At 38.2% G+C, this 288,358-nt stretch overlaps 1 protein-coding gene across 1 annotated transcript; it reads right to left on the bottom strand.

Annotated features, from left to right (window-relative positions):
- Nucleotides 1-66,574: 66,574 nt before the first annotated feature.
- Nucleotides 66,575-249,336, bottom strand: GABRA2 (gamma-aminobutyric acid type A receptor subunit alpha2). Its single transcript, XM_049886312.1, has 10 exons — nt 249,187-249,336; nt 248,130-248,217; nt 245,547-245,662; nt 180,454-180,521; nt 141,500-141,720; nt 140,639-140,721; nt 135,228-135,371; nt 133,590-133,742; nt 77,974-78,176; nt 66,575-66,932 (listed from the first exon to the last, which is right to left on the bottom strand). Exons 2-10 carry the CDS (start codon nt 248,204-248,206, stop codon nt 66,636-66,638), a joined length of 1,362 nt encoding a protein of 453 aa, XP_049742269.1. The 5' UTR covers nt 248,207-248,217; nt 249,187-249,336; the 3' UTR covers nt 66,575-66,635.
- Between the last annotated feature and the right edge of the window lie 39,022 nt (nt 249,337-288,358).

The following is a 288,358-nucleotide window of genomic DNA, read 5'->3' as shown; positions in this document are numbered from 1 at the left end:
TATAAAAATGATTTCCTACAAGCCAGCCTAGCTTCAATAGCAATTCATAAAAGTCTCTTTGGTTATGCGACATAAATTTCAAGAACTCAATAGTACATTCTAGTTCATTTGTTTACTAAGTAAACATTTATTTTGAGCTCTAATCATTATGATCACTGCTTACCATTTTGTGCAGGATCTGGTCCCCTGACTATAACCTCACCACCTACCACCTTACCCCCCTCTAGCCTCACTTGCTTCTTTCTTTGTCTTTAATAACTCAATGCCTTTCTTACTTTTCACCTGCTGTTTTTGTGAGGAACGCTTTGCCATGTATAATTTCTTCTCATCCTTCCAGTCTTCTCTTCAACATCATCTTTTAGCAAAAGATTTTGACCAAATTTTAGAAAGTAGTTTCCTCCTCCTGTCTGTCCAGTAATCTACTATTCTCTATCCTTTGTTTCCTTTAAATCACAATGTTTAACACATTTTTATCCTTTACATTTTTTTTTTCCTTTTTATATAGAAGTTAAATGCTATGAACATAAGGACGATGCCTGGCTTGTCCATCAGTCTATCTCTAGCACCCAGAACATTACCTAATTTCTAACTAAGCTAGTAAAACTACCATCAGGTTGGCCCCCAACTCATGTTGACTCCATGCCCAATGGAACAAAATGCTGTCTGGTCGTGTACCATCCCCATGATAGGTTGCCAGTCAGACTGTTGTAATCCATAGAGTTTTCATTGGCTGATTTTCAAAACTAGATCACCAGGCCTTTCTTCCTAGATTGTTTTAGTACAAAAGCTCCACTGAAACCTGTTCAGTATCACAGGAACTTGCAAGCATTCACTGACAGATATGTGGTGGCTTGGCAAGAGCAGCACTGCCCAGGAATCAAACCCAGGTTTCCTGCATGGAAGGTGAGAATTCTACCACTGAACCATTGCTACACTTACCTAATATCTAATACTTAGCATTCGCTCAATAAAAACTTGTCAAGTGAATGAATGACATAAAGTAATATGTTTTATTATAAACTCAAGGGAAGAGAGCACTGTAGGTTATAGAAAGCTGAAGATGAATGACCTATTCCCTGCCTTTAAAGACATCATAGATGTTTGTCACCACAAAACAAATCCCAAATGGATTGAATGGTTAAATACGGAAGAAAACCCAGCCATGAAAAAGAAATACATGTGTGAGTATTATTTTGATTTTCAAATTAGGGCAATTGTTTCTAAGTTCAAAAGCTGTAAAAGACATAAAATCAAAACCAACGTATTTGACCACATATAATTTAAAGCTTTTATTTATCCAAGGTAATGTAAAGGAAAAAATTAAAACAAAATAAACCAGGATAAATAAAACACAAATGACAGGCAAAGGATTGATTCTCAAGTTGTAAATAGGTTATAATCTATTATACAAAAAAAGAAAGAAAAGAAAACACAAACCTATTGCCCTCAAGTCAGTTAGACTCCTAGTGACCCTATAGGACAGAGTAGAACTGCCCTATAGGGTTTCCAAATCGGTAAACTTTATGGAAGCACACTGCCACATCTTTCTCCCAAGGAGCGGCTAATGAGTTTGAACTGCCGACCTTTCAATTAGCAGCTGAGTGCTTTAACCACTGCACCATCAGGGTTCCTCATAATTTATTATAACTAGTTATAATTTATAAATTACATAATTTATAAATTAAGAACAACACAAGAAAATAAATGAGTAATGGATCAGAAAGAGAATTCATATAAAATAGCGAGCAGTATTCAGTTTTTCCTGTATGCTGTGCATTATGCTTTATACACATTGCCTCATTTAACTCTCCCAACAATCCCAAGAGATAGACACTATTAGTAACACTGTCTTATAGAGCAGGAATCTGAGGAATGGAGAGGATAATTAGTTTGTTCAACATTACACACTTTAGCAATGGAACATAGATTCAAACCCAGAATTTTCCGGAAAAAGTTGTAAGTTACTAACAACTCTGGTAGATTGACAATTCTGAAATGGGAAAGTATAAATAGGAAAAAAAATACAGTTCCACGAATAATTGTGAGCACTCTGCTTGCCCTCTATAACTTTGACATAGGCCTTTGCAAAATCAACCATACCAGTTACCATTGAGTCGATTCCAACTCATACTGACTCACTGCAAAACCACAGTCATCTTTAAATCCAACTCTACATTTACTCTGCATCTGACCCTCTGCATCTGAATATGAGTGGAGAAAAATACAACCAACAAGGCTGCCTTGTCTCCCTTTATGTTCATGACCAGGAACCTCAAGTGGCCCCTTAAATGGCTGCCAGCGATCATACATTACTTCCTTATTCTATTTATTCTCCCACTCAGCTAACTATTTCATGCCTTCTCCTCTTTTTTCAAATCTCAAACAACCCTTCGCCATTTGCACTTTCAGTAAATCCATAATCCTATCTAAAGAAAATCCTTTCCGCTGTTCACTAGATTCCATCTTCTCTTGACTACTCAAGGATGTTCCTCCAGCAGTTATGCTCTGCCTCAGAAATCACCAGCACTTCACACTATTACTATTAGCATATAAACACGGTAAACTTTCTCTCATTAGTAAAACAAAAAACTCTCTTTTCTTTCAAGTTACTGTCCTATTTTTCAATCTTCTTTTGAAGCAAAACCTTGAAGAGTGTTTATGCACTTTATATTTACTTTCTCCTTTGTCTTTCCATCATAAATCCACTCATCTGGCTTTGCCTTTTACACGCTTCAGAAATTACTCTTGTCAAGATTGTCCATGGAAATCCATTTACTTCGCTAAATATAGTGGCAAATTATCAGTTTTCATTGTATTAGGCCAATATGCAGCATTTGACAGCAATGAGCAATCCTCTTTGATAAACTTTCCAACTACAGTTGGCTTTCCAGACATCACTTTTTTGGTTTTTTTCCTACCTCCAAAGTTACTTCTTCTCATTCACTTGTAATGTTTGTTCCCTTTCTCTACAATCTCTTAATGTTTGAATACCCAGGGCTCAGTCTTGGACTTTTTTCTCTTCTGTCTAAAAAAACCAAATATGTCACTTTGAGGAATAAGGTGCACGTGACTCAAGCCCTGGTAGTTTTAATTGCCTCATATGCATGCAAGTTACAGAGTCTCTTCTGACATCCATGTAGGTCTTTTTTTTTTTTTTTTTTCTTTCCTGTCTTTTTAACGATCTCTTGCTTTCTTCATATATGATGTTCTTGATGTCATTTCACAACTTGTCTGGTCTTCAGTCATTAGTGTTCAACACTTCAAATTTATTCTGAGATGGTCTCTAAATTCAGGTGGGACATTCTTAAGGCCATACTTTGGCTCTCGTGGACTTGTTCTTCATACATGAAGAAAGTAAGAAGTGTTAAAAATATGGGAGAGAAAGAAAAGACCTAAATGTTGCCAGAAGAGACTCTGAAACTTGCTTTTGAACATCAAGTATCTAAAGCAAAAGGAAAAAATGATGACGTAAAAGAGCTGAACAGAAGATATCAAAGGGCAGCTTGAGAAGACAAAGTATTATGATGGCATGTGTTAAGAGCTGGAGATAGAAAACCAAAAGGGAAGAATATGTTCAGCATTTCTCAAGCTGAAAGAACTGAAGAAAAAATTCAAGCCTGGAGTTGCAATACTGAAGGATTCTATGGGGGAAAATATTAAACAATGCAGGAAGCATCAAAAGAAGATGGAAAGAATACACTGAATCACTATACCAAAAAGAACTGGTTGACAATCAACCATTTCAGGAGGTAACTAACATATGATCAGGAACCAATGGTACTGAAGGAAGAAGTCCAAGCCACACTGAAGGTATTGGCGAAAAACAAGGCTCCAGGAATTGATGGAATACCGATTGAGATGTTTCAATAAATGGATGCAGCACTGGAAGTGCTCATTGGTCTATACCAAGGATTTTGAAAGACAGATACCTGGCCAACCAAATTAAAGAGATCCATATTTATGCCTATTCCCCAGGAGATGATCTAACCAAATGCAGAAATTATGTAACAATATCATTAATATCACATACAAGCAAAATTTTGCTGAAGATCATTCAAAAGTAGATGCAACAGTGTATCAACAGGAAACTGCCAGAAATTAAAGCCAGATTTAGAAGAGGATGTAGAACCAGGGATATCATTGCTAATGTCAAATGGATACTGACAGAAAGCAGAGAATAACGAAAAGATGTTTATCTGTGTTTTATTGACTATGCTAAGGCATTCGACTGTGTGGATAATAACAAATTATGGAAAACATTTCATCGAATGGAAATTTGGGAACACTTAATTCTGCTCATGAGGAATCTGTACAGGGATCAAAAGGCAGTCATTCAAACAGAATGAGGGGATACTGCATGGTTTAAAGGCAGGAAAGGTGTATGTCAGGGTTCTATCCTTTCACCATACCTATTCAAACTGTATGCTGAGCAAATACTCCGAGAAGCTGTACTACATGAAGAAGAATGGGGCATCAGGATTGGTGGAAGACTAACAACCTGCATTATGCAGACGACACAACCTTTCTTGTTGAAAGTGAAGAGAACCTGAAGCACTTACTGATGAAGATCAAGGACCACAGCCTTCAGTATGGATTACATCTCAACATAAAGAAAACAAAAATCCTCAAAACTAGACCAATAAGCAACATCATGACAAATGGAGAAAAGATTGAGGTTGTCAAAGATCTCATTTTACTTGGATCCATAAATCAACACCCATGGAAGCAGCAGTCAAGAAATCAAAAGATGCATTGCATTGGGCAAATAGGCTGTAAAAGACCTCTTTAAAGTGTTGAAAAGCAAAGATGTCACCATGAGAACTAAGGTGTGCCTGACCCAAGCCATGGTATTTTCAATCACCTCATATGCACATGAAAGCTGGACAATGAATAAGGAAGACCAAAGAAGAACTGACACCTTTGAACTGTGGTGTCAGCAAAGAATATTGAATATACCATGAACGGCAAAAAGAACAAACAAATCTGTCTTGGAAGAAGTACAACTAGACTGTTCCTCTGAGGCAAGGATGGTGAGACTACATCTCCTATACTTTGGACATGTTATCAGGAAGGATCAGTCCCTAGAGATGGAGGTCATACTTGGTAGAGGGTCAACAAAAAAGAGGAAGACTCTGAACGAGATGGATTGACACAGTGGCTACAACAATGGGTCAAGCATTCTGTTGTGCATGCGGTCCCTATGAGGTGGAACTGACTTGACAGCACCTAAGAACAACATATGCATGTGAAAGCTGGACAATGAATAATGAAGACTGAAGAATTAATTCATTTGAATTATGGTGTCGATGAAATATATTGAATATAAAATTTTAACACCCTTACTCAGGTGGCATCCCTGATCCAATGTAAAGGGAGTTTCCCTGGGATGTGGCCTGCATCACCTTTTATCTTATAAGAGATAAAAGGAAAGGGAAGTGAGCAGAGAGTGGGGAGCGGGGTCTCATACCACCAAGAAAGCAATGCAGGGAGCAGAGCTTGTCCTTTGGATCTGAGGTTCCGGTGCTGAGATATTCCCAGACCAAGGGAAGACTGATGCATCACAAGGACCTTCCTCCAGAGCCAACAGAGAAAGCCTTCCCCTGGAGCTGGTGCCCTAAGTTTCGGCTTCTAGCCTACTTTATTGTGAGAGAATAAATTTCTCTTTGTTAAAGTCATCTACTTGTGGTATTTCTGTTATAGTAGAACTAGAGGACCAAGACACAGTCATTGTAGTTTTCACTTCCAGAACTTTAATTTGGATCATTATTTTATTTATATATTGCATGTCTCTATTTCAACATAGAGTTATGATAACTGTTTTAATATCCTTTTCTGCCTATATGTCAATTCTGAGTCGATTTTGATTGATTATTTTACATATTATGGGTTATGTTTTCCTGCCTTGGGTAGTATTTGATTGAATACTATACTGTGAATTTTACCTTGTTGAATGCTAGATAGTTTTACATTCCTATGAATCTTGAATTCTGGGATGCAGTAAAGTTACTTGGAAACTGAACCTTTCAGGTCTTGCTTTTATGTTTTGTTAGATTGGTCCTGAGCAGTACTCAGTCTATGGCTAATTATTCTCACTACTGAGGCAAGACCTTCTGAATACTCTACCTTCTGTCCTATGAATTTTGAGTTTCTCTAATGTGGCTGGTGGGAACAGGCTACTTCCTAGCCCTCTGTGTGTGCTAGGAAGTGTTCCTTATAATCCATTTGATGGTTCTTTCTCCAGCCCTTAATAGTTTCTTAGCATACTTGCCCCGATCAGTAATTTTCAGAAGACTCAGAGAGACCCGATGCAGGTCTCCCAGATTCTCTTTCTACGCAGCTCTCTTCTTCCTGATGTTCTACCCTATGAACTCTAGCTGGCTTAGTTTCTCTGGATTCTCAACTCCATATCCTCTAATCAGGGTGTCTGACAGGCTCCGCTTCAGTTGTCCCTCCCTGGGCTGTGGTCTGGAAACTCTCTCAAGGCTCACCTCATTTGTTTCCTATGTCTCAGAGATCACTGTTCTTGCCTGATGTCTAGCATTATAAATATGTGTTTAATATATTTTGTCTGTTTTACAGCGTTGTCATTTCAAGTATGAGATCAAATCATAGCCCTGTTACTCCATCTTGACGGTACATAGAGGTTACTCAATGCTCTTTAGAAGAAAATATTTTCAAATACAGTCATACAGCACATATATGTGTTTCCTAATACAATTTTCACTTCTCATATTTTTATCTTTCAAATTGAGTACTTCATCTGACTTTATTTTTATATTTACTTTTACATTTGTATCATTTAAATTTTGCTAAAATCTACCAAGTAAGTTTTCATTAATTTTAATAAGTTGTAATATATGGAAAATAAAAATTACTGTGTTTTCATAACTTTATTGGATAAACAAATTAAATTTGTTCCTTAAGGATAGAAATGAACTGGGTTATCACTGCAAACTGAGATATTTAAATGAAACTAGTTCATGAGATGATTTAAATGAACGTTCATCAAGAAATGATTCGTGTCACCTAATGTTGATCTGTAATATTCAATTACACTTGGATAAATTACCAAAATCATGCCCATTGTAAATTATTTTGTAAAATCCCAGTTGACACAGATATGGACACATATGAAAACGGATGATTAATTTTCAGTCAGCACCATACGACCATGCGTGACTTCATTTGGCAGATTATTATTGACTCAGAAAAGAATTTAAAATGACTTCAGATAATTTTATTATTTGTATCTAAGTCTATCTGCAAAATTACTAAAGAATTAAACAATCAGACAATACAGACTATATAAGAAAATGAAAATTAATGATATATTTCCATTAGTGCTGTCTAAAAAAATGAATGTTTTATGGACTGAAAAAAATCTGTTTTGCGATGACTCTCTGGGAAGTCCACCAGACTTGGAACAGAAAAATGAGTTTTTTGGAAAAGACTTCAGAGTCAAATTTAATTAAAAGAGATTTTTATTAAGCCATGACAAAGATAATCATCGCAATGAGGGATCTGCCAGTGTGCACCAGGCACAAGAGCCTAGCAAAATTCACTGGATCACAATCAGGAAGTATCTAATGTACTGTTACAAAAGTAAGTAAAGGTACATCATTGTCAAAGACAGGATAACAAAGTGGAACCTTAATAATAATTGGTTTACAGAGCTTTGCTGACTAGTTATTTACTTAGTAACGTTACACTGATAGTTGGCTTACAAGTTTTATTTTAAGACTCCTCCCCCTCAATTTTTTTTCGGGGGGGAACTGTAGAGAAGAGCGGTTTGGGTTAAGGCTCCTTTGGAAACAAGCTAACAAAATTCTGATTGGTGCTTGGTGAGGTAAGATAGATTCTACTGAGTGATATGGGTGCTTTGTTGGGTAGTTGTCCCTTTGTTACCATAAAGAGCTCACAGAGTGATCACAGTTACATAAAACTCCTCAGTTTTCTTGCAAGGAAAACCACATTCTCTTAAATATTAGATAATAGACAGAACTGCCCTAACCAGTTTTGCTTTCTGTTTCTACAGGTTTTCTTACACAGAATGGATTTCAAACCTGAACCCCACTTTAGCTATTCTTACTCAGATCAAAAGAAAACAAAACAAATTCCATTGTCATTGAGTTGATTCTAACTCAAAAAGACCCTACAGGACAGAGCAGAACCGCCTCATAGGGTTTCCAAGGAGCGGCTGATGGATTGAAACTGCCAACCTTTTGAACAGCAGCCTTAGCTCTTAACCACTGTGACACCAGTGTTCTTTACTCATATAAATTATCTCAAAATAATTTTTAGGGTAACCATATCTATTAGGTTCAGCATGTATTTGAGCTTAGGGAAGTTACTTAAGCCCTCTGAGTATTAGTTTCCTCATCTGTAAGATGGAAATATTAATACATATCTCATAAATTTGCTGTGAAAATTATATGAGATGCTATAAATTGTAGAACTTTAAACATGTACAATCAGTATAAAATCATTTTGTATTATTACATTAAATATTCAAATACCTATGTTGTCATCTAAAAGATTAATTAAAACAGACTAAAAGTTTTAAGAGCCTAAGAGTGCATCTGCTCAGTGAGGAAATCGTTTTCAATTTAACTCCCACAATGTAGAAGAGGAAACCCTGGTGGCATAACAGTTAAGACCTACAGCTGCTAACCAAAAAAGTCAGCAGTTTGAATCCACCAGGCACTCCTTTGAAACCCTATGGGGCAGCTCTACTCTGTTCTTTAGGGTTGCTATGAGTAGGAACAGACTCGGCAGCAATGGGTTTTTTTGTTTGTTTTTAATGTGGAAGAAATTGTTTAATATATGAAGATTCAAATGCCATTACCACTGCCAAAGACCTTTGAAAAACACATGATGTGAAACAATTAGAAGAGAAATAATGAGAATATTGACACAATATGAAAAATTTAACCAATGCCACTGATCATTATGTCCGGAAACTGTGGAATGGAAGTGGGTTTTGCTGTGTATATTTTTACCAAAAATAAAATTTAAAAAAATGTGTATGCTATTACTGCTTGTGTTTATTAGGTACATTGTATCATGTTCATATTGGTTGAAGGTTATTCAGCAAGGAAAATAAAAAGAGCACAGCTGCATGCTTCAATATGGATAAATACTGAAAACATAAAATTGAGCAAGATTAAAATCAAATTATAAAAGAATACATTCAGCACAATGGTATATATAGAAAGTTTAAAGACAGGAACTCAATTACTATATGGTTTTGAGGGATATAAACCTATACAGTAAAAATATTTTTTAAAAAATTAATGGAAATTAAACCCCTACTTTAGTATTTTTTTTTTTTTTTTTTTTAGTATTTACTTTGGGCAGGGGATGGGGGAGAAATAAGTACATAGGGAGTTGCAACTGTATCTGTAATGCTTTATTTTGAAAAAAAGAGAGAAGGACGGGTGTGGGTAACTGAAAAAATAAAAGAAACAAAAGCGTATATAGGAAAAAAAATAGGCTATACAAATTTGATACTATCATTTACAAGTTAATAAACTACCAGCATGCAACACTCTGCACAGTGTATCACGGACAAAAAAAAAAGTTATTTAGCAATATTATAATATCTTTCAGGTCATTATTAAATATTTGTAGATGCTATAACTATAAACTCTGTTCAAATATAAATAAGGACCTTGAAAAAAATTATTCACAAGCAAAATACAACATATGTTTTTGTTTTATTATATACATAAAAAGAAGTTGCCTGGGAATATGATAGACTACGAAATCTGAAAGGAATCCTAATGTAATATAATTATATCCTATGTAAAATAACAGTAAGATAACAGATTTGCAGAGTGAGGTAAATGCTAACATCAGCTCAGAAACTCAACTCTGAACCTGGGTTAAAATGACGGCATTGAACATGGGTATCTATAAATAGTCTCTTCAACAGGACAAAAGTCTTCTAAAGCAAACAGTATCTCCTAAAATCCTGCAGAAGCAAATGCAAAGTCTCACTGGAATAAGCAACCCAAATAATCTGGGTTGGCAGGATTTTGACAGATTAAGATAGAAAATAAATGAGCTCATAATCAAAGATCACCAATCATACAAAAATAAGTAAATAAGGAACTACAAGGGTCAGGGGAAGAATACACTTGGCATTTCTCAAGTTGAAAGAACTAAAGAGAAAATTCAAGTCTTGAGTTGCAATACTGAAGGATTCTACAGGGAAAATATTAAACAATGCAGGAAGCACCAAAACAAAATGGAAGGAATACACAGAGTCACTGTACCACAAAGAACTGGTTGACAATCAACCATTTCAGAAGGTAGCACATGATCAGGGACTCATGGTACTGAAGGAAGAATTCCAGGCTGCACTGAAGGCAATGGCAAAAAACAAGCCTCCAGGAACTAACAGAATACCAATTGAGAGGTTTCAACAAACTGATGCAGCACTGGAAGCACTCACTCATCTATGCCAAAAAATTTGGGAGACAGGTACCTGGTGAACCAAATGGAAGAGATTTATATTTGTATCCATTTCAAAGAAAGGTGATCCAACAGAATGTGGAAATTATACAATATCATTAATATCACATGCCAGCAAAATTTTGCTGAAGATCATCCAAAAGCAATTGCAGCAGTACCTCAACAGGGAACTGCCAGAAATTCAAGCAGGATATAAAGAAGATATGGAACTAGGGATATCATTGCTGATGTCAGATGGATCCTAGCTGAAAACAAAGAATACTAGATGGGTGTTCACTTGTGTTTTATTGACAATGTAAAGGTATTCAACTCTGTGGACCATAACAAATTATGGATAACATTAAGAAGAATGGAAACTCTGGAACAATTAAATGTGCTCATGTAGAACCTGTACATAGACCAAGAGGCAGTCTTTAAAAAGAACAAGGGGATATTGCGTGATTTAAAATCAGGGAAGGTGTGAGTGAGGGTTGTATCCTTTCATCATACTTATTCAATCTGCATGCTGAGCAAATAAACTGAGAAGCTGGACTAAATAAAGAAGAATGGGGCATCAAAATTGGAGGAATGCTGATTAATAATCTGTGATATGCAGATGACACAACCTTGCTTGCTGAAAATGAAGAGGACTTGAAGCACTTATTGATGAAGATCAAAGACTACAGCCTTCAGTATAGATTAAACCTCAACATAAAGAAAGCAAAAATCCTCACAACTAGGCCAATAACTACATTATGATAGACTGAGAAAAGACTGAAGTTGTCAAGGATATCATTTTACTTGGATACACAGTCAACACACACGGAAGCAGCAGTCAAAAAATTAAAAAATGAGACTTTCAAGGCGTGAAGTCAAGATGGCAGGACAGAAGCTTCCAGCTAGCCCCCTTTACAACAAAGACCTGAAAAAACAAGTGAAATGAGTATATTTGTGACAAGCTAGGAGCCCTGAGCTTCAAAGGCAAGCTTAGAAAACGAACTGAGGGGCAGGGGGAGGAAGAGACCGTTCAGAAGCAGAGAGCAGTTACCGGAACTGAATCGCGGGAGCCCTCAGGCACCATTCCAGGAGTGGCAGCAGTGGGCTGGTACTAGCATTTGGCCACAGTTTCCTCAGGGAGAAGCAGTTAGCCACACAACCTACTCACACCTCCAGAACCAGAGAGGAATGACACTCTCAACAAAAGATAAGTACTTGCGTATATTTTACCGTGCCACCCCACCCCCAAGTCACCTTCAGCAGCTGAATTCCCTGTGCCTAAGATAGATCCTGTTGACCACCTAGAGCCATCCTCCCAGCCTTGGGGAAGGAAAAAATTCACAAATGGGGGAAAAGACAATTTGCTACCTCCATTAACCGGGGGAGCTGAGGACAGAAGTGGCTCCTGTCCAGGCATAAACAGTCCATGGCCCTTGAGCACCTTTCCCTTCTGCATGGACCTATGTGGGCCTATTTCGGGAGAATAAGCCCTTGTTGGCAGGCTCCAACCAGTTCAGCTGTGCTGTGGAGAGGTGGGTGTTTGACGTTTGACATTGTTTTGCCTATTAAACAAGGTCCTCACCTACCCACATCAGGGGCCTAAGGACTGGTAGCTCCACTCAGGTCACCCAGCCACCCGTGACAGGAGTCCAAAGATAGCTGGTACCTCCCGGTCCTTACAACCAAAAACTTTGGGTGCCCACGGTCCATCTGCAGAACCCGCCCACCTGCATGCTCTAGAGAACAAGGACACGCTTTCCTCAGAGACACTCAGGGGTTGGTTCTCAGTCCCCTGCTTTGTTCAGAGCATGACCCCCTGCTGCAATCAGATACTGGTATATATGCCAATCACCCCTGCCCCTCTAAGACTGTAGGACAGAGCCTGTACCATACACCTGATGATCAGCTACCTGGAAACCTGAGCTGAATTCATACAAGAAAACTGAATGAACTCCTAGACTGATATACCTGATAACAGCTCTAGCCATCTGAGGACAGGATGTCAGAGCTCCAAAGGCAAAAATAATCAACCTAGCTCACTCAAGCAACCCATATGGGTATACCAAAACAAAACAAAGCAAGAAGCTACGACACACTAAGCAAGCATAAACTAATACAATAACTTATAGATGGATAGGAGACAACAATCAAAATCAAGTCACATAAAGAAAAAGACCATGATCGCCTCAATAAGCTCTCAAAACAAAGAATACAGGGGTCTTCTAGATGAAAGTGTGTTCCTTGAATTACCAGAGCCAGAATACAAAAGTTTAACATACAGAACCCTTCAAGACATCAGGAAGGAAATGAGGCAACATGCAGTACAAGCCGAGGAACACACAGATAAAGCAACTGAAGAAATTAGAAAGATTATTCAGGAACATAATGAGAAGTTTAATAAGCTGGAAAAATCTATAGACAGACAGCAATCAGAAATTCACAAGATTAACAATAAAATTACAGAAGTAGTCAACTCAATAGAAAGACAGAGGAGCAGAATTGAGCAAGTAGAAGCCAGAATTTCTGGACTTAAACATAAATCACTTGGCACTAATATATTTGAAGAAAAATCAAATAAAAGAATTTAAAACAATGAGGAAACCTTAAGAATCATGTGGGACTCTGTCAAGAGAAATAACCTATGAGTGATTGGAGTACCAGAACACGGAGGGACAACAGAAAATATAGAGAAAATTGTTGAAGATTTGTTGGCAGAAAACTTCCGATATCGTGAAAGATGAGAAGATATCTATACAAGATGCTCATCGAACTCCACATAAGGTACAACTTAAAAGAAAATCACCAAGACATATTATAATCAAACTTGTCAAAAGCAAAGATAAAGAGAAAATTATAAGATCAAGGAGGGATAAACAAAAAGTCACCTACAAAGGAGAGCCAATAAGAATAAACTCGGACTACTCGGCAGAAACTATGCAGGCAAGAAGGCAATGGGATGACATATTTAAAAAATTGAAGGAAAAAAAACTGCCTGCTAAGAATCATATAACTAGCAAAACCGTCTCTTAAATATGAAGGTGAAATTAGGACATTTCCAAATAAACAGAAGTTTAGGGAATTCATAAAAACCAAACCAAAACTACGAGAAATACTAAAGGGAGTTCTTTGGTTAGAAAATCAATAATATCAGGTATCAACTGAAGACTAGAACACCGGGCAGAGCAATCAGAAGTCAACCCAGACAGGGGGAAAAAAAAAAGCTCAAAACAGGCTAACAGCGATATTATTATGTAAAAGAAGACAACATTAAAATAATAAAGAGGGACTAAGATGTGTAATCACACACCCTCCATATGGAGGGGAAGATACAGCGATATAAAGAAATAAAAATTAGGTTAAAATTTAGGAAAATGGGGTAAATAATAAGAGAACCACAAAGGAGACAAACCATCCTACTCATCAAAACAAAATACAAGAAAAAAATAGAGACTCAGCTGAAACAAAATCGACAACGAATATGAGAAAAGGACAATATATAAAGATAATCTACTCAGCACATAAAATTAAATGGGGAAAAAACTGTCAACAACACTCAAAAAAAGACATCAAAATGATAGCACTAAATTCATACCTACCCATAATTACACTGAATGTAAATGGACTAAATGCGCCAATAAAGAAACAGAGAGTGACAGAATGGATTAAAAAACAAGATCTGTCTATATGCTGCCCACAAGAAACACACTTTAGACTTAGAGACACAAACAAAATTATGTTCAAAGGATGGAAAGAAATATATTAAGCAAACAACAATCAAAAAAGAACAAGAGTAGCAATATTAATTCCTGAGAAAATAGGCTTTAAGGTTAAATCCATCATAAACGATAAGGACACTATATAATGATTAAAGGGACAATATGCTAAGAAGATGTAACCATATTAAATACTTATGCACCCAATGACAGGGCTGCAAGATACATAAAACAAACTCTATCAGCATTGAAAAGTGAGATAGACAGCTCCACAATAATAGTAGGAGACTTCAACACGCCACTTTCGGTGAAGGACAGGACATCCAGAAAGAAGCTCAATAACGACAAAGAAGATCTAAATGCCAGAATGAACCAACTTGATCTCATAGATATATACAGAACACCCCACCCCACAGCAACCAAGTATACTTTCTTTTCTAGTGCACATGGAACATTCTCTGGAATTGACCAAATATTAGATCATAAAGCAAGCCTTAGCAGAATCCAAAACATTGAAATATTACAAAGCAACTTGTCCGATCATAAGGCCATAAAAGTGGAAATCAATAACGGGAAAAGAAATCAAACACTTGGACACTGAACAATACCCTGCTCAAAAAGGACTGGATTATAGAAGACATTAAGGATGGAATAAAGAAATTCATAGAATCCAATGAGAATGAAAACACTTCCTATCAGAACCTTTGGGACACAGCAAAAGCGGTGCTCAGAGGCCAATTTATATCAATAAGTGTACACATCCAAAAAGAAGAAAGGGCCAAAATCAAAGAATTATCCTTACAACTTGAACAAATAGAAGGAGAGGAACAAAAGAAACCCTCAGGCACCAGAAGAAAACAAATAATAAAAGTTAAAGCAGAACCAAATGAAATAGAAATCAGAAAAACAATTGAAAGAATTAACAAGACCAAAAGCTGGTTCTTTGAAAAAATCAACGAAATTGATAAACCACTGGCCAAAGTGACAAAAGAAAAACAGGAGAGGAAGCAAATAACCTGAATAAGAAATGAGATGGGTGATATTACAACAGACCCAAGTGAAATTAATAGAATCATATCAGATTACTATGAAAAATTATACTCTAACAAATTTGAAAACCTAGAAGAAATGGATGAATTCCTAGAAACACACTACCTACCTAAACTAACACAAAGAGAAGTAGAACAATTAAAGAGACCCATAACAAAGGAAGAGATTGAAAAAGTAATAAAAAAAACTCCCCCCCTCCCCACCAAAAAAAAGCCCTGGTCCAGACGGCTTCACTGCAGAGTTCTACCAAACTTTCAGAGAAGAGTTAACACCACTACTACTAAAGGTATTTCAGAGCATAGAAAAGGACGGAATACTACCAAACTCATTCTATGAAGCCACCATATCCCTGATACCAAAACCAGGTAAAGACACCACAAGAAAAGAAAATTATAGACCTATATCCCTCATGAACGTAAATGCAAAATTCCTCAACAAAATACTAGCCAATAGAATTCAACAACATATCAAAAAAATTATACACCATGACCAAGTGGGATTCATACCAGGTAGGCAGGGATCTTTCAACATTAGAAAAATAATTAATGTAATCCATCACATAAATAAAACAAAAGACAGAAATCACATGATTTTATCAATTGATGCAGAAAAGCCTTTTGACAAAGTTCAACACCGATGCATGATAAAAATTCTCAGCAAAATAGGAATAAAAGGAAAATTCTTCAACATAAAAAACGGCATTTATACAAAGCCAACAGCCAATACCATCCTAAATGGAGAGAGCCTGAAAGCATTCCCACTGAGGTCAGGAACCAGACAAGGATGCCCTTTACCACCCCTGTTATTCAACATTGTGTTGGAGGTCCTCGCCAGAGCAATTATGCTAGATAAAGAAATAAAGGGCATCCAGACTGGCAAGGAAGAAGTAAAAGTATCTCTATTTGCAGATGACAGGATCTTATACACAGAAAACCATAAGGAATCCTCAAGAAAACTACTGAAACCAATAGAAGAGTTCAGCAGAGTATTAGATACAAGATAAACATAAAAAAATCAGTTGGATTCCTCTACACCGACAAAAAGAACTTCAAAGAGGAAATCGCCAAATCCATGCCATTTACAGCAGCCCCCAGGAAGATAAAATACTTAGAAATAAATCTTACTAGAGATGTAAAAGACTTATACAAAGAAAACTACAATATACTTCTGCAAGAAACCAAAAGAGACTTACATCAGTGGAAAAACATACCTTGCTCATGGATAGGAAGACTTAACATTATAAAAATGTCTATTCTACCAAAAGTGATCTATACGTTTAATGCAATTCGGATCCAAATTCCAACGACATTCTTTAATGAGATGGAGAAACAAATCACCAACTTCATGAGGAAAGGAAAGAGTCTCTGGATAAGTAAGACATTACTGAAAAAGAAGAACAAAGTGGAAGGCCTTACATTACCTGATTTTAGAACCTATTATACTGCCACAGTAGTCAAAACAGCCCGGTACTGGTACAACAACAGATACTTAGACCAATGGAACAGAATAGAGAATCCAGACATAAATCCATGCACATATGAGCAGTTGATATTTGACAAAGGCCCCAAAACAGTTAAATGGGGAAGACAGTCTTTCTAACAAATGGTGCTGGAATAACTGGATATCCATCTGCAAAAAAAATGAAACAAGGCCCATACCTCACTCCATGCACAAAAACGAGCTCAAAATGGATCAAAGACCTAAATATAAAATCTAAAATGCTAAGATCATGGAAGAAAAATTAGGGACAATGTTAGGAGCCTTAACACATGGCATAAACAGTATACAAAACACTGTTAAGAATGCAGAGGAAAAACTAGATAACTGGGAGTTCTTAAAAATCAAACACCTATGCTCATCCAAAGACTTCACCAAAAGAGTAAAAAGACTACCTACAAACTGGGAAAAACTTTTTAGCTATAACATTTCTGATCAGCGCCTGATCTCCAAAATCTACATGATACTGTGAAAATTCAACTACAAAAAGACAAATAACCCAATTAAAAAACGGGCAAAAGATATGAACAGACACTTCACTAAAGAAGACGCTCAGGTAGCTAACAGATACATAAGGAAATGGTCACGATCATTAGGCATTAGAAAAATGCAGATCAAAGCTACAATGAGATTTCATCTCACTCCAACAAGGCTGGCATTAATCCAAAAAACACAGAATAATAAATGCTGGAGAGGCTGTGGAGAGACTGGAACACTTGTACACTGCTGGTGGGAATGTAAAATGGTACAAGCACTTTGGAAAGCAATTTGGTGCTTCCTTAAAAGGCTAGAAATAGAACTACCATAAGATCCAGCAATCCCAGTCCTCGGAATATATCCTAGAGAAATAAGAGCCTTTACACGAACAGATATATTCATACCCATGTTTATTGTAGCACTGTTTACAATAGCAAAAAGATGGAAACAACCAAGGTGCCCATCAACAGATGAATGGATAAATTATGGTATATTCACACAATGGAATACTACGTATCGATAAAGAACAGTGAGGAATCTGTGAAACATTTCATAACGTGGAGTAATCTGGAAGGCATTATGCTGAGTGAAATTAGTTGCAAAAGGACAAATATTGTATAAAAACACTATTATAAGAACTTGAGAAATAGTTTAAACTGAGAAGAAAACATTCCTTTGTGGTTACAAGGGGGCGGGGAGGGAGGGTGGAAGAGGGGCATTCACTAATTAGATAGTAGATAAGAACTACTTTAGATGAAAGGAAAGACAACACACAATACAGGGGAGGCTAGCACAACTGGACTAAAGGAAAGAAGTTTCCTGAATAAACTGAACGCTTCGAAGGCCAACGTAGCAGAGTCAGGGGCTTGGGAACCATGGTTTCAGGGGACATCGAAGTCAATTGGCATAATAAAATCTATTAAGAAAACATTCTGCATCCCACTTTGAAGAGTGGCGTCTCAGGTCTTAAATGTTAGCAAGCAGCCATCTAAGATGCATCAATGAGTCTCAACCCACCTAGATCAAAGGCGAATGAAGAACACCAAGGACACAAGGTAATTACGAACCCAAGAGACAGAAAGGGCCACATGAACCAGAGACTACATCATCCTGAGACCAGAAGAACTAGATGGTGCCTGGCTACAACCGATGACTGCCCTGACAGGGAACACAACAGAGAACCCCTGAGGGAGCAGGAGAGCAGTGGGATGCAGACCCCAAATTCTCATGAAAAGGCCATACTTAATGGACTGGCTGAAACTAGAAGGACCCCAGTGGTCATGGTCCCCAGACCTTCTGTTGGTCCAGGATGGGAGCCATTCCCGAGGCCAACTGTTTGGACATGGATTGGACTGGACACTGGCTTGGAGGGGGATGCTGGTGAGGGGTGAGCTTCTTGGATCAGGTGGACACTTGAGAGTATGTTGGTATCTCCTGCCTGGAAGGGAGATGAGAGGGTGGAGGGGGTTAGAAGGTGGCAAAATGCATATGAAATTAGAGAGTGGAGGGAGGGAGTGGGCTGTCTTATTAGGGGGAGTGTGATTGGGAGTATGTAGCAAGGTGTATATGGGTTTTTGTGTGAGAGGCTGACTTGATTTGTAAACTTTCACTTAAAGTACAATAAAAACTATTTTAAAAAAGAGAAATAAAAAATGCATTATATTTGGCAAATCTTCTGCAAAAGACCTCTTTAAAGTGTTAAAAAGCAAAGATGTCATTTTGAGGACTAAGGTACACCTGAGCCAAGCCATGGAGTTTTCAGTCACTTCGTATGCAGGCAAAAGATGGACAATAAATAAAAAGGACTGAAGAAGAATTGATGCCTTTGAATTATGGTGTTGTTGAAGAATAATGAATATACCTTGAACTGACAGAAGAACTAACAAATCTGCCTTGGAAGAAATGTAGCCAGAAAGTTTCTTAGAAGCAAAGATGGCAAAACTTCATCTCACACACTTTGGACAAGTTATCAGGAGGGACAAGTCCCGGGAGAAGGACATTGGTCTTGGTAAAGGGGAGGGTCAGTAAAAAAGAGGAAGACCTTCAAGGACATGAATTGACACAGTGGCTGCAATAATGGACTCAAGCATAACAATTGTGAGAATGGAGCAGGACCCAGCAGTGTTTTGTTCTGTTGTACATAGGGTGGCTAAGAGTCAGAACTGACTGGACAGCACCGAACAACATTAGGATCAGAGAAACAAGCAAACTGAAGAAACATTTTCAATCAAATTAGCTCTCACAAAACACTTCAGATATTAAATCCTAGAAAGTTAATAGGAGCCTAGGCAGTGCAAGTAGTTTAAGATCCACTGCTGCCTTAGTCATCGAGTGCTGCCATGACAGAAATACCACAAGTGAATCGCTTTAACAAAGAGAAATTTATCTCCTCACAGTAAAAAAAAAAATTTTTTTTTAAAGTAGGCTAAAATTCCAAATTCAGCCCATGAGCTCCAAGGGAAGGCTCTCTCTCTCTGTCAGCTCTGGAGGAAGGTTCTTGTCCTCCATCTTCCCATGGTCAAGGAGCTTCTCAGGCACAGGGACCCTGGGTCCAAAGGACGCACTCTGCTCCCAGTGTTGCTTTCTTGGTGGTATGAGGTCTCCAGTTCTCTGCATGCTTCCCTTTTCTTTCGTATCTTGAGAGATGAACGGTGGGTGCAGGCCATACCCTAGGGAAACTCCCCTTACATTGGATCAGGGAGGTGACCTGAGTAAGGGTGGTGTTACAAGCCCACCCTAATCCTCTCAACATAAAATTACAATCACAAAATGGAGGACAACCACACATGGCCTAACCAAGCTGACACATATTTTTTTGGGGGGGTGGGGCACAATTCAATCCATGAATTTGGCCCCCCCAAAATCACATCCTTGCAACATGCAAAACATATTTACCCCATCATATCATAGCAAAAGTCTTAACTGCAACTTCAAAATGCAGAAATTCCTCTTCATCTGTGAAATCTAGAATACAAGTTATCTGTTTCCAAGAGTACAATGGCAGAACAGGCACAAGCTAGACATTTCCATTACAAATAGGAGAAACTGGGAGGAAAACAAGTCATAAGAGGCACCAAGCAGTCAGCAGAACACATTACGTTAGCCCTCAATGCTTTGAAAGTAATCCCCTGGTCTCTGAGACAATTTACACATTGGCCCTGCCCTCCAGACTCTAGGTATTGGCCACACTCTCTGAATTCTGATTTGAGGCCCCTGGGCTTCACGCTGCCTTCCAGGCCCACTGGGACAGCAACTTTGCTCCCTCAGCTGGCTTTAGGCACACAATTCTCATCCGAGTGACAACTCCACCCTTAGAAACACCAGAGGCCATGGCTCCACCCTTTGAAACCCCAGAGGTCCTGGGCTTATCTTTTGAGACTGAGGCAGCTCAGCTTCTTGGGTTCTTTGTCTCTTCAGCTTCTGCTTCCTGGTTTATTGGCCTCTCGGCTCCTGGGGGCCTCATGCCCACATCTGGCCTGCTGGGGTAAGTGTTCCAAAGCTCTGTAGCTCCACCGGTCAGTGCCAAGAGGCACCCTACTCCAGCAGGAAGCCTCCTGTACACAGGCACTCAGGTTTCTGGCTCTGCAGGGCCAATGTGTAGCTCCACTGATAAGTGCCAAGTGGCACCCTACTCCACCAGGAAGCCTCCTGTGCACAGGCACTCAGCTCACTCTGTGGGTTAGCTCCAGAGCTGTCTCATGCTGGTCTCCTGGTTCTTCTGCTTCTGGTTCTCTGCTGTTGCCACTTCTCTGCTGTTCCAGATTCTCTGCTGTGCTGGTCCTCTGGCGCTGTCACAACTCTATCAATTCACAGTTTCAAAATCGCTTCCACAAATTTAGGTATCTGTTAGAGCAGCACCCCACCCTTTCTGTACCATATTCTGTCTTAGTCATCCAGTGTTGCTGTGACAGAAATACCACAAGTGGATGACTTTAACAAAGAGAAATTTATTTCCACAGGAAAAAAAAAAAAAAAAAACAACCCAGTGCCGTCAAGTTGATTCTGAATCATAGTGACCCTATAGGACAGAGTAGAACTGCCCCATAGAGTTTCCAAGGAGTGCCTGGCGGATTCAAACTGCTGACCCTTTGGTTAGCAGCCGTAGCACTTAACTACTACGCCACCAGGGTTTCCTTCCACAGTAAAGTAGGCTAAAATTCCAAATTCAACCTGTCAGCTCCAAGGAAAGGCTTTCTCCCTCTGTCGGCTCTGGAGGAAGGTTTTTGTCCTCCATCTTCCCATGGTCGAGGAGCTTCTCAGGCACAGGGACCCCAGGTCCAAAAGACACGCTCTACTCCCAGTGCTGCTTTCTTGGTGGCATGAGGTCCCCAACTCTCTGCTTGCTTCCGTTTCCTTTTACTTCTTGAGAGATGAAAGGTGGTACAGGCCACATCCCAGGGAAACTCCCTTTACTTTGGATCAGGGAAGTGACTTGAGTAAGGGTGGTGTTACAATCCCATCCTAATCCTCTCAACATAAAATTATAATCACAAAATGGAGGACAACCACACATGGCCTAACCAACTTGACACATTCAATCCATGACAACTGCTAACCAAAATGTTGGTGATTTGAACCCAACCAGCAGCTCCATGGAAGGAAATGCCTAGTGAAATGTTTTTATAAAGATTACAACAAACTCCATAGAGCCGTTCCACTCTGTAACATATGCAGTTGCCATGAGTCAGGGGCTAACTCAAGAACAGCTAACAACAGGTAAATAATAGAAATAGTTATATAGAATACATTTTTAAAATAAAAGATAAAATCACGAAGTGTTAAAAGACTAGAGAGCACCAAAAATGTCAAAAAAGACATAAAAATAAACAACAAAAAAATTTAGAAGCAAACTTGTAAATATTGAAATGAAAATGGATGGTCAGATTAGATACTGTTGAAATAAGATGTAGTGAACTGGGAAGACAGAGCTGAGGAAATTATCCAGAATGCAATACAACGAGACAAGTAGAAAAAAAAAAAAGCATGAAAAATTAACCTATGTAAATAACAGAATGAGATATTTTAGCATGTATCTACTTAGACTCCTAGAAAAGAGATTAGATAAAATGGAAGATGGCCAATATTTGAAGAAAATATGATGGAGTGTACTCTAGAATGGCAAAAGGCATGAATCCACAGATAAAAAATACATTAGATACACAAAGCAGGATAAAAAAACAAAATCTGTGTAAAGTAGAGAACATCAAAGATGACCCTAAAAGAAACCAGAGGAAAAGTGTCAAATAAATATGAGGAAATGACAGCGATACTGAAATCAGACTTCTTAACAGAAACAATGCAAGCCAGAAGACATAAGAATGATATTGTCAAAGGACTGAGTGACTTATTTAAGAAAAAGCATGCTATTAAAGATGATATACATTTCTTTTTAGAAAACTTACCATCAAACAAATGATACAAAAAGATTTTCAACATAAGGTTGAAAAAAGAAGAAATAAACTTGGAGAAGACATAAGATAACAGAAAGAACAGATACTCATTAAAAGAATAAAAATAGAATGTATAACTGTTAAACACATAAAAAGGAAATACAGAATAAGAAAGAAGAAGGCTTAAGGTAATGCAAAATAAGAGGGCAGAAAAGACCAAAAAAAAAAAAAAAGAAAAAATTTAAAAAGGAAAAGACATGTAGGAACAGAAAGAGTATGAAAATGGAAATAAATCCAAATCTATTAAAAAATCTCAATAAGCACAAATGGATTAAACTTATTGTTTAAAACTAGACTGATAAAACAGATAAACATCCAGCTGCATGCTGTTTAAAAGCAACTGATTCAAAACATAAGGATATGTAAAGGTTTAAGGTAAAATTGATGAAAAAAAGTTAAATCAGGAAAAAAATTAATGCAAATAAAAATTATGTTAATGTCAGATAACATATGCTTTAAGACAAAAAGCTTAATTAGGGATAAAGAGGATTACTATAAATGTTAAGATGTTTATCTCACCATGAAGATACAATTCTAGACCTGTATGTGCCTAATAAAAGTCTCAATTATAAAAAACAAACAGTGATAAAACTACAGGAAAAAAACTTATAAAGGAACACTCATAATTTATTCAGTTATTGATATACCTGGCAGAAAAAAAATACAAACATTTTAACTTTTGAATAACACAACTAACACTCTTGAATTAAAAGGTTTATGTGAAGTCTCCAACATCATTTAAAGAATATTCTTTTTATGTACTGTCATAAAACAAATATCATCAAATTAAAAAGAAATCCGTATCAAACAGAATATATTTCTTCAGTTTCATTAAGTTAGGAGTCAATAACAAAAGATAATTAAAAATTTCCCATTCATTAGAAACTAAAAAGACTTCTTAGTAAATCATGGGTAAATGAAGAAATGCTGATGGAAAATCAAAATCAATAATAATGGCATAATCTTTTTTTAGTACAGAAAAAATTTGTGGGACCCAGTAAAAGTAGTATTTTGAAGGAAATGGACAGCCATCCATACTTACACTGGATAAGTAGAAAATTCATCTAAATGAAAAAGGTAGAAAAAAAAACAAAAGAATAAAATGAAAGAATCGATTGGAAAATAATGAAGACAACAGAAATTAACAAAATAGAAAATCTCTGTATGTGTGTGTTTGGGGGTGTGTTTATGTGTGTGTGCTTGTTTGTGCAATAGGGAGCATTTCCAGAGCTGAAAGGTAATTCTTGGAAAAGACTAATAAAATTGACAGAATTCCATTTAGATTTTTAAGGCAAAAAGCCTAAAAATCCATTGCCATTGAGTTGATTCTGACTCATAATGATTCTATAGGACAGAATAGAACTGCCCCAAAGGGTTTCCAGAGAGTGACTGTCGGATTCAAGCACCCAAACTTTTGCTTAACAGCAGAGCTTTTAGACACTGAGCCACCAGCTAACAGAATCTCTAATTATTGGCTGGGCACATCATTGCCGGAATAACTGCCACATTATTCAGCTTCTCTTCGCAGCTACTCATTTGTCCACAACTGGTCTGTCAGTTTGTCATACTGTGGTGGGTTGCGTGTTGCTATGTTGAGGGAACCTGTGTCACTGGTATTTCAAATACCAGCAGGGTCATTCATGGTAAACAGCTGTCAGTGGAGCTTCTGGACTAAGACAGACTAGGAGGAGGGTCCTTGCAACCTATTTCTGAAACTTAGCTGAGAAAAACCATAAGAATAACAACAGAATATTTTAAGATATAATATTGAAAGATGAGCCCCTCAGATGGGAAAGCACTCAAAATATGAGAAAAGAAGAGCTGCCTTGTCAAAGTAGAGTTGGCATTAATGATGTGGAAGTAGCAAAACTTCAGGACTTTCATTTGCTGACATAGCATGACTCAAAATTTGAAGAAATAACTGCAAACATCTGTTAACAATCAGAACGTGGAAAGTACAAAGCATGAATCAAGGAAAATTGAAGTCATCAAAAATGAAATGGAACGCTTGAAGATTGAAATCCTAGGCACTAGCAAGTTGAAATGGACTGGTATTGGCCACACTGAATCTGACAATCATATGGTCTACTATGTTGCAAATGACAAATTAAGGAGGAACGACCTGGCATTCATCGTTAAAAAGAACATTTCAACATCTATCCTGAAGGACAACACTGTCAATGATAATATCCGTATGTCTACAAGGAAGACCAGTTAATATGACTATTATTCAAATTTACACACTGACCACTAATGCCAAAGATGAAGAAATTGAAGTTTTTTGCCAACTTCTGCAGTCTGAAATTGATCAAACATGAAATCAAGATGCATCGATAATTACTGGTGATTGGAATGTGAAAGTGGGAAACAGGATCGGTAGTTGGAAAACACGGCCTCAGTGACAGAAACAATGCTGGTGATGATGTGATAGAATTTTGGAAGACCAATGACTTATTCATTGAAAATACTTTTATTTTTTTAACAGTATCGATGACTATGTATTTGAACCTCACCAAGTGGTTTACACAGGAATCAAATTGACAATATCTGTGGAAAGAGACAATGGAGAAGCTCCATATTATCAATCAAGACAAAATTGGAGGCATATGCAAGTTCAAGCTGAAGCTGAAGAAAATCAAGTTAAGTTGATGAGGGCCAACATGTGACCTTGAACACATTCCACCTGAATTTAGAAACCATGTCAAGAAGAGATTCGACACACTAATGACCAAAGACCAGAAGCATTGTGGGTAACATCAAGCACATCGTACGTGAAGAAATTAAGTCAGCATTAAAAAGACAGGAAGAAGAAAAAGATCAAAGTGGATGTCAGAAAAGACTCTGAAAAATGCTCTTAAGCCCCAAGTAGCTAAAGCATTTGAAAGAAAAGATGAAGTAAAAGAGCCGAAAGGAAGATTTCAAAGTGGAGCCAAAGAAGGGAAGGTATAGTATTACAATGAAATATGCAAAGACCTGGAGTTAAAAGACCAAAAGGGAAGAAAAGAATCAGCATTTCTCAAACTGAAAGAACTGAAGAAAAAATCCAAGCCTCAAGTTGCAATATTGAAGGATTCTATGGCCAAAAAATTGAATGACACAGGAAGCATAGAAAGAAGAGAAAAGGAATACAGAGTCCCCGTACCAAAAAGAACTGATCGATGCTGAGCCATTTCAAGAGGCAGCATATGAACAAAAACCACTGGCACTGAACAAAGAAGGTCAAGCATGTAAAGACTAGAAACGGCAAATGTTTTGTTGCCTACATATTTACCACAATGAAAAAAAAAAAAAGAAAGTTAATGGGGGCTTGGAAAGTGATTACAATTTGAGCCAATTGCTGAAAATGTCTTCTTTTTTTTATGATAAGGCCACCTGGATCCTGAGAGACCCAGGAGGAAGTATAGGGACAGCTAAGAAGGGGAAACTAAAGTCATTCAAATAGCGTAAATCATTAAGTTTGGTCAGTTTCTTGCAGTAAGCCCTGTCATTTTCTACAACATAAAAGGGTGGGAGATTTCTTAAACAAAGGACTTGGGTAAAATTCAACTTTTACCAGTATCCATAAAAGATAAACAACTATAAAAAATCACTAAGAAAAAGACAAAAACATCCCAAGAATAAAATATACAAGACATGACAGTTCGTATTTAGTGATGTATGACTTGTGCACCTGAGCCAAGCCATGGTGACATATCACTAAAGATGAATTGTAATGAGACATTATTTTACACCCACTAGATTGGCAAAGAAGGCAGGGGTGGTTCAGTGGTAGAATTCTCACCTTCCAAGGGGGGGACCAGGTTGAATTCCAGGCTCCTCCCCACCCCAAAAAGGTGGATCATCAATTGATAATGGGGGGAAGATGGGGCTAAAGTCTGGATGAGAGGGAAAATAAAGGAAATAATCATTTCAGAAAATAATCTTACTAAGAAAACAGTTAGCATTCCCACAGAAGTGAAGGTGACCCCTATGACAGTAATTTAAAGTTGTATCAATTGGCCAGGTGGTGTGACTTTAATCCAGCATGGTTCAGGTGTTTGGATTTAAGCACAGAGAAGACAGGTAGTTGGAATCATCCAGATATGGATTTTTCCAGATGAGCATTAAGGCCAGGAAGTGTGACAAAAAATTGTGGTGATTTCCAGAGATATTTTTAAAAATAATAATTGAGCCCAGGATCTTTTTCAATACAAATGGAAAAGAAAGGCAGAAGTGGGGAAATGATGAGGTCAGTAGACTGTGGGTCTTAATGATGTTCAAGAATTTTATAGTTGAAGCACATGGAAAAATTTGAAGATAGTAGGCAAGTGCAATAATTGAATTTAAGATTTTCTGACTTCTCTCATGCACACCGCCCAATACTTTTTTTCCCCCCTTGGGACAAATTTTCTTATGTAGCTACAAATTAAATCAATATTTTTTACTGATAATTTTTTTAAAAAGCAAAGTTTTTAAATGGTCTCTTAAAATAGTTTTTAGAGGAACATATTCCCAATCTCTCTCTCTATATAAGGTCTACATAACATCTTCTAGAAGTCAGTGGAACTATTATTGTACAAAGAATAATTCTAGAAATTAGTATAAATATATACAAATCTAATAAGAATATAGACATCCTCACTAGCCAGTCTTGTTATGTTAACTCATAAACAAAATAGAACTGAATATGATTTTTTGAAATAGATTCATTCAGAGAAAACTGTATCTTATGCTATCTAAAGTCAGTATCTGAACTCTTCTTGGTATCTGAAATAAGGATCCAAATATACCTACATAGTAAGAGAATCCATTTAGATACACAGGTTACATTTTCTCTTTCAACCTTCAATCTAACTTTTTTTTTGTTACAAACATTTTATACTATGTTATTAATAAATCTTAGTAAAGAATTAAAAAAAATTTTTTCCATGTTTTTTCTTTCCATCTCCATTTAACATATTTGACCTCTTCAGTGATACCCTGCTGTGTTCATTCTTAAAAGTGCTCTGCTTCTTCAAACATTTTTAGTCCATTTTGCTTTGATTCTTCATTTGGCTACTTTCTAGAAGGTAATCTTGACAAAAACTGTAGAAAATCTGTTTCTGAAATTTTTTCATGCAAAACGGCTCCCATGGTTTCAAACAGTTGCGTATGTCAGAAGTCATTTTCAAAGAATGGTGTTTAATGTGCAGTGGTGGTCAGGCTTGGCCGAGATTGTTACTATTAATGGGTATCTACATCTCTTTTGTATTTCCCAGGTGAGGTTCATTAGCATTGCCAAGTGATTTAAACTGGATAGGTTATGACCACAATTTTATGTGGCTGAAAGTCTGCAGACAAAGGAAGATCATAAATTGTGGGAGTTATTCCACGCCAAGTGGGATTAGAATGCTTGAGACAGACATAAGGTTTAACATCCTTATATCATTTCCATTAATGATAGAGGCTGAAAAAATGTCACATCTATATGATGTATTGATCTTGAAGAAGCATGGACTTTGAGAAATTATTAAAGACATGAGTTAAAATGAGTTGTCAAAATCACAGCCATCCATAGACTATTATTAGCCTCGGAAACATTAGACAGAGCCTAAAAGATCAACTGTGGTCGAACACAAAATGAATATACCCTACTTCAGTAGGCATTGTCCTATGCACATTAAACATAATAACATTTAATTTAAAGTTCGAAGGAAGTTCAATGACAAAGACTAACTCTGAGGAAATTAAAAAGACTTCACAGGAGAAGTTACAAGTGAAGCTGTGTCCTGGAGGCTGAGAGGGTTTTCAGCAGTGAGTGAAATGGAAGGCAGAGCACATGCCAGGGAAAGGGGAAAGACTAAGTTACAAATAATAAACACATGCAACCTATTTGGAGGCTAGGAAAGAGTTCACTGCTGAAAGAGTATTAATAAGGTGATTGAAGACAGGGTGAGGAAAAATGGCAACAAAATGAGGCTTGTAATTTAAGAGGTAGTCGTATTAAGACCACCACTCATCTGTCAGTTTGTGTACTGTGGTGGCTTGCATGTTGCTGTGATGCTGGAAGCTATGCCATCAGTATTTCAAATACCAGCAGGGTTACCCATGGTGGACAGTTTTCAGCAGAGTTTCCAGACTAAGACAGACTAGAAAGAAGGACCCGGAGATCTATTTCTGAAAAAATTGGTCAGTGAAAACCCTATGAACAGCAGTGGAACATTGGCTGATATAGTGTCAGAAGATGAGCCCTTAATGAGCTCAAACATAGCAAAGACTATAAGGATGGCACAGGGTGGGCATTGTTTTGTTCTGGTGTACCTAGGGTCACAATGAGTCAGAATGACTTGATGGCACCCAAGAACAACATATTATAAAAAGCCTTTTATGTTTAATTTGAACATCCTTGTGCAATCATTAGCCATGAAACAGTACTGTTATGGATTGACTCGAGTGCCCCCATGATATGTATTGAAATCTATACCTGGAAATATGATCCTGTTAGGAAATAAGGTTTTCTTTATTATGTCAGTTAGGCAAAACCCTAGTAGGGTGGGTCCTAAATCTAACCACTTCTGAGTTAATGAAAAGAGCAGAATGGACACAGAGACATGCATAGGAAGAAGACGAAGACAGACATGGTGACAGATGCATCTACACGGATTGCTTGTGGCTACTAGAAGCTGAAAGAGACAAGTAAGGACTCCCCCTAGAGTCACGCCCTGAATTTGAACGTCTAGGCTTCTGAACTGTGAGAAAATAAATTTCTGTTCTTTAAACTTATCTACTTGTGGTATTTGTACTAGGGCTTCACTAGGTAACTAAGACAAGTACTCCAACATGAAATTAACATTTTAAAAAGAAAACTTTGGTGGTGAAAGGAGGGTGAATAGGAATGCAGAGATATTAAAGGGAGGAAGTCATTAAACAGGCAACGGGAAGGAGATAGGGGACTGAATGAAGGCAGTGGATTTAGAGAAAAAGAAAAAGGAAAGGGCTCAAGGGACACCTCAGAGAAAGAAGAAACAATTTTTATCAACTGCATAGAGCCTAGTGCAGGGTAATTGTTGACAACAATTGATCGGAGTTGAGTGTGAAAGGGGAAAAAGAACATAGACAACAGTTACTGAAAGCTTTCTTTCTTGACCCACAGTGTGGGTGTGTGCTCCCAGATGGCCAGAGTCTAAGATAACTTTCTCTTTGGGTGCTGTTGCCACTCAAGTATTTTTATTCTGGTGAAAATGAGAATTTTCATAAACATGAAGGTGTTAATACATATGCTCACACAAAGGTTTCCAGTAGTCATTCTCTTGAAATGGTTTCTCAACAGAAAAAAAGAAAAAAAAATCAAAACCTAATTGGGCAGGTAAACACAAAATCAATTCATATTCACTGTTGAACCCTGTCAATCATATGTTGCTCTCGAAAATCCATTTTGTAAAGTCAGATATTCAGTATAAATATAGATCTAGCTGACAAACAGGTAGTTTTCATCATTATTACCTGCCTTATCAGTATCATGGAAACCCTGGTGGTGTAGCGGTTAAGTGCTATGGCTGCTAATCAAAAGGTTGGCAGCTTGAATCCACCAGGTGCTCCTTGGCTCTATGGGGCAGTTCTACTCTGTCCTATAGGGTTGCTGTGAGTCGAATCGACAGCAATTCGTTTGGTTTTTTTTTGCTTTTTATCAGTAACTTTATAAGTCTGAGTTTTATTTGTCTTTGGGAGTTGGACCCATTACATATAAACTTACAGATGTATTTTAATAGTACATACATAAAGATAAACAAATCAAAAATTTACTCTGACAACGAAGAAGAGCTGGACAACACCAGCATTTTGTCAGTTGCAGTAAAAACTCTACTTGCGGAAGCTGTTGGATCATCTGGATTACCCCTGAGAATGGGGATAGCTATTGATAATCCCAAAATTGGTGAGAGTTGTCTGTATGGTCCTTTTCTTTTTTTTGTCACATATTTTGAGGTAACATCTCACTGTTTATCTGCCTGTCTACTTTAGCAAAGCCATTAGCATTTGGGTCCACATTTTCAAGCAACTGAAGCCCTTGATTTAATTTAGAAAACTAAATCTATATGGCAGTGTTTTGAACAGTAAATCACAAAATTGAACATCTGCGAGTGAACATCTGAGAAAGATAACGTCAGCAAATTAAGCACTGCGACATTGTATGTAGTGCATATTACTACTGATAAGACGTACAAAAAAAAAGCAGACACTCATAAGTGTGGTTTGTCATAACTCAAATGCATTATAATGTGGGGACTACCTGTATATATTATTCTTGCCTGAACTTCACTGCCATTACCTATTAACAAAAAATATTTCTAAAGCACTCACCTGGATATAAAATGCTGGAGATTGATCACACAAGTTACACAGATCATAACTTCCAGAGGTTATTAACATGTAAATCCTTATGAAAGAACAGTCTTCTGAAATATTCCTCCTTAGTGAGTTCTGCGTTATCAACTGTCATTTACCACAGACTGACTTGGAGATGGGCATTTTTGGATTGATTTGTGGGGAACCTCATGTATCCCATGTAAAAATTATTGATCTGAAATGAGGATGCTGGGACAATTATTGCCACTGTCTTCACAAAACCAAAGATCAGTTTATTGTGTCATGAACTTTATCCATTACATAAACTCTGGGAATGATCAAAATGAGGGTGCTACGAAATTATTCAAATCTGCCTTCAGAAAGAGATGTTCAATGGGTAAATCATACACCTCAAGGGTACCACAAATAATCTTATTAGTCATTTCTGCACACGCAATTGTGTCTCTGTAACTTAAAAGTGATGTTCATCGTGTACTGGAAAATTTTCTCTCTTCATACTGTAAGTTGGTATTGATGATTATAAAATAGAACATTAGATCATCGTATTTGCTTTGTTCTCAGGTTTCCATGACCTCCACATATCTTTGCAATTAAATCATGAGAGTTTAATAAAAAGCTATTTCTAAGAGAAGAAACATCTTAATGTCGCTGCTTTTAAAACAGCTTCCAATAGTACAGGTAAAAATGAGTCACCCATTGATGATGAGTGATTCATCAAGCTTTAACTAAAGAGCAAGATGCACTTAGGATTATATGTTTCTCAGGACCTGGACAAATCAGGAAACTTCAGGATATTTTATATGTCAAAACTATCACAAAATAATATAGTAAAATTTGTGAGAGTTATAAGTTGTGGTTTAGTTTTACTTGAAGTGTTTAGCTAGATGTTTTCTACATATCCTTTATCCCAGATGTTTTATCCCTTTCCATTTACATATCACTAGGCTTCAGATACTCATTCAGAAGCAATCCCAAAGACAATAAAGGCTAGAAATGTTATAACGTATGTATGCAAGCAAGGTTTTACACTCTAAGGAGATGTTAAGGCAGCACTGCACAATGGTAAGGCTGGAATTCAGATCCCTTGTTTTACTTCTTCCTTGCTAACGATGCTGGACAATTACCTAACTACCCTGTGCCTCAGGCTTCCCATTGGTAAAATGAATATGCTATTAGTACCTGCCTCGTATTTTCTCTGATAATTAAATGAATAAATTCATGTAAATTCCTTTGCACAGTACCTGCCAAAGTAAATCTAGTTTTGGTATTATTGATAAATACTGAACTGTGGAGAAAAGAAAACAAGGGTCACCTTGAAAAAAATTAAAACAAAACAAAAAACAATGTGAAGCCTTGAGGAATGCATTTCAAAACCCGAGGCTGGAAATCAGAGGCTGGCCAGTCCATCAGTCACCCTCTAATAACTGACTCATCTCATCTGTGGAAAGGCAATCATTTGATGGACTGTCTGATGGTACAAGAGATCCCCAAACACCCCTGAACATGTAGAGATGCCAACCTAGTAAAGGATCATGGCACCATGGGCCAGTTTTACCTCATGATGAAGTGAGACTGAGATGAGAGATAGGATTTTCCTTGTAAGCAAAGTCAGCCATAGACATACTGCCTGTTACAGATGACATCTGATTAACAAGGAGTGACACTACTTCTCCATTTTTAATTTAAATGTTAATAGAGTTACACACAATTAAAAACTCAAATTACCATAATAGAAAAGGTCTAAGTTAACCTATTGATAGTCTCTATAAGGAATTTCCGTCCACTAATTTTTTTTAATTTCAAGGCTGACGGAACTTTATTTAAAAATACAACATGGACCACTCGTGCAAGTCTGCACACCTGGAAGTAGAAGCAAGGCCATTCTTTCTTCTACCTGATAACCTCTGAATTAACAAACAGAAAGCTCATAATAATATTATTAGTTCTCAATAGCAACTCACCAGAAAGTTGATCAGGATCTGGAAAATGGAAGATGATACTTGCACATTGCACCTTGAGAAAGCTGAATTCCTCAAAATTAAGTGCTATGGATAAAGAGAAGACACTTGGTAACAGTGAATTCCAGTGACAGGATTTAAAAATAGTAATAATGACCCCAATCATGCCAATGATTTCTAATATTTATTCAGTAATCAATGTTTTGGGCACCAGCATTGTCTGATTTAGCACTCAAAGCAGCTCAGTAAGTTAGGTATCCTTACACTACTTTTAGTTCAAGATGAAGAAACTAGGCCCAGGGAAGTTACATCAATTATCCAAGATCACATGGCCAGTAGTAGCAGAGTATTCTGTTAGGAGGATCAAAAATCCAAGTAGCTAAGGTGGGCAGACTGATACTTCAACCCCAAAACACCATAGTATGTGCTCTGAAGGCCAACTAGACTCAAAAAATTATTCTAACAGCAGGGCCATAAAAAACCTTTAGCTATAGATTTGAGAAGTGGATTGGTGGGACTTGACCAAATAACATATGGACAGAGAATGGAGCTAAGGACATGATGCACTCCCTGTATGTTGGAAACAGGTAGAATTAAATAGATCTACCATACTTCAATATTGAGTAACAGAGGCAAAAAAGAGATCTATGAGGTTGGGGATGCTATAGAGCTTTGTGAAGGAGGATATTATCTCGAACACTTAGGAGGAATCAGATTTCTGAAAATGACTTTCCACAGGAAAAAAAAAAACAGAAGTTTCAAAATCGCTTAGTATTCTTAACTCTTATGCAAGCAGCATGACTGCTATGAAACATGAATAAAAATACACACGAGAATGAGATAAAAAGACCACGGCATTATGTGGAAAGAGAAATTAGTGAAATAAAGTATGGGGGAAAAAGGTTTAATGAAAAAAATTAAAATGGGTAAAAAAGTTTAAAGTAAAAAAAAGAAAAAAATCCTCTCTGTTCCCCAGGAGGATCAAATGAGAATGAGTCCAAGAAAAGGAAAAAGTGACCAAAAAAAGAAAGAAAAAGTGACACAAAGTGTGTGATAAGGTAGATGTCAAAAAATATTAAAAAAAAAAAAAAAAGAATTACAGCTATTTTTGAAAGAAAAAAATCAGGATACTTGGAAGAAAACAATAATTGCCATAATTGAAAAAAGCTTTGGGAGTTGTGCTATTGTTGCTTTTAATCTGAGTATAAAGACAGAAAATGCTCATTACTTTACAAGCAAATCCAACAAAAAGAGATCTTTATAAATAATCTGGCAAAGTATTTGCTTTTAAAAAATATTTAAGGGCCTAAACAATGAAGGATCAAATAGCAGTACAATCATAGTTTTCTCTTCTGTATCACTAGATTACAGAAAATAATGTACAAGCTTCTACCGAATTCTGAAAGAAAAATTTATGACCAAGAATATTTACACCATTGAGGTTGTTTTAATGAGTGATGACAACAGAGGAACACTGTCAGACTAGCAAAGTTTCAGAATACGAATCATCTATGTGCTTGTCTTGAAATCTCAGACCAGCTAACAGGGAGATTACTCAAAATTAAGCTTTAAATACATAGCTATTACTTATTGAGCATGTTATGGAACTCCCATTCTTCACAATGGGAATTCCGGAACACTTAATTGTGCTCATGAGGAACCTTTACATAGATCAAAAGGCAGTTGTTCAGACAGAACAAGGGGATACTGATTGGTTTAAAGTCAGGAAAGGTGTGCACCAGGGTTGTATTCTTTCACCATACCTATTCAGTCTGTAGGCTGAGCAAATAATCCGAGAAACTGGACTATATGAAGAAGAATGGGGCATCAGGATTGGAGGAAGACTCATTAACAACCAGTGTTATGCAGATGACACAACCTTCCTTGCTGAAAATGAAGAGGACTTGAAGCACTTACTAATGAAGATCAAAGACCACAACCTTCAGTATGGATTGCACCTAAACATAAAGAAAACAAAAATCCTCACAATGGGACCAACGAACAACCTCATGATAAACGGAGAAAAGATTGAAGTTGTCAAGGGTTTCATTTTCCTTGGATCCACAATCAACAGCCATGGAAGCAGCAGTCAAGAAATCAAAAGACACATCGCATTGGGTAAATCTGCCGCAAAGGACCTCTCAAGAGTGCTGAAGAGCAAAGATGTCACCTTGAAGACTAAGGTGCGCCTGACCCAAGCCATGGTATTTTCAATCACACCATATGCATGTGAAAGCTAGGCAATGAATAAGGAAGACTGAAGAAGAACTGATGCTTTTGAATTGTGGCGTTGGCAAAGAATATTGAATATATCATGGACTGCCAGAAGAACAAACAAATCTTTCTTGGGAGAAGTACAACCAGAATGCTCCTTAGAAGCAAGGATGGCAAGACTGCGTCTTACATACTTTGGACACGTTGTCAGGAGGGATCAGTCTCCAGAGAAGGATATCATGCTTGACAAAATACAGGGTCAGTGGAAAAGAGGAAGACCCTCAACGAGGTGGACTGACACAGTGGCTGCAACAATGGGCTCAAGCATAACAAGGACTGTAAGGATGGCACAGTACCGGGCAGTGTTTCGTTCTGTTCTGCATAGGGTCATTATGAGTTGGAGCTGAATCGACGGCACCCAACAACAACAACGAGCATGTACTGTTTGTCAGGCACAGTGCTATGTATTTTACATGCTCATTACTTGTGTAATACAACAGCTTTAGGGAGTAGGCAATATTCTTAAACCCATTTTAAAGACGAGAAACTGAAGCACAGAGCAGTTACTAGTTGAAGCCATATTACAACGTGGAGTCATGAGTTACACATAAGCTGTTCAACTCCAAAAAATCCTCTTAGCCACCAAGTAATACAGCCTCTCAGGAAAGAATATTATGGGATTAAAGCGATTCAAAGAGTTTCTCTTTCAAAATGTTGGCCCCAACGTATTTATCCATTGCTGATTGAAATCTTCAGTTTAACTTCCTTGGATTTCTTGGCTACACACATTTTACCCCATGTTGTTGCTGTTAGGTGACGCCGACTCGGTTCTGACTCTTAACAACCCTATAGGACAGAGCAGAAGTGCTCCATAGGATTTCCAAGGAGCAGCTGCTGGATTTGAACTGTCAACCTTTTGGTTAGCAGCTGAGCTCTTAACCATTACACCATCAGGGCTGCACGGTACTCTGCCAAGTTTTTATTATTGCCAAAATCAGTAACTGATGTTATTCTGTTGAGACCTTGCTAATAATGGTATTTAAGAATGAATATTCATAAAACGTATTAAATAAATATGCCAAAATGTTAAATGTGGTTAATTCAGGGCAATATTTGATGTAGCTCTTCCTTCCTTCCTCCCTCACTCCCTTCCTTCCATCTTTCCCTCTCTCCCTCCCTCCCTCCTTCCTTCCCTCCCTTTCTTCGATATTTATTTTTAACCTTCTACAAAAATCAAACATTATTTTATAAAAAGTTCAAAATTCACCATATGCAATTTACTACATAAAAAAATTATCAGATGTTTGTTAAAAAAATACAGAACATAAACATTATAAGAAACACACCAAAATAAGAATAGTAGTTATTTCTATGCAATGAAGCTATGGATAATTTTGTCCTTCTATTTCTTCTGTCTTCTTCAGTACTTTACAGTGCACATTTATGAAAGGTTTGCTGTGCAACATCCTAGCTGGGGCACCAGATACATGGCATAGTGGGAATCAGAAAATATTCTGCAGCATGTCCCAGCTTCCCACTGGTTGGTATCAATCTAAATAAGTATTCTTTTGGCTCTGATAATCCTACTTGTCCTGCCCTTAAAATGACTTCCGTCATTCAAATTCATTTCTTCAACATATTCACAAGAATATCATGTATTTTCCAAATGTCTTGCCAAAATTCAAATACGCAGTGTTTACAGCATCTACCTAACCCAGGAAGTACATACTGTTGAGTTAAATAAGACCCTGACCACCTAATTCCCCATTTGGTATTAAAAATTCCTAACAGATTTATTCTTTCTGTACAAACCTGCTAATGGGATCATCTGTGTGAAAGTATGATTACACTACAAATTAGTGTCTAGGCTTCCCACAAACCAGGAATTTTTTTTTTTCCTGGTTATAACTGTCAATTTCTTCTTCTTTTTTTTCTAGTTTCAACCTTAATCTTTGCTACTGATGCACTGAATCTCTACCCATTTGACCTGATCCTAAAATACTACTCTGTTCCTAACATCTCATTCAACCTCCCCAACCTGGCCAAATAGTGCAAATGGAAACATTTGGGCCACTATTTTCTTTCTGGCCTTCAATCCACCAAACAGATGTCTTACAGGACATTGCCCTGGTCATCTCAGAGGCATACCATCAAGAATTCACACAGGACATGCAGCAGTTTGAGTGAAAACTTCCTTGACAACAATAATAGGAGGGTAGTCATATCACAATAAAAGAGTGGCCTACCAAGGATTAGTATTAGTAGCAAAGATAATGGTCATAAAGTTTTCTTAATAAAATGATGTTGCTGTTGTCAGGTGCCATCAAGTCGGTTCCGACTCTATATATAACAAAATGAAATATTGCCCAGTTCTGCACCATCCTCACAATCATTGTTATGCTTAGCCCATTGCTGCAGCCACTGTATCAATCCATCTCGCTGAGGGTCTTCATCTTTTTTGCTGACCCTCTACTTTACTAAGCATGATGTTCTTCTTCAGGGACCGGTCCCTCCTGATAACATTTCCAAAGTATGTGAGACGAAGTCTTGCCATCCTTGCTTCTAAGGAGTATTCTGGCTGCACTTGTTCCAAGACATTAGATCGTTCTTCTAGCTGTCCATGGTAATTCAATATTCGTCGTCAACACCACAATTCCAATGCATCAAATCTTCTGTCTTCCTTACTCATTACTCAGCTTTCGCATGCATATAAGAAGACTGAAAATACCATGACTTGGGTCAGGAACATCTTAGTCTTCAAATGATACAGTATAAATATTACGGAAAAAAATGCCCTGGCTGTTAGGGAGCTTAGATATTAACTTGAAACTTAATCACACTTGCCTAAAGATGATCATATCAATCTGGCAGACTTTAATAATTTTGTTTAAAATTCTGCATGTATTATGAAGCGCAAAAAGTAAAATGTACAAGTCATGGCCTTTAACATTGAGAAACTTGACAAGTTAGTCACAGACTAGAAAGTACCCACGTAAATTCAGGAAGAACATGAACTACTTAAAATGTGCTAGGGAAATATAAGGAGAAAGTGACTATAGTGTGACTATCAGAGCAATAAGGCATCACCTGGGGAAAAATAAACATGTGTCTTCTCTCCTCCTAACAGAATGTTACAGAGGTTGGGAATGTCCAGCAGGCAGTTCTCCAAGAGGTCTCTCAAGATTCCATCTGTAACCTTGGTAAACTTGCCTGTATCCAGTATCTGACTCAGAAAGATGTCAGCCAACTAGTCGCAGTTCCTTCTCTAGTGGCAGACTTGTATTAATAAAAAATTGAAATTGATGTACAAGATAAAAACAACCACTATGCTCACCTACAAAAACAAAAAACAGAGGTAAGTACATTCCAAATCCATTATGTACAGCATATTAACTCTCTGTTGTTGTTGTTAGCTGCCATGAAGTCTGTCCCCGACTCATGTTGGCCCCATTCACGATGGAACGAAATGCTACCTGGCCCTGTGCTACCTGATTATTGGTTGTAGGTCAGATTGTTGTGATCCGTACAGTTTTTATTGGCCGCTTTTCAGAAGTAGATTGCCAGGTCTTTTTCCCTAGTCCATCTTAGTCTGGAAGCTTCACTGAAACTTCTTCAGCACCATAAACCAAAAACTCACTGCTGTCGAGTTGATTCCAACTCATAGCGACCCTACCGGACAAAGTAAACTTTCCTATAGGGTTTCTAAGGCTGTAATCTTTTTGGAAATAGACTGCCATATCCTTCTTCTGCAGATAATGGGCAGCTGATGGGTTTGAACCATTGACCTTTTGGTTAGCAGCTGCGGGCTTAACCACTGCTCCACAGGGCTCGTTTTCAACATCATAGCAACATGCAAACCACCACTGACTGATCGTTGGTGGCTGTGCATGAGGCGTATTGGCCAGGAACTGAACCAGGTCTACATCATGGAAAGTAGGAATTTTACCACCGAACTACCAATGTCCTAGTATCTCTCTATTAAAAAACAAAAAACTCCTAGCCATTGAGTCGATTCTGACTCATAACAGCCCTATAAAACAGAGCAGAACTGCCCAGTAGGGTTTCCAAGGAGCAGCTGGCAGATTCAAACTATCGACTTTTTGGGTAGCAGCCGCAGCTCTTAAACACCTAGACACCAGGGCTCCTAGTATCTCTCTGTAAAAAATAAGAAGTCAAATACTAATAAGCATATAAGTAATCAGAACAAAGAAATCTGATAAATTGAATATTTATCTGAATTAGATTTATTTTGTTTGATGAAAACCATGCCAATATCCAGGCAACAGGATATTCTCATCTGTTTACTGAGACCCCTTCCTTTAGGTTAGAGCCTCCATGGCCCCTGAAGATGTTTGTTTCTAAGGATCCCCTTTTGCTTGGCTTCTGTGACTGAATGCCACCACCTCCAATTTAAATTTTATATTTTGAAATGTTAAAATTTGTAATCAGGTTATATTTAAGTCTATCAGACATGGAAGATAGTTTGTCTCCTAAACACGACTTTAAAAACTTTTTTGACCTTACAGTTTGATTTCCAGTATTTCGGGATTTAGGGTGCATGCCTCATTGAAACTTTTTGTTTTGAAGAAAAATTCTGAACCCAAAATATAATATTAAGTCAATCATCTGATTAGAACAATGACTTTCAACTGATAAGTTAAATGTGCAAGACGTGACTTCACTACATATATCTTAGAATAGTCTAAGACTAGTAATTAGAATCTCATTAAAATAAAAGTGGCCTCACACGCAGCCATGATCTGCTTGCTCAGCAGCTCAGCAAGACAAATCCTATTTTTCTTGACTTTCAGTCTGCAATTGTTAGACCATAAATAACCTCTCCTTCTTTGTATATCAGCTCTAAATACGCATGCAGACTCATCCCATTATTCTTAACCTGCCTGAACAGCTGGATTCATTACAAGAACAGAATTTGCTTTTTCCTTCTATGGAGAATGAGAAGAGAGAATAATTTAAAACATTTACAACGATATTTGAATGAAATGAAATACTGGCAAGATGTGGGTGCCCTTTCAAGCTTTCTGTTCCAGTAGCTACTTGTCTTCTAGTCAGCCAAGTGCTGAGCTCTTTTTAATGAAGCCCAAGTATTTTGTATTGCTTGCCCTATAATTTTCTGGACAGAGTCAGCTCCCGTCTGTCCAAAAAGAACTACGCACTCCATTATCTTTTCAATAGGCCTGAAAATTATTTGTTTAAAAATCTTTCCCACTGTCATTTTAGAAGCGTTTGCAAAAGTGATTGTTATAGATTTTCTCCTAATTATAATTTCAGAGTTGCCTCACATTCATGCTCTCTTATATTTCAATAAGAAAGTGAATTTGAAGTTAAAAATCACCTGTCTTTCATAACTCTGTCTTTTCCCCAGTTTTCCCTTCTTTTATTCATCAATATTTGAGATCAAAAACTGCTCTCTCTTCATGCATTCAATTATTGTTTTCATTCTCTCGAGAGCACTTTGCAGTGCATCCTCTGAGGGACGGATTGTACCATGCCCTTAATTTCTCTCTTCACTACCCACAAAATCGTCACATAACAGTGTTGGGAATTTATCTTCTACAGTATTTCATTACTGATGTCTTTTTTAGCTTGAGAAATGTCATAATTTTGTTTTTTTTCTGCCACATCTGTCCACTATACATTTCTAAAACATTTCATCATTCACTTCTCCAAATATTTCCACAATTTCAAGGCTAAATTGTGGTCTAAAGGCAATTTCTATTTTGTTTTTAACTTTAGCTCAAATTTCCCAATCTCCTTTTTATTTGGAGCTATGTAACAGCTAATGAGCAAAACCTGCTGCCATCGAGTCGATTCCGACTCATAGTGACCCTAATGAGCAAAAACCAATTTGAAATACTGTTGTTCTCAGCAAATAGATTACCCTTCCCACAATCATCCTTTCTTTCCTAATCTCATCACAATATGACAGATAAAAGTTCATGTTCTTGCATTAAAGTATTGGCAAACATCATCTCTATCTCTCCTTCATGTTGGTTTATGCACGTGATCTCAAAACTTAGCTCCAAAAGCACTTATCTTCTTTAGCAGTAGCAGGATGGCATCATGAAATGAGTAGAGATGTAAAGGAAATCCTTGTTCTGCTGCTTACTAGCTCTTTAATTTTCAAAAAAGACCTGTTTGCCAATTCCTGTGACTTTTTAAAATTCTGGCCTACTGAGGGCACATTTTATTTCTACTGTATTAGAAATGGATGCATTATGAAGAATTTGGTGGGTTGGGTCTCAGCACCCATTCCACCACACTCTGAATATGCCTTCTAGTTCTCTTAGAGCCAGAGGTTAAAATCTTCATTTATCAGACTCCTTTGAAGCAGAGTTCTGGATTTGATTTAGATTCAACCAAACAGACAATGTCACACAAGATTTGAAAAGCTGAACTGCAGAGAAGAAAGGACATCTTCTGCTTTCATGCTGTCATACAAAAGGTCACCATGAGTTGGAGCTGACTCAATGACAACTAACAGCAAAAACAACAACAGAGAGATGCCTGGCAAAGAGTATTATTTTTCTTATTTGTGAGTATTATCAATATTGCTGTTGTTATTTGTCAGCAACTGTGATGTCTAAGATTATACCCTACTTTCAAGCTAACAAATTAGCCAGTTATGGTTTCTTGGATACTGGCAGAAGATTGGAGATTCCTGGGTCAGAAATAAACAATAATTTATTTCACAAGCAATAACAGTAGCCAGAATATCATAATGTTTGCACCAGTTCCCCAAGCTTAAATTCCTACAGGGAAACACAAAGAGATTCAGGAGACACCTGCACATGCAATGGTTTATATTATGAGAGGAACCTCAAGCTTAGAGAACCCGAACCTTTTCTAATTCTCAGTGAACCTGCCTGAGCTTTAACCCTGAATGAGAACTTATTTTTATCATAGAGGACTGTTAAAAAATCCAACTTTTATTCCAGAGGGAGGTACTGTCATTATCATCCAAGGATGTTTGCTATATACAAACATCTTCTGGAGTAAAGGTAATCAGTACCTCTGCTTATGAAATATAAACAGGTAAGTGACAGATTCACGGAAGAAAAAATTACAAACAATATCTGTACCTTGTTTCTACACCGTCCTGACTTCTGGTAAATTTGCTAATGAGTATATATCACTTCATTGGCCCCTCTAATAAATCTGACTGACAGAGCCCTGGACTGTACCTGTTCAATTTCTAGCATACAGTGAATATTTCATTAAGGTTGTTGTAGTATGCCATTAAGGTTGTTGTAGTGTGCCACTGAGTTGACTCCGACTCATAGTCACCCTACAGGACAGAGCAGAACTGCCCCATAGGGTTTCCTAGACTATAATCTTTATGGGAGTAGATTGGCAGGTCTTTTCTCCCTCAGAGACACTGGTGGGTTCCACTAGCCACTCTTTTGGTTAGCAGCTGAACAATTAACCATTACACCACCAGGGCTATGCCAGAAGAATAAACAAATCATTCTTAGAAGAAACTCCACAAGAATGCTCCTCAGAAGCAAAGATGGTGACACTAGCTCACTTAATTTGGACACATTATCGGGAAAGACCAATTGCTTGAAACGGATATCACATTTGGTAGACGGTCAGAAAAAATGGAAACTATCAGTAAGGTGGTGTCACAGATTGAATTGTGTCCCCCAAAAATATGTGTATCAATTTGGCTAGGCCACAATTCCCAGTATTGTATGATTGTCCACTATTTTTCATCTGAAGTGATCTTCCTATGTGCTGTAAATCCTATCACTATGACGTTAAATGAGATGGATTAGTGTCAGTTATGGTGATGAGATCTACAATATTAGGTTGTGTCTTGTGCCAATCTCTTCTGAGATATACGAGAGAGAAGCGAGTAGAGAGACGGGGGACCTCACACCACCAAGAAAGCAGTGCCTGGAGCAGAGTGTGTCCTTTGGACCTGGGGTTCCTGTGTGGAGAAGCTCCTAGACCAAGTGAAGATTTATGAAAAGGACCTTCCTTCAGAACCAACAGAGAAAGCCTTCCCCTGGAGCCAAAACCCTGAATTTGGACTTTTAGCCTACTAGATTGTGAGAGAATAAACTTGTTTGTTACAGTCATCCACTTGTGATATTTGTTATAGCACCACTAGATGACTAAGACAGATGGGTGGACAAAATAGCCACAAAAATGGACTCAAACATACCAATGACCATGAAAATGGCACAGGATCAGGCAGCCATAAATCAGAGCTAATTCTGTGGCAACCAACAATGAAATCAACAGGACTCCACGAATGAGGAAAAGGCCAATCTTCAGAATTGATCTCAATCATGATTTCCCAGGATCTCATGCTCAACAAATAGAATAAATCCCATAATACACCAGGGTCTACCTTAGAAATCCAGGAAATTTCCTCATTAAGTTTCTATATTGACCTTTCCGTTTGTCCCCAGGTGTTAATCTATGGAGAGCAAAATGGGTAAACAATTGCACAGACTCTGCACTAGCCCGGAAGGGGGAAGTGTCTATTTTATCATCCCTAACAACCCCGGTCAGTGAGTTGAGGATGACATGAATGTCTTTCTGGGCCAAGGTAGTGTCATAGACCATTACAGCTACAATCATGAACAAATTTACTACCAACCTTTCTAATCGGATGACTCTCACGTAAGGGATGGATAACTGCCTGAAAGGTGAGTATAAACAATGAGTTGTTTTTCTGTCTAGGAAGTTCCCCTGATACAGCAAAGATAGCCTCATTTTGGAAACATATCTGTAGTCTGAAGGCTAAGTGATACACTTTAACATTTGAAGGTCTCTAAAGTAAAATACATCATATTTTCAGGATATAAACAAATTAATGCCTGGTTTCCACAGAAGAAGTAAAAGCCAAGAGATACTCATGGTTCCCTTGTAATTTCCAATTGTTATTTGCAATCAATCCCTCCAATTGGGAGCCTCATAAATCAGGGGACACAAGTTGGCAGTGCCTTTAATGCGGATGAGAGCAAAATAAGCAAGAAATAGAAAAACAGGGAAGTAATGATCACCCACAGCTTCATCACCAGTTTGAAAAGTAGGTTGTAGTACTATATGCACTTAACCTACCCACCCACTGCCATCGAGTGGATTCCGACTCATAGCAACAGTATAGGACATAGCAGAACTGCCCCAGAGAGTTTCCAAGGAGCGCGTGGCGGATTTGAACTGCCGAGCTTTTGGTTACCAGCCATAGCACTTAACCATTACGCCACCAGGGTTTCCATGTACTTACCTATGTACATGTATACGCATATGTTAGCGTACATTTTTTTCTGCCTCTCCCTTTTGCCTTACATTTTACATAGGCTATAGTGGCGAAGTGGTTACCAAAGGGTAGGCAGTTCAAATCCGCCAGGCGCTCCTTGGAAACTCTGTGGGGCAGTTCCACTCTGTCCTATAGGGTCACTATTGAGTCGGACTCGACTATAGAGCACTGGGTTTGGTTTTTTGGTTTTTATAGCTCTACGGTCGCTATGAGTCAGAATGGACTCAACCGCAGTGGGTTTAGTTTCTTCTTTCTTACAGCTGTGGTTCCTTCCAGCAGGCCCTGGCGTGTACCAAGCGCGCGAGGAGCAAACGCCGAGTCCGTCCCCCGACTGCGCCCCGCGGCGGTGAGAGGGGCGAACCGTCCCCGACCGGCCCACACCCCGCCCAAGGCGAGGCCTCAGATCACCCGCCCGCCCCGGTGGCCGCGAAGGCTGCAAGGAGCAGCCAAGGGGCGGGTTTCTCCCGGGGCTGCCCGGGAGGTGGGCGTCGGAGCAGCCGAGGCTCAGCAGCCGGGACACTGGCGGCCCCGGCGCACCGCCCACGCTGCTCACACGGAAAGAGCGTCGCGGTGTCGCCCTTCGGGAACGCGGGGACGGCGACGTTCGGGCGCGTGAATCATACCGGGGAGGAGAGGCCGTTCCAGGAGAGCCGCTCCCCGGCGACACGCCCCCAGTGGGCGGTGACGGCAGGAGCGGAACGGGAGACCGCCGGCGGCCCAGGAAGCGAGACACGCGGGGGCGCGGCCCCGTATCGGAAGCCGGACGGACGACCAGACGAGGGCGGGAGGCGGAGGGGGAACGGCAGATACCAGAAAGGCGGCAGCGGGGCGGGGAGGGACCCCACCAAAGCACGGCGCTTGCGGGAGCCCACGGGCCCGTCAACCCTCGTGCTCTGGACGACCGCATACCGTCGACCAGGCCGGCGCACGGGTGGCCGGCCCGGATGGAGGGCGCGTCGCCAGAGTTTACACTGCCAACCGAGGAGGCCGGGGGCAACACCCAACGTGGCAAGGCCGGTTTCGGTCCCGGACCGGGGGCCACCCAGCATGATTGGCCAGACAACGAGGAATTGACGGCAGCGAGGGAGACGCTGCGGGGGTCCCCGGTAAGTCCAGCCATCCTGCGGGGGGTGGGTGGGGTCTACGTCGTCGGGAACCCTGCAGAGCAAGGCGGCCTACGCCTGCGGGCCAGCCAGCGCCGGCTCAGAGAGACCCTCCCCAGATTGGGAGGGAGAGGTAGCCGTTGAGTTGCAATTCTGGATTCTACAGGGAAAATGTTAAAGCAGGAAGCATCAAAAGATGATGGAAAGACTACACAGAGTCACTATACCGAAAAGAACTGGTCGATGTTCAACCATTTCAGGAGGTAACATGTGATCAGGAACCATGGTACTGAAGGCTTTGGCGGAAAAACAAGTTTCTGGGAATTGAGGGAATACAGATTGAGATGTTTCAACAAACGGATGCAGCACTGGAAGTGCTCACTCATCTATCCCAAGAAACTTGGAAGACAGCTGCCTGGCCAACCGACTAGAAGAGATGCATATTTATGCCTATTCCCAAGAAAGGTGATCCAACCCAATGCAGAAATTATTGAACAATATCATCAATATCACATGCAAGCAAAATTTTGCTAAAGATCATTCAAAAGCAGCTGCAGCAGGTATATTGACAGGGAGCTGCCAGAAATTCAAGCTGATTTAGAGGAGGACGTGGAACAAGGGATATCGCCTTATATGCATGCAAAAGCTGGACAATAAATAAGGAAGACTGAAGAATTGATGCCTTTGAATTGTGGTGTTGGAGAAGAATATTGAATATACTGTGGATTGCCAAAAGAAGGAACAAATCTGTCTTGAAAGAAGTACAAACAGAATGCTCCTTAGAGGCAAGAATGGTGAGACTTTGTTTCACATACTTTGGACATGTTATCAGGAGGGTTCAGTCCCTGGAGGAGGACATCATGCTTGGTAATGTAGAGGGTCATCGAAAAAATCCAACATGATGGATTTATGCAGTGGCTGCAAGAATGGGTTCAAGCATAGGAACGGTTGTGAGGATGGCATAGAACTGACCAGTGTTTCCTTCTGTTGTGCATAGAGTCTAAGTCAGAACTGACTCAACAGCACCTAACAACAACAATAGTTGTGGCGATTGGCTTTATGTAATTAAAGGTTGTCAACAGAGAATTGTTTCTGTACTAATGGAAGATTTAGACCAAACAACTCCCAAAGAAAGATGCAGTAACTGCTAGAATTTTCTTTCTCCTTTTTGGAGAGCTGTTGAGTGTATTTTTGTTGTTCACCGATCATTTTGTTTGACATGAACTTGCTGTTTCTATTGTTTTTTTGTGAATTTAAGTATCAGAAAAAAGGCATGTGTAGAAGTTGAAGAGCCAAAGGTGTGAGTATGGTAGACTGGGGGTCAATATCCATTTTACCTTATTTCTAAGGTGGCTTCCTATATATTGGAAGTAATGCTAAAAATTAGGTAACCCAGGTTCTGTGTGCTTTATGTTTGACCTATCAGATGAAGTCACATGGGATTTGGAAGACTAAAAATAATGTGGACATGCATATGAAGAATGTGCTTCCATCGTTTTGGCTGCTTCAGCTGGCAAGCAACGTAACAAAGGCATTTGATTTTACAGTGGTAACAATAGCAGACATCTTAATCACCACCTTCATAGATGTCAAGAACCAGGACACAAAGCAGGAACTTAGGTAGAGAGTTTAGGATCAGGCAACATCATAAAATATCCTGATTCTGGGCTCTTCTTCATTGTAGTGTAGATCTAGATTGAACCAGTGGTTTCTTAATTGTGGAAGAGATAACTTTGTTGGCTTGGTTCTACAGTTGGGATGTTGAAAACGTTCTTAAAAAGTCATCCCAGATTGTGTTTTATTAACCCTCTCCAAAATTTTGTAGGCTATTTCCCCCCTGTTTTTAACATCTTTTTTGTGATATATTTCAAATACCATAAAATTCACCTATTGAAAGTGAATAGGGTTCAGTAGTTTGTAGTATATCTGGAGTTGTACATCATTACAATATAATTTTAGAAATCTCATCTCCATAAAAAGAAATCCTGTATACATTAGAATTCACTCCCCATTTTTCTCCAGCCACCCCAACCCTAGGCAACTGGTAATCTACTTTTCCTCTATATGGATTTGCCTATCCTGGACATTTCACATAAGTGGAATCATATGTGCTTTTGTGATTAAATAATTTTACTTAGCATAATATTCCCCCATGTGTCTGTCAGTTTGCTGTACTGTGGGGGCTTTTGTGTTGCTGTGATGCTGGAAGCTATGCCACCGGTATTCAGATACCAGCAGGGTCACCCATGGAGGACAGGTTTCAGCTGAGCTTCCAGACTAAGACAGACTAGGAAGAAGGACCTGGCAGTCTACTCCTGAAAAAATATTAGCCAGTGAAAACCTTATGAATAGCAGCAGAACATTGTCAGATATAGTGCTGGAAGATGAGCCCCCAGGTTGGAAGGCACTCAAAAGATGACTGGGGAAGAGCTGCCTCGTCAAAGTAGAGTCAACCTTAATGATGTGGATGGAGTAAAGCTTTTGGGACCTTCAGTTGCTGATGTGGCATGACTCGAAATGAGAAGAAACAGCTGCAAACATCGATTAATAATCGGAACCTGGAATGTACGAAGTATGAATCTAGGAAAATTAGAAATCATCAAAAATGAAATGGAACACATAAACATCGATAATCCTAGGCATTAGTGAGCTGAAATGGACTGGTATTGGCTATTTTGAATCAGACAATCTTATAGTCTACTATGCTGGGAATGACAACTTGAAGAGGAATGGTGTTGCATTCATCGTCAAAAAGAACATTTCAAGATTTATCCTGAAGTACAATGCTGTCGGTGATAGAATAATATCCATACGCCTACAAGGAAGACCAGTTAATACGACTATTATTCAAATATACTCACCAACCACTAGGGCCTAAGATGAAGAAATAGAAGATTTTTATCAGCTGCTGCAGTCTAAAATTGATCAAACATGCAATCAAGATGCATTGATAATTACTGGTGATTTTAATGCAAAAGTTGGAAACAAGAAGGATCAGTAGTTGGAAAATATGGCCTTGGTGATAGAAACAATGCTGGAGATCAAGTGATAGAATTTTACAAGACCAACAACGTCTTCATTGCAAATACCTTCTTTCACCAGCATAAACAGTGACTGTACACATGAATCTCACCAGATGGAGCACACAGGATGCAAATAGGCTACATCTGTGGAAAGAGACAATGGAAAAGTTCAATATCATCAGTCAGAACAAGGCCAGGGGCCAACTGTGGAACAGACCATCAGTTGCTCATATGCAGAAAATGAAGAAAATCAGAGCAAGTCCACGAGAGCCAAAATATGACTTTATATCCCACCTGAATTTAGAGACCATCTGAAGAATAGATTTGACGCATTGAACACTGGCGACCAAAGACCAGACGAGTTGGGCAAGGATGTCGTACATGAAGAAAGCAAGAGGTCATTGAAAAGGCAGGAAAGAAAGAAAAGACCAAGATGGATGTCAGAGGAGACTCTGAAACTTGCTCTTGAATATTGAGCAGCTAAAGCAAAAGGAAGAATTGATGAAATAAAATAACTGAACAGAAGATTTCAAAGGGCATCTCGAGAAGACAAAGTATTATAATGACATGTGCAGAGCTGGAACTGGAAAACCAAAAGGGAAGAACACGCTCGGCGTTTCTCAAGCTGAAAGAGCTGAAGAAAAAAATCAAGCGTCGAGCTGCAATAGTGAAGGATTCTATGGGGAAAATATTAAATGATGCAGGAAGCATCAAAAGAAGATGGAAGGAATACACGGAGTCATTATACCAAATAGAATTAGTCGATGTTCAGTCATTTCAAGAAGTAGCATTTGATTAGGAACCGATAGTACTGAAGGAAGAAGTCCAAGCTGCTCTGAAGGCATTGGCAAAAAACAAGGCTCCAGGAATTGATGGAATATCAATTGAGATGTTTCAACAAGCAGATGCAGCGCTGGAGGTGCTCGCTCATCTATGCCAAGAAATATGGAAGACAGCTTCCTGGTCAACTGACTGGAAGAGATCCATATTTATGCCTATTCCCAAAAAAGTTTACCCAACCAAATGTGGAAATTATAGAACAATATCATGAATATCACACACAAGCAAAATTTTGCTGAAGATCATTCAAAAACGGCTGCAGCAGTATATCGAGAAGGAACTGCCAGAAATTCAGGCCAGTTTCAGAAGAGAATGTGGAACCAGGGGCATCATTGCTGATGTCAGATGGATCCTGGCTGAAAGCAGAGAATACCAGAAGGATGTTTACCTATGTTTTATTGACTATGCAAAGGCATTTGACTCTGTGGATCATAACAAATTATGGATAACGTTGCAAAGAATGGGAATTCCAGAACACTTAATTGTGCTCACGAGGAACCTTTACATAGATCGAGAGGCAGTTATTGGGACAGAACAAGGGGATACTGATTGGTTTAAAGTCAGGAAAGGTGTGCACCAGGGTTGTATTCTTTCACCATACCTATTCAGTCTGTATGCTGAGCAAATAATCCGAGAAGCTGTACTATATGAAGAAGAATGGGCCATCAGGATTGGTGGAAGACTCATTAACAACGTGCGTTATGCAGATGACACAACCTTGCTTGCTGAAAGTGAAGAGGACTTGAAGCACTTATTAATGAAGATCAAAGACCACAGCCTTCAGTATGGATTGCACCTCAACATAAAGAAAACAAAAATCCTCACAACTGGACCAGTGAGCAACATCATGATAAACGGAGAAAAGATTGAAGTTGTCAAGGATTTCATTTTCCTTGGATCCACAATCAACAGCCATGGAAGCAGCAGTCAAGAAATCAAAAGACGGATTGCATTGGGTAAATCTGCCGCAAAGGACCTCTTGAAAGTGTCAAAGAGCAAAGATGTCACCTTGAAGACTAAGGTGCGCCTGACCCAAGCCATGGTATTTGCAGTCACATCATATGCATGTGAAAGCTGGACAATGAATAAGGAAGACCGAAGAAGAATTGATGCCTTTGAATTGGGGTGTTGGAGAAGAATATTGAATATACCATGGACTGCCAGAAGAACAAATCTGTCTTGCAAGAAGTACAACCAGAATGCTCCTTAGAGGCAAGGATGGCGAGACTGCATCTTACATACTTTGGACATGTTGTCAGGAGGGATCAGTCTCTGGAGAAGGATATCATGCTTGGCAGAGTACAGGGTTAGCAGAAAAGAGGAAGACCCTCAACGAGGTAGATTGACACAGTAGCTGCAACAATAGATAAGGATGGTGCAGGACCGTTCTGTGGTGCATAGGGTCGGTATGAGTTGGAGCCAACTCGATGGCACCTAACAACAAAAATAACAAAGCATAATTAAAAATTACATCAATGTTGTAATATCAGTATTTGTATGAAAACTTTTTAGTCTGCTTTCAGTCAGTGCAATGCATTTGAGATTCACACGTGTTGCATGTATAAATAGTCCATTTTTTCTCATTGCTGAGAAGTATTCTGTTGTATGACTTGTACTTCAGTTTGTTTACCCAGTCACCAGATAAATGATATTTAGGTTTCCAATTTTTAGAGTTTATGAATAAGGCTGCCATAAACATTTTGCACTAAATAAGGGGCATAGTGGGAAAATCCCACTGTGGTAAGAATCAGCATGAATCCAGTCCCCAAAGTGTGAACTTGGACCTAATTCTTACCTTCCCTCTTCACTGTCCTGGTTGCCAGCTACTCAAGAGGTACTCTCTTACCCTGGTTACCCTGCACTGGGTTGGAGCTCACATGTTAAAAGGACATCGTCTTTCAGACTGCCCACACAGCCCTTTTCTGATACCAGCCGCCCCCAGGTGGGTCAGAGTTCACATTAAAAGGACAGCCCTTCAGACTGACTTCCCACTTAGCCTTTCCCTGACCATAGGCACTCTGAGCTGGGCCAGAGTTCAGAAATTAAAAGGACTCAGTGCTTCAGACTGACTGCCTGTGCAGCCCTTTTCTAACCCTAAGCACCTCTAGTTCAGTCAGAACTTGAAAGTTAAAAGGAGACAATTCTTCAAACTGCCAAATAGGCAGACGCCAGCCACAAGCTTGGAGTCCACCTGACACCCCAACCTTTTTACCTGGTGGTTCCTACTGCCCCTTTGGGTTTGAGAATTGACTAGAATGACTCAGAATTCACAGATTATACTTGCAGCTGCCCATTAATTGTAACCAGAAAGGATACAAATGCATAGGGCAAGCTCTGGGAGGGAATCTGGCCTGAAGCTTCCACTTCCCCAGGGATGCATGACCCTCCTGAGAGCAGATGTTCTTACCAACCAGGAAGCTCTAGGAACTTCCTTGTTAAAAGCTTGTATTGGCTTTATTGAGTAGTCATGATTTGGGCTTCATTACATATGAATGACTGATTGAATCATGCTCCCCTCCCTTCCTAAGTTTAGCTGACCATATGGTCTCTGTGGCCTGGCTAGTCCCCACACATTTGCACAAATCCGCAAATATTGTCTGAAGGTTTTAGATAACACCATTTTACAGCCCAGCAATGGATGAGGATTCAGATTTATCCATAGCCTCACCATCATCTGTTGTTTTCCATTTTTTTAATTATAGCCATCCTAGTGGGTGTGATTTTAAAAACTCCCTTCTGCTTAAAGTGGTGATAATTCTTTGTATATGAAGCCTAATTAACATAGTGCTATAGTTATAGTGCCATAGAAACAACTATACATTTTTATTTATGACATACACCTTTGGTGCCCTATAAATTATGAGAACAGCCCATAGAAAAATACCTTTCTCTTTCCTGTATATTTTCTTCTAAAATTATGACAAATAATTGCAATTCCTTCAAATCTAAAACCAAAATCCATTTAAATCTTGAATAATATTGAGTGTTGAATAATAATCCTATCAAAATGATTGAAATAATTGAAATAGTGAATAATAATCCTACTCAAGCACTGGATTTTAAAATAGTTTCATATTCTAGAAATGGGCACAATGTTTATAGGGATTCTTGCAGTTTCTCCATGGGTAGTGAATTGCAAATGAAAATTACTTGTAGCAAATACAAACAGGATAGCTCCAGCTGCATCATGATGTACTCAATCTGAAGATGTTTCCCAGGCACTTATTTCTTTAATAAGATGACTGTGCCTTTTATGCAATTGGATAATGGAAGACAACTATCACAGACAATGATGGAAGATTAAATGATTCAACGTAATCAAAATGAAATCATTCTGCTTTGGGCTCTCAAGTAAAATCTAGCTGAAATCAATTGCCAGATTTGCTTTTTAAAGGTTTATCCAATCAGAATATCTGTCAACATATATTTAACATTCAGTATATTCAGAGTACTGAAAGCAGTTATCAGAACATCATTCTGAAAACTGACATTCACCTGCCTGCCCATGCTGTTTTAAATGTTTTTAAACTACATGCAAACAATTAAGCAAGAAAAACCCCCAAGGATAGAATCTGAACGTAACCAGTTGACTTAGCTTCCCTGGGTACCTTCCTTAGTGCTCTGCCACAGATCATGGAGTTTCAGCCTGGAGGTCCCCCATGGGTTAACATATGGCTTTTTATAAGGTCTTATTAAACCTAAAAATATTTTATACTCAAATTAATTTACTTGAAGACAAGAGAATAGTAGAATAATTGTGTGATTTAGGAGACAGACTATGGGCTTTGGTGTTGAAAACATTAAACATGTGGTCTTAGCAAGTTACTTAGTGTTTGCTCAAAAGAAATTACCCAAAATTCAGCTTAGAAAGCCAAGCACGTAGAAAACATGAAAGAGAGATTAAGGAACATGGAAGACAGAATAAGATATATAACAAACATCTAAAAAACCCGTTGCTGTCGAGTTGATTCCGACTCATAGCGACCCTATCTAAAGGGAAAGAAAATAGAGGAGAAAGCATGTTATTCAAAGACGTTAAACACTGAGAATTTTCCATAACTGATAAAAGAAAACAATCCACAGATTCAAAGAATTCCAATAAATTTTAATCAAACTCTTTGAAAAAGGTATGCATTATCCTGAGAATATTACAAATGAGGAAACAAATATTGAATAAGTGTCATCGGCACCACAGGAGCCCAGAGATCGGCACAAGGCACTTGCAATCACAGACTCGTTTTCAACCAAAGTGACTTGGAGCTTCATGCGGAGTCCAGTCAGTAGAAAGAGGTCAGGAAACAGAACTTAGCTTCACTATATAAGCAGGCTATGGGTGCAACAAAAATTCTTTCTTCAAGACAAGAATTGCTTAGAAATTAAGACAGGATTGAATCTATAGGCTTCGTTGAACAACAGCCAAGAAAGGCAGACAAAAATGGGAAACTGATTTTGCCCAATATCAGTTTGTAGTATTTTATGGTGTGGCCGAATCAAATAATAAATTTTAAATTATTATCTAGTGGTCCAGTTCTATTTGTATTAAAATATTAGCTATAGTTTCATCAATTTTAAAGTACTAAGAACTGAGATTCAAAGGTGTAGAGCTTATTATGCTTAATAATGAGTCATTAATAGTGACATACTGTATAAGTGGAACATGGTTCTTCTAAGCAGAAAGTGAAATTATAAAATTATACTTTCAGAAAGTAGTACCATAATACCTTGAAATATGCTAATCAGATCAGCTAAGAAAATATTAAATATGTTAGATGTTATCACTATTCTTATATAAGCTTTCCTTCCTTAATGGTATAAAAGTACCATGATTACTTTGTATTAAAAAAAAAAAAAACAGCTGCCATCAAGTCAATTTCGACTCATAGCGACCCTATAAAACAGAGTACAACTGCCCCATAGGGTTTCCAAGGAGCACCTGGTGGGTTCAAACGGCAGACCTTTTGGTTAGCAGCCCTAGCTCTTAACCACTATGCCACCAGGGTTTCCCTTTGTATAAAGAAACATCGATATACAATGTAGACATTGATCTATATAATGTTAAAGGTAAATGGCAAATTCTAGTTTTTGAAACAGGGAAAAACAAGTCTCCAAATATTGATTGCTACTTTTCTTTACTCAAATCCCAAGACTAATCATTTAGACAGTGACTTCTGCTACCCTCTGACTAAAATAAAAGTGTGTTCACTTCTCAAGGCTTCTAGTTTTTTTTTTTTTTTTTTTTCAAGCTGATATTAGTGAGACCCAGCACATATCATGAGATTGATGGATAATAAAAGCAAGGCAAAAATATTCTAGTTCAATTCTTGGTGATCAGTGGAGACTCTTCTTTCATTTACAGTGCTTGTTCCAGTTCCATCTCAGTTCTGCTCAGCTTCTAACCCTCCTTGGCCTTGTTCCTGCAGTTTAGGCCTGTCATTTGTAACTGCCCTAGGATATTCCTTGCCAGAATAACTTCTGTTTGACATTAAGCTGTGGTCTCTTTCCAGTCTTGGATCCTTTAGGATAGGAAAATGAGTTCTGATTTTGTCCTCCGGGATCCTGCATCTCAAACCTGACCCACTTACCTGAGCCACCAACCAGCCCTGTGGTTCGTGAGGGAGTCTGTACCCAGGACCGATTGTGAATCTTGTAAAGTAGATGACGGTCTGTCATCCCAATGTAAACTAAGCAGGAGTAACTTTGATAACAGGACTGTAAATAAAATAAGCTATGAAATTTATGTGCTCTTTGCTGTCCTACATGTTAATGGTTTGTATTTCTATGTTATACATGATATGCTGACACAAATATTAATGCTTCAATTATAAATTATATCATCTTTAAGTAACTGGTATGTGTCAATTGGAAAATAATCGTGGTAGTAAACACAATGATTTATATGAGTTTCGAGAGCAATAGGCTATTCTTTATCTTCATCTTTTTCACATACTTTTAAATTTTATTTTCATTTTTAGAATTTTTCAAAATTAAGAAAAAAATCCTATTTCAGTGTAATAGCCAATGTTTTGAGGTGTATGCTGAACCTTTGTTCCTCTTCAACAAGCACTTCCTCTTGAAGAGAGGTGGCCCAGCAGCTGTGCTGATCTTTCTTCCTCTAGGTAATACAGCTGATCAGTCCAAACTGCTACCATCAAAGTTATTTTGCTCAAGAATTTGAAGTGAATTACATAGGCACTGAGTCTTGTTATTACATCACTGTATCAGAGAAGTTCAAAACCCAGTTCCTACCATTCATGAGTTCAGGGGATTTAATACTTACTTGCAATTGACTGAGACATCTTATATCCTTTCTTTGAATTCCTTCTGTCTCTGAACTAGCTTTAAGTTACTCTTAATCAAATTGAGCTGTGGTTGAGTTATTGGCTTTGAGTGAGGAAGGTTACTATCATACCTTACCTTCAACACCACATAAAGTTACACAAAGGAGTTACGAAAGTCAATATAATTACTGGATATGATACCAAAATATTAAAAAAGAGAAATGGGGTACAGTTAAAAAAAATTAGAGAATTATAAACATTTCCCCCCTAAGGTACAGATTAATTGTCTAGAATGGATCAGATTTTGAGATAAGCCTTAAGGTGACTTCTGTACATACTTATTGTGAAACCTTACTATAAACTGTGGTTGCAGAGAGTCTGGTTTAAGTAAGCTGTAGGCATAATGACTTTTAAATATTGAGAAATTATTTCATTTCTCCACTTATCCGGCATCTCATGAAGCTAGCCTCCAAATAGTTAAGTACAAAGGTAGTTCCAAATCGATATGCTTCAATTATTACTTTAGTTCTTTATATTATTCTTTAAGACACAATTTAGAAATTTCCTATAAAATTATTTTTATTGACTTACATAATATTATATCAAGCACCATTTCTGGAATAAGGTGAATTTTCTAGGTAAATGAACCTCCAATAATTAAACTCCAAAATATTCACTGTAAAGATTAGAAAAAAATAATAATGCTCACTTTCCTATTTTCTTAAAGCAAGAACACTGGATATAAACCAACATTTTCTCAATGAACAACTGAGGGATTAAGGCACCATTTTTTACTACTTGCATTTTGTTTTCCATTTTTATAGTTTTCTATCTGCATTTGAATTCTTCTAAGAGTGAATATTGACCTTAGAAGAATTCAAACGCAGATAGGAAACTATAACAATGGAAAACAAAATACAAGTAGTAAAAAATGGTGCCTGAGCATATAAAACCTTTTCCATTCGAAAATGTAACAATCTTCATGGTATACTATTATCATTCTAGTACTTACTGCTTTAGTAGCAGTTTCCTTGGCTTTACATTTTAAAGATGAGGCAAAATTTCTAATGCCATAGATGCCTTTTGGAATTTCAGTTCCCACCTTTCTGATTCTTTTAGGGCAAAGGTGACATGAATGCTTCCGTTTCTACCATGCTTCTATTTGTATGATTTTGAGCGCCTGGCCTATAGGGTCACTATGAGTCAGAACTGACTCAAAGGCAACAGGTTTGGGTTTTTTTGTTTTTTGTTTTTTTTTGCCTATAAATTGACTGGTATTGGGGAAAAAATGGATGAATGCTGTTGGAACATTTAATATGATGTTGGCTACAATTTCACTGAGATGTGAATTTGAAGCTATTAAACTCATCCCACTATTAGAGCATATTTTCTCTCCAGACAAATATTAGCAAAAACGTATTACTATAGATATTTTTTAAAATATTTGACTAAAAAGTATAAGTTGCAAGTGATAATCATAATAGTTCCTTTTTTATATACTTATATTGTATGTAAATAACTACAAGGATACCAAAAAACCAAACCAAACCTGTGGCCATCAAGTCGATTCCAACTCATAGCAACCTTATAGGTCAGAGTAGAACTGCCCCTTCCAAGGAGCTCCCGGTAGATTTGAACTGCTAGCCTTTTTGGTTAGCAGCTGTAGCATTTAACCATTACGCCACCAGAGTTTCCAACTGCAAGGATACAGAGTTTATATATGTTTTTATTTTATAAACTTATTCATGGGGTCTGATTCAAATCTCTGTTTTCTTTTGGAGATCTCTGCTAGTAAATTTAAGTAACATCGACCCTTATATAATGAAGTATTCATTCTTGAGATTTTATTATTCTAGTTAATCAATTAAAATTACTATCTTTGATTGCTTAGAATAATAAAATCTCAAGAATGAATGCCTTGTTCTTGAGATTTTATTATTCTAATTAATCAGTTAAAATTACTGTCTTACTTTGATTGCTGAGAATAATAAAATCTCAAGAATGAATGCTTTGTTATTTAAGGGTTGATATTGTTACTTAAAAATACTGTATTATGTGAAAAACTGAACATGGAATGATAATTTAATTTTATGGTGGTTCATTCTTTTCTTTCATAACATAGACTAAACTAAAAGCTATGAACTAGCAAGCAGAGATCTCCAAAAGAAAACAGAGATTTGAATCAGACCCCATGAATAGGTTTATAAAATAAAAACATATATCAACATAGCTGTAGAGGAGTCCTGATGACGCAGTGGTTAAGTGCTCAGTTGCTAACCAAAATGTCAGCAGCTGGAACCCACCAGCCACAACTTGGGAGAAAGACCTGGTGATCTGCTCCCGTAAAGATTACAGCCTAGGAATCCTCATGGGCCATTTCTACCATGTCCTACAGGGTCTCTCTGAGTCAGAATCTAATGGATGGCACACGACAACAACAGAGTAGAATCACTTGGGAACTTAAGAAAAATTCTGATAGTTCCTCCATACTCGAGATTCTGATTTACTTGGTCTTGGGACTATTTTGTTTGAAAAACTTCTCAGGTTAGTCTAGAGTTGAGAACTGTAGATGAGAAAGTTACCAGGCTGATAGAAACTGCTTCATTATAATAGCTTTTCTGATATTAAAAAAATGTTTAATTCCAGCAATAATCAAAAGAGAAACTCATTTAAACAAGATTGCCTTAAATTAAGAGAACAGATCCAACAAGCAAATTGTGCAAGATTTCTGGGTTTACAAATAGAATAATGGATTTAAGATTATCTAAAGAAAGGAAAATCTTAATTCATTTTATTTTATAGTTTCATGTAAACGTGACACTTTTTGTAATAGAATGTAGCCAATTTCTTGGGTGGACTTAAATTTTTCAGGACATCGCTTTCTTAAAGTGTTAAAGTGATCAACGTTAGTAATTAATGATCCTCCCCTCAGCCAAGACTAGAACATTCCAGGGCATGTTTACACCTTTCCTGTCAAACTACGACTCTGCGGTATAAAAAGAATTTTAAGAAACTAACAACACTTAAAATCGGCATTACAAAATACGGACGGTATGTTCCAGTATAAGAAAGCCACATTTACAATAAATTAAATTCTTAAAACATGTAATGATTCGAGTATAAAAAACACAATTTCCAGATCAAACATATTTAAATTAATTTTAATCAGTACAAAAAGATAACGTTTAGCATTGATTTGCATATAATTAAGCAGGATTTTTTTTTTTTTTTTTTTCCAATAGCAAGCAAAATGGCACATTCAATAAAGGTCAAATTGTCTTACATTTGTAAAAAATACTGACTTTTCCCAATGAAGACAAGGTCACAAATTACAAATATTATTAACTCCTGAATAGTTTTCTCCAACCAGAAAACTTACCATATTAGCATACCGTTACACAGAAAATTTCATATTTCTCATAATATGACTATTCAAAATTTAGTGTTGGAGCAATCATTGTGCAGTTTTCTGTGCATGTAATTTTATCATTAATCTGTAGCAAGGGGAACACATTTCATCCCATTTTGTTTTTTCTTATTTAGTAATGAATACGAAGCATTTTTAAGTTTCCAGGCACATCACCCCTAAAGGATGTATCTCACGAAAGCTCACATTCAATTTGGAGTATAACACCTGAATTTGGATCTATGCAGGTGAATCTCAAAAACAAACAGGCTACCAACAAACCTGAAATCAATTATGGCCTAGGTTCCCAAGATCAACAAGCAATTCAAGACTTATCCATGGATGGTAAAGTCTAATTCATGAAAAGTGTGGCTCCTTAGTTTAGTTTCAGTTAGGCCTTTCTAATTGTACATTAAGCTTCTTCACACATCATGCTGGGTTCAAAGCACAGCCAAGGGCTTCAACTACTATGTTGAGTGCTAATAAATAAGTAAATAAATGGGGAACAGATCTATAAGCAGTCATTTCTAAAGTTATTCTGTATCTAACTCCTTTATGTTCCCAGTATCATCTGTTTTCACCAATCCACTTTGTTGGAAGCGCTTGTCTAATTATGATAGACTTGCATTTTGGCAGCATGGTATGATAAAGAAAACCTAAAAAAAGAAGCATGAAAAACTAAAATTTTCACACCAACTAAACTTATTCAATATACACAGTCCCAAAACTTGTGTGTGTTTGAGGTCAAACCAGGCTTCTCTCTGCGAATAATAATTTGCAAGAAATTGTTTGATGAAATCAACATATCATAATCATTGTAATCTAGGGAGTTTTTAAAAAATTCAAAGTTCAAATGTCACAAAACCAATAATATGGTAAATAAAAACAAAACTTCTGTAACTAATATATCTGGCAAAATAAGAAAAAAAAATGGAAGAAAATAAAAGGGAGAGTGCTTATCATTTAGTGTGCTTAATCTGAGTCCAACATTTCTCATATGCTATTATTACCTATTTACCACAAAAACAAATATAGCCCTAAAAGCTAAACTGCAACCAATATTAATGAAGTTTTATTTAAACTAATTTTTTGTTTGTTGCAAAGCCCAGTGTGGTTTTTTTTAGTGTTTATTGGATTTTGTCTTGTAGAAAAGCAGAGTGGCCTTCTGATTGGATGAATGTTCCCCAAAAGGTGTGAATACAAAATTAAAGAAAAAAAAATTTTTTTTGTTTAGTTTTTTACTTTGCCTAGAATTTTTTTTTTTTTAGAATATAGGGTTGCTATGAGTCGGAATGGACTCAACAGCCCAGAACGACAACAATACATATGTTAGACTGGTGGTGCTGGTGTACTCTGTGGAAATTCTAGACTCCCAGATCAAGAATCACATAGAATTTATGATAAACTGTCCACAAAAAGATACTCAGAGAGACACTTAAACTCAAAAAGTAAGATATGAAACTGATCAGTAATGAATACAGATAACTTAGTATTCACAAATGAACCAGACAATTTTTAAAAGTGCTTTCACAAACCTCCATTGAGAAAGCGTGGAATTCAAAGATTGCCTGTCCTACCTTACCCATTAAACCCGTTGCCTTTGAGTCGATTCTAGCTCATAGCCACTCAATAGGACAGAGTAGAACTAACTGCTTCACAGGGGTTTCCAAGGCTATAATCTTTATGGAAGCAAACCGTCACATCTTTCTCCCCGGCAGCAGCTGGTGGATTTGAACCACAGACCTTTTGGTTAGCACCCGAGTGCTTAACCACTGTGCCACCAGGGCTCCTGCCTTACAAGTCAGAATTGAAGAAATCATTTTAAATTTTGTGGCTCAAAAGAACCAATTAGAAATACACAGGAAAAACATTTACACCGTGAAAACAAACCCATTGCCTTGGAGTCAGTTCTGACTCATAGTGACCCTACAGAACAGAGCAGAACTGCCCCATAGGATTTCCAAGGAGTGGCTGGTCCTATGGGGTTGTAATGAGTCAGAATTGACTCCATGGCAATGGATTTGGTTTGGTTTGGTTACTGACTAATTTAATAGCTGGTTTAATAAGAACTACATTTGTGATATAATGAAAATGAACAAGTCGGTCTTGGAAGAAATATAGCTAGTATGCTCCTTGCAAGTAAAGATTGAGAGGCTTCATCTCACATACTTTGGACATGTTGTCAGTAGTGACCAGTCCCTGGAGGACATCGTGCTTGGTAAAGTAGAGGGTCAGTGAGAAAGAGGAAGACCCTCGATGAGATGGATTGACACAGTGGCTGCAACAATGGGCTCAAACATAGCAATGATTGTGAGTATCGCTTAGGACCAGGCAGTATTTCGTTCTATGATACATAAGGTCTCTAGGAGTTGGAACCAACTCCACAACACCCAGCCACAATTACATTTGTGATGATATCCATTAATAAAATATTTAGGTTTTATATATTTATCTGTATTTCTCAAAATGCTCTTTCACACCTGGGAAGTAGAATTTTACTCTTGGAAATCATATATAGACAGAGGCACCTCTAATCAAACCTAAAACCTTATTAAAGATTCTTTGAGAATATTATTATACACTGAATCATAAACCTGGAAGTTGTTCATCCCTACTGATGCCCTCGTGGTGCAGTGGTTAAGCATTCGGCTGCTAACCAAAAGGTCAGCAGTTCGAATCCACCAGTCGCTCCTTGGAAACCCTATGGGGTAGTTCTACTCTGTCCTATAGGGTTGCTATGAGTTGAAATCAACCAGGCAGCAACGGGCAGTAGTAGTACCGGTGATATTAGCTGTTAAGTATTAACTACAGCACAGACACAGAGAGTGGTTTGAATTGGAGTATATAATGGTTTGTATAAAAAAAATTTCTTTATATAAACAGATTAAAAATAGAATATTTTAACTAAGTAAGATTGAAGACAGTGTTCTAAATATGTTGATAAATAAGAATTTTAAAGAAAGCCTGATGATACATGCTTGTTATAAGAAATAGATTTTAAATAACTTATACTTTTCCCAAATGCATTTCACATAAATTTTATCTATTTTAGTATCTTAAGCATAATGCTTATCTAGACAGAATCATGACTATTAAAATAGTTTTGTATGTACATATGCATTTATAATTTTCCCTCTTAAGAGCGAGAAAGGGAAAATAATTCACTTGTTTTAATTAGTAACACCCTGATTTTCCTTTGGGTTCTTTGAAGCTTCTTTCCTGGTTTATGAAGCACTGAATTTGTCTTTGATTATCATGGAAATATGAATGTTTAAATATTTAATGGAAAAGTTGTTATGCAGATATAAATTTTGATGTCATAAAGATTATGGATGTTATAGAACTTTATTAAATACTGTCTTTCATCTTTTTAAAATGTGAATTAAATAGAGGAAAAAAATGTCTCATCATAATCTTTTTGTCCACACTGTTGAGTGGTTCTGATATACTACCCATGGTTTCCAAGCATGCAGATGTTAAAAACAATCTCCCTCCCCCATTTAAATTTTAGGCTTCGTTGTGCTTTGGACTAATAACAAGGAAGCTCAGGGTGCCCATGAGACCTAAATTAGAAATAAATAAATGTCACTACAGGATAGTAATGGGCCACTTCATGAGTCCCTTGCAATTCTGAGTCTTTTCACATGAAAAAAAAAAAAATTAAACATCTGGCAATTGCTTCAAAAATATGCAGGTAGATTTAGGAGAGCCAAAAGGCAAATAACAAGAACTGTCTAATAAACATATTAATATGGCCCCAATTTTCAAATTAGTTAATAAATATTTCTGTTTCACAGGCACTGTCATGAGGGTATCCAGCATGGAGCATATGAAAGAGAAATTCTTAATAGATGCTGGAGAGCGATGACAAGGCAGAAGGTGATCTGAGCTACTTCCCTTCTCCTTTCGTTAGAATGTTATGTCTATAATGCAATGTCCATAATGCTTTGGTGCCCTTCTAGATCTCATGAGTATATTATGGCAGAGTTCAGTTCCCTCACCCAGGAATACAAAAATGCCTCATAAACACATGTGTGATACACGTATAGTTACGGAAGAAAAGAGTGAAATAATATCTTATATGTTATTTTTAAAAATAAATTATGAACTATTTTTGAAAAGAAAATTTTGGAAACATGGCTCAAGGGGATCACTTATCCAACCCTGAGATAAATTAGAAATAGAGAGATCCCTGAAAAAGACTGTTAAACATTATGACTGGCACTTTAAAAATCACTGAAGTTTTTAAAAACTGATTAAATGATTATATTAGTTTTCATTTCTATGTTCAAACAAATAAGAACATGGATAGCAGAATAAGAGCAAACAGCTACCATCTTAGCACACTAGTGATATATCACAGCTCATAAAACAACTCTTGGTGCTAAATTAAGTTACATTGTTTCATTTAATCTTTGATTTCAAGCCTTTGTAAGAATGAGATGCACTTTAATATTCAACTAAATTCCGTGGGTGTGATGTGACTGCTACTGACAACAACTGCAGGGAATAGCACACAGTAGGAAGTCAAAAATACCTGTTAAATAAATATTAGTTAAATCACAGCAGTAGCTATACAATGATGAGACTGTATCTATATATGTACATCTGTTTATCTACATTTGTACAGATTGTAACTCTTTATGTCAATGTACACTGCAGGAAATAGGTAGAATGCTTATGGGCCAATGAGACCAATGTTAGGATATTAAAAATGTGTCTCCTGAAAAAATGGCCTTGTTTTTGGCAAATCCATGTGGCGCTTGTGTTTCTAAACTGGTTTATGGAAGGGAACATAATTTTAAAGATCATGGTTCCATTAAATCACTTTCCATGGAGCATCCTTGTTCTTTCCATCAAAGCAAAAGCTACTTTTGACTTATCCAAACTTTAAAAGAATAAGAGATTTGTAAAAAAAATACACCAATGTTAGAGAAATAACAGAAAATCCTGATCCACGTTATTGGGACATCTGAACTATCAGGATGTCATTAGGCTCAAATAAGATTTTAACAATTGAAACTACAAATAACAATAAGGACAAAAACTTTTCTAGTCAACCTGCCATAAACTATTAAAATTGGTGCCATCAATGTAGGTACAGACCTTTGCCCAAGGTAGAGATGAGTCTTGTGTACTGTCCTACAGAAAATGTTATTTACAACTATTTTTACATATGTACATATTTATAAATGTGTAATTTACAGTCAGACATTAAAGGGCAATGCAGAGCTTATAATGGAAATATTTTTAAAAGTGTCTAATAGATGCATACCAAACGAAGCATTTTTATTGCTCACCTTCAAGCATTACATACTTTCTTAGACTACTGCACACTTTCCTAAACTTCACAGAAGGGCTATGCTATGTTTAAATGTATAAGAAAATAGGATATCTTCTATTTCACTGCATGAACAAAGGCCACATTTAAAAACTATTTAGATTAAAAAAAAAAACTTGTTATTGGAAGGTAATTAAAGAAATACATTTAGTGGCATATGTAACAAGTTTATTTTATTAAGGGTTATGGATTACCTTTTGTGAGGTCATTTTTAAAATGTGAAGGCTGTCTTCATGGCAAATTCTTTTAATAAAATGCATTTGTGACCTTGGTATTAATACAATCATGCAAAGCACATAATAGAATCACACTAAAACAAAGAAAATGAAAAAAATAAATAAAATAAAATGAGGCAAAGGAAAAGCAATTTTTGTTGTGATTTTGCTTATTTCCATAAGATACCCCTTTTATTAATTTTTGAACATACCTATTTATGCACTATATTCAAATACTGTACAAAACTGCAAGAAATGCCACTATTTGACTACTTATGTTCCTACAAAGACACCATCATAAACGTATACCTATTATTAAAAGTCAACTAATAACTGCTAATGTGTATGTGAATCAAAAGGATTTTAGATTTGCCAAAAACTTTGAATCAAGGCATGGCACACAGTTATTAAATTTTATTTGTATATTCCAGGGGCATAAACAGTATTTTTAAACTATTAAAAGAAAAATGTATATATTTTGTTGTTATTGTTGTTTGGTGCCATCGAGTCAATTTTGACTCATAGCAACCCAATCTGGCAGGACAGGACTGCCCCATAGGGTTTTCTTCTCTGTAATCTTTACAGAAGCAGATCATGTATTTCACCCATTAGTAACTACTAATTATATAAAATTGTAAGTTGTGGCTTCTCACTTACCTACCTGTACGTGTGACTGTCTTTTTAATTTGCAGTAACTACCTGTGTGTGGTTTTTAATTTAGCCCTGTTTGTGTGTGTGTGTGTGTGTATATGCGTGCGTATGCATTTTAAATAATCCACTATCTGTTGGTGATGTTTCAAAGTTTCAGATTAGAAAAATTCAGCTCTTACCAAAATCTCTTCTGGTATACAAAGGTGTTGTAAATTTGAGTCAGCGGAATTTAAGTCGTAATTTACAAAAGCGGATTTACATTAATTCTTAACTGAAAGAGCTGCTTTCAAGACAGAAAAATGTGCCAATTAACTGCCCTTTCCTTTAGAATTAGTGGCTTCTGGGTCCTGATGAAAAGAAGCCTTAAGGCAGAATTTGCAGTAAACAGGAAGGAAGAGAATCAGGTAAGTGCTCATCTATATACTGTGACACCTATGAATTCTCATCAGTGGGAGTTTTTGGCACAATTTTCTAATCCAATATGAATGTTGCTCCACAGTAGCCAAACTGGATGCTTTTTCCAGTCTCCAGCACCAAGAAAATTTAGCTGATCAATTTCAATACAACACATACCTGGAAAGAGTAAGACACTTTTTTTTTTTTTAAAGGTCTTTTCCAAAGATGAAAATGATTTGTTAGATTTCAATTATTACTTTCAAATAAGCTCAGAAGCTATAAATGTAATGACCATGACATTCCAATTGTTATTAAATTCTAGGCAGAATTAACATCCTGTCAAGAGGTGACCTGTAATTATTTAAGCTCAACATGCTGTAATGTGTACATGGCTGTAGATACTACACACAGTAATTAAAAGCTGATTTTCAATAATTTCTAGTTTTTCTTCTTTAGTGTGCCAAGCTTCCAATTACCTTTGCAGGGATTCTGAGCACTCAGGAGGGGAACTGATATTGCAGCTATCAGGCCCTGCTATTTAGAAGAATTTGTCTTTGAATGACAACCTTATCTTACATCATAATTAGGCAGCAGTAGAAAATACTCCATATTTAATGCCTCAAACAAAAGCATCCATTAAAGTGTGGTGTAGGTCCCCCATTTTCATCTCTGCTGAAGAAGAAATAAATCAGGACATGTGAAATCCACTTTAAACCAGTTCCTAGGTAACTCTTTTACAAGGCCATGGCTCCTTTGGCATGGGGTGCTTTCTGTCTGCCATTCCATGGGTTAGCAAATGCGTGACTCAATTAGAGATCTACCAGTAAGCTACATCACTATAGACATACTGTACATGTTGGTTCACAAATTAGCAGCTATTAGTCGGACTGTACATGGCAAAACAAACCGAGTTTAATGTTGCTCTATATCCCAAAGATAACCCTGGGTCTAGGTTCAAGGACTGAACCCTAATACAGGTTCCCTGTTTAAATATGTAGCCCAGTAAACTAAATTAAACGTACCAAACAAGACTGGGAAAACTATTCTAGACATTCTGTCAATTTTGCTAACACTGTTGAAGGTTTTCTTGGCTTCAGCTGGCTTGTTTTCCGGTTTCTTGTTAGGTTCTGGTGTGGTTGCGCTCTTGGAGATGGTGGAGAGAACTGGATCTTTTGAAAGATTTGGGGCATAATTGGCAACAGCCACCGCGTAAGCATTGTTCTGTATCATCACAGAGGCTTTCTCTTTTTTCTATTGAAAAACACAAGAAATCACAGAGTATGGGTTGAGCCAGCTACATACCATTTTCTGCAGGTAATTATCTTGATAAACATTGTTATCCATTAGAAAGAATGAATTTAGGAAGTTAAATAAAAAGGTTCTAAGTCCTAAAAACATGAGAACGAGGAAGGCCTCAGAGGAAAACCATTGGTACCATTTTCCTGGAGAACCATGCTTTGCTACTGACAACAACAAAACAAATAATCAAAAGATACAACTTTAATAAATGAGACAGTATTTTTGACTCTTAGGAGTCACTCAAATATTTGTTGAGTGGATTAAAAAGCAAAATATGAAAACATTTTAACAACAGAAATGATCACCTACAATGAATGATTCTAACTTGTGAATAAAGAAATTTAATTTCTGTAACTTCATAAAAGGATTCTCCTCCTCCTCGCTTTATGTCAAAATCATACAGCAATTGCTTTACTCAGATCATGGGAAACTGCAACTGTATGCAGATGGTAGTACAATAAATACTCAAAATACAGAAGAAAAATAAAATACAAACCTGGGTTTTTGCCTATCTCCTCCCACTCCTTCTTATAATTTTCAGTTTAGTTACAACCGGCCCTAGTTGGGTCTGCTGCCTAGACCAGGCAATACTCCTTTGTAGTCTCCCTGCTGCTTTTGACACAATCCAATCATAAGATACACTAAAGCCACAGGAATCTTTTTTAAAACATAAACTGGATTATGCCACTTCTCTGTTAAAATCTTTTAAACAGCATCCAATGGAACTTAGAATAAAACTAACACTTCTTCTCATGGCCTCTTTCCTTTGCTTATTACACACCAGTCCCAGGGGATGAATTTCAGTTTTTAGAGTATTTCCTTGCCTTGGTACCTTTGGTGATGTTAGTTCCTTAGCCGAATGCCTTCCCCTACCCCATCTTTCATATGACTACTTCTCCCTCACTGGGAACATTAGTGGTTCAGTGGTAGAATTCTCACTTTCTGTGTGGGAGATCTGGGTTTGATTCCCATCCAATGTACCTCAAATGCAGCCACCACTCGTCCATTACTGGAGGTTTGTGTGTTGTTATGATGCTGAATAGGTTTTAGTGGAGTTTCCAGACTAAGGCAGACTAGTAAGAAAGGCCTGGCAATCTACTTCCAAAAATCAGTCAATGAAAACCCTATGGATCACAATGGTCACGTCCGCAACCGATCATGGGGTTGGCTGGGGACCAGGCAGCATTTCATTCCATTGTGCATGGGCATTGTGTTACCTCAAGTCTAGGATAACTCAGTGGCAGCCAACAACAACAACAGCACTTTCTTCTCACCTTTTGGTTTCTATTTAAACATCATTTCCTCAGACAGGCCTTCCCCAACCACTCTAGCCAACCTATTCTCCATGCCCCAGATGTCCTTTCGTAGCACCCAGTTTCTTCCCGTCACGGCATTTTTCACTATGTGTGAATGCTTCCTCTACTTGTGTGATTGTTTCACTGATGTCTTCCTTCCCTAAATTCTATGAAGGCCAGCGCCAGTTTTGTCTTGTTAAGCTTAGTAACATTAGCACTCAGCATGATGCCTTCCACCAGGTAGGCACAAAATAAACTGAAAAACCAAATTCATTATCATCAAGTTGATTCTAATGCATAGAGGCCCTATATGACAGAGGAGAATTGCCCCACAGGGTTCCAAAGTTGTAATCTTTACAGAAGCAGACTGCCACATCTTTCTCCTGCAGAGTGGCACATAATAAGTAGTTCAATTAATGAAACCTGAAAATATAAAGAGTATTTACCTGCATTTCTATGCTAATATAAGGAGCCCTGGTAGTGCAATGGTTAAGTGTTTGGCTACTAACCAAAATGTTTGCAGTGCAAATTCAACAGCAGCTCTGCAGGAGAAGAGACCTGGCAATCTGCTCCCAGAAAGATTTCAACCTAGGAAACCCTAAGGGCAGTTAACCAAAAAAAACCAAGCCCACTGCTGTCGAGTCAATTCTGACTCATAGCGACTGTACAGGATAGAGTAGAACTGCCCCACAGGGTTTCCAAGGAGCGCCTGGTGGATTTGAACTGCTGGCCTTTTGGTTAGCAGCCATAGCACTTAACCACTATGCAACCAGGGTTTCCAGTTATACCCTGTCATATAGGGTCATGATGAGTTGGAATCGACTTGATGGTACACAAAACACACACACACACAAACACACACCAATATAAATGAATTATTTGTTATCTAAATGCAAACAAAATTCAGCCAACATTTAATTATCCAAAATAGTGAGGTTTACAGGAGAGATTGCCCTAGAACAAACTTTGGAGTATTAGTTAATTTGAATTAAGAATTCTCAAAATGTTCAAGTAAAATCAGATAAGAAATGGGCTCTGAAAGCCCAGGAGGATCTGCAAACGTGCCTGGGTTTCCCAGTTCTTCTTCTCCTTTCCCCTCCTACTAATGAAGCTTCCACCCAGGCCTGGCTGGAGTATAAAAGGAGAAGGAGTAAGAAATCACCATTTGTAACTTTATAAAACCAAACCAAACCCATTGCCACTGAGTCGATTACAGTTCATAGCGAGCCTATAGGATGGAGTAGAACTGCCCCATATGGTTTCCAAGGCTGTAAATCTTTACAGAAGCAGACTGCCACATCTTTCTGTCATGGAGAAGCTGGTGGGTTCAAACCACCAAACTTTTAGTTAGCAGCCAAGCACTTAACCACTGTGTCAAGAACCCAGTGGTTGGTACCTGTAATTTCTTATCATTTCATTGAATGAAGGGCAGGGCATACCTATGGTGCCACACCATAACAATTCCTAGCCACTGCTCAGCATAGGCTTTTCTTAGCAGCTCCAATTTTTATAGTTATTTTACAAATAACTTACTAAGTTATTTTAAAGAAGAAAACAACTCCTCTTACCACACTTCAAAATAATTACTTCAAATCTACACTAAAGCACACTGTTCCTATCTATTTAAAATTAAAATCATCTATATGTTTTTTGGGTTTTATATGGAAAAAATATCATTTGATTCATAACTGACTTACAACTGTAAGGATTTCTGAAGCAAAAGATAAAGTCCACACAATCCACTCTGTGGAAGCCCTGGTGGCGTAGTGGTTAAGAACTACAGCTGCTAACCAAAAGGTCGGCAGTTCGAATCCGCCAGGTGCTCCTTGGAAACGCTATGGAGCAGTTCTACTCTGTCATACAGGTTTGCTGTAAGTCGGAATCGACTAGACGGCAATGGGGTATGGGGGTTAATGCATTCTGTTACTGTTTTTTGTAAGATATAGGTCTGTTAGTGCCACAGCAAAGACTCTGTACTATTGACAAGAGATAGTACCATGTCCCATCTCCTACCAACTTCTACTAACAATAACCAGCTTAAGAGGATGTGTATAACAAATACCTCTTTAAATACTACACAGACCTCAGATCAAGCCACATCATCAGCAGGCTGCATACTTTATTTAGTGTAATCCTTGGTTTACATTCAGACCCTTGAAGAAAAATAGTCCAATGAAACCTATTGCATTAACTGTTCAAAACAGTACTTGCTGCTTCCCATTAGGGTTTTTTTTTTTTTTAAGTCCAGGTCCCTGAAAATTTTTTTTTCTTTTGAGAACTAGGCAAATTCTAATAATTCATACTACCTAACTTCCCATATGCTAATTTTAACTCCCTGAAATAATTAATTCTGTATTTCTACTTTAAAGCACTTAGATAGACCATTTAGTATCATTTGAAGAGTAAAATCAGGTAGAGTTGAAAATATGCACAAGTATAGGCTGGGTTCCTGAAGTAAAGAGAAGAATGTTAAAAGGTAATGAAAACAGATAAAAGGAGAATGGGGGAATTGAAAGCAACCTGGCACTGCTATTTTCCATTAATTTTAAGTGACTCTCATGGTTTTTGCTACCTTTACATGGATGATTGACACATTTATCTCTTTCCAGATTTCAAAACCACCGTTTCACTAGAATTCTCCAGCTATATGTCCCACAGGTACTTAAAACTTAAAATATCCAGAAATGAATTCACCTTACTCTCACTCCCAGCCCAAATCTGTATACCCTCCCTGGCCTCTGAATGGAACCATAAGAGAGACAGAAACTGGTAAATAACTCCAACTGGTCCCCAAGTCTTGCAGGTTTTACCTCACCATCACTAGGCTAACAATGACTCAGCTCAGAGTCACTACTCAGATGTCACTTCCCCATGCCTGCATTAAGAACCCCTTCCATGAGCTTTCACGGCACCCCAGTGCTTGCTTTTACAATGGCATATATATGTATTACTTCTATTTTTTATAGGGTCCTTGAAGGCATAGACTGTGTACTGTAAAGCTCCTAGCATAGCTCCTGGCACACAGCAGGCTCAAAAACTGTTTGCTCGATAAATAAATGAATGATGTACTAGGATGATTACTATGATCTATCCATCTATCATCCATCCATCCATCCATCCATCCATCCATCCATCCATCCATCCATCCATCCATCCATCCATCCATCCATCCACCCATCCACACATCCATCCATCTAATATAAAGAATATATTTAATAGAATATAATAACTTATGTTAGATTAATAAAAACATAATTCAGTATTTATTCCATAATTCCATTATTTTGTTTTCCTGAAAGTCCTCTGTTTTATCATCTATGGATGTGGGAGACTGGGAATTAATAAAATTTAGCTCAAAAATAAATTAAAAAACAATGTATTTGGAAGTTGTTTTACTTATGATTGAGAGTTATATATGTGGGAGAGGGGATGTGGCTTAATATAGCATCAATAAATGCTATATTTTTTATGTACTATGTGGATAAAGGAAACCCTGGTGGTGTAGTGGTTAAGTGCTATGGCTGCGAACCAAAGGGTCCGCAGTTCGAATCCGCCAGGTGCTCCTTGGAAACTCTATGGCGCAGTTCTACTCTGTCCTATAGGGTTGCTATGAGTCAGAATTGACTTGACGGCACTGGGTTTGGTTTTTGGTGATATCTGGATAAAGGGGAACAAACTATGTTGTTATAGAGCTTTTTGACACTGTCACTAAAGTGGAATGAAAGGGAATATAACCCACATCAATTTAATTTTCTATTTTTAAATGATATTTATAGGATTTAGGCTACTTTGAGATTATTACTTTATTAATGTTTCTGAATATGTACTAAAACTGTCAAGTCTGGAAAATTCCTGATTAACAGAAATCAAAACGTCTTATACCATGATGGCAAACCAACTTGACTTCCTTAGCATAGTAGAGAAAATAATTTGCTAATTACTTGAGCAAAAGCTGAATGTAGAATATAGTCACCTATTAGAGAAGGTGAACTGGCAAATGAATTAAATAACAATCACATAGTTTTACAGTTGTAAAGAATCTCAGAGATTATTCCCTCCAATAAGGAAATGAGACTCTCATGTCAAACACTAAATATACGACTTTGGAGAAAACTCAGGCCTCCTAAGTCTCAATCTGGGCTCTTTCTACCACACCATGTTGTAATTTTGCAGTTATGTGGCTACTAGACAGCCCGCTACTTGTAAAAGAACAGTATGCTCCCTGGTCAGTTAATGCTACTGTGAAGTGTCTGTTAACTGTCCTAACTAGAAAAGTGATACTCACAGAAGACTGTCTGAAGGTTATACAGTCCATCCACTTCTCTAAGTACTCCAAAGTCTCTCCTTGGATTAAACTGGGCCATGAGAAAGCTATATATACACTTGGACCATATTAGCTTAGCTCCTTGAAGAATTGCTTTCACTGAGTTGTATGTTAATGTAATGCCTTCACCTTTTATTGAAAGGGACTACAAGAAACGTCAATATGAAATTCACTATGATGTTTATTCGGAAAATGTTAACATTTCTTGCTAAAGTACCCAGTTTTCCCTATATAAAACCCATGAAAGATATATATATGGTCCCTCTCAAAGGAGAATTCAGTGTAAAGGAAGATTTTCTCTGAGGAAATTTATGCTTCCATTTTTTTGGTTAAAGAAAAAAAAAACTTTACAGTTATTATGGGTTACAGTTATTATGCTTGCCCAAGATGTGGCAGTCTGTTTCTGTGAAGATTACAGCCTCGGAATCCCTATGGGGCAGTTCTACTCTGTCCTATAGGGCTGCAATGTGTTGGAATTGACTCAGTGGCAACAAGTTTGGTTTTATTCATCACGTAAATGAGAATATGAGAGGGATATATTCTTGGACCATATTTGATTAGTTTGTTAATTGACTTCAATAATTCATTAAAGAGCTAAAGAGTTAAATGATAAAATTTATGATTTAGAAAGACAAATCTGGTATTAATATAGAGGATGGATTAGAAGAAGTCAAGTATGGAGTCAGCAAGTAGTAAAGAGTCTATTAAAATGGCGAGGGCTTGATGTAAGGCACGTATGAAGAGAATAGATAAAATCTGATGACTGCATAGATGTTGAAGGATACTTCCAAGTGGTTGGCATGTGAGATTAGGTTGAACAATTAACTGACATATTTTTTTTATGGGTTACTGATGAATAACTAGATGTGGGCAGGGGAAAGGTATAAAGTCAACTTAGGAGGTTTTATTTTTATTTTTATTTTTTGTTTGTTTCTTTGACCTTTTTTTTTAAGTGTAGAGACTGAGGTGTTATATTCAAATTGAAATGTCTAGGGAACAGGTTGGATGCATGATCCCTGAAGTTAAAAAACAAAGGTGTGGAAAATAGGCATAGGTAATAACCATGGAAATGAAGATAAAACTGTGGGTTGTAGATTTTGATTTGGTAATTACTTCATTAATTTATACAGTATTTACTGAGTAATATGTGTAAGACACTGCAAAAGGCCAGGGATAAATGATTTACTAAAATAAAAGTGGTTACTGTTATCATGATAAGTGAAGGAGTAGAGGCATGAATATGCAATTACAATCTGTGGCAACAGCTATACTGCAAAAGCGCAAGGTAGTACACATGCTTACAATGGGAATCTAATCAGCTGGGGTAGGGGAGCTCCAAAAATTCCTGAATAATTGATATTTGTGCTGAGGATGAGTAGGAATTACCTGGTTTGGGAATGAAAATGGTGAGCAGTATGTAGCGTTGTAGATATTCCTGCAAACCTTGTCAATAAAATCCTTAAAGTGAGACATGCACAGTGAATAGTAAATTTTAAAGCCAGGATAAAAGAAAGCTAAAATAATTGTCTTTGAGGGTAAATAAGAACAGATGTTGCATCCACTGTGAACTCCAAAAGAGAATCGCAAAGCACAGAATGAGCAGTGGAAGGGTGTGAGGGAAGAAAACTAATATTCTGAGAACTGCTTTAATGAGAAAAGAAGTGAAATGGCATTCCTCAGCATAATAGTAGAAAGGCTCAATAAGGAACCAGTGAGACAATAAAAAATTACTATCTGATCTGAAAATGTGGAGGTTATTGGTACCCTTCAGTTACAGGAGTCAAAATGGAAAGGAAATCAGATTACGGTGGATTGAGAACTGAATTGAATGTGAGAAGACAGCATTGGAGGTAATGCTTTCAGGAAGCTCAAATGGCGAGCAACAGGGTAGAATCTGAGGATGTGGGAAGATGGTGGCAGAGGATCTGGAGAGAGTTTTGTATTTGCTTTTATTGTGAAGATTAAGGATCCTCATAAGATGACAGAAAGAAGACAACTGAAAAGAAGGCAATTTTGATACAATAAAACAAACAAAGAAAAATAATAACTGATGGATCAAGGTTGAGAAATAAGCATTCCAGCGCTGAAGTGGAAGAATTAGTCCAGTGAAGGAATATGGGATATTAGGGAAGGGTCTAGAAGTACTTGTAGGTTTGCATAAGAAAATATCTTTGTATATAGAAGGGCATAAAAATTTGAGTTGGATCATTTTATCCAGCACTACATTTTTAGAATGGTAAGGTTTGGTTGTCCCAAGTTTAAGGCTATGGCAATTCATGCAAGAAGTAGTGTAATGTCTTGCCTAAGATCACAGAGCTAGGTAGTAAATGAGGAAAAAGGGCAAAAATCCTTGTCTCCTTTTTATATAGGGCTCAAAAGCAGCTTGACTGAATCCATCAAAAGTGGATTTATCTATTTTCAAAAACTAACTTAAGAGCACGATTTACATGTAAACTGTATGTTAAATACGTACTTCTTTTTTTCAAACATACAATGTTGATATGTATCTCAGTGATTATTTTCAGGAGGCAAATTAATACTTGCCAGCTTACAAACTTTTAAGAACTTTTCATATACTCTTTGGATTGACAGATAATTTAACTGTGTTTATTAACTTCAAAAGCAGAGGATTCTCATCACTCCCTAGGTGGTTAGTCTGAAAGGATAACCTGTGGTTAAAAACCCCATATTTCAACAAAAGAGAAAGAGGAAATGAAATGCATGGCTGATTGCCTCCATCACCAACTACCTCTTATGCCAGAAGAACTGAATGCTCTGATCAAAGATTCCATAGAAGAATCCTGATCAAAAAGGAGAAAATGTAGAACAGAATTTCAAATTCTCATGGAACCCAGACTTTCTGCAGCCATTGAGGCTAGATGAACGCCAGAACCTATTGCTCTGAGATAATCTTTAAACCTAAACCAAAAATATTGCCTGAAGTCTTTAAGCCAAACAATAGTTTAGTAACTTAAGAACTGTACTCTTTTAAAAAACTAACCATATGGGATCAAATTGACAAGAGCACCCCAAAAGGTTAGATAGGAAACTTAGCAGGCAGTGAGTTTATGTTAATGGGGGGGAACAATTTGGAAAAGGAGAGTGAGAATGGTCGCACAACTTGAAGAATGTAATCCACGTCAACGGATTGTACATGTAGAAATTGTTGAATTGGTGTATGTTCTGTTATGTATATTTCCAACAACAACTAATAAATTATTTAAAAATATATTTTAAAACAACTACAGAGGTAGACTGCCTGAAATATCTTTTAGGCAGATTGGCTAATTTGAAGGCACTCTACTTTTAATTCTCAGGACTTGGTTTTTTTCCAAGGTAGGTTTAGAAAATGTCTCCCAAAATTCATTTGAATCATAGAATTGGACTGATAAAGCCACTATTGTAAAGTTCCAAAAGCTTTTTCATGAAGGTAAGGAAGTTCTGTTATAAGTATTACATTCCCAGATTTAATGTTAGAAACACATTTATCCTTCATTCAACAAATATTTCTAAAGGGCCTACCACACACCGTACTAGGCACTCTAGCTACACAGATGTGAATGAGAACAAGCAGCGTGCTTAAAGTAATGATCCCTCTAACTTAATCATTAAGAACTGAAATAACATAAACAGTGCTACTTGTTTTGCTGAAAATTAAGTTGGAGCATCAATGATTTTTGACAAAGATTCATCTAGGTTATGTGTGATTTGACATGTGAGTAGACTTAAATCTGGTATTCACCAAAATTAGGTCATTACTTTTAGAAGGCACTACCAAAATGGTGCTTTCTCCATTTACAGGTATCTAAATTTTCCAAGTTGAAGGGTTGAGGATGTATATTATGGTATAGTAAGTCACAATGTCAATTTGATTGGCATATCGGCATATTGCAGCATAAAAAAAACCTGTAAATTTCTATTTGGGGAATTTATATCATACAAACATTGTAATTCATTTTAGGTGATACAGGTTACAAAGGAATATCTAGCACTGTATCTTTAAAAACATGTAATAATGAAAGTGCAGGTGTAACCAATATAGCTAAAAAGAAGTACTTGGATAAACAGCAATGAAAAAAGCAATATGCTATATAGAAAATGAAAACATAAATCAACAATAAAATGTAATGGAAATGTTGAAATAGCCTATAAAATTGATCTGAAAATTTTCTGCAGAGAAAGTTGATCATATTGCCTTAAACGTTTACTTGCTGATGCTGTTAACAGGCAAAATACAGCGTATAACGTGAAAAAAAAAGCACTCTTGTTAAAACTTCTTTAGCTTACAAAATTAAGGAAAAAAGAACAAGACTTTTAAACTATGAACACCCACTGTTTGTATGCTTAATCTGCAATATGGTCAGAGAAAGGAGGGAAAAAAAAAAACTACATTCAAATAACTGAAAAAGAAATCAAATCAGCAAGTATGTTATTCTGAGTTTAACAGAAGCAGCATTGAGGAAGACATATTGGTAAAGGAAACCCTCAAAGTAGAACGTTTTACTATTATTAAGAATACTCTGCATCTTACTGTGATATATCCAAAGCCTCCTTCTTAAGTAGATGAATAATAATCTATAGATAAGAAAGGAAACATCTGTTATCAATGCACATAACTCCCACTAGCTTCAGTACTTGAAATCAAAAAATGGACATGAATAATCCCCAAAGAAGTTAATCTTCAAATAACTTTTTCCTTAGAGGCTACAAGAGCAACATAAAATTTCTAGGCATTCCAGCACCTACTTACTTATTCCACGTGACACAGCGATGATAAAAGTACTGGCTGGGCTTTTACACCAGAGCACTAAATATGAGAAGAGGTGAGGAGCACTCAACCCATTGAGTATGGCCTGTAATTCTATAACAGGTAAATTTAGTGTCCACTTTTTCCCCAATCTTTTTATTATAAGGAAATGGATTGTTTAAAAGCATGAAGTAATGCTCTCACAGACAGATCTGGGTTCAAGTATACTTGCTAAACAGTTTTGTGAGCTTGGGCAAAGTACTAACTTTATTAAGCTTCAGTTTCCTCTTTGGAAAAAAATGGGAATTAAGATGACACCCCAGTAAGGTTGCTGTGAAGATGACATGAGACAGCATATTGAAAAAAAAAAAAAAACTTAGCACAGTGCTTGACACCTAGGCAGAGCTCACCAGATGCTTGGGGGTGATTTAACAGAAAGGTACTACTCCAAACACTCCTAAAGGATTTCAGGCCAGAACAAGAACACACTTTAAAAGAAATGTGTATGATTCTAATTCATTTCAACCTTTTTAAATGTGAATGTTATCAATGCCAACTTGTAGAAACATATGTTACAAGCTGATTATGTTAGGAGATTGTCTTATTTATAAGAACATTCTCACTTACCTTGTCATTTACCACACTCTTCCCATCCCAAGCCCAGCCTCTTTTGGTGAAGTAATTAACAGTTGCAAATTCAATTAGGGCAGAGAACACAAATGCATAGCAAACAGCAATAAACCAGTCCATGGCCGTTGCATAAGCCACTTTGGGGAGAGAATTCCGAGCACTGATGCTTAGGGTTGTCATTGTTAGCACAGTTGTTACTCCTGCAGAAGAAAAGACAGGAACCAAAAACATCAGCAGGTTCTAGCAGGACAAGATTGGAAGTGCGTGTGTGTTTTTTAAACATCTTTTCAGTGTCACTTTTAACCAGTTAAAAAAAAAATCTACCTGAAAGAAAACACAAAGTTAATGACCTTAAATGGTTATTATATTTCTTAAAGTAATGACTCTAAAAACACTGTCAAGTTTCACTTTTGTTCTGTATGAATCACCTTCTCTTTTTGTTTCTTAAATACGGTTGAGGTTACAAAGGCTGAAGCAGAATTTCCTATGAGGAAAAGTAGGCACTTTAAATCGACCTACTGCCGATTATCCTCAACTTAAAATAAACAAACAAAATAACGTTCACAAAGCCTCATGTTAATTTGTCCATCATTTATTTAAATTGCACGCTAAGCAATGGACAAGACAACTGCACCAGTGATCACTACGGAACCGTGATTAAGAAGTTCTTCATCAAAGTATAGCTATATAGTATGAAATTAATTCTGGAATGCTAAGCATTGTGAAGGAGTCCTGGTGGTGCACTAGTTAAGAGCTTGGCTGCTAACCAAAAGGTTGGCAGGTTGAATCTACCAGCCTCTCCTTGGAAACCCAATGGGGCAGTTCTACTCTGTCCTACAGGGTTGCTAATGGACTCGATGATAATGGGTTTTAAGAATTGTGAGGACACAATTTCTTTCTTAGTGAAGCTCACTGTCTATAGAAAATAAAACAAGCAGCTAAAAAATAAAGCCCTAGAAAAATGTAAATCACTGCTTTTAAAGAACTGCTAATACCTTTGTTGATTTAAAAACAACCTATTTTCTTTCACTCTATCCCTTGTTTGCCAGTAGTCAGGAAAGTCACAATTATTAAGGAAAAAAGAAGGAAATAACCAGGAGGTAGGCTGCCATACCAGCTCTCAAAATGTCTACAATCACCTGCTTTATCAGGGACCCAACAGAAGTTTAATTATGTACATAAGGGATCAGTTAATGTAAAAGAAAATTAAAGGTTAAAGAAATTTTCATTCATATTTTGAAGATGTTTGTATTTTAGAATAAAGCACCTGCTTTTATTTTTATTTTTTTCCTCAACTGCAATACAGTCTACTCCACTGCCTTGGAGTTGGTTCCGACTCATGGTGATCCCATATGTTACAGAGAACTGTGCTCCATAGGGTTTCTGGGTGCGGTCTTTACAAAAGCAGGTGGACAGGCCTTTCTTCCTGGGCACTACTGGGTTGGTTGGCACTGGCCAACTTTAGGGTAGCAGTCTAGCACAATCCATTTGTACTACTCAGGGACCTCTTACAACACAATTAGTGATTCAAAACTAGCAATAATTCTATTTAATCATGCGTGAACGCATCTGGGAATGTGATGGCAGTAGTAGGAATAAAGGTAGGAAAATAAATCTAGTTTACCTGCTGCTGAGTCAATACTAAAAATGTTTACAAAATCACAGCAAGCTTGTGCTTGAATACATCAAACTGCTCAAGGTTTAGAGTGGTAAAATGATTTCTTTTGAGACTCTGCTACAGAAAAATAAATTGAGTATAAGGCAGACACATGCACATAAACATACATGAACACACTATAGAAGATGCAAATGACAAGTCATTTGATATATGAAAATATATTCAACTTCACTAGCAGTCAAGGAAATGCAAACAAAGCAAAAATGTCTTTTTAGACAATACTATCAGCAAAATATGAGCAAAACTTTAAAGGGTCCATAGTATCTGGTACTGAGGAAGATGTGAGGCAACGTACACCCTCCTTCATAGAGATTATAAATTGATTCTACCTCTTTGGAAAGTTATTTGGCAACATCTCCTAATATTTTTTAACGGCTTCATAAACGTATAATCAACATACAATAAACTGTCTATATATAAAGTGTAAGTGTGACTACAATCAAGATAACAGCTATATCTGTCACCCCTATTGTAATCCTCCCTGCAACCCCCTTCTCATCCCCAGCCAACCACTGACATGCTTTCTGACACTATAAATCAGTATGCACTTTCTAGAATTATACATAAATGAACTTATACAGCGTGTGTACTTTTTTGTCTGGGATCATCATAATTACTTTGAAGTTTATCCGTTAGGTAGTGTGTATTTATAGTTCGTTGCCTTTTATTGTGGAGTAATATTTCATTGTATGATGTACTACAATTCGCTGACCCATGTATTGGTTGGTACTCATTCGGACTGCATGCATTTGGGGGCTGTTGCAAATAAAGCCTATGTACGGACATATGCTTTCATTTTTTTGAGTACTTTTGTTGCTATTTTTTATTAAGATGAAATTTAAATAATATAAAACTTACCATTTTAAGATGTACGGTATATTCACGGAAACCCTGGTGGTGTGGTGGTTAAGTGCTACGGCTGCTAACCAAAAGGTTAACAATTCAAATCTACCAGGCACTCCTTGGAAACTCTATGGGGCAGTTCTACTCTGTCCTGTAGGGTCGCTATGAGTTGGAATTGACTCGATGGCAGAGGGTGGGTATATTCACAATGTTGTGCAGGTATCACCACTATCTAATTCAAGGATATTTTAATCATTCCTAAAAGAAACCCCGTATCTGTTAGTTGTCACTCCCAATTCTGCCCTTCCACTAGGGCCTGGGAACCACTAAACTACCTTCAGTCTCTATGGATGTGCCTATACTGGACATTTCTTATAAATAAAATCACATAATACGTGACCTTTATGGCTTATTTTACTTAGCATGTTTTCAAGGTTCATCCATGTTGTAGCACGTCAAAACAAAAACAAAAAAACACAGTTGCTGTTGAGTTGATTCTGACTCCTGTGACCCCACCTGTGTCAGAATAGAGCCGTGCTCCACAGAATTTTCAACGGCTGTGACCCTTCAGAAGTAGATTGCCAGGCCTTTCTTCCAACATGCCTCTAGGTGGATTCAAACTGCCAAGCTTTCAGTGAGTAGCCGAGTGTTTAACCACTGTGCTACCTTTCTATGGCTGAATGTATCTCATTGTACACATACACCACATTTTGCTTATCCATTTGGACATTTGGGTAGTTTTCACCTTTTGGCTATTATAAATAATGCTGCTATGAGCATTAATGTACAATTTTTTGTTTGGACTTATGTTTTCGATTCTCTTGAGTACATACTAGGAGTGGAATTTCTGGATCATATGGTAACTCTATGTTTAATTTTTGAAGATATGTCAAGCTGTTTTCCACAAGGACTGTACCATTTCACACTCCCACCAGCAATGTATGAGGGTTCCAATTTCTTCACATCCTTGTCAACACTTGTTTTTGTCCATTTTTTATTTGTTTTATACTCATCCTAGTTATGTGAAGCGATACCTAATTGTGGTTTTGGTTTATATTTTCCAAATGCTTAATGGGCTTAATATTCCATTGCTATTGATAAGGTTTTCACTGGCTAATTTTTGCTAGAGGTCATTCAAAAGCGGTTGCAGCAATATAGTGACAGGGAACTGCCAGAAATTCAAGCATGGAATGAAGGATATCACTACTGATGTCAGATGGATCTTGGTTGGATGCAGAAAATACCAGAAAGATGTTTACCTGTGTTTTACTGACAATGCAAAGGCATTCGGCTATGTGAATCATAACAAATTATAGATAACATTGTTAAGAATGAGAATTCCAGAACACTTAATTGTGCTCATGAGGAACCTGTACATAGACCAAGAGGCAGTCATTCGAACAGAACAAATGGATACTGTGTGGTTTAAGTCAGGAAAGCTGTGCATCAAGGTTGTATCCTTTCACCATACTTATTCCGTCTGTATGCTGAGCAAATAATCCAAGAACCTGGACTATATGAAGAAGAATGGGGCATAAGGATTGGAGGAAGACTCATTAACAATCTACATTACGCAGATGACACAACTTGCTTCCTGAAAGTGAAAAGGACTTGAAGTCCTTACTGATGAAAATCAAAGACTACAGCCTTTAGTATGGATTACATCTCAACATAAAGAAAACAAAAATCTTCACAACTAGACCAACAAGCAACATCACTTGGATCCACGATCAACACCCATGGAAGCAGCAGTCAAAAAATCAAAAGACACATTGCAAAGGGCAAATCTGCTGCAAAAGATCTCATTAAAGTGTTAAAAAGCAAAGATGTCACTTTAAGAACTACGGTGTGCCTAACCCAAACCAAGGTATTTTCAATAGTCCCATGTGCATGAGAAAGCTGGGCAATGGATAAGGAAGACTGAAGAAGAATTGATGTCTGTGAATTATGACGTTCGTGAAGAATACTGAATATACCACAGATTATCAAAAGAACGAACAAATCGATCTTGGAAGGAGGATAGCCGGAATGCTCATCAGAAGCAAGGATGGTAAGACTTCCTCGCACATACTTTGGGCAGGTTATCAGGAGGGACCAGTCCCTGGGGAAGGACATCATCCTAGGTAAAGTGGAGGGTCAGCTAAAAAGAAGACTCTCAATGAGGGGCTGTGAATCAGAAGCGACTAGACAGCACCTGCCTAATGATGTTCAGCTTCTTTTCATATGATTTTTGGCCACTTGTTTTTCTTTGTATAAGTGTGTATTTAAAACCTTTTCAAACTTTTCATTATGTTATTTGCCTTTTTATTTTGAGCTGGAAGATCTTCATATATTCTGGATGACAGGCTCTTATCAGATATATGATTTGGAAGTATTTTCTCTCATTGTATGGACAGTCTTTTGCATCCTTGATAGTGCCCTTGGATGCTCAGAAGTTTTTAATTTTGATGAAGTCCAATTTATCTATTTTTATTTGTTTGTTTTTACATTTAGTATCATATCTAAGAAACCTTGCCCTAATCCAAGGTTCTGAAGATTTACTCTATCTTCTTCTAATACTTCTGTAGTTTTAGTCTTTACATTCAGATCTTTGATCCATTTAGGGTTAATTTTTTTGTATGGTGTAAAGTTGGGGTACAATTTAATTCCTTGCATGTGGATATACAGTTTCCCCAGGACCATTTGTTAAAGAGACTTCTCTTTCCCTGTTGAATGGTCTAGGCAATCTTGTTAAAAACCAATTGGCCATAGATATATGGGTTTTATTACTGGACTCTCAATTCTATTTCATTTATCTATACATCTATCCTCATGCCAGTATGAAACTGTTTTGATGACTGTAGCTTTGTATTAAGTTTTGAAATCCGGACATGTGAAGTTTTCCAACTTTATTTTTCTTTTTCATGATTGTTTTGGCTATTCTGGGTCCCATGCAATTTCATATGAAGATCAGCTTTCCACTTCTGAGGGAAAAAGGGCCACTGGAGTTCTGATAGGGATTATGCTGAATTTGTGGGTCACTTTGGGTAATACTGACATCTTAACAATATTAAGTCTTCCAATTCCAATTCAAGAATACAGGATATCTTTCTATTTACTTAGGTCTTCTTTAATTTCTTTCACCAATGCTTTGTAGTTTTCAGAGTGCAAGGCTTCCCAGATTTTTCTATTTGTCTTTTGGCAGTTCAATTATGTGTCTTATTGTGTATCTCTTTGAGGCTATTCTATTTGTAGTTCATTTGTAGTTCAAAGAGCTTCATAAACATATTATTAATGTCTTTCTTTAAATTTGGGAAATCCTTGGCCATTGAGTGTTCCAAATAATCTTTCTCTTTTCCTCTCTGCTCTCCTGTGGCTACCATATGCATATGTAGGTTTGCTCGATGGTGTCCAACAGGTATCTTAGCTTCTGTTCATTTTTCTTCATTTATTTTACTTCCTGTTCCTCAGACTCAATAATCTTAATTTACCTAATTTCAAGTTCACTGATTCTTCTGACTGCTCAAATCTGCTTTGAGTCCCTCTAATTAATTTTCATTACAGTTATGGTGCTGTTGAACTACAAAATTTCTACTTGTTTACTTTTTATAATTTCTTTCTGTTCCTTGAAACTTTGTTTGATGAGAGATCATTATTATGCATTCCTTTAATTCTTCAGACGTGGTTTCCTTTGGCTCTTTTAGCATATTTAAAATAGCTTATTTAAAGTTTTTGGCTAGTAAGTGCAATGTGTGGGCATCCTCAGAGATGATTTCTATCGAACGATTTTATTCCTGTGAGTGGGGCATCATTTCTTGTTCCTTTGCATGCCTCATAACTTAGTTGAAAACTGAATGATTTGAAATATTGCAGTGTGAAAACTAGAAATCAGGTTTTTGTTCAGGTTTGTTGTTGCTGCTGCTTGATGTACTTGCTCTGGCTTATTCATTTATTTTTTTAGTGACTTTTATTAATGGAATCGACTCGATGGCACTGGTTTTTTTAATTAACTAATACTGTGATGTCTATATTCTTTGTTGTTTGTAGTCATTGAAGTCTCTGTTCCATTAGTTTGGTGGTCAGCTAATTATTGGGCAGAGGTTTCCTTGAACACATGGAAACAAAATTTTTCCTAGTCTTTACCAAGTGCTTCTTGTGTGCAGGCGTAAGGCATTTCTTCAACACTCAGCCAGGCAGTGTACTAATCTGCCTTAGCCTGCACTACCTTCCTGTATGGTACCTCAGGTCAGCCAGACATGAGAGCTTAGTTGCTGCAGCCTTTGGTTGATTTCAAAGTTCTGAAAGAGTTAATAATGACAGTGTTTTCCAAATTTTTCATTTCTTCTATACCAAAAACCCATTGCCGTGGAGTCAATTCTTACTCATAGAGACCCTACAGGACAGCGCAGAACTGCCCTGTAGGGTTTCCAAGGAGCGGCTGGTGGGTTTGAACTGCAGGCCTTCTGGTTAGCAGCAAAATGGCTTAACCACTGCTCCATTTCTTCTATGGAGGGGCAAAATTTTGGAATTCCTTGCTCCACATTTTTGCTGGTATCACCTCTCATAACATTTGGAATGGGTATATTCTGCGAACCAGCAATTCCACTTGTACCTGAGTCAGGGTAGTATAAACTGTTAGCAATATTGTGGCTGTCTTCAGAAGGTCTCACATCAGACTGCCTGGGTTTGAATCCTGGTTCCACTATTTGCTGCCCCGTGATTTTGAACAAGTTACTCAACAGCTTTCATTACTTTCTTCATTTACAAAATACAAATATAAACAGTACCTACTTCCTGGGAATGTTCTGAGGGTTATGTATAATATACTTGAAGCACTTAGCACAAAGCCTGGCACATTTTAAATATTCAATAAACGTTAACTACTTTAGTTCTTTTTATTTTTGTTATTATTGTTACTAGTATTATGAGAAATCGTTCTTACTGAAATGAGAGCAAAAAAATAAATAGATATAAATGATGCATAAAGCTTTTCAGGTGAGCTTTGTCTGTAACAGCCAAAGAATGACAACATTTGGCATAGTCACTGATTGGGAAATAGTTTAATAAATTGTAGAATACCTACACTACGAATACCAGGAAAAAATTACAACAAATGAAGCAGTGCTATGCATGATTGCAAATATGTCTACAGTAAGTCTGTTTTAAAAAGTTTCATAATTTAATTTTAATCAAAATATGTATGCTTAGATATGTATACCAATATACATACATATGCCTGTATGAACTTAGCAAAAAAAAAAAGTACTGTATGAATTAGTAAAAAAATCAGAAAAGATATCTAATAGTTACCACTTTGGGGGAGAATGTAGTATACAGATTGAATAGATAAAATAGGAAGTGGACTTTCAGCTGATTTTTTATTGTTTTACATATTTGGTATTTTAAAATAAACTATCAGAAAGAAAAAGAAAGGAGGAAATCTGTAAGTGTACAAGAAACTAGTTGCCATCAAGTTGATTGAGACTCATGGCAAGCCCACGCGTATCACAGTAGAACTGTGCTACACAAGGTTTTCAGTGGTTGATTTTTTAGAAGTAGATTGTCAGGCTTTTCTTCCAAGGCAGCTTTGAGTGGACTCAAACATCCAACATTTTGGTTAGCAGCCTTGTGTGTAGCCTTCTGCACCACCCAGGGACTCCAAACAAAGATGATAACGATACTTGTTACCTTTAAGAATTAACATTGAAGGAATTTTATTATTTTCTTTCTTTTCCGCAGTGAACCTGCACTGTGATTCTGATTTGAAATATATACATATATATAAAATGTTTAATTATTTAAATTATTTAAAGGGAAGTTTGATGACTTTCATCATTTCTCACTTAAGTGGGAATTGGAAATAATGACTGATAGATGCATTAATGCTGCCTAAAAAAACAAAACAAAACAAAATAACAACAACAAAAAAAACTATAGTAAAATAATGGCAAACCTAAATTTTATTCTAAGTCCAAATTGTTACTTTAAAATTAGCTTTGGGGTCATTCATTCAAACCAATGAAATGTTACAGCAATTTCAATATGAATCTACTTTGGGGCTACATTCCCCTGTATACAAGTAAGGATGAGTATTTATTTTCTTTCATCAAATTTTAAAAACTTGCCAAAAAATTGTTAACTTAGTCTGCAGATTTCTTTCCTCTCTCTGTCCCCCGCTTCCTCCCCTCTTATGTTTTTTTTCTTTGCACTGCAAGGATAAGTTTCTCATAGGCCTGATTTTCTGCCTGCTGGTTTGGTGCAGCGTAGTCTCACTAGCACCCTAAGTAGAAAGAGTTGGGCATAAATAAAATGATGCACTTACCTGGAAAGCTCATAAACCTTCCACATGCCTGTCCCCCAACAATGGACATGTTGCTGCCCATAGAAGCACACTCTACAAATGAGTGTTCCTCTCAATGTTTCTTTAAACACAATTCTTCTTCCTTTATTACCTTTGTGTAACCTCCATAACTCACTTCTCTGGAGGCTTAAGTTTGTTTCTCGGCAAAATAAAAATGCAATACAAATAAAAAGTGCTCTTGGTACTACATATATCTATTTTCATATATATATATGTATTTTTATATGTATATATATACATATACACACACATATGTACATGTATATATGTATGTCTATTATGTGTGCACATTGTGTCTGTGTATGAGATACATGCTACCTTTTCCCGTACATGAACAATATCTAGCATACAGCTACCGCTTTTATATGGTGGTTTTATTCCATATAATATTTCCTATCTTAAGGTGTAGATGCCCAAGAACCTTACATAATTAATTGATATTTCAACTTAGAACAGCTGAGTAAATGATGTCTAAGCAAGGGAATGCTGGGAGTTGAGTGAAATTGTACACTTACAAGAAGAAAGTCACATCAGGGGAGGTGGTTTCAGAGTAGAGGCAGACACTGAGGCTCCAGGACCTGAATTCTAACCTTGTGACAAGACTAAATTTTTAACCTCGTTGTACTTCAGTTTCCTCATTTGCAAAGCAGGGATTAAAAACAGTGCTTTCCAAGTGAGCTGTTTTACAGAACAAATGAGTTACTGCATGTGAAGCATTTAAAACAGTGCCTCTCTTATAAAAATAGAATTTAATACATGTGAGAAAATACATTATCATCTTCAAAGTAAAGTCAAGGTAGATTTCAATCAGAAAAATAAAACCAAATCCTCTTGTAGAACTTTATCCCCATCAAAAGCCTGTATGTGGGTGTTTGTGGTTGGGATGTGGGGCAGAGTTAGGAAAAAGCATCAGAAACCAAAAAGGCACACAAAAAACGGCAATATAACAGGCATGCAAGATTGTTTGATACCACCTGCTGGTTACTGGTAGAAATGGCAGGAACAGCAGGCATTCTGATAAGAAAAGTATTTTTCCTCCTTTGACCCAATGGACAAAGCAATATTCTCCCCACTCCTCTAAGATATAACTTTTACAAATACATTCTAAGTGCACTATGAAAGGCTGCATTTTTAACTCATTACTGTACTACATATGAATAATAAAAACATTGAAACTTCTGTGTGCTACAAAGAGAAATTAAAATTCAATTAACATATCTTTGTCATAAAACCTAACTAACTCAAAATTGACTAATTTAAAATTTGATCTAAAAGAAAATATTGAAAAGGTTGCTTAGAGAGTGGACAACACTGAGAGAATTATAAATTTTTCTTTTGGCTCATCTCAATATACCATGGATTCACTACATACAAAACTCATATTCCTCTCCAAACACCGTCTTCTGCCTGAGGTGCTTCTCACAATGAAAGGCATCACAATTTAAGTGATGACATTTTCATACTCTAGCTTCAAGTTGTGGAGCCATAGATATTTTGTCAGTCTGGGAAAGTGCACGTTTTCTCTACCTAGAATCCTTTCCCTGGAACCAGCCCCTTTATGAGTTAAGTAGCTCCTATTCCTTTCCTGGAGCCCTGGTGGCACAGTGATTAAAAGCGCTGCTGCTAACCAAGGAGTCAGCAGTTCAAATCCACCAACTGCTCCCTGGAAACCCCATGGGGCAGTTCTACTCTGTCCTATAGGATCATTATGAGTTGGAATTGACTTGATGGCAGTGGGGTTTTTATTTTTTCCCTTAATGATCACTGAGTACTTACTAAATTGCAGTACTTTTTTAGGTACTGGGAAACACATCGGTTAACAAAAATAGCAAAGATACCTACTCCCTAAGAGCACAAATCCTATTAATGCTGCAGAAGGCACAGTTCAGGTTTTAGCTTCTGTAAGATCTCTTTCCTAAAGACCTAGCTCTATGCATACCTCTGTAATATCACATCTCTTTTGAATTTTATGTTGGTTTACATAACTGTATCCCCCAATATACTATATGGATCACAGCCTATTTGTCTTCTCCCTAAAATGCCTAAAGTGCTTAATAGAGGGTAAAATCTCATTAAATGTTTTCTGAATAGATTAACTAATCCTCCACCAAGGATCTGCATTTAATAAGCATTTATTAATAAGCTACTTGCAAGAAATCTATTCCTTCATTTATGAAACAAGCATGAATTTTTTCCCCATTTTGTACCAGACACTGAGGAGCAAGGATGCAAAGTGAGCAAAAGCAGATAAAATCTCTAAGAGATATTAACACAATAAAAGCACAAAGTAACTTAACAACACAACTGGGCAAGGACTATTATGGTCTGTAATACAGTGATCTGACCTAGACTGGGAGGTTGGGTGAGATTTCCTTAAGGAGTTAAAAGAATACCTGAAAATGGAAGAGCATTCAATATCCCAGAGAAATAAAAGCCTTTACACGAACAGATATATGCACACCCATGTTCACTGCAGCACTGTTTACAATAGCAAAAAGATGGAAGCAGCCAAGGTGCCCATCAATGGATGAATGGAGAAATAAATTATGGGATATTCACACAATGGAACAATGGAATACTATGCAACAATTAAGAAGAACGATGAATCGGTGAAACATAAAATAGAAGAACCTGGAAGGCATTATGCTGGGTGAAATTAGTCAATTGCAAAAGGAAAAATATTTATGAGATCACTATTATAAGAACTCAAGAAAAATATTAACCACAGAAGGAAATATTCTTTGATGGTCATGAGGGTGGGGAAGGAGGGAGAAGGGTATTCACTAACTAGATAGTAGACAAGAACTATTTTAGGTGAAGGGAAAGACAACAAACAATACAGGCGAGGTCAGCATAACTGGACTAAACCAAAAGCAGTTTCCTGAACACAACTGAACATTTTGAAGGCCAGAGTAGCAGGGATGGGGGTCTGGGGACATTGGTTTCAGGGGACATCTAGGTCAATTGGCATAACAAAATGTATTAAGAAAACATACTGCATCCCACTGTGGTGAGTGGCATCTGGGGTCTTAAATGCTGGCAAGCAGCCATCTAAGATGCATCAATTGGTCTCAACCGACCTGGAGCAAAGGAGAATGAAGAACACCAAAGATACAAGGTAAATATGAGACCAAGAGACAGAAAGGGCCACATAAACCAGAGACTACATCAGTCTGAGACCAGAAGAACTAGATGGTGCCCAGCTACCACTGACCACTGCCCTGACAGTGAACACAACAGAGAATCTGATGCAGCAGGAGGACAGACCTCAAATTCTTGTAGAAAGACCAGACTTAATGGCCTGACTGAGACTAGAGGAACCCTGGAGGTCATGGTCCCTGTACCCTCTGTTAGCCCAAGACTGGAACCATTCCCAAAGCCAACTCTTCAGACAGGGATTGGTCTGGACTGTAAGACAGAAAACGACACTGGTAAGGAGTAAGCTTCTTGGCTCAAGTGGACAGAAGAAACTATGTGGGCAGCTCCTGTCTGAAGGCAAGATGAGAAGGCAGAGGGGGACAGGAGCTGTTTGAATGGACAAGGGGAATGCAGGGTGGAGAGGAGGAGTATGCTGTCTCATTAGAGGGAGAGCAGCTAGGAGTACATAGCAAGGTGTACATAAGTTTTTGTATGAGAGGCTGACTTGATTTGTAAACTTTCACTTAAAGCACAATAAATAAAAAGTTGTATAATAAAAAAAAGGAAGAACATTCTAGATTGAATAAATAGCATGTACAGAATCCCTTGAGCATAGGGAATTATAGAGGTTAGGAGTAATGGAAAGAAGCATGCAAAGTGGGAAGGCTGAACATAAGGGTATTATGGAAGGTTGGAGAGGGAAGCAGGAGCCAGACCATTCAGGACATGTTGACCAAGTTAAGGTGATTTCAAGAACAATGAGGAGCCATTATGGAGTTAATTTTAAGTAAGATAGTGATCAGTATTTCTTTTTTAAAATATCATCCTGAATGACATATATAAATGGTCTGGAAGAGGAATAAGTTAATTTGAAAAGGAACAAAGAGGCTGCAGGACACTTAGTTTGGAGGCTATTGCAATGCTCTGTTAATTTGGACTAAGATGGAAAACTAAATGTAGAGAGAAGTGGACAGATAGAGATATTTTAGGATGTACATGCAGGATAGAGATGGATTAGTCTGGGGGTGAAAAAAGGGAAGATTTAAATCATATCCCCTAACGTATTTCTAGTAACTAACGTATTTCTAGTAACTAAGATACAGTCAAATCAAGTGGTTTCTGCTTAGAGATGTAGAGTTGGGAAAGTGCATCACGCCCACCTTACAACAATAGCCAAAAAATGTGAAAATTAATGACTTTTCTTGTAATCATCAGAAAATTGAGGCTTCAGGGCCAGTAACTAACCTAAAATCTTGAGAGAGAGGCATTTTTGCAGAAAGAAACAGGATCCAAGCATTTGCATCTCTGGGACAGATTTTCTTTTGACTCGGCTAGATACTTTTAACAAATTGCTAAAGGCTAAATGCAGGCTAATAGGAGAGTGTAAAGACCTGGGGGCCTGCAGATATATGGGATTTCTATCTTTCATTCACTTGGAGGCTTTTCTCCCTGCAAGTTCACCAGATATTCATAGGAAAGATCTGATGAATCTTGAGAAAATTCCCCAATGGTATTGGTTTGGGTAGGGGAACAACCCTCATTTCTGAAACTCTGTGCTCACTCACTTTCACTATCTCCCCTATAACAGAATTTATTCCATCATTTTCAGGGAGAATGATAACAAAAATTGTAGCCTGAGGGCACTGATGGAAATCCAATGCAGCTGGGGGAGAAAAAGTTGAAAAAAAAAATCTCTATCCTTGCAGAAGGGGCAGAAATTCTCGCTAGGTCCGAAACAACATCTGGAACAAGGGCAAAAACACTTGCAAAGGTCAAGTCATATCCCTGAGACCCAGGATTTCAGTACCTGACTAAAACTGAGCCTTGATCAGAACATAAGAGAACACTGAATAAAATAATACTGGAATATGCTGGGAGAGCCGCAAGACAGAGATTCTTTCTGGAGATTAGCCCAAAAGCAAGACCCAATTCAAGTGGGGTACAGACATTGATATAAATTCCCTGGAAAATTAATTCATACCATAAGCTCCTAAATGTATTATTATTATTACAGAAATTTGATGGTTCTGGTGTTCAGATGGTAACCATAGCAACAGCAAACTTCAAACCCAGTTTAACTCCTAACTAGATTAATAAAAATCTCCACATAAAAGGCCTAGCAGAAGTAAAGGCATGCTCATATTTAAGCATAAAATATATTTACATCAGTATATATGGTATTGAAAAGCATGTCTGGGTTTCAACGAAAAAACTATAAGACATACAAAAAGGTAAGGAAAAACGCAGTCTGAAGAGACAGCAATCATCAGAACCAGACTGAGATATGACACAGATGCTGGAACTATTAAGATACAGGGAGTTTAACATAATTATGATTCATATGTTAAAGTACAAGAAAGAGTATATGACACACAATTTCAGATAGGTATACTGCCAGGCACATAGAGCAGTCTGCAATGTCTTTCCTCCTTTACCACAGTTCAGGGATATTCACACAGAAACATAATGCCAAATATGCAAACTGTTCAGGTTATAGAACAGCACTTGAACAAAAAAAAAAGGGACGCCAAAGCCAAAGTAATAAATAATTAGTGGCAAACATTATAACCGCAGCATTTGCAAGCAAAGGCTCTTATTCATATCATTTATAAAAACCTCTGTGCTCCACGTGAATTTTGAGAAGGTACTGTCATAGATTAAATTATGTCCCTCCAAAATGTGTGTATCAATTTGGCTGGGCCATGATTCCCAGTATTGTGTAGCTGTCCTTCATTTTGTGATTGTAATTTTATGTTAAAGAAGATTAGGGTGAGATTTTAACACCCTCACCCATGTCACAGCCCTGATCCAATGTAATGGAGCTTCCCTGGGGTGTGGCCTGCACCATCTTTTATCTCTCAAGAGATAAAAAGGAAAGGGAATTAAGCAGAGAAGGGGGACCTCATACCACCAAGAAAGTAGTGCCTGGAGCCGAGCGCGTCCTTTGGGCCCGAGGTTCCTGTGCGGAGAAGCCCCTAGTCCAGGAGGAGACTTATGAGAAGGCTGACAGAGAGAGAAAGCCTTCCACCAGAGCTGATGCCCTGCATTTGGACTTCTAGCCTACTAGGCTGTGAGAAAATAAATTTTTCTTTGTTAAAGCCATTCACTTATGGTATTTCTGTTATGCAGCATTAGATGACTAAGACAGGTATATAAGCAAAGACTGAGAGTAAGAGTCCTGAAAGGAAATATCAACGCTTCCTCTTAGGTTACGGAATAAGACACACAGTGAATGAGCAATATAACATTAACAATGCAAGAAGAAAGAGAATCCCGAACCTAAAAAAAAAATTCTTTAAGCCATGCCTGCATTTGTAATATTGCTAAAACCTTAGTAGCTACTGGGGCCTGTATTGGGGCCTGTCATGGATTGAATTATGTCCCTCCAAAAATGTGTATATCAGCTTGGTTAGGCCATGTGTAGTTGTCTTCCATTTTGTGATTGTAATTTTATGTTGAGAAGATTAGGGTGGGATTGTAACATCACTTTTACTCAAGTCAACTCCCTGATCCAAGGTAAAGGGAGTTTCCCTGGGTGTGGCCTGCACCACCTTTTAGCTCTCAAGAGATAAAAGGAAAGAGAAGCAAGCAGAGAGTTGGGGACCTAATACTACAAAGAAAACAGCACTGGGAGCACAGCACTTCCTTTGGACCTGGGGTCCCTGTGCCTAAGAAGCTATTGACCGTGGAAAGGTTGAGGACAAGGACCTTCCTCCAGAGCTGACAGAGAGAGAAAGACTTCCTCTGGAGCTGACATCCTGAATTTGTGCTTGTAACCTACTAGACTGTGAGAAAATAAATTTCTTTTTGTTAAAGCCATCCACTTGTGGTATTTGTGTCATGGCAGCACTAGATGACTAAGACCAAAAACCCATTGCTGTCGAGTCGACTGCGACTCATAGTGACCCTACAGGACAGAGTATAACTGCCCCACAGAGTTTCCAAGGAGTGCCTGGTGGATTTGAACTGCTGACCTTTTGGTTAACAGCTGTAGCACTTAACCACTATGCCACCAGGGTTTCTGATGACTAAGAGAGGGACCTACAAAAACTGATTTCAAGTTAATTGTATTGTGCCTATAGAGTTGATTTTCTACAGTGGATTCAGGCACTCTCAACAGATCTTTCCAATGCCTTCCTTAAGGCCTAGAAAGCAGGTAGAATACTGATTAACATCAAGAACTTTGGAGAAAAATGCACAAAAAAACAACAAAAGACAAATGAGATAATTGAGACCTCCTGAAAATTAAATATTTATGCTCATCAAAGCACTTTACCAAAAGAGTAAAAAGAGTACCTACACAATGTGAAAAAAATCTTTGGTGACAACATGTCTGATAAGGGTCTAGACTCTAAAATATATAGAAAACTTCAACAACTCAACAACAAAAATATAAACAATCCATAGCAAAGGACATGAACAAAATGTTCGCCAAAGAGGACATTTAGGTGGCTAACACACATGAAAAGATGCTCGCGATCATTAGCCAACAAAGAGGTGCAAATCAAAACTACAATGAGATACCATCTCATCCCTGCAAAAATGACACTGATCAAAAAAAAAAAAAAACAGAAACCAACAGACACTGGCCAGGTTGTAGGGATACTGGAACTCTTATACACTGCTGGTGGGATTGTAAAATGGTACAACTCTCAACGAGGTGAACCAACACAATGGCTACAACTGTGGGCACAAGCATAACATTGATCGTGAGGATGGCACAGGCCTAGGCAGGGTTTCGGTCTGTGAGTGGCCATCTAAGATACAACTATTGGTCTCTACTCATCTGGAACAAAGGAAAACGAAGGAAGCCAAAGACTCAAAGGGTCACTATGAGTCATAATTGAAGTCAGAAAATGAAGGAAGCCAAAGACTCATAGGGTCACTATGAGTCAGAATAGGCTCAACGGCACCTAATAACAACAAAAAGAACAACTCTGGAAAACTGCGTGGCACTTCCTCAAAAAGCTAGAAATAGAAATACCTTATGATCCAGCAATCCCACTCCAAGGTATATATCCTAAAGACATAAGAGCAGTGATATGAGTGGACATAGGCACACCTATGTTTCATTGCAGCATTATTCACAATAGCAAAAGGATGGAAACAACCTAAATGCCCATCAATGGATGAATGGATAAGTAAAATGTGGTAAATGCATACAATGGAGCACTATGAAATTATAAAGAATAACGAGGAGTCCATGAAATATAACATGGATGAATCTGAAGGACATCATGCTGAGTAAAATAAGTCAATCACAAAAGGACAAATATTGTATGGTCCTACTTTTATAAAAAGTCAAGAATAGGTATACACACAAAAAGCAACATTCTTTGATGATTACCAGGGATAGGAGGGTATGGAAAGGGGAATCACTTTCTAGATAGTAAACATTTGTTATTTTTGGTATGGGACAGGCAATACCCAATATGGGTGAGGTCTGCACAACTTGACCAAGATTAAAAAAAAAAAAAAAAGACACAAAGAAGTACGCAAGAATAAGGGACAATTTCAGTAAATGCTATAACAAACAATTTTGCAACATTAGTAATAACCAAAAAAAAGAAATGTGTGTGGTTACATAGGTAGATATGAATGTATATATGTGTATAGGAAGGAATATGTGAGTACATGTGCATGCATGTATAGGCATATCTGTACACGCTTCATATATATAATAAAGCACATAGGGAGCACAGGTACAGAGACTGCCTAGACATATCCAAACACCTCATGGTATTGTTTTACTGGGTTAAAAGCCTTAGGACCATAGTCTCATAGGACAACTCTGTCAATTGGCACAACATAGTTCATAAAGATAACGTTTTACATCCTAGTTCGGTGAGTAGCATCTGGGATCTTTAAAAGCTTGCAAGTGGCCATCTAAGATACAACTATTGGTCTCTACTCATCCGGAACAAAAGAAAATGAAGGAAGCCAAAGACTCAAAGAAAAAACTAGTCCATAAGACTACCAGCCCACAAGAACAGAACCTCACCTTCCTCTAGCCTGAAACCAGAAAAACTAGATGGTGCTCGGCTACCACTACCAACCATTCTGATCAGAGACACAATAGAAGTTCCCAGATAGAAAGGGAGAAAAATGCAGAACAAAACGCAAATTCCTAAAACAGGCAAGACTTAAACTGGATCAAGACTATCACCCTAAGATACCCTTTGAGCTTGGTGCTAAAGCCACTCCTGGTAATCACCTTTCAGCCAAATAATAGATTGCCTTATAAACTAAACAATATCACCTGTGAGTGCTGTGCTCCCTTAAATAATCAACTGTATGAGACCAAATGGTCAACATGTACCTGGAAACAACATCATGATAAACAGAGAAAAGACTGAAGTTGTCAAGGGTTTCATTTTACTTTGATCCACAATCAACGTCCATGGAGGCAGCGTCAAGAAATCAAAGGACACACTGCATTGGGCAAATCTGCTGCAAAAGATCTCTTTAAAATGTTAAAAAGCAAAGAAGTCACATTAAAGACTAAGGTACACCTGACACAAGCCCTGGTGTTTCAGTTGCCTCATATACATACGAAAGCTGGGCAGTAAGTAAGGAAGACTGAAGAAGAATTAATTCCTTTGAATTATGGTGCTGGCGAAGAACATACCATGGATTGCCAGAAGAACAAACAAATCTATCTTGGAAGAAGTATGGTCAGATTGCTCATTAGAAGCAAGGATGGTGAAACTTTATCTCCCATACTTTGAATATGTTATCAGGAGGCCCCAGTCCCTGGAGAAGGACATCATGCTTGGTAAAGTAGAGAGTCAGTGAAAAACAGAAAGACCCTCAACAAGATGGACTGACACAGTGGCTCCAACAATGGGCTCAAGCATAAAATGGTTGTGAGAATGATACAGGACTGGGCAGTGTTTTGTTCTGTTGTGCATGGGGTCTGCTGTGAGTTGGAACCCACTCAATGTCACCTAACAACAACAAAGTTGAGTAGGTAAAGAGTGGCATGGAAGCTAGATTAATGGAAACAGAGTAAAAAGAATAGAAATAATCAGAATGCTGACACATTGTGAAAAATGTAACCAGTGCCACAGAACAATTTATATAAAAATTATTAAATGGGAACCAAATTTGCTGCATAAACTTTTACCCAAACACAATAAAATATTATCTAAAAATAAAGAAATAGAAGAACTTTGGATACTCAAATCTGAGACCCACTCTCTGACAACTTGAGGGAAATTGCTTAGACACTCTGAGACTCCATTTCATCATACTCCCAAGGGATATTGATTGAATTAGATAATTTATGAAAAGTTATCAGAATTCCTGGTTCTAGTGTTAGTTTTGATTTAAAGAAAAAAAAAGTAAGAGCGGGAAGAGGAGGAGAGGTAAAAGAGGAGGAAAAGAAGGAAGAATGGAGGAAGGAAAAAAGAAGCTGTAGGAGGAGGAGGAAAAAAGGCAAAGTCATCCATTAAAACATGTGTCCAGATACAATAGGCAGTGGCACCTACCTAATAGTTGCAGTAAATATTTTGGTGGAAGGTAAAGGGCACATTTTCCAGAATACAGCAAGAATCTTGTTTAATGATATCTTAGCCTACTCCTAACTACTATAATAGAATTATGTTCTTGTCATGGAGTGAATGTGTCACCCAAAAAATATGTGTTGGAATCCTAAACCCTACACATGTGAATATAATCCCATTTGGGAATGGGGTTTCTTTGATATGTTAATGACACGATATCAGCATAAAGTGTCTTAAACCAATCACTTCTGAGCTGTAAAAGGAGATGATTAGGCACAGAAGCAAGCAAGCCCAAATAGACAAAGACTGACTCATCTGGAGATAAGGAACCAAGGAAGAGAAATTAAAAGAGATAAGGATTTCCCCCCAGAGTAGACAGAGAAAGCCTTCCCCTAGAGCTGGTGCCCTAATTTCAGACTTCTAGCCTCCTAAACACCCACGTGTCTATCAGTTTATCCTAATGTGGTGGCTTGTGTGTTGTTGTGATGCTGGAAGCTATGCCACCGGTATTCAGATACCAGCAGGGTCACCCATGGAGGACAGGTTTCAGCTGAGCTTCCAGACTAAGACAGACTAGGAAGAAGGACCTGGCAGTCTACTTCCGAAAAGCATTAGCCAGTGAAAACCTTATGAATACCAGCGGAACATTGTCTGACATAGTGCTGGAAGGTGAGCCCCCAGGCTGAAAGGCACTCAAAAGATGACTGGGGAAGAGCTGCCTCCTCAAAGTAGAGTCGACCTTAATGACGTGGATGGAGCAAAGCTTTCGGGACCTTCATTTGCTGATGTGGCATGACTCAAAATGAGAAGAAACAGCTGCAAACATCCATTAATAATTGGAACCTGGAATGTATGAAGTATGAATCTAGGAAAATTGGAAATTGTCAAAAATGAAATGGAACGCATACACATCAATATCCTAGGCATTAGTGAGCTGAAATGGACTGGTATTGGCCATTTTGAATTGGACAATCATATAGTCTACTATGCTGGGAATGACAACTTGAAGAGGAATGGTGTTGCATTCATCGTCAGAAAAAACATTTCAATATCTATCCTGAAGTACAACACTGTCAGTGATAGGATAATATCCAAACGCCTACAAGGAAGACCAGTTAATACGACTATTATTCAAATTCACGCACCAACCACTAGGGCCAAAGATGAAGAAATAGATTTTTATCAGCTGCTGCAGTCTGAAATTGATCAAACATGCCATCAAGATGCATTGATAATTACTAGCGATTGGAATGGGAAAGTTGGAAACAAAGAAAAAGGATCAGTAGCTGGAAACTATGGCCTTGGTGATAGAAAAAATGCCAGAGATCGAAAGAAAGAATTTTGCAAGACCAACGACTTCTTCATTGCAAATACCTTCTTTCACCAACATAAATGGCAACTATACACATGGACCTCACCAAATGGAACACACAGAAATCAAATAGGCTACATCTGTGGAAAGAGACGATGGAAAAGCTTAATATCATCAGTCAGAACAAGGCCAGGGGCTGACGGTGGAACAGACCATCAATTGCTCATAAGCAAGTTCAAGCTGAAACTGAAGAAAATCAGAGCAAGTCCACAAGAGCCAAAATATGACCTTGAGTACATCCCACCTGAATTTAGAGACCATCTCAAGAATAGATTTGACGCACTGAACACTAGTGACTAAAGACCAGATGAGTTATGGAATGACATCAAGGACATCATCCATTAAGAAAGCAAGAGGTCACTGAAAAGACAGGCAAGAAAGAAAAGACGAAGGTGGATGTCAGAGGAGACTCTGAAACTTGCTCTTGAGTGTCAAGCAGCTAAAGCAAAAGGAAGAATTCATGAAGTAAAAGAACTGAACAGAAGATTTCAAAGGGCCTCTCGAGAAGACAAAATAAAGTATTATAATGACATGTGCAAAGAGCTGGAGATGGAAAACCAAAAGGGAAGAACACGCTTGGCATTTCTCAAGCTGAAGAAAAAATTCAAGCCTCAAGTTGCACTAGTGAAGGATTCCATGGGGAAAATAATAAATGATGCAGGAAGCATCAAAAGAAGATGGAAGGAATACACAGAGTCATTATACCAAAAAGAATTAGTCGATGTTCAACCATTTCAAGAGGTGGTATATGATCAGGAACCGATGGTACTGAAGGAAGAAGTCCAACCTGCTCTGAAGACATTGGCAAAAAACAAGGCTCCAGGAATTGATGGAATATCAGTTGAGATGTTTCAACAAACAGATGCAGCGCTGGAGGTGCTCACTCGTCTATGCCAAGAAATATGGAAGACAGCTTCCTGGCCAACTGATTGGAAGAGATCCATATTTATGCCTATTCCCAAGAAAGGTGATGCAACCGAATGTGGAAATTATAGATCACACGCAAGCAAAATTTTGCTGAAGATCATTCAAAAATGGCTGCAGCAGTATACCAACAGGGAACTGCCAGAAATTCAGGCCAGTTTCAGAAGGGGACATGGAACCAGGGATATCATTGCTGATGTCAGATGGACCCTGGCTGAAAGCAGATAATACCAGAAAGATGTTTACCTGTGTTTTACTGATTATGCAAAGTCATTTGACTGTGTGGATCATAACAAACTATGTATAACACTGCAAAGAATGGGAATTGCAGAACACTTAATTGTACTCATGAGGAACCTTTACATAGATCAAAAGGCAGTTGTTTGGTCAGAACAAGGTGATACTGATTGGTTTAAAGTCAGGAAAGGTGTGTGTCAGGGTTGTATTCTTTCACCATACCTATTTAATCTGTATGCTGAGCAAATAATACGAGAAGCTGGACTACATGACGAAGAACGGGGCATCAGGATTGGAGGAAGACTCATTAACAACCTGCGTTATGCAGATGACACAACCTTGCTTGCTGAAAGTGAAGAGGACTTGAAGCACTTATTAATGAAGATCAAAGACCACAGCCTTCAGTATGGATTACACCTCAACATAAAGAAAACAAAAATCCTTACAACTGGACCAATGAGCAACATCTTGATAAATGGAGAAAAGGTTGAAATTGTCAAAGATTTCATTTTAGTTGGATCCCCAATTAACAGCCATGGAAGCAGCAGTCAAGAAATCAAAAGACGCATTCCATTGGGCAAATCTGCTGCAAAGGACCTCTTCAAAGTGTTGAAGAGCAAAGATGTTACCCTGAAGACTAAGGTGCGCCTGACCCAAGCCATGGTATTTTCAATTACATCATATGCATGTGAAAGCTGGACAATGAATAAGGAAGACTGAAGAAGAGTTGAAGCCTTTGAATTGTGGTATTGGAGAAGAATGTTGAATATACCATGGACTGCCAAAAGAACGAACAAATCTGTCTTGGAAGAAGTATAGCCAGAATGCTCCTCAGAGGCAAGGATGGCGAGACTGCATCTTACATACTTTGGACATGTTGTCAGGAGGGATCAGTCTCTGGAGAAGGACATCATGCTTGGCAGAGTACAGGGTCAGTGGAAAAGAGGAAGACCCTCAACGAGGTGGATTGATACAGTGACTGCAACAATGAGGTAAAGCATAACAACGATTGTAAGGATTGTAAGGATGGCACAGGACCGGGCAATGTTTCGTTTCGTTGTGCATAGGGTCACTATGAGTCGGAACGGACTCCATGGTAACTAACGACAACAACAACAGCCTCCTAAACTGTGAAAAAATTATAGCAGCACTAAAGAACTAAGACAGTTCTCAAGAACACTTGACACATGTGAAATGTACCAGTGGACTCTGATGCATTTTAAACAAAAGTATAATGATTTTTTTCTTTTTCTTTTTTCTCACCTAGAGCTAGGGTGTCGATATCAGTGTGTCTACTAGCAAGCACTTTTGCCAACTGCATTCAATGAGATGTAATCTGGGAGGCCAGAAACAGTCCTAAAATTACACATAAGAGTGTTCCTTTTCCTATATTCCCATTATAATGTGTACTGAATTTACTGTAAATGCTTGTATCAGTGTTTCCTTACTAGACCAAACACTCATTATAGGGAAGAGTCTTGACTTTTCATTTTGTATCCAAGGTGTGGGAGACAGCAAAGGTCAATAAATATCCAGCAAATTAAAGAATCAACCAAGGCTCTCCAGGTGGAGGTGATAGGTATTTCAATAAAAAAGTACCCTGAACTTAGTATTATTTTGTTCTTAATATCTGGTAGAATTCACCAGGGAAAATCACCTGGGTTTGGTGCTTTCTTTTTTGGAAGATTATTAATTATCGATTCAATTTCATTAATAGAAATAGGTCTATTCACGTTATCTATTTCTTGCTAACATCTAATTTGTGGGCATAAAATTCTTCCTTTACTTTTCATATCCTTTTAACATCCATGGGATAAGTAGGGATGAAACCTCTTTCATTTTTTTTGTAATTATTATTTTTTTTTTAGTTTTTATTTTGCTTTAAGTGAAAGTTTACAAATCCAGTCAGTCCCTCAAACAAAAATTTATATACACCTTTTTTTTTTTTTTTTTATAATGACTTTTATTAAGCTTCAAGTGAACGTTTACAAATCCAATCAGTCTGTCACATATAAGTTTACATACATCTCACTCCCTACTCCCACTTACTCTCCCCGTCTTGAGTCAGCCCTTTCAGTCTCTCCTTTCTTGACAATTTTGCCGGCTTCCCTCTCTCTCTATCCTCCCATCCCCCCTCCAGACAAGAGTTGCCAACACAATCTCAAGTGTACACCTGATATAATTAGCTCACTCTTCATCAGCGTCTCTCTCCCACCCGCTGACCAGTCCCTTTCATGTCTGATGAGTTGTCTTCAGGGATGGTTCCTGTCCTGTGTCAACAGAAGGTCTGGAGAGCATGACCGCCGGGATTCCTCCAGTCTCAGTCAGACCATTAAGTTTGGTCTTCTTATGAGAATTTGGGGTCTGCATCCCACTGCTCTCCTGCTCCCTCAGGGGTCCTCTGCTGAGCTCCCTGTCAGGGCAGTCATCGATTGTGGCCGGGCACCAACTAGTTCTTCTGGTCTCAGGATGATGTAGGTCTCTGGTTCATGTGGCCCTTTCTGTCTCTTGGGCTCTTAGTTGTCATGTGGGCTTGGTGTTCTTCATTTTCCTTTGCTCCAGGTGGGTTGAGACCAATTGCTGCATCTTAGATGGCTGCTTGTTAGCATTTAAGACCCCAGACGCCACATTTCAAAGTGGGATGCAGAATGATTTCATAATAGAATTATTTTGCCAATTGACTTAGAAGTCCCCGCAAACCATGTTCCCCAGACCCCCGCGCTTGCTCCGCTGAGCTTTGAAGCATTCATTTTATCCCGGAAACTTCTTTGCTTTTGGTCCAGTCCAATTGAGCTGACCTTCCATGTATTGAGTGTTGTCTTTCCCTTCACCTAAAGCAGTTCTTATCTACTGATTAATCAATAAAAAAACCCTCTCCCACCCTCCCTCCCTCCCCCCCTCGTAACCACAAAAGTATGTGTTCTTCTCAGGTTTACTATTTCTCAAGATCTTATAATAGTGGTCTTATACAGTATTTGTCCTTTTGCCTCTGACTCATTTCGCTCAGCATAATGCCTTCCAGGTTCCTCCATGTTATGAAATGTTTCAGAGATTCGTCACTGTTCTTTATCGATGCGTAGTATTCCATTGTGTGAATATACCACAATTTATTTACCCATTCATCCGTTGATGGACACCTTGGTTGCTTCCAACTTTTTGCTATTGTAAACAGAGCTGCAATAAACATGGGTGTGCATGTATCTGTTTGTATGAAGGCTCTTGTATCTCTAGGGTATATTCCGAGGAGTGGGATTTCTGGGTTGTATGGTAGTTCTATTTCTAACTGTTTAAGATAACGCCAGATAGATTTCCAAAGTGGTTGTACCATTTTACATTCCCACCAGCAGTGTATGAGAGTTCCAATCTCTCCGCAGCCTCTCCAACATTTATTATTTTGTGTTTTTTGGATTAATGCCAGCCTTGCTGGTGTGAGATGGAATCTCATCGTAGTTTTAATTTGCATTTCTCTAATGGCTAATGATCGAGAGCATTTTCTCATGTATCTGTTGGCTGCCTGAATATCTTCTTTAGAGAAATGTGTGTTCATATCCTTTGCCCACTTCTTGATTGGGTTGTTTGTCTTTTTGTGGTTAAGTTTTGACAGAATCATGTAGATTTTAGAGATCAGGCGCTGGTCGGAGATGTCATAGCTGAAAATTCTTTCCCAATCTGTAGGTGGTCTTTTTACTCTTTTGGTGAAGTCTTTAGATGAGCATAGGTGTTTGATTTTTAGGAGCTCCCAGTTATCGGGTTTCTCTTCATCATTTTTGGTAATGTTTTGTATTCTGTTTATACCTTGTATTAGGGCTCCTAGGGTTGTCCCAATTTTTTCTTCCATGATCTTTATCGTTTTAGTCTTTATGTTTAGGTCTTTGATCCACTTGGAGTTAGTTTTTGTGCATGGTGTGAGGTATGGGTCCTGTTTCATTTTTTTGCAAATGGATATCCAGTTATGCCAGCACCATTTGTTAAAAAGGCTGTCTTTTCCCCAGTTAATTGACACTGGTCCTTTGTCAAATATCAGCTGCTCATACGTGGATGGATCTATGTCTGGGTTCTCAATTCTGTTCCATTGGTCTATGTGTCTGTTGTTGTACCAATACCAGGCTGTTTTGACTACTGTGGCTGTATAATAGGTTCTGAAGTCAGGTAAGGTGAGGCCTCCCACTTTCTTCTTCTTTTTCAGTAGTGCTTTGCTTATCCGGGGCTTTTTTCCCTTCCATACGAAATTGGTGATTTGTTTCTCTATCCCCTTAAAATATGACATTGGAATTTGGATCGGAAGTGCGTTAAATGTATAGATGGCTTTTGGTAGAATAGACATTTTTACTATGTTAAGTCTTCCTATCCATGAGCAAGGTATGTTTTTCCACTTAAGTATGTCCTTTTGAATTTCTTGTAGTAGAGCTTTGTAGTTTTCTTTGTATAGGTCTTTTACATCCTTGGTAAGATTTATTCCTAAGTATCTTATCTTCTTGGGGGCTACCGTGAATGGTATTGATTTGGTTATTTCCTCTTCGGTGTTCTTTTTGATGATGTAGAGGAATCCAAGTGATTTTTGTATGTTTATTTTATAACCTGAGACTCTGCCAAACTCTTCTATTAGTTTCAGTAGTTTTCTGGAGGATTCCTTAGGGTTTTCTGTGTATATAATCATGTCATCTGCAAATAATGATAACTTTACTTCTTCCTTGCCAATCCGGATACCTTTTATTTCTTTGTCTAGCCTGATTGCCCTGGCTAAGACTTCCAACACGATGTTGAATAAGAGCGGTGATAAAGGGCATCCTTGTCTGGTTCCCGTTCTCAAGGGAAATGCTTTCAGGTTCTCTCCATTTAGAGTGATATTGGCTGTTGGCTTTGCATAGATGCCCTTTATTATGTTGAGGAATTTTCCTTCAATTCCTATTTTGGTAAGAGTTTTTATCATAAATGGGTGTTGGACTTTGTCAAATGCCTTTTCTGCATCAATTGATAAGATCATGTGGTTTTTGTCTTTTGTTTTATTTATGTGATGGATTACATTAATGGTTTTTCTGATATTAAACCAGCCTTGCATACCTGGTATAAATCCCACTTGATCAGGGTGAATTATTTTTTTGATGTGTTGTTGGATTCTATTGGCTAGAATTTTGTTGAGGATTTTTGCATCAATGTTCATGAGGGATATAGGTCTATAATTTTCTTTTTTTGTAATGTCTTTACCTGGTTTTGGTATCAGGGAGATGGTGGCTTCATAGAATGAGTTGGGTAGTATTCCGTCATTTTCTATGCTTTGGAATACCTTTAGTAGTAGTGGTGTTAACTCTTCTCTGAAAATTTGGTATATATACACCTTTTTTGAGTTTATGTACTTCTAATTGTTCTCCCCCTAATGAGGCAGCACACTCCTTCCCTCCACTCTATATTTTTGTGTCCATTCGGACAGCTTCTGACCCACTCTGCCCTCTCATCTCCCCTCCCGACAGGAGATGCGAACATAGTCTCATGTGTCTACTTGATCCAAGAAGCTTACTCTTCACCAGTATCATTTTCTATCCCATAGTCCAGTCCAATCCCTGTCTGAAAAGTTGGCTTTGGGAATGGTTCCTGTCTTGGGCTAACAGAAGGTCTGGGGACCATGACCTCTGGGGTCCTTCTAGTCTCAGTCAGACCACTGTCTGGTCTTTTTACGGCAATTTGGGGTCTGCATCCCACTGCTCCCTCAGGGGTTTTCTGTTGTGTTCCCTGTCAGGGCAGTCATTGGTGGTAGCCAGGCACCATCTAGTTCTTCTGGTCTCAGGCTGATGTAGTCTCTGATTTATCTGGTCCTTTCTGTCTCTTGGGCTCATAATTACCTTGTGTCTTTGGTATTCTTCATTCTCCTTTGCTCCAGGTGGGTTGAGACCAATTGATGCATCTTAGATGGCCGCTTGCCGGTGTTTAAGACCCCAGACGCTACTCTCCAAAGTGGGATGCAGAATTGTTTCCTTAATAGATTTTATTATACCAATTGACTTAGATGTCCCCTGAAACCATGGTTCCCAAACCCCCGCCCCTGCTACGCTGGACTTCAAAGCGTTCAGTTTATTCAGGAAACTTCTTTGCTTTTAGTTTAGTCCAGTTGTGCTGACCTCGCCTGTATTGTGTTGTCTTCATCTTTCATTTTTGAGATAAGTCCTTTGTGTCTGCTCTCTTTTTTCCTTTGTTAGCCTGACAAGAGATTTATCATTTTTATTAACTTTCTAAAGAACCAGCTTTTGGCATTGCTGATTTTCTCTATTGTTCTCCTGATTTTAATTTTATTGATTTATGCTCTATTTTTTTTTTTTATCATTTATCTTCTTCTATTTAGGATTAAATTTTTCTTTTTTAGTTTCCTAAGTTGGTCCAGTGGTTAAGCACTTGGCTGCTAACCAAAAGGTTAGTGGTTCAAAACCCCCAACTGCTCCACGGGAGAAAGACATAGCAATCTGCTTCCATAAGATTGTTACTGATGCTCTTAGATGCCATTGAGTCAGCTCTGGCTCATAGCTTCTCTACGTACAAGGGAACGAAACACCCCTGTTCTGCACCATCCTTATGATTGTTGTTATGCTTGAGCCCATTGTTGCAGCTACAGTATCAATCCACCTCGTTGAGGGTCTTCTCTTTTTGCTGACCCCTCTACTTTATCGAGCATGATGTCCTTCTCCAGGGATTAGTCTCACCTGCTAACATGTCTCAAGTGTGTGAGACGAAGTCTAGCCATCCTCGCTTCCAAGAAGCACTCTGGTGTATGTACTTCTTCCAAGACAGATTTATTTCTTCTTGTGGCAGTCCACAGTATATTTAATATTCTTAGCCAACAGCATAATTCAAAGGTGTCAATTCTTTGGTCTTCCTTATTCACTGCCCAGCTTCTGCATGCATGTGAGGTGACTGGAAACACCATGGCTTGTGTCAGGTGTACTTTAGTCCTTAAAGTGACATCTTTGGTCTTTAACACTTCAAAGAGGACTTTTGTAGCAAATTTGCCCAGAGTAATGTGCCAGTTGATTTTTTGACTGCTGCTTCCATGGATGTTGATTGTGGATCCAAATAAAATGGAATCTTTGACAACTTCAATCTTTTCTCCATTTATCATGATGTTGCTTATTGGTCCAATCATGAGGACTTTTGTTTTATGTTGAGGCATAATCCATACCGAAGGCTATAGTCTTTGATCTTCATCAGTAAGTGCTTCAAGTCCTCTTCACTTTCACTTTTTTGATCATATGCTACCTCCTGAAATGACTGAATGTGGACCAATTCTTTTTGGTACAGTGACTCTGTGTATTCCTTCCATCATCTTCTTTTGATGCTTCCTGCGTTGTTCAGTATTTTGTCCATAAAATCCTTTAGTATTGCAACTCAAGGCTTGAATTTTTCATTGTGTCTCCTCTCTTGGTGTATTGATTATATTTTTTTTTTAAATAAATCTTATAAGTTTATAATTTACAATATACATTTTGAGTTAATCTAAGTCCAATTTCAAATGGCACTATGCTGCCTCATAAGTAGTACAAGTACCTTATGACAATTATTCCCAATTCTTTCATCCTATCCCTTGTGGTCCCTGGTGGTACAAGTGGTTAAGAAAAGGTCAGCAATTCAAATCCGCCAGCTGCTCCTTGGAAGCCCCATGGGTCAGTTCTACCCTGTCATATAGGGTCGCTATGAATTGGAATCCACTCAACAGCAAAAGGTTTAGTTTTTTATATTATCCCTTGTGGCACTGCTGTCATTCATTTCACTCATTCATATGCTATAAGGACTCAAAATGCTGTTTCAATTATCCTTTAAACAATTGTATTTTACATAAATTAGCATAGGAAATATAAAATATTTTATTACACCTTCATCTAGCCCATTTCCAAAGCTTTTCCATTCTTAAAGGAGACCCAAATTTCAGAACTATATCATATTCTTTCTGTCTTAAGTACTCTGAACATTTCTTGCAGAATAAACTGCATGCAATGAATTCTCTATTTTTCTTGGTTTGAAAAAGTCTGTATTTCTCATTCACTTCTGAAAGATAATTTCACTAGAATGGAATTCTAGATTGCTGTGTTTTGGGTTTTGTTTTTCTTACAATATTTTCAATATTTTATTCCACTCTCTTTCTCTCCTTGCTAGAATGTTTTCTCAAGAGAAATCCACTGTAAATCTTATATTTGTTTCTGTATAGGTAAGATGTTTTCACTTTTTTTCCTACTAGTTTTTTTCAAGATTTTCTCTTTGGTTTTCTGTTGCCTGAATACAATATGCCTAGGTACCTATGTGTGCATTTTTTTTTTTTTTCTCTTTGTTTTTATCCTGCTTGGTGTTCTTTGAGCTTTATGTATCTGTGATTTGGTATCCATCATTAACTTTGAGAAGTTCCCAGGCATTAATGCCTCAAGTTATTCATTTCTTCTCCTTCTGGTATTAAAATTATGAGTATGTTAAAACTGTTAAATTTGTCCCATAGTTCTTGGGTGTTTTGTTCTTTTTTTCCTTCATTTATTTTTCTCTTTGCATTTGTTTGGGGAATGTCTATTGACCTATATTCAAGCTCACTGGTTCTTTCTTCATCTGTTTTGAATCTACTGATGAGCCCCCTGGAGGCATTCTTCATTTCTGTTACAATGTTTTCTATTTCAGAAACCCTGGTGGCATAGCAGTTAAGTGCTACAGCTGCTAACCAAAGGGTCGGCAGTTTGAATCTGCCAGATGCTCCTTGGAAGCTCTATGGGGCAGTTCTACTCTGTCCTATAGGGTCGCTATGAGTCGGAATTGACTCGACAGCACTGGGTTTGGTTTTTTTTTTTTTGATTTTCAATTTCTAACATTTCTTTTTGATCCATCTCTCTGCTTAAATTACCCATAGTTCTTGCATGCTACCTACGTTTTTTCCATTAAAGCTCTTAACACATTAATCATAGTTCATTTAAGTCATCTGTCTGATAATTACAATATCTGTCTGGTTCTGAAGGTTTCCTTGTCTTTTTAGATTTTGTGTGTGTGTGTTTTCTCTTTTAGCACACCTTGTAATTTTTCGTTGAAAGTTGGACATGTTGTATCAGATAATGAGAACTGAGGTAAACAGATCTTTAGTTTAGGATTTATCTTAATCCAGCTAGGAATTGGGTTGTGCTTGTTGTAACTATAGATGCCAGAGGCTTCAAATTCTTCTAGTGTTCCTGTTTTTTTCTCTCCTCTTTACTTTGGCTTTCCTAAGTCTGCTCCTTAGAGGTAGTCCGTGTCTTGCATGTCTTTCAGCTATAATCCACATTTATTATACTGGACCCCTGTTGGTGTTGGTAAATTGTGCAGAAAGGGGAGTGTTGTATCATTTTACAGTTAAATTTCAGTCTTTTGGTAGGTCTGTGTCTTATATATTACTCTCTTTCCCTTACTCTCCTCCCTGGCTGCAACATTCCCAATTTATTTCCTTGCAGCCCTGACCTCTGTTGACTGTCTCACCTCCCTCCCTTAGGTAAGACAGGAAGGCTAAAGGTGGCTGAAGTGGGAGAGGTGTCTTTCCTCTGGTGGGATAAGGCTCTGGCAAAGTTTCTTGCCCTGAAGAATAGGACTCTGGAAGTATTTCACAGTGATCACTCTTTCTGTCTTTATCCCTCCACCAGAGTCAGAATCAGATCTTTCTCAGACCTTTATGTTGAAAACCTATTGGGATTCCCAGAAGCAAAGTCCATGAAAGTGAAGGTGACCCCCTAAGACTGTGGTTCCCAGTAGTTGCCCACATTCATGTTAGTCCATTCTCAGACTCCAGTCATTGAACAAAATTGTCATTTAAGTACTCCTACCAGTTTGCAGTAGCAGCAGCTTCTGTTCCAAGTAAAAAGATCTTGGCTGTGTCTTTCTAAATGCCTTTCCTCTCCAGATTTGCCTGTCATCTCAGTTGACTGACAGGTCCAAGAAGAGTCTTTGCCTTTCAGTTTTTCCATTCTTTTCTTGTTGTGAGTATGGGAGTGATGACTTGCAGCTTCAGAAATGAAGACTAAATGAAGCACTAAAGCTCAGTGCTGTGATTTTAATACATGATATTTTATAACTTCCTATGTTATTAGTCAGAAACCCTGGTGGCATAGTGGTTAAGAGCTATGGCTGCTAACCAAAAAATTGGCAGTTGAAATCTGCCAGGCACTCCTTGGAAACCCTATGGAGCAGTTCTACTCTGTCTTTTAAGGTCACTGTTTTTTATGAGTCAGAATTGACTCAACAGCAATGGGGATATGTTATTAGTTAGAGCTCCACACCCTTTCTTTTTTCTTCTGGGTTTTTTGTTATGTTCTGCATAGTTGACTGTGACATAAACAGTAACACTAAATAATAATTTAACAAGGTAATGAATCAATATAGGCAACAAATTCTGGAATTAAAGAATATGCTGATAAAAGCATATGACTGATACTCAACCAGGAAAATTCACAAAAATCTCTAAATTTGGCCAGCATAATTAAGTATGAACACAGATACTCTAAAAGTTCACTGTGTTCCTGCTAACTGAATCTTAAGAGGGAAACCTTGAAAGCCTATGAAAATAAATTAAAAATTAATTCTAACATAAGGTTATTATAATATTGTTGTATCTATGCCATTTCAAAATAACTTGTTTAAAAAGGCTAAAATTCACAAAAAAATCAACCAAGTGTTTAATTATTATGCACCTGATTTATTCAATTAACTTGCCTATTTTTTTCCCATTAAGTGTTTGATTATATTTTGGCAAAAACTCAACCTATATTATTTGGCCAAATGATTTAATGCCTTCACCACAAGCATTAACAACAACCATACTTTAAGATTTAAAATAAGAAGACAATTCATACAGTAATGTTACTCAAACTAACGTTACTCAGACTAGTATCTAGGCACCAAAACCAAAACCAAAAACAAACCAACCCATTCCCGTTGAGATGATTCCAACTCATAGTGACCCTATAGGACAGAGTAGAACTATCCCATAGGGTTTCCAAGGCTGTAAATCTTTACAGAAGCAGGCTGCCATATCTTCCTCCTGCACAGCAGCTGGTGGATTTGAACCACCAGCCTTTCAGTTAGCAGTGGAGTCCTTAACTACTTTGCCACAGGGCTCCTTCTATTTAGGAACACTAGCTGTTAAACTAGTAAAATGTTAAAACCTTCATGGGAACAGACTGATATTTATTTGCAGTCAGTATGAATGTGAAAGTACACACACATATTCACACATGAATATTCAGGAACCCTGGGGAATCAGCTGTGAAGCCTGAAGCTGTGAAAATGAATTAATTCTCCAACTCTGGGTTGGGTGCCCCTTCTATGTTTATCAGAGAGCATCCTGCATATACCCATAACACAACATATCATATTGTATTGCAGCTGTTTAGCTGTCCATCTCCTCAACTAAACTGTAACATCTGTGAGGGTAGAGATGATATCTATCTTGTTTACCACTGTACCTGTAAGGCTTAGCATACTGTCTGGCACATATTTTCAAACTGAATGAACGAATATAGTATATGAAACAAATATATTAGCATGTGCCTATTTTTATGTGTATATATATATATATATACATATATAGGCATACACTAATGAGTAGATATATATACATAAAAGTGAATAGATATATATGTGTGTGTTTATGATTAAATACACAAAAATAGCCTAATGATGGGTATTATCTCCAGAATTCAATAACTAGGGAGATTAGTGCCTTGAGGGATTTGAGATTAGAGAGATGTATGATTATTCTGACAGTTTCTAAACAAATATTTTATGTGCTTAATGAACCTATTAAAATATTATAATAGTACATATACAATTATATTTAGACAATATATATTATATATACATATATATGTATGTACTTACGTACATATAAAATATCCTAAATTAAATGTTAAGAAAGATATTACTCTACGCACCAATTAAAGACTATTCTGTGGAGTGAGCATGTAAGAAAGCAAACAAGATAAAAGGGTTTTTGTTGTTTTTCTCTCCCTCTCATTTAACAATTGTGGCACAAGACATCCAAGGATAGGATGGCTTTGGTATCAGAGCCCTGGGCTTCCTCTACCTTATTTTTCTGCCACTTCTGAAGTGTTGCCCATGTTCTTGGTGAGGTTCAAGAAGGCTCGCATACTTGGTCTGCATTCTAGCAAACAGAAGGGGGAAAGGGGAAAGAGAGGCACATCCCTCAGCTTTAATGGGGTGTCCCAGTACGCAAGGCCACAAACTGAAAATCTTACCCCTAATTTTTCCTCATATCTCTTTGAGAACTTAGTCATGTGGCCACATCTAGCTATAAGGGCTGCAGAGAGATGTAGTCTTGATTTGGTGTACCCTACTGGAATCAGAACTTCAATTACTTTTTAAGTTATCTGGAGATGAGGAATCATCTCTGACAGAGGGAGACCTATGATTGTACAGTCACAGGCTCTGTCAAATGGTTCTAAACTCAGGAGGGGGAGAAAAGAACGTTTTATACTGACCTGCTAAAATATGCTACTTAATAAACAAAACAAATTCAACATGAATAAAACTATTCTTTATTTTGTTTAGTTCCTCCATTTTCTTTGCTCCCCATACGGTCAGGCTGACACTAGCTGTCATCTCTGCTCATCTCCCATTCACTCTCCAAACCACTGTAATCAGATCCTTGCTTTTAGCAGGCCACTAAAATCTCTACGCCAAAAAGTCAGGGTGATTCCCAATTGCCAAGTCCAATGGACTGTTTTGGTTCTCATTTTTCCTTTCTTTCACATCTGACACTAGTGGCCTCTCCCTTCCTAAATCTCTTCTCTGGACTACCCAGAACCAAGACTTCCTAGACCTATGGCAAAAGCCAAAAAAGAGCTTGGGAATTATAGCCACGCCCATAGTCTTCAAGGAACTCCAGCAAGCATCTCAAACTTATAATCTAAGGAAACAATATGCTTGCTATGCAAATGCAGCTTCAACTCAGTTCCCAAGCTCCATTTCCAAAGAGTTTGTTGTTGTTAGCTGTAGGTGCCCAACTCATGAGGACCCCATGCATAACAGAATAAAATGTTGCCCTGTTCTGTGCCATTCCCATGACTGGTTGGGGATTAGACCCTTATGATCCACAGGGTTTTTGGAAAAGGGTCACTAGGCCTCTCTTCTTAGTCTGTCTCAGTCTGAAAGCTCCACTGAAACCTGTTTAACGTCACAGCAATATGCAAGCCTCCACTGACAGGCAAGTGATGGCTGCACATGAGGTATACTGGCCAGGATCTCATGAGATAAATTGTTGAAGACCCTTGTAATATAGGAGCAGGCTAGGAAATAAGTGTAAAGGAGATTGTCAAGATAGAGCAATAGAGTGAGAAAGGTGGAGGACAGAGATGACACCTTACAGAATCCCATCAACTAAGGGCTGGTGGTGAAGAACAGCCTACAAGAAGACTAAGAGGGAGTGGTCAAAAGACAGAAAGTAGATGGAACAGTGCTGACTGTAGAATTTCTATTTATATGTGACTAAACTCTTTGGAGAAGGCAAAGGTGGTTCACAGGTAGAATTCTCGCCTTCCATGGTATGGTTTTAAACAATGGCTGCAGCACACAGTCATAAAAAATGTTTCATACAGGAGAGGGTTATATAATTAGATTCGAATTTCAGAAAGGCCACTCTTGCCACAATGTATATAATAGGCTGGAGGCAGGTAAAATTAGAGACAGGGAGATCAGAGAAACCTTTTACAATAATCCAAGAGAGTTGTTATAGTTACTCTTAGATGCCATCAAGTCAGCTCCCACTTAAAGTGACTCTGTATAACAGAATGAAATGTTACTCAGTCCTGTATATTTGAGCCCATTGTTACAGCCACTGTCAATCCATCTCATAGAGGGACTTCCTCTTTTTTGCTTACTCTTTATTTTACCAAGCATGATGTCCTTCTCCAAGGATTGGTCCCTCCTGATAAGATATCCAAAGTGAGACGAAGTCTTGCCCTCCTCTTTTCTAAGGAGAATTATGTCTGTGGTTCCTCCAAGACAGATTTGTTTGTTCTTTTGGCAGTCCATGGTACATTCAATATTCTTCTCCACAACATAATTCAAAAGCATCAATTCTCCTGTCTTCCTTTTTCATTGTCCAGCTTTCATATGCATATGAGGTGACTGAAAATACCATGGCTTAGGTCACACACATCTTAGTGACCAAAGTGACTTCTTTGCCTCCTAAGATTTTAAAGAGGTCTTTTGCAACAGATTTGCCCAATGCAACACGTTGCTTGATTTCTTGACTGCTGCTTCAATGGATGTTGATTGTGGATCCAAGTAATATGAGATCCTTGACAACTTCAATCTTTTCTCCATTTATCATGATGTTGCTTATTGTTCCAGTTGTGAGGATTTTTGTTTTCTTTATGTTGAGGTGCAATCCATACTGAAGGCTGTGGTCCTTGATCTTCATCAGTAAGTGCTTCAAGTCCTCTTCACTTTCAGCAAGCAAGGTTGTTTCATCTGCATAATGCAGGTTGTTAATGAGTCTTCCACCAATCCTGATGCCCGTTCTTCTTCATATAGTCCAGCTTCTCCGATTATTTGCTCAGCATACAGATTGAATAGGTAGGGTGAAAGAATACAACCCTGGCGCACACCTTTCCTGACTTTAAACCAATCAGTATCCCCTTGTTCTGTTTGAACAACTGCTTCTTGATCTATCCTCATGAGCACAATTAAGTGTTCTGGAATTCCCATTCTTCGCAACTTTATCCATAATTTGTTATGATCCACACAGTCGAATGCCTTTACGTAGTCAATAAAACACAGGTAGACATCCTTCTGGTATTCTCTGCTTTCAGCCAGGGTCCATCTGACATCAGCAATGATATCCCTGGTTCCACGTCCTCTTCTGAAACTGGCCTGAACTTCTGGCAGTTCCCTGTAGATATACTGCTACAGCCGTTTTTGAATGATCTTCAGCAAAATTTTGCTTGCATGTGATATTAATGATATTGTTCTATAATTTTCACATTCAGTTGGATCACCTTTCTTGGGAATAGGCATAAATATGGATCTCTTCCAATCAGTTGGCCAGGAAGCTCTTCCATATTTCTTGGCATAGACGAGTGAGCACCTCCAGCGCTGCATCCGTTTGTTGAAACATCTCAACTGATATTCCATCAATTCCTGGAGCCTTGTTTTTCGCCAATGCCTTCAGAGCAGCTTGGACTTCTTCCTTCAGTACCACCGGTTCCTGATCAAATGCTACTTCTTGAAATGACTGAACATCGACTAATTCTTTTTGGTATAATTACTCTGTATATTCCTTCCATCTTCTTTGATGCTTCCTGTGTCATTTAATATTTATCCCATAGAATCCTTCACTATTGCATCTTGAGGCTTAACTTTTTCTTCAGCTCTTTCAGCTTGAGAAACACCAAGTGTGTTCTTCCCTTTTGGTTTTCCATTTCCAGGTCTTTACACATGTCATTATAATACTTTACTTGGTCTTCTCGAGCAGCCCTTTGAAATCTTCTGTTCAGTTCTTTTCTTCATCAATTCTTCCTTTTGCTTTAGCTGCTCGACGTTCGAGAGCAAGTTTCAGAGTCTCCTCTGACATCCATCTTGGTCTTTTCTTCCTTTCCTATCTTTTCAATGACCTCTTCCTTTCTTCATGTATGATGTCCTTGATGTCATTCTACAACTCGTCTGGCCTTCAGTCGCCAGTGCTCGATGCGTCAAATCTATTCTTGAGATGGTCTCTAAATTCAGGTGGGATATACTCAAGGTCATATTTTGGCTCTCGTGGACTTGCTCTGATTTTCTTCAGTTTCAGCTTGAACTTGAATATGAGCAATTGATGGTCTGTTCCACAGTCGGCTCCTGGCCTTGTTCTGACTGACGATATTGAGCTTTTCCATCATCTCTTTCCACAAATACAGTCAATTTGATTTCTGTGTGTTCCATCTGGCAAGGTCCATGTGTATAGTCGCCGTTTATGTTGGTGAAAGAAGGTATTTGCAATGAAGAAGTCGTTGGTCTTGCAAAATTCTATCATTTGATCTCCAGCATTGTTTCTATCACCAAGGCCATATTTTCCAGCTACTGATCCTTCTTCTTTGTTTCCAACTTTTGCATTAAAATCACCAGTAATTATCAATGCATCTTGATGGCACGTTTGATCAATTTCAGACTGCAGCAGCTGATAAAAATCTTCTATTTCTTCATCTTAGGCCCTAGTGGTTGGTAAGTATATTTGAATAATAGTCGTATTAACTGGTCTTCCCTGTAGGTGTATGGATATTATCCTATCACTGACAGCATTGTACTCCAGGATAGATCTTGAAACGTTCTTTTTGACGATGAATACAACACCAGTCCTCTTCAAGTTGTCATTCCCAGCATAGTAGACTATATGATTGTCCAATTCAAAATGGCCAATACCAGTCCATTTCAGCTCATTAATGCCTAGGATATTGACGTTTATGTGTTCCGTTTCATTTTTGACAATATCTAATTTTCCTAGATTCATACTTCATACATTCCAGGTTCTGATTATTAATGGATATTTGCAGCTGTTTCTTCTCATTTTGAGTCGTGCCACATCAGCAAATGAAGGTCCCAAAAGCTTTGCTCCATCCACGTCATTAAGGTCAACTCTACTTTGAGGAGGCAGCTCTTCCCCAGTCATCTTTTGAGTGCCTTCCAACCTGGGGGCTCATCTTCCAGGACTGTATCAGACAATGTTCCGCTACTATTCATAAGGTTTTCACTGGCTAATACTTTTCAGAAGTAGACTGCCGGGTCCTTCTTCCTAGTCTGTCTTAGTCTGGAAGCTCAGCTGAAACCTGTCCTCCATGGGTGACCCTGCTGGTATCTGAATACCGGTGGCATAGTTTCCAGCATCACGGCAACACGCAAGCCCCCATAGTATGACGAAGTGACAGACACGTAGGGGAAATCAACATGTATTATCCTATTTCAAGCTCTCATCATTTCTCACCTGGATGATGTCAATTATCTCTTAAATAGTCACCTTGTTTCCACACTCATACCACATATTTTCTATAATAGTCTTCCACAAACTCCAATGTGCCCACTTACCCCTTACTAAAATACCCTTCAAATCGTCTCTATGGCCTTAGCACGGGGTATCGTGTTGTACATGATCTGGCCTCTATCTAGTCAGTCTTGCAAGCAAATGAACCGCATTCCTGATCAAAACTGGTCTTTATTCCACTGTTCTCCCTATGCTCTATGTTGCTTTTAATAAGTTTTCACTCTGCTTAGAACATGGCCTTTTCCATTATGCTAACTAGCAAGGCTTAGCTTCATTCCTCTTTCCTATGTGCTTCTCTGACTTCTTCAGATATAACCGCTTCCCTTCTTTTTGACTCTATCTTATTTTGGGATATTTCTCTTCCCAGGACCTATGATCCTTTACTTATTTATTTACTTGTCTGACTGCTTATAAAATATGTAACACTGGTGGGCCACAGTTACACATTTTATAAGATGGAATATCTAAGTTAAGAGTCTCATAAGCTTTAGAATAAAACAGACTTTTGTTTAGTCACAACATAGGATAAACATAAAAGTGGTGTTAATTGATGCCTTTTGTACCTATATCTTATATTCTGACATTATTTCAAACCGGATAATAAAAATTAGCACTTACGAGCATTCGCTATATGCCAGGTCCTAGTCTGAGAACTTTTCATGTATTGACTCATTTAGTCTTCACAATAGCCCTGCAAGGTAGGTATTACTATCATTATCCCTGTTTTAAAAATGAGAAAACTTATGCGAAAGGAAGCTTAATTCCTTACTGAGATCATACTACTCTCACATAGTAAAGGCGGGTTATAAACTCAAGCAGTCTGATTGCAGAGTCCACACACATCATCATTAAATTAAACACAATTTTCTTTCAAAATCAATTGAATGTTCATATAATGTACATTTTAATATCATTTAATCTAACTCTTGCATTTTGTTGCTGTAGCCCCTAAGATCTTCATAAAATTTTAAAGTGATGTTTGTCCATTAAGTGCTTAAATTGCTTGAAAAGTGACTATGCATAGAGAACATGGGCAGTAAAACTGGGCAAGGATTTGGGTTCTGCCTCCGACAGAGCAGACATAACCGTGCTGAGCTTCAGCCTCCCCCCTCCTCTTCTGCACCATGGAAAGGGTATTATTTCATGTTGGATGGAGAATAAAGTACAAGTATATATGCCTGGCATATAGAATTACCCAACAAATGTTAAATTATCCCTTTCTCTATTTTTTTTTTCCTTTCTCTCTAGCCTCAGTGACTTTATCTCTAAAATGGGAATTATACTATGTATCACATAAAGTTCTAAGCATTAAATAATATATGCAAACTTCCTATGCAGAACCTGGCAAATAGAAAGCACTACAGTTTCCCTGTTATTTTTGAGTCCCTTAAACCCCTAACCAAGTGTGGATGAAGAAGCTAAGAATCCAAACCAAGGAAGCAAGAGTCCCATCTAGTGGTGGTTTAGGAAAAATCAAAGAACACCTAGGGATTGCATTGCTGAAATGGTTGCCTAGAAAGCTTTGGGCTATTTAGTTCTTTATTTCTCACCTTGAAAAAGAATTTAATGTACCTCACAAAATGAGAAAGGAAAACCTTGGACTAAATTCCCCTCCATTCTCCACTGTTCCAAGGAAGTCTAAAATCTTTTTAAGGTAGATTTCTGGTCTCTTGGACACCACAGTCTTCATGACTGAACTAATACGTTTCTATATTTCTAAAAAGATATGATTCAGCTGCTTAATTAGGCATCATTTGATAGTCTGATGCTATCAAATGGATTCAGCTGTGTCACTATGACTTTAGCCCAATCTGTAGCAAGAACCACCCATCAGTCATAATCTACTACATTTGAGAGAAGTGATTTCCAAGAAATCTAACATGGCTCACATCTAATCTCAAAAGAAATCAGGAGTGAGCTGGAGGTTCTGAAATAAGGTACTGAATATATCTTGCACTGTCAGAAGAATGAACAAATCAGTGTTAGAAGATATGCGACAAGAACGCTCCTTAGAAATGAGGATGGTGAGACTTTGGCTTGCTTACTTAGGATATGTCATTAGGAAAGACCAATAGCTAGAAAGGACATTATGGTTAGTAAGTAGAGAGTAAGTGAAAATGAAGAAAACCCTCAATGAGATGGAGTGGCACATCAGCTGCAACAATGGACTCAAACATAGCAAAGACCATGAAGATGGTGCACGGCCAGGCAACATTTGGTTCTATCACACATAAGGTTACCATGGTCAGAGCTGACACAATGGCAACTAACAAAAACAATAACAAGAAGATCTCAGAACGGCTGAACAGCCTGCTCAGGGATATCACTCAGGGACCCTTGATGCTGGTGTACACCTCTGTGAAAACCAAAAAAAAAGCCCAATCTGAAAAGTGTCAGTCACAGTAAAAGTCTGATTTTACGAGTTTAAAATAAAATAATGCATTCAGTATTATGACAATAAGATAATAAAAGAACAGGAGACCACAGAAACCACTATACTGTGCAAACTCCCCATTGTTAACAAATCCTTTTGCTATTTCATTCTTGTAATTGCATTGCCATAAAATGTAGGGTGTCTGTTCAGATGTTAATAGTTCTGGTGATTTCTTATAGCTCCCTGAGGTGACTTAACTGGGAAGATATTATTTGTGATGAATAATGCATTATTAGAGAATTTTTATCACAAAAAACTCACTCAACTAGAAATCATTTCCTTGAAAGACTAGTACATACTTGAAAATAAATAATAGTTTTTATTCTTTTTTTTTTCTGAGAGTGAAAAAAACTAAGGATAAATATGCACTCAAATTTTTCTGTAGTAAAGCTAAATATTTAATGACCTGAACCTGTATAAATAGTAAAATAATCAGAGTGGAAAAGTCATTATTTTCCACTTTGTTATTTCAAAGCTCAAGTAAAGAAAACAAAAATGATATATATACAAAAGCAAAAAAAAAAAAAACCAACAGCAGCAAAAAGCTCCCTTGTTGAAATACCTGAAATTTCCCTTGTTTATTCTGTAAAGATATTAAGCCTTCTCGGATGATTTCCACGACAAAGTATATGCTAGAGAAATGGGTTTACGGAATGCAGTCAAAAGCAATAATCAGATTCTTCACCTTAGTGTAAACCCATAACCAAAACCCACTGTTGTCCAGTCAGTTACAACTCATAATGACCCTACAGGACAGACTAGAACTGCCCCATAGAGTTTCCAAGGAATGGCTAGTGGATTCAAACTGCTGACCTTTGGTTAACAGCCATAGCTCTTACCCACCATGCAACCAGGGTTGCTGGTAAACAGAAGTTTCTAATGACTAAGGTGATCCTATTATAATGGACCACTAACTGAAAGCCTGGTGGCATAGCGGTTAGGCACTATGGCTGCTAACCAAGAGGTTGGCAGTTCAAATCCACCAGGCTCCTTGGAAACTCTATGGGGCAGTTCTACTCTGTCCTATAGGGTCATTATAAGTCGGAATCAGTTTTAACTGAAAGCTTGGTGGTTCAAACCCACCCAGAGGCAATCCACTTTCGTAAGGTCACAACCTTGAAAACTCTATGGAGCAGTTCTACTCTGCATACACATGGAATCTCCCTAAGTCAGAATCGACTCAATGGCACTAACAACAACACCTGGGGTAACTAGGTTAATTTTGCTTTAAAATGTAGAATGTGATAAAACCAAACACCAAACTCATTCCAACATATAGCAACCCTATAGGGCCCTGGTGGCGTAATGGTTAAGAGTTCTGACCAAAAAAAGGTCAGCAGTTTGAATCTACCAGCCACTTCCTGGAAACCCTATGCGACAGTTCCACTCCGTCCCATAGGGTTGCTATGAGTTGGAATTAACTCAGTGGCAATGGGTTTGGTTTGGTTTTGTTTATTATGAGACAGAGTAGAACTGCCCAGTAGGGTTTCCAAGGAGCAGCAGATAGATTTGAACAGTCAACCTTTTCATTAGCAGCCATAACTCTTAACCACTGCACCACCAGGGATATGATAAAACACAACACACACACACACACACACACACGCACCCGCTGGTGTCGATTACAACTCATATGGACTTATCACAACACTACAGGACAGAGTAGAACTGCCCCATAAGGTTTTCCAGGAGCAGCTGGTGGATTCGAACTGCTAACCTTTTGGTTAGCAGCCACAGCTCTTAACCATTGTGCTACCAGGGCTCTAGGGATATGATAAAAAAAAATAGCTAGGTAGAATTGAACTTTCAAAAACCATTTAATGTTATCAGTTGCTGTGCTACAATCTGAGAGTATCAACTTCTAGTTTCGGGCAAGGAAACCCAAATGTTTCAAGAAGCTGATGAAAGTCAACAGTTAATTTGTTGTTGTCGTGTGCCTTCAAGTCGATTCCACTCATAGCAATCTTACATGACAAAGTAGAACTGCCCATAGAGTTTACTAAGTTATAATGTTTATGGGAGCAGATCACTAGGTCTTTTCTCCCGTGGAGCCACTGGCGGGTTAGAACCAAAGACCTTTTGGTTAGCAGCTGAGTGCTTAACCACTGCACCACCAGGGCTTCTTTAATACTTTACTAGGAGAATTCAAATCAGAAGCCTCACCTCAAGTTCTGATCTACGTTTAGTAAGTCTGGCTGTCAAACAAAAATTACTCATATATAAAGCAATCACCTAGGATTATTTTTTACTTTAGGCTTTAAAATTCTTATAAAAAGGAAAAAAAATAGTTTGATGGCAGAATGGTACAGGAGAAAGAATAAGAGATTAGAGTCAGAAAGCTCTAATGTCAAATACCTTCTTTGGTACTGACTTGTAAAATGATGATGGGTCTCAAAGTTCTTGTCTCTGATAATGATACTTTCCTAACTGGGGATTTGTTTTTTTTTTTTTTTTGGTAGTTATTTTTGTTGTTGTTTCTCCCAGAATTAAATAATGAGTAAATCTGAAGTGCCTAACACAGCATAAAGGAGCCGTGGTGGCACAGTGGTTAAAGCACTTGGCTGCTAACCAAAAGGTCCATGAATCAAATCCACCAGCTACTCCACAGGGGAAATATGTGGCAGTCTGCTTCCTTAAAGATTTACACCATGGAAACCCTGTGGGGCAGTTCTACTCTGCCCTATAGGGTCGCTATGAGTCGAAATCAACTTGATGACAGTGGGTTTTAACACTGGCATATGATACCTAGAAGGTGCTCAATAAGTGCTACTTTTTAAAATTTATTCCCATCATAACTTTTAAATTATCACAATTGTATTAAAGTGATATTTACATATCCTAGTCAAAATTAAAAAGCAACATCACTAACAGAATTAAAAAAAAAACAACCATTGCCATTGAGTCGACTCTGACTCATACCAACCCTATATGAGTCGGAACAGAATAAAAAAAAAAATGAGTCGGAACAGAATAGCATATACTTTTTAATTATTTATTTAAAAATTACTAAGTTTTACTATAAAAACTAAGAAATTTTACCCTCCTGCTATAAAGTAGGAGCCCTGGTGGCATAGTAGTTAAGAGGTCGGCTGCTAACCAAGAGGTCAGCAGTTCAATCCACCAGCCACTCCCTGGAAACCGTATGGGGCAGTTCTACTCTGTCCTAGAGGGTCGCTATGAGTTGGAATTGACTCAGCGGCCACGGGGTTTTTGGTTTACTATAAGGAAAATCAAGAATTCAATTACATCAATCACGCTTAACCAGTCCAACTATATTCATTCCTGAAACAACTTCTAAACCTGCCTCTAAACTGGAACTAACAAGGCTTTCTACTTTTCTCGCCATGGCTTATTGATGTACTTTGCTTCACTTGCTTTCCTAATTGGCAGTGGGCTGACTGGGATGAGTCTCTGCCAGTAGGAAGGAGGGCGGCTGGTGGGCTGGCAGCTTGCTGATTAGCATGAGCTGCCCTGCGCCAAAGTCAATTCTGGGATGCCAGGTGTGCCGCCTGTTAGCACTCCACAGCCCGTGCCTTGTGGAGGACAGAGATTTGGAATGAGTTCTGCAGACCGCTTCTGCCTGCTCAGGCTTTCTGCTCTTTGGTTTCATACCTTGCTTTTCCCTCTAGAGTTCTACTCCCACTACCACCCTTCACACTACTCTCCAATTAAAATTATCTGTCTCCCCTACAGAAGTCCGTGAGTAGTGCAAACTGTTAATTAGCTTTGCTGCTAACCAACAGATTGGCGATTTGAGACCACCAGGTGCTCCTTGAAAACTTTATGGGGCAGTTCTATTCTGTCCTATAGGGTCACTATGAGTCAGAATCCATTCCACAGTGACGGAGAACAGAGAGGCACTTCAGAAGAAAGACCTGGCAATCTACCGAAAAAGCAGCTTTCGAAGCCCTATGGAGCACAGTTCTACACTGACACATGTAGGGTCGCCTTGAGTCAGAACTGGCTCAATGATAACTGGTTATATCTCGTCACAGGTTATCCTATCTTTTTAGTCTGGACAGGCTGAAGGTTACTTTCTGATTCTCTCTCTTTATCTCCGCTTGTTTGTCTAATTCTGTGGAATACCCTTTGCTATCTCTGTATGCACTGATCCACAGGCTGCAAATTCAAATATCCACAGGAACTAGGCAGGAAAAATAAATTGCTAAACTGGGCAACGTGAGTGAAAGGGGCTGTGGCAAATTAGAGATTTCATGCCTAAAGGGACAACTGCTATGAGTTCCAGCCAAGGGTTGCCACATAGGAGTCCCTGTTTACCAAATTTTCTGATTTTTCAATCATTTCTTTTTTAAACAATGGAAACGGACATACACACACACATATATATAAATTCTTCATGTGCTAAGCAACTGTAAGGTCTTCAGGAGCTAGTCGGATAAAGTACATGTAGGAAGCAGGCTGGTATATGAATATGGAAGACAGATGACATTTTGTTGAACTGGAGATTATGAGGCCATCCTAAAGGCATTTGAATCCAATAAAGAAACACACACACACACACACACACACACATGCGTGCATGTACAAACACACACACACAAATTGGGTCCCTAGTACCTACTATAGTACATTTGATTTCAGTAAGCACTTAGGCTTGCTGTTTGTCAAACTAATAAAACAATAAAAATATACATGTACTTTAAAATAAGATTTAAGAATTCCTTTGCACATATTACCTCATGGATCTTTTTACTGTGTCTATGAGGTGGATGAGATCCCTGGGTGGCCCAAGTGGTTTGCAACTGGCTACTCAAGTTGGTGGTTTGAAACCACCCAGCAGTACTATGGAAGAAAGGCCTGGAAATCTGCTTCCATAAAGAATACAGCCAAGAAAACCCTATGCAGTAGTTCTACTTTTTTTTTTAACACATGGGGTTGCCATGAGCTGGAATCAACTCAATGGAAATGGGTATGAGATAGATGGAATTCCCTAGGTGGTACAATGGTTAACTAGTTCAGCTACTAACAGAAAGGCTGGAGGTTCAAGTCTACTCAGAGGCACCTTGGAAGAAAGATCTATCTACTTCTGAAAAAAAAAGTCACTGAGCACAATTCTACTCAGATACAAATGGTGTCACCATGTGTCAAAACCAACTAGACAGCAAGTGGCTGGTTATGGAGTACACAGAGTAAGTTTTACATCCCTCGAATGTGTGAAATGATGTCCCTGAGGAGGACATGGTTAGGCAGAGTACGTGGATATGGGAGTTTGGGTAGATGAGGTGGTGGAATTCTTGAGAGGGTCTTTTCTAATGGCTTCATTTTTTTCTCAGTGAAGTAGAAACCAATGCCATCATCACCAAGCTAAATGTGGTATAAACAAGATACAAACAACAGAGGATGGGTGAGGAGTTACCTCTTTCTAATAACAGCCTCCAATTCCCCTTTCCTTTAGAGAACTACCCTTCCTCTACTTCCAGGGCGGATCTGATAATAAACATTGGCTCAGAGAGCAAGCCTGCAGCCCAAGCTTTGCTAACTGGTTTGAATTTGGCCAGAGTGGTCATATCAAGGATAAAAGCATGTGACCCATACCTGACCAATAAGAGTCAGTTATGGGACATTGAGATGGGATACAAATCTAGGCTGGGGTTTCTGGTGGATATCTATGCAAGCTCATGATTAATTAGGATGAAGTTAACAAAGAGGCATAAGCCAGCTTGACTTGGGTTTCATTTCACCATTGAGAGGCTTGAGTAAAACCGAACACACACTGGTTTAAAGGAATTTCAAATATTCTGAAATTCCCTTCAAATAAAACCAAACATTGATTATGTATCATAGAAAAAAAGCTAGATCCCAGATCCCTCTTCCCTAGAGGCTTAAAGAGTTCATGGCTCCTGAAATAGGCCATCTTTGGGAAGTGATTATTATTATTTAAAGTAAAGCAAGATACTACCATCCTTTACATATTTCCTGACATTACAGCGAAAATTATGTATTAGGAAATAAATAAAGAGTAATAATAATACCAAATACTATGTGCCTGGAATTGGTCTAAGTGGTGTGTTAATATGCGTGTACGTGTGTGTGGTACAATTCCCTATTCTATGGTAGTTATTATTATCCCAGTTCTACAAAGAGGTGAAACTAAGGTGCAGAGAGGTTAAGACACTTGCCAGAAGTCACCCAGTTTGATATTGACAGAGCCAGTGTTTGTAGCAAGACAGTGTGGCTCCAGAATATGTGCTCTAAACCACTTTATGGTCTTCATAGAACAGCTGTTTTTCTTCTTGTGGCAGAAACTGCTTTCAATGCACTGTTTCCCACTGCCCTCAAGTCGATTTCGACTCAGAGCAACCCTCTAGGACAGAATAGAACTGCCTCATAGGGTTGCCAAGACATAAATCTTTACAAAAGCAGACTGTCACATCTTTGTTTTGTGGAGTGGCCTGGTGGGTTGAAACCACCAGCCTTTCAGTTAGCAGCGGAGAGCCTAACCATTGCACCACCAGGGCTCTGCCCACTATTTAGTATATACCCTTAATATTAGAACATTGAATTTATTCAGGACGGCAATTTCTCAGACTCCCTGGATACAGGATAAAGTTATGGCTAACGATATATAAACAAAGGATGTTGGAAGTAATGCTTGGAAAAACTCATGTGGCAAACAGAGAGCTAGGGGGAAAAAAAAGTTTGCCTTTCTTTACATACTCCTTCCTGTCCTCTGGAATATGAAAATGATGGCTGGAGCACCAATAAATTTTTGGCCTATGAAACAAAACTATATGCTGAGGATTTCAAATCAGAAAGAGACAGAGCCTAGTCCCTGATGCTTATGGCATTGTGATAGCACCCCTGCAATACTATCTCTTTTAAATGAAAGGAAAATAAACTCTTATGTATTTCAGCCACTGTGTTTTGGGTTTTCTGGTATCAACTGTCCAAATGAACTATGAAACTGTCCAACTAAGAAGAAAAATGAGTGATCCAGATATATCCCCTTTGGAGTTTTAATTAGTCCAAAGTTTATATAAGACAAGCAGCCACTGTCTTTAAATATGCCATGAACTTTGTATGCAACATAAAACATTTGAACTCCCTGTATTCTTTTACCGAACAACTACACCCTAGTGAATGTCTATTATTTGATTTTATTTTTAATGGGATAACAGCTCTTTGTTGTATACTGAATATAATATGAAGACAAAAATATAAGAATATATTTCACATAAATGTCCAAAATTCAAAACATGATTTGGTGTCAAATACAGACACAATAGTTGACAAATTCTTCATGAATATATCTTATTGATATGATATCATGAAGAATAGTAAGTAACTGAGAAGATCAGAAGCCATAATTACACAAAATAAGCTATATGTATCACAAAATGGGGTTTGTATATTGTGAGTGTATTGTCTACTCTCAGAAGGCTAAGGTATTACAAATTCGCACAAATCCTAAGGTATTAGGCTAAAAGTTTCCCAAGTGATTTTTTTTACAATATTGGCAACAAAGCACAGCCACCTCATTACGAAAGGAGTTGCTGTGTTTATTTTTGTTCAATGATGCAACCCAAGCTTCTGAAGAAACGCTGACAAATAGTCGTTCAATCAATATTTGTTGGTGTTGAATACACTGAGTGTAAACACTCAGAGGAAGTCAAAGGGAGTTTTTATCATTGCAAGATACATGAGTAGTCTGTTTGAATTAATATATTTGAAAGGCATCAAGCTGGCTCTACATTACCACAAAACAAATGTAATAATAAAAAAAAATAAGTGAATAAATAAAACCCAATATCATTGAGCAAAATCTGTAATATCAAGGGGTACACGACCTAATTTCAATTCCTCTGCCTACTGTCTTGTTTGTCCTGTTTTCTTATTCCAATCACAGCATGGAGCCCTGAAAGACCTCAAAGGCTGACAAGTTTGACATCTATCTCCCAGGGCATATTGATTTCATAACTGGAGTGGTTTTTTACTTGGGTGGGTTATCTACTACCAAAAGCCTCAGAGAGAAGGGTAGGGCAGATGATTTAATGATCTCTCACCAGGTAGAGAGGTTGTAAACCTGACTGTGAATTTAGAAGGAGAATTTTAGAGAGTGTAGAAGCGTTGCTTAGGTAACTGCTGTGGAACAGTCAGGGATGATAATGTTCACCCACAGGAGGGAGCAGGAAACACTGAAGGACGGAATGAGAGTGTTAAAAAAGGAGGCTGGGTAGCTTTCAAATTCCATTCCAGGCACGTCTTCACAGTGTCTTTGATTATCTTCTACTTGCATGTTTATCTTCTACTTTGTTTATCCTCTATTTCATTCTATTTGCATGCATGCACACAGACACACACACATTCATACTTGAACATACATGCTCATATTCACGCACAATTATATTTAGTACAGTCTTTACACTGAATAATTTCTAGAGATGATATTAAGAACACTCTCACCACCAAACCTTCTCAATTTACATAAAAATATGACTTTGGGGATCCTTAAACCTGTATTATAAATAATTTGTACAAAAAATTTACACTTTCAAATATAGTCTGGATTTTAAATTTTATATGTTGTATTTATTACCAATCTTCGAAAACATTTATATAGTTAAGCCTGGCAGCTTTGACACTAACACATTCTGTTGAAGCAAAGTTAAATATTTATTCACTTATGTATCCCTCCTCTGTACTTAGGACAGGTAGAAGCTTCTGTTGGCTTCTGTTAACATAGATATCTATCAGATTCATGCGGTAAAATTTCCATCTTTATTCACCTCAATATAATATTTCATTTTCCTCACCTTTATTAAGTAAATCCTTCATCATTTGATTTTCTCTAATTTTTCATACATTTACATGTAAATTTAGGTCTTTCTGGACTATCAGTTATGCTCCATTCATTTTTTTCTATTTTCAGTTACATAATTATCTCCTAAAAAGTTTTTTCTTAATTTGAGTTCCAAAAATCATGCAACCTTATTTTTCAAGTCATCTGAATAATTTTTTTTCTATTGGCCACATCAAAAGTTTTTTTTTTGTCTTTCGATTCAATAATTTAGCAATTTTGCAATTAGGTGTTTGGCAAGATTCCTCTGAGTCTAAATCCTGGAAAACTTTTGATGTGCTAACTCAATGCTGGAAACCCTCGTGCTATAGTGCTGAAGTGCTATGGCTGCTAACCAAGAGGTCAGCAGTTTGAATTCCCAGGTATTCCTTGCAAACTCTATGGGGCAGTTCTACTCTGTCCTATAACGTCACTATGAGTCAGAATCGACTTGACAGTAGTGGGTTTGGTTTTTTTGACTCAGTGCTCTTTTTTAAACTGAGACTTTTCTTCTTTCTTTTTTCGTCTGTGTATTTTCTTCTTTGGTATTTTATGATTCCCATATGTCTTAGGCTGGGTTCTCTAGAGAAGCAAAACCAGTGAAGTGTATGTATAAAAAAAAAAAAAATTTTTTTTTTTTTTTACAGAGCTTTATATCAAGGAAATGGGTCACACAGTTGTAGAGGCTGGAATGTCCCAAGTCTGTGGGTCAGGATAGACGCTTTTCTTGATCTTTTCCTGATTCACATAGCTGTAGGGGCTGGTGAACCCAAAGTCAGCAGGTCAGAGAGCAGGGCTCTTGCTCACAGGCTGCAAAGATTGATGAATCCCAAGACTGGCAGGCAAGACTGCAGGTAAACTACTAGCTCAAGTCCCAAGAATCGGAAGTCAAATGAACAGGAGCCAGCTGCAGGATCCAAACGAGCAAAAAGCCCACAAGCCTTGCCAGAATGCCCACTTACATTTGATGAAGGCCACATGCCCAAGGAAACTCCCTGTCAACTGACTGGCTACTCACAGCAGATCCCATCATGGATCACATATCAAATCTCAACATGGAAATGACCACAACATTATATGACTGCCAAAACACTGAAAATCATGGCCAAGTTGACAAGTCTTAACCATCACACCACACTTAACTACTTTTGTAAATATGGTTCTGCACGTGCATGAGTATATACGTGCTTTGTTTTTACAGTTTTACTCACATAAGTTAAAAAAAACATTTTTTGAATCTTAGAACTGAATATATTCTTACTTGCCAATATTGTTTCCTTAGTGAATTTTTATAGGGAGGAATTACCCATTGCTACAGATCACATTACTATCCCTACACCCTGTTACTGGTCCTTTAGTCATCATCCTTGTTTTGGTAATACTTCAATGTACCAAGTTCCGTGAGAATAACTGTGCATAGAAACTCTGTCTGAAGAGTGAGGTACACATGTGAAGAGAACACCTGTAATAACATGTGATAAGTGCCACAATACAGACACTCACAAAGTGCTCTAGAAAAGGAAAGGGGGGCCTTTTTCAGAACCGTTTAGTGAATTAACTTCTGAAGATATTAATGTACTAATTATGGTATGTATTTTACATTGAACATTACCTAGCCACCAAGTGGAAATTTTCTCTGAAATCCTAAATAAGGCCTAAGTTCTAGTAATAGATAAAGTATCAGTATTTTATTTCTTAAATGTATAGCTTTTAAAGGATCATACCCTAAGTATTCTGCTACATAATTCAATTATGGGTTATGAGAGTATCAACTGCTCATTCACTGAATACTAAGAATTGAGTAAGACGTGTTTGGAAAATAACCAAATTTCACCATATCATGTAGACTACTTTGATTGTTCTGTAATGAAACAGAATAAATAGATGATAAGTATGTAATATTAGTACAAAGAAAGCATAGATGCCATTGTGAAGACAAGCAAATGTTAACAATCCTCAAACTGGACTTGGTAGGCATACCCTGATTTAAATTTTGTCTCTAAAATAAAACTATTTTATTTTTTATATATGCGTGCATACCTTTTAAAGCCAAAATTGCTCTTTATTCTCCTCTCCATTCTTCCTTTCTCTCTTACTTCCCTTATTCCTAATGTTTTGGTATTCCTTTAGTTCTTTCTAAAACTCTCTCATGAAATCTAGTCTGCACAAAAGTTCTGCTATCAATCTTAACATAACTTGGTTGTAGTTTTAACCCACTAAATTATTTCTCAAGGCTATTTACAGTTTAATTAATGTTTATAATTACTGATATACCTCTAAGAAATTTTTTCCTTTATTGGATTAATAAAGGGCCTTTTTCCGAGATAAAGAATGTTTTTGTGTGTGTTCATGGTACTAACAAAAGCCATCTTGAACTCCTTTCATCCTAATTTGGAGAAATAGGGTTCCTCGTTCCTGTTGGTCAACCTGACCCCATTCCAAGTATTTTATTTAAGTGACTTTCCACCAGAAACCTCTCCCTCTTCAACATCTTCAGTCTTCCTTCTCTTTCTCAATCGCTTCCCCTTAAAAGGGAAAACAGAAGGCAGTACTACACAGTTGGAGGAACATAAACTTTGGACTCAGATTTTGCTTCAAGAGCTTGGAACAAAATTCCTAAAATTTTAGACTTTCAGACTTGTCATCTTTAAAAAAGAGAATATTGCATTCTACCTTGTGGGATATAATAAGAAATAAAAAAAAGTATGCAATGTACCTAACACATGGCTTAGCATAAAGGAGTTTCCCCTGTTAAAGTTCAAGTTTCCACATTAATAATTTTCTACAATGACTTCCCTCTCTTTCCAGCTACCTCAATCTCTCTCTTCTTCAAAGTATGGTCCATACCCAATTCCTCCCCTTTATCACTTCTTATTACTATTTCATACTGATTTTACTCCACTATAACTATTCCCACTTAAGTCACTGGTATCAGCCAAATTCACTCAACACCTTTCAAACTTATCTGTGTATGGTTGATACCACAGATCCGAAAGAGAAGTATGTCTGTGTGTATTTGTTTTTTGTTTGCTTGTTTTTAAATATCCCCTTTTCCTTTCAGGGCATTGTTCTTTGTTGGTTTTCTTCCTTATTGTCTGATAGTTTTTTGGGGCCGATTATTATCTTGTAAATCCTGCAATGCTAATTTTTTTTTTTAAGAATTCTGTCCTTTGTTCTCTTGTTCACCCACCTAATTTACCTGGAAGACAAGCATTAAATCTATAAGTTCTATGTTCTAGTAGCTGATGATTCCGATATCTATCAGCAGCCCCTACCATTCGTATGATTGATTTACTGGGCATCAAATTGATATCATGAGGAACTTCAAAATCTACATAACTCAAGTTACAGTCATTTTTGCTACTTTTCTTCTCTTGTCCCTTTGTTTTTCATCAATATCACCATTATCCAATCAAGATGCTGTACAGTCTTACTGCTACAGGGTACTTTTGAACAGTGGTTCCCAAAACATACGCTCAAGTCCTAACCCCTAGGCCTACATTCCTAAATGTGACCTTATTTGGAAATAGGGTTTTTGCACATGTAATTCAGTTATGCACCTCAAGCTGCGATCATTCTGGTTTTAGGGTAGGCCCTAAATCCAATGACCAGTGTCCTTTTGAGAGAAAGAAGAGGAAGATCTGACAAAGAGACAGACACACACAGAGGGGAAGGCCACATCAAGACAGAGCACAGAGTGGAGAGATGTATCTACAACTAAAGATACACCAAGAACTGCCACCAGCCACCAGATGCTAGGATCTCCCTCAAAGCCTCCAGAGGGAACCAACTCTGCCAACACCTTGATTTTGAACTTCTGGCCTCAAGAACCATGACAGGATAAATTTCTGTTGTTTTCAGCAGCTAAGTTTGTGACGATGTGTTACAGCAGCACTAGGAATCCGACACAGCAAGAAACCCAAATACTATCCTAAGTTATTACTTTTTTTTTAGATGCTACATACATTCACCAAGTCCACTGATTCTATATCCCAAGCATCCTTTGACCCTATCCCTTTATCCTCTCTTGCCACTGCCTCACTTGGTGATGACCTCAATATGTCTCACCTGGGCTATTTCAGTAGCCTCCTACCTTGCCTCCCTGTCTCTGGTACTTTTATCTTTCAATTCATCCTCCACAAAGCTACGAGACCTTTCTAAAATAAAATTATGATCAGATTAATAAAAAGAAGACTAACTAACACTAATAAGCACTTATTAGATGCCAGACACTGTTCTAAGGAATACACAAACACATACTCATATAGTCTATTGTATAAACCCGGCCAAGAAGGCTCTTCTCGTCTTCTCATATTGATCTCAAACCGTATTTCCATCTGTGTCTCCAGTAACAATGAAACAATTCACCATTACTGAACTTGCCATGTCCTTTTATCCCTCAATGACACTGCAAAATCTATTCTTTCTGGCTGTGATTCTTGCCCTATTTCATCTCTCTGGGAAACTCCTATTCATCCCTCAACACTTGGCTCAAATGTTAACTTAGCTACTGAATCAGTGCTGTTGTTTTCTATAACAGCTTGTATATACCTCTATTTTCATGCCTTCACCTTGAGTTTTCATTCCGTTTCCCTGCCTGGTTATTCTACCGTGCTCCACTACAGTGAGCTGATTCAGTGCAGAAACGGTATTTCAGCTGTACTGTATTTGCATCTCCAGGACCTGGTGCAGTTCCGGCAGAGTGGATTCACAATAAAACTTTCCTAAGTGAATGACTGGACCAGACACACAAAGGTAATCAATCTACTTTGTCTCAAAATGTGCTCAGCCTAGTTCACATATTTTAAAATGCCATAATTATATTTCCATGCATGATATTAATCAAAATCAACTTTTTTATTAAACATGCTAATGGAAGTAAGATTTTCCTCTCATCCACCTTTTTACATTAAAGTATAAAATATCTATCTATATCTAAAAACAAAAGCAAAATAAACAAAAAATAAACATCTGAAAACAAAACATATAAAGCCTAGAAATATGGTACTGCCATACTCAAACTTTCGAGCGAATTCTCCTTATACAAACATGGAGACAAATGTTGACAAGTAATATGATGCAGTATAAAGAAGGCTTAATTTATTTCTAGAGGGTCTAAGTACTCTTTATATCCTTTAGCAGTGTGATATTAACTGCACTGACTGTATTTTACCTGTCTGAGCCTCAGTTTCTTCCTATCTAAGGTGAAACCAATACTTCCTCCCCACACACTGCTAAGCATTGATGCAACAATCAAATAAAAGAATGCTTTTGAAAGCACACTGTGAAATATAATGTGTTGTCCAACAAAGTGTGTAGTTCTTCACTCACCAAACACAGTTCTCGCAGGCACAGATTCTCGGTTAAGCCAGAATGACACTTGAGAGAGAATGACAGTCATGATGCAAGGCAGATACGTCTGAATCACAAAGTACCCAATCTTTCTTTTCAAGTGGAAATGAGCTGTCATTACAGTATATTCACCTGGAAGAAAAATTTAAGAAGCTTAAGGAACTGTAATAGTCAATAGTCTGAACATTTTAAAAATGGAAGGGATTAGAGAAACAACAGTCTCTAATAAAAAAAAAAAATCACAAATATGACATGAAAAGCATATCACCTTTAAGTGTCTTATTAGCATATCAAAGGCATTTAAAGGAGAATTTTAATATTACAAAAAATCTTGTACTGCAGTTCCATGGCTACAGTGTTCATTTCTCTATGTTGTGCTTATTTACCACGTGGTTGAGGAATTCATGAATGCTCTGCAACAAGGGTTATCGAGTTTGCTCAGGTTCCTCCACCACATTGGCTCCAGCCTCAATTCTCTGTGCTGATCTAACTCAGTCTTCTGGTTCCTTAAAAAATTATTCTCTGGCCATGTCTTAGTTTCTTACTGCTGCTGTAACAGAAATACCACAAGCAGGTAGCTTTAACTAACAGAAATTTATTTTCTCACAGTTTAGGAGGCTAGAAGTCCAAATTCAGGGCACTGGCTCTACGGGGAGGCTTTCTCTTCTCTTTTGGCTCTGGGGGAAGGTCCTTGTCTCTTTCAGCTTCTCTTCCTTGGTTCCTTGGTGATCTCTACATGGCATCGATCTTTCTCCATTTATGGTTCCTTTCTTCTGTGCCTGATTTGCAATTTTTATATCTCAAAGGTGACTGGTTTAAAACACACCCTATACAGACAGGGTCTCAGTATCTTTAAGAAATCTCTATCTCTAAATGGGATTACATTCACTGGAATAGGGGTTAGGGTTTTATAGTACATATTTTGGGGGCACACAATTCAATCCACAACAAGCTACATCTGGTAAAGGCTGATCTCCTGGCATGATTTTCCACCTTTAACCCTGTCACCAATTCTGAATTTCTCACGGTTTTCTAGCTGTTGTAATTCATGTCGGTCAGTTCTATCTGATCCTCATAGCTAGCTTCCTTTCTGTTCTGAGTTTTACTTATTGCCGGATGTAAGATGATTAGTGTACACAGCTGCTTTTCTTAGATGAGGGTGGCCCTTCGAGAGGACATCAGCTTTTCCACACAGGCCAGCAATTATTATCCATAAATCGAGAGTTGCATAATCATAAATTATCCAAGATTAAAAAAAAAAAAATTTTTTTTTTTTTTTTGAAAACTAAGAAACTGTAACACTTGTTGGATGGTAAATGTTAAAATGAACTTGCATAAGAAGACACATTTCTCAAATAAGTAGTATCTTTCAGGCCAGAGTTTCTCAGACTTTAACATGCATGTGAATCTTCTGTAAATCTTGCTAAAATGAAGATAGTGATTCAGTAAGGGGTGGGACCAGAGATTCTGAATTTCTAAAAAGCCTCAAACACAATCTATGCTGCTGGTCCTTGGACCACAAGAGCAGAAGATTTTAGGCAATCTGGCAGATTACAAAGGACTTTAATCTGTTAACTTTCTTAGGCACTATCTTTTCTTTAAATCCATTTTACTAACCTGTACTGGATTTAATTGTCTCCTTTCCAATTGATTGGCCCAGGAGATCATACTGATTTAACCTGGAGCCATCAGGAGCAACTTGTACTGAATCAGATGCATTGTAAGTCCAAATATAGGTGACCTCTGAGGTTGTATATGCATCTATAGGAAATAAAGAGAAAAAAAATCTTTTTAAGCACTTTAGTAAGATCCACCAACAGATTACAACATCAAAGATTGTGTACTGCATAGAGTCACTGTTTACTAAAAAAGTTGATTTTTATAGATGACATTTTTTAGGACGAAAATGTGTCCTTAGAATTTACAACTTCAATACGAAGGGTAGGAAGCAGAAGAAAGATACAATGAGGAGTGTGAGAGTGCTTTCATTGCAACCATTTTGAAAGGTAAAGAGAAAATTTCTCCTCATGGCCAGCAAATTCACTGGGCCCTGAAATGGCTAAAGCATCCTCCTTAACCTCAAGAAAGTAGAATGAAGACATTGTGGCAAACAAGTTATGGATGATGTGCATGTCCAAAGCCCAGCTAAAGAGTTTATCTTAGAAGTAGCAAGCATTCATGAAACACCAGTCATAATCCATGATATTTGTTTCTGGAAATAAAAGCAACCTAGTTAAGAATTTAATGACTTAGCTATCATGATATAATGAATTTCATTAGAAGAATGAGAACTACTTACTGCAGAACATGTAAAATAAATCAGAATCCTACAGTTGTATCAAGTCGCAAACCCTTTTAAAAACATGATTGTTTTTTAAATGAATTAGCACGGATCTCACTGGACTGCACTTTCCCAGGATTGCAGTTAGCACAACTACACACAGATCAGGATTAACACACATAGAGACCAGGTATAAATTTCTGATTTATTTGGCCATTGATGCAGAACTTAACAGAAGTGAGGTCTCTCTAGAGCTGGCATGCAGGCAACATAGCTTGTCTTAGCCTTTCCTTGACCCTGGCATCTTCCTTGTCCCTGTATGCCCTGTGGGCTGTACACAGGCAGGGTCACACCAGTGTTAAATAAACAGACAGTTCTTGCTACACTGTTGCCCTTTTGAAGAACTTTTATGTATTTTTGCTTGCGGGAATTTTTTGAAATATTAGGAACTCCTAGTTCTTGAGCAACACTCAGCATTTCTGTCACATTCTCCATTAAGGGAGAGAAAACCCAGTTATCCCTGGCAATTAATTTCTCTGCCTCCAGCTCTCCTGGCCACTGGGAAGCTAATTTCCCTACCATCTGTAAGTTTTTTACTTTAATCCCTGGGGGGTGCAAACAGTTAATGCGTACGGTTGCTAACCAAAAGGTTGCAAGTTCAAGTCCACCCAGTGAGAGGCACCTCGGAAGGAAGGCCTAGCAATGTACTTCCAAAAAATCAGCCGTTGAAAACCCTGTGGAACACAGTTCTATTCTGTCACACACGGGTGCCAGGAGTCAGAGTCGATCAACAACTAGATTTATTTTATTTTTTTATGCTGAGGGGGTTCTGATACTGAACTTGATCCAAGGTCTGTGATCACAAATCAATTCCTACTAAAGTATCAGTGACAAGACCATCAATGTTTATGAGCTCATGTCTTATTCTCTGTGTGGTCTTTTAGTGACATATTGTAATGTGGTGGCATAGTGGTTAAGAGCTACAGCTGCTAACCAAAAGGTCGGTAGTTCAAATCTACCAGGCGTTCCTTGGAAACCCTATGGGGAAGTACTACTCTGTCCTATAGGGTCACTATGTGTAGGAGTCGACAGTTAATGTTGTCTGGTTTTGTGAATGTCATTTCTAAATGTTAATATCAGTGAAGCACTGTTTTCACTTACATGTATTTACCCACATAAAAATAATTTTTTAATTTTTTATAAGTAAATGGAGTCTCTGGGTAGTGCAAATGGTTAAGTGCTGGGCTATTAACCAAAAGGTGGTCAGTTCAAACCTACCCAGAGGCTCCTTGGAAGAAAGCCTAGCAATATGCTTGCAAATAGTCACAGCTATGAAAACCGTATGAAGTTCAGTTCTACTCTGCATACGTGGGGTTTCTGTGAGCCAGAAATGACTAGACGGCAACTGGTTTGTATTTTTGTTTCTTTAATAAGTAAATTATATTATGTGAGACAATTTGTGAAATGGTATTCTAAAAGCATACATATGTGTTTTTCTTAAATATGTATATTTGTATACATAGATATATATATTTTTTCTAAATAGCAAAGAAATATTCATATAAAGTATATGTATTTATGAGTAAACTATAGTTATTTTTAAGGTCTGAAATATTTATTAATTTAAATTAGTTAATCACTAATGAGACTGCTGAGAAGATTAAATAAGGAATAACATTTGTAATGTGGATAATTAATAACCCATCTTCAGATCATCAAGTGGTTTGTTTTGTACCACTGGACAAAATATACCCTATGAATACATATCCTCTTTTCAATCTGATTTCCAATGGCGTAGACTTTAATACATCCAAAGGACATAGCACATGGGCCATTTTACATCAGAAGGGCCTCCTGACACTAAGGGGTTACAAATGTCTTACTAACTTATGAAGATTTTTATAAAAATGGGAACAATTTCACCACTTTTGAATTTGAATCCAACTTTTAAATAAGAATAAAATAAAATGAAACCCTAAAAATGTTATGCCACTTCTAAGAAACTACCTAACAAGACTCTGCTCAATTCATGTCTGTACCTCTAGCTTTTGGTACAGTGCCAGACACAGAGAAAAATGGCTCAGTTCATTCTTGCTGGGTAAATGAATAAACTCATAATGTTTTAACTCTGTTATTTACTGTTAGGGAAGATAGGAAACTGGAGAAGAGACCAAGAATACATTTCTAAAAATGATCGATCCTTCACAGGCCTTTTGAAAAAGCAGTTACCACATTTAATTAGATGTGTCCAGTTTTTTTTTTTTTTTAGATTTTAGGTCTGATGAGGGAAGATGTAGCGGAAAATTCTGCAATGCAGATTGGAGGGTCTTCCTGGTACACCAACACAGGCACAAACCAGAAGGCCATTACAATGTATCTCAATAAAGTACAAAAGGAGAGAAAGGTGGTTTGTTTTTACAAAACTCTATTATAAATTCTATCTTCTAAACAATTATAGTTAAATATGTTAAATAATCCATTTTTGACTCCTGTTGCTGCTGTTAGGTGCCGTTGAGTCAGTTCCTACTTACAGTGTGACCCTACGTACGACAGAAGGAAACACTGCCCAGTCCTGCACCATTCTCAGGATCGTTGTTATGCTTGAGCCCTCTGCTGCAGCCACTGTGTCAACCTACGCTTCATTACACATCAGACGCATATTAACCCATTCTTATTCTTTGTTAAAAAATACTCCAAAACTATTTGTAACTATTAATTTTTATCCAGAAGACAAATTACATTTTATTTTGGGCTAATATACGGTTATGCATAGACTTAGAGGAAGTTTTAAATCAATTTAAACAATAAAGAAAAATATGAAGGTGGGAGACAATAGGAATGAAAACAAAAAAAACTGAATTCACATTGTAAATATTTAAAAATTTCTATCAATTATTATTTTTTTGTGTGTGTATGTGTGTAGTGAGGGGACTTTTCAATGGGAAAAATAAATATGTTGCAGTAAAATCATAGCTGCTTATATGGCACTGTGTTTTTTTTATACTAAATTTTGCTGTGCCAACTTTTTAAAGTTTGACTTGATTTGCTGGTCAATTACTCCACACTAGTTTCCGTATTTTTAACACACGCATCAAGCACATAATATGGGCAAGGAAAAGATAGAAAAAAAAATGGAATACACAAATTGTTTATTCACTGTGTCAGAAAAATAAACATGAAAGAAACAAAATTAAAAATAATGATTTAAACAGAAAAGGAGCTACAACAAACTGTTATCCACATCACTTCTAGATACAGAAAAACCTTAACTGCTAAACTCTCAAAAATATAATATGCCACTACTCTGTATTTGCTGCATAAGGAATACTTTAAGTTTCATTTAAAAGATCTCTCAGGTACATTTTTTCTTTTTTTTTTATTTTCAGAATTGCGAGGTCACATCATTTATACTTGACGTCTTAATGACACTACCTTGTCCATGGAAAAATGCCTTTCCTTCTTACATCATCACTGTATCTTGAATAAATCTTTTTTTTAGCATCCAGGCTTCTCAATTTTCTCTTTAATGCAACTTATGTAATGCAAATGAGTTCTTCTCCCTTGCCTCTGCTCTGGTATTCTGAGCATCATGTTTACATTGTATAACATGATTGACTACCTTTAATAATTTTGGAAGAGGTGCCAGTATTAAAGTGACGGTTTCCATGACAATAAAAGAAGGCTTTGTAGTTAAACAAAGAGGAGATTCTCAAAGAAAATTGAGAACTGACATCTTTTGTAAGAATGTACAGAACAAACAAGATTGAACTTCAAATTCTGCAAAACCATGATCACCAAAGTAATCAGGGAGTTTTGCATGCATATTAGCCATCATTCTTCCTCCTTCCTTTCCCCCCTTGATACAGTTTATGAGAAGTCACATTATTTGATCACATGTATTTTATAAGGTGAGAGAGCTGCATTTCTGTTAAACAGAGAATAAAAAGTCAAAAGCTGCCCAGAATGTACAAAGATAGGGGTGCCAGAAAGAGCATGGTTTCTAAAAAGGTCAGGCGATAGGACGCGCTCACACAGAGAAAAGCTGCTTAGCAGGTCCATGAATTTATCTCGAGCTTGCTCTGAATGCCTTGATGCCTTGAGGGCCCAGGGAGATGACCTGACCTTCCCTCTTTTCAGTTATTCCAGGAGTGTGAATGCTGCTATTGGCATACAAGTTTCTGTGTACACAGAAGGGGCGTGCATGTAGCAATCCAGCTACATCATTTCCTTCAGATTTATTTTAGGAAATTAAAAAAAATTCCCTTCCATTAGTTAGAAAATAAAAAGACAATTGTTTCTGTGCCTGCTATTTTCAACAGGGTGATTACCACTTTAATAAACAATAGAGTTTGTACTTTACCGTTCATTTTTAGTTGACACAAAAGAAACACTCATGCCTTTGGAATGTGCTAGCACTTTGCAAAGAAGGTAAATGACATTTTCTCGACCTTCGAGGAACTCACGGTCTAGTTTTACACTTGTGAATACATGACGCCCTTTATTAACAATGAAATAATTGATAATTTAAACACTATGATAAAAATATAATGATATTTGAGAAATATCATAGGGCTAGCCAATTAGTTCCTTGAGGGCAACCAGCATACCTTTTACTGCTGTATCTTACTGAAAAAGTATTACACATTCTGTAATATGAGAAGAAACGAAGAAACTACACATCCAAGCAGTGCTGGTACTATCTCTGATATTATTGACCCAAAACATGTACCTTCATCCCTGTACTTACAGCTGCCAAACTTCAGAGGACATGAATGGGCATCCATCGGAAAATCCTCCAAGTGCATTGGACATTCAGCTTGTACTGTAAGCCTAAAAGTCAAAAGTCCACTCTTTGTTTAAGTAAGTTGGCAAGGCAAGATAAAGTATGTCACTGTCGTAAACAGAATTCATGATAAGGCAGGGCCTTCATAACAGCATCGCATTAGGCTAACATTTAAATACATTTTTGTTCTTTCATATTTAAGTGAATTTTCAGAAGACATTGCCATATGTAAAATTTGAGCTCAAGGAACAATAATATTTATTAAAATTATACTTTACCCAGCCATTTTGAATTCTGGTTTTTTACAAAATAAAGAAGTAATACACGGATTTTTAAAGGGTATTCAATATAGCTGCAGACCTTGTTAAATAAAAACTGCATCTTTGAATTTAATATATATATATATTTCTTTTAGGGTAATTTCATAAAATGAATCAAAATATCAAATTAAATTAAGGCCTGCTTAAAAATCACTTAAAATTTTAATGGGGATCTGATGAGATTTTAAATATAAAGTTACATGCAGGTATAAAACAAATTTCAAATAATGGCGTTTAAAACTCTACTTAATTAAAATGCAGTATGCACAATAAACAACCAAAAAATAAATTCTTAATAACTGAGGCAATTCTTAAGTTTTAACATATTAAGATGAGAGTAAATACTATTTTACCTTTATTTTTTTAATAGCAAAGCAATTACAGGTACTTCAATAATCAGTTATGAAAAATCTTTAACTTGTATTAATATCTGACAGCTAGATTAGCTGACTAACACATGGATTTCTCAGCATTTAAAGACGACATATCAAACCTGAAAACATACCGCATTGTATATAGCAGAGTCCCATCATCCTGTATTCGAAGCAGTTTATTTGGCATTGTCATATTATGAGCTACCGATTTTTTCCCATTGTGAAAGAAGGTATCTGGTGTCCATATTTTGCTAGCCATTAAATTGTTAAGTCGAAGGATGTTCATAGGACCTTTAAATTTTAACCGTTCATCTTTCCATTTTTGTCGAAAGAAAACATCTATTGTATATTCCTGAAATGTAAAATGGCATGCCTATGAAAATAATAAAATTATCATACACAACAAGAACACTACAGAAATGCACCAAAAATAGAATTTTAAGGTAGGTTAAAAAAGAGTTATATTGTGAGAAGCAGATTTTGAATCAGAAAGATCATTCCTTTGCTTATCGATAAATTTTGCCATTTATAATGTGATAAAACCAAAAATAAACAGAAGCTGTTGAGTAGATTCCAACTCATAGTGACTCCATGTGTGTCATAGTGGAACACAGCTCTATAGGGTTCTCAGTGGCTGTGACCTTTCAGAAGTAGATCATCAGGCCTTCCTTCCAAGACGCTTCTGGGTGGATTTGAGTTGCCAACCTTTTGGTTGGTGGTCGAATGCATAACCATTTGGGCCACCCAGGGACTCGTATAATGGGATGACACATATGCCTTCCCAGAATTAGCTACATATTTTTGTGAAAAGAAAATAATAAATTTACTTTGTCTGGCCTCTTTCAGTTGAACTAGGTCTCAGACAAACTGCTTTACTGCATTCTATAGTTTAGAACTGTTTGGAGAGGTGGCATATGCTTGAAAGGGTCTGGATGAATTGTTTTAAGTATATCTCAAGAACGAATGAGCACGCAGCTTTCCCAATAGCCAAAAAAAGAGAGAGAGAGAAAGAAACAACTATGAAGCACACTGTCAGATCTATATGAGTCATCTCCTGTTGCCAAAGAAGCTGTAAAATATTTCTTTTTTAAATCCTAAAAAATGGTGAGATCATATTGTCAGCAAGGATGTTAGAGGCCATTAATTTCAATAAAGTTTATTTCATGAAATTAGTTGTAATACAAGTACTTTTACAAGTTGTTAGAATACTTAAATATGAATATTTTGCAAATAAATTCTCTCATATATATTTTAAAATATTCATACAGACCAGCTAATGATCAATTCCTCCATTATCACTTTCCAATACTGTAACATATCTGGGTATCCCTCTCTCTCTGCCTTTCTCTCCCTCCATTCCTCCTCCTTCCCTCCTCTCTAGCTCTCTCCTTCCCTCTGTCTCTCTACCTCCTCTATCTCTGTCTCTCCCTTTCTATATCTCTTAAGAGAGAACACCTTCCATTTAGATGAGATATGCAATTCATACTTGTGATTAATACTGACAATCGTTTATATTAGCAGCCACGGAGTCAATTTCAGACCATGGCAACACTATGTATGCAGAGTAGAATTACTCCTATGGAGTAGTTTTCAAGGCTGTGACCTTTCACAAGCAGGTCAACAGGCACCTGTCCTCAGAGGCGCCTCTGGTTGGGTTTGAACCACCAACCTTTTGGCTAGTAGTCAGTGCTTAACCATTTACAACACCCAGGAACTACCCTGACAATCATAGTGTTAACCTTTTTTTTTTCAATGTATGTTTGTGCAAACTCTTACATTATAAATAATTAAAATGTTTACTTATACACCTGAGATTGGAACTTCAGAAACTATCCTTTCAGCACAAACCCACAGTCACCAAACATTTGAAAATAAGCACCTCAGCAATTGGAAATTTCACAAAACTAAAATTGTGTTTGGTAAAAAAAAAAGGATAGATTAAAAAGGTCATATATTTCTGATATTACCAAATCATCTGTACAAATCTGAATCAAGTAAGCGATTCCCAGTAATCTCTCAAAAATAGAATGAATGATGATAGTAAGTGTCAACCACAGAAAATGACATATGAGTACAAAATTATCAGGGTCTCTGGGTTGTGCTTCTAAACCTTATGAAAAAAGTTCATAACGTACTTCACCTTCAGTTTATGCAGTCCAGTCATTTTTTTTTCATGTTTACACTCCATCTAAACAAAATTCAATAATAATAATAAAAAACCTAGATTAAGAGGTGAGTCTTTGTTATAAGTTTTTATGCACGTGTTCCTTTCTAATTGTCTTCCCTCAATTCCCAGTTCACTGGAAATACATCCGGTATTTACTTTTCCAGGCAAACAATATTTTTTATGACTTTGTAATAAATCTTCAAAAGATCTTTTCATCTTTGAAAAATTATGGTATGTTTCATCTGCTTCAGAAATTATGACAATAATCTCCTAGAGACCTACCACATAGGAGAGTTAATGCTGACAAACAGAACATTTCAGGTGATCTTTTTAAAAACTGGTTTCAGGAATACCATTTACTTTTGAACATTCACGGTGACCCATATGACCAGTCAACCTATCCTTCATGATCTGTGCCTCTTCTTTCCATCCCCACCACCTACACTCATATTTCCTCTAGACAATCTTAATAACTCCCACTCCCTGTCATTACCCAATAGAGCAAGTTTCCCATCTGCTGGGGTCGGGCACTCTAATCAAAACCACACCTCCAGACCCTTGAACACCTGGAAAATACATAATCAGCTCTTTCTGTATCTTTATAACTTGTAAATTTCTTCATTACTGGAGGACCACATATTGCAATCACATGCTTGCTCCTCTGCCTCCCAAAGAGCTTACAAATCTTGGGGGAAAGAACCATGGTTCTTATTTTGTTTTCAGACATAAAAAATATAAATAATATTACAAATAACTTATAATGACCATCCTGGCAGGAACATTACAACAAATATTATTGAACCCCTCTCCCCCCAGTTTATTCTTCCTCAATCAAATCTCTCCACTTTCTGAGGAAATAATTATCTTGAATTTGGTGTTTATCATTCCCATATATGTAGCTACATATTGTGCCACATTTTTAACAATTATATAAATAGTATAAGAAGTCTTATTGAGTGCCTACTATGTGCTGCTATGAGTTGGAATCAACTCCACGGCAGTGGGTTACTATGTGCCAAAGGAGCCCTGGTGGTGCTGTGGTTAAGCTCTGGGCCGCTAACAGAAAGGTCGGCGGTTCGAACTCACCAGCCACTCCATGAGACAAAGATGTGGCACCTGCTTCCGTAAAGATTTACAGCCTTGGAAACCTTATGAGGCAGTTCTACTCTGCCCCATAGGGTCGCTATGAGTCAGGAATTGACTCAATAGCAGTGGGTAGGTAGGTGGCATAAATGGTTTGCACTACTAACCTAAAGATTGGTGGTTCGAAGAAGTCAGCAGTTCGAATCCACCAGGCGCCCCTTGGAAACTCCCTGGGGCAGATCTACTCTGTCCTATAGGGTCGCTATGAGTCAGAATTGACTTGACGGCAGTGGGTGGTGGGTGGATGTATATTTTACCGAAACTTGATATTTTCACTTACATTTTTGGTATTTATTCATGATAATACATCTAGCACTCTTTGATTCATTTTCATGGCTCTGTGTTATTACATTGTAAGAGTTTTTCAAAATACATTCACCTTTTGTCCTTGTTCTTAAATATTTGTTCCATGTCCAATTTGTTACCATCACAAGCAATATGCTATGAAAATCCTAGCATAATAATTTTAGCACACATATGTTAAGACTAACTCTAGACCAGAAGTCACCAGACATTTTCCATAAAGGGCCAGTTAGTAAATATTTTAGGCTTTGCAGGCCATAGTTCACTGTCACTACTACTCAAATCTGTTACTGTAGTGTGAAAGCAGCCACAGAAAATACACAATAAGCATGGCTATGACCAAAATAAAACTGTTTACAAAAATAGGGCTGCCTAGGTTTGGCCCACGGGTCATAAAATGCAGACCCCTGCTCTAGACTAACTACAAATGGGATTACTGGAATTTATTATATGTGCATCTTCAAAACAATCAGATATTACCAAATTGAACTCCTAAGAGGTGTATAAATTTATATTCCCACTATTGTTATTACTGTTAGTTGCTGTCAAGTGAATTCCAACTCATGGTGACCCTATGTGTGCAGAGTAGAATTGTTCCATAGAGTTTTCAAGGAAGCAGATGGCTAGGCCTGTCTACCGAGGCACTTCTAGGTGAGTTCAAACTGCCAACCTTTCAGGTAGTAGTGGAGTGGTTAACTGTTTATGCCAACCAGAAACCCACTAGTTGGTGTTGTTGTTAGGTGCCATTGAGTTGGTTCCAACTCATAGACACCCTGTGTACAACACGATGAAACACTTCCCAGTTCTGCGCTATCCTCACAATTGTTACTATGTTTGAGCCCACTGTTGCAGTCATTTTGTCAATCCATCTCATTGAAGGTCTTCCTCCTTTTCGCTGACCCTCTACTTTACCAAGCATGATGTTCTTCTCCAGGGATTGGTCTCTCTAGTAGTGTATGAAAATTATTTCTTCATATCTTGGTATGGACAGAATATTTCATTGCAGACATTTTGATTGGTACTGAATGGTTCATAGTAGCTACCACTGGGGTTTCTCTGTTGACTAGTGAAACTTAACAGCTCTTCATATGTTTATTAACATTCTAGTTTTCTCTTCAATTAATTGTTCATTTCACCTATTCTGTTGCCTTCTAGGTTGCTTGTCTTTTTCTTATTGAGTTATAGAAGTTCTTTATATTTATGCCCTAACCCGTTCTTATAGAACTTCTGCAACTCAATAAGAATCATTCCTATAATAAAAATACACAAAATATTATAAAGTTATTCCCTTTTTTCTAAAGATGTAGAAGTTTTCATTTTACATTTAGTTCTTTAATCCACCTGAAATTTCTGTATGGTACGAGATAAAGGTCCAACTTTTTTTTTTTCCACCCCAAATAAAATGGCCATTTTCTAGCTCCATGTTGCCCCGTCCATCTTTACCCACAGATAATGCAATAGTATTTCTGTCGTGAATCTAGTGTCCACGTACGTGTTGGTCTATTTCTGAGCTTTACATTCCAAACTGACGATTACTACACCTTTATAAACTTTGTATTCATAGTATTTTCATTATTGTTTAATTCAAAATATTTTATAATTTACCTCCTGTTTTTTTGAAATCTAGGAAACACTGTGAAGTATGTTTTTATGTTTCCAGATATATTGATTTTTTTGAATCATATTTTTGTCATTGCTGCTCAATTTTACTACATTTGTGGTAAGAGACGAGGTTCTGCAAGAAAGCAATTCTTTGCAATTAATTGAAATGTCAGTTTTTTTTTTTTAATTCAATGTAAACATCCACACCTTTTAATGGTCAGTCCGTTTACCTTTATCATTAATATATTTGGACATGTCTTGTGGCTATATATTTTTTTTAATTTTTATTGTGCTTTAAGTGAAAGTTTACAAATCGAGTTAGTCTCTCATACAAAAGTTGATATACACCTTGCTATATACTCCTAATTGTTCTCCCCCTAATGAGACAGCACACTCCTTCCCTCCACTCTGTACTTTCGTGTCCATTCGGCCAGCTTCTGACTCCCTCTTGCTCTCTCATCTCCCCTCCAGACAGGAGATGAAAACAGTCTCACATGTCTACCTGATCCAAGAAGCTCACTCTTCACCAGTATCATTTTCTATCCCACAGTCCAGTCCAATTCCTGTCTGAAGAGTTGGCTTTGGGAATGGTTCCTGTCTTAGGCTAACAAAAGGTCTGGAGACCCTGACCTCCGGGGTCCTTCTAGTCTCAGTCAGACCATTAAGTCTGGTCTTTCTACGACAATTTAGGGTCTGCATCCCATTGCTCTCCTGCTTGCTCAGGGGTTCTCTGTTGTGTTCCCTGCCAGGGAAGGCATCGGTTGTAGCCAGGCACAATCTAGTTCTTCAGGTCTCATGCTGATGTAGTCTCTGGTTTATGTGGTCCTTTCTGTCTCTTGGGCTCATAGTTACCTTGTGTCTTTGCTGTTCTTCATTCTCCTTTGCTCCAGGTGGGTTGAGACCAATTGATGCATCTTAGATAGCCTCTTGTTAGCGTTTAAGACTCCAGAAGCCACTCTCCAAAGTGGGATGCAGAATGTTTTCTTAATTGATTTTATTATGCCCACTGACTTAGATATCCCCCGAAGCCATGGTTCCCAAACCCCCGCCTCTCCTATGCTGGCCTTCAAGGCATTCAGTTTATTCAGGAATCTATTTTGCCTTTAGTTCAGTCCAGTTGTGCTGACCTCGTCTGTATTGTGTTGTCTTTCCCTTCACCTAAAATAATTCTTATCTACTATCTAATTAGTCAAAGCCCCTCTCCCTTCCTCCCTACCCCCCCATAACATCAAAGGATATTTTCTTCTCTGTTTAAACTATTTCTCCAGTTATTATAATAGAGGCCTTATACAATATTTGTCCTTTTGCAACTAATTTCACTCAGTGTAATGCCTTCCAGTTTCCTCCATGTTATGAAATGTTTCACAGATTCATCACTGTTCTTTATCGATGAGTAGTACTCTACTGTGTGACTATACCATAATTATCCATTCATCCGTTAATGGGCACCTTGGTTGCTTCCACCTTTTTGCTATTGTAAACAGTGCTGCAATAAACATGGGTGTGCATATATCTGTTTGTGTAAAGCCTCTTATTTCTCTAGGATATATGCCAAGGGCTGGGATTGCTGGATCTAATGGTAGTTCTATTTCTAGCTTTTTAAGGAAGTGCCAAATCAATTTCCAAAGTGGTTGTACCATTCTACATTCCTGCCAGCAGTGTATAAGTGTTCCAGTCTCTCCACAACCTCTCCAACATTTATTATTTTGTGTTTTTTGAATTAATGCCAGCCTTGTTGGGGTCAGATGGAATCTCACTGTAGTTTTGATCTGCATTTCGCTAATGATTGTGAGCATTTCCTCATGTATCTGTTAGCTACCTTCTTTAGTAAGGCGTCTGTTCATATCCTTTGCCCATTTTTTAATTAGGTTGTTTGTCTTTTTGTAGTTGAGTTTTTGCAGTATCATGTAGATTATAGAGATCAGACGGTGATCTGAAATATCATAGCTAAAAACTTTTTTCAAGTCTGTGAAGTCTTTGGATGAGCATAGGTGTTTGATTTTTAGGAGCTCCCAGTATTCTGGTTTCTGTTCTGCATGGTTAGTAATGTTTTGTTTACTGCTTATGCCATGTAATAGGGCTCCTAGCCTTGTCCCTATTTTTTCTTCCATGATAGTTATTGTTTTAGGTTTTCTATCTAGGTCTTTGATTCATTTCAAGTTCGTTTTTGTGTATGGTACGAGGTATGCATCTTGTTTCATTTTTTTGCTGATGGATATCCAATATGCCAGAATGATTTGTTAAACAGACTGTCTTTTCCCCAATTAACTGACTGCGTGCCTTTGTCAAATATCAGCTGCTCATATGTGGGTGGATTATGTCTGGATTCTCAGTTCTGCTCCATTGGTCTATGTATTTGTTGTTGTACCAGTACCAGGCTGTTTTGACTGCTCTGGCGGTATAATAGGCTCTAAAATCACGTAGAGTGAGGCCTCTCACTTTGCTCTTCTTTTTCAGTAATGCTTTCCTTATCTGGAGCCTCTTTCCTTTCCATATGAAGTTGCTAACTTGTTTCTCCATCTCGTTAAAGAATGTCATTGGAATTTGGATCGGAATTGCGTTGCATCTATAGATCACTTTTGGTAAAATAGACATTTTTACAACGTTAAGTCTTCCTATCCATGAGCATGGTATGTTTTTCCACTTATGTAGGTCTCTTTTGCTTTCTTGCGGAAGTGTTTCATAGTTTTCTTTGTATAAGTCTTTTACATCTCTGGTAAGATTCATTCCTAAGTATTTTATCTTCTTGGGGGCTACTGTAAATGGTATTGATTGGGTGATTTCCTCTTCGACATAGTTGAGTTTTTACAGCATCATGTAGATTTTAGAGATCACACATTGATTAGAAATGTCATAGCTAAAAACTTTTTCACAGTATGTAGGTAAACTTTTTACTCTTTTGGTGAAGTCTTTGGATGAGCATAGGTGTTCGATTTCTAGGAGTTCCCAGTAATCTAGTTTCTCTTCTGCACTGTTAGTATTTTTTTTTAATAATTTTTATTATGCTTTAAGTGAAAGTTTACAAATCAAGTCAGTCTGTCACATATAAGCTTATATACACCTTACTCCATACTCCCACTTACTCACCCCCTAATTAGTCAGCCCGCTCCCTCCTTCCAGTCTCTCCTTTCATGACAATTTTGCCAGTTTCTAACCCTCTCTACCCTCCTATCTCCCCTCCAGACAGGAGATGCCAACACAGTCTCAAGTGTCCACCAGATATAAGTAGTTCACTCTTCGTCAGCATCTCTCTCCAACCCATTGTCCAGTCCCTTCCATGTCTGATGAGTTGTCTTCGGGAATGGTTCCTATCCTGGGCCAACAGAAGGTTTGGGGACCATGACCGCCAGGATTCCTCTAGTCTCAGTCAGACCATTAAGTCTGGTCTTTTTATGAGAATTTGGGGTCTGCATCCCACTATTCTCCTGCTCCCTCAGGGGTTCTCTGTTGTGCTCCCTGTCAGGGCAGTCATAGGTTGTGGCCGGGCACCATCTAGTTCTTCTGGTCTCAGGATGATGTAAGTCTCTGGTTCATGTGGCCCTATCTGTCTCTTGGGCTCATAGTTATCGTGTAACCTTGGTGCTCTTCATTCTCCTTTGATCCAGGTGGGTTGAGACCAATTGATGCATCTTAGATGGCTGCTTGTTAGCATTTAAGACCCCAGATGCCACATTTCAAAATGGGATGCAGAATGTTTTCATAATAGAATTATTTCGCCAATTGACTTAGAGGTCCCCTTAAGTCATAGTCCCCAAACCCCCGCGCTTGCTCTGCTGACCTTTAAAGCATTCAGTTTATCCCGGAAACTTCTTTGCTTTTGGTCCAGTCCAGTTGAGCTGACCTTCCGTGTATTGAGTATTGTCCTTCCCTTCACCTAAAGTAGTTCTTATCTACTAACTAATCAGTAAATAACCCTCTCCCTCCCTCCCTCCCTGTCCCCCTCGTAACCACAAAAGTATGTGTTCTTCTCAGTTTACACTATTTCTCAAGATTTTATAATAGTGGTCTTATACAGTATTTGCCCTTTTGCCTCTGACTAATTTCAGGATATGCCTTCCAGGTTCCTCCATGTTATGAAATGTTTCACAGATTCGTCACTGTTCTTTATCAATGCATAGTATTCCACTGTGTGAATATACCATAATTTATTTAACCATTCATCCATTGATGGACACCTTGGTTGCTTCCAGCTTTTTGCTATTGTAAACAGTGCTGCAGTAAACCTGGGTGTGCATATATCTGTTCGTGTAAAGGCTCTTATTTCTCTAGGGTATATTCCAAGGAGTGGGATTTCTGGGTTGTATGGTAGTTCTATTTCTAACTGTTTAAGAAAACACCAGATAGATTTCCAAAGTGGTTGTGCCATTTTACATTCCCACCAGCAGTGTGTAAGAGTTCCAATCACTACGCAGCCTCTCCAACATTTATTATTTTGTGTTTTTTGGATTAATGCCAGCCTTGATGGAGATGGAATCTCATCGTAGTTTTAATTTGCATTTCTCTAATGGCTAATGATCGAGAGCATTTTTTCATGTATCTGTTAGCTGCCTGAATATCTTCTTAAGTGAAGTGTGTGTTCATACTCTTTGTCCACTTTTTGATTGGGTTGTTTGTCTTTTTGTAGTTGAGTTTTAAAAGAATCATGTAGATTTTAGAGATCAGGCGCTGGTCGGAGATGTCATAGCTGAAAATTCTTTCCCAATCTGTAGGTGGTCTTTTTACTCTTTTGGTGAAGTCTTTAGATGAGCATAGGTGTTTCATTTTTAGGAGCTCCCAGTTATCTTGGTTTCTCTTCATCATTTTTGGTAATGTTTTGTATTCTGTTTATGCCTTGTATTAGGGCTCCTAAGGTTGTCCCTATTTTTTCTTCCATGATCTTTATCGTTTTAGTCTTTATGTTTAGATCCTTGATCCACTTGGAGTTAGTTTTTGTGCATGGTGTGAGGTATGGGTCCTGTTTCATTTTTCTGCAAATGGATATCCAGTTATGCCAGCACCATTTGTTAAAAAGACTATCTTTTCCACAATTTACTGACACTGGGCTTTGGTCAAATATCAGCTGCCCATATTTGGATGGATTTATACCTGGGTTCTCAATTCTGTTCCATTGATCTACGTGCCTGTTGTTGTACCAGTACCAGGCTGTAATGACTACTGTGGCTGAATAATATATTCTAAAATCTGGTAGAGTGAGGCCTCCCACTTTGTTCTTCTTTTTCAGTAATGCTTTACTTACCCGGGGCTTCTTTCCCTTCCATATGAAGTTGGTGATTTGTTTCTCCATCACATTAAATTTGTCATTGGAATTTGGATCGGAAGTGCATTGTATGTATAGATGGCTTTTGGTAGAATAGACATTTTCACTATGTTATGTCTTCCTATCCATGAGCAAGGTGTTTTTCCCCTTATGAAGGTCGTTTTTAGTTTCTTGCACTAGTACTTTGTAGTTTTATTTGTATAGGTCTTTTACATCTTTGATAAGGTTTATTCCTAAGTATTTTATCTTCTTGGGGGCTACTGCGAATGGTATTGATTTGGTGATTTCTTCTTCGATGTTCTTTTTGTTGATGTAGAGGAATCCAAGTGATTTTTTATGTTTATCTTATAATCTGAGACTCTGCCAAACTCTTCTATTAGTTTAAGTAGTTTTCTTGAGGATTCCTCAGGGTTTTCTGTGTATAAGATCATGTCATCTGCAAATAGAGATAATTTTACTTCCTCCTTGCCAATCCGGATGCACTTTATTTCTTTGTGTAGCCGAATTGCTCTGGCTAGGACTTCTAGCACAATGTTGAATAAGAGCAGTGATAAAGGGCATCCTTGTCTGGTTCCCGTTCTCAAAGGAAATGCTTTCAGGTTAGAGTGATGTTGGCTATTGGCTTTGTATAGATGCCCTTTATTATGTTGAGGAATTTTCCTTCAATTCCTATTTTGCTGAGAGTTTTTATCATAAATGGGTGCTGGACTTTGTCAAATGCCTTTTCTGCATCAATTGATAAGATCATGTGGTTTTTGTCTTTTGTTTTATTTATATGGTGGATTACATTAATGGTTTTTCTAACATTAAACCAGCCTTGCATCACCAGCCTTGCATACCTGGTATAAATCCCACTTGGTCGTGGTGGATTATTTTTTTGATATGTTGAATTCTATTGGCTAGAATTTTGTTGATGATTTTTGCATCTATGTTCATGAGGGATATAGGTCTGTAATTTTCTTTTTTTGTGGTGTCTTTACCTGGTTTTGGTATCAGGGATATGGTGGCTTCATAGAATGAGTTAGGTAGTATTCTACCATTTTCTACGCTTTGAAATACCTTTAATAGTAGTGGTGTTAAACCTTCTCTGAAAGTTTGGTAGAACTCTGCAGTAAAGCCGTCCGGGCCCAGGGTTTTTTTTGTTGGGATTTTTTTGATTACCTTTTCAATCTCTTTTTTTTGTTATGGGTCTATTTAGTTGTTCTACTTCTGACTGTGTTAGTTTAGTTAGGTAGTGTTTTTCTAGGAATTCGTTTCTTCTAGGTTTGCAAATTTGTTAGAGTACAATTTTTCGTAATAATCTGGTATGATTTTTTAATTTCAGTTGGGTCTGTTGTGATGTGGCCCATCTCATTTCTTATTTGGGTTATTTGTTTCCTTTCCTGTATTTCTTTAGTCAGTCTGGCCAATGGTTTATCAATTTTGTTATTTTTTTCGAAGAACCAGCTTTTGGCTTTGTTAATTCTTTCAATTGTTTTTCTGTTCTCTAATTCATTTAGTTCAGCTCTAATTTTTATTATTTGTTTTCTTCTGGTGCCTGATGGATTCTTTTGTTGCTCACTTTCTATTTGTTCAAGTTGTAGGGGCAGTTCTCTGATTTTGGCTCTTTGTCCTTTATGTATGTGTGCATTTATCGATACAAATTGACATCTGAGCACTGCTTTTGCTGTGGCCCAGAGGTTTTGCTAGGAAGTGTTTTCATTCTCATTGCATTCTATGAATTTCTTTATTCCCTCCTTAATGTCTTCTATAACCCAGTGTTTTTTCAGCAAGGTATTGTTCGGTTTCCAAGTATTTGATTTCTTTTCCCTAATTTTTCTGTTATTGATTTCCACTTTTATGGCCTTGTGGTCTGAAAAGATGCTTTGTAATATTTCGATGTTTTGGACTCTGCCAAGTTTTGTTTTATGACCTAATATGTGGTCTATTCTAGAGAATGTTCCATGTGCGCTAGAAAAAAAAGTATACTTTGTAGCTGTTGGGTGGAGTGTTCTCTATAAATCTGTAAGGTCAAGTTGGTTGATTGTAGCAGTTATGTCTTCCATGTATCTGTTGAGCTTCTTATTGGAAGTCCTGTCCTTCTCCGAAAGTGGCGAGTTGAAGTCTCCTACTATAATAGTGGAGGTGTCTGTCTCACTTTTCAGTTCTGTTAAAGTTTGTTTTATGTATCTTGCAGCCCTGTCATTGGGTGCATAAATATTTAATATGGTTATATCTTCCAGGTCAATTGTCCCTTTTATCATTATGTAGTGTCCATCTTTATCCTTTGTGGTGGATTTAAGTTTAAAGTCTATTTTGTCAGAAATTAATGTTGCTACTCCTGCTCTGTTTTGCTTATTGTTTGCTTGATATATTTTTTTCCATGCTTTGAGTTTTAGTTTGTTTGTGTCTCTAAGTCTAAGGTGTATCTCCTGTAGGCAGCATATAGACGGATAGTGTTTCTTATCCAGTCTGAGACTCTCTGTCTCTTTATTGGTGCATTTAGTCTGTTTACATTCAGCGTAATTATAGATAAGTATGTGTTTACTGCTGTCCTTTTGATGCCTTTTTGTGTGTGTTGTTGACAATTTCATTTTTCCACTTACTTTTTTGTGCTGAGACGTTTTTCTTTGTAAATTGTGTTCTTCATTTTCATAGTAGTTGACTTTATGTTTGCTGAGTCGTTATGTTTTTCTTGGTTTTTATTTTGAGTTATGGAGTTGTTATACCTCTTTGTGGTTACCTTAATATTTACCCCTATTTTTCTAAGTAAAAACCTAACTTGGATTGTCCTATATCGCTTTGTTTCCTGCTCCATATGGCAGTTCTATGCCTCCTGTATTTAGTCCCTCTTTTTGATTATTGTGATCTTTTACATATTGACTTCAATGATTCCCTGTTTTGAGCATTTTTTTTCTTTTTGAAATTAATCTTAATTTGTTTTTGTGATTTCCCTGTTTGAGTTGATATCAGGATGTTCTGTTCTGTGACCTTGTGTCGTGCTGGTATCTGATATCATTGGTTTTCTGACCAGACAATTTCCTTTAGTATTTCTTGTAGCTTTGGTTTGGTTTTTGCAAATTCTCTAAGCTTGTGTTTATCTGTAAATGTTTTAATTTTACCTTCATATTTGAGAGAGAGTTTTGCTGGATATATGATCCTTGGCTGGCAGTTTTTCTCCTTCAGTGCTCTATATATGTTATCCCATTGACTTCTTGACTGCATGGTTTCTGCTGAGTAGTCTGAACTTATTCTTATTGATTCTCCTTTGTAGGAGAACTTTCTTTTATCCCTGGCTGATTTTAAAATTTTCTCTTTATTGTTGGTTTTGCCAAGTTTGATGATAATATGTCTTGGTGATTTTCTTTTTGGATCAGTCTTACATGCGGTTTGATGAGCATCTTGGATAGATATCCTTTCGTCTTTCATGATGTCAGGGAAGTTTTCTGCCAACAGATCTTCAACTATTCTCTCTGTATTTTCTGTTATGCCTCCCTGTTCTGGGACTCCAATCACACACAAGTTATTCTTCTTGATAGAGTCCCACATGATTCTTAGCGTTTCTTCATTTTTTTTAATTCTTTTATCTGATATTTTTTCAGCTATATTGGAGTCAATTTTCTTGTCCTCCAGATCCCCACCCTGCATTCCAATTGCTTGAGTCTGCTCCTCTGACTTCCTATTGAGTTGTCTAATTCTGTAATTTTACTGTTAATCTTTTGGATTTCTGAATGCTGTCTCTCTATGGATTCTTGCAACTTATTAATTTTTCTACTATGTTCTTGAATAATCTTTTTGATTTCTTCAACTGCTTTATCAGTGTGTTCCTTGGCTTTTTCTGTAGATTGCCTTATTTCATTTCTGAGGTCATCCCTGTTGTCTTGAAGCATTCTTTAAATTAGTTTTTTATATTCTGCATCTGGCAATTCCAGGATTGTATCTTCATTTGGGAAAGATTTTGATTTTTTAGTTTGGGGAGTTGTAGAAGCAATCATGGTCTGCTTCTTTATGTGGTTTGATATCGACTGCTGTCTCCGAGCCATCTCTAAGATATTGTAGTGATTTATTCTATATTTGCTCACTGAGTCTTATCTTGTTTTGTTTTCTTTCAATATACATAGATGGGCTACTAGATTGCACTGTCTTGATTTTTGTAGCCCTTGACTCACTTATGTCCTATTACCAGCTGGTTTGGGCTGTTACCAGATATATAAGCCTGAGAGTCCACTCACCATTCTTGAGTAGAATCTGATTTGGGGTCATCAAGTGTGTGGTGCAGACTGTCACCTATCCACCTAGAGAGGTAGTGGTGATAGTTGTGTGCACCAGATTCTAGTATCAGCAGGGGTTCACACTCCAGTGGGGTCAGGATGCTGACAGGCTTCCCCCAAGTGTCACTGAGGTAGATGTGTCTCTATTCCTAAAGCACTTTGGTGGGTGGGCTCTGCAGCTGTACCTTAGGCCCCCAATGCAAGTACCTCTACAGATTGGTAGGTGTTACCCTCCTTAGACCCCTAAGGCAGGAGGCTAGGTGGTCTGCGGGGAGCTTCAGCCCTCAGTTCCCTGTTGTGGGTGAGGGCTATGTTGAATACGCAGAGATATCAGACCTGGGAAATTTGTCTTTCCAGTAATCCGCTAAAACAATTACAGTCAGATCCCTATCAGAATTGACTTTGCATTATAATAGCCACCTTGTTCCCTGTAGGGATGAAATCCCAAGACTGTGGATCACATATGCTTGGCTGGAGCTGGTTCTGTATTTTTAGTGCAATTAGGGAAGGATTTTTGGTCCCTGGGTTTTTTGTAGCTGCTTCTCTCAGGCCAGGAGAATGGGTTAGGAAAAGACCAAAAAAGAAAGAAAAACCGCAGAGCACTTCACTCTCTGGCTCGGGAAATTCCAATGTTAATGAAGCCGCCTGGGAAGGGGAGGGTAGGGTTCGGATAAATAGGAGAGAGTAAAAAAAGGAGAGAGTAGCACCCCAGAATATAGACAAAGTTACTGATCTTGCTTGGGATGACTGTTTTATCTGAGATTCCCAAGGGGCGTGTCGACTGTGTGTGCTGGCTGGGTAGAGATTGCCCCCGAGGGTGATGTCCGCATCCTGTGCTTGCACTGTCTCAGAAGCCGTGGTTAGTTCCTCCGCTCCCAATCCAAAGCCCAGCACCAAGGTTCCCCGGCTGGGACGCTGCACTCCCGGCTCCAAAACCAGTCGTGGCCTCCCAGTGACTTCTCCTCCTGTCAGCCGCGTTGCTGCGCTGTCTGCGTGCACTGGCTGGGCTTCCCCCAAGGTCACTTCTGGGGGCTAGGGCTGCATCCCGTGTTTGTGCCGTCTCAGGATGCCGTGCTCAGCTCCCCTCCACCCAGTCCAAAGCCCGGCACCAAGGTTTCCTGACTGGGATGCTGGCTCCAGGTTCCGAAAACAGTCGCTGCTTCCCCGTGGTTGTTCGTTCTCAGTCTCTGTCACTCAGGTCAACTCTTTAGATGTGTTTGATGGTCAGGGTTCGTAGATTGCCATGTATGTGATCGATTCACTTGTTTTTCCGAGTCTTTGTTGCAAGAGGGATTGGAGGTAGCTTCTACCTAGTCAGCGATCTTTGCCCCGCCTCTATGTTTTATATACTGTTTGTGCCATGTATTAGGGCTTCTAGCCTTGTCCCTACCTTCTCTTCCATGATCTTTATTGTTTTAGATTTTAGATTTAGGTCTTTGGTCCATTTTGAGTTAGTTTTTGTGCATGGTGTGAGGTATGGGTCCCGTTTCATTTTTTTACAGATGGATATCCAGTTATGCCAGCACCATTTGTTAAAGAGACTTTTCCCCATGTAACTGACTTTGGGCCTTTGTCAAATATCAGCTGCTCATATGTGGATGCATTTATGTCTGGATTCTCAATTCTGTTCTATTGGTCTATGTATCTGTTGTTATACCAGTACCAGGCTGTTTTGACTATTGTGGTGGTATAATAGGTTCTAAAATCTGGTAGAGTGAGGCCTCCCACTTTGTTCTTCTTTCTCAGTAATGCTTTACTTATCCGGAGCCTCTTTCCCTTGCATATAAAGTTGGTAATTTGTCTCTCCATCTCATTAAAAAATGTCGTTGGAATTTAAATTGGAATTGCATTCTATCTATAGGTCACTTTTGGTAGAATGGACATTTTTACAATGTTAAGTCTTCCTTTCCATGAGCAAGGTATGTTTTTCCACTTATGTAGCTCTCTTTTGGTTTCTTGCAGTAATGTCTCATGGTTTTTTTTTTTTTTTTTTGTATAGGTCTTTTACATCTATTTTTATCTTTTTGTGGGCTACTGTAAATGGTATTGATTTGGTGATTCAATGCTCTTTTTGTTGGTGTAGAGGAATCCCACTGATTTATCTATGTTTATCTTGTATCCTGATACTCTGCTGAACTCTTCTATTAGTTTCAGTAGTTTTCTTGCGGATTCTTTAGGGTTTTCTGTGTATATGATCATGTCATCTGCAAATAGAGATACCTTTACTTCTTCCTTACCAGTCTGGATACCCTTTATTTCTTCATCTAGCCTAATTGCTCTGGCTAGGAGCTCCAACGCAATGTGAATAAGAGTGGTGATAAAGGGCATCCTTGTCTGGTTCCTGATCTCAAGGGGAATTCTTTCTGACTCCGCATTTCAAATGATGTAGGCTGTTGGTTTTGTGTAAATGCCCTTTATTATGCTGAGGAATTTTCATTGTATTCCTACTTTGCTGAGAGTTTTTATCAGGAATCGGTGTTGAAATTTGTCAAATGCCTTTTCTGCATCAATTGATAAAATCATGTGATTCTTCTCTTTGGATTACATTGTTTTTCTAATGTTGAACTATCCCTGCATACCTGATATGAATCCCACTTGGTCATGGTGAATTATTTTTTTGATATGTTGTTGGATTCTATTGGCTAGAATTTTGTTGAGTATTTTTGCATCTAAGTTCATGAGGGATATAGGTCTGTAATTTTATTTTTGTCGAGTTTTTACCTAATTTTGGTATCAGGGATATGTTGGCTTCATAGAATGAGCTTGGTAGTATTCTGTCCTTTTCTATGCTCTGAAATACCTTTAGTAGTAGTGGTGTTAACTCTTCTCTGAAAGTTTGGTAGAACTATGAAGTGAAGCCGTCAGGGCCAGTGCTTTTTATGGTTGGGAGTTTTTTGATTACCTTTTCAATCTCTTCTTTTGTTATGGGTCTATTTAATTGTTCTATCTCTGTTTGTGTTAATTTAGGTAGGTAGTATGTTTCTAGGAATTCATCCATTTCTTCCAAGTTTTCAAATTTGTTAGAATACAATTTTTCGTAGTAATCTGATATGATTCTTTTATTTCCAGTTGGGTCCATTGTAATATCACCCATCTCATTTTTTATTTGGGTTATTTGCTTCCTCACCTGTTTTTCTTTTGTCAGTTTGGCCAATGGTTTATCAATTTTCTTGATTTTTTTCAGAGAGCCAGCTTTTAGTCTTGTTAACCCTTTCATTTGTTTTTCTTTATTCTATTGCATTTAATTCTGCTCTAATTTTTATTATTTGCTTTGTTCTGGTGCCTGAGGGTTTCTTTTGTTGCTCTCTTTCTATTTGTTCAAGTTGTAGGAATAGTTCTTTGATTTTGGCCCTTTCTTCTTTGAGGATGTGTGCATTTATTAATATAAATTGGCCTCTGAGCACCGCTTTTGCTGTGTCCCAAAGGTTCTGATAGGAAGTGTTTTCATTCTCATTGGATTCTGTGAATTTCTTTATTCCATCGTTAATGTCTCCTTTGACCCAGTCTTTTTTGAGCAGGGTATATTGTTCAGTTTTGAAGTGTTTGATTTCTTTTCCCTGCTTTTTCTGTTATTGATTTCTACTTTTATGGCCTTATGATCAGAGAAGATGCTTTGTGATATTTCCGTGTTTTCGATTCTGCTAAGGCTTGCTTTATGGCCTAATATGTGGTCTATTCTAGAGAATGTTCCATGTGCACTAGAAAAGAAAGCATACTTGGCTGTTGTTGGGTGGAGTGTTCTGTATATGTCTATGAGGTCAAGTTGGTTGATTGTGGCATTTAGATGTTCCACATCTTCACTGAGCTTCTTTCTGGATGTCCTGTTCTTCACTGAAAGTGGTGTGTTGAAGTCTCCTACTATAATTGTGGAGCTATCTCACTTTTAAGTGCTATTAGAATTTGTTTCATGTATCTTGCAGCTCTGTCATTGGGTGTACAAATATTTAATACGGTTATATCTTCTTGGTATATTGTGTCCCTTGAATCATTATATAGTGTCCTTCCTTATCGTTTATGATGGATTTAACTTTAAAGTCTATTTTTTCAGAAATTTATATTGCCATTCCTCCTCTTTTTTGATTGTTTGCTTGATGTATTTTTTCCATCCTTTGAGTTTTAGTTTGTTCGTGTCTCTAAGTCTAAGGTGTGTTTCTTGTAGGTGCATATAGATGGATTTTTTTTTTTATCTATTCTGCCACTCTATTCGTACACTTAGTCCATTTATATTCAGCGTAATTATAGATAGGTATGAGTTTGGTTCTGTCATTTTGATGTCTTTTTTGTGTATTGTTGACAGTTTCTTTTCCCCACTTAATTTTTTGTGCTAAGTAGTTTATCTTTATATATTGGCTTTTCCTTTTATTCGTGGTTGTTGATTTTGTTTCTGCTGACTCTCTATTTTTTTCTTGTATTTTATTTTAATGAGTAGGATAGTTAGTCTCCTTTGTGGTTACCTTAATATTTCCCCCTATTTTTCTGACTTTAAACCTAACTTTTATTTCTTTATATCGCCTTGTCTTCCTCTCCATATAAAAGATCTATGACTACATTTCTTGGTCCCTCTTTATTGTTCTAATGTTGTCTTCTTTTACATGATAACATTTCTGTTTCCGTATCGTGAGTGTTTTTTTTATTTTGGTTTACCTTGTGATTTCCCTGTCTGGGTTGACATCCGATTGCTCTGCCCAGTGTTCTAGTGTTGGGTTGATACCTGATATTACTGATCTTCTATCCATAGAACACCCTTTAGTATTTCTTGTAGTTTTGGTTTGGTTTTTATGAATTCCTTAAACTTCTGTTTATTTGGAAATATCCTAATTTCACCTTCATATTTGCGAAATGGTTTTGCTGGATAAATGATTCTCGGTTGGTGATGCTTTTCCTTCAATGCTTTATATAAGTCATCCCATTGCTTTTTTGCCTGCATGGTTTCTGCCAAGTAATCCAAGCTTATTCTTATTGACTCTCCCTCGTAGGTGACTTTTCATTTATCCCTAGCTGCTCTTAAAATTCTCTCTTTATCTTTGGTTTTCGCAAGTTTGATTATGTCTTGGTGACTTTCTTTTAAAATCTACCTTATGTGGAGTTCGATGGGCATTTTAGACAGATATTTTGTCGTCTTTCACAATATCAGGGAAGTTTTCTGCCAACAAATCTTCAACAATTCTCTCTGTATTTTCTGTTGTCCCTCCCTGTTCTGGTACTCCAAACACTTGTAGGTTATTTCTCTTGATAGAGTCCCACATGATTCTTAATTTTTCTTCATTTCTTTAAAATTCTTTTATATATTTGGTGCCAAGTCTTTATCTTCAAGCTCACCAATTCTGCCTCCACTTGCTCAATTCTGCTCCTCTGACTTCCTATTGAGTTGTCTAATTCTGTATTTTTATTGTTAATCTTCTGAATTTCTGATTGCTATGGATTCTTGCAGCTTATTAAATTTTTCATTATGTTCTTGAATAACCTTTTTAATTTCTTCAACTGCTTTATCTCTGTGTTCCTTGGCTTGTTCTGTGTATTGGCTGATTTCCTTCCTAATTTTGTTCCTAATGTCTTGAAGAGTTCTGTACATTATCTTTTGAATTCTGCAACTGGTAATTCCAGGAACGCACCTTCATCCAGAAGATCTGTTCTTTGTTCCGAGAGCTTGTTGCGGCAATCACGATCTGCTTCTTTATGTGATTTGATATTGACTGTTGTCTCCGAGCCATCTATAAATTATTGTATTCATTTATTTTATGTTTGCTTACTGTATCCTAGCTTCTTGCTTTGTTTTGTTTTGATATACCCAAATGGGTTGCTTGAGTGAGCTAGCTTGATTATTTTCACCTTTAGAGCTCTGACATCCTGCCCCCAGATGACTAGAGCTGTTATCAGGTATATCAGGCTAGGAGTCCATTCACTTTTCTTGTACGAATTCAGCTCAGGGGTCCAGGTAGCTGATCATCTACTGTGTGGTACAGGCTCTGTCCTACAGTCTTAGAGGGGCAGGGGTGATTGGTGTAGGTACCAGTATCTGGTTGCAGCAGGGGGTCACACTCTGAACAAGGCAGGGGCTGACAACCATCCCCCGAATGTCTGTGAGGAAAACATGTCCCTGTTCCTTAGAGCTTACAGATGGCTGCATTCTGCAGATGGGCCATGGGCACCCAATGCTTTTATTTGTAAGGACTGGGACGTACCAGTTATCCTTGGACCACTGTCACAGGTGCCTGGGTGACCTGAGTGGAGCCAATAGTCCTTATGCCCCTGATGTGGGTAGGTGAGGACCCTATTTAATAGTCCAATTGGTGTCAAATATCAAACACCCACCTCTTCACCGCACAGCTGAAACAGATGCAGTCTGCCAACAAGGGCCTCTTCTCCTGAAATAGGCCCACACAGGTCCATGCAGGGAGGAATGGTATTCAAAGTCCATGGACCGTTTATGCTTGGACAGGAGCCACTTCTGTCCTGAGGTTCCCCCACTTAGTGGAGCTAGCAAATTATCTTTTCCCCCAATTGTGAATTTATTCCTACTCCAAGGCCAGGAGGATGGCTCCGGGTGCTCAAGACGGCCTATCTCAGGGCCAGGGAAATCAAGAGCCACCAAAACTAGCTTGGGGGCTAGGGGTGTGGTAAAACAAACTCAAGTACTTAGCTTTTTCTGAGACCACCGTTCTTCTCTGGTTCCGGCAGTGTGAGTAGGTTGTGCGGCTGGCTGCTTCTCCCTGAGGAAACTCCGGCCGAAACACTATCACCAGTCTGCTTCAGCAGCTCCCGGGAATGGTGCCTAAGGGATCCCGGCAATTCAGGTCCGGTAACTCCTCTCCACTTCTGAACCATCTCTCCCTCCCCCCACAGCTCTGTTCATTTTCTAACTTTGCCTTTGATGTTCAAAGCTCCTGGCTTGTCATAAATATAATTGTTTCACTTGTTTTTTCAGGTCTTTGTTGTAAGAGGGATCACAGGAAGCATCTGGTTATTCCGCCATCTTGGCCCCACCTTGCTATTTTGTTTTTAACAGTAGTAATTAAAGTGATGAGGATGGGAGAGATAACATATAGGTTCTATATGTATATAAAAAAAATATATGTATAGCTTGTAAAAATAAATAAGAACTGTAGAAAACTGAGGAGCAAGAACCATAAGAGTACACAAACAAACAAACAAAAAGTGGAGGGAAGAAAAAGGTATCAAAATAAGAAAAAATAAATAAATAAAGAACATATAAAGATCACCAGAGTCAAACAGCACTGGAAGATCATGAAAGTTTAGGAGCTGGAGAGTGCAAAAGCGAGAATGTCACGTGTCGAGGAGTGAATTGAGGATATAAGTGGGTAAAACATAAAATAACCTCTCCACTCCTGAGTTTGTAAATACTTTATATCAGAGTTTGATTAGTAAAATCTAGAGATCAACTGTGTCAATTAGCTGTTCAGTTAAAACACTCAAAATGCAGTAGATTACAATAAACAACCGTTTATTATTAGCTCAGGTCCTTGGATGGCACAAGCTGTTTGTGAATGGCTACTAACCTAAAGGTTAGCAGTTCAAGCCCACTCATTAGCTCTACAGAAGAAAGGCCTGGTGGCCTGCTTCATTAAAGATTACAGCCAAGAAAATCTATGGAGCAGTTCTACTCTGTAGCATGTGGGGTTGCCATGACTTAGAATAGACTCAATGAAAACGGATTTGGTTTTTTGGGTTTTATTATTTAGCTCAGAAGTCATGAGGCCGGGGTTCAGCTGATCTCAGCTGGGCTTACTCATGCATCTGTTGGTTAAAGAGCCATTGGCTGATCTAGGCTAACATCATCTAGGGCCACTAGGGCAACTCAGGTTTGCTCCACATGTCTCTCAACCTCTTCCAGGAAATACTGGGCTAGCCTGGGAATGTGTTTCTTATGGCTGTGGCAGAAGCACAAGAGATCAAGCCCCAATGTGCAAACCCATTTCAAACCATTACTTGTGTCATGTCTATTAACATCCTATTGGCCAAAGCAAGTCACATGATTGAGTTAAGTGACAAGTGTTATAGCAGGTTACCCCACTCTGCATGGTAAAAAAAAAAAAAAATTTTTTTTTTTTTTTTTGCTGCATGGTAGGGCACTACAAAGTTAAATAGAAAAGAGCCCACTGCCTTCCAGTCAATTCTGACTCATAATGACCCCACTGGGTTTCCAACACTGTAAATCTCTACAGAAGCAGGCTGTCACATCTTTCTCCTGTGGAGTCACTGGTAGTTTTGAACCACTGACCTTTTGGTTACCAGTCATTGCTTTAACCACTACATTACCAGGGCATGGATATAAGAACAAGTGATGAACTACAGCCATCACTGCAACCTACCACACTAGCTCTCTGTGAAAGAAAAACAAAAGGTGTTGTTAAATGAATGAAGAGTTTAAGAACATCTAGAACTTCAATAAAAGGCACATACATGTCTCTAATCATAGGATGGCAGGTTGGTTATAACTTGGTAAATATCACCATAACCAAGTTTAAACGAAGAGAGAGCCTGTAAGTGGAAGCATGATAATCAGCTTAGAACAGTGCTTTACAAAGTGGGAAATGCACATCCATTTGAGTGTAGGAAAAAAATATTAGAATCTTTACTTATATATAGTATTCTTATCCAAATATAAAAAAAAATGAAGCTTTGATACTAAATAATACATGGAGTGATGTTGGCACTCTGACTGCATCCATAAGTAGGTTATGGTCATGTGAGGTATCCCATGGGAAGACAAGGGGCCACAACAGGGAATGGTTTAGTCCTAACCTATTCTTTTGCTTTCAATGTACTCTGATGTACACATAAATCTTTGCCATGGAGTCAATTCCAACTCATATCGACCCTATAGGACAGAGCAGAACTCCCCCCCCAGAGTTTCCAAGGCTGCAGTCTTTATTGAAGCAGGTTGCCACATCTGTCTCTCTCAGAGTGGCTAGTGGGTTCCAACTACCGACCTCTCAGTTAGCAGCCAAGCGCTTAACCATTGTACCACCAGGCTCTTTAATGTATAACTAGTTAAGTGAATTTACAAATTATAATACCCAGTTTTGATTAAACTAACTCTAGTGAAAATAGGCAAATGACTTCAAAAGCTTACTGAATGATGTACTAACCAATTCTAAAAATAAATCTTTAAAAGCATATTTATAATTATAAATGACACTATTTAAAATATGGGTTTACACTCACCATTTTTAATGATAGCTTCACCTTAAGCACATATTGTGCTTATACACATACTGTATCTTGAAATACTATTAATGATAGCATAAAGGCCAAGATGTACTTTGCTAGGGGAAGAACCCAGACAAAGATGCAGTTTCCAATCCAGTGTTTTCACCATAATTAAATCTGTCTACTTATAGAATAGTGCCTTGAGTTTATTTACATAATTTTTCCTGAAAACAAGGAAATCACTCTCTATTGCAAAGGTTATTGTATAAACATGATTTCAAGGACACATTAACTTAGTGAAGACAACATGTTCTTTAGCACCTAAGTACGTTAATTATAAGTCAGTGTGTATAGCCAATTTATGTAGAATTATATCTACTCAGTAAAACACATCCAAATGGCAGAGCTACTTTCTGAGCAACTTCTTGTTTACCTTGATTTACTGAGTATATTTTAAAGTATCAAAATTTATTTCATTATACCCTTTTTACTAATAAAGGCTAGTCCTCTCTGAGTAAATCCCAATCAGTGTGTTTCTATGGCAGTTTCTATAATGAAGAAAGATGTTGTTTATGAAGTAGGAATGTGGCAATTAACAAAACAACAGCCTTGGAATATGCAAGAATGGTTGAACTCAACACTTGCAATTAGTACTCAATGTGGGGTGGACAATAAATTTAACAAAGCATTAATTTGCTCAGCATACAGATGGAATAAGTATGGTGAAAGGACACAACCCTGATGCACACTTTTCCTGACTTTAAACCACACAGTACCCCCTTGTTCTGTTTGAATGACTGCCTTTTAGTTCATGTACAGGTTCCACATGAGCACAATTAATCTGAGAAGCTGGACTATATGAAGAAGAACGTGGCATCTGGATTAGCTGAAGACTCACTAACAACCTGTAATATGCTGGTGACACAACTTTACTTGCTGAAAGCAAAGAAGACTTGAAGTACTTACTGATGAAGATTAAGGACTATAGCCTTCAGTATGGATTGCACCTCAACATAAAGAAAACAAAAATCCTCACAACTGAACCAATAAGCAACATCATGATAAATGGAGGAAACATTGGAGTTGTCAATGATTACATTTTACTTGGATCCACAATGAACGCTCATGGAAGCAGCTATCAAATTGAACAGTGTATTGCACTAGGAAAATCTGCTGCAAAAGACCTCTTTATGAAGTGCTGAAAAGCAAAGATGTCACTTTGAGGACTAGGATGCGCCTGACCAAAGACATGGTATTTTCAATCATCTCATATGCATGTGAAAGCTGGACAATGAACAAGGAAGACCAAAGGACAACTGATTCCTTTGAATTATAGTGTTGGCAAAGAATACTGAATACATCTTAGAGTGCTAGAATAAGGAATAACTCTGTCTTGGAAGAAGCACTGCCAGAGTGTTCCTTGGAAGTGAGTTTGTTTCATGTACTTTGGACATGTTATCAGGAGGGATCAGTCTCTAGAGAAGGATACCATGCTTGATAAAGTAGAGGCTCAGTGAAAAAGAGGAAGACCCTCAATGAGACGGACTGACACAGTGGCTGCAACAAGGGCTCAAACAACAATTGTGAGAATGCTGCAGGACCAGGCAATGTTTTGTTCAGTTGTACATGGGGTCACTATGAGTTGGAACAGTCGATGACACCTAAGAACAACAACAACATAATTTATATCATTTAAAATTCATAATAATCTTGCAAGATATGCAAAATTATACCCACTTCACCACTGGTGAGATAAATCCAGAAGTATTTGTTAAAGAAAACAAAACAAAGAGACAATTTGAACTGAAATCTTATGATTCCAAATACCATGCTCTTTTCATCACACTCTACATAAAAAAAAAAAAAAAAAAACCCTTGGAGGCAAGAAATTAGGCTGAAATTTCCTTCTTTCATAGGCTAAAAAACGGGTGCTACTCATATATTAAAGGAGCCCTGGTGGCACAGTGATTAAGTGCTCAGCTGCTAACCAAAAGGTCAGCAGTTAAAACCCACCAGTCATTTTCTGGGAGAAAGACTTGGTAGTTTGCTTCTGTAAAGATTTACAGCCTTGGGATTCTATGGGGGCACTTCTATTCTGTCCTATAGGGTCACTATGAGTCGGAATTGACTCAACTGCAACGGGTTTGATTTTATTTTTCACTCACAGGTCATAAAGATTACAGGAAAAAATTTAGAAGCTGGGCTGAGACTGGAGTTTTAGAATCTCCATAAATATGTTCCTTTCACCATTTAAAACTGACTCAAACACAACATTTAAAGATAACAACAATAATAATTACAAATGGCATAATAAGAAATGGCTACTAAGAGTGTGGGCTATTGAGTCAGGTAGACTAGGGTACAAATCCTGGTTCTGGAACTTATTCCCTGCTGACCTCCAGCAGGTTACTTAATCTCTATTTCAGACGACCTATCTGTAAACTGCCATCGAATCGATTTCAACTCATAGTGACCCTATAGGACATAGAAGAACTACCCCATAGGGTTTCCAAGGAGCAGCTGGTAGATTTCAACTGCTGACCTTTTGCTTTAGCAGCTAAACACTTAACCACTGCGTCACCAGGGCCCCAGTTTACAGGAGATTGTAATAGGGCCTACTCCTATGACTCTTTAAGGATAAAATGAGGTAATATGTGTAAAGTTCTTAGAAAAGGGTTTCGACAGCAAGGAAGGTAGCCTAGCTTGAACCATATTCAAAGCACCCTTCACTCTTATCCCCACAAAAGGGTGGCCTGCCAAGGGAGGGGCACCCATCAGTAAAAGGCCATGGAGTAAAGTTCCAGGGGCAGGGGCTTGGTAGGGTGACACAAGAGGTCCATCAGAGAGTATGTTACCTGGGTTTTTGGTGACTGTACAATAAAGGGGTTACTTAGTAGAAATCAGAAGTATGCCTCTAAAAGGACCAGCAGTTATCTATCAGCCATACGGATGTCACTGATTGACAAGACAGCAGTATCAATAGAACCAATTATGTAAAAATATATTCACCCTGTTTTTCCAATCTCCCTTCCCCTTGCCTCAGCACTGGAAGACCCGGAAAGAAAAGCAGTTCACATCCTATTCCACACTGAATAACCTTTAGCTGTGAACCAGACTGGAAAAAAGAGACAAGATCTAAACTGCATAAGAGATTGCTGTTGGATTGGAGTGGACTCTTTGATACTAGAAAGTAAAGAGAAATTTATTGGATGTACATGAGATATTACCATGATGTGGGAAAGGAGATCGAAAGAAGGAAATGTCGCTAAGTTTGGTCAATTGAATTCCCAAAGCCTTGGGATGAAATCTAAATATTCCTAGGCCCTTTCATGATCTCTTCCTCCCTTCCCTCTCAAGCCTCATCTCAAGCAATTTTCCCCCCACACTCCATGCAGCAGCCATGCTGAAATCCATGCAGGGCCTCTGACGCTCACTGATCTCTGCTGGACTGACTCTTCTCCATCAGCTCTCCAAATCCGGCCAACTTTTACTCCACACTAAGAGAAAGCATCATGGCCACCTGCAATGCTGTATCTAACAAACACAGAAAATATGCAATAATCATGAAGGAAGGAAGGGAGGGAGGAAGAAGGAAGGAAGAAGACGGAGTGAGGGAGGAAAAAAGGGGAAGGAGAAAGGGAGGGAGGGAAGGAGGGGTTGATTAACTGTAGCAACAAGGATTGTGAGCAACAGGGGTTTTAACAGTACATAAAGAAGACATCAGCAGAGGCAAATGGAAGAAAAGCTTTCAGACATGGTAAACAGTCATCTGTGTGTAATACCCTAATCTTTAAATTCACAAGTATGAAGTACGTTGCATGTGAGCGTGTGTGTGTGTGCGTCTGTGTAATTACATTAAACTAATCACTGTTGGCTTTTATTCTGTATAAGAATTATATTTTAAAGAATGTTGACACATATGAAAAAACCATGCAATAATAAGTCCTGTGGTAACAGAAACAGAAATCTACTATGCTTTAAAGTTTCCTTTGGGGAAGCTTTCCTGGCTTTTTCAGACAACCAGCTGTAAGACCTTTCATGATGTAGCTCTGACTACTTTTCCAGCCTCATCTTCTGCAAAATTCCCAAGAGCATTCTGGGCTCCAGTCACACTGAACTTTTACATTTTACTAAACCCAGCAAGTTTTTCCAATTTGTGCTAAATTATTCTTTCCCCATCATGTAGCTGGCAATCTTTATTTGTCCACCTTACCGATCTTCTTTTCCTAGAAACTTCTCCAGACTCTATTTCCTCCACCCACAACCCCTCTTGTGCTATATCAGTCCGTAAAGACTTGAATCAAAGCATTTCCACACAGCATTCAAATTAATGATTTTTCTTATCTGTCTCCCCACTACACTGTGAACTTGAAAACAAGCACTAGTTATACTTACGTATTTCAGCTATCACTACTGTCACAGAATCATAGTATATACTTAGTAAATTCTGATTAAAGGGATCCAAGCTGTGCCTTCTCATAGATCAGACTGCAGGAAAGAAAGACATGCGAAGATTTTCATAATCCAGTGTGCAAAGTCATAAAAATATGACTACCGTGTAGCATATGAAAGGGAAGGGCTGACTCTACTTAGAGTAACTGAGAAAGGCATCAGTCCTTAAGTGGTGCAAATGGTTAACACGCTCAGCTGCAAACCAAAAGGCTGAACATTTGAGTCTGCCCAGAGGTGCCTTGGAAAAAAGGCCTGGTGATCTACTTCCATTGAAAACACTATGGAACACAGTTCTACTCTGACACACATGGGGTTGCCATGAGTTGGAGTCAACTCAATGACAACTGGCTTAGAAAGGCGACAAATAAGATGAAACTTGAAATTGGCCTTCAACACATAAAAGATCTCTAAATGGCAAGGGAGGAGGAAAGTCTAACAGGCACCAAAGAAAAACATTTGCAAAGCCAGGGAGTTGTTAAAGATAAAGGCGTGTTCAGAGAACAGTGAGAAGTTTAAGGCACCTCCTTAAAAATAAAAGCCTCACTGATAGCTGTAATGCCTTCCAGCTACTGCCCTCTGTCTCTCCTCCTCTCTTCAGTCACACTGCCTAAAAATGTTGCCTCCACTCTCTCCGTTGCCTCCACTCTCTCCATTTCCTCACCTCCCACGTGCCTCAGCCCACTGCAATCTGGTTGCTTTTACCACAATCAGCAAATACCCCCATGTTCTCAATCAAATAACACACTTATATCCTTTTTTGGATTTACCATAATATACACTATTGTTCTCCCCTTACTTTTTGCAATGCTCCCTTGTAGTGGATTTCTTGAAAACACATTCTCCTGGTGTTGTGGGAAACCCCTGCCCCTCATAAATTTACATGTAACGTCATCTCTAAGGACATGTATGCCAGTAACACCACTGGATAATAAGATAATAAGCAAGGCACATAAGAACTGTGTGGTCCTTCCAAAAAGACAAGGTCCACACTCACAACTTGGGAGGAGGGGAGGTCACACAGTCTCTACAACTGTTCCTTTAAAAATCACTTCAGGTTCAGAAATCATAGTTATTTGTTATTTGTTGTTGATGACAGGGGCCACTGAGTCAGTTCCAATTCATAGCAGCCCTCTGTAAAACAGACCTAAATGCTGCCTGATCCCTCGCCATCCTCAACAATCGTTGCTATGTTATTTAGTTTCTATGAGCTCTTTGGGGATGGGGGCAGGGAATGTCTCTCTGTGTCCCTAGGAAACCATGAGAGCTGTGACTGGATGTACTAAGTTCCCATGACCTCACCCCCACCCCAGGTAAGTAATGTATGAGCCAAAATATCTTCATCCCCCCCGGCCCCACCTTCTAGGTGAAATTTTCTGTGGACAAACCCCATGGGTCCACCTCATCACCAAATGAACCACAGCAGCTACCATGTACAAAATCCACCTTGGCAGAGGGTTGTAAGTGACACAGATTAAGTGACACAGGTTAATATCTGACTATTCATATCATTGCCTATGACAGGGAATAAAAAGAAGTGGTCTTCGACTTTTGTTGTTAAGGATTAAAGGACAGTCTAGCTCAGAGAAGTGAATCACTTTTCACTGTGACAGATGTCCTTGGTTGTTCCTTCTCAGTCTCTTCTGCAAGCTTTCTTATCCTCTTCTTGTACCTTAAATACCAATGTTCTAGAGTTTCTGTGGACATATGGTGACCTTTCACTCTAATCTCTGTCCCTGCACAATTTTATGTATGCTCATGGTTTCCACTGACATCAGATAACTCCCCAAACCATCATCTCCCTAAGTTTCTCTCCTGAGCTCCAGATCTACACCTAAAGAACCCATTTGCTGTCAATGCCAACTCATGTAATCCATGTGTGCCTGCCTACAGCTGTGCTACGCAGGGCTTTCAATTGCTGACTTTTCAAAAGTAGATTGCCAGGTCTTTCTTTTGAGTCACCTCTGGGTAGACTAGAACCTCCAACCTGGTTAGCAGTGAAGTGCATTATGCCTGCTACCTAGACAAAAAATCTCCAATTAAATGTCTCACAGAAACCCCAACTCAACCTGTCCAAAATATAAATATTCATCACCCCAAAAAACAAAATTAAACCATTCCTCCTGTTTCATGTCCCAGTGAATGGTACCACCATCCACCCAATTCCCAAAGCGTTCATCCTGTACTCTATCTTCAATCCCTACATTCAACAAATCATCCAGTTTTGTCAATTCTACCACACAGAGACCTTTTAAATCACTTCAGTTGTCTCTATCTTCAGTACCCTTATCCTGGCCCTGTCTGCAATTACCTCTGTATCCTAGATACAACAACTTTCTAACTAGTATTTCCTTTTCCCATCCTCTAATCCAAATTCATGGACTGCAGAAAATCTGACCCAGTCACATGCCCTATACATTACCCCAACCCTCCATCTACCTTGTAACTGCTTCTCATTGCCCTCACATAAAGTCAAAGTGCTTAACTTTTTTTTAAATGAAGACATCTATACCCCAAAACTAGCAATCATGATTTCATAGGTAATAGAATGGGGCCAGGACAAAAAAAGAAAAAAATGTTTTAAAATGTGATTCCAATTCAGGTGTTTATGAATCACAGTTTGAGAAGCATTATTATAAACTCCAAGAGGATGCTAAAAAATGCCTGCTGAATGAATGAATGCTCCCAAGTCTAATTCCTAACCGTCAAATATATCAATAACCTCCCAGTAATCAAATTCTTCTACATGCCAGCCTTAATGTCAGTAAACTTTATTAATTTACTTTTTAAATACAGTTATCTTCCATGTCTTTAACAGGTTTCCTTATCTAGCTCCATTTACAAATAGTAACTTCTGATAAGGGTTAACAGATAAGTCCAGTAAGAACTTTCAACTAGGTATTAAGATCTAATAACTCCCAAAATCTCCCCACAATGTTAAATATTGAACTACATAGTCTCTGTAGATTCTAGGAAATAATACACACTGTGTTTTCATAGAGGTAGAAAAGTACTAACCAAAGAGATCAATATGATCAACAAACCAAGGTCAGGGCTTGCCTGACTGCCTGATTCTAACAGCCTAATGGTCAACTCAGGATCATTAATCTGGAGATTACTTACAAGTTTCCATTTTTCAAGCTCCAGCACTAACACAGTACAGCTAGAGACAGCCATGTGGGCTGAGGTTCTCAGTCTAAATCCAGGCGCCATAATATCACCTATGCCTGAAGGATAGGCATACACAGTGAAAATGTTTACTAATTCAGGAAAAGACATCCTATATACAAACTAAGAAGAAGAAAAAAAAGGGAGTCAGTTATAAATTGCTAAAATGCACTCACCTACTGCAAACTTGATGCCCTGGGTGCTCAGTGGTTAAGTGTTCAGCTGGTAACCGAAAGGCTGGCAGTTCAAATCCACCAGCCGCTCTTTGGAAACCCTATAAGGGCAGCTCTATCCTGCCCTGCAAGGTTACAATGAGTCAGAATTGACTCGAAGGTAATGGGCTTTTTTTGGTTTACTGCAAACTTTGTCAATTTGTCAACTACTAGTACATTCCAAAATTTAATTACCTTCTTACTCATGATTCTTTTTAAGTGTTGAAAACAAATGCTTTTAAACTTAATTGCAGACACGGTAATTAGAATCTTTAATTGTAATTTAGATCTGCAACTTTCTTTGGACAATTACACTGGCTAATGTTTCTGAGATAGCCGTTTGTGTGTGTGTGTTGTGTCTCTGTGTGTGTTTCTTTTAGCTCTTAATTCTTTTTGCTATGCTCCTTTTTGCTCTCAGGCTAATGTCACAATGAATGTACATCACTGACCTGAACAGGAGGATTTAGGGGTTTCAGTCTTGCTACTGAGTACGCACACTGCATAAAAGTGAGACGGTAACAGCTAAGTTACTAAATGTGAAATTGAATTTAGTGTTTACTTTGTTCCCATTAACAAATTTCTTCTGTAAGGCATTAGATATCTCCATATCCACTTTTATTACTCATGAGTAATAATATGATAATATTTCTTTCCATTTAGATTGCCACAGCCAAGTGTCATATCTCGTCCTAGCCATCAACAATAATAGAAATTCAAATGTTTCCTCACACTATCTTGTTTTCCCACCAAAAGTAATATCAAGGTGAAAAATCACTTCTTCTGATCATCATGAATACCAAACCATCTCTCTTCATAAAATGTATACATGGATTTTAATTGAGCTCTATCTTCTCTAACAGATCTTCTTCAATGTGCATAGGTATGTGTGTTCATGTGTGTGTTTGTGTGTGTTATAGGTATATTTAGGTTGCCATTGAGTCTACTCCAATTCATGGTGACTCCGTATGCGTCAGAGTAGAACGATGTTCCATAGAGTTTTCAATGGCTGATTTTTTGGAAATAGACTACCAGGCCTTTCTTCCAAAGCACCTCTGGGTAGATTCTGGCATCCAATCTGTCAGTCAGCAGCCAAGCACATTAACTTAAGCATTTGCACCACCCAGGAATTCCCCATATATAGGTTGTTCAGCTTTAACTTCCCCCCAGCTTCCTTTCTTCTCTAGATTTAGACCAGTGTCAAACAGTATTTGTCAAGTGATCAAACTATTTCCTGTCCATCATCTCCTGCCAATGCATTGCTGCTGAATTGAAAATCCACCCTTGTTTCTCCTTACTTGTGATACTGGAGACGAACTCTATAAACATTGCTCCTTTGCTGACCAACTCGATGTTAAGCTTTGTCAATGAGGGTGCTGGATGGACACTGCAAAGTCATAGCAAGAAAACCAAAACCCAAAAACCTATTGCCATCGAGTCGATTTTGACTCATAGCGACCCTATAGGACAGACTAGAACTGCCCCATAGGGTTTCCAAGGCTGTAAATCTTTATGCAAGCCAACTGCCACATTTCTCCAATGGACCGGCTGGTGGGTTGGCACCACCAACATTTTGGTTAGCAGCTGAGGGCTTAACCACTGCACCACCAGGGCTCCACAGCAAGAAAAGGGGGCTTTAATTTCTAATCCTCTTCATGGTTCTGGTACACTGCCATTCTTTGACACAGCTTCAAAGGGCTGGCATGCTGTGAGTTTTCAGCCACCTGGCAGAATGTTCCTATGGACCAGTTCCAGCATCTGCCAGGAGCAGCTTGTTCACCAGCGGCAGCTTCATGTTTCTGTGGTGGCAGAACTCTTCCCCAATGAGGTCAGAATTTTAGCCTTGAGGACAGGGGACACTTCCAAAGCCTTAGATCCTTCCTGCTTCATGATCCTTACAAATAGATGCTACTTTCTATATTTGCTACTTGTTTATTCCCTAGAGTTTTATTTTACCCTTATTAGTATTTAGCCATCTTTTGTTGCTATTAGTTGCCATTGAGTTGATTCCGGCTCATGGCAACCCCATGTGTGCAAAGTGGAACTGCTCCATAGGTTGTCAAGGCTGTGACCTTTCAGAAGCAGATCACCAGGCTTGTCTTCCAAGGCACCTCTGGGAGAATTGGAACCACCAACCTTTACGGTTAATAGCCAAGCATTTACTCATTTGTTTTTTTACTAGTTAATAATCCTTTGTATTAGATATTATGGATTCTGTTTCCTAACTGGACCCTGACTGATAGAGAGAGTACGTGGCCAGTCAAAGGTTGTGTGATTAATCAGACTTCCTCCAAACAACTAGTGGTAAGACTGAGTAAACTAAGTGAATAAAAAAATATGAAAATAAAATAAGAAATCTGACATGACCAAAGAGAATTCCACAGGGCTTGTTAGGATAGAAGCATTAAGGGAAATGTATACTAAGGAAAAATGCCTGAGGCCTGCAAGCACGTCAAGAGCCTACCAAGATGCTGAATGTGTATTTTATTTTGGGACTATGACAGACAGATACACATACACACATACACCTTCCCCCAGCGTATACAGAGGCAACTAAACAGTCAAAATAAATAAAAGCTTATTTAAAAGTTCCACTCAACTCAAACCTTCATATACTTGGGAATGTCAGTACATTTTCATGATCGATATAAAATGGGGAAGGGCTTCCTAAAATAAGAACACATACACTGAGCTTCTTAAAATTTTAAAATATTCTTAGGCTCAATTCATTAATGAGACCAAAGTTTTGAGCTCAATTATGACATGAAGGCTTACGTTTAAATCTGTTCTAGTGGTAATGACTGCACGTGTAACATTGGCTATCAGCTTCAAATGTGTGTTAGTGAACCCCAAGAATGGTCAGAACAGAGAGAGCTGGAAGGAGTAACCCATGGTCATTATTGAAAAACAGTGACTTTGTAAATTTTGCCACAAACGTATGACCTTACTTTGTCTATTACCACCAAATATCAGACCTATCTTAAGTCTAGAAAAAGAAAAATATACATCTCTCTCTATATATATAGATATACACACATATATATATGTAATCAAACAAAACAAAACCCTCAGTGCAGTTACTGTTACCACTAATATTTACAACTCAAAAATCTACAAGATTAAAAAAGTATTGCTATTTTGGCATCCTACTGTTTGCCTTTCCATTTTAGCTCGTAATAACATACCGCGGATAACCATATAAGTGCCGTAATTTATGTAATATTCTGCTAGTCCCTCAGTGTAGTTCTTGATGAAATTCCAACTCTCTCTACTTGGCTCCACATAGGAGTTAGATGCTCATTCTCATGATATCTTACTGATATTTAGGAGCACTGACTAAGACAAGCTCCAGAGTAAGACCGTTCTTACAGCTAACCAAAAATGCTCAGAATACAGACTCCGGATAATTAAGTTTCTGTCATCATTCCAAGCTCCTGTGCCTTTAAACTGACCCATGGAAAGAGGCACATTGATGTTTCAGGTCAAAATTTAAGATGCTGCAAGTGCGGTTGTGAAGGTTACGGTGAACAGTTTGATTTCTCCTGATGCTCCAGAATTGTGGCTATGCCCCAAAATTAAGAACAAAAAGCATGAGAATCGTCGTATTCTAGCTCGAAAAATTTCAAAGTCCTGCCAGTGTTTGGAATGAACTACCCTCCCGAAGGTGGAAATCAACTCGACCTCAGACTTTCAGCCACCAAAGTCAGTATCAAAAAAAAAGAGGGGCTCTGAGGTCAGAGGAGTTGCCCTGATGGAATGGGAAGCAGATTTTTGTGACAAAAGTGGCATTTTAGAACAGGGTACCTCTCCCTTAAAATGTAGAGAGAGCTCAAAAAATCAATTTATAATGTTTATGAATGCCTGGCAAAGCAAAACCTTTTGTTTTTGTTTGCTTATACAGGTGAAAAACCTGCAAATTTGTCTCCCTTCCCATTGGGTTACCAGAGAAAGGGAGAGGTAATATTGCGGAGGATGACGAAGGAAAGAAGGGACAAGGGCCTCTCCTCTACTTCCCATCCCCTGAACCACAAGGAAGGTGGATGGATCTCTAAAGATCCATCAGGCCTGGAAGAGGGTATGCCTCAGGGGCAAATGAGATCATGAGTCACATACTTACAAAGGATGGAACTTGGGTTTTATTCACAAGGTACTGATGAATGAAAAAATATTTTGTCAAAAATTTATATCACCGAGCACTATAGTTAGCAATACATTTTTATAGTTAGCAATAGAAATGGAAGACTGATATCTTTACTGAAAAATTGACATTCTTAACTCTTTAAACTTAATCAGTTAATTGACGTGTTTATGGCTGGTGGAATATGATGACAGATTGGCATACAGAAAATATCAGAATATTCTCTAGCCTACCCAGGGAGAACAGAAGATGCCCAAGGGCTCCCAAAATTAACATTCCTGCTCACTTCCTGTTTTCCCACAGTCTTTCACTCACTCTGTTACCTATTTAGAAGGTGCGCTCTGTATCTATAGCACCTACAGATGAACCCACTGCAACACCATTTGCTCTGGGATATGTCTGTTGAAACATTTACACAGGCTTAGTTTTTTCCCACTGAAAAATATACTTAAACTATGTGTTTTGAGTTTCCCCTGGAATGAACATGAGTGGTCATTTCTTATACTTCAGGTTCTGGTTTTTTTTTTTTTTTTCCCCCTCCAACAGAAGGACTACATCACGCCTTCTGGAACTTCAGATTTTACAATCCTCTTGGGTTAATCAGCATTGTCCAGCCCCCTGTATGGCCCCTAACACCCATTGCTAGCATAAGAGATATTTGTGAACAAAGTCTTCCAGAGTTTCCTCAAAATAATATTCTCGATTTTATTCAAAAACTGAAATATTGGATAAGTCCTTAAATGATTTCCAATAAATTCAGTTTGGGTATAAAACAGAAACTGTTCCTCCACATACCATTTTTAACTCTACCATTAACCTTTAGCTCTGTCATTTTTAAATGCACACATATATTCAGTATAACATCAATAATTCCTGCTAAACAGACAACTTAAAAGCACACTTACAAGGCTAAGGAAAAAAAAAAGAATACTACTTCATAAAGCGATCTATGTAGTAACTCAATTCAGTCTTGTCATTAATGATTAATATCACATCCAAATCTACACAATGATAAATCATTATTTCTAATTTATATTAACCAGTGTACTGAAGTGCAGATTGTAATTTCTTAAAGTCAGAGAAACCATTATTAAAAAATTATTTCAACAAAATATCCTACTACAGAGGAAAAAAGTTGCCAGTAGAAATGGGAGATTGATTACTAAAATGTTAATGCTTAATCAAGAATTATCTTTTATGTTTCTAGCCCACCAAACCAGTTTTCCTCTTTTACCTGTCTCATGCAAAAGAAAAGACAAACTAAACACCACTTCCATAGAGGGTCAAGATTCTAATACACTTTATATTGATTTATATGTGCCTAGGAGCCCTGGTGGCATGGTGGTTAAAAGTTTGGCTGCTAGCCAAAAGGTCGCCAGTTCGAGTCCACCAGTCACTCCCTGGAAAGTCTGTGGGGCTGTTCTACTCTGTTTATAGGGTTGTTATGAGTCGGAATCAACTTGATAACAATGGGGTTTTTGGTTTTGGTTTAGTACGTATGTAAGGGACCTGTGTGGCGCAAACAGTTTGCACTCAACTAGTAGCCTAGATTGGTGGTTCAAATCTACCTAGCCGAACCACAGAAGAAAGGCCTGGTGATCTGCTTCCATAAAATACTTACCAGTGATACTACTTAGGAGCTACTGATATTACTTAGGCACAACCAAATACCTCTTAGGATTAGTTTTTTTTTTTTTTTTTTGCTTGGAAGGATTAGGGTCATGGTTTTGTGGGACAGTCCAGTCAATTGGCCTAATAATGTTTTTAGAAATTCTGTTCCACCAATAGTTCACTGAGTAGTGTCTGGGGTCTTAAGCTTGTGAGCAGCCATCAGTGAAATACAATTGGTCTCTATTTGCCTGGAGCAGCAGCAGCAGGAGACCCAGGAATCGGAGGAAGAACTGGACTGTGAGTCTAATTACCTCTGTGAACTACAGTCTCCTTTGCCTTGATACCAGAAGAACTGGCTGGTGTCTGGCTGCCATTACTGAACGTTTTGATCAAGGATTCAATAGCTGGATCCTCATCAAAAAAGGGAAAATGTGCAACAGAATTTCAAATTCTCATAAAATCTAGTCTTACTGGAACCATTGAGACTGGAGGAACCCCCAAATCTATTGCCCTGAGATAATCTTTAACCTTGAACCAAAACTATCCTCTATAAGTCATCTTTAAACCAAACAACGGCTTAGCTAAATTAGTGAAGAATGGTTGCCTTGAGCATTGTGTTCTATTAAATAGTTATATGAGACAAAATTGAGAACAGTAACTCTAAGGTACAGATGAGAAGTTTAGGGGGCAGTCAGTCTAAGTTAATAGTGGTCAAATAATTTGGGAAGAGATATCGAGAATGATGATACAACATGAAGAATGTAACCAATGTCACTGAATTGTACATGTAGAAATTGTTGAACGAGTACCAGAAAATAAAATATATAGAGATATATTATAGCAAAGAAAATTCTATGCAGCAGTTCTACTTTGTAACATGAGTTGCCATGAGTCAGGATGGGCTCCACAGCAACAAGCTTAGCATGTATATGGTGACCCCATGTGTGCTGAAGTAGAACTATGCTCCATAGGGTTTTCAATGCCTTATTTTTCAGAAGTAGATTCTCAGGCCTTTCTTCCAAGGTGCCTCTAGGTGGACTACAACCTCCAACCTTTCCAGCCAAGTGTATTAACCATTTGTACCAACCAGAGACTCCACCAGAAACAACTTGACAGCAGCTGGTTTAGGTTTTTTGTTTTTATTTTTTAACCATGTATACATATTGTGTTGATAATATGACAAACAGCCACCTTATGCAATGTCAATCAGAAAATTTTCACCTGTCACACTGTCCATGACCTCATTCTATATGAAGTATTTGTCCATGAAACTGTCCATACTTTACTTATGGATATCCAAGTAAGGACTCTCTTAGTTCTCAGTAATTCTTTTTTTTTTTTTAACTTATGCATTTTTTTTTTTTCACACTGTAGCTAGGGAGACAAGCCAGAAAAGAGAATATAAACTTAAGCAAAGGGTTTACCTGAACGCTCAAGTTGGACCTGATTATCTACTGTCAAATTAACACCCTTAATGCTCCGTGTATCAGAATAGACTAAATAGGCATGGGATAGATACATAATTTTATAACACTAAAAATACTTGTCTATTCTAAATTACCCCTCACACATTCCATTACGTAAAGTAGAAAATGCTATTTAAAAAACAAAACTCACCATATCTGTATCTGAGACAGGGCCAAAACTGGTCACGTAGATGTTAGTGAAGACTTCAGTAATGCTGTCTGATATAAGAAAAAAAGATTAAACATAGATATTACATAAAAAGGGCCACAAGACAGAGAAGTAGTCAAGTACATGGTATGGTTAGAAAGCTGTGTGAAATGTAGTAGTTTTTTTTGGGGGGGGGGTCTTTTACTTTATTTTCAACTTTCACAACCAACAAAAATATCTATACTGCTCAGTTATTTAATAGTTTTTTGCAATCCTAAACATAAAATGCCCAGTAGTGTTATTACATTCTTACTTGGAGATCATATCTGATTAGAGCATTCTATTTTCAGTTTATATTACTGACGATGAATAGTTTCTTAGAAACCATTTCAAGTGAATTAGTTTACAGTAAATTTATCGCCAATACTGAAAAATAAAGAGTATGGTTACTGTTTTAAAAAAAAAACTAAAAAGTTTTTTTTTTTTTGACTGTTTTATGTGGTCCTCAATTTGATTTTTAAACTAAGTATTTCAAATGGCACTTCATGATGGTAGAGATCCAGTTTGTAGATTATATAGAGAGCTGTATAGCTCCTCCATAAAGCAGTAAACTAGATTTTTAATCGTTATAAATAGACATAGTTCATATTAATATAAAAAGCTTTCTTACGCAGTGACATAAAATATAAAAGCAAATAACTTACATAAATCATAATGGATTACTTCCAAAACAAGTTGGCCTTTAAATGTATTTAAGAATGCTTGCAATGCTAAGACTGGATTGCATTGGATTTGAAAATAAGTAACTTATTAACCGTAACACAATTAACTGTATTGCTCTATTAACCAGGTGATTTAGATCTTTTATTTTACAAAAAGACAAATAGTAATAGGAAAAACAAGTTCAAATAAAAGGTTTAAAAAAAAAAAAAACCTTTTCAATTTTCTGCTAGGAAAAAAATACATCATTAATTTCTATCATCATGAGCTGAATGCCTCATCTACCAACAGTCAAATTTAATTCTATGCAAATATATCATTAAATATGTTTAATATTAAACTAAACATTAATTTCCAACCATCAAAGAGAGTAAACTACATCTGGCATATTGTACACACTGATGCCAAAAAAAGAAATAAAGGATTTTGAAATAAGAGAGTAAACCCTGAGTGCTTACTATATATCTGGTAATCTTTAAATGATTTGAAATATAATAATCTCCAGTTATCATTGCTAAATCTGAGTATATTGATGCATAGAAAGCTAAGGAAATGTGTCCAGTGAGCTAAAGGTTGTACAGGTTGGTATCCAGAGCTGGGAGAAAAACTCAGGTTTTAGAAACCAAACAATATGGCTTCTGAGTCCTTGGCTGACCCACCACATTATACCACAGTTAACAATATAGTTGAAACTAAAAGCGATTTAGCATTAACCACATATTTCTGTTCATTGGAATATCTTGTGCCAAATGCTTAGTCATAGTCATCCATATAATGTACCCATTCACTTTTACTTTTTATAAACTATATTATTCCAAAGGAACACTGGTGGCACAATGGTTTGAACCCACCAGTGGCTCCATGCGAGAAAGATGTGGCAATCAGCTTCCGTAAACATTACAGCCTTGGAAACCCTAAGGGGCAGTTCTAGTCTGTCTTACACGGTCACTATGAGTAGGAATTTACTCACCAGCATACAACAACAGCAGCAGCTATTACTCCAAAACCTTACATATGAAATTAATTATAGAAGTCATTTGAAACATGGATGTGCTTGTAAATTCTCAGCTTCCATCTATTCCAATGTCAGCCTCATGTACGCACTCAGAAGGTTCCTAGGATTGGCTTAATGTTCAGTTTTTGCTGTCTTGAAATTATTAATTTTGAACAAGTGTCCCTGAATTTTCAGTTTGCATAAGTCTCAGCCTTTTGGTTAGCAGCCATAGTACTTAACCACTATATCACCAGGGTTTCTTACAGTTCCATAGTGGCTTAAAATCTAACCACAATTATATTTGTAATAAGGAGCCCTGGTGGTACAATAGTTAAGTGCTCAGCTGCTAACCTAAATGTTGCTGGTTTGAACCCACCCAGCAGCTCCGCAGGAAAAAGGCCTAGTGATTTGCTCCTATATAAATTACAGCCAAGAAAACCCTATGGATCAGTTTTACTCTCTAACACATGGGGTTGCCATGAGTCAGAACAGTCCTCACGGCAACACACTTGGTTTGGTCTGGATAGTTGTTTTAGATATTGATTTAAAATGTTCCAGAGAAGAGAAATTAAAACACTAAGGTCGTTTTACTCAAAAAAGAAGCAAATGAAACTATTCTCCTTAATCTGGAGTGGTATTTATTCTGCTTAGTCTGGAGTGGTGAAGTTAAGAGAAAAGGGATGACAAAAATGTGGGAATAAATTGATGCAAGGATTTGAAGAACATCTACTGTATGCCAGATGGCAAGTAAATGGTAATGGAGGGTGTTATCAGTACCTATTGGCTGTAGTGAGAAGTTAGCTAAGAATTGGAAGAGAAAAATTAGGGTTAACCTCAAAGCACTAGGCAGTAAGAACAACACCAAAAGTTATCGAACATCGACATAAAAGCTGCCTTAGGAAAAGAAATGGCTCCATGGTTTAGTGACTTCAAAAATAAAGCTAAAGAATTATGCATTCAAAAGGGTATCTGCCAGCTATGGCAATTCAGAAAAAGAAAAATCATCAGGGCAAACACTGACCATCCAATAGTTATCTGAGCCTGGGAAAGGTATCCTTGGTCATGAAACTTCGGAACCTTGGGGATTTTTGTAGATGGATGCACAGACAGTAACCAACCAATATGGATTACTGTCAATACTATTGTTACAGTCATCCTGATTGTGAAATACTTTAGTATGATGTCTATACATATTTGATCATCTAACACAACTTGCTAGGGTTCTATATTTAAAATGCAAACTTTCATCATGAGTTTTCTTTCAGAAAAGACAGAGAGATGAGAGTATGTAGACTTAGGCTATTTCTGGACTTTCTGACAGTGATTTGTCGAAGTTGACTCATAGTTATTGCTATGTTTTAATCCCATATGGATTAAGAGAAGGATGCCCGACGTGCTCAGAAGTTAACCAAAAGGTTGATGGCTCAAACGTACCTGGTGATCTCGTTCAGTAAACAGTATAATCTAGACAACCCTATGGGACAGTTCTACTCTGTCATGTGGGGTATCGATGACTTGAAATCAACTCGATGGCACCTAACAACAACAGCACAGATTTAAGCAGGATGGAGTTGTGCTATCAACACCTGTGAAAATATTTCATAACATGTGACATATGTATGTCACAGAGTAAACAAATGAACTGATCTTCTGGTAGCAACCTCAGTCTCTGCACTTTAGACACCGTGGGTTACCTTTTCAAGTACTGACCACTTTTAGTGGCCATAGCAAGTGCTGTCCTGCCTCAGAGCCTTTAAACTGGCTATTATCCTCTCCTCTTCCATTTGTGGTTAATTGATGGTCTTTAAGTCTCAGCTTACACATCTTCTCAGAGCAGGAAGTCACTAACCTCCCTATTTAATGCACTGTCCTTTTCTCATTCTCTCTCTCAGCCACTTCCTTGTGTCTTTCATAGGACTTTTTAGAATCTGTTATTACTTTCATACCTTAATCTCTTTTTTTGCTTTGGTTTTTTAGTTGCTTTTTGTTCTGTGTTTGGTCTGTCTCCTCAACCACATACAAGCTCCTTAAAGAGCAGGGACTGTGTCATTGCTACTCACTGTGATTAGCATAATGTCTGGTGCTTGATATTTGAATAAACAAATGAGTTCTGATTGTAATTCATTTAGAACATACATATTTTTCCAAAATATTTTATCAACATTAAAAATAGTCAAAAATATCTGCCACTACTCGTAAGGAAAAGGCATCTGTCAGTTGTGAAGGCAGACCCCAACGTGTCCACTGATGGAGGAAAGATGAAATTCCAGGGAATGGGTTCCCAGTAAAGTAACAGAAAGTTGAGCAAAAGGAGAGAATGCGTTTGAAGAAATCACTGATTCAGTGGAAACCAAAATGAACTGCTGAACAGCAAGCCACTGTTAGCTGCAGAAACGCTCACCACGAGTTACCCCAAATATCAGCTAAGTATTTTACTTTAGAAACACCAAGAGTGTAATATGCAAAAATAAGAGAATCTTCCATGTAAATTTCTCAGAGGCAAAACACCATGAGGTTAATAATAGGTACTTTAGGAGAAATAAAGAATGCATGTGGTAAACTTAGAAAAATGAGTGATACTTGGGAGTAATCAAATTCAGAATGGCAGCTACCACTGGGGAGAAAAGTAGGGGAACAGCCTGCAGAGGAGCACCAAGGGGGCTTCTATTGTATTTGTATTTGTAATGTTTTCCTTCTTTCAAAATTGACCTCACCCAATTTTGACAAAATCTTAAGATTTGACAAAGCCAGCTGTTGAATTAATCATATTTTTCTCTGTACTTTTCTAAATGTTTGAAACACTTCGTAGAAAAAAATGCATGGCCCTGAAGTATATTCAAAATGAACATATAAATAATTTTAAGAAAGGTTTAAATTAATTGAATAAAATTGAATTTCATTGTTCTTCACCAGGTAATACACCATACAATATCAATTAAACCTTCTTTAAAAAAAAAAATCTGTTGGGGTGAAACTATGAAAGAACAAAAATAAAGTGCAGCTAAGATGTCTTATTCCACAAGAACCATTGAAGGCAAATATTTGATGGTAAAAAGTGGATACAGCAAACTTTGTTTATGAAGTGCTCACCATACAGTAGGAAAAACATACCATAAATATAGTACAATAAATGTCTGCCATAACTGAGAAGATAGCATATTGATGCTCAGAGGAGCATCTTGGAGAGAGACGTCTAGGAGTTTTCCTAGTTTTGTGGTTCCCAAAGGGTGGTAAGCATTCTATAGCCAACAAATTGGAGGAAGGATATTCCAGGCAGGGAAAGCCCTTGTGCAAAAATGAAATCTCCCAAGTAGTTAATTTCACGAACATGTTTAACATGTGCAAAACGGTGGGGTATCAGGTTGTAAAGAAAAGCAGACATTGTATCTCAAGAGGCATGACAGGCCTCCATAAGGATTTCGACTCATAGCAACCCTAAAGGACAGAGTAGAACTGCCCCATAGGGTTTCCACAGAGCAGCTGGTGGATTCAAACTGCTGATCTTTGGGTTAGCGGCTGGATTCTCAACCACTACACCACCAGGGATCTTTTATATACATAGAAGAAGGAAAATCACTGAAGCACTTTAATTTGGAGAATGGTATGGCCAACATTATGTTATAGAAAAATAATTCGACATGTGTGCTGAACAAATAATTTGCAAAGCTGAACTTTATGAAAAATAAAGTGGCATCAGAACTGAAGGAGGACTCATTAACAACTGTGATATACAGATGACACAACTTTGCTGCCAAAAACGAAGATGATTTAAAGCACTTACTGATGAATATCAAAGACTACAGCCTTAAGTTAGGATTACACCTGAATATGAAGAAAACAAAAATCCTCACAACTGGACCAATAAACAATAACAAGATCAAAAAAACTGAAGTAATCAACAATTTCATTCTACTTAGATCGACAATTAATGTCCATGGAGGCAGCATTCAAGAAATTAAACAACATATTACATTGGACAAATATGCAAAAAAAAAAAAAGACCTCTTTAAAGATTTAAAAAGCAAGGATGTCACTTCGATGATTAAGGTGGGCCTGACACAGGCCATGGTCTTTTCAGTCACCACATACACATGGGAAAGCTGGACAATGAAAAAGGAAGACAGAAACTAAGACGGAGCAAAGGCCCTGAGATTGGAGGGTGCCTGTTTGAAAAATAGCGAAGAGACTGGTGTGGTTAGAGGGAGAAACAAGTAAAAGAGAAATAGACTATACTATCAGGGAGGTAACAGGGGGTTGAGTGTGGAACCTAGAGACTCAGTAAGGCAGAGAACAGAGGGGTCCCCAAATCTGCAAACAAAATAACAAGAAATACGCCATGGGACAGAAACAAAGCAATCCCCCAGAACAGTGGGGCAGGGTATCTAAAAGTAGCCCGCAAACTTCTTTAAAGTTGCCTTTCAGAAGTAGCTGGAGAAAACCAGGCCCAGGGACATGCACAGAACATCCACCTGTGACTGCTGTGTGACCTTCTACCAGGGGCAGTGAGGGGCTACAGCCCCAGCCAGGGAATCGAACCCGGGGAGCAGGAGACTGCGCAGGCGCGACACCCCATAATAAGTCCTGCTATGAATCCCAGAGGCCTCCGGGACAGGAGCCATCTTGGAAAGCTGCTGCGCACACCCCTTAGTTAATATATCCCCGCCTATGTCTATGAATAAACATGAATCTTTTCCCGCCCAAGAACTTTTAAAAACTCGGGCCTGTCTTTCGTTCTGTGAGAAGAGGGTATGCGTTGCTCTAGCCCCTCCTGGTCTCTGCTTGCAAGCCTCTTCAATAAAGCTTCGCTCATGTGGAAAGCTATACGTGCCTTACCTGCTCATTCTTGACCAGTGAGAGGCAAGAACCTTATTCCGGTAACAAAACCTTGATGCATTCAAATTATGGTGTTAGTGAAGAATACTGACAATTCCACAGACTTCCAGAAGAACAAACAAATCAGTTTTAGAAGAAATACAACCTTAGAAAAGAGGATGGGGAGACTTTGGCTTGCTGACTTTGGACACAGCATCAGGAAAGACCAATGCCTACAAAAGGACATTGTGTCTGGTAAACTACTGGTCGAAGAAAATGAGAGAAACCCTCAGTAAGATGGACTAACACATTAGCCCAAATAACAGACTCAAACACAGCAATGATCTGAAAATGGTGCAGGCCTGGGCAACATATAATTCTTTTATACATAAGATCACCATGATACAGAACCAACTCAATAGCAACTAACATGAATGTGAATCAGAGGAGACTGAAGACAGTATAGCCAGTTTGGATGTTATAGATTGACTGTGTCTTCAAAAATGATAAAGTTATAACACCTGATACCTGTGACCGTAACCTTGTTTGGAAACAGACTCTCTGAAGATCTTATCAGTACATATGAGGTCATAATAGAGTGGTGGCAGTGTTAGGTGTGGTGGAGTCAGTTTTGACTCTCAGCAACCATATGTATAACACTGTCCAGTCCCGTACCATCCTCACAATCATTGCCATGTTTGAACTCATTGTTGCAGCCACTGTGTCAAACATCTCCTTGAGGATCTTCTTTTTTGCTGACCTTCTACTTTACCAACCATAACATCCTTCTCCTCAGACTGGTCGCTCCTGATAGCATGTCCAAAGAACCTGAGACAAAGTCTTGCCATCTCATGTCAAAGGAGCATTCTGGCTGTACTTCTTCCAAGAGAGATTTATATGTCCTTATAACAGTCCAAGATATACTCAATATTCTTAACAATCAGCATAATTCAAATCCATCAATTCTTCTTCAGTCTTCCTTATTCATTGTACAGCTTTCCCATGATATGAGCAGAATGAAAATGCCATGGATTAGTTCACATGTACCTTAGTCCTTTTGAACACTTTAAGGTCTTTTGCAGCAGATTTGCCCCATGCAGGGCATCGTTTGACTTCATGACTGCTGCTTCCATGGGTGTTCTTTATGGATCCAAATAAAATGAAATCCTTGACAACTTCAATATTATCTTCATCTATCATGATGTTCCTTATTGGCTCAGTTGTGAGGATTTTTGTTTCATGTTAAAGTGTAATCCATAATGAAGGCTGTAGTCTTTGATCTTCATCAGTAAATGCTTCAAGTCTTCTTTACTTTCAGCAAGCAAAGTTGTATCATCTGCATGTCACAGGTTGTTAAGAGTTTTCCTCCAATTCTGATTCCATGTTCTTATTCATATAGTTCAGCTTTTTGGATTATTTGCTCAGCACACATATTGAATAAGTATGTGAAAAACTACAACCCTAATGCACGCCTTTCCTGATTTTAAACCACACAGTATGGTTTTTTTTTTTTTGGTTTGTATCCCCTTGTCTATTAGAACAACTGCCTCTTGGTCTATGTACAGGCTGTACGTGAGCACAATTAAGTGTCCTGGAGTTCCCATTCATCACAATGTTATCCATAATTTGCTATGATCCACACAGTCGAAAGCCTTTGCATAGCCAATAAAACACAGGTAAACATCTTCCTGGTATTCTCTGCTTTCATCCAAGATCCATCCAAGCAATATCTCTGGTTTCAAGTCCTTTTCTAAATCTGGCTTGAATTTTGGGCAGTTCCATGTGGATGTACTGCTGCAACCATTTTTTAATTATCTTCAGCAAAATTTTACTTGCATGTGAAATTAATGATATTGTTCAATAATTTTCACTTTCTGTTGGATCACTTCTCTTTGGAATGGGCGCAAATATGGATCTCTTCCAGTAAGCTGGCTGGGAAGCTGTCTTCCAAATTTCTTGGCATAGATGAGTGAGCACTTTCAGCACTGTATCCGTTTGCTGAAACATCTCAATTGGTATTGCATCAATTCCTGGAGCCTTGTTTTTTGTCAATGCCTTCAGTGCAGCTTGGACTTCTTCCTTCAGTACAATTAGTTCTTGATCATATGCTATCTTCTGATATGGTTGAACATCAACCAATTCTTTTTGGTACAGTGACTCTCTATTCCTTCCATCTTTCTTGATGATTCCTGCTTCGTTCAATTTTTGCCCATAGAATATTTCAATATTGCAACTTGGGGCTTAAATTTTTTCTTCAGTTCTTTCAGCTTGAGAAATGCTAAGCATGTTATTCCCTTTTGGTTTTCTAACTCCAGGTCTTTGCACATTTCATTATAATACTTTGCTTTGTCTTCTCGAGCTGCCCTTTGAAGTCTTCTGTTCAACTCTTTTACTTAATCATTTCTTCCATTCGCTTACGTTACTCTATGTTCAAGAGCAAATTTCAGAGTCTCCTATGACATCCATTTTAGTGTTTTGTTTTTTTTTTTCTGTCTTCCTAATGACCTTTTGCTTTTTTCATGTATGATTTCCTTCGTTTCATCCCACAACTCATCTTGTCTTTGGTCATTAGTGTTCAGTGAGTCAAATCTACTCTTGAGACGGTCTCTAAATTCAAGCAGGATATACTCAAGGTTGTACTTTGGCTCTCATAGACTTACTTCAATTTTCTTCACCTTCAGCCTGAACTTGCATATGAGCAATTGATGATCTGTTCCACAGTCAGCCCCTGACCTTGTTCTGACTGATGATATTGAGCTTCTCCATCATCTCTTTTCACAGATGTAGTCAATTTGATTCCTGTGTATTTCACCCGGTGAGGGCCACCTGTATAGTTGCATCTTATTTCCTTGAAAAAAGGTATCTGCAATGAAGCTGTTGGTTTTGCAAAATTCTATCATTCAATCTCCAGCATCATTTATATCATCAAGGCCATATTTTCCAACAACTGATCCTTCTTTGTTTCCAACTTTCACATTCCAATCACCAGTAATTATCAGTCCATCTTGATTGAATGTTCGATCAATTCTAGACTGCAGAAATTGGTAAAAATCTTCAATTTCTTCATCTTTCACATTAGTGGTTGGTTTGTAAACTTGAATAATTGTACTACCTGGTCTTCCTTGTAGGCGTATGGATATTATCACTGACAGCATTGTACTTCAGAATAGAGCTTGAAATGTTATTTTTGACAACAAACGTGTCTCTGTTCCTCTTCAGTTTGTCATTCCTGGCATAGGAGTCCATATGACTGTCCAATTCAACATGGCCAATAGGTGTCCTTTTCAGCTCACTAATGACTACGATACCTATCTTAAAGTGTTCCATTTCATTTTTGATAATTTCCAATTTTCCTAGATTCATAGTTCATACACTCCATATTCCAATTATTAGTGGATGACTGTAGCTGTTTCTTCTCATTTTGAGTCATACCACATAAACAAATGAAGGTCCTGAAAGCTTTACTCCATTCACATCATTAAGGTAGACTCTACTTTGAGGAAGCATCTTCCTTAGTCATATTTTGAGTTCCTTCAGACAATCTAGTTCAAATTAATAACAACTTAAATTCAATAGTATACAACCACTTTATTCCAATATGGCTCCTCGTCCACACTGCTCTTTGTGTCATATAAATTATATCTTTATGCATCAAAAAACTATCAATACAATATTATTTTATGGCTTTAGGCAGCTGTTTTTCAAATCAGATAGAAAAAAAGGTTAGAAACCAAAATACATTTATAGTGTCATAGATATGACACTGTTGTTAAAAAATTAGGTCCCAAAGCATTGCCCCTATGTTTTCTTCTAAGAGTTTTACGGTTTTAATTCTTACATTTAGGTCTTCAGTAAATTGTGAGTTAGTTTTTGTATATGATGTGAGGTACAGGTTCAGATTCATTCTTTTGCAAGTATAAATTGAGATAGTCAAGCACCAATTATAAAGAGACTATTCTTTCTGATTGGATGGACTTAGCACCCTTAATCAAAAATCAGCTGATGGTAGATGTTTACTTCTGGACTCTTAGTTGTATTCCCTTAGTCTATATGTCTATTGCCGTACAAGTACCAGATTGTTTTAATTACTGTAGCTTTCTAATATATCATGAGATCACGAAGTCTGAGTTTTCCTGCTTTGTTCTTCTTTTGAAAGATGCTTTGACTATTTACAATGGTAAGGGACTCCTTTTCTTTTTCATACATGGTTTTCTTTAGTTTTTTAAAGAAATCTACAAAAAAGGATTTAAAGTCTTTTGTAGTAACTCCAAAATCTGGACTTCCTTATGTACAGTTATATGGACTCATTTTTTTCCTATAGATGAATCATAGGTTCCTGTTTTTGTTTTGTGTTTCTCATGAAATATTTGTTGAAAGCTAGAAATTTTAAATAAGAAACAGCGGTAACTCTGAAAACCAGATTATTCCAACTTCCCAGGGTTTGTTACTGTCGCTGTTTGTTTAGCGGCTTTCCTGGACTATATATTCTTGCTTTTTGTGACCGCTGAAGTCTCTGCTAGGTTAGCTTAGTGGTTAGCTAGTGATCACACAGGTATATTCTTAAATGTATAGAATCAATAAGTCTCCCAGTCTTTACTCAAGGGCTCTATGTGTATTTTGAGGTATGTTTTCAACACTCCAGCAGACAGTTTAAAACTCTGCCTTAGCCTTCACTTCCCACTTATGCAGAGCCTCAAGGTCATCCATAGGTTAGAGGTTAGGGCTATCTCAGGTATTTCCTTGGCATTACATAGCTCTGCACACGTGGGTGGTCTTCAAGTTTCCCATGAATATTTTTGTTTCAAAGCCCCATATTGTCACCTCAGTCTTCATTTTTTCTTTTCAAATCTTTTGGTCAGCCTCTTGTTAGCCCCAAATGGTATCTCTGTTCAAGCAGCTGTGATGTTAAACAACAGTCACAAATATTTTTCAACAAATGCTCCAGGGATAAAACTGTTTGCACAGAGCAAGCTAAGTCAGTTCAAATAAAGACAAGCCCTAAGAATTGAACTCTTTCAAGGAGCTGCTGGACAGGGGAAAAAAAAAAAACAGGGGAAATAGTGGCAATTCTATAGGAATGGGGCTTTTGGGAGAGCTCCAAACCTATTCTACTTCCTCCACTGGCTGTTAGGCTGCTGGTGTGCACAATTAACATAGTTACAAGGCTGTTGGTTTTCAAAGCTAGCACAGAGCTGAAGAAAGGGGATGGAATAGGGCAAGCTATAATGTCACAAAGATCACAAAGGTGACAGCTACCACTGATTCAGCTGTTTTGTTGAATAAATGCTCCTTGAATTGTTGCAAGTCTATTGTTAATTTCCAGAGTTGCGAGAAAGTTGATTCCATAATTTTTGCCAGTATTGTCATTGCTTTAATGGAGGAGCAAATCATTGGAAGTCCTTAGTATGCCATTCCTGACGTACTCATCTCTTACTTCATAGGTCAGATTATACTACTTCTCTTTGTAAAACCCTATAAGGAATCCTGATCTCAGAGTAAAGGCTACAGTTCTTGTTTTGGCCTAACTGACACTTCATAGTCATGTGCCCTGCTACCTTTTAATTTCATTTCCTGCGACTATTCTCAGTCCTGCCTCACTGGCCTCCTGGATGTCCATCAAATATGTCTTTCCTTTGCACAAGCATTCTCCTCTGCCTGGGATGCCTTTATCCCACTAAGCACATAGCAAACATTCTCACTTCACTTATTTAAGTATGTATGTACATATGTATTTATTTTAACGTTTTTTTTATGTGTCAGGCATTGTTTCCACATTTAACAAATATTATTTAAGTCTTTGCTCAAAAGTCTCTATATTATAATGAGTCCAAACTTGACATTCTAATTCAAACTGCATATTCTCTCCATCTCCAGCACTTCTGACCCCCTTTGCCTTGCTCCTTTTTATTATTTTTTCCATAGCCATGACACCTTCTAGCATTCCTTATAATTTGCTTATTATGTACTTTGCTTAATACAAAAATTCTGAGGAGACAGGGATATTTGTGTTTGGCTTAGTGGTGTGTTCTGGAATCTACAACAGTTTCTGGAAGAAAGTAGGCCCTAAATAAATATTTGCTGAAGGAATCAATCAATGAGATTGATCCAGCCCAGTGACAGGGAGAGGAGGATTTGGACTGGTTTTCTTGATGAAGTTACCCTTCGATGAGATCAAAAAAATACATTATAGTAACCTTAGATGTGGTGGGGGTGAGGTAGGCACAACAGAAAAGTTAGTTCTTGGCGGTACAGAGCAAACTGTACGTTAAAAGATTCTGAGATGGGAAATAGATGAATCCTGTGGAGAAGTGAAAAAAGTCCAGTATAGTAGAAGACAGAGAGAGAGTGGGAGAATAATACAAGATAAAGCTGAAAAAACAGGCACAGCTAGATCTTTGTAATCTTGGACAAGTGGCTGTAAAATATGGATAATGACTCTACCTACCTCATGGGTTTGCTAAGAGGATTAAATGAATTAATTTATAAAAACTGCTTATAACAAACACATGTAAGAAATATAAAAGTGTTTCTGTCTTTTTATCTGTAGCTAACTGGGGAGTTCTGAACTGCAAATGCATATTAGGGAGTCCCTGACTGCACTGAATTATAACTGGGCGGCCTCTATGCACCCAAGTTTCTTCATCTCTAAAGCAAGCAAAAACTAATAGAAACTATATCACTGGTTGCCAGGTATTTATATGTTTCATAATGTTAGCTATTATTATTATCACAGTTATTATATACTATAATTGGGCTCCATGGAGTAGATGAATTCACCTAAGATCAGAATATAAACCAAAAAGGAAAAAATGTTCTCAACCTCAATGTTTAAAGAACCCATAAAAGAAAATTAGCCAGGAAAGTATCAAGGCAAGTAAATCCAGAGGGGTACAGGGAACAGGAGTAGAGGAGAATGTGCTGCCCCAAAGACTAGTAATATGAGTGTTACTATGGCAACTTACAGTGCTAAGAGAAGTGAGTGATGTACAGTCAAAGCCTCATAGAGACCAACCGATCTGAGGCCGGTTACATTCACTGGATTTAGAGGCATGAAAGCCATTAGTGGAGTAAAGAATGAGTGCAGAGGTCAGCTTGCAGTGAGGAAAGTGGGAGAACCAGAGACAGACAGAGTGATTTTAAACAACCCTTGAGAAATCTGACTGTGAAGGGGTAGGAGATTCTAGCAATGGGGGAAGTTGGAGAAAAGAGACAATCTTTAGTTTTGCTTGTTTAAGGCAGAAAATAGTTGAGTCTACAGCAATGCCAAAAAGAAGGAATGAACAGAGGAGAGTCTAAATCCTCAGGAGTGAGAGAGAAAATCAATGAAAGAGAAAGATTCCTGGGAAAGTAGACAGGGCCTTTATTAAAACGGAATGACAGTAGATACAAGGAGGGAAGAAAAATGAGCAATATCCTTGATTATATCAGGAGTCAGTGGGAAGGGGGGCTGAAACAATTAAAATAGATTTTAGGCCTAATGGTAAGAAAGTTGAGGAAATTCCTGGAGAGAAATTGTCACGTGCAAAATATCTGCACATCATTCTAATTCTAATACGTGATGATTTCAAGTCCAAAGTTGGATAGTTTAAGCAATTAACAAAATTGAAAATATTACATGTCCACAGAAGACCACTGTAGCATATGCTGTTGGTACCTTGTCGATACTCCTTTGGGCAATCATGATTCTCGTACATGCTGTGGAGATCTACTGCAAGCCTCTGTGATTCTCTGCCTGAGGGCTTTCCTTGTTTATGCAAAGCTGACTGGAAGTGTAGGAGAGTTTAGCTCCTGGGTGCATCCCTCAACCAGTGGCTAAGAGGATTTGGAGGAAATATAGCTCAGCTTTCTCTCCCCTCAGTGCAACAACTCTGAGGTGTGTTCCATACCGTCCCTTAGATGTCCTCATTGGGACTAAACCCCAGTTGCCATCATCAGTAACCTGCTCATTAATGTACCCTACTTTGGCTTCCTTCTCTTCCCTGTGTCACTTCCCCACCTTCCTGTTGGTACCTCCTGAGGTTACTTTTCAAATAAATACTTATCTTAGGGTCTCCTGCTGGGGGAAACCAAAGCCAACTACAAACATCATTCGATTATTGTGAAGGAAGACAAAAATGATAATTGTTACAGACACTAGAAAGATATTAATTGTATTTACTAGAGCTAAGCATCCAAACAATAAGTTATACTGTCATCACTCTTATAATTTAGATATTAACAGCAATTTTAATAAAAACATGAATTCACAACATTGATAGTAAAATCAAACTGTAGACGACATGCCTTTAAAAAAGATCAGGATGCTAATAATTTTGTCCATTGTGTAACATAACTAGAATGTCATGTACACATTTTAAGACAAGTTAGTTATTGCTGTGCTTTGCTTTACTCTCTCAGCAATAACAAAGGCATCTGCTTCCTGGGATGAGTCCCATAACACCTACATGTGCCACTCGTCATCAATCAATTTCATTCAAGTCAACAAATTCTTATTAAGTGATTTTTGCATATATGGTACTTAGTGTTCCCTATTAACGTTTAAAATTTTGCATTTGATAATACAATTTGTCATCATCCTACTACAAAAGAATTGCTGGACCTTACCCAATATCTTACTCACTGTAGAACTCAATACATGTTTGATGAAGAGGATAACTTGAACAATAAAACCACCAAACCCGTCGCCATCGAGTCGATTCCGACTCATAGCGACCCCATAGGACATGGTAGAACTGCCCCCATACAGTTTCCAAGGAGTGCCCGGTGGATTCAAACTACTGATCTTTTGGTTAGCAGCCATAGTTCTTAGCCACTATGCCACCAGGGTTTCCGACTTGAACAATATAGGGCTATATTTGGATGGCTGCCAAAGTTTTCACAGAAGCAGCAAGGGTTGAGAATAATAATAAACCAGCATGCATTTTGTTCTGATACCACCATTTTTCACTATAGTTCTACATTTTTGGGTTTGAATCATTGTAACGATTTAGAAAAGTGTAAGAGCAACATATGCTGAATGTATGAACTTTCTTCTCCATGTAAGATTCTTAGTGCTTTGTATTTTTACATCTCTATGTTTTCTGGTTATTGATACTTTAATTTTCCCTTATCAAACAATACATTGCATTGGTGAGCTTGCTGCAAAAGATTTCTTAAAAGTATTAAAAAGCAAAGATGTCTCTTTGGGGACTAAGGTGAGCTTTCCCCAATCCATGGGATTTTCAATTTCCTTATATGCATGAGAAAGCTGGACAATGAATAAGGAAGACTGAAGAAGGATTAATGCCTCTGAAATATGCTGTTTGTGAAGAATATGGAATGGACTGCCAGAAGAATGAACAAAGAATATGGAATGGACTGCCAGAAGAATGAACAAATTTGTCTTGGAAGAAGTACAGCCAGAATGTTCCTTAGAAGCAAAGATGGCAGACTCAGTCTCCTGTACTTTGGACATGTTATCAGGAGGGACCAGTCCTTGGAGAAGGACATCATGCTTGGTAAAGTAGAGGGTCAGTAAAAAGAGGAAGACCCTCAATGAGATGGATTGACACAGTGGTTCCAACAATGGGCTCAAACATAGCAACCATTCTGAGGATGGCACAGGACTAGGCAGTGTTTCATTCTGTTGTGCATGGGGTCGCTATGAGTTGGAACCAACTCAATGGCAACTGACAACAACAATTTGGAAAAGTGTAATGCCAACATATGTTGAATGTATGAACTTTCCTCTCAGCATAAGATTCCTGGTGCTTTGTATTTTTTGATACTTTAATTTTCCCCTATTAACAATCATGCATTGATTTAAAAAGTATAATCCATTTGCAAACCCTGGACAAGAATACCTGTATGTTTATAAACAGGATATAAGAAGTCTGTAAAGGAGAAAGTAAGACAGCCCATCGTGAAAATCTCTGATTATGGGTTACAAATAAATTCCACGCTGAAATCACTAGAAGGTCTATACACATCTCCATCAGGGTTTGGGACTGTCCCAGCCCTTAGGACCATCACCCAAGGAAAGGACTAGGAGTGCATTCTCTCTCTGAAATGTCTCTCTTCAATACCCTGGTGAGGATGCGGAGGACATACCTCTTTCCCCCAAAAGTCCAGAAAAGGAAATCAAACAGGAAGGGGAAGAGAAGACAGAACGCACACTGATTTCCATCAATTCAGTGGAACCATTTTGTTCAATTAACAAATAGATACCAAGGGGTTACTAACTACAGCTGAGAGGCATCCCCAGTCTTAAAGAACAGGGAAAGAATATATCCAAAGGGAAGCTGTATGTGCTATCAGAAGCTATTTAAGTTCCTCAAGATAGTGTTTCATCAAGCCAGTACTGTATGCTCAGCCTGGGACTCTGACAAGAAAAAGAAGGAATGAAGATGTTCTCAAAGACAGCACTACAATTGTTACAAATTAATTGTTAAACATGGTATCCTGAGTACCTGGGGTTCTAGAACACTGTTAGAGTCCAAAGTTCAATCAGAGCACCATCTATTGTACATCTAGTATTCTTAAGAGTTAGTAACTTATAATTAGGTGCCCTCCTGAGTTACTCAAGGCATTGCTTGAAACCAGCTTATTAACTGAGTTATGATAATTTATATATATTTACTGATGTAAATTTATATTTTTTCCCAAAAAGTATTTTAATAAGGACTCTGATATCCAATATACAATAGCAATAAGATTTTATCCTTTTAAGATAATGATTATTTTATAAGTCAACATAAATTGAAAATTCTTAATGCACTAAAAAAATACAATTTATACATATTGCTTATATCAAGAGATTGAAAAATCCTACTATACTCACTTTCTTTTTTATAAAAATGAAGTTATGCAAGTGTGTATGTATGATAATTGACTTTTCCTTGTATGACCATTTTACCACCACCACAGAATTGTGCTCTCAACAACCATGTTTTCCTTTAACTTGCAAAATAATTTCTCTCTTATTTCCTTGCTATTTTGTAGAAGGAAGTATATACAAGTAATAAAAGTCTTAACATTGAAAACAAAACTCAATTTCAAAAGCATGTAGAAGCTTTCCAAACATTCCAAATTCTGCCTACTCTATTCCCAGTCATCATCTGGATGGTTTTAAAATTTTTAGACTCAGCCAGGACTTCCTACTCACAGTCTACATTTTAATTGTTCACTAGGTTCTGTTGATTATGTCTCCTATATATTTCTTGAATTTCCCTTACCTCCTCTTCCTTACTAGCAATTACCCCTGGAATGGCTTCTCTGTCCTTTTTTTTTTTTTTGATTGAGTTGTTTTTCTTTTTGTTAAATTTTAAAAGTTCTTCAGATATTCTGGATATTAAATCTTTATTTGATACATTGTTTCCAAAAGTGTTCTCCCAGTTTTTCTCTTCACTTGGTTGATAAACTACTTTGAAGAAAAAAAGTTTTTGATTTATCTATTTTGTCTTTTGTTGCTCATGCTTTCACTGTCATATCTAATAATCCACTGTCAAAAAATAGGTCCCAAAGCATTATCCCCGTATTTCCTTCTAGGAGTTCATTCTATGGTTTCATATCTTATATTAACTAAGGTTTTTGATCCATTTTCAGTTAGTTTTCAGGTATGATGTGAGTAGAGGTCCAGGTTCATTCTTTTGTTGTAGAAATTCAGTTAATTCAGCACCATTTATTAAAGAGACTGTTCTTTCCCCATTGGATGCATTTAGCACCCCTGTCAAAAATCAAATGACTATAGATGTACAGTTTTATTTCTGGACTCTCAATTCTACTCCTTTGGTCTATGTCTATCATTATGCCAATACCAGATTGTCTTGATTACTGTAGCTTTATGTTTTGAGGTCTGGAAATGTGAGTCCCCCTTCCTTGTTCTTCTTTTACAAGATTGCTATAGTTATTTGGGGTTGAAATGGCTTCTTTGTATCTCCCTGCCTCTAATCTTGCAAACTCCTACCTACCCTCCATGATAGTGTTAAAGTTTTTCTCCTAATTAGGAATCACATGGTATCTCTTCTCTGATAAGAAAATGTTCTCAATGACTCTCCTTTGCTTAAAGGTCAAGTTCAAATATCTCAGCAGGGCATTTAAGGCCCTTCATGTTCTGTCTTTGCCAAAGTATCCATCCTGATCCCATCCCATTCTGCATTGTGTACCTTGTTGTTAGGCGCCGTAGAGCTGGCTCTGACACACAGAGACCCTATGTACAACAGAACGAAATGCTGCCCAGTACTGTGCCATTCTCACAATAGTACCTCAGGCATACCAATCTCTGTCATTCTTCTTCACATCTCTGTTTCTTTGTACTCACTCTTTCCTCTATGTAAAACGTCCTCTCATTTAAGCCTTGTTCTTCAAAAATAAGCTCAAATAACACTTCCTCTGTGAAGCTGTCTTTGCTATCTCTGGGATATTTAAGTAATCTTTTATCAGTTCCAGGACTTATTACTTCTTCAAATAAAATAATCAAATCACATTCTAATTTTCAATGCAAGAGAAGTTATTAAATGGTGGTGGTTCCTTATTCTATTCACCACTCAACTCCTAGCACATCATAGACAACTGATCAAGCATCACAGATAATCATAGAGTGATACAAAGCACCTTGCTAAGAAGAATCACCTGTATCTTTCAAGGTTTTCTATTATCTGGTTTATATATTCTTTAGAAACATGTATTTTAAGGAAGGAATTCATTTTCAGCTCCATCTAAATGGATTGTTATTGCCATTATTGCGTGCCTTCAAGCTGATTCTCACTCACAGCGACCCTATATGATAGAGTAGAACTGCCACATATCATTTCCTAGCCTATAATTTTTACTGGAACAGATCACCAGGTCAATTCTCCTGTAGAGCTACTGGGTGAGTTCGAACAGCTGACCTTTAGGTTAGCAGTTGAGTGCATATAGCTCACAATTCAAGGATAAGGCCATACTAATTTTATCATCTACAAATACAAACCCAGTCAAAATATCATTTTAATCACTGTGGATAATCCAGATTAGATTACACGTAGGCAAAATTAAGAAGGTAAATTATTGAATATAATTTAATGTAAATTAAAAAAAAAGTTTTAAAGGCAGAATTTTCAGATTTAGATTCTAAAACGTAGGTTTTAAGATCATTTGCCTTTGTTCCAAGTAGAATTCAATTCTCACATTTAATAATCTAACATTTTTCATTTAGAACATTTTGAAGTTAAATGCATACAGAGCCTTGTTGGCAATATTACAAACTCTTGCTATCTTTCCCTGAATCTCTTGGATCAGCCTCAGAAAGAAACTCTGTACTTACAACATGCAGCTTATTGATATTCTAATTTGATGATAGTATCACTTTCTTCTTAAAATAAATTTAGCTTAGAGTAGTATAAAAGTAAAAAAGAAATCCACTAAAGTAATTATCTTCATCACATATCAATCAATACTGGTTCCTGAAGGTATGAATATTGGAAAATATTATGATCACTCTGCCTAACATGAGGAGAAGTTATGAGAGGGACAATATGAGGTTGAAATGGGTGGCTCCCAGTGGCTGTCCATGTTGTCGTTGTTAGGTGCCCTTTAGTTGGTTCTGACTCATAGCCAGCCTATGCACAACAGAACGAAACACTGCCCGGTCCTGCGCCACCTTCACAATTGTTGCTATGCTTAAGCCCAGTGTTGTGGCCACTGTGCCAATCCATCTCATTGAGGGTCTTCTTCTTTTTCACTGACCCTCTATGTTACCAAGCATGATGTCCTTCTCCAGGGACTGACCCCTCCTGATAATATGTACAAAGTATGTGAGACATAGTCTCGCCATGCTTGCTTCTAAGGAGCATTCTGGCTACACTTCTTCCCAGAAAGACTTGTTTATTCTTTTGGCAGTCCATGGTATATTCAATATTCTTCACCAACACCACAATTCAAAGGTGTCAGTTCTTCTTGGGTTTTCCTTATTCATTGCCCAGCTTTCACATGCACATGAGGTGACTGAAAACACCATTGCTTGGGTCAGGCACACCTGAGTCCTCAAACTGACATCTTTGCTTTTCAACATTTTCAAGAGGTCTTTTGCAACCGATTTGCCCAATGCAATGTGCCTTTTGATTTCTTGACTGCTGCTTCCATGGCTGTTGATTGTGGATCCAAGTAAAATGAAATCTTCGACAACTTCAATCTTTTCTCCATTTATCACAATGTTGCTTATTGTTTTCTTTATGTTGAGGTATAATCCATATTGAAGGCTGTGGTCTTTGACCTTCATCAGTAAGTGCTTCAAGTCCTCTTCACTTTCAGCAAGCAAGGTTGTGTCATCTGTGTATCACAGATTGTTAATGAGTCTTCCTCCAACGCTGATGCCATGCTCTTCTTCATATAGCTCAGCTTCTCGAATTATTTGCTCAGCATGAATAAGTATGCTGAAAGGATACAACCCTGTGCACACTTTCCCTGATTTTAAACCATGCACTACCCCCTTTTTCTGTTCAAATGACTGCCTCTTGATCTATGTGCAGGTTCCTCATGAGCACAATTAAGTGTTCTAGATTTCTCATTCTTCACAATGTTATCCATAATTTGTTATGATACACACAGTTGAATGCCTTTGCGCAGTCAATAAAACATAGGTAATCTTTCTGGTATTCTCTGCTTTTATCCAAGAACCATCTGATGTCAGCAATGACATCCCTTGTTCCATGTCCTCTTCTGAATCCAGCTTAAATGTCTGCCAGTTCCCTGTCAATACACTGCTGCATCAACTTTTGAATGATCTTCAGCAAAATTTTACTTGCATGTGATATTAATGATATTGTAGGATAATTTCCACATTCTGTTGGATCACCTTTCTTGGGAATAAGCATAAATATGGACCTCTTCCAGTCAGTTGGTCAGGTAGCTGTATTCCAAATTTCTTGGCATAGAGAAGTGAGCACTTCCAGCGCTGCATCCATTTGTTGAAACATCTCAATTGTTATTCTGTCAATTCCTGGAGCCTTGTTTTTCATCAATGGCTTTAGTGCACCTTGAACTTCTTCCTTCAGTACCATTGGTTCTTGATCATATGTTACCTCCTGAAATGGCTGAGTGTCAACCAATTCTTTTTGGTACAGTATTCCTTCCATTTTCTTTTGATGCTTCTTGCGTCCTTCAGTATTTTGCCCATAGAATACCTCAATATTCCAACTCAAGGTTTGATTTTTTTTCTTCTATCCTTCCAGCTTGAGAGCTGCCAAGCGTGTTCTTCCCTTTTAGTTTTCTAACTCCAGGTCTTTGTACATTTCATTGTAATACTGTGTCTTCTCAAGCTGCCCTTTGAAATCTTCTGTTCAACTCTTTTATTTCATCATTTCTTCCATTAGCTTTAGCTACTCTGCATTCAAGAGCAAGTTTCAGAGTCTCTTATGACATCTGTTTTGGTCTTTTCATTCTTTCCTGTCTTTATAATGATCTGTTACTTTCTTCTTGTATGATTTCCTAGATGTCATCCCACAACTCTTCGAATCTTCAGTAATGTGTTCAATGAGTCAAATCTATTCTTGAGATGGTCTCCAAATTCAAGTGGGATATATTCAAGGTTGTACTTTGGGTCTCAGGAACTTGTTCTAATTTTCTTCAGCTTCAACTTGAACTTGCATATGAGCAAGTGGTCTGTTCCACAGTCAGCTCCCAGCTGTTCTCGCTGATGATTGTTCTAACTGATGATATTTGAGCTTCTCCAGCATCTCATTCCATGGATTTAGTCGATTTGATTCCTGTGTATTCCATCCTGTGAGGTCCATATGTACAGTCACTGGTTATGTTGTTGAAAAAGGTATTTTCAACGAATAATTCATTGGTCTTGCAAAATACTATCTTGTGATCTCTGGTGTTGTTTTTACCAACCAAGACCACATTTTACAACTACTGATCCTTCTTCTTTGTTTCCAACTTTTACATTCCAATCAATAGTAATTATCAATGCATCTTGATTACATGTTTGATCAATTTCACACTGCTGAAGTTGGTAAAAATCTACAATTTCTTCATCTTTGGCATTAGTGGTTGGTGTCTAAATTTAAATAATATTCATATTAACTGGTCTTCCTTGCAGGTGTATGGATATTATCCTATCGCTGACTGTATTGTACTTCAGGATAGATCTTGAAATGTACTTTTTGAAGGTGAATGCTATGCCATTCCTCTTCAATTTGTCATTCCTAGCATACCAACCAAAAAAAAAAAAAAAATCCAGTGCCGTCAAGTTGATTCCGACTCACAGTGACCCTATAGGACAGAGTAGAACTGCCCCATAGAGTTTGCAAAGAGCGCCCGGCAGATTGGAACTGCTGACCCCTCGGTTAGCAGCCGTAGCACTTAACCACTACACCACCAGGGTTAGCAGACCATAATACTGTCTGATTCAGAATGGCCAATACCAGTTCATCTCAGCCCACTAATGCCTAGAATATCAATGTTTGTGCATTCTATTCATTTTTTTTTTAATAACTTTTATTAAGCTTCAAGTGAACGTTTACAAATCCAATCAGTCTGTCACATATAAGTTTACATACATCTCACTCCCTACTCCCACTTACTCTCCCCCTCTTGAGTCAGCCCTTTCAGTCTCTCCTTTCTTGACAATTGTGCCTGCTTCCCTCTCTCTCTATCCTCCCATCCCCCCTCCAGACAAGAGTTGCCAACACAATCTCAAGTGTCCACCTGATATAATTAGCTCACTCTTCATCAGCGTCTCTCTCCCAACCGCTGACCAGTCCCTTTCATTTCTGATGAGTTGTCCTCGGGGATGGTTCCTGTCCTGTGTCAACTGAAGGTCTGCGGAGCATGGCCGCCGGGATTCCTCCAGTCTCAGTCAGACCATTAAGTTTGGTCTTTTTATGAGAATTTGGGGTCTGCATCCCACTGATCTCCTGCTGCCTCAGGGGTCCTCTGCTGTGCTCCCTGTCAGGGCAGTCATCAATTGTGGCCGGGCACCAACTAGTTCTTCTGGTCTCAGGATGATGTAGGTCTCTGGTTCATGTGGCCCTTTCTGTCTCTTGGGCTCTTAGTTGCCGTGTGGGCTTGGTGTTCTTCATTTTCCTTTGCTCCAGGTGGGTTGAGACCAATTGCTGCATCTTAGATGGCCGCTTGTTAGCATTTAAGACCCCAGACGCCACATTTCAAAGTGGGATGCAGAATGATTTCATAATAGAATTATTTTGCCAATTGACTTAGAAGTCCCCGCAAACCATATTCCCCAGACCCCCGCGCTTGCTCCGCTGAGCTTTGAAGCATTCATTTTATCCCAGAAACTTCTTTGCTTTTGGTCCAGTCCAATTGAGCTGACCTTCCATGTATTTAGTGTTGTCTTTCCCTTCACCTAAAGCAGTTCTTATCTACTGATTAATCAATAAAAAACCCTCTCCCACCCTCCCTCCCTCCCCTCCTCCTAACCACAAAAGTATGTGTTCTTCTCGGGTTTACTATTTCTCAAGATCTTATAATAGTGGTCTTATACAATATTTGTCCTTTTGCCTCTGACTAATTTCGCTCAGCATAATGCCTTCCAGATTCCTCCATGTTATGAAATGTTTCAGAGATTCGTCACTGTTCTTTATCGATGCGTAGTATTCCATTGTGTGAATATACCACAATTTATTTACCCATTCATCCGTTGATGGACACCTTGGTTGCTTCCAACTTTTTGCTATTGTAAACAGAGCTGCAATAAACATGGGCGTGCATATATCTGTTTGTATGAAGGCTCTTGTATCTCTAGGGTATATTCCTAGGAGTGGGATTTCTGGGTTGTATGGTAGTTCTATTTCTAACTGTTTAAGATAACGCCAGATAGATTTCCAAAGTGGTTGTACCATTTTACATTCCCACCAGCAGTGTATGAGAGTTCCAATCTCTCCGCAGCCTCTCCAACATTTACTATTTTGTGTTTTTTGGATTAATGCCAGCCTTGCTGGTGTGAGATGGAATCTCATCGTAGTTTTAATTTGCATTTCTCTAATGGCTAATGATCAAGAGCATTTGCTCATGTATCTGTTGGCTGCCTGAATATCTTCTTTAGTGAAATGTGTGTTCATATCCTTTGCCCACTTCTTGATTGGGTTGTTTGTCTTTTTGTGGTTGAGTTTTGACAGAATCATGTAGATTTTAGAGATCAGGCGCTGGTCGGAGATGCCATAGCTGAAAATTCTTTCCCAATCTGTAGGTGGTCTTTTTACTCTTTTGGTGAAGTCTTTAGATGAGCATAGGTGTTTGATTTTTAGGAGCTCCCAGTTATCGGGTTTCTCTTCATCATTTTTGGTAATGTTTTGTATTCTGTTTATACCTTGTATTAGGGCTCCTAGGGTTGTCCCAATTTTTTCTTCCATGATCTTTATCGTTTTAGTCTTTATGTTTAGGTCTTTGATCCACTTGGAGTTAGTTTTTGTGCATGGTGTGAGGTATGGGTCCTGTTTCATTTTTTTGCAAATGGATATCCAGTTATGCCAGCACCATTTGTTAAAAAGGCTATCTTTTCCCCAGTTAATTGACACTGGTCCTTTGTCAAATATCAGCAACTCATACGTGGATGGATCTATGACTGGGTTCTCAATTCTGTTCCATTGGTCTATGTGTCTCTTGTTGTACCAATACCAGGCTGTTTTGACTACTGTGGCTGTATAGTAGGTTCTGAAGTCAGGTAAGGTAAGGCCTCCCACTTTCTTCTTCTTTTTCAGTAGTGCTTTGCTTATCCGGGGCTTCTTTCCCTTCCATATGAAATTGGTGATTTGTTTCTCTATCCCCTTAAAATAGGACATTGGAATTTGGATCGGAAGTGCGTTAAATGTATAGATGGCTTTTGGTAGAATAGACATTTTTACTATGTTAAGTCTTCCTATCCATGAGCAAGGTATGTTTTTCCACTTAAGTATGTCCTTTTGAATTTCTTGTAGTAGAGCTTTGTAGTTTTCTTTGTATAGGTCTTTTACATCCTTGGTAAGATTTATTCCTAAGTATCTTATCTTCTTGGGGGCTACTGTGAATGGTATTGATTTGGTTATTTCCTCTTCGGTGTTCTTTTTGTTGATGTAGAGGAATCCAAGTGATTTTTGTATGTTTATTTTATAACCTGAGACTCTGCCAAACTCTTCTATTAGTTTCAGTAGTTTTCTGGAGGATTCCTTAGGGTTTTCTGTGTATATAATCATGTCATCTGCAAATAGTGATAACTTTACTTCTTCCTTGCCAATCTGGATACCTTTTATTTCTTTATCTAGCCTAATGCCCTGGCTAAGACTTCCAACACGATGTTGAATAAGAGCGGTGATAAAGGGCATCCTTGTCTGGTTCCCGTTCTCAAGGGAAATGCTTTCAGGTTCTCTCCATTTAGAGTGATATTGGCTGTTGGCTTTGCATAGATGCCCTTTATTATGTTGAGGAATTTTCCTTCAATTCCTATTTTGGTAAGAGTTTTTATCATAAATGGGTGTTGGACTTTGTCAAATGCCTTTTCTGCATCAATTGATAAGATCATGTGGTTTTTGTCTTTTGTTTTATTTATGTGATGGATTACATTAATGGTTTTTCTGATATTAAACCAGCCTTGCATACCTGGTATAAATCCCACTTGATCAGGGTGAATTATTTTTTTGATGTGTTGTTGGATTCTATTGGCTAGAATTTTGTTGAGGATTTTTGCATTAATGTTCATGAGGGATATAGGTCTATAATTTTCTTTTTTTGTAATGTCTTTACCTGGTTTTGGTATCAGGGAGATGGTGGCTTCATAGAATGAGTTGGGTAGTATTCCGTCATTTTCTATGCTTTGGAATACCTTTAGTAGTAGTGGTGTTAACTCTTCTCTGAAAGTTTGGTAGAACTCTGCAGTGAAGCCGTCCGGGCCAGGGCTTTTTTTTGTTGGGAGTTTTTTGATTACCGTTTCAATCTCTTTTTTTGTTATGGGTCTATTTAGTTGTTCTACTTGTGAATGTGTTAGTTTAGGTAGGTATTGTTTTTCCAGGAATTCATCCATTTCTTCTAGGTTTTCAAATTTGTTAGAGTACAATTTTTCATAATAATCTGAAATGATTCTTTTAATTTCATTTGGTTCTGTTGTGATGTGGTCCTTCTCGTTTCTTATTCGGGTTATTTGTTTCCTTTCCTGTATTTCTTTAGTCAGTCTAGCCAATGGTTTATCAATTTTGTTAATTTTTTCAAAGAACCAGCTTTTGGCTTTGTTAATTCTTTCCATTGTTTTTCTGTTCTCTAATTCATTTAGTTCAGCTCTAATTTTTATTATTTGTTTTCTTCTGGTGCCTGATGGATTCTTTTGTTGCTCACTTTCTATTTGTTCAAGTTGTAGGGACAGTTCTCTGATTTTGGCTCTTTCTTCTTTTTGTATGTGTGCATTTATTGATATAAATTGGCCTCTGAGCACTGCTTTTGCTGTGTCCCAGAGGTTTTGATAGGAAGTATTTTCATTCTCGTTGCTTTCTAAGAATTTCCTTATTCCTTCCTTGATGTCTTCTATAACCCAGTCTTTTTTCAGGAGGGTATTGTTCATTTTCCAAGTATTTGATTTCTTTTCCCTCGTTTTTCTGTTATTGATCTCTAGTTTTATTGCCTTGTGGTCTGAGAAGATGCTTTGTAGTATTTCGATGTTTTGGACTCTGCAAAGGTTTGTTTTATGACCTAATATGTGGTCTATTCTAGAGAATGTTCCATGTGCGCTAGAAAAAAAAGTATATTTTGCAGCAGTTGGGTGGAGAGTTCTGTATAAGTCAATGAGGTCAAGTTGGTTGATTGTTGTAATTAGATCTTCCGTGTCTCTGTTGAGCTTCTTACTGGATGTCCTGTCCTTCTCCGAAAGTGGTGTGTTGAAGTCTCCTACTATAATTGTGGAGGTATCTATCTCACTTTTCAATTCTTTTAAAATTTGATTTATGTATCTTGCAGCCCTGTCATTGGGTGCGTAAATATTTAATATGGTTATGTCTTCCTGATCAATTGTCCCTTTTATCATTATATAGTGTCCTTCTTTATCCTTTGTGGTGGATTTAAGTCTAAAGTCTATTTTGTCAGAAATTAATATTGCTACTCCTCTTCTTTTTTGCTTATTGTTTGCTTGATATACTTTTTTCCATCCTTTGAGTTTTAGTTTGTTTGTGTCTCTAAGTCTAAGGTGTGTCTCTTGTAGGCAGCATATAGATGGATCGTGTTTCTTTATCCAGTCTGTGACTCTCTGTCTCTTTATTGGTACATTTAGTCCATTTACATTCAGGGTAATTATAGATAAATAAGTTTTTAGTGCTGTCATTTTCATGCCTTTTTATGTGTGTTGTTGACAATTTCATTTTTCCTCATACTTTTTTGTGCTGAGGCATTTTTCTTAGTAAATTGTGAGATCCTCATTTTCATAGTGCTTGTCTTTATGTTAGTTGAGTCGTTACGTTTTTCTTGGTTTTTATCTTGAGTTATAGAGTTGTTATACCTTATTGTGGTTACCTTATTATTTACCCCTATTTTTCTAAGTAAAAACCTAACTTGTATTGTTCTATATCGCCTTGTATCACTCTCCATATGGCAGTTCAATGCCTCCTGTATTTAGTCCCTCTTTTTGATTATTGTGATCTTTTACCTATTGACTTCCATGATTCCCTGTTATGTGTATTTTTTTTTTTAATTAATCTTAATTTGTTTGTTTTTGTGATTTCCCTATTTGAGTTGATATTAGGACGATCTGTTTTGTGACCTTGTGTTGTGCTGATATCTGATATTATTGGTTCTCTGACCAAACAATATCCTTTAGTATTTCTTGTAGCTTTGGTTTGGTTTTTGCAAATTCTCTAAACTTGTGGTTGTCTGTAAATATCTTAATTTCGCCTTCATATTTCAGAGAGAGTTTTGCTGGATATATGATCCTTGGCTGGCAGTTTTTCTCCTTCAGTGTTCTGTATATGTCGTCCCATTCCCTTGTTGCCTGCATGGTTTCTGCTGAGTAGTCAGAACATATTCTTATTGATTCTCCCTTGAAGGAAACCTTCTTTTCTCCCTGGCTGCTTTTAAAATTTTCTGTTTATCTTTGGTTTTGGTGAGTTTGATGATAATATGTCTTGGTCTTTTTCTTTTTGTATCAATCTTAAATGGGGTTCGATGAGCATCTTGGATAGCTATCCTTTCGTCTTTCATGATGTCAGGGAAGTTTTCTGTCAGGAGTTCTTCAACTATTTTCTCTGTGTTTTCTGTCCTCCCTCCCTGTTCTGGGACTCCAATCACCCACAGGTTATCCTTCTTGATAGAGTCCCACATAATTCTTAGGGTTTCTTCATTTTTTTTAATTCTTTTATCTGATTTTTTTTCAGCTATGTTGGTGTTGATTCCCTGGTCCTCCAGATGTCCCAGTCTGCATTCTAATTGCTCGAGTCTGCTCCTCTGACTTCCTAGTGCATTGTCTAATTCTGTTATTTTATTGTTAATCTTTTGGATTTCTACATGTTGTCTCTCTATGGATTCTTGCAACTTATTAATTTTTCCACTATGTTCTTGAATAATCTTTTTGAGTTCTTCAACAGTTTTATCAGTGTGTTCCTTGGCTTTTTCTGCAGTTATCCTAATTTCATTTGTGATATCATTAAGCATTCTGTAAATTAGTTTTTTATATTCTGTATCTGATAATTCCAAGATTGTATCTTCATTTGGGAAAGATTTTGATTCTTTTGTTTGGGGGGTTGGAGAAGCTGTCACGGTCTGCTTCTTTAAGTGGTTTGATATGGATTGTTGCCTCCGAGCCATCACTGGGAAACTAGTTTTTCCAGAAAATCCGCTAAAAAAAAACTGCAGTCAGATCCCTATCAGAGTTCTCCCTCTGGCTCAGGCTATCCAGATGTTAATGAAGCCGCCTGGGGAGGGTGGGGGAGGGAACAGAGAGATAGGAGAGTAGCACCTCAGAATATAGCCAGAGTTGCTTGTCTTGCTTGGAATGACTATTATATCTGAGATTCCCGTGGGCGCGTCACCTATGTGTGCTGGCTGTGTGGAGATTGCCCCCGGGGAGTCTGGCCCGCTGGAGTCACGGTCAGATCCTCCGCTTCCAGCCCCACGCCCAGCGTCAAGGCTCCCCTACTGGGACGGTGCACTCTCGACTCCAAAATCAGTCGCTGACTCCCGGGGACTTCTCGTCCCTCCAGCCGCGTGGCCATGCCGCCCCCGGAGAACCAATTGGGCCTCCTCCCGGGGTTAGTTCAGATGGGTGGAGCAGCTCCCCGTGCTTGTGCCGTAACCGAGTATCCCGGCTGGGATGCTGTTCTCCCCGCTCCAATACCAGTCGCTGCCTCCCGGGGACTTCTCCTACCGGCTGAGTCCCACGCCGCCTGCGCGACCCGGCTGGTCCCCTTCCCGGGGTTAGTTCAGGGGGTGGAGCAACTCTCCGTGTTTATGGCGTACCTGCGTCCAGTCCAAATCCCTGCGGGATGGTTCCCCGGCTCGGATGCTGCTCTTTCTGCTCCAAGACCAGTCACTGCCTCCCGGGGACTTCTCCTACCGGCTGCGTCCCACGCTGCCTGTGGAACCGGCTGGTCCCCCTCCCGGGGTTAGTTCAGGGGGGTGGAGCAGGTCTCTGTGCTTGTGCCGTACCTGACTGGTACGCTGGCTCCAGGCTCTGGAAACAATCGCTGCTTCCCCGTATTAGTTTGTTCTCCGTCTCTAAATCTGTGTTTGTTGTTCAGGGTTCGTAGATTGTTATGTATGTGATCAATTCACTTGTTTTTCCGTGTCTTTGTTGTAAGAGGGATCCGAGGTAGCGTCTGCCTAGTCCGCCATCTTGGCTCCGCCCGCAAATGTAATTCTCGGGTCAAATGAAAGAGCCCCTAGACCATCAAAAGCTATTTCCAACGTCCAGCTGGGAGATCTGAGCAGCGCGGGCGCGGGCTCGTCTGCGGTACGGCTGCCGGCGCGGGCCCCATTCTATTCATTTTTGATGACTTCCAATTTTCCCAGATTCATCTTCATACATTCCATGCTCTGATTATTAACGGATGTTTTTAGTTGTTTCTTCTTATCTTCAGTCATGCCACATTAGCAAATGAAGGTCCATAAAGCTTTACTCCATCCATGTCATTAAGGTCGGCTCTACTTTGTGGAGGCAGCTCTTCCCCAGTTGTATTTTTAGTGCCTTCCAACCTGAGGGGCTCATCTTCTGGCACTATATCAGACAATATTCCTTTGCTACTCATGAGGTTTTCACTGGCCAATCTTTTTCAGAAGTAGACTACCAGGTCCTCCTTTCTATTCTGTGTTAGTCTTGAAGCTCCCATGAAACCTACCCTCCATGGGTGGCCCTGTTTGTATCTGATATACCAGTGGCATATCTTTCAGCATCACAGCAGCACAGAAGGCACCATAGTACGATAAACTGACAGACAAGTGGTGGTCCTAAGGATATATCACTACATAAAGGGAAATGCTGAGGTCCCCTTTTGTCAGAGAAATTTTAGATTAATATTTTGGAACTTATTTAGCCAGGTAATTTTATCCATATTCCATTCCTTCTGACTGTATATGACTTGTCTATATGTAGCCAGACAACAATGAATCCAGATTACTACAGAGGCTCTTAACAAGGGATACCATTTTCTGCGATCAAGAAGGCTATGGGCATTCACATTGATTTTAGAGAATGGCTGTAGCAAAGTGCTTGGATCAATCTATTTAATGGAGGATGAAGAGGCAGGACCTATACTTAGATCCAGCTGTAAAATAAAAAGAAGCTTTTCTCTGGGAGGATTTAATATCCTTTTATGTGTTATCATTTCCTCTGAGCAGTAGAGTTGTCCCCATACCCCTCAAAGGTTCAACAATAATTTATTGAGCATGTACTTTGTGCATATAATTTTCAGTAAGTGCTGTGGTGAACACAAAGAAGTACAAAGAATAATCTTGATTTCCTAAATATATAAAACAAGGAGGTACAAACCTGTAAAATAATAATAACCTTTATGTTTATTATAATCTCTTCTGATTTCAAGGTCAACAACCTTGTAATTATTCTTGGCTCTATTGTTAAAATATATCCAGAATCTTACCACTTCTCAAGATCTCCACTGCTACCACCTAGTTCAAGCCACCACTGTCTCTCACCTGGATAACAGCAATGTCCTCTTTACTGTTCTCCCAGCTTCCACTTTACCCTCCTATCATCTATTCTCACTCCAGCACACACAGTAGGCTATATAATACATAAAAGAATCAAAACATGTCTTCAACAATTTCCCATTTCACTCAGAGTAAAAGCCAAAGCCCTTATAATAGTCTACAAAGTCCTGAATGATCTGAGCCCTCCTCTCCATTAAATATCTGATTTCATCTCCTTCTAGTTTCTACCTCTATCAACTTGACCCCTACTGCAGGCATACTTTGACCCAGGGCCTTTGAATTGGCTGCATCCCTTCAACCAGCCTAGAATTCTCTTCTCCCAAACATCCATACGATTGACACCTTCACCATTCTTTAAGTCTTTGCTGAATAGCCAACATCTCAATTAGGCCTATACTGACAACCCTATGGGAAACTGCTTATCTGACTTTCAGTTTTCCCTCTACTTATTTCTTTGCTCCTTTTTATTTATTTATTTAATTTGTCCATAGCATTTATTACTTACTGACACACTACATAGTTTACTTATTTGCTACATTTATTATTTACTGTTGGCTTCATCCACTAAGATGTAAACCGCACAGGGGCAGGAACCTGTATTGTTCACTGCTATATCTCAATGGACTAGAACAACTGCTGAAACCTATTAGCATTCAACATATGTTTGTTCAATAAATGGATGGAGTACCTGGGTGGTGCAAATGGTTAAGTGTTCGATTACTAGCTGAAAGGTTGGTGGTTGGAAGCCACCCAGAGGTACCTCAGAAGACAGGCTGGCGATTTGCTTCTAAAAGGCCTCAGCCTTGAAAACCCAATGGAGCAGTTCTACTCTGCATACGTGAGGTTACCATGAGTTGGAATCGACTTAACGGCAACTAACAATGATAACAACAATCTATTAATGAGTGCATACTGTATGCCAATGCTTTGTTAAGTATATTACATATGTAATCATATAACCACTCATAAAACCCTTAGGTAAGTATTCCTCCTTCTCTTGGCACTGAAAACACTGGAAATGTAGAAAAGTTTGATACTTCTCCAAGGTTTCACAGCAGGTAAGGCAGAGGCAGGATTCAAACTCGTGTCCAACTCTAAAGCTTTGGAACCTTAACCAATGTGACATGCTAATAGTCACAACTTGTTTCACTACACAGTACTGCATTATCATGAGTCCCAGTTACATACAGAAAAGGATTTAAGCTTTGTGGATTGGGAAGCAAAGAATAAGTCTCAATAGATATGTTATCCTAGGGTCAAATCTTAATTTAAATTTTGTTTTCAAAACCAGAGTCTGGCTCATAATTTTTATAGAAAGAGTCAGGAAAAGCACAGGGAAACATGGATGAATTTTAATTTGTTATCCTTTTGAGTCATGTCATCCTATCCTGATTTTAAATTCTCCCCTAGAGATTATACCTAAATTTCTCTAATGCTTGACTTCTCTTTCAGTCTTCAATTAACACAATGCCCAAATTGTTGGTGAATTCAGCATTTTAAAATCAGACAGGTGATTTTTTATTTTTAATTTTTAAATAACTCAAGCTGACCCTTTGGAATCATATGCATGAACCAACTAGCCAATCCTCAGTTGTTCTTGGTGGTTGGTCTTAAATTTAACCCTGGTCATCAGCCTGAGACTGGAAGAGCTAGCTAGATGGTGCCTGGCTATAACCGATGACTGCTCTGACAGGGAACGCAACAGAGAATCCCCGATGGAGCAGGAGAGCAGTGGGATCCATACCTCAAATTCTTGTACAAAGACCAGACTTAATGGTCTGACTGAGACTAGAGGGACCCCGAAGGTCATAGTCCCCAGACCTGTTGGCCCAAGACTGGAACCATTCCCGAAGCCAACTCTTCAGACAGGGATTGGACTAGACTATAAGACAGAAAATTATACTGGTGAGGAGTGAGCTTCCTGGCTGAAGTAGAACATATGAGACTATGTGGGCAGTCCCTGTCTGGAGGCAAGATGAAAAGGCAGGGGGGACATGAGCTGGGTGAATGGACATGGGGAAGAGAGGAGGAGTATGCCATCTAATTAGGGGAAGAGCAGCTAGGAGTACATAGCAAGGTGTATGTAAATTTTTGTATGAGAGACTGACTTGATTTGTAAACTTTCAGTTAAACCAAAAAAACCAAAACCACTGCCATCAAGTCGATTCCGACTCACAGTGACCCTATAGGACAGAGTAGAACTGCCCCATAGAGTTTCCAAGGAGCGCCTGGCGAATCTGAACTGCTGACCTCTTGGTTAGCAGCTGTAGCACTTAACCACTTCGCCACCAGGGTTTCCAACTTTCACTTAAAGCACAATAAATACAAAAAAAAAAAAGAAATTAACCATGGTCTCAGTCTCAATAATGAAAACACTTATCCTAGCTTGATGAAGGATGGGAATCTTTTAATTCTGTCACTCATGACTCTAGTCTATGCATATCCCCCTCTTGTATACATTACCTTGTCTCAGGTTTGAATTAGTCATCCAGTTTTGCCTTGTCTATGTCATACCTAGCTCCACCTGTACCTTAGATTACAAAATTCCCCGGGAGAAGGAAAAACCTGAATATAACCACACACACCAACTCACCATATCCATTCTCACAGGCACCATGAACTGACTAGACTCTTAACATGTACATTCTGATAAAAATATCCTGGTCTACTCCCTTTCTAAGCACCCTCCACCCACGCCAACATTTCACTTTCTTTCTCATTTGCCTGGTGAATCATGTTAGAGCCAACAATTTATTTTAACTGGTTCAATCCCAATTTTCTTTTTTTTTTTTTTTTGTTGGTGTTTTCATAATCTGAATAGTCCTTATAATTGCAATTGTTCACCATTTATGGTATAAACATAGAAGAATGTATAAGCAGTCAACAGGCTCCTAGCATTTCAATGCACTAAACAGTAATTTTTTTTAGGATTGAACATTCATCGTGCTTTAAAAATACTCCACCAGATTGTCTTTTAAATGGTGCCTTAAACAGCAGTTGTCCCTTCCTCTGCAAGCTCTGTGAAGAGATAATACATCCTTTGGGGTCAGACTATGCTCCATTTTCCCCCCAGTAGACCCTTTAACAGCAAATAACTTTTCTTAAATGGATTCTCAAATTTCTTTTTAAAACAAAGTTATTATTAAATTAAACAAGAGAAAAATTGTTATGTGTATAAACCATTCACTTTAGCACTTCCTGCAGGATACTCATTTAAATATGTAGGACTTTTGAACCTCATGTTTTCAAAGATGTTCCCTGGGCCCAAGAAGCCCCAAATAATCATGAATATCCTAGATAGACCACTACCAGAGCATTATAAGAAAAGAAAAATACATTACACACTAATTTGCTACACATTTGTTAACATTTATAATTATTGCATTATTTAAAAATATTACTAGGTTAAGTCAAAATGACAGTTTAATATCAAGACTATTTAAGGCATTTTCTAAATATATGCCCTATCAGATTATGAGACACTTGAAGTTAAACATGATTAAAATGGCTTTATTTACCTTTCTCGTCCATTATTCTCATCATGGCATCAATTTATTACCTATTCCAAGAAGCATATGGACTCATTTCCATCTTCACTGAACCTGCTGAAATGTGACATTTCTTGCTTCATATAAGGTACCAACATTAAACCCTTGTTCATTAGATGGATCACTGCACTCATACCCCGCCAATGTTAATTCTCGTAAAACAATATCACTCCCTTCCAAACTCATGCTTTAAAGTCTTAAAATCAACTCCTTCAACCACTGCTTTAATATTTCCTGAGTTTTCTGAAAATCAAAAATCAGCTTTCTTAGTGAGCGGTCATCTAAGATGCATCAATTGGACCCAACCCACCTGGAGCAAAGGAGAACAAAGAACTCCAAGGAGTCAAGGAAAATATTAGCCCAAGAGGCAGAAAGGGCCACATAAACCAGAGACTCCATCAGCCTGAGACCCGAAAAACTAGACGGTGTCTAGCTACCACCAGTGACCGCCCTGACAGGGAACACAACAGAGAGTACCTGACGGAGAAGGAGAAAAGTGGGGTGCAGAACTCAAATTCTAGTAAAAAGACCAGACATAATGGTCTGATTGAGATTGAAGGAACCCCAGAAGATATGGCCCCCGGACTCTCTGTTAACCCAGAACTAAAACCATTCCCGAAACCAACTCTTCAGACAAAGACTACACTGGACTGTAAGACATAAAATGATACTCGTGAAGCGTGTGCTTCTTAATTCAAATAGATATATGAGATTAAATGGGCAGCTCCTGTCCAGAGGCGAGATGAGAAGGCAGAAAGGGACAGGAGCTGGTTGAATGGACATGGGAAATATGGGGTCGAAAGGAGAAGTGTGTTGTCACATTACAGAGAGAGCAACTAGGGTCACATAACGATGTATGTATAAATTTTTGTATGAGAAACTAACTTGATCTGTAAACTTTCACTTAAAGTACAATTTAAAAAAATCTTTAAAAAATAAAATATCAGCTTTCTTTCACTATGCTTTTAATCTCTTCTCCTAAGACTTCTAATTTTATGCTCCTGTCAGTCCCTCTCTATGGATTTGCCAAAGGCAATTTACTTGTCAATTTTCCGATTTTTTCTAAAACTGCCATTCAAGAATCTATTTCCACAGACTCTTCACCACCCCTGCTCAGGCAGAAAACATATTTACAATTATCTGGTAGTATCGAAAACTCACTGAGCAGAAAGGGGCCATTGCTGTTTAGCTTCCCAAGTTAGTGGTATCTAACAGCTCCTCTCCTTGATGTTTATCCAGCAATTACAGGGTGCAGGACAGCTGTAACAGAACAAGTATGCCTTTGAGGAACCTAGAGTCTGCGTATCAGAATCCATTCCAAGATTAACACAACCCTGGACCTGTACAGTCTGTTAGAGGACAATCAAGAATATAATAGTGTCAGGGTAGTCCATTGCCATTGAGCTGATTCCAACTCATAGCAACCCTAAAGGGCAGAAGAGAACTGCCCCATAGGATTTCCAAAGCCATAAACTTAATGGAAGCAGATAGCCAGGTCTTTTTCTCACAGAGCAGCTGGTAGATTCAAACCACCAACCTTTCGGTTAGCAGTCAAAGGCTTAACCACTACACCACCAGGGTTTCACATATTTTATTTTCCAAGGAGGACAGAAGGAATAAGACTTAACTGCCAACCTGTAGAGGTTTGGTCTAGTGTTAAGGGAAAACTCTTATTCCTCAAACTCAAATTTACATGGCTCTTTCCTTCCCTAGAGAGAACATTATTGAAGTAACTTCCACTACTCACTACCCATTCACACCGCCCCTGAGAAAGGAAAAAGTGACTTCTATGACAAGTTGAGGAAGAAACTAGGCATGCTCAGCTCTGCCACTCTCTCTGGTTTAGTATCTACCTGCCCCAGGAGAACTGAGTCCTGTTCTCTTCTTGCTTCTATGTGATATGCATATAAGTTCAGGCTTGTTGTCAAGAGGCACGTCAGAAAGTGTCCCTTCTCCAGATTCACTAATGGGACTCCACACACAAGACAGGAGTCCCTGGGTGACACAAACAGCTAAGTGCTTGCCTATTAGCAGAAAGGTTGGTGGTTCAAACCTACCCAGAGGCACCTAGGAGGACAGGCCTCACGATCTGCTTCTGAAAGGTTACACCCTGAAAACCATAGGGAGCAGTTCTACTCTGCACACGTGAGATCACCATGGGGTCAGAAGCAACTTGACAGCAACTAACTACAACAACAACACAAAAGATGCAGCGATGAGATATATGTGTCTATGTGCATGCCTAAATTCTCCCTAGGGTGACTCTTCCAAAGATGACATGCAGGAAAGGAAATATTAGGGAGCCTGACTGTGATGACACATCTAAGCCACATTCTCCAATCTAGATTTATGAGTAATAAAATTGTCACTCTGACCTCCATATGTCTGCCTTCTATGTCTACTTTTCATTTCGGTTGGAATCCAGGAGGGGAAGAGAAGGTTCTTACTACTGCCTTATAGACAACTCACAGAAGATATTACTCATGCCTTTTATCCAGTGTGCTGACTTTCACTTGTCTCGGACATGTAGAGTGAGAAGACCTCAACTGAATCAGAATCCTGTCACTTTCTATCTACACAAACTAGCCAAATTATTTAACCTCTTAGTGTTTCCTCAATCACGTATTCAACCAATATTTAATGAGCACATACTACATACCAGGCACTGTGCTAGGGGCTGGAAATACACGGTGAACCAAGAGACCAAACTATATGTCTTCATGGAGATTTCGTCCCCTAAAACTAAAATAGTCCTGTGATATAAGGTTATGTGAAGATTAAAATTAAAAAAAAAAAAAACTCGCTGCCATCAAATCAACTCTGACTCATGGCGACCCTACAGGAAAGAGTAGAACTGCCCCATAGGGTTTCTAAGGCTGTAAGCTACTGAAGCAGGCCAACACATATTTCTCCTTCGGAGTGGCTGGTGGGTTCAAACTGCCAGCTTTTTGGTTAGCACTCAAGCACTTAACCACTAAGTTACCAGGGCCCCTTTTGTGAAGATTAAAGGGGTTAATATATGAGAAGGGCTTACCGTGGTGCTTGGAGCATAACAAACACTCAAAAAGTGATGATGATGACAATGACCATGACCATAATGATGATGATGATGACACGTTTCATTTAAGGAAGGTATAGAAACCCTGGTGGTGTAGTGGTTAAGAGTCCGGCTGCAAACCAAAAGGTCGTCAGTTTGAATCCACCTGGTACTCCTTGGGAACCCTATGGAGCAGTTCTACTCTGTCCTATAGGGTCGCTATGAGTCAGAATCAATTCAATGGTAACTTTTTTTTTTTTTAATGTCAATTGTAGCTGAATAACTCTTGCTATTTATGCAGTTCTTTCTCTGTAATTGTCTCTCAGCTTCAGGATATCCTTTGATGCAATGATCGTTTTCGGGTGATGAAAATATTCTACTTTTTTTTTTTTTTTTTATGTCTACACTCTGCTCTCAAACTCTACACTCAGCTCCTTAGGGGGTACTGTTATTTAGCATGCAATGCTGTGTCGGGAGGAATTATTTTCTGACTTTTAAAGTCAGAAAGACTTTAAATTTCTTTTTTTTTTGCCAGACTCAGGTAAAACATGCTTGATATAGATCTTATTTTTAATTGGATTGTGGTGGGCAATATTGAAAAATTATTTTTAACGATATTCTTTGAGCAGGACACTGCTAAATAAATACAGCTAAAAAGTCATTACGAACGTTGCCAAACAGAATCAACACCTCTTTAAGAATATTTGAATCACTATCTCAACTACAAGCATTAGGATTCCAGACTAACGTATTTGCTGGGTTAGTTCTAAAATAGGAATAGCTACACTGGTATATACCTACCATTAGGTCCACACATAACCACTGTCTCCAGTGCAACTGCTCTAGATTTCATCTCAGGCTGAATCTCTGTGCACACTCTTTCACTATAGAGTCCTTTCATCTACATGCCACACCAGTTATGGGGATCTCATGTACTGGCCTGATTACTTGTTAGACTTTGTCCATTTGGATTCCTACCTAGCCATCTGTGACTGATCCATTTATCTCAGCCACATTAATGTTTTATACATAGGAATGATGAATTATTTTCACAGGTAATGGATAACTATGAAACACAGCTCATTTCTTCTCAATTCAACCATCATGAACACATACCTATTATGTACCAAACGTTCGGCTCTGCAATTTTACCTTCATTTTGAAACAGGAAACCAAACTTGGAAAGCTCATGTATTATAAAATACCTAGGTCACAAAGATAGTAAGCAGCAGAGACATTAACCAATGTCTTTCCCTCCTGATTCCAAGTCTATCAAACTGCAGAGGAAAGTTTGAAGAAGTTTACCCACCACTGCCCATTATATTGTAAAGTCTAATAAAAAATCATTCACTCCAAATTTAAGGCGACATTCTTAAACTAAATCCTTATGGGATCTAATGTTCTCCAACACATTCTGTCCATTTATGTTTTAAAATCTAATAAAAATCATTCACTCCAAATTTAAGGGTATGTTCTTAAACTAAATTCTTATGGGACCTCATATTCTCTGACATTTTAGTGCCCATCTTCAATTGTGCATATTCATGATATTCATTATACTTAACTCTGGAGGACCATAAAAACTGTCACATGTAAGATGATTGACAATGGTCATATCTTTCTTTATACAAAACTGTATTGCTAAAACAACACATCTACAATCATATTTCTAATACTTCTTTAATAAATCAAGTCATATTAGAAATATCTCTGGTGAGCTCTCTATTTGGCAGAACTCTGTTTTTATTTTTCAAAAACAAACACTTTCAAAATGGAAGGACTCCCTCATTTAGCATTTTTTATTTTTACATTACAATACATACATTGATATATCAGGGCCTGAAAGAAGTATAAGTCAGGGCTCTACCCACATCCCTGAAAAGGGAAGAAAAAAAAAAAAAAAACTGATGAAATAACATTCTTCCTTATATATATTAGTTGTGGGAACAATAAAACTAGACAGACATGACTTCTGACTCTCTGGGAATGTGATTTGCTCAAGAAACACAAAAATAATAATGGCAATATTCCTTAAAGTTTGAAATAAGAATCTTCATCGAAAAAACTGTTTCACATTACACATATTAACTTATGTTCCATCCAACAAAAGAGTTTGGAAATAGAATTAGCTTAAAAATATTTAGATGAAATCATGATAACAGAACCATAAAAAAGCTAAAGATTAGGGATTATGTCTCAAAACTTTTAGTGTCTGGCCCTAAGTGCTTGCTGTATGATTGCTGGTTGTTATGAAGAAGAAGTTCAAGTCTCAGTAGACTTATATGCACTAAAGCAATGGTTTGCAAAAAAGATAAAAGATGATAAAGTTAAAATGGTTTTTCCCACTATTAAACATTTCCTTGATGCTACTCAATGCAGAATGTTGTGGTGAGTGTTGTGGGGATAAAATAATTAAGAAGACTTAGTTCCTACAGTCAAGACACTCATCATCTTCTCAGGGAGCTAAGACACGTGCAGAAGTTAAATACAATTCAGATCTTTCCTATTTAACTAAATCTCATTCATTCCCTTCAGTAAAAAACCTCTGAGCCATCCTTTGATTTTTCTTCTCTCATCTCATCTACTCAAACGAGTTATACTTTCACTACCTGCAAGACATACCCCGTATCAATGTGTTTTAGAAAAATGAATAAAGCAGCAATGGATAAGACAGACATTAAGGGATGGATAATGAATGTAAGAAATGAAGTATTTCAACAGGCCAGAAAGAATTTAAGTGGTAGAAGTATTGCTGAGAATTAGTAAACAGAGTTAATTGTTGTTGTGTACCATCAAGTTGATTCTGACTCATAGCAACTCTATAAGAAAGAGCAGAACTGCTTCACAGGATTCCCAAGGCTGTAAATCTTTACGGGAACAGAATGCCATATTTTTCTCCTTCAAAGTGAGAGGCTGGTGGATTCAAACCACCAACCTTTTGGTTAACAGTGGGGTGCTTAACCAATCCATCACCAGGGCTTCTTACAGAGAGAGTTAATGGGTAAGCATTAATGGAAAGAGCTAGGAGATGTTTACAACTGCAGAGGTAGGGCACATGTGATGCCTCCAAACTAAGAAATGACTCTCTAATCCTATACACAGAAGGGCAGCTGAATTTCCAGGAGTGCATGAGACCACCATTAAGAATGAAAATGGGAGCAAAAAATATCTACATTTATTGAAGAAGAGCTAGAAGAGGTAACCTGGAGAATACAGAGCAGGAATACACTAATGTTAGCTAATAAATGTAATAAGATATAACGGCCTATTTGAGAATATGTAATGGCTTTTAACTTCTCAAAAAAATAATTTAGCAGTGAGAGGCTTAAAAAATAAACTTCATTATACATAATTTCTAATGCATAATATCTTAGCCTTTTAACTATAAAGTTAATATTCTGAGAATATTTCATATGATGTTCAATGAAGGTATAAGAACATTAACAATCTTAATATGGTTTTAAAAGACTTTTATTCAATATAGACAAGAGTGGTAAAACAAAATTAAATAATTTGAATGTCTGAATAATGCACTTTAAAAGTTAGTCATTTCTGAATATGTAATTTTATTCAGATTAATGACAACTTTGAGCCATAGCTGACATTCATATAGTTCAACTTTCCTATAATAATTTTAAAGATAAAAACGCACTCACATATACTGATGTAAAAATATAACATCTACAGATACTAAGCTTGCCCCATAAAAAATAAAATGAAATGGCTCTGTCTCTTGCTGAGGGTTCAGAAATAAGCTGTTCTGTAGGTTGAGTGTCATATAAGGCGTTATACTTATCTGATTGGTGGCATGTTATTTACTCATGAAACTTCTGTTTGTACAGAATGAAGGTGGATGTGGGAGTCTCCGGGTGGTAAAAATAGTTAATGAGCTCAGCTGTTAATCAAAACGTTGGAGGTTGGAGTCTACCCAGAGGCCCCATCAGATGAAAAGCTTGGCAATCTACTTTTGAAAAATCAGCCATTGAAAGCCCTATGGAGCACAGTTCTACTCTGACACACATGGCGTTGCCATGAGCTGGAATCAACTTGACAGCAATTTTTTTTTTTTTTTCCTGGAAGGAGCATGTAAGATTTGGAATCAGAGAAATCTAAGTTCAGATATGAGTGGTACACTACAAGTGTGACCATGACAACATTAACTTGTACGTGCTTCAATTTTCTCATCTGTTAAATGAGGCTCATAAGGTTTATTTTACAGTATTTTTATAAGAATTAAATGAGATGATTGAGGTGATGCCTATAAAGTGTGTATTGTGCCTACCACAGGATAAACCTAAAAAATGATAAGGCTGTTCTTTGTTTTTCCCATTAGCAGTAATAGCTGAAAAACCAAACCCATTGCCATATAGTCAGTTCCAACTTACCGTCAATTCTGACTCATATCGACTCCCTGGGTGGTGCAAATGGTTTAGCAGGTTTAGCACTCAACTATTAGCTGAAAGGTTGTCAGTTTGAATCACCCAGAGGCTCCTCAGAAGACAGGATTGGGGATCTGCTTTGAAAAGTCACAGCCTTGAAAACCCTATGGAGTAGTTCTATTCTGCACACATGGGGTCACCATGAGTCGGAATCAATTAGATGGCAACTAGCAACAACAGTAGCTGTATTCATTTTCTATTACTGCATAACAAATATTACAAACCTATCAGCTTAAAACAATACTCATTTATTAGTTCATAGTTCTGGTGTTCAGAAACCCAGACCTGGCATGGCTGGGTTCTCTGCTCAGGGTGTTGGAAGACTGAAATCAAGGTGCTAGCCTGGCAGTACTCCTTTCCAGAGGTTCTGCAGAAGATTCTGCTTCCAAGCTCACTCAGATTGTGAGCCAAATCAGTCCTTGCAGCTGTAAGACTGAGGAACCTGTTTACTTGGTCGCTGTCACTCAGAGGCTGCTCTTAGCAACTAGAAGCAGCCCACGTTCCTTGCCACATGGTCCTCTCCAGCAACAGAGAATCTCCCTCATGGAAAATCCCTTTTATGCTTCATATATCTCTGAGTTCTCTGTCTCTGACCTCTAGATCCAGATTTAATGGGTCCACGTGCTTAGGTCATACCCACCTGTCTAATCTCCGAAAGTCAGCTATGCCATATAACATAGCCTTAACCATATTTTTTTAACCATAGGAGAGTTAGCCCATCACATGAACAGCCCCAGGGGTTATACAAGGCATGAAAAACCGGGGTCAGGAATTTTGGGGGACATCTTAGAATTCTGTCCAACACAGTGGTTATAGCAGCAGTCTTAATAATTATCTATTGTATAACACTTTCAATCATTATTGAAATAGTTACATTTTTTGAAGTCTGAAGAAAACATAAGTAAATCTGCAAACCTAGAAAAAGAAATCTCTCATGACATTATACCAGTTTAACTATATTTCTGAACGTATTTGTCAGACTTTAAACTTCCAAAGAAAAGTCAGAAGAAGCTAAACCATCATTTACTTGCCTGTTCATGCTCTCAAAAGCATCTCATTCCCTTGTTTTATTCTGCACTTCTATATTCGCAGATACAATTTCAAAAGCCAGCTATCCTCTTTCATTTAATTCCAATGTGTAACAAGAAATACCATGCAGTTTACAGACTCAGAGGGCAGTTCTTCCACAGTCTTCCACTAATTGGGTACCCACAAAGGAAATGTTTAATCACAGGTAACCCTAGGGTGAGGAGTTAAGGGCCATCAAATTCCATGAGTTTCCTTGGAAAAATAACTATCTCATGTCATATTTTCAAAAGAATGTCTCATTTTAACTCATTAAATCTCTACATTATGACATCGTAACGCAAATCAAAGGACGACAAGGGTGAAACCTCTAATGAACACCTTTCACATGCCAGGTACTTTTATGAGCCTGTTACACATATAATTTCATTTCATCCTCTTACCATTCCAATGAATATAAGTTTTTTTTTATTTCTATTTTACCTATGAAGAAACTGAGGCTCAGAGAAAATCACTATCATGTATAAAGTCAAATAGTTAAGATGCATTAGAGCCGGAATACAAATGCAGGTTTATCAGATCCCAAAATCTGCCCCCTCTCTAAAGTACACTATACCATCTCATAAGATTAACATGGATGAAATGGGAAACAAAAAAAGTTTTAGCCCACTGCATCTAGGAGAAACAGCTCTTGTGTTCAATAGCACTTCACTTCTTTGGCTTGACTTACTCCTTTTTCACATGCCATATTTTTAAAATTTGATTTACAGTAGCCTTATCATAGTTGAAGTTCATATGATTTTATATCATTGCATTACTAATTCCACAAACACTCTAAGTACCTATCTATTATATGCCAAGCAATGTTGGAAATATCTGCCTAGACCTCATGGTCTTCTTGTGCCCTTTCACTAGCTATTCTCGAGCATAATAACAGCAAAAGCTCGGATGCACATTAAGTTAGATGTAAAGCCAGCGCATTGAGAGTCAAACATTCTGGCTATAATTCACAATGCCTTTAGAGGTTTCCTGCTAATCACCATCCTTTCTGTCCCTCCAGATCTTAACACAGATCCAAGTCTAGGATATATGCCAAAGTCAAGGGTGAGAAAGAAATGTGATAGTGAGAACTCCTAAGCAAATAAGAGAGCAGGGTTGCAAACAATCCTTCCACTTCCAGAATTACTTATCCAGAGGCTAATGATTCCCCAATTGTAATAAACAGTGACTTCCAGGCTCCCAGAGCAGAAAGTTTCTCATGGACATTCACCACCTTTGGTGGGTCTGGGGGGTCTTAATTCCTGATGAAAAAGAAGACAAAGACTCTGGAGAACGATGCCTTGGTTGGAATGCCCACTCTATCACAAAATCATCGTGTGACAAAAGGTAAGTAGTCTCTGGCTCTCGTTTTCTTATTAGTAAAGTGAAGATCATCAAAGCACCTACCTCATGGAATTTACGATGAATGAGGGTTAAATAATAGGTAAAGTGCTTAGCATTGCCACCCATTGCTGCCAAGTCAATTCTGACTCACAGCAACCCTACAGAACAGAGTACAACTGCTCCATAGGGTTTCCAAGACTGTAAATCTTTACAGAAGCAGACTGCTGCATCTTCCTCCCGCGGAGAGGCTGGTGGGTTCAAACCCTCAATCTTTCAGTTAGAAGCCATGTGCTTAACTACTGCACCACCAGGGCTCCTGCCTATAAATATTACAGCCTAGGAAACCCCATGGGGTAGTTCTACTCTGGCACATGGGGTCGTTATGAGTCAAAAATGGACTTGAGGATGCTTAACAACAACAATACCAGTTTATATAGCTTCTGCAGGACAATTGAAACATTTAAAAATCTGTAAGAAATTAATAATAGTTTTGCATAATTTTAACATAAAAAAATTTTAGATGTATGCCACCCAAGCTTTTGAAATATAATTCATGGTTTTGTTTTTCTGTCACTTCCAGCTAGTGGCTCTTCCAGAGCTTACATTTTTCTGTTAGAATGCAGTACTGTACAGCCTACAGACAAGAGAAACCATTAAGTCTTACGTTCGTGATCAATGCTCAGATGGCCCCCAATTCAGCAACAGCGACGACCACTGAATTAGTCCTTTTTGCTACATTAAATCCAAGCTCATCTTAATGGTTCTAATTTTTTGTGTTGCCGAATTAATGTTCAGCACAGCAACTGAACACATATATCAATCAACACTGTTTCTGAGAAAGATGACTCATCATTAGCAATGTCAGAAAACCGAAGCACTAAAATTTAGAGATAAAACTGATTGACAAATGCCAAAAATGTATCTGAGAACCAAAAATAGAGAGCCATCCAAAGAATACATGTTTTTGCATTTTGTGTACATGAGTGTTGGATTCACATGCATAATTAATTCGCACATAGTAAATTCTAGGTGCTGTGCCAGATGCTGAGGACACAGCAGCAAACAAGATAAGCATGGTCTCTGCTCCGCACCCATTTAACTCCACTCTCAGTGGCAATTACTGTCACAGAGGTTTGAAATTGCAGGCTAACACTTCAAAGACTATCTTCTCCTAAATACCTACAATTCAGGCTATGGCTCCACAGTCCAAATGGCACAGCTCTTTATTCTAGGTAGCTGGAAGAGAAGGCTTTGAACACATGTCAAATCAACTACATGAAGAAAAAAAAAAAAGTATAACAATTAACTTCACAAGCACTGTTTGCATACTGCACACAAAAGAGTTGCTGAGTTATATATTTTGCCTCAAACAAGACATGACCTGTGTCACCAAACAGTGCTCATCATCAGTCACTACTGAAGGTGAGCTGCTGTTGTTAGTTGCCATTGAGTTGGTTCAAACTCATGGTGGCCTTAGGTATAGGGGAACAAAGCATTGCCCAGTCCAGTGTCATCGTCATGATTGCTGGTATGCTTAAGTGCTGAGGAATGGATTCTTCTTGCTAAGTGTGGTAGTCATTAGGCTACTTGCCAAATATTTCCAATTCTACTTCTGAGAAAATGGTAAGAGTGCATCTCTATGCCTGCTTGAAGAAAACATGACTATGTGGCTTCTTTTGAGCAACGGAATGTGAGCAGAAGTGATGTGTGTCACACCTGGACAGAAGCTTTAAATGGCAATGTACAAAAGACTACATCTTTTATCTGGCCACAGAGCCCAGCAATGTGTTAGATGGTATCCATCAGCCTGGGATGTTAAGTGAGGATGCTGTGAAAGCGATCCCAACCCTACACATCCACTAACCTAGGTAGCCAGGGTTGGGTAACAAGCAAGATAAATGAGAGAGAAATAGAACTATTGTTTTAAGATAGTTGTTACTGAAGCATTAGTTAGTTCATTCTAACTAATACAGTTAGTAAATGCTATGCATTGGATTTCATGCCCTAAAAAGATATGTTGAAATGCTAACATCTAGTTCTTGTGAGTGTGACCTTGTTTGAAAACACGTTCTTTCTCTTGTTATGTCAGCAACGTCATATCAAATAGGGTGGGCCTTAAACCTAGTCTCATCTGAATGGTATCTTATAAAGGGGAGTACAGACACAGAGAGGCACCATGTGACAATCAGGCAGATGCATCTACAAGTCCAGGAAGACCAAGGATTGCCCGCAACTACTAGAAGCTGAAAGAGACAAGGACGGACTTTTCCACAGAGCTGACATCCTGAATTTGGACTTCTAGTCTGCTAAACTGCTAAATAAATTTGTGTTCTTTAAAGCCACGCACATTGTGGAATTTTGCTGTGGCATCAGTAGGAAACTAAGACAGTAAACAAAAGTAGATCTGATTCTATAAAACTGAGACCAATCTCTGAACAATGGTGCTTGAAAGCTACCCTTTGAGGTTAATACGTACAAAGCTATCAAGACTCATCTGGTGACTGACCAATCTTGCTATGCACATTCATTCTCCTCTTCTAACTTAAAAGGGTAAAAATAAAGTGCTATGAGACAAAAAGAAAAAAGCCCTCATTTTTAACTAGAACTTGAAGACAGGTGATTCAGGGCAGTGTTTCAACAAGAAGAACACTTGATAAAATGCAGATTCCTGTGCTCAAATTAAAACTGAATAAATATTTGGGGATAAGGTCACTAGGTCTTTCTTTGAGAAGCTCTCCAATTGATTCCTCCACACCCTAATTAATGTATCAAAAATCTTAATTTGAGGCCAAAGGCTATACAACTGTAATGCTCAGGTGTGTTTTATTTGGGCAGCATCATATTTCGTTTGTTTTCTTTTGAACTAGAGTTGGTTGGCCTTTAAAAACCAAGAAACTTCCCACAAAAACCAAGATTTCCAACAACTTTTAAAAAATAACTGAGTATCTGGCAACTCTGATCATCAATGCTTATGGAGCAATAATCAAAAAAATCTTAGCCCACTTCAGACAAGGAATGCTGTCTCCAGTTTTCCTGTCTCCACAAGGCCGACCTCATTCCTTGATCTGTCCAGCATCAGCGAGGAATCTGAGTTTGAGTCTCCTTGTTCTAATCCCTGGATAATATGTTACACAAACTAGAGATTATACTCTGGAAAGTGGGAAAAATGGGAAGTCATTGAAGGACATTGAATAAAAGAATTACATAATCAAATTTAATTAAAAAAAACTGGCAATACGTAAAATGGGATAGGACTAGGTTTACACACTCAACTGTTCTTTTTGGGCAGGATAATATTTACTCGTCAGGGCAACTTAACTGTGACTGAATGAGATCTCCAAATCAAAGTATATAGGTCATGCCCCATCTAATAGAGGAAGCTGCTACTCCGTTTCAACGTCATCGGGACTTTCAGCTTAGGGCCACCAGATCTGCCATTTTTAAAAGAGAAAATAGAAATCCACATTTTTATTGGCAATATCCTGAATGTCTGAAGTCAATTATTTATTTAAAAACAAAAACAGGCCAGTCAATCAGTTTGTTAATCTCTACATAAGAGGATACAGGCAGGAGTCAGGAAAGAAATAAAGAGAATTTGAAAGTGATTCTTGGATGGATGTTTAGCTCTTGTAGCTTGAAAGATGCTGATGCCATTAACCATGCAAAACAACCGCAAGATGAAAAAAAGGAGACAAAATTATGAGTTCGGTTTTCTAGAAGCTGAATTTGAGAAATTCATATAGAAAAGGATACAGCTCATCTGTCTACTCATCTTTTCCACAAATATCAGCATTACTATCTCCTATAAGCATTATGCATAGTACTGGGGACAGAACATCAAACAAGATGTCATAAATCTCTGCCTTTAGATATCTTAGATGCCAATAAGCAGGCCAAAGATTTACGATATAGTATAGCAATGTTACAACAAATATAATAATGGATAGCTTTTTCAAGAGGGATGTGTATGGGGGAGTAATAGGCATGTAAGGCCTCTAGAAACTATTAACATTTAAGCTAGAACCTGAAAAATGACAGGTGTGTTTCCAACAGAGGTAACAGTCTGTATAAAGTACCACAATTTAGAAAAATTCAAACTAAAACTAAAAAATTAAACTGAAAATAAAAACAGAAACAATTTCACTGAATCTGGATCACCAGGTACAAGAAAGTCATAAGTACTAAGAGATGAGACCAGAAAAGTGACCAGAGGCCGGGGCATTCATCACGATACAAACTATTTTATGTGCTCCTGGACTTGGTCCTAAATGTCATGGTAGTCATAGAAAGCTCATTCAGGCATTAACATGAGCAAATTTACACCAGAAAACAGGATCAGAACTAGACAGAGAGATCTGGGGGCCCATCTCTTTGAGAGTCTTCCTCTTTTTTGCAGACCTTCTACTTTACCAGGCATGATGTCCTTCTCCAGGGACTAGTCCCTCCTGATAACATGTTCAAAGTATATGAGACACAGTCTCGCCATCCACGCTTCTTAGGAGCATTCTGGCTGTACTTCTTCCAAGACAGATTTGTTCTTTCTTTTGGCAGTCCATAGTATTTTCTGTATTCTTCACTAACACCATAATTCAAAGGCATTAATTTTTCTTCAGTCTTCCTTATTCACTGTCCGGCTTTTGGATGCATATGAGGTGACTGAAAATACCATGGGCTTGGGTCAGGCTCACCTTAGTCCTCAAAGTAGACTTTGAATTATAAACACTGGGAAATATAATTTGGTACATTTATCACTACCTCAGTTGTGCCAATCACTTGATAATTAAATCTTACTCTGCTTTACGAGAAGCTCTTAATTGGTATTGGTATTTTTATGCAATGGAAATACCCCTTGGTTTGTACAACCTCTAACTTCTGGGAACTAAAAGAAGCTTTTGTGCTCTTTAAGGCTGGACAGACTTTAGAGGCCCGACAGCCTTATTCCACTAGCTTGTATTCAGCCCCATACTCCGTCCCTCTATTTCTCTACAATGAAGGAAAAATTGGCTTTAGATTTCTGTTCCAAGAACCTTATTTTCTACTCTGTCTTGAAACAAGCCAAACAAGTAAGAAAGAAAAAAAAAAAAAGAAAATTTAGATGGAAGGGGAGTTACAGGTCATTGGTCCCCTTATCTTCACATTTGGGAAACTGTGACACAGAGGTAATAATTAGCTTTTTTGAGATCATATGGCTTCTATGGAAAGGAAAGGGAATTTTCATGTATAAACTAGTGTTGTTTATACTCTTGTAAACTGCTTTGTCACCACAACCTCCCCTGATCAAAACAAAGGCCCTTTCTCCTCTTAGCAAGTCTGGAAAATTAAAATGCAATCAATTATGTACCAACTTAGGATCTTCCAATTTTATAATATGGTATCTGGCAGGCACTCTAATACAAATCACTTATAATAATTTTTAAAGAAAAACACAATCTTTATCCATCCAAAAAGAAATTTTTGAAACTCTTAGAGTATAAAAGAATTTAAACAACTCAGCTGTTTTTCTATCTTCAAGATTATAAATATAGTGCAATTTCATTAACCACAGCACCATATTAAGAATTAAATTATTTTTTATAATCATTTATACTAGCTTAGTTCATAATCTTCATCAGTTTTTTCCCCACAATTAGTTGCCTGCAATGTCAAATACATTTTTGTGAAGCAAAGTTCAAATACCACCATGATGCTATCACACATTAGTTTTAATTTTTTCAATATGTATATTTTCTTATTTATAGAGTGTGATACAATTAAAGTATATTGATGAGTAGACTGGATAGAGAAATTGTATTTAATACTATGCAGCATATCCAGAGAAATTAATGGACAAGCTAAAACTTACAAGTAGTTTTTAAAAAGCGTAAGAAATAAATTTGTCTATGATTATACCCTGATAATGGAAACCCTGGTGGCGAAGTGCTTAAGAGCTACAGCTGCTAACCAAAAGGTCAGCAGTTCAAATCCACCAGGCACTCCTTGGAAACCCTATGGGGCAGTTCTACTCTCTTCTCTAGGGTCACTATGGGTCGGAATCGACTCGATGGCAGCAGGTTTATACTCTAATATATCTATCACTGACAACCTTTAGAAACATAAATTATAAATTCCTAATTGCCAGGGAAAATCACGGTATGATAACAACAATAATAACTAATTTATTGAGCACTTAAAGGGCTTCTTCTCTTCACTGCAAAATACTCTCTACGAAGGCCCCCGTGGAGCTATACAAGGTGGGAGCTTTAGTGGAGCACGTCCTTGCTACTCCAAGTATGGCTCATGGACCAGCAGCATTGGTGATTAATACCTAGGAGCTTGTTAGAAATGTGGAAATCTTGAGCTTCACTAAGATGTACTGAATAAAAATATGGATTGTAACAATCTCCATCCTGATGATTCAATACTTTAGATATATTAACTCACCACTGCAACTATTATTTTCTATTTGACAGAGCAGGAAATTGAGGCACAGAAAAATTAAGTAACTTTTCTATAAGTTGTGGCAGACATTGCCGGGAGCCTACTGAATATCCAACACCTTTCTAAATCCCCAATTTTACTTAGGGCAGAAACGTGCCAACCCCAAATAGGATGCTCATTTTTCCAGATGCCCTCCTAGCTGGAAACTGCTGAGAGAAAAAGGCAAAAATCAGCTGTAAGCACTGGGAAAGGCTTTTTTTTTTTTTTTTTTTTCCTGATGAAAAGAAGAGATGGAGCTAGTGCCATCCCTTCCTTTTATTTTGGCCTTAACCATGTTTATGACAGTGGTGCCACAGCAGCCATCTTGAGATCATTAGGTGAAAGCTTAAGGACAGAAGTCAACAATAAGGAAGAGGAGGGGGAAAAATAGAAAGAGTCTGGGTTCTTGATGGCATCATTTAGAACCTCAAGTCATTCTAGCAGCCACCTATCTCCACACATCTTATGAGAAAATTTGTTTTCCATTAAAGTCACCGTTGATGGATTTTTCTGTTACTTGCAGTAAGTGTCTCCCTAACTGATGAAGACTACTGTATTATTCTTTTTTCACCTACATTTGATTATCCAGTGCTAGGAAGAAAAATATCCTTTGTTTCAACTGTCATTAAATTTGCACTATAAAAAGTCACTTGAGTTTATTACATCCTCTTCTAATGTCTTTTAGACAGAAGTATTAGAGTGTCACACCATCCTCTCTGAACGGGTGGGGAAAAGTACAAAATGACAGGCCATAAAATAGTTCCCTAAAGGGAAGGGATGTGATGAAGAGACATCTGCTTTCCGCCCCACTAACTTTCATATCCACTCACTTAAACACGCACCTGCCCACTTCCTTGTCTGCTGCTAGGTATGACTTCACCTCCCAGCTGTTCCCAGGCAGTGGCAATAGCAAAAGAAACTGTAGCTGCCCCCTGCAACTGGTGGCAGTCAGAAGTCTGGGAGCAAGAATGTCTGTGTTAGAAGCTGTCACCAGGATGGCAGAGACCAGATCGGGTGTGGTGAAGGAGAATGACACATGCAAGCCACTTCTGTGGGACAGACAGAGCTGCATCTGAATCTCAGCGTCTCCATCCTGAGTCAGCAATTGAGCCTCGGGGGCCTTTTCATCGCCCCTGTATTTCACAGATAATAAGATAAAACTTAAATGACCCTCCCTGCTAAAGCTATGAGTCTTTCCATCAGTTCGTTGCCAGCCAAAAATACCTCCAAGAGCTCTTCAGATCATCTGGGAAGCTTGATGGAAGGAAAGCTGAAAGGAATTCTGCTACAGCAGTACTCCCCCTACTACTTCATCTGCCCCATCCTCTCATTTAAGAATTCTGGGACTGTTATTCTGCTTTATATGTTTTAAAGAATGATGAGTCAAATTTTTATACGTAATCTATTTAAAACAGTGTGATGCTTTAACGTAAGCACTACTAATAATATTGTTCTATATACAGTTTGCTTGTTAGTTGTCTTTGATCCCGTAATTCTGTAACAATTGCTATGCTAAGAATTACTCAAAATGGTAACAAGAATACTCCATTTTAATGTGTAGTTTCCTAGCGACTTTACTGTTCTCTTAGCACTACTCTAATGACTACCGCCTTTAAAGTGGCCCTACATTCACCCCCTTCTTTTATAACACGCTCACCACCTAAGGCTACCCACGTGCTCTCTTAAGACTCTGAAGTTTTTCTTCCTCTAATATCTGTTGGAAGATTCTTTTGCTATTCTGCCAAGCACACGCATCAGCCTCACATTTTTTGCTTCGATGATTATCCTCTTACATGCCCTAGATAACTAATTAAATCTATCCTCCCAGATTCCCCTCTACCCGACCTGAACATCAGCCTTGCAATTCCATTTTCTTTTAATTAAGACTTCTTCTCTCTTGGTATCCAAATTTTACTCCTTCTTGTAAACCTGGATGGCATTTTAACCCATTATTTCCTTTCCTGAGAAACTGAACAGTTTCCATATATAATCACAGTAGCAAAAATGAATTTGTTCCATTTACCCTTAATTCTCTATTTAATTCTGTTGTAACTGATTCTAAAACATTCATATAATTGAAAAAAAATTGGACTATCCAACCCAAAGGTTGGAGGACTAACTCAGCATCTTTTGCAACAAAATCTAAAACCTTCTAAGTGATCAGCGATAGCAAAATACAGGGAAACCTCCAATTTCTTTCTAAAAGTCTCACAGGACAACCGTCTTCCTATCCAAACCACTTCTCCAGTTCGAGTCTGGAGTTCTCTCCTGTCTCCGAAAGCTTTTAATGTGTTTCATTCTAAAAGCACCTGATCCTTTTATTTTCTTAATGGAAACCAAATGCCTCCCCAATATCCACTAAAATACTTTAGGTGCTGCTACAAAACGTAATCTAAATAATGGATTTTGGAATGCTGTTAGGAGGTCTTTATAATTTTCAGTCTTGCTTCAATTTTCCTTAACCATATGATCTAACTCTGCTCCAAGTATACTACCCATTACAGTGAATTCCTAAAATATTTACAAAATGGATTGGACTATGCTAACCATCTTCACAAAATTATTGAAAATAGTATTATTTTATTTTTTGACATTTCTGTGAATGTTACATTAGAAGAAAGAAAACCTTATTTTTCTTTCATTGTTTTTAAACAAGGTTAATAATACCCCAACTGAGCATATCATCTAAGAACATGGAAATGCCTCTATAGAGAAAGAATGGCACCATACATATTCCTGGAACAATCACCTTGCTACCTTTTTCCTTCATGCCTCTAAAATGGAGCTGATGTCACGAGTGTTAACAGAGATATTTATAAAAAGATACACTTAAAGCAAAGTACTGCTTTTTTCCTAATTATATGTAAAGCCATGTTTTCATTTTTAGCATGTTTAAAATGCTGAAATAAATAAGAACTATCATAAAGATAAAATTAAAATTGACATCACGTAATTCATATGTCAAATTAAGATGGAGATACTATTCCTACATGTTACCACACCCATTGTCATCGAGTCGATTCTGACTCATAGAGACCCTATAGAACAGAGCAGAACTGCCCCATAGTGTTTCCAAGGAGTACCTGGTGGATGTGAACTGCCGACCCTTTGGTTAACCGCCATAGCATTTAACCACTATGCCACCAGGGTTTCCGTCCTACACATTAGTTACTTTAATTTACTAAAAATGTATACTAAGACATAAAAGATATCAAAACTACTACTATCTAGTTAGTGTAACTTATTTAAATGACAAATATAACAGAAAATTTGAAATATATATCTTATGATAACTTGATATCTCTGATTTGAAGAGCTTCTGTATGAAATCTATTTAGATGTAAACATTAATTTTATTCTTATCATACCTTACTCCTAAATGGTAAGATCTGTACTTTAAAGGGTGAGGATATTTTAAGTTAAAAACAAGTTTTCAGAATTCTGTGTTGTGTCAACGACATGAAAAATTCAAGACTAAATTTTAAGTTAATCTTAAAAATGAACTTGATAATCATTACATTATACCCTATATCAATTATTATTTACTTCATAGTGCATGTCTAGCTATTCATTTATCTTTAGTTCAAAACAAATTAAGATAAGACAAAAAAATGTTTTTCTTGATGTACCTCTGGAAACATCACACTGTTAACACAAAGACCCCCAACTCCCCTGCTACAGACCCAGAAAGACATGCTCCCTGGAGTGTTACAATCACCTATAGATGTCATAATTTCCTGCCTGATGGTAAGTAAATCAGAAAACACTTCCTTTTCTGAGAGAAGACTTATAGTTCAATAAAGGAAACTCAAGGTGATTATACAGTATTCTTAATTAACGTCAAGGACCCTCAAAAGGCACAAAGAGCCATAATGTGATGTGATATGAATTTACTCAAAGACCGTGTCTTGTTCATCATCGTATTCCCGGCATTTAGAACACTACTCAGCAATGCCTCGTCTTCAGTAAGAAACGGCTGAATCAACATAGCTATAGAACGTGGCTAACTCCAGTTATATGGTAAAGCAAAGTGATGTCTCGCTTCTCTAATCTTCAATAGCATGTTCTTATAATGGAACATATGTTGTACTGTTTGGAGTTATTTTCAGAATGATAATGCACGATCGCTCCCCCCCCCCCGCCCACACACACACCAGGGTGCTGCATCCCCTGGAAGACCAACATTGTACCTTATTCATCTGTACATTCCCCAGAGTGGTTTCTGGCACTTCATAACCCTTCAATACACACATATTAAGGAATTAAATACTAATTTCATATGACTCTTTCCATGTTAACACACTGAAAAGTAATGAATTGCCGGCTGGCCAAGCTGTTCTTTTTGGCCATCTCCACCTTCAATATAAATTTCTACATGATTGAGCTGTAGCAATCAAAAAACCACACTAAAACAAATGGATCGGTCATGCCTGTGGTCCAATTTATCCACTTTGTATTAAGGGGAGGAAAAAAAACTTTGACTGCACCTGAGCTTATGGACAACAGGGAAAAACACAGCTAGTGAGCCATGCTTGTGCCTGAAAGGACAAAACCAAAGAAAAATAATGGTCCCTCAAATTATGAGTGAGGGCAGTGCCTCTCTAACAGCAATGATCGATAGCAGAAATTGCTGCTAACTAAAAAGCCATAAGGTGAAAACAAAGCCCTACTGTTAGTTCATTAAAACAGAGAGAGTGGTCTCTGGGCCATGCACTTTAACGATGTCACCTTGAATTTTGCCAAAGGGATACTATGTGGGGAGAAAGCTCCACCATCCAATGGAATGCACACCAGTGCTGCCCTGTATGCAGCCTGCCTTTCCTGTAAAATAATTACAAACTGTGTATCTAGTCACAACAAAGAATTAAGAAAAGTTTTGCAAAAATCTCTTACTCTAACCAATGCCTGAAGGCGCCCATCTTAGCACTATTATCAGACAGGGAATGGGCAAGAAAGACACACACATCATTAGTGAGGCTGTGCAGAAGCGCTAAGGGGATGTTCCTTAGTCTTGCCTTGGAATATTAAAAAGAAAAATCCAAAGCTCCACATATAACATGACCATGGCTTCTAGTTTAACCTCACCTATACTGTGATGAAGCCCCCCAGTGTACTGTTTCTGTGCCAGATGGAGAGAAACAGGGCAGACCCCAGACACAACTGAAGGAACTGACTTTGAAAGCTATGCCCAGGGTCCCCAGCCTCCCCAGTGGCATCCCACTTTAGGTAGTCAGTGCCTTTCTACATTCTGTGTTTTATAGCTCCCACAAAACATCAAGTAAATAGAAAATGACAATAACTTGGTATCAGTCATTTACACTTTCACTGAAAGCTATCTACACACCTATGTGGACTCACCCTGATTTATTTCCATTTTCTCACTCATGAGAATCAAATGGAGTACTTTCTGTGATGGCCAGGCTGAGCTCAAGTGGGTGGAGCTGTTGTGATGATAGAGAGTCTAAAAGGCCCTGAAATCTTAGGCTTAATGCTTATTGTAAAGGTTCTTCTACTCCGGGCACTTTAGGGGCCACAAGGGAGCTGAGTCAGAAGAGAAGGGAGACTAGATTCTCAGCTGCCTCAGGCCTCTGGGAAGCATCAGCCCAACCACAGCTGCTGAATGAGGAGGAGGATGCCAAAGCTGGAAGTTTTTCAGAGGTGGAAGCTCCAAGCCCTGGAGTTTACCCTGCCTCCGTTTGAGACTAGAATTATTTAATAGCTCAGTCCATTCTCCTCTGTTCCTCCTTCAGCCCACCTTTCCCCCACCTCTCCTCCTCAATTCTATATACCAATATTTCAGACCATTCTCAGTGGGTTGTCTCTCTCCCAATGCCTCCACTACCCCTTGCCTTAAAGGTAAGTATGATGCTACCAACCATCAAAGGAGTCTGGGTAGCGCAAGTGGTTTGTGATCAGCTGTTAACCTAAAGGTTGGAGGTTCAAACCCACCCAGCCACTCCACAAAAGAAAGGCTTGGTGAACAACTTTCATGAAGATTACAGCCAAGAAAACCCTATGGAGTAGCTCTACTCTGTAACACATAGGGTTGCCATGAGATAGGAGCTGACTTGACAGCAGCTAATAACATCAACCAAGCACCAGGTATATACTCTATAGTTATGAGACCCAAAGTTTTTGCTGTTCAAGTGCCTGGAGCATCCCAGGTTAGGTTGGTGAACACACTTTTGGTTTATGTCCTATAATCATCACCAATTTCATATAGTGAACTTTTGTGAATATAACTTTATATTATAGGGGAAATCATTATCATGATGCCAAGTTGTTATGTGACAATAATAATAATCAAACAACATATTCCATTGGGAAAGCCTGCTGCAAAAGATTTCTTTAAAGTGTTAAAAGGCAAAGATGTCACTTTGAGGACTAAGGCGCACCTGAACCAAACCATGGTATTTTCAATTACCTCATATGCATGCGAAAGCTAGACAATGAATAAGGAAGACTGAAGAAGAATCAATGCCTTCGCATTACGGTATTTGTGAAAAATATCGAATATACCATGGACTGCCAGAAGAACAAACAAATCTGTCTTGGAAGAAGCATAGCCTGAATGCTCCTTGGAAGTAAGGATGGTGACACTTCCTCTCAGATACTCTGGAAATGTTATCAAGAGGGATTAGTCCTTGGAGGAGGACATCGAGCTTGGTAAAGTGAGGGTCAGCGAAAGAGACAAAGACCCTCAACGAGATGGACTGACACAGTGGCTGCAACAGTGGGCTCAAATATAACAATGACTGTGAGGATGGTGCAGGACCAGGCAGTACTTCATTCTGTTGTACATACGGTCTCTATGAGTCGGAACTAACTTGATGGCACCTTACAACAATGATAATTATGCATGGCAATAGATGTCAGCTTTCTTTTGTTATTGGTTTTATTTTCAGAAATTCAACATACACAAAGATGTGTGCAAAAAATTAGACTGAGTGTATAAGGTACACACGAATATCTCCTTTCTTTAACTGTATTATGTATGCTACAAATTTATCACCCTTTAGAAGTCCCAGTTTTAGAAATTTAATAAGTCTCTGATTGATGCCTTCTATTGCATCCACAGTAGAAACAGTAGTAGGGCCAACAATAATAGCAATATTATATAAATATATTGAGTTCCTTATCAGTTTATCAGCCACTGTCCAAAGGACTTAGGTGCCAAAAAAAAAATCTAAACAAACCAACAAGGACTTTCATACCCATTTTATAGAAAAAGAAACCAACACAATGAGAGGTTAATTAACACGTTAAAAGTTATGAAGTTAACAGATGGCTGTAGCAGAATTCAAATCCAAAGCTGTTGGTATCCAGTATCACCGATCTTAACCATTACTTTATAAATTAATACAATGCTAGGTTCTGGAAGGAACCAGATTTTTCTATGTTAACTTTGCCCACCAAATAGCCTATGTTTTATTTCCATAAATTTGAGAGCAATAAAACTCATAGAAATATGTATCAAACACTTATCTAATAGCCTAAGGATAAAATCCAGGAGTGAAGTTGGAAATTGCTCCTCAGATCCTAAATCTATGATCTGGCCTCAGGATTTTCACAGCTTTAGAAATAAAGCCTCATCAAGGGTCAGAGTAGAAAACAATAGCACTGTGGGAGTGGGGAACAATTCCACCTAGACAGCCTCCTCGAAACAGCTTCTCGAAATGCAGTTAAGCACGGTCCTCAATCTAGACTTTCCAGACTGAATCTATAATTCAGGTACCAAGCCCTGTCATTTCTAATAGTTGTCACTGCTAAGCACTGTGGATGTTAACTGTCATAAATATATGAGGTCTGTCTACACATCTGTTTTTCCAATGACCCCATAAAATGGGTCCAAAAAACAAATGCTGCTCCTTTTATTCAGTTAATAATTTGAAAGTCTCTTACAAAATACAAAAACCCATAGATACCCCAAGTTTTTAACGCCAGTGATTAAAGTGAAGACAGAAGGAAAAACTGATTCAGCTATTAGTCCCAGCTAATCTGAGTATGTGTGCTTGATAGATGAGAAAAAAAAAAAGTCAAGGCAAACCCACCTCAGGTTTCCAGACTCATAAGGAAGTAAGCCGACCAAATGCACAAAATCTACCAATATTTTCTTGGCTTGTTTTTAAAAGAACACTACCTTAAAAGATTATCCATTTAAGAACTTCTGTTGTTTTTAACAATAATAGTCATTGCCGAGTTGATTCTGACTCATAAAAACCCTACAGACAGAGCAGAACTGCCCCACAGAGTTTCTAAGGCTGTAATCTTTAGGGAAGCAGACTGCCACACGTACAGCCGGCGGGTTCAAATCACCCATTTTTTGGTTAGCAGCTGAGTGCTTAACCATTGTGCCACCAGAAGTCCTTCTAATGGTAATAACACCTATCAATTGTATGAAACATTATGCTTTCTTAAGAATTCTAATTTACTTAAAAAAAAAAAAGCCCATTGCTGTCGAGTCATAGCAACCCCATAGGACAGAGAAGAACTGCCCCACAGAGTTTCCAAGGAGTGCCTGGTGGATTTGAACTGCTGGCCTTTTGGTTAGCAGCTATAGCACTTAACCACTACGCCACCAGGGTTTCCCTTAATTTACATAGACCACACAATATCCTTGTGATTAAAAATGTAATGAGAAGAACCTCTTCTTCCATTTTACAGATGAGTAAATTGAGTCATAGATGGGATAAATGACTCACCCAAAATCACACGTTTATTCATGGCAGAATCATAGTTAACATAAGTAAGGAGTTTGGATAACTGGTGTGCAATAATTGTTCTAGTTCACCAAGAAATCAGCCTAAAACATGTCAATGAAAACAGCAAAAGGCCCTGTTGGTAATTAAATGCTAATTATTCCACTGATTTTTAAGGATAAGAGAAGTTATATTGTTGAGTCTTTTTATGGTAGCATGTTAAAAAACAAATGAATAAAATTAAAATTCATTCAAGAAATATTTAATGGAGTGCTCACTATGTGCCAGGCACTCTTCCAGATAGTTGGGGTAATAAAAAAACCCAAACCAAACCCACCGTCGTCGAGTCGATTCCGACTCATAGCAATCCTATGGGACAGAGAGTTTCCAAGGAGCGCCTGGCAGATTCGAACTGCCGACCTCTTGGTTAGCAGCCGTAGCACTTAGCCACTACGCTACCAAGGTTTCTGCCTGGGATAATACATTAGTGAATTAAGCAACAAAACAGGCAAAAATCCATGACTACCATAGAGCCTCCTTTCTAGCAAATGACACAAACATGAGCAACTGATATAATGGTAATAAGTAAACAGATTAATAATCTTGTATTTTAAAAGATAAAAAGTGCTAAAGAGTAAAAAGGAAAAGTAAAGCTGGGTAAGGAGGACCAGATCATTACTGGCGTTAGACATCGTGCAGTATTGATTAGGCCTCATTGAGAAGGTGAGATTCATGGATATCTGGGGAAGAGGGAACTGCCAAGCAAAAAAGTTCCAAGGAGTATCCTGGCTATCCTGGTGTGTTCAAAGAACGGCAAGGAAGCCATCGTAGTTGAAGCAGTGTTAGTAAGAGAGAGATTTGTGGGAGGTGAGGTCAGGGAGGGAACACAGAGACAGACTCTGCAGGGGCTTGGCTTTTATTCTCAACGAAATAGGGTGCCATTGCAAGGTTCTGAGCAGTAGAGTGGCATGATCCCACTTAAATTTTAAAGAGGACGTATTATTAATTATTACCACTATTAATTATTAAATACTTTAAAATTTAATCACCCAAAGTATTACATAATCTTTGACATATACATGAATCTCAATTTGCCCTCCAAAAAACCAAAACCAAACCCACTGCCATTGTCTATTCCAACACACGGAGAGCCCATGTGTTGTTACAGAGTAGGATTTTCTTGGCTGTGACCTTTAGGGAAGCAGATCACCAGGACTCTCTTCCTCTGTGCCACTGGCAGAGTTTGAACCATCAAACTTTAAGTTAGTAGTGGAGAGCAAACCATTTCCATCACCCACTCACCTTTTTTACCATCCATCCCTCCCAATAAGATTCTATGAATCCCATTTTCCCAAAGAAAATATCAAGGCTCAGAATCTCTAAGTAATTTGCCTTGGGTAAGTAATACCAAAACCAATTGCCATCGAGTTGATTCCAACTCATGGCGACCCCATGTATGTCAGAGTAGAACTGTGCTCTGTAGGGTTTTTAATCTGATTTTTCAGAAGTAGATCGCCAGGCCTTTCTTCCCAGGTGCCTGTGGGTGGACTGGAAGCTCCAACCTTTCAGTTAGAAAATTAACCATTTGTACCACCCAGAGACAGCGTAAGATATAGTAAGTGGTAAGGCCAGGTAAAATGAACATTTTTTTGAGCTTCTAGTCGACAACTGTCTCCCCTTTCCTATGCTCTCATTTATATTAAATTTATAAAGGAAGAAATTATTGAGATTATACAGATAATTCAATCACAGAGATGCTCAGTTTAATATATCCAAATGGAATCAAACCCATTTTCCTCTTATTATTAATTTCTTTGATGTAATGATACAAGTAAGTTTCCTCAACTATCTATTTGAAATGACACATGTAAATTCAAAATAAGAATTCTGGATGGAGAAGTAATCATAATCATAACAGTTTAAATTTGTAACAACATATTTGATAGTTTCTCAAAGTCTTTAGTGATAGGACATTATTTAACTGTCTACTACATACCAGCCACTATGCTAACTTATTTGCATCACACTTAATATTCATCAAACATTCTAAGATAGGTATTAGTAATTCAATTTCATAGATGACAAGTGTGGATCCTGAGACACTAGGTATTGAAAGGTCACATGACTGCTAAGTACTGGAACAGGGATTTTACCTAAACCTCCACAGTCTAAAGCTAGGTTCTCATCACTAGCAACACTGCCTCACTGCAGCATGATGCTCAACACATCCCCTCAACATTCCTAACAAAAAGGTCAGCCAAATATGAGTGACCCCATTTCACAGATGACTAACTCACAGTAGAAAATTTAATCCACTCAATCAACATTTATTTTATGGCCACAATATGCAAATCGATATTTAGTTGCCAAGAGCCCAGAGGATTTATGATAAAATATGTAGCCTCAACAAGCTTACAATCTTGTTAAGGTAACAAGAGACTCATAAAAAAGGTAATAAATACTACAAGATAGCACATAATAAGTACCAAAGGAGACACAGCCAACAAATGCTAAATAAATTCAGCAGAGAGATAAATAAACCTGGCCTGCTTCAATTTCATCAGGAAGTATTTTTACTAAAAAGGACTGGTGCTGAGGTGATCTTTACAGGTAAGAAAAGGGTTAGGTCACTATAGAGGATGAGGAGCAATAATTCCAGATGTCAGCAAATTATCAAGAGAAAATATAAATACATGAGTTAGAGGGGAGGATTGGTAACAGGCAAAATGGTAAACGAAACCAGAGAAACAAATTGCAGAAAACCTTAATTATTAAATTAGGAATCCAGAACTGCTAGCGTGTGACACCTGCTTTGTGCATAAGTGTTTTGTTTGTTTAATCCCCTCAGTAACCCTACAAGATAGTAAGGGAGGTGTGGCATGGCCATTTTAAAGCTAAGAAAACACTCACAACACAGCCTTGTATGTGTAGATGGAGCAGAAATTCTGATCTAGATCTATTTGCCTTTAAGGTCCGTGTTCCTTCTACTACTTCTTCACCACTATCTGCCAAAGGCAGTGAGGAGCCACCAGAAGTCTCTGATCAAGAGACGAGAGTGTCATGAAAAACAGTGTGAGACTAAAAGAAGACTAATGTGACTATGAGATATTGGACCCTAATATATCCAATAATTAGAGGATTGGAGAAGGAAGACAGGTAAGAAAGACCACTTAGTCTATTGCATTAATCCAAATAACAAGGCAACGAGGATTTTGAGCACTGATAATCAGAAATAAAAGTGTGTAAAAGGTATTACAAAAGAAGTATGAGGAGATTAATGAGAATACTCAGGTCCTTTCTAATATGCAACCATACAACAAGACTGTAACGACTCATCCTAAAAATTCAAACAAAGTCTTCAAGTTCGAATATTTTAAGATTTTTGGACAGCATATGATTTATTTAAAACTAATAAAATCTATGGCTTCGGAAAAAATCTGCATTAGTGCAATTTACCTCTTAAACCACCATCACAAATTATGGCAGACTTATGCCTGACACACTAATATGAGTTTGGAACTGGCTCATTGCCACATATGCTGACATGAATGATAATTCTTTATATCCATGCTCAGGAAGCATATTAATTACTAAGGAGACATTCTTTTCCTTTTTGTTTGTCTTTTATAAAAATACATGTTGAGATGTAATGCGTCAGGTTTGTGAACCTTATTCCTCTGTGGGGCTCTTCTCTTAAAATGCTAAGTATCAATGTGCCACCCAGGGATTCAAATAAAAAACTAATAGCCATTAAATGGCATGCCATTCAACAACAAGTTGGATTTCTCCTGAATTTTTTTGACCCTTGAATAACCCAAACCATGCAACACCAAAGAAATGCGTAGAATTAAAAGCCACCTACGTTTTTCAAAGAAAATACTTACATAAACATCTAGGTATTTAGTCAATCCAAATCTTTTCAAACAATATTGCAAAGTTGTCAACTTGCTAATAACCAGGCAAACTACATAACCTTTGATTAATATCAAGTGTTCAACTAATTTTGAAATAGCTGTTAAACTGAACACCCTAATAAGTACAAAACACACATGTGATAAATGTGTGCATTCCTCTGTGTGTGTGTGTGTATCTCTATATAAAGTAACACAGTAGAGCTGATGAGTAATATTTTGACTCAGAATCCTTTTAGGAATTTCACACTTATGCATATTTTCACCTGATCTTAGTGCCACCTAGCTAAGACGACGGATAATTAAAATGCAACATATTCACAAAGACGAATTTCCTTACCTTTATAAATATAGGTTTGTTTCTCTGTGTTGAAAATAAATGTTTAGAAATGAAACTGTGCCACAGTCTAACACATTTAAGCCTACAGCTAATGTATATCTAAAATGCCTCTGAAAGTTTAAACAATATCAAACCTGTACTATATTTAGAACTGTTACGTGTCTAAAGAAACATCATTTTATAATACTAATAACTGTATTTGTTGAAATGCAGCACGGATACTTTTTTTTTTTAGGCTTCTAATTTCTGTATCCCTGTGCTGGTGTGAAGACAGGCATCTGCAAAATATGATCAAAGGAATCATCAATACTATACAAGTCTATCTGCTCAATACTTTTAGACTTTAACATTCCCTAAGTTAGAAAAACTCAGACATTTGAAATAATTAACTTCAAAACTATTCATGCAGCAAGTCTGGCCCATAAGATTTTAGGCATTTTATAAAAGATATGTTAAACACATTATGTGTCAATGATACGAATCACAGATAGTGTTTGTTTCATACCTTACTTTCTATTTTCTATATTTTTAATACATAATGATACACCCGTATATAAAATGTATTATAATATGAATATTACCCTTAAATTTTATAGGCATTATTTTGTGCGAGTTTAAAAAAAGTAAAACTATTTTTACCTCCCAGTCCTGGTCTAAGCCGATTATCGTAACCATCCAGAAGTCTGTCTAGAATTCTTGTAAAGATGGTAATGTTATTTTTAGCCTCATCTTCTTGGATGTTAGCCAGCACCAACCTAAACAGATAATTTTACAAGCTGATATATATATATATATATTAGTGTGTTTTGCAAGTGCCAACATACTCCTATTCCTTGAATTTAATTTCAAGGCTCCCTAAGCTATTTTTCTTTTTTAAGCTATTAGTGTCCCCGATTTTCCTCCATTTTTCACTTCTATAAATACCAGTGTGCCTGTTGGGAAGTTAAACATGCTGTTGAAAATGGATACTAAATATTAGATGATCAGAAAGTTTGACATCAACATTATTTCAGATTTCTACCACTTAGTATTCTGTGTAGACTATTCATTTCTTTCTAAAATCCATGCCCTAGAATAGAGTGCAATTGTTGATTATCACGTGCACATACAATTAGTAATGTTACTCTGCAGTTAGAAGGGTACAATAATTAAAGGAACTCATGAAATAATTCTTTAGTTGATTTGAATATTAACTGGAAAATAAATTGTCTCCTTGGAAGTACAAAATTTCTCTATGTTCCTCATAATTGTCTTTCTTTTTCTCATAAACCAAGACTATTTCCTTACTTTGGATATACCTCCACCCAATGGCCAAGTGCAATATAGACATCAGGGAAACTCCACTGGCCTTGCTCCAAGTTCCACTGATGCCAGGGAGGTGGAGGTGGGTTCTGAGGGGATCAGCAACACACACACAGCTGCGGCAAGCCTTGAAGGGGCAGTCCCTTTTGACTGGTCTCCGAGGAGAGAGATCAGGGGCTACATAAAGATTAAAAGGCTTAGCCAAGTTTTCTGTGATAAATTTGCAGAAAGAACAAATGGTCTTAAAGTATCTACAAAAGGGGTTAGAAACAGTGATATTTTTCCCCATCATTTCTCTATCATAAAGTCAGAGACCTGATTTTGTGACATCCAGCAAACTGATGCAGAAGGAATTGGATGTACAAAATAGAATGTCCTTTTTCACTGCCATTTTTTTCCCTAGAGTGATTCAGAAACTTAAATTACTCCACCAAAAGAATCAATTATATAATATAATACTGACTTTAGCATTACTGGTCAAATACAGAACAGAAAACTAGAGAATTATGGGTAAGCACTGAAGATTTTAAATCACAGCTTGTTCACTTCTTTCAAGTTCAAAGATTGTGTGATTGCATTTTCTCCAAAGTGTACTGTGTAAAATATTGATAGCGTCCATTTGAAATAAATCATTACAGAAGTAGTAGCTAAAAATTCTCTTAATACAACAAAACACTGATAACCAACTTTGAACAAATACTGCTTTTGGAGCAAATTATAAAAACAATGATATAAGGATAAAATTTTTTAATTAGGTAAGTAAATTAGTCCATACCCTCTAGCCTCAAAAGTTCTTAAAATGCCTTCTTAATCTAATTTTAAAACCAATCACTAAGGTTATCATAAAGTTCCACACAGATATTTTCACTCAAAACTTTTTTTTCAATCCCATGTCATATTTTTCTTCAAGTCTTTTTTCAGATGCTAAAGGAGTAGATATTTCCAATATAAAAAAATAAGGTTTATAGAAAGGTTTCTTCTCCTCAATTATAAAAAAAAATAGTGTTTTCGTATTTTGGCAATTACTTGGACAGGAAAATGAAAAATTAAAAGGAAATAAAGGTATAATGAACACTTACGGGTTAAAAAAAAAGGCAGGTTTCACATTCTTATGAAAGTTGTATTTTAAGTTATCTGTTATTTTGGAAATCATATCCTACAGGCATTAAACAAAAGGTGTCCATTTAATGTATCATGATAAAAGTAAGAATAGACAACCAAAATGAAGTTACTGAAAGCAATAAAAATTAACTGCATATTTGCAGAGCATAGGGAAAACAAAACTAGTTACATGTTTAAAATAGGTAGTTTTTATAACAGTAACCATTTTAGGAATAAAATAACTCTAAATCAGTATTATAAAAAGTTGACCAATAAATCTTTTGTTTTATTGTTTGTGATTGCCAAGTTGTATACTACCTCCCCCTAGAGGTTCAAGAGACACACCATTTGTTTTTTTTTTCTACATTGAATAAAGAGCCAAGACCATAAAAAATAAAATAAAGAGAAAAAGAAAATATTAACACTCATATCATTTTAGCTTGTACTTTTCTGTTTGGCTTCAAGGAAAACTTTGGCTTCCTTACTAAATTTTGTTGTGATTATGGGCACATTTAACTACTTCAATTCCTTGTGAGACTATGTCACTCAAAGGGTATTCTTTCTTTCAGCGGTATTTTTTGGGTTTTTTATTTGTTTAGAAAATGCTTCTGTTCATTTTTGTATTTTATCGTTAAAAACAAGTAGCAGTGAACTTTTTACAGGCTTTGCCACTTCATACTTCAGTCTCCTGGTACAACTTTTTCCATTAGAAATAATTCTTCAAAATAACCTAGATTCTCAAAAGCCACCCCTACGTTGATGGCATTCAAGAAACACGTTTACGCTGAGTAGAACAATCAAATATAATAAATATCTCACCTGGCTGGATCCCACACCAAGAGAAGCAGGAGCAGCAACTGCAGGTTGTAAATGTTCCATTTTGTCTTCATTCCCATTTTTGTAAAGCCTTGAACGAAAAAAACAAAAGATACGTAAAATTGCATTCAACCCCCACCATCCAAGTAACCCAAAGATTGTCATTTCAAAGGGGAACTGGAGTTAAAGCTAAGGAGGTTACTCCAGTGGAGCGAGTGTAGGGCGTGATGATTGGGGGAGGGGGGCTTTAGGTTTTTGCCCCCTGCCGCCCCTTTTCTTTTTTAACAGCAAGCTGACCAAGTATTCAGACTTCGATCTGCCAGGAACTTCCCCCGGCCCCATCGTCAGCAAACACTGTTTTGTGCACACATGTAATAATAACACCAGGGACCCTAAACGGATATATGAGCTGGAGAAGGAAATGGGGTGAAAGGGAAAGTGGAAACCGAGAGGAGAAAGGGTACTTCATGGCACAACCCTCTCAACCAAGACCACCCCCGCAACCACAGCAAAAAAAGCGAGGGACAGCCAGCCCACTTTTTCAATTATTCTTCTTTTCATTCCAGACACCTGCAGTCCTCACGTCTTCACTTCTTCACTTCTCCTGAAATAAAATAAAATAATCCCCCTTCCTACTCATCCACAGTTACCCAAGACCACGTCTTGGAGCTAGCCGGGATCGGATCAACTGCTGCGAAACGACGCGTTTGACAGCTGTTCAGGAGTCGACGACCACAGTAAGAGAAGGAGCGTGAGGCTCCCGGATCAAACACCAGCCAGGCTGGCAGCGACAATCACAGTGTGCAAAGTTGAAGACTACAAAAGAGCGAGGCTTACGTGTCGCCGGGCGGGCGTCTAGGATCTTACTGTAGTTGCAAATTCGCTTCTGGGGATAAGTATGGAAATTATTATTTTAAATGGACTCCGGGGGGAGGCGGGCTGAGCCTCCTAGGTTTCCAAGGAACATCGTAGCGTGGGGTGGGGGGAGATGAGACATGAAAGGGAGGCGAACGCAAATGGGAAATGGTCCCCGTGTGGGGACCAAGGCATGCGATCCTACCTGAACCAGCAAGCCGAATTCGGTGTTTTCCTCGCTCTGCCCTGATCTTAAGGATATAGGAAACTTGCGAGAGAGAGAGGAGAGAGATGAGAGTGAGAGAGGGAGAGACTGCAGCAGCAGCCGCGGAGCTAGCGGGAGCGATGAGCTGGTAGGAAGCCAGAACCGAGCGCGAGAGCGGCAGCGGCAGCGCGAGTAGGAGGCGAAGGCGTCCGTAGTGGCGGTAATGGGCGGAGGAGGAGGAGGAGGAGGAGGAAGAGGAGGGGGGAGCGACGGCAGGAGCGGGCGGAGCGGCGGGGGGTGGGGTGAGGGAAAGGCGGCGGAGGCGCGGTGCGCGCAGGCAGTGGCGGGCACGAGCCCCGCGCCTACAGGAGGAGGAGCCAGGCTGACGAGGAGAGTGAACGACGTTCCCAGTGAACGCAGGGAAACCCCCCACCCGACCCCGGTAACCGCCCGCCATCCGCCGGGCACCTGCAGCGGCGCAGCCCCGGGCGGCGGCGGGCGCCCGGAGCGCCGCTTCCCGCGCCCACGTCGCGCCGGTGGAGCAAAGCCTACGCACCGCTCTGGGCTGCTCCCCGCGGCCTCCTGCCGGGGCTCCCCCGAGGCTCGAATGTTCTTGGGGGGCTGCCGGGGGGTGCCTGTGAGGAGTCGGGAATGCAGCGTCTGTGCGTTGCGCTGCGCTGCGCTGCGCTAGCTCCCTCACGCTGCGCCCCTTCACTCGTCCTTTCAACATCCCCGGGCCACGGAGCGACGTGGCTGCCAAGAAGAGGTAAAGAGGCACCGCTCGCGCAGGAGGGCGAAGGGACTAATCACGCCTGTACTTAGTCATCAGCGTATCCACGCAGGACCAAGTTCAACGCATGTTGTGTGGAATCAGCAGGAAGTTTTTTTTTCGTTTTTTGTTTTGTTTTCGGATTTCCTGGGACTTCTTGATTTAACCACTCATTCCTCCAGTCTTCTGCAAGCAAGACCAATTTCCCCTCAAAGCTCTGAGGGCTAGTCGTCTCTCTAGGCGATCAGTAAAGTCCATTTGCAGGTCATACACCTTGGGAAACCTCGTTCTAACTCTCAGTAATTTTTTCCCCCGTCTTCTTGCCACATGCATCTTCCTTTCCCGGTGCTCAAACAGCTCTAAAAAGTTTACATTACCATTGAGCAAAAGGGGACCTGCTGTGCTTCAACTACCTGGGCAATTCATTCGGGGGGGCGGGGGAGGGCGGGAGAGGGTACGGGGATTGTAGCAGGGTTGAGGTTTCCCCCCTTTTAGGCTCTTTGGAGGTAAAGTGACCTGTTGTAATTCCAGTGCCATCCCTGGCGTTTAGCATTCTATATTTGATCTCATTTATTTTATTTGAGGCGATAAAATTCAAACGTGCAACTTGAACAAAAAAAGACGTTTTCCTTTTTTTACGGCACATACGACAATATTAGGCACGTTCTACTAAGGCAAAGAAGAGCAGGTGTTTGTCTCGTCAGGAAGTTATAAACGTTAGGTACTTTAAAAGGCAGAATAAAAAAAAATAAGTATGCCGATATGTTTGTGTCATTTTACATTCAGAGTCAATGTGTGCCAAACACTTCAATTTCGTTAGTTACTCGGCAAAAATTCAGATGTTTTTCCTAGATGGTGTGTTTTTTCATGACAGCAGGCACTACTAGTCTACAGTAAATTTTAGCTTTGCTTTGAAGATTATGTAAGAATCTTTACATTGCAAACATTTTCAAACTGGCCTTTTTAACCTATTAATCACCACTTTCCGAATGAGCATTTAATATGCTACAACCTAAGCAAATATTTGCTCTATTTAGCTGGCTCTGTGAAGAATAGAATACCACCCGGCTTTCTCCTCCATCATTAATATTCCCTTCCTGACTTGCCCATTGCAGAGTCTAATTGAAATTCACAAAGATAAAAAGCCAGCCATTTAAAATCTTGCAACCGGGAGACCTGAACATCATTCACTTGGCGTGAACACTTCACTTCCTACTGTATTTTCATATTTTCCATTTCTACAAGTCAATCTTCATTAAGATCTCCATTACTTCACTGTTTATATTACTACTAAATGTTTATATGTTGATATTGGAATTAAGCAATGCATGGTTTGCTTCTTCCAGCCTAAATTGTTATGCTTTAACGTCTCTTTCATGAGTCACAATTTTTATAAATATCTTCATAGATTATTCCCGTACTTACCACAATAGTCTTTTCCCTATATTGTAATAACCAATTTATGGCTCTTAGTTTTAACTGTGTTATCTCAAAATCTGTATCTATTGGAATGATTTGTTCTTAAAAATCAGCCTTTCCTACTTGCACTCTTACTGTTTGCAGCCCCGTTTCATATAACCCACTTAAATGGAACCTCACAAAGGTCAAGCTGTTTTGATTTTCCTCATTGCTTGATTTTCATAATTTGCTTTTTTTAGGTGTGTGTTGAAATAGTCCAGATATTCAAAGATGCATTTACCTGATAAAGTCCCACAATAAAAACTAGATTTAAAAAAATCATTGTAAAGCCCTGCTTTTTTGGTTCTTCCCCACAAAATGGTTTGCAGTTTTATTGTTGCTGAATAGTTGTGATTTAAACTTCAAAACACTTTACCAGAAATGGAAATCAGAAAATCTTCCCAATCCAAAATTGCAGGGAGTGGACCTGTACTTTTATTGCTGTATGTATACTGATATTTCACAGTTACTATTCCTGCCGAATTTCTTCTAAGATTGTTCAGCTTCCCCAAATATCTGACAAATCCAACCTGATTTACTCCCCCTCTTTCTGTGATGGAGTGCAGGTGAACTGCCTGACATTTGAGAGTCAGCCTGTGTGGGTTGTGACTAAGCTCTTTCTACCCACTCTTTTGAAGCATATCCTAAAGCAACCAATACTGCAAAAGAATTGACAACTAATTGGTTAGAGTAAACCCATTTCCATCCAGGCTGGGGCGGGGGGGGGAGGTGGGGTGATTCAAGGTCTTCCTTTTGAAACCATTTGAATTACACTCCCACACATTGAATTTTTCAGGTCACTTCTCGTATATTCCCCACTCTCAATCCTCAAGTTCCAAAATAAATTTTCATACAAGGGCCAAGAATAAAAGAGAGCTGCAGAATGGGAGGATCAGGGTTTTTTTCTGATTCTTCTTTCCTGACTATCCACAGTCTTGTAGAGTTTTAAAGTCCATCAAAAATAACTGTTCATCTTTTTGAACAGGTATTTTATAGAACTTTCCTTTTTAGGGCCCAGCTATAGAAAGACTTGGCATTACTGAACCAGGGAACTCATGCTCTGTATGCCTCAGGGAGCTTCACTGATCTTTAAGCTTTCTTCTAGATGATGTGCATATTAGTATACATACATACATACACAAACACATACATGTATGATAGATTCAGATAGCTATCTGAGTTAACAATCATGGGCATGAGCATTTTAATAAGGTAAGAGCATTAAAACATCATGCTGTTCTTGTTAAGTTCCATCAAGTCAGTTCCAGCTCATAGCAACCTTATGTGTAACAGAAACATGGTCCAGTCCTGCGCCATCCTCGCAGCCATTGCTGTTTGAGCCCGTTGTTGGGCCACTGTATCAATCCATCTCACTGAAGGTCTTCCTCTTTTTAGATGATCCTCTACGAAGCATGATGTGTTCCAGGGATTAGTCCTTCCTGATAACATGTCCAAAGTAAGTAGGACAAAGTCTCCTCATCCTCACTTCTAAGGAGCATTCTACCTCTACTTCCTCCAAGATAGATTTGTTCATTCTTCAGCCAATCCATTCAATATTCTTCACCAACACTGTAATTCAAATGCATAAATTCTTTCTCATTCTTCTTTATTCATTGTTCAGCTTTCACAATGCCTGTGAATTGACTGAAAATATCATGACTTGGGTCAGGGGCACCTTAGTCTTCAAAGTGACAGCTTTGCTTTTTAACACTTTAAAGAGGTCTTTTTCAGCAGATTTGTATATTTCAATATGTCATTTGATTTCTTGACTGCTGCTTCCATGGGTGTTGATTGTGGATACAAGTAAAATGAAATCCTTGACAACTTCAATCTTTTCTCCATTTACCATGATGTTGCTTTTTGGTCCAGTTGTGAGGATTTTTGTTTTCTTTATATTGAGGTGTAATCCATACTGAAGGCTATACTCTTTAATCTTCAGTATGTGTTTTAAGTCCTCTTCACTTTCAACAAGCAAGGTTGCATCATCTGCACATCACAGGTTGTTAATGAATCTTCCTCCAATCCCGATGCCTCATTTTCTTCATATAGTTCAGTTTCTCAGATTATTTTCTTATCATACAGATTAAGTATGATGAAAGGATACAACCCTGATGCACACCTTTTCCGATTTTAGAACATGCAGTATCCCTTTGCTCTGTTCGAACGACTGCCTCTTGGTCTATATACAGGTTTTGTGTGCACACAATTAAGTGTTCTGGAATTTTCCATCATTCACCATGTTATCCATAATTTTTTATGACCCACATAGTTGAATGCCTTTGAAGAGGCAATAAAACACAGGTTAGCATTCTTATTGTGTTCTCGGCTTTCAGGCAAGATTCATCTGACATTACCAATTATATTTTTCATTCCACGTTCTCTTCTGAATATGGCTTGAGTTTCCGACAGTGCCCTGTTCATATACTGCTACATCCATTTTTGAGCTTTCTTTAGCAAAATTTGACCTGCAAGTGATACTAATGATATTGTTCGATACTTTCTGCATTCTGTTGAATCACCTTTCTTTGGAATGGATGCAAATACAGATTTCTTCCAGTCAGCTGGCCAGGTAGCTGTCTTCCAAATTTCTTGGCATAGATGAGTGAGAGCTTCCCATATTGCATCCTTTGTTGAAACATTTCAGTTGGTAAATTGGTATTCCCTTGATTCCTAGAACCTTTTTTTTTGGCCAGTGACTTCACTTCAGCTTGGACTTCTTCCTTCAGTAACATAGGTTCTTGATCACATGCTTCCTCCTGAAATGGTTGAATGTTGACCACTTCTTTTTGGTACAGTGACTGTGTATTCCTTCCATCTTCTTTTGATGCTTCCTGCCTTGTTCAATTTTTTCCCAGAGAATCTTTCAGTATTGCAACTCAAGGCTTGAAATTTTTCTTCAGTTCTTTCAGCTTGAGAAATGCCAAGTGTGTTCTTCCTTTTTGGCTTTCTAACTCCAGGTCTTTGCACATTTCGTTGTAATACTTTGTCTTTTTGAGCCACCCTTTGTAATCTTTTGTTCAGCTCTTTCACTTCATCATTTCTTCCATTCACTTTAGTTACTCAGTGTTCAAGAACAAGTTTCAGAGCCTCTTCTGATATCCATTTTGGCCTTTTCTTTCTTTCGTGTCGTTTTAATGATCTTTTCCTTTCTTCATGCATGATGTTCCTATTGTCATCCCACTATTGTCGTCCCACAGCTCCTCTCGTCTTTGGTAATTAATATTCAATGCATCAGATTTATTCTTGAGATGGTCTCCAAATTCAAGTGAGATATACTCCAGGTCATGCTTTGGCCCTTGTGAACTTGTATTAATTTTCTTCAGCTTCAACTTGAATTTGCATATGAGCAATTCGTTGTCCTTTCTGCAGTTGTCTCTTGTCCTTCTTCTGCCTGATGATAGAGTTTCTCCCTCTTCTGTTTCCACAGATGTTGATTTGATTCGCGTGTATTATATCCAGTGAAGTCCATGTGTATAATTGTCATTTATTTTGTTGAAACGAAGGTATTTCTGATGAATAAGTCATTGATCCTACAAAATTCTAGCACATTATTTCCAGAGTCATTTCTATTACCAAGGCTGTATTTTCTAACTACTGATCCTCCTTTGTTTCCAAGTTTTATATTCCAATCACCAGTAATTATCAGTGTATCTTAATTGCATGTTTAATCATATTTCTATGAAATATATTTAGTTTCACTACTACATGATTTGATTGTAGTTACTTTTATATAACTTGAAGAGAAATATCAGAATTACTTCAGATAAGAATAACATCTCACTAGATTTACAAATTTTAAAATATTAGCCAGTATGCCATGTAATTAATTTGTGTACGTTTTAACTACCTACCGTTCTATGTGATTCAGCCATTCTAGCTGAAGACAGAAACTTTTGGAAAATTAGGGACTAAAACACAGATTAGCCTGTTTTACCAGGATTAAATACAATCCTGTACTTTTCCCCAGAATGCCTTACTTATTTTCAAATATGCTTGGAGTATGAGTCTCTTCACATATTCACCGCTTTACTGTTAAAAAAAAAAAAAAGGAGCAAATACCAATTTAGAGGTATTATAATGTCCTTATATCATAACTGTGGCTTAATCAAGCTCCATTTGTCATGTAAATTGAATTTAGTTGGATGGTTCTAATATGTCTGCTAGACCCCAAGATTCTGAAAGAAGAAACAGCTGCAAAGGGGGAGTAACTAATCCTATAAACAAAAAAATTCCCCAACTACTCTGTTAAATTAATGTATCTGGGTCATGATTCATTAGAGCTAAATATATCTCGTATACTAAAAAAAAAAAACTAGCTTGGTTAAACTATGCACATTACCATCCTCAAACTGAGTTAGTGTTTCTCTGTTTATAAGTAATTTTACAAATGCTTATCTAACTTGAAAATCAAATATATCATGTATTCAGGATATACTGGGGTTTTCTGAGATTTTAAAAGCCAACTACTTACATCGGACACACATATAGAATAATTTGTAAGGAAATCCTTGTGCTTGCCTTTTGTAAAATTATAGATAGAATTTATTTTCAGTTTATTCAATTACTCCTAAATCAAAGATACAACTCCAGCAGTTCAAACCAAAAACTCTGTCACTGGGAAATACACATTTCATTGCATGGTAAACTGCTATATGATCAATGGCTTTTGCCTACAAGGCAGGTCCCATAAAAAATAATCATAGCAATAAAAATAATAAAAGTAAGCCTATAATATCTTTCATTTTTATAGCCACTCAGGTGCCATTCTAAATATGTTGCATGTATTAATTCATTTAATCTTCACAAGTAAGAGTTAACCAAAATAAATCAATAAATAAACCTATTGCCGTGGCGTCAATTCAGACTCACAGAGACCCTATAGAGCAGAGTAGTAGAACTGCCCCATAGCATTTCCAAGGAGCAGCTGGTGAATTCGAACTGCCGACCTTTTGGTTAGCAGCCGAGCTCTTAACCACTGCAGCACCAGGGCTCCAAGTAAGAGTTAGGTCACTATTATTCCCCTTTCACTGATGATGAAACTTGAGAGATTAAGATTAAGCTGGCTCAGGTCCCCCACTGATGGATCTTGGGGTAGAGCCCAAGCAATATGACTCCAGAGTCTCTATGATGAGCCACTGTATTGCCTCTAAACCATTCCGTAGCCATCACAACTCTAACTTTTTATATGCATTCTCACCATTGAAGCTTTGGACAAAATATTTCACTGTCAGTGTGTTGATGTTGCACAGTTAATGTAAATCTGTTAATAACAGCTGTACCTTCATCCAATAAGTCTTTCTTGAATGTCTTCTATATACGAGACACTCTGTTAAAGGCCACGTTAGATATAATGATGAGGAAGGTATGATCCCAAACCTTGAGGAAATGTACAGAAAATTGAAAAGACATTAAATGGCATGTGTTATTAATTGCAAACAAATTGAGGATCAAGGCCTATACACTCTCTAAAAACTTGTAATATTTTTGAAGCCGTACTACCTTTACTAAGCATTAACACGGGTTCAAGAAAAATAATACAATAAAAGGGACCTTTTCCTTTAATATTACAAATCTGGTTGTTATATAAAAATTAATAAACATATTAAGTACATTATTATGTATTTCTTATGACACAAACAGCCATTTAAGAAGCCCCTAGGACCATGAAAATTTTATATTCAGAGTGAATAAAAATCAATTTTATATGAAATTTTTCTGAATAATAATAACACCCATTGGCAAAATTGTGTAGAAGAAATCAACAACAACAACAAAATCAGAGGATGGAGGGAGGCCAGGACCTAATTTGGGCCCATTCCAACAACTACATACATTTCAAATAGGAAAAGATTGGAGCTTAGGGAACAATCCAATATCATTGTTTGTAGCAACAAAACTTCCATTTTGAGAGAAAGGGAGAGTATAAGCACTACAAAGAAACATAAAAAAAAAAAATCAGTCTTATAAGGACTCTGATCAGTTAGAGAGACATGAAGGAGAAAATAGTCTCTAAAGAAAAAGTGAATCATGTCATGGCAAATTAATTATGGATATCAAATCATTTAAAATAATAATATATAGACCATTATCTCCTTGGTAGAGGCTTTTTTTTTTTTTTTTCCCTCCGAATGCCTTGCTCTTGGATGCTCACTAAATAATTGCTGATTGCATTGTAGAGTTAAGCACACTGGAATATAAATTGGGAGTCTTGGCTCCAGTGGTTAAAAATGGCATAACCTTGGGTGGTCTCAGCTATAATATATGCTGATGACTCCCAAATCTGTATCCCAGACTTGTCTGGATATCTCTGCGTAGACAGCTGCTTTCCTCAGAAGGCATCTACTTTGTTGGTCTCTATCTTATTACCTCCTCCCCCTCACCCAACAAAAGCCTGAAACTATGAGTTGTCCTGAAATCTTTTTTTCTCAACACCCTTCCCTCCCCCCAATATGCACACACACATAGATTTACTATTGCTGAGAAAGGAAAGTACCTCCTAATATCCTTCAAGGATATTGGTGGTTCAGTGGTAGAATTCTTGCCTTCCATGTGGGAGATTCAGGTTCATTTCCCTGTCAATGCAAATTCATGCACAGCCACCACCTCTCTGTCAGTGGAAACTTGTATGTTGCTATGATGCAAACAATTTCAGCATTACATAGACTAGGAAGAAAGGCCTGGCAATCTGCTTCCAAAAATCAGCCTATGTATCGCAGTGGCCTGATCTCCAACTGATCGTGGGGATGGCACAGGACAGGGCAGCTTTTCACAGGACAGGGCAGCTTTTCATTCTGTTGTGGATGGGTTCTCCATGAGTGGGGGTACTAGATGGCAGCTAATAACAACATGTATCCATTATCTGCTCCATTCTATCCATTATTAATTTCATAACCTACGCTGTGGACTTACTTGGACTCACTTGTACTATTGCATTAGCAGTAAGCAATAGGCTACTAACCAGTTTCTTTGCCTCCAATCTCAGCTTTCTCCAGTTTGCCCTCCACAGGGCCACCAAAATAGTCTTTCTAAGACCAATTTTAATAGTGTCATTTGATAGCTTAAAATCCTTTCTTGATATTAGTTTAAGGTGCAAAATCTCTGGCATGTCACACCTGACCCCTGCCTGTATCTCCAGCATCAACCCTGTTCTTTCCACACACCCTTTGTCATACATGTGTACACCAGAATTCTCTCAAGCATAATCTCTTCCCCTACTCTCCCTACAAATAAAAACGTTTGCATTTCTCTAAACAGCCAATCGTTTCAAGCCTCCATGCTTTTGATTCCCATTCCCCCCTCTAACTGGAATGCCCTTTCCCAAGTCTACCTGGTTCAAACTTCAAACTTCAGCCCTGTAAACCTTTTCTGACTCTTTCAGATAAAAATGGGCACACTCCTTTGTGCCCCTGCTGAGCTTAGCACAAGCACCTTAACATTAAATCTAGACTATTTAATTGAACTTATTTATTAACTTTTCTATCTCACTTTGTTAGACTGTGAGCTCAGAAGCAAGGGTCTCATTTTAATATTTTTACCTTCCCAGTGTATAGCACAGAGCCAAAGATTTGTAGTCTCTTAGGAAATTATTGAGCAGTAAATGAATGAATCAGTGAATAACTTGATCAATAAATGAGAGAAGTAACGAGCATCTGTACTTTCATACGTACATGCTGTTGTTGTTAGGTTCCTCGACTCAATTCCGACTCGTAGCAACCCTGGGTACCACAGAACGAAACACTGCCTGATCCTGCACCATGCTCACGATCATTGTTATGCACATAGAAATCATAATACTTTGCTCACAGTGGAAATGAGAGGCAGCAGAGAGTAGTAGTTAAGAGACCAGATGCTGGTGCTAAATACCATGGTTCAAATATGAGCTGTTCTACTTACTCACTATGTAAGCCTGGAAAAATTCCTCAGCCTTTATTATTCCTTAGTTTTCTAACCGCAAAATAAGGGCAATGCCAGAACCTATCAGGTCATGGTGAGTAGTCTGTGATTTGAACTATGAGCACAAAACACCAGCTAGATCATTGACACAGCTGCACAGTGTTTGCTGATTATTGAAGTACTTGAAAGCTGTTAGTTCACTGCCTCAACATTTAGTAAATGAAATTTAGTTGTGCTCCATGCCTTTAAATTTATTGCATCTTTCTTTCAGCACTTATCTTTTCCCTTGAGTATGTTCCATCCATCTTTTCCACCCACAATATGTTCCCAGGTTCACAGGATTAACCTGTCAGAGTCCAACCCACATACCCAGATTCTTTTGCATTTGTTTTTTTTCTCATGAACACACTGTTTCCCTCATTCTCTTATTTTTTTCTGCTCTTCTTTTTTTTTTTTTTCCCCCGTCCTCCTTTTAGCATACCATGGCCTCCTTTTTATTCCAGCTTGGCCTGCATTTCGTTCTTCTGTTAGTTCTCTGATGTTCCCTTTTCTTCCCTCTTTCTGCGTAGCATTCATACACAGCATATATCTGCATTGATGTACACACTTTTTGGTATATAAAAGTATGTGTGTTTAGGAGCGTGCATGTGGATAAGCAAAGTGTCTATTTAGGCAAATGGGAATGAGTGCCTTCACTGACATGGGAGTGCACTTACATCCATCCCTGTCTGTGCATCTGTGTGTTGGCCTCTGTACAAGCAGTGCTCTTAAATCCACCCAAGTGTATTGTATTGATTTGTTATATTAATTCCCAAGAAAAGTCAAGTGACTTCCTCTTTTGAATTGACTATTGGATTGCTTGAATTAAAGAAATTGCCACAGGTCGGATATGTTGTTTAAAAAAGACTCGTTATCAGTGGCATTCAGAGGGCTGAAGTCGCTAGTCAACGTGAAAATGTCTAGCTACCCTCCTCGTCATGCTTTAAGTTAAAATACGGTTAGAAGTTGCTCTTTCTTTTTCTGTGACTTCCAAGTATCCAGTATCGTCATACTACTTAGGTGAAAAAGAAAAATATGAGAACTTTTTTTTACATTATGAGTTAAAAACTAAACCCGCTTCTGTCAAGTCAATTCCAACTGTTAGCAACCCTACAGGACGGAGTAGAACAGCCCCATAGAGTTTCCAAGGGGCGCCTGGTGGATTTGAACTGTTGACCTTTTTGTTAGCAGCCATAGCACTTCACCACTATGCCACCAGGGTTTCCAGTCATACTATCAGTTAGGAGTTAAAAAACTATCCTTCAAAGAATATTTTTTTAAAGGGGAAAATTTTAAAAGAGGGCGTGGAAGTCGTTACTGCTGCCCACCATACATTGCCAGTTCCCTTCACAGGTACACAGAAATGTTGACCCCTTCCCAGTTGCCGTTGAGTTGATTCTGAATCATGTGTGTCAGGGTAAAACTGGTGGTCTATAAGGTTTTCAATGGCTGATGTTTCTTAAGTAGTTTGCCAGACCTTCTAAGGCACCTCTGTGTAGAATTCAACCTCTAACCATTTGGTTAGCAGCCAAGAACATTAACCATTTGTACCAACCAGAGACTCCTGATTTCCCTTGTTGTTACATGCCGTCAAATTGCTTCTGACTCATAGCAACCCTATGTACAATATAACAAAACACTACCCAGTCCTGTGCCATTCTTAAAATCGTTGCTATGTTTGAGCTCATTGTTGCAGCCACTGTGTCAATCCATCTTATTGAGGGTCTTCCTCTTTTTCAACAACCCTCCACTTTATCAAGCATGATGTCTTTCTTCAGGGACTGCTCCCTCCTAATAAGAAGTCCAAAGTACACAAGATGAAGTCTCAGCATCCTCCATTCTAAGGAACATTCTTGCTGTACTTCTTCCAAGACAGATTTCTTTGTTCTTCTGGCAGTCCATGGTATATTCAGTATTCTTCACCAGCACCATAACTCAAAGGCATCAATCCCTCTTTGGTCTTCCTTATTCATTGTCCAGCTTTCACATGCATATGAGGTGATTGAAAACATCATGGCTTGGGTCAGGGGCACCTTAGTCCTCAAAGTGACATCTTTGCTGTTTATCACTTTAAAGAGGTCTTTTGCAGCAGATTTGCCCAATTCAATACGTTGTTTGATTTTTTTGACTGCTGCTTCCATGGGCATTGATTGTAGACCATGGGCATTGATTTGGCATCCAAGTAAAATGCAATTCTTGACAACTTCAATCTTTTCTACATTTGTCATGTTGTTGCTTATTGGTTCAGTTGAGAGGATTTTTGTTTTCTTTATGTTGAAGTGTAATCCATGCTGAAGGCTCCAGTCTTTGATCATCAGTAAGTGCTTCAAGTCCTCTTTACTTTTTGCAAGCAAGGTTGTATTATTAGCATGTTGTTAATGAGTCTTCCTCTGATCTTGATACCACATACTGCTTCATATAGTCCATTTGCTGAGCATACACATTGAATAAGTATGGTGAAAGGATACAACCCTGATGCATACTTTTCCTGATTTTAAACCTCACAGTATCCCCTTGTTCTGTCTGAACAACTGCCTCTTGGTCTATGTACACATTCTGCAAGAGCACAATTAAATGTTCTGGAATTCCCAGTCTTCACAATGTTATTCATAATTTGTAATGATCCACACAGTCAAATGCCTTTGCATAGTTGATAAAATACAGGTAAACATCTTTCTGGTAATCTCTGTTATCAGACAAGATACATCCGACATCAACAATCATGTCACTCGTTCCATGTCCTCTTCTGAATCCAGCTTGAATTTCTGGCAGTTCCACATGGATATACTGCTTCAATCGTTTTTTAATTATCTTCAACAAAAATTCACTTGCATGTGATATTAATGATATTGTTCTGTACTTTATGCATTCTGTTGAATCACTTTTCTTTGGAATGGGCATGTATGTAGATCTCTTCCAGTCAGTTAGCCAGGTACCTGTCTTCTGAATTTCTTAGAGTTTCCAATATTGCATCTGTTTGTTGAAACATCTCAATTGGCATTCCATTAATTACTGGCATTCTGGAGCCTTATTTTTAGCCAATGCTTTCAGTGTAGCTTGGACTTCTTCCTTCAATACCATAGGTTCTTGATCCTATGCTACCTCCAGAAATAGCTGGATGTCAATCAATTCTTTTTGGTACAGTGACTCTGTGTATTCCTTCCATCTTCTTTTGATGCTTGCTGCATCATTCAATATTTTGCCCATAGAATCTTCAACATCGCAACTCAAGACTTGAATTTTTCTTTCAATTCTTCAGCGTGAGAAATCTCAAGTGTGTTTTTCCCTTTTGGTTTTCTGACTCCAGATCTTTGCATATTTCATTATAATACTTTACTTTGTCTTCTCGAACTGCCTTTTGAAATCTTCTGTTTAGCTCTTTTACATCATTATTTCTCCTTATCGCTTTAACTACACTGCATTGAAGAACAAGTTTTGGAGTGCCTTCTGGCGTCCAGTTTGGTCTTTCTTTCTTGTCTTTTTAGTGACCTTTTGTTTTCTTCATGTATCATGTCCTAGATGTCATCCCACAACTTGTCTGGTCTTTGATCATTAGTGTTCAATGCATCAAATCTGTTCTTGAGATGGTCTCCAAATTCAGTGAGATATACTCAAGATCATACTTTGGCCCCCCTAGACTTGTCTCAATTTTCTTCAGCTTTAACTTGAACTTGTGTATGAGCAACTGATGGTCTGTGTCATAGTTGGCCCCTGGCCTTGTTCTGACTGATTATATTAAGCTTTCCCATCTACTCCACAGACGTAGTCAATTTGATCCCTATATATTCCATGTGGCAAGGTCCATGTGTATAGTCGCCATTTATATTGTTGAAAAAAGATATTTATAGTGAAGTCATTGGTCTTACAAAATTCTATCACATGGTCTCCAGCCATATTTTCCAACTACTTATCCTTCTTTGTTTCCCACTTTCACATTCCAATCACCAGGTATTATCAATGCATCTTGATTGCATGTTTGGTCATTTTCAGACTGCAGTAGTTGGTAAAAATCTTCAGTTTAAAGGCATTAGTGGTTTGTGCCTAAATTTGGATAACAGTCCTATTAATTGGTCTTCCTTGTAGGTGAATGGATGTTGTCCTATCACTGACAATGTTGTACTTCAGGACAGATCTTGAAATGTTCTTTTTGACCATGAATGTGATACCATTTCTCTTCAAGTTGTCATTCCCGGCATAGTAGACCATATGATAGTCTGATTTAATATGGCCAATACCAGTCCATTTTAGCTTACTAATGCCTAGGATATTGATCTTCAAGCATTCCATTTCACTTTTGACAACTACCAGTTTTCCTAGATCCATACTTCATAAATTCTGTATTTCAATTACTAATGGATGTTTGCAGTTGTTTCTTTTCATTTTGAGTCACGCCACATCAGAAAATGAAGGTGCAGAAAGCTTTACTCCATCCACACCATTAAGGCAGAGTCTACTTTGAGGAGGCAACTCTTCCCCAGTCTTATCTCAAGTGCCTTCGAACCTAAGGGGCTCATCTTCCAGCACAATATCAGAGAATTTTCTGCTGCTATTCGCAAGGTTTCCACTGGCCAATTTTTTAGAAGTAGACTGCCAGGTCTTTCTTCCTAGCATGTCTTAGTTTGGAAAGCTCCATTGAAACCTGTCCAGCATGGGTGACCCTGCTGGCATAACTTCCAGCATCACAGTAGCATGCAAGCCACCATAGTACAGTAAACTGACAGATAAGTGATGGGATTTCCCTTACTCCCCTTGAAATTAGGGGTTGCAATGAGACTTGCTGTGACCAATGAAAGGTGAGCAAAACAGACATGGGACACTTCCAAATGGAAGCTGTGAGAACCACTGCCCTATTCACCATGCTTTGTCTTTCCCTGTTAAGTGGCTGTGGCCAGTGATGCCTCAAAATGATGCTTGCTCGGTGGGTTATTGAGTGAGGATGACAAAGATCAGACCTGTCAGCTGACCTACAATGGACCTACAGCATGAACTAGAAATAAAACTCTGCTGTTTTAAACCTCTAAAATTTGGAGTGTTTTTAAACCAAAGAATAACTTCTTCTACCTTGACTGCTGAATGATGAAGAGAGAAGACAGTATTTATATTTTTGTTATAACTTTTTTAACTGAATATTGAATGATTGAGTGGCACATAAAATAGTTTCTGGTAGAGGATACAGCCTTAGTGATTCTATAATCACAGCACATAAATAGCTGCTTGAATAAGTCTGAAGCAATTGATTTCCTTGGTCTTCCATAACATTCTGTCTCCTAATTGTTCATCTTTTTTTTTCCCCCCTTCCATCTAAAGACCCAGACGGGTTGAGGCAATGTCTGAGGTTGTTCTTAACAAACGGTTCATTCTTTTGAACCTCTGCTTCATCCTTCCCCATGGTAAGAGAAACACTGTGTTTGGTGGTAATGAGGTCCAGGGTAGAGGGGGAATAATATCCATTGGGTTCCAACAGGAACTCTGATTATCAAGGATATGACAGGTACTAGAAATGGGATGGAAAAATAATGCAGAGAAGGGTTGAGAAAAACAGGCCTGACTGTGATACAAACTACTAGATGTTGAAGTGGAAGAGAGATAGATAAGAAAACCAGTACTGAATAGTAATTCATGTTCAGAATATATCTCCATGCCCCTACTACAAAAAGAAAAACAAAAAAAAATGGACTCTGACCTAAACATACAGTGCAAGATTTTTAAAGCCATTTTCAGAGATTTTCAACAAGGTGGAAACAAGACCAGTTAATCACAGATTTTAATGAGTTTTATTGTTGTCATTATGCAATTCACTGGAGCAAAAATTTCTAGGTTCAAACTACTTTTAGCTAGTCAATCAACATCATTCAAGTACAAATCATTGCAACAATTTAGCATTCAAATTGTGAGAAGAAAAATTTACTTCTTTTTATTAAACTTCGGAGGGAACAGAAACTATCATTTATCTCCCTGTTTCTCACAGTGTTTATCACATGTCAGGTACTCAATAAGTGTTAATAGAGGGGAAGATATATGAGTGAATAAATGGATGAGTGAGTTAAGAAATGAATGCAAGGCTATGTCTAACCAAAATCAGTTCTTGTCGAGTTGATGCCAACTCATGGCAACCCAAGTGTTTCAGAGTAGACCTATGCTCCATAGGGTTTTCAACGCCTGATTTCAGAAGTAGATCTACAGGCCTTCTGAGGTGCTTCTGAGTGGGCTCAAACCATCAGCTTTTGAGTTAGCAGCCAAGTGCTTAACCAATTGTGCCACTGAGGGAAGCCTAACAGTTCATAAATGTTGCTCATCATAGTCCTTATCTGTCTTAGTTATCTAGTGCTGCTGTAACAGAAATACCACAAGTGGATGGCTTTAACAAAGAGAAGTTTGTTTTCTCATAGTAAAGTAAGGTAAAAGTTCAAATTCAGGCTGTCAACTCCAGGGGAAGGCTTTCTCTTTCTGTGGGCCTTCTCATCAATCTTCCCCCAGACTAGGAGCTTCTTCGCACAGGGACCCTGGGTCCAAAGGACACACTCTGCTCCAGCACTGCTTCCTTGGTGGTATGAGGTCCCCAACTCTCTGGTTGCTTCCCTTTCCTTTTGTCTCTCCAGATATAAAAGGTGGTGCAAGCCACACCCCAGGAAAACTCCCTTTACATTGGATCAGGGATGTGACTTGGTAAGGGTGTTATAATCCCACCCTAATTCTCATTAACATAAAATTACAATCACAAAATGGAGGACAACCACAGAATACTGGGAATCATGCCCTAACCAAGTTATACACACACTTTTGGGAGGACATAATTCAATCCATGGCATTATCCATTCTGGTCCTCTTCAGCCTGGACTCTACTCAGTAGCCTGTGTGATCTTTCCAGAACATGGATCTGATCCTGTCACTGCATAACTTAAATTCCTTTTGAGATTTCCTGTTTCTTGTAAGATCATGACAAAAATTCCTACCAGGGCCAATGATCCTGTTTTTCAACTCCTGCCTTAGTATGAACCATTGTTTCTCTTGCTACATCAAACTAACCTTCTTTCAGTTCCTGGGACTTTCCAGGTTCCCTACTGCCATTTCTCCTCCTGCCATAGGGCATTGTTATCCATGTTCCCTCTGCTAGAAAGCCGCCACCCCCTCCACCCATCTGTGTTGCACCTATTCAGTCTTTTTATCAAGGTGCCCTGGTGGCACAGTGGTTAAGCACTTGGCTGCTAACCAAAAGGTCACTGGTTCAAACCCACCAGCCTCTCCATGGGAGACAGATGCAGCAGTCTGCTTCTGTAAAAGATTACAGCCTTGGAAACCCTATGGGGCAGTTCTGTTCTGCCCTATAGGGTTGCTATGAGTCAGAATTGACAGTGATGGATTTTAATCATTTCCTCAAGAAGCTTTTTCTGACATCCTCCCCACCCACCAGTCTGTTATTTTCTTTTGTTATATATGCCTTCTCTTAGAGAGCTTGCCTCAGTTTTTCATTATTGTGTGTGATGATTTGATTAACATCTGTTAACCAGCTGTGCTATACGTTCCATGAGATCAGGAATCATGCGTATTTTTACTTAACATTTTATCCCCCTGCATCAGCACACTGCCTAATTTAGAGTAAGCAGTAAATAAGTAGTTGCTGAATGAAGAAATAAATAAACATGTAACAAACACAGGATTAGATGTATAGTCTTATAATTCTTTCAAAATGAACATCTCATATCCCTAAAAATAAATCTGCAGTCCAGCAACTTGTGGCTGTTTTTGGGCTATGATGGCAGAGTTAAGTAGTTGCAACAGAGACCATATGGTCCACAAAGCCTAAAATATTTTCTTTCTGATCTTTAAAGAAAATAATTTCACTGACCTCTGTACTAAGTCAAAGAGTTGCACATATAAACTAAGAAGCGATTAAAAATATATATATTTAAGTTGTCAGCAATTTCACTTTACTTGGATCTACATCAACACCCATAGAAGCAGCAGCTAAGAAATTAGACAACATATTATACTGGGCAAATCTGCTGCAAAAGACCTCTTTAAACTGTTAAAAAGCAAAGATGTCACCTTGAGGATTGAGCTGTGCCTGACTCAAGCCATGGTATTTTCAAACGCCTCATGTGCATGTGAAAACTGGACAGTGAATAAGGAAGACTGAAGAAGAATTGATCCCTTCGAATTATGGTATTTGTGAAGAATATTGAATATACCATGGGCTACCAGAAGAATGAACAAATCTGTCTTAGAAGAAATACAGCCAGTATGCTCATTCAAAGCAAGGATGGTGAGACTTCATCTCACTTACTCGGGACACGTTATCAGGAAGGACCAGTTCCTGGAGGAGGATAACATGCTTTCCAAAGTAGAGGGTCAGTGAAAAAGAGGAAGTCCCTCAACGACATGGATTGACATAGTGGCTGTGACAACGGGCTCAAACATGACAATGATTATGAGGTTGGCACAGGACAGGGCAGTGTTTCCTTCTGTTGTACACAGGGCCGCTATGAGTTGGAACTAACTTGACGGGACCTAACAACAACAGCAGCAATGTGGAAAACTGCTACTGCTTGGGTTGTGTAACAGAAGAGTCCTTTCCTACATTCCTTCAATAGTTGATATTTGAAAGGGTCCTTTCTAGGTCCTGTGAGGAACGTTGTTCAATCAGTATCAAAAATTAACTTAGTGAATTGCATAGTTGCTTTTTTTTTTTTCCTAAAGAAGTATTGCAGAATATTTTTTATACAATTTGTGGAATTTAAAGCATTATACTAGACCTTATTTAAAATTAAAAGCAGGACAAACCAGGATCACTACAACTCAAGAAGTACAGTTTGGTGAAGGACATGTGAAATCTGCAGCAACAAATTAAAATAAAAGATTGAATTCTGTAAGGTTTTGAGTGTAACCTTCATATTGGTGGGTGCCCTTCTGTGCTTGCATAACATTCTCCACTTGACTCATCACATGGCATTGCAATATGTTCCCCTATCTCCCTATCTTGGTTTCTTAGTGCTGCTGTAACAGAAACACCACAAGTAGGTGGCTTTAATGAAAAGAAAATTATTTTCTCACTGTTCAGGAGCCTAGAAGTTCAGGGCATAGATTCTAGGAAAGGTCTCTCTCTGGGAGAAAATCTTTGTCTCTTTCAACTTCTGTTTGGCGATCTTCATGTGGCATCTAACTTCCCCTTTTGTCCTTTTTTGTCTCTGTGCCTAATCTTCTCTTTTTATATCTCATACTTGATTAGGTTTAAGATACAACCTACACTGATATGAAGGAACACTGGTAGTGTACCAGTTAAGTGCTCAAACCCACCAGCTGTTCTGTGGGAGAAAAGACCTGGAGATCTGCTCCCTTAAAGATTTCAGCCTAGAAAACCCAATGGGGCAGTTCTACTTTGTCACATGGTGTTGGTATGAGTCTCAGTCAATTCGATGGCACCTAACAACAATACCAACACACTATATGACTTTATTAACATTACAAAGAAAAACTTATTCTCACAGGGGATTTCATCCACATGTATAGGGGATAGGATTTGAACACAGGTGTTCGGGGGACACAATTTAATCCATAACACTCCCCAAGTGTAATGTAAGCTCCCTGAGGACAGGAGCTAATTATTTATTTCTATATTCCCTTCTGTGTAGTATACTAATGGAGACATTGTGAGTTCTCAATAAAAATGTGTTGAAAGAATGGGATATATGGATGGATGAGTTCAAAGGAGCATGCTATTCTGCATGATTGTACTTGCCCTTATGTCTTAAGATCTTGTAACAAATTGGCCTGAGAGGTGAAAAAAAAAAAAAAACAGAAAGAAGTTGTTTTATGGAGATAGATACTTTCCTACCTATCAGCTCATATTAATGTTACTTGTTGATTGTTACCTAAACTTAGCAGAGGAGTTTCCTGGTGTTTCAGAATATTTTATTAGTCTATTGTCACAAGATTGTCATTAAAAAGTTGCTGCTGGTTAACACTACAAAAACACACTAAATAGAACAACACATTAATTGAAATTTTATCAGAAGCCCTGGCGCCACAGCTGTTAAGTGCTCGGCTGCTAACTGAAAGGTTGGCAATTCAAACCCACCAGTTGCTCCTTGGGAGAAAGACATGGCAGTCAGCTTCCATAAAGATTACAGCCTTGGACACCTTATGGGGCAGTTCTAGTCTGTTCTAGAGGGTGACTGCGTCTTGGAATCGACAACATGACAATGGGTTTGATTTGAAGTTTTATCAGTGTGTCTGAAAGCAGACTCAAAAAGGAAATTAAATCTAATGAAGAGCAGATTGAATTTTCCGGCAACTGATTACCTTCCAAATAATTGATTAGACTTTGGTAAATTTTGTGGAAGAGGGATTTTCCTGCAAAATCAAATTCTAATGCTTTGGCCTCTGTACAGTTGACAGATGAACATGAACTCTCTGGCTTTGATTTTTCTAGTATTATTTGGTAGAAGGTGTGGGAATCTGAATAAAAGATAATGGTGACTATAGAGAGAGTGGGGTAGAGAGAGAGATCTCCTTCAGATATACACTAGGGGCATGACTCTGATTGACTGCATAAAAATATTAGTATATTTTAACACTAGTTAATAGTAGACTAAACTCTGGAGCAAATAAAGCAAGGTGGCGACATTTTGTTCCTCTCATATTGGTTGTAGTCCATTTAAATGCTCCCAAGGCTAGATTCCACCCTAGACTCTAAAAATAACTAGAGCAAAATAATACAGTGTCCTGCAACCAGAGTTTGATGGCCATACCTCAAATTAGCCTTGCTATGGTTCCTCTCTGATTGGCCTCTCTAATTGTAGTAAGAACAGTCTTAGGTTGAGATTCAGTCCCAACCAATGCTTAGTTCTGGTAACTGGGCTCCCACTTTTTTCTTCCACACCTGACACCCACTTTTGATCCTGCTTTAATAGTCCCTCTCTTTTGAGAACTGTTTACTGTTTTGTTTTTCAAAGTTCTCTTGAGACTTTGAATTATAATTCTTACCTCTGGGTTACTCTAGCTTTGTTCTTATTTTTTTCTTTCTTTCTTTTTTTCTATGCATTCCCTTAAGGATTCTTTAATAGCAACAAAGGGCCTGGGCCAATAAATAGCACAATCCTGGAGAAGGCTGATAAAGCTTGATAAAGAATTTTGATTTTAAAGAATCGTAGACTCAAGGGTTACCAGGGGCTTTAATGCCATTTAAACCTATCTTGCTATCCACTTCTACCTAGGACTAGGTCTGGGCTATAAAGCAGAATAACTTCAAGATCCCATTGAATTTATTCATTAAGTCATTTAGGAGCTCACTGAAGAACCTCTCACCCCACCACCAGCTGGTTTGCTCATTATATTTTCCATGTGTAATTAACTTTAAATATTTCAGTAGAAGTAGTACAACATTATGTTATGGACAAGTTAATTCTAACTAACACCCTAGGAAAAAAAAATACCCTAGAGGGGGTTAATTAGCCTGTGAAATGTCTCAATATGAATCAACTCCTTTGGGTTAATTAATTAGGATAAGAACTGTGAGAAATAACCTTTGTTCATGATATTAATGGGATTTGAGGTATGTGAAAAGTTAAGAGGGGTTTAAGAGGACCCACACTCTGAGTAAGGTGTGAGACGAACAAGCTAAACAACAGTCAATGAATGTCCAGAGTGCAGCATTCCACCTCTAGGGCCTGAGATTCCAGACATCCTGCCACAGGATCCAATTATAAGACCTGAGGATTCTGCCATTGGAACATCTAGGGTCCTACTCAGAGTGAGTGTTTCACAGAAGGTGCTGGTCAGTGGGCTGGATGCAAAAGAATGGATCTCTCTTAAGCTAAAAAAATTTCCATAGCTATGCCTGCTTGCTGATAAATGGCTTCTATTTGGCAGAATTTTGCCAGAAATTTGCTTTAATTGTGACTTAGCATCTGGTAGAAAGGTTACAGAAGGGGACTCCCTCTAACCACAGATGGTTACTGATGTTCACCAGGAGACTCTGACATTTAGTGGAGGACCAGATTGGTTTTGTCACACTTGGAGCAGCTGGGTGACCTGGAACTGTTCGTAGGAACTGCAGAGTTTGAGAACAAAAGAACAAAGAGTAAACAGCTGGTATTTAAGAATATGCTGCCAGGGCTCGTAGTGGTCATTGGGCTGAAGGTAGCAATGTTGACACAAGTTGGAAGAATAGAAGCCTTGCTTATACCTGAGCCTAGTCTCTTCAACTTAGACAAAATGTTTATACCACAGGTTAAAGAACTTGGGGCAGAAAAGTGGTTTTGTTTTTAGAACAGTCATACATAATATGGAAAGCAATTACTTGAATGCGGTTGTTGATACACCCAGTCAGAGCCAGAAAAATTTTAGGTCCTGGCATTTTTCCCAAAGGAAAGCTCACCAGGGCACATGCTAGCATGAGTAGGATTGGAATTGAAAGGTTACAGATTTATAGTGATGGACCAGAGTAAAGAAAAAGCTGAAAGGTTAGCAAGTCTAAGCTACTGGCCAAAGAATCCTTAGATATTGTTAGAGTCTCTATGGAAGAAAGGAAGCATGGTTAGTGTGTTCATAACCAGGGCTAGAAGGCTAGAACATTATAGGAACAGAGAGCCAAGCAGATCACTACACCATATGACCTTGAAAAGGTCTACGCTGTCCTCACAGATTTACATTTATATCAGAGTCTATTTGGAGAAGGTTAATTCCAGGCCCCTCTCCCCTCACTCCTCATCTCCTCTTTCTCCAGAAGCAGCAAATAAAATTGGAAACTATTCTGGTTCTTTCTATGTGGCTAAAATTCTGAGTGCTAGGGAAGGAGAGGGACTAGGACTTTATTTTCTTTACTCAACTATATTTCATAGGAATTCTACTATGCTTTACATGGTAGAGGTTAAGAATTTAAAAACATTCTTTTTTTCTATTTAAAACAAATTGTTGATAGTCACTGCAGTGTGATGAATCGGTTTGTGTGGACTTTCTCACCATGGTCTTATAACTCCCACCCAAGTGATTGGGCAGGACTGTGCAGATATGGTAATTGTGGCCAACCAAAGGGATTGGTCAGTTTTGCCATCACACTGGGCTTGAAATGAGCCACCCCAGTTGCTCTTGAATGTAGTGTAGCTAAAGAGAAAAGAAGAAATGATGAAGTAAAAGAGATGAACAGAAGATTTCAAAGGGTGGCTCAAGAAGAAAAAGTTTTATAACAACATGTGCAAAGACCTGAAGATAGAAAGCCAAAAGGGAAGAACACGCTCAGCATTTCTCAAGCTGAAAGAACCAAGGAAAAAATTCAAGCCTCGACTTGCAACATTAAAGGATTCTCCGTCCACCAGGAGCTCCTTGGAAACTCTATGGGACAGTTCTACTCTGTCCTATAAGGTCACTATGAGTCCGAATCGACTCAATGGCACGGGGCGGGTATGGGAAAAATACTGAACAATGCAGGAAGTATCTAAAGAAGATAGAAGGAATACACAGAGTCACTGTACCAAAAAGAATCAGTTGACATTCAACCATTTCAAGAGGTAGCATAAGACCAAGAACCAATGGTACTGAAGGAAGAGGTCTAAGCTGCACTGAAAGCACTGGTGAAGAACAAGCCTCTAGAATTGACAGAATATCAATTGAGGTGTTTCAACAGATGAATGCAGCACTGGAAGTGCTCACTCATCTAAGCCAAGAAAGCTGGAAGACAGCTACCTGGTCAACCAACTGGAAAAGATCCATATTTGTACCCATTCCAAAGAAAGATGATTCAGTAGAATGTAGAAATTATCAAACAATATCATTAATATCATACACAAGTAAAATTTTGCTGAAGATCATCCAAAAGTGGTTGCAGCAGTATATCAACAGGGAACTGCCAGAAATTCAAGCCAGATTCAGAAGAGGATATGGAACAAGGGATATCATTGCTGATGTCAAATGGATCATGGCTGAAAACAGAGAATACCAGAAAGTTGTTTACCTGTGTTTTATTGATTATGCAAAGCATTCAGCTGTGTGAATCATAACAAATTATGGATAACTCTGAAAAAATGGGAATTCCAGAACACTTAATTGTGCTCATGAGGAACTTGTATATAGACCAAGAGGCAGTCACGCAAACAGAACAAGGGGATACTGCACAGCTTAAAGTCAGGTAAGATGTTCACCAGGGTTGTATCCTTTCACCATACCTATTCAATCTGTATGCTGAGCAAATAACCCAAGAAGCTGGACTATATGAAGAAGAATGGGGCATCAGGATTGGAGGAAGACTCATTAATAACCAGTGATATGCAGATGACACAACCTTGCTTGCTAAAAGTGAAGAGAACTTGAAGCACTTACTGAAGAACATCAAAGACTACAGCCTTCACCATGGATTACACCTCAGCATAAAGAAAACTAAAATCCTTACAACTGGACCAATAAGGAATATCACCATAAACAGAGAAAATATTGAAGTTATCAAGATTCTCATTTTACTTGGATCCACATTCAATGCCCACGGAAGAGCAGTCAATAAATCAAAGGATGTATTGCATTGGGCAAATCTGCTGCAAAAGATCTCTTTAAAGTATTAGAAAGCAAAGATGTCACTTCAAGGAATAAGGTGCTTCTGACCTAAGCCATGGTGTTTTCAATTGTCTAATTTGCATGTGAAAGCTGGACAATGAATAAGGAAGACTGAAGAGGAATTGATGCCTTTGAATTATGGTGTTCAGCGAAGAATATTGACTATACCATGGACTGCCAGAAGAATGAACAAATCTGTCTTGGAAGAAGTATAGCCAAAATGATTATTAGAAGCAAGGATGGCAAGCCTTCATCTTACATACTTTGGACATGTTATCAAGAGGGATCAGTCCCTGGAGAAGGACATCATGCTTGGTAGTATAGAGGGCCAGTGAAAAAGAGAAAGACCCTCAATGAGATGGATTGACACAGTGGCTGCAACACTGGGCTCAAGCATAACAACGATTGTGAGGACGGCACAAAACTGGGCCGTGTATCATTCTGTCATACATAGGGTTGCTATTAGTCAAAACTGACTTGAAGGCACCTAACAACAACAACAACAGAGATGGGAAAGAGAAGGAACCCACCATCACCAAGAAATAACAGCCAGGAGCCAGCATGTCCTTTGGACCCAGGATCCCTGTGTGGAGAAGCTCCTGGAACCAGGAAACAGAGAGAGAGAGAACTGTAACACTAAAGGCAGCGAGAAACAACAGCAGAGACCTGGCATCAGAGACCCAATAGCAGGAGACAGTGTAGTGGGCTTCCCAGCCCACGATGAGAGAAAGCTGAGTACCTTTGAGCAGAAGCCTAGGGCCAGGGAGAGGTGTGCCTGAGAGCACAGCTGGGAAGAAGTTGTCCTAATGGAAGAACTGTATGCTTAGTGTTCGTAAGCCTGAATTGTAACCTGTAAAAACCAAAAAAAAAAAAAAAAAATCACCATTGAGTCAATTCCCACTCATAGTGACCCTGTAGGACAAAGTAGAACTGCCTCAAAGTATTTCTAAGGAGCAGCTGGTGGATTGGAACTGCTGACCTTTTCGTTAACAGCCAAACTTCTTAACCACTACACCACCAAGGCTTCTGTGACCTGTTATTTCCTTAATAAACCCCATTATCATGAGTATGGTCTGTGAGTTCTGTTTGGCTATTGCAATGAATTATGGAACCCAGCAGACAGAGAGTGTTATGATAGGGAGAGTTGGTGTCAGAATTGGTAAAGATGGCAGAGAGAGGAGATATATCTGACCCCAGTGTCATAGCAATCAGCCTTGGCCTGTTGATCTTGATTCTCCTTCCACCCATGAAGTTAGGGGAGGTCAGACACTGCCCCCATGCCATTTTTATAGTCACCGTATAAGACTTTGATCATAATCTTAGTTTTTCACTCATTTGTACAACAACCAAATTAAAAAATATGCGTAAATGGACACAAAGCCTGTGTGGTACATGGGCCCTGTATAAGCTAAGGAACCTGGTTGTATAGCTCAAGGCATTTCAGTTTAATTGCTGAGTGGTTAAAATAAGCAATTAATTTATAAAGCCATCAATTATCTTTACAAAGGACAGCCCTGATTGAATTTACCAAACGTCTCAGTCAGCTTCATCCAGTAGCAATGTAGCAAGGAATGTCGTTTAAGTCAAAAAAAAAAAAAAAAAAAAAGTCATTTTGGCTCTGTAATGGAGCTAAATTCTCCATTTTTAGTAAAACCTAAGGCTGCTAACCAGAAGGTCAGCAGTTTGAATTCACTAAACGCTTCCTGAAGTTCCTATGGGGCAGGTCTACTCTGTCCTATAGGTCATTACAAGTCGGAATCAACTCGACAGTAGCAGGTTTGGTTTTTTGGTCTTGGTACACTGTGCATGGCACTGTACAGAGAACTTTATGCACAGCAGTACTCCAGATTCTCATAACAGCTTCTCAGTTATTACCTCTCCTTAAAAGATTCAGAGAATAAGGTTCAGCCTGGTGCTATTATAAGTTATTTATTCAAGGTGACTCACCACTTAGAGCTGCATTAAGATTTTCATAAGTCATTGGCACTTTTACCTTCGTGGGCTCCTTCCTCCATAAAAAATATTAAAAATTATAACACAGGAGAAGTAGAACAGGATAGACATAGAATTAGACAGCAAGCTACTTGGTTACACACTGTAATGCCCTTACAAACACCAGATTTATTTTGTTGGTTACCATCAGGATTAAGTACATGGGCTAGATCACTAATGCAAGGGATAGTAATATTCTTAGCCTGCATCCTGATAGTATTAGGCATAATAAAATTCATCTTCTATTGTCTTACACACCTAAAAGGGCAAAAGAAGGCCTCGGGCTAAAATGTTGATGTATATTGAATCTGCCCACTCCAGCAACATGATTGAGAGCATTGCTCTTACTTAATATTCTGGTGAAAAACCAAATGGTATCTGGTGGAAAACTAGCACCATGAGTTTAAAGAGGCTTCAGTGGTCACCATTTAGGAGCTGGACTGTCCAAGTATTGATCATCTGATGTGTTATCTCCAATCTCTGATCAACAGGAGGGAATGATTTAGAAAATGATATTGGAATAATTATTCTCTGTCTTTTTTTTTGAGCATAAAGAATATGACGCAGCTGGAGCTGGACTCACAAAGACTCATAGACACATCAGCTGGGCCGTGAGGTATAAATACAATACCTAACACAATCTTAAAAAAAAAAAAAGGAATCTTTTAGAGAGACATTCACATATACAGGGCATAAAAGCCACTCTTTTTCCTTTAATATTTAGTAAATAGTTATAAATCAACAAGAGGTCACTAGCTGCAATGAAAGGCCTAGGTCCAATATTTGCCCCTTCCCGAAAATATGCCAAACATTTCCAAGCTGGGCTATAGTTCAAAATGGACACTGGTCTTGAATGACACTGTCGGAAAAGAAACGGAAGGAGCAAGACAGAGCCCCCGCAGTGCTATATTCTTTACCTGATTTCCTCCCCTACAGTGTTGTATTGCAAAATCATTTCCTTTGCTGGGCTCTCCACTCTCCCCGCCCGCCCCTCAGCTTGGCATTTGAATTCTGCTTTTGCTTGGAGGTTATGTGTAAACCCCATTGTGCCTGCGTAGTATGATTAGGAATGTTTGTGGCTGATGTAATTTGTATGAATTCCCTACTTGTAAACCCCTTTAAAAGTAACTTACCTGCCCATTCTTGGCAAGCAGTCTTAAGACAGCAGTAAGCTCCAACTGATTCCATTTCTTTGTACAACAAAATAAAGGTGACTTTTTTGTTCTCCCACCTCAGTCTCTCGTTTATTGGCCAATACAAGTCATGCTGAATAAGTACCTAGTAACAATTATATTTTATAATTATAGAAATATAAACATAATTATAATCTAGACTGGATTCATTATTATTTTCAAAATTGCTTTTTGATTTTAAAAGAAATTAAAATCAAAATATTTATGTGGGCTTCTAAAAATTTGTGGAACCTAGGCTCCATGAAAACCCTGGTGGTGGTGTAGTGGTTAAGTGCTATGGCTGCTAACCAAGAGGCTGGCAGTTGGAATCTGCCAGGTACTTCTTGGAAACTCTATGGGGCAGTTCTACTGTGCCCCATAGGGTTGCTACCAGTCGGAATCAACTCAAAGGCAGTGGTTGGGTAGGCTCCATGAATACGGTGCCTAAAGAGTCAGGATTCAAACACAGGCCAATGGAATGAATTCAAAACCTAAGTCTCTCTACTTACTCTACTCAAGTTCATGGCCGTCAACTCACCAACCCCACATTTTTTTTCCACTTCTCCCAAAATGTTTTTTTAACATATTACTGTAACAACCTTAATTAGCCTAAATTCTACAGGTTTGTAGAACTCCAATTTTTTTGCTTCCAAGATAAACATTCTAGAATTAATTCAGGAATTTACAAAGAAAACTGTCGCCACATTTGCAATGTTGCAAAGTGAAAGGCAATGCTTTTTATTGGTAGTCATTTGAACTCTTAAAGCCGTTAAGAACAAAGATGCCTCACCTATCTTTATCATTCATTTCTCCATTACTGAACCAAAACTGCCTGCAGGTGCACATGGCTAGTTAAAGGGAATTGTAAATTGCTTTCATATCTTACTAATGTAGTGAGGCTGTATAAATAGTTGTGCATGGCAGATAATTAGTTTATGCCAACACATTATTGTGCTTATGAGCATCTGGGAATCAACTACTTGGCAAAGGAGCGAAAGGAAGTTATTGCTAACAAAATACTATGAAGTCATTTGCAAAATGCTGAGTGGTGAATAAGGAACCCTGGTGGCACAGTGGTGAAGGACTCGGCTGCTAACCAAAAGGTTAGCAATTTGAACCCACCAGCGGCGGCTTAGCAGGAGAAAGATGTGATAATCTGCTTCCGTAAAGGCTTTTACAGCCTTGGAAACCCTATGGAATAAGTTCTACTTTGTCCGATAGGGTCACTATGAGTTGGCATGGACTTGATGTTGGTTGATTTGGTGTTTGATTTTGAGTGATGAATATTTAAGTGACAAAAGAATATGTTAAACTTGTGCTAATGGATAAGATTTAAGTTAAACAAAAAAATTCAAGAAAAAAGTAGCCCTACTTTTTTACTCACTAGATACTTGGTCACTTGATCTTCATAAGTTTGTTTGTCAGATAATGTTACCCTTATTTTAGTGAAATGGAAACTGATTCACATGTCCAAAATCATAAAGATTTGAATTCAGATATCTCAAAATTCCTAATCTCAAATGGCCAGAGTGCATGAGCTTGTTCCTTCCTCCTTCTCCCGCCTCACTCACCTACTCCATCTCCAGTTACTCCAACAGGACAAGTTCTTCCTTCATCAGGATGACTGACCTGTTTTTCTTTTTGCTTAGAAAACTCTTATCCCCCCTCTGCCTAGCTGGTTCTTCCTCATCTTTCAGTTCTCAGCATCAACAGCACTCCCTCCAAAAGTTCTGCCTTGGTGCCCCAATTCAAAATATGGCCACCTATCGTGTGTCTTCGTAACACTCAATTCCTTTCTACTTCATTCCATCATGTTTTTGGTTTTGTTTTGTTTTTACTGTGGTAAATATATGTGTGTATATATATATGTGTGTGTGTGTATCTATACATATATATACAACCAAAAAACCAAACCCATTGCCATAGAGTTGATTCCAACTCACAGCTACCAGTTAGGACAGGGAGGAACTGACCCATAGGGTTTCCAAGGAGTGGCTGCTGGATTCCAACTACCGACCTTTTGGTTAGCAGCTGAATGCTTGGCCACTGTTCCACCAGGACTCCATATATATATATGCATATATACATATATATATATGCATATATACATATATATATGACACACACATACATACATACACACACAGAGATTTCTATAGATACATATGTACATAAATCTATATAGATATAGGTTTATTTATATAGATATGTATCTTAAAACATTTGCCAATTCAACAATTTTACATGTACAAGTCAGTGATATTGATTACATTCTCCATGTTGTACAACCATTACCACTATACTTTTCCAAATTATTCTATCACCACCATCATATTTTATAATTACACATGTAATCATGTGTTTACTTCTTTGATGTTGTCTTCCTCACTCAACTACAAGCTTTAGCAATGCAGAGACCACATCTATGTGTTCTTTACTGTATATCCAGGACCTACCACAGTACCCAAAACACATTTATTTTTGAATAAATAAAAACGTGGGATATGGAAATTGTCTAAAAATACCCATTATCTAAGATGCACCACCCTCCAATTCCATTCTGTTTAATAAGGTTAAATTGGCAAACAGCATTTAGAATTTATGGCTGCTGAGGACTTCTTCATAGGCCAAAACATGGTTTTAGCAATGGGAAAAGAGACTATTTTATCCACTTTACCAAAAACTCACTAGTCCAGTTACACAGGAGAAGGCTATGGAAAATCTTACGGTCCTGATGCCCCTCACCCTACTGAGAAACCAGCATTGCCCTGGAGGTTGACAGTCACTACCTTGACCAAGAAGCCTTGGCTTTTCCTCATTTTTGTCACAGTCATTATAGCAAGCCTGCTCTCGGTTATCAAAACTCTGATTAACTGGACAATGGGTTGGCAAGGGATGCTGATAAGGAGTGAGCTTCATGGATCAGGTGAACACTTGAGACTATGTTGGCATCTCCTGCCTGGAGGGGAGATGAGAGGGTAGAGGGGGTTAGAAGCTGGCTAAATGGACATGAAAAGAAAGAGTGGAGGGAGAGAGAGAGGGCTGTCTCATTAGGGGGAAAGTAATTGGGAGCATGTAGCAAGGTGTATATAAGTTTTTATGTGAGAGACTGACTTGATTTGTAAACTTTCACTTAAAGCGCAATAAAACTTACGTAAAAAAAAAAAAAAGTAGCCCTACTTAACATCCAGTAACAATATGCTTAATACTAATGTTTTCTGGGACCTTTTTTTAAATTGTTTTTCCCTTTTATTATTTTCTTATAAAATTATAGAAAAGAACCAATACATAGATATACAGATACATATATAGATTACATATTTTCTACTTTAAATAGAAAGACACTATTAATGTATTAAAAAAAAGTTTGTTTTTTTTTTTTAGATTGTATAAATTATACTGTAACCTTTGTAAGTTCCAAAAAAAAAAAAAAAAAATCTAGGCTAAATTGGCATTCTTTCTCTTGTCAGGCAGTGTGAAATCTGCCCATGTGTGGAGAAGACTAATTTGACTATAGCCGTCATAAGCTGTGGTGGTTTTCTCTCTTGTATCCTATGTACCGTTGGACTTGGAGGTAGAGACCAAAAAACCAAACCCAGTGCCGTCGAGTTGATTCCGACTCGTAGAGACCCTATAGGACAGAGTAGAACTGCCCCACAGAGCTTCCAAGGAGCGCCTGGAGGATTCAAACTGCCCACCCTTTGGTTAGCAGCTGTAGCACTTAACCACTACGCCACAAGGGTTTCCTGGAGGTAGATAAGTCTCCTATTTTCTCTTAATTACAGCTTCCAGACCATTATCCCTCCCTCCCATCTAAATACCCAGCTCCTCTGAGGCTAATATCATTGAGTACACCACCTGCTACCCTTTCTTAATGTTCTTATTTCCTGTCTTTTCATGCTTTTTTCTAGTACCTCAATTCCCATAATTCATGTACTCCACACACATGTAAAACCCTTTGACTCTGCCACCTTTTCATTGATCATACTCTTGGCTTTCCTTCCCTGATTTAAATTCCATAGTGAATTATTATAATCACTTCCCTGAATCGATCCTTGGAAGTCCTTCCTTCTCTCTTACTTTGTTGAACTAATTTGGGAAAACAAAATGCCATGACCAATACATGAAGTGGGCCCACAGAGTTCCAGGGAAGTCCTACTGTGCTTCTTTAAGCCTTTAAGTAACTCGCTCTCCCTCCTAGATAATTATTTCATTCCTTCTTGTCTCTCTTCAAACATCCACAAGTCCTCTTTCCTTACTCTGTGATTATTTTGCTTCTCATTTCTCAGGAGAGAAGAAGCCCAAAGAGAAGAGAACTTTCACGTGCTCCTACTGCCAAATTTAAAAACTTACGTGCACTCCTTCCCTCTACCTCTGCCCTAGCTCGCATGTCCTCTTGTCTACTCAAAGGCATCACTTCACTAATTTTCCCCATTTTGTCCTACAGCAGGAATTTTGCCTTCAATACAGGCTTTTTCCTATCAGCAAGCAACCATACTTAAGTATAACATGTTTTTAAAACAAACAAAAAAACAGCTTCTCTTGATCCCACACTCTCGTATAGATATAGTTACTGCCTAATATCTCTGCTTCCTATTTAACAATTGCTGTTATTGTTGTCAGGTGCCGTGGAGTCAGTTCCAACTCATAGCAACCACATGAGCAACAGAATGAAATACTGCCCAGTGCTATGCCATCTTCACAATCGTTGCTATGTTTGAGCTCATCGTTGCAGCCACTGTGTCACTCCGTCTTACTGAGGGTCTTCCTCAGAAAATATGTTTATACTCAAAGTTGCCACTATCTGTATTCCCATTTTTTAGCTCATTTGTTCCCAGTCGCATTACTGAAAGAGTTCGTGCTAAAGTCACCAATGTACTCAATGTTGCTGTAAGCCAAAAAAAAAAAAAAAAAAAAAAAAAACCTATTGCCATCAAGTTGAATTCTGACTCACAGCAACCCTATAGGCCAAGATCTATTAATTCCCAGTCCCTCAACAGCATTTGGAACAGTTGCTCACTCACATCTCCTTGAAATGCTTTCTTCACTTGACCTCTTGGATGCCATTTGCCTAGCTGTCCTCTTGCCTCTCCAGCTGCTCCTTCTTTGTCTCCCTTGTTGAATCTTTCTTATCTCCCCTACCTCTAAACTTCAGAGTGACCCAGACTCCATCCTCAGACTGTATTTCTTCACTGTCTATGCTGTCTTCAGGTGACCTCATCCATTCATGGCTTTAAGTTCCATCTATACACTCACTGTCCAATTTATATCTTCATCTTAAAATTCTTCTCTGAATTCCAGACTCATATATCTAAGTGCTTACTTGGCACTCCAATTTGAATGTTTAATAGGTATAGCAAATAGATCATGTTCAGTACTGAACTTCTGGTTTCCATCCCTCAAATCTGTTCCTCACACAGTTTTTCCCATCTCCCTAGATGACAATTTCATTCTTCACATTCAGATCCAGAAGTCCTTGTCGACTTCTCTCTGTTTCTAACACCCAATATCCAATCCACCTGAAAATATTTTTCCGCTATCTTTAAGACATATCTAAAAATCTTCTCATTCTCACTTCACTGACTGTATTGCAACCACTCTTGTCCAGGCCTAAACTCTCTTACTTGCACTATGATAATAGATCTTCTTGCTTCCTTATAGTCTGTTCACTACACATTTGAGTCTCTGTATAAGAAGATCTTTTACTTCTATATCCAGCCAAGTAGGAGCTGGGTAACTGCTCAATCTGCCCACAGGGGAGAGTATCTATTATTGTATATATATACATTTTTTTTTTTCTGGCTAGTGTTAAGCATTTTGCATCTCTTATAAAACTCGTTGCTATAGAGTCAATTCTGACTCATAGCGATCCTATAGGACAGAGTAGAACTGCCCCACAGAGTTTCTAAGAAGCGCCTGGTAAATTCGAACTGCTGTCCTTTCGGTTGCATCTCTTGTAGTCATTTAAAAAGGGGCCCTGGTTGTGCAGTGGTTAAGCACTTGCCTGTTAACCAAAAGGTCGGTGGTTCGAACCCACCAGCCGCTCCTCAGCAGAAAGATGGGAGAGTCTGCTTTCATAAAGATTACAGCCTTGAAAACCCTGTGGGGCAGTTCTACTGTGTCCTACAGGGTCGCTATGAGTCAGAAGTTGACTCAACAGTGATGGATTTGTTTTTGGGTTTTTTTTTGGAGAGTCACTTAAAATAAATGTTATTTCTAATCAGGATAATACATGTATGTGATCAAACACCCAAATATTACAGAAAACCTTAACCTATACTGAAAACCTAAACCCTACTTCTCACCCCTGAGTTATACCACCTCACAGGCATCTATTTTTAACCACTTTAACTATTTCTTCTAGAGTGTATCTCTCCCTATATAAACAACATACATAGACTGATATTTCCTGATGCATTAATTTCAAATATTAGCCACTGAGTTCTTGCTCTTTTGGATGAGGATTTAGGTCTCTTACAGCTCGACCCCACCTCTCTATCTTGTGGACACTATACGGTTTAATCACTAGTCCTAGCTGAATGAACAAATATTACATACATAATTATGGCTACTTTGCTCTAGAGAGCCAAGTGCACTTATTCCATTTTCTTTCTTTTACACCATTTTCTTTTTTTCTAAAGATTTTAATTATCTCTCTTTTTCTAGACTATACACTCAAATGTCTTTCAAACACTCATTATTTCAGGCATTCTATCAAAACATTCTCTCTCTTTTTCTCCTAGGCACTTCCCTCCAGGAATCCTCATGCTCCTGTTCCAAACTCAATAATATGATTTTGGACAAAACTTTATGTAAGGTTTAGTCTCTTCATGTAAAACATGGATATAAAACAAATCTTTTCCTATGTAGCATGCATGATTAATAAGGGGGTTAAATGAGACATATAAGAAAATACTTTACCAGCTGAAAAGTGCTAAAAAATGGATGATGATATTATTATTATCATTATTAAAATGATCATTCTCACACTGAGTTGTCAAATCAGCTTCACAAATGCAAGATGCTAAATTCAAGGCCTTCTGAAAGATGAAGGTCTTCTGCCAGTAACCCTGGCTGACCAGCCAGATAAGAGGTAGCATAGAGTGTTCAGAGGAGTATGGCCTCTGTAATGAAAAGACCTAGATTTGAAACCTAAGCCCTTCATTAACTGGTATCAGTTAAATTGTTTAACTCTTCCACATTTCAATTTCTGTAATATGCTGAATAGCAATAGCTGTTTTTAACTGGTCAGAGTAACACTAGCTGCTGCAACAACCCAAGGTCATTGGGTTAGCATAATAATTTTTTTTTTTTTTGCTTCTTCTTGAACATTTGACAGTCCAGTGTGGTTGTTCCAGGTTAGTGGTCAGCTCTCTTCTACACAGTACATGGGCCCAGGCTTTTTGTTTGTTTGTTTCCCCCACTGTAGCTCTTCCTACCATGTGCAGTAGCACAAGGAGAAGAGAAACACAGAGGAGGGCATGCACTGCTTAAAAGTCTTGTCCCAGGAGTAATAGGCCCCACTTCCTCATATCACATTGGTAAAAAAAGCCATGCCTAGATATAAGGAGTAGACAGAAACTGAGAAATATAGTTCTTACCTAGATAGTCACTTTCAGGAGTGGGTAAATGCAGATTTTGGTAGACAGCTAACCTTTTTCCCCCATGCTATTTCACAGGTTTTTGTGAGGATAAAAATCTGATAACACAAGAATAATTTATGATGTCTGGACCTTGCTATTGAAGTATCAGCTCCATGTATGACTATGTATGTATGTATGAAGACTATATACCTGACTAAATAAAACCAAGCAATAACTCTTCTTGTTCAATTCAGTTCAACAGATATTTACTGAGCATCTGTTACGTGCCACACATAGCTCTATGAATAAGGAGATAGGCCAAAATATTCCCTGCCTGTGCAGTGCCTCCAGGCAAGAACACAGTAAGGGATATAACGAATCAGTTCCAAGGCATTACAACCATGTCCTCAAGTATTCAGGAAACTATTACTTGATTCCATTAAAAAAAAAAGAGACTTCAGTCTGTAAGAAAGAAAAAAATACATATGGGAAATAATGGACCAAAGTTTGACAGGTTTCTTTAATGTAAGACTTCTCACACGTTATGATTCTCCAAAAGAAAACAAAAACACGTATTTCAAAACTTTTATGATCACTTGTTTACACTCCTACTAAAGTCTTATAGAACATTGCCACTTGGGAATTTCACATTTAGTGCTTTTTCCTTCATAATTTTACCATAGTACTTGCATGAGTCAGGAACGAAATAAAAGTCCAACTTCAAATATTATTTGTTCTTTTGTGATTTGACTTACATTTTAGATTTAAAAAGTCTGTTGTTTTTTTTTTTTTTTCCCTTCTAACTGTCTTGGAGAACCTTCTCATTTAGGACACTGTGGGAAACTAGAAAAAAAAACACCATCTGTTGACACTGTGAAATCAGGCACCCTGGGCTGACAACTTGAACATTTCCTTTTTTGTTTGTTTTTCTGTCATTTATTCAATTTATTTTATATTCCTACCCATCTTTCCTCGCTTTCTTCTCTTCTGGGAGATATCAAGACAAAACTAACATGTTATGTTAGGAAAAAAAATAGTTATATAGATTTGCCCAATTAGTGGGTTTCCTGAAGGCAATACTCCTGACAAATGTCTTAAGTCTCCTCTTAGGAATCATTTACATACTATTACTGTTCGTACTGTCTGCTCTAAAACTGACTCCTGGGGTATATCATCTTCAATCTTGTTCTGTAAAATGTCAATCAGTAATCACCTCTAAGCCAGTTTCTTTCTGGCTGTCCATTTTAAGCTCTAGTCCCTGAAGTTGTTTACTGCTGAATATAATCAAGAACTGTTTAGTTAAGAGATGAATTTAAGAAACTGAATTGTTGTTGTTGTTATGTGCCGTCGAGTCAGTTCTGACTCATACCGACCCTACATACAACAAAATGAAATACTTCCTGGTCCTGCGCCATCCTCACAATCATTGTTATGTTTGAGCACATTGTTACAGCCACTGTGTTAATCCATCTCATTGAGGGTCTTCTTCTTTTTCAGTGACCTTCTACTTTACGAAGCATCATGTCCTTCTCCAGGGACTGATCCTTCCTAATAACATGTCCGAAGTATGTAAGATGTAATCTCACCATCCTTGCTTCTAAGGAGCACTCTGGTTGTACTTCTTCCAAAGCAAATTTGTTCATTCTTTTGGCAGTCCACGGTATATTCAATATTCTTCACCAACACCACAATCCAAAAGCATCAATTCTTCTTCGGTCTTCCTTAATTATTAAGCCTAAATTAAACCTGCATTAAACCTGAATTATTAAACTAAAATTTTTCTTGTCTCTGATTTAAAGTTTTTTTTTTTTTTTCTGAATAAATCCAGCTGTTTTTTTAAGGGTTACTATTCATGTCTCATTCCTGAGCGGTACAGTTAACATGCTCCACTGCTAACCGAAAGGCTGGAGAGCCATTCAGAGGCGCCTTGGAAGAAAGTCCTGGAAATCTACTTCTGAAAATCAGCCATTAAAAACTCTGTGGAGCACAGTTCTACTTTGACACACACAGGGTCACCATGAGTTGAAATCAGTTGGATGGCAACTGGAGTGTATGTACATACTCATAGCTCATTGTTGAGACCAAACTTTAATAAATAAAGTGAGGCATGTGTTCAAATGTATTCTTAAATTAATATTCCTACCTTTAACCAACAGACTCTCTGCAGTTGTGTTTTATTATTTCCATTGAAAAGGAACTTCTGAATTTGGAGGACATCAGAAACAGCCACGCTTGCTGGTAACTAGTTACTGGCCAGCCGTGCTCTAAACCCACTGCCTTCAAGTCAGTTCTGACTCATGGTAAGTCTATGTGCTACAGAGTAGAACTGTTCTGTAGGGTTTCATAGGCTGTAACCTTCACAGAAGTAGATCACCAGGCCTTTCTTTTGTGCTGCTGCTAGGTGGGATTGAGCTGCCAGCCTTTGGGTTAATAGATTCACACAAACCTTTTATGGTATCCAGGGTCTTTAGCAGTGCTCTGCTGTTGTATGCCATTGAGTCAATTCTGACTCATAGTGACCCTACATGATGGAGTAGAACTGCCCCATAGGGTTTCCTAGGCTGTAATCCTTAAATGAGCCCTGCTGGCCCAGTAGTTAAGTGCTCGACTGTTAACTAAAAGGTCATCGGTTTGAACTCACCAGCCGTTACATAGGCAAAAGATGTGGCAATCTGCTTCCGTAAAGATTACAGCCTTGGAAAAGCTATGGGGAAGTTCTGCTCTGTCCTACGGACTGCTATGAGTCAGAATCAACTCGAAGACAATGGGGAGCCATTGGTGGGTTTGAACTGCTGATCTTTAGGTTAGCAGCTGAATGCTTAACCATTGTGCCACCAGGACTCCTTTAGCAGTGTTCTACCCTTTATTAAAATCAGAGCAGGAGTATATACCCAAAAGAATTGAAAGCAGTGACTCAGAGAGATACTTATACACCAGTGTTGAAAGCAGTATTATTCATAATAGCTATTTTAGTTTCCTAGTGCTGCTGTAACAGAAATAAAGAACAAAAATTTATTTTCTCACAGTTTAGGAGACTAGAAGTCTGAATTCAGGGTATGGGTCTAGGGAAAGGTCCTTGTCTATTTCACCTTCTAGTAACTGGCACTGCATGGAGTTCTGGGCTTGTAGATTCACCTGCCTTCATCATCATCGGTTAGTGTCTGTCTTCCCCATGTCTGCTCACTTGTCTCTGTGTCTATGCTACCCTTTATATCCCTCAGAAGTGATTAGATTTAGGACACACCCTACACTGATATGACTTCATTAACATAACAAAGAAAACCCTATTTCCTAACAAGATTACTGCATAGGTGTAACAGTCAGGACCCCAACACATATTTTGGGGGGACACAATTCCATCCATAACAATAGCCAAAAGTAGAAACAACTCAAGCGTCCATCAACAGATGAATGGATGAACAAAATGTGGTATATACATACATGTAATATTATTCAGCCATAAAAATGAATGAAGTTCTAATGCGTGCTATGACATGGATGGACCTTGAAAATATTATGCTAAGTAAAATAAGCCAGACACAAAGGGGCAAATATTGTATGATTCTGCTTACTATATGAAATATTTAGTATAGGAAAATTCCTGAGATAGAAAGTAGATTAGAGGTTACCAGGGATTTGTGGAGGAGTCCTGGTGGAGAAGTGGTTAAAGGACTAAGCTGCTAACGGAAAGGTTGGTGGTTAGAACCCATCAGCTGCTCTGCATG

Source organism: Elephas maximus, chromosome 5 (assembly GCF_024166365.1).
Source record: "Elephas maximus indicus isolate mEleMax1 chromosome 5, mEleMax1 primary haplotype, whole genome shotgun sequence".
NCBI classification, from domain to species: domain Eukaryota; kingdom Metazoa; phylum Chordata; class Mammalia; order Proboscidea; family Elephantidae; genus Elephas; species Elephas maximus.
Note: the sequence above shows the minus strand (reverse complement) of the source record. Positions and strands in the feature narration are given on the sequence as shown.

Excerpts from the sequence above, each read along its gene's own strand:
- GABRA2 (XM_049886312.1), bottom strand. The coding sequence starts at position 248,206 with ATGGGAATGAAGACAAAATGGAACATTTACAACCTGCAGTTGCTGCTC. Across the intron at positions 180,522-245,546 it reads GCTTAGACCAGGACTGGGAG|ACAGCATTACTGAAGTCTTC; the intron begins GTAAAAATAGTT and ends TTCTTATATCAG. Across the intron at positions 66,933-77,973 it reads AGAGTGTGGTAAATGACAAG|AAAAAAGAGAAAGCCTCTGT; the intron begins GTAAGTGAGAAT and ends GTTTTTCAATAG.